The sequence below is a fragment of the Rhinoderma darwinii genome, chromosome 3 (genome assembly GCF_050947455.1).
Source record: "Rhinoderma darwinii isolate aRhiDar2 chromosome 3, aRhiDar2.hap1, whole genome shotgun sequence".
NCBI lineage: Eukaryota > Metazoa > Chordata > Amphibia > Anura > Rhinodermatidae > Rhinoderma > Rhinoderma darwinii.
Window position 1 is genome coordinate 145818954 of NC_134689.1, and position 288358 is coordinate 146107311.

The following is a 288358-nucleotide window of genomic DNA, read 5'->3' on the forward strand; positions in this document are numbered from 1 at the left end:
CACTTCATGACTGCCATACGGCTATATATGGTCCAACTGCTGATGCCCTGTGCAGTTGTCACATATATAAACGTTAACAGCCTGAAATAGGGTTTAATGAGTGCAGTGCTGCTTCAGTGTGGGCAGCGCTGCACTCTCATGTCTGCCGGGGCTTTGAGAGCCCCGGAATACACCTCACTGTAGATAGCGCCACACACTACCCACTGTAGATAGCTCAAAACCCTTTGTAGATAGCGCCACCTAAGCTCCCTCTAGGATCAGTATCCCTGGCCAGCGCTCTGGCCGAGGATTCCCCTCCTAGAGGGAGCCTCCAACGTTTCTCCATCCCCACTGTAGATAGTGCCACTCCCCTGCAGATAGCGTTTCCCCCGCTGTAGATAGCAACCCCCCAATATAGATAGAATCGCACCCCCCCTAAACACACTGTAGATAGCACCACCTAAACTCCCTCTAGGAGCGGAATCACCTTTGTTAGATCGCACCAGCGGGTATTTCGCTTCTAGAGAGAGTCCCCGACGTCAAAGTCCACTTGCTGGTAGGGGGTGCCATTTACGTCGGGGGGCGCTATCTGCAGGGGGATGTTGCTATCTACAGGGAGATGGCGCTATTTTCAGGGGGTGACACTATCTACATGGGCACTGTTGCATATGGGCACTACCAACAGGGGACACTGTGGCGCTATCTACATGGGCACTGTGTGTGGCACTATGTGGGCGCTATACAGTGGGAACTGTGGCACTATATGGGAACTGTGGCACTATCTTGGCACTATTACAGTGGGCACTGTGGCACTATTACAGTGGGCACTGTGGCACTATTACAGTGGGCACTGTGGCACTATTACAGTGGGCACTATCTATGTGGGCACTGGCACCATGTGGGAAATGTGGCACTATCTACAGTGGTATTGCGTCACTATCTACATGGGCATTGTGGTGTTTTCAGGAGGTTGTAACCGGAAAAAAAACCTAACGATTAAAATTCATCCAATTTTTTAATGTCCATGAAAAACAGATGGCAAATGTCGGTTAAAAACGGTCTGACGGACAGAAAATGGATTGAAATTTTGAGACGCATTAATGCATGAAAATCTGTCAGTTGATCCTTTGTTAACTCCCTTCTTTTCCACTGTCGTGTGTATATAGCCTTCTTCACTCTCCCCTCACAGCGATCCAGGGTGACGGAGAGAGAAGAAGACTAATTGTTACAGAGCTGTACAGTATATATATATATATATATATATATATATATACATATATATATATATATATATACATATATATATATATATATATATATATATATATATATATATTAAAATATATATTTAGATATATATATATATATATATATATATATATATATATATATATACATACATATACACACATTTAACATAGATAAATATAAATAAAAAAATTATAAAAAAAGTGTTGTTTTTATCCCATTTTTTGTGATTTGTCTGCTCATAATAAAAATTAAAAACACGGAATTAATTAATCTATTCTAGAAAATGGAAGCCTCAAAAGTCTTGTAAAAAAAATAAAAAAAATTATTGTGATATTTAAAGCGGTTGCAAAGATATTATCATTTAAAGAGGTGCATATCAGAAATGGAAAATTTGACCTGGGCACAGGGGCATCAATGACCCTTGGTCATGAAAGGGTTAATCATATACCTGACTATATTTCTACAAAATCCATTACTTTTAAGTGTACCTAGAAGAATTGATGCTATTTTGTAGGCAAAGGGTAGACACACCAAATATTGATTTGATGTATAAATTTCTCTTCTGTTCATTCACTTTGTATTTTTTAATTGAAAAAACTATTAACACTTCTAGTTTTGCAAGCATTCTTACTCTGCAGCATTTTTCCACAACTGCCTAATACTTTTGCACAGTACTGTATATAGTAGGGAATTGCGGTCTATGCAGTTCTGCTTATACAATAGTAAAGGTAAGGCCTCGTTCACATCTGCGTTGGGGTCCCGTTCTGACGTTCCATCTGAGCTTTCCGTCAGAACGGGACCCTGAACAGACACGAACTGACACAGACGGAGACCAGAGGTTTCCGTTTCCATCACTAGTGATTTTAATGGTGACGGATCTGGTGCCTATGGTTTCCGTTTGTCTCTGTTGTCCACCGGACCCGTAGTTTCGACGGAAGCAATAGCATAGTCTACTACGCTATTACTTCCGGCATTAAAGGGAATGTGTTGCCAGCAAAACATGTTTTTTTTTTTTTAATTAAACATTTAGTGTGTAGGTGATTAAACATTGTTCAATTTTTTTTTATTTCACGAGTCAGGAAATATTATAAATTAGATTCTAATTTATAATATTTCCCATTGCTGGTCACTAGATGGAGCTATTCCCAAAATTGCAGCATTGCATGTGGTAAAGCAACCACATTGATTTTTGCTGCAAAATTGGGAAAAAAGCACTCGCTCTAGTGAGCTCTGAGAATCCCCCCTCCTTTATCCTGGCTAGTGCCGGGATAAACGAGGGGATTGAACTGTCTAACCTCCTACACTGTGTGTCGCCATATTTTGAGCTAACACACAGTGTAGTAGGTTTACATACAGTAGTAAACACACACAAACACGAACATACATAGAAATCTCTTACCTGCTCCTGCCGCCGCGGCTCCCTCCGGCCCGTCCGCTCCGTCTGCTGCCGCTGGTCCAAGTGCACAAGTCCGGAAGCCGCGACCGGAAGTAGTAATCTTACTGTCCGGCCGCGACTTCCGGTCCACAGGAAAATGGCGCCGGACGGCGCGCATTTCAAATTGGACTGTGTGGGAGCGGCGCATGCGCAGTTCCCACACAGACGGCGTACACAGAAGTGAATGGGACGGGACCCGTTCGCAGTCCCTATGGGACTGTGGCTGCCGTATTCCATGTCTGTATGTGTCGTTAATCGACACATACAGAAATGGAAAAAAAAATGGCAGCCCCCATAGGGAAGAAAAAGTGTAAAAATAAGAAAAAGTAACACACAAACACACAAATTAATCCAAACGTTTTTAATAAAGCACTAACATCTTTAACATATTAAAAAAAAAATTGTGATGACACTGTTCCTTTAAGACAGGTCTACAAGGGGGGGGGCTGTATAGCACTATCTACAGGGGGGGCTGTATAGAACTGTCTAAACGAAGGGGGCTGTATAGCACTGTCTACAGGGGGGCTGTATAGCACTGTCAAAAGGGGGGCTGTATAGCACTGTCTACAGGGGGGGCTGTATAGCACTGTCTACAGGGGGGGTTGTTTAGAACTGTCTACAGGGGGGCTGTATAGCACTGTCTACAGGGGGGCTGTATAGCACTGTCTACAGGGGGGCTGTATAGCACTGTCTACAGGGGGGCACAATCTACAGAGGGGCACTATCTACCAAGGGCGGCTGTGTGTAGCACCCAGGGGAGGGAAGGGGGCCCAGTCAAAAGTTTGCTATGGTGCCCAGTGTGTCCTAGTTACGCATCTGATTGTACCCTTTATCTATTTTTATCACTATTACATAAACATACTTATCTGCTGTGGCTGTCAGCATGCTTTTCTCATAGCAAGCATGTTTCATATGGGCCATCAAGCCAGTTATTTGCCTTGTAGCACTAGTTTTTTGTAGATCATATTTGCTTATTTCCAGCCTTCACCCACACGCTTGTCTCAATGTGACCTTGGGTCATGGTGTACTTTTATAGAGCAGGCGTGTACTTTGTTTTTCCATGGAAGCTGATGTATAAAATATCCACTATTTAAAGGAAAACAAGTGCCATTGCACTGTACATCTATATGTGTATAATATGTACAAATATTTCTATCCAGATCACTAATTTTATATATATATATATATATATATATATATATATATATATATATATATATATAAATATTTATATCTAGATATATATATATATATATATATACACATATATATATATATATATATATATATATATATATAAAAATACATATATATATATATACATATATATATATATATATATATATATATATAATACAATAAAATAGTCCACAGTCCAGCAACACCGGTGACCGTAGGTGCATGCGTGACCTAGGGACTTGACCGTCGTCCCTTATAGATAAAAATATCGAAGATTAGGCAGCTGTCCAAAATAAGTGGAAAAAAATCAGCAACTGTATTAGCAGGGCTAATAAAGTAGCTCCTTTTTTTACACTGATTTTGGACAGCTGCCTAATCTTTGTTTTTTTAAATATATATACTGTATATATGTTGTCATGATCTGTGGGTATGTGGACCCACTAGGCCGCACCGCCATAGCGGGGGAGGCAGCTGGCCAAAAAACAGAGTACTCAATTAATACAAAGTCCAGAACAAGGGTACCTGAATAGTCCAGACAGTCGCAGTGGCTAGGCACAGATGGAACGTCAGATGGCAGATGATGCAAAGCGTGGCAGATGACACCAGACGTGGTGTAACACAGCAGACATGGTAAATGGTACAACACGTCTCCAACACTATAGAGGGCACAGGAACAAATACAGCACGGAATACAGGTAGCAGGGCACGGGAACACTGGGAACAGGAAACGACTAAGGGACCATTTGCAAGACTAACAGAGGAATACAAGCAAAGCTCAGGCAAGGAGTGAAAGGGCGGGGCCCTTTTTATAGTCCAGGGATCTAGGACTAATTACTTCATTCTTAACACGCGCTGGCCCTTTAAGGCCAGGAGTGAGCTCGCGCGCGCACCCCAGTGGTCACTGCAGGACAGGACGGCCGCATGTGCTGGCATCTCCGGGGGGTCTGTTGTCTGCGACCGTTACATGTGTATACATATATATATATATATATATATACACACACACTATATAGACAAAACTATTGGGAGCTTCATGGCATGGGTTTCCATGGTTGAGTAGCTGCATGCAATTCTTACATAACCAAGAACAACGCCAAGCGTCGGATGGAGTGGTGTAAAGTACACCTCTACTGGATTCTGGAGCAGTGAAAACGTGTTCTGTGGAGTGATGAATCACCCTTCTCTGTCTGGCAGTCTGATGCTAGGTGTAGCATCACGGATCGTCGGGATTACTCACCCCCGACGGCCGCAGCCATGGATCTGTGAGTGCTGGCCCGCATCTCCTCCCCAGGAGACGCCAGCGCTCACCTAAGCTCCATTCTTGTGTGCCCCCTTAAAGAGCCACTGCGCGCAAATGAAAATAATCATCAATTTACCCATGATCACCCTGGACTATAAAAAGGGCTTTGCCCTTTTCTCATTGCCTGAACATTGTTGTGTTTACCCGTGTTAGTTGGGCAAATTGTCCCTTAGTGTAATCCTGTTCTCAGTGTTCCCGTACCTGCTACCTGTACGCTATGCTACCGTTGCTCCTGTGCCTTAGAAAATTGGAGTCATGTTGTGCCATCGGTCACGCCTGCTGTATTACACCACCCTAGTGTCTGCTGCCAAGGTCCCATCTGAACCTAGCCATTACTACTGTCTGAACTGCTACTGGTACCTTTGTACTTGGAATATATACACATTGACTTGGTAAACTGTTTGGCCAGCTGCTATCCCGCTATGGTGGTACGGCCCAGTGGATCCACATACCAACAGATCGTGACAGTACGCTCAGGCCATGGACTCCGCTGGTCAAACCAAGACCATGACAACATCACAAGTCATGCGGTCGTATATGCTAGACCTCCGGTCACGACAGGACCAACTCCTACAGGCAGTGAACATAATTGCACATCGGATGGATATGCAAGCTGTGGCCATGGCACCTGCTCCTATTGCTCCTGCTGTTCCTCCTATTACACCTCCTGGGAGCACTGATTCCCGATTCTCTCTGCCACTACCTCCCCGCTATGACAGAGACGCGAGATCCTGCAGGGGATTTCTGAACCAATGTCAGATCCACTTCAGTCTCTATGCCAGAGCATTTCCTTCCAATGGCACAGGGATCGCATTCATAGTCTCTCTTCTTACTGGCAAGGCCCTGTCATGGGCGAACTCCATCTGGGAACGTCAGGGAGTGTTTTCTACAGACTTTCCACACTGTATTTGAGGAACTTGGACGAGTCTCTCCAGCAGCTGCATCCCTGCTGACCCTTTGCCGAGGAGACACCTCTGTGGGCGAGTACGCCATTCAATTCCGTACACTGGCGGCAGAGCTGACCTTAAACAATGAAGCCTTGGTGGCTACCTTTTGGCAGGGTTTATCCTCCGATATCAAAGGCGAGCTTGCCACTCGAGATCTGCCTTCTACCCTAGATTACCTAATTTTTCTAGCCACCCATATTGACGAGGATCAGCGCTTCCACCGGAGGAGCCCATACAAGTAGACCGTCTCAAGATGTCTGTCCAAGAGAAACAACGCAGACGCACTTTAGGACTGTGTCTGTATTGCGGCCTCGGAGACCATTTTGTGTGTCTGTGTCCCCAAAAGGCAAAAATACTGCAGCGCCTAGGATTGGTTGGAGAGACAACTCTAACTGGAAATGGACTAAATAATAACTTGTCTATTCCCGTGACCATAGCGTCCGGTGAGAAGACGCACCGGGTCTCTGCCTACCTAGACTCCGGGTCCGCGGCACATTTCATCCAACAGGACCTAGTGGATCAGCTCCAGTTGCCGACTGTTCCCTTGAAGACACCGCTGGCTGTTGCCTCAGTGAATGGATTTCCTCTGCTTGACCCCATCGTGTCTGAGACAAGCCACTGAAGCTCCAGCTCTAGCACCTCCATATTAATGACCGTGGATTTAGAATGGGTTGTCATAAAAGCTCCTGTAGGAGTAATGTGTAGGTGTCCCAATACTTCTGTACGTGCAGTTCATGTAGTCTTAAAAGTAAAAAAATATATAGCAGAAGTAATGCATCACCAAGCTGGCTTTACGTAGTGAATGGTTCCCTGCTCCATGATTATATTCAACGGTATCTGCGTCCTGAGGGTACAGATACAGTTTAAAACATGACATGCCACCAGGGACATTGGGACACCGCCTGGTATCCGAGACTGTGCCACTGCATACAGGATGGTTGGGAGGTATGCATGCACTGTTGGGATAAGGACTATAGAAACTAACTTTGAGTTAAAATTGTCCTTGTTGAAAGCTGGTCTTTTTTCTTGCTACCTACTATTTTGTACGTTACCAAGAAGCAGTGGGTTGATGGAAGGGATCAGACCACACCAGGTCTGTTTGTAGTCTGTAACATTGCAACACATATAGGTTCATCTCAATGAATTAGAATATCATCAAAAGGTTAATTTATTTCAGTAGTTCAATTCAAAAAGTAAAACTCATATATTATATAGATTCATTACACACAGAGTGAGCTATTTCCAGCATTTTTTTTTTCTTTTAATTTTGAAGATTATGGCTAACAGTTAATGAAAACCCAAAATGTAGTCTCAGAAAATTAGAATATTATATAAGACCAATTTCAAAAATGATTTTTGATACCGAAATATAGGCCTACTGAAAAGCATGTGTCACGTTGCGGGTTTGTGGACCCACTAGGCCGTACCGGGGAGGCAGCTGGCCAAACGACAGGGAACCCCAGCAATACAATGTCCTGCACAAGGGTACCTGGATAGACCAGACAGTGGCTGCAGCTCTGGCACTGATGGAGATGGGTGCAGCAGGTAACGCCAAACGTGGCGGATGACACAGGTGCAACAGGTTGCGCCAGACGTGGCTAATACCTCTGGACGTGGCAGATGACACAGGATGTGGCGGATGACACAGAAGCTGCATGTTGCGCCAGACGTGGCGAATTCCTCTGGATGTGACAGATGACACAGGAAGCGGCGGATGACACAGAAGCCGCAGGTTGCGCCAGACATGGCGAATTCCTCTGGACGTGGCAGATGACACAGGACGTGACATGACTCCGACACTAGTAGGCACAGGAACAAGAACAGCACAGGATACAGGAACAGGTAACAAGGCACGGGTAACAACTGGAATGGGAAACACTGAGGGACCATTTGCAAGACAGACTTGGGATAATTAACAATGCTTAGGCAAGGATCAGAAGGGCAGGGGCCTTCTTATAGACCAGGAAATCATGGGCAGTTGATGATGATGATTTCCACTTGACACAGCAGACCAGAGCGGAAGTGAGCTCTGGCGTCTTCTAGGAAGGAGATGGGGACCAGCGCTCATGGATGCATGGCTGCGGGCGTCGGGAGGTGAGTAAACCTGACGACCCGTGGCCATGGACGGTACAGCATATACAGTATATGCACTCAATAATTGGTCAGGCTCTTTTTGCATGAATTACTGCATCAATGCGGCGCGGCATGGAGGCGAGCAGCCTGTGGCACTGCTGAGGTGTTTTGAAAGCCCAGATTGCTTTGATAGTGCTTTCAGCCCGTCTGCATTATTGGGTCTGGTGTCTTTCATCTTCCTCTTGACAATATCCCATAGATTCTCTATGGTTTCAGGTCAGGCGAGTTTGCTGGCCAATCAAGCACAGTGATACTGTGGTTATTAACCAGGTATTGGTACTTTCGGCAGTGTGGGCAGGTGCCAAGTCCTGCTGCAAAATGAAATCAGCATCTCCATAAAGCTTTTCAGCAGAGGGAAGCATGAAGTGCTCTAAAATTTCCTGGTTGACGGCCGCGTTGACTCTGGACTTGATATTACACAGTGTACCAAAAGCAGCAGATAACATGGCTCCAGGGGCGTAGCTAGAGGCTCATGGGCCCCGATGCAAAAATTCTTACTGGGCCCCCCCCCCCGCAAACTTCTAATGGCCGACGGTCCGCTTTCAGCTGCATCGCTGGGTCTCCTAAGTGACCCAACAATGCAGCACTAGCAGCCGGGGCGTCACTAGGGCTGGGTTCACACACACTATTTACGGACGTAATTCGGACGTTTTAGCATTGAATTACGTCCGAAAATGCGGCTCAAAAGCGTCGGAAAACATCTGCCCATTCATTTGAATGGGTCTTACGATGTTCTGTGCCGACGGTCATTTTTTTTTACGCGCCGCTGTCAAAAGGCGGCGCGTAAAAAAGTGGCTGTCACTTCTTCAGACGTAAATGGAGCCGTTTTCCATGGACTCCATGGAAAACCAGCTTCAATTACTTCCGTAATGGACGAAGCAAAAGACGCCTGCACATGCCATTACGGCTGAAATTACGGTGCTGTTTTCTCCTGAAAACAGCACAGTAATTTCAGCCGTAACAGACGCTGCCGTGTGAACATACCCTCAGGGCTTAAAATGTCCGGGAAATAGCCCCAATACATATGTGTCCGCCCCCCAAAAAAGTGTGTATATGAGACAGCATAGCATATCTATAGCACTACGACCCTATAAACTATGGATAGGATTAGATACAGTGGCTGAGCAGACAGTATCACACATGATAGGATTAGATACAGTGGCTCAGAAGGCAGTATCCCACATGATAGGATTAGATACACAGCTCAGCAGACAGTATCACACATGATAGGATTAGATACAGTGGCCCAGCAGACAGTATCACACATGATAGGATTAGATACAGTGGCTCAGCAGACAGTACCACACATGATAGGATTAGATACAGTGGCTCATCAGACAGTACCACACATGATAGGAATAGATACAGTGGCTCAGCAGACAGTATCACACATGATAGGATTAGATACAGTGGCTCAGCAGACAGTACCACACATGATAGGATTAGATACAGTGGCTCAGCAGACAGTATCACACATGATAGGATTAGATACAGTGGCTCAGCAGACAGTATCACACATGATCGGATTAGATATAGGGCCCAGCAGACAGTATCATACATGATTGGATTAGATACACAGCTCAGCAGACTGTATCACACATGATAGGATTAGATACAGGGCCCAGCTCGCTGACATTGCGGCTCCAGCGCTGGACCCAGGATAGGTAAGAATAATAATTTTGCTTCTTTATGTGTTACTGATTATTTTTGTGTGTTTGTGGTTTTTTTACAGGTTCGGTTGTTGGACTTCGGATACGAGGACTTCAATGACGGCATTTTTTTTTATTCTCAATAAAATGGTTAATGAGGGTTGTGTTTTTTTATTTCAATAAAATATGTGCTTGTATCTTTTTAAACTTTATTATCACCGCCTTAGTAATGGCCGCTGGCTGATTGACAATCTCCATTGCTAAGGCGAGGCTTAATGTTAGCCGGTGCAGAGGCTACACTAACCCCCATTATTACCCCGGTACCCACCGCCACCAGGGGTACTGGGAAAAGCCGGGTACAAACCAGTACCCGACCATCTGTAGTGACGGGCAGTCACCGGGGTGGCCGCAGGCTGGTAGTATTAGGCTGGGGAAGGCCAAAAACAGTGGCCCTTCCCACCCTTGTAATGCTGCCTGCTGCTGCTGTGTTGTATCTGGCTGGTTATGAAAATTGGGGGGGACCCGACATCTTTCTTTCCAATTATTTTTATTTTTATTTTTTTTAAATGACGTGGGGTCCCCCCCATTTTCATAACCAGCCAGATACAATAAAGCAGCAGCAGGCAGCATTACCAGGATGGGAAGGGCCACTGTTTTTGGCCTTTCCCCTCCTGATAATACCAGCCTGCGGCCACCCCAGTGGCCGACCATCACTACAGATGGTCAGGTACTGGATCGTACCCGGCTCTTCCCAGCACCCCTGGTGGCGGTGGGTACCGGGGTAATAAAGGGGGTTAGTGTTAGCCTCTGCATCCGCTAACACTAAGCCCCGCCTTAGCAATGGATGCTGTCAATCAGCCGGCGGCCATTACTAAGGCGGTAGTAATATAGTTTAAAGAAAAACCACAAAGACATAGAAAAAATATTTTATTGAAATAAAAAAAAAAAACACACAACCCTCATTAACCATTTTATTAATAAAAAAAAAGCTGTCATCGAAGTAGTCCTGGAATCCGCCGTAGTCCAACGACCGAACCTGTAAGAAAACACACAAAAAATTATTAGTAACACATGTGTTAGGGTATGTGCACACACACTAATTACGTCCGTAATTGACGGACGTATTTCGGCCGCAAGTACCGGACCGAACACAGTGCAGGGAGCCGGGCTCCTAGCGTCGTACTTATGTACGACGCTAGGAGTCCCTGCCTCGCTGCCGGACAACTGTCCCGTACTGAAAACATGTTTACAGTATGGGACAGTTGTCCTGCAGCGAGGCAGGGACTCCTAGCATCGTACATAACTATAATGCTAGGAGCCCGGCTCCCTGCACTGTGTTCGGTCCGGTACTTGCGGCCGAAATACGTCCGTCAATTACGGACGTAATTAGTGTCTGTGCACATACCGTAAGGCTTAGATACAGGGCCCATGTGTGATACTGTCTGTGGGACCCTGTATCTAAGCCTACCACAAGGAAGGCTTAGATACAGGGTCCAGCAGACAGTAATCTTATACAGTATAAGATTACTGTGTGCTGGGGCCCTGTATCTAAACCTACAGTGTGGTAGGCTTAGATACAGGGCCCAGCAGACAGGATCACGCATGGGCCATGTATCTAAGCCTACCATGTGATTGGCTTAGATACAGGGCCCAGCAGACAGGATCACACTATCTGTGATCCTGTCTCATGGGCCCCCTAAGCCTGCTACATCGTAGGCTTCGGGGTTGTGCACTCCCTAAACATTGATGGCCTATCCACAGGATAGGCCATCAATAGCTGATGTGTCGCCCGGGACCCGCAAATCAGCTGTTTTGAAGGGGCCGCAGCACTCGTACGAGAGCTGCTTCCCCTTCATTTCACTACTCGCCCACACTGTGAATCGCCGACACCGATTCACAGTGTGACCGGAATGAAGTGACAGGAATGAAGGGGAGCAGCTCTCGTACGAGTGCTGCGGCCCCTTCAAAACAGCTGATTGGCGGGTCCCGGGAGTCAGACCCCGCCAGTCAGGGCTAACCTTACCTTCCTCTTCGGCCGCGGCGGGAGTTCTGTAGTCTCGATGCTGTGCGCGGCGGCATAGCGCTGTGACGTCATGCGCTGCGCACAGCGCTTGACGTCAGGACCTCCGCTGCGATCCGGAACCAGGAAGGTAAGTAAAGTATGTTACTATAGTAACAGGGGCCCGCGGCCCGAGTTACTATAGTAACTTTTTATTGATGTGGTGCGGGGGGCCGTGGGCCCCCCTGGCTTCGGGGCCCGGTCGCAATTGCGACCGCTGCGACCCCTATAGCTACGCCAGTGCATGGCTCCACAAACCATCACTGACTGTGGAAACTTCACACTGGACCACAAGCAACTTGGATTGATGCCTCTCCACTCTTAAAGACTATGGGACCTTGATTTCCAAATGAAATGCAAAATTTACTTTTATCTGAAAACAAGACTTTGGCCCACTGAGCAACTGACCAGTCCTTTTTCTCCTTAGCCCAAGTAAAACGCTTCTGATGTTTTCTCTGGGTCATGAGTGGCTTGACACAAGAAATGTGACAGTTGTAGCCCATGTCCTGGATATGTCTGTGTGTAGTGGTTCTTGAAGCACTGACTCCAGCTGCAGTCCAGTCCTTGTGAATCTCCCCCAGATTCTTGAATGACCTTTTCTTGACAATCCTTTCAAGGCTGCGGTTATCCCTGTTGCTTGTGCACCTTTTTCTACCACACTTTTTCCTACCTCTCAACTATCCATTAATATGCTTGGATACAGCACTTTGTGAACAGCCAGATTCTTTTGCAATGTCCTTTCGTGGCTTACCCACCTTGTGGAGGGTGTCAATGACTGATTTCTGGACAACTGTCAAGTCAGCAGTCATCCCCATGATTGTGTAGCCTACTAAACCAGACTGTTGGACCATTTAAAGGCTTAGGAAGCCTTTGCAGGTGTTTTTTTGTAGATTAGCTGATTAGAGTGTGACACCATGAGTCTACAATCTCCAACTTTTACCCAATATTCTAATTTTCGGAAAGACTCAATTTTGGGTTTTCATGACCTGCCTAAGTAGAGTCGTGTGTTAACGAACCTCCCTTTACCCCATCCTATCCCCCCACCCCCACCTTTAGGAAAGACACGTGACACCGAGGTTGGATGTGAAATGGCCACAGCAGCCGTTTATTAATTTTACAGTTTTATAAAAACAATTTAAATCCGAAACCTTCGGATAACTAGTTAGGAATCCACCAGAGAATTCCTTCTAATAATTCACATGACCCAACATGGGTCAGAAACTTAATTAACAATTTATCGTTAACATTAACCCGAGCAGAGGAAGTCCTTGAAGCCCTTTCAGATATTCCTTTTTTAAGAACACACCGAGTTAGCCATCTGCAAACCACTAATTACCTCCAGCCGTAAACCAGCTCGGAAGCACCGTTCACCTCTGCAGATGACTCCAACCACTAGAAGTCCACTTCAAGGGGATAACACCCGATGAAGCCCTCAAGTGATATACCGACCACTAGAAGTCCACTTCAAAGGGATAACACCCGATGAAGCCTTCAAGTGATATACCTTCTACCAGAAGACCACTTCAAAGGGATAACACCCGATGAAGTCTTCAACCATGTACCTTTTTTGGGGGACGCATACCCCCGATGCGACCCCCCCACCATTTTTGTACTGACTGGCCTCAAGGACTCCCCCCGCCAGCTGCCATGACACCAGAACCTACTCAGGAAAAAAGGAAAACATGTTAGATAAGCACACAAATAAAACACAACACTCCTATACGGACGTACGCAAGTACCCACCACGTAACAAACCAAGGGCGGGAGGGTGGGAGCTTGTCCTTACTGTGTTACTCCTTCCGCTGCTTCCGGCTCAATGCCGAAAACAGCGGGAAGAGCAGCAACGGCCCCCTGACTCCTCCCTGACCCCCTCCAACTCCCTCCAACTCTCCCTCACCTGTTAACCCTTTCCCTACCAGGGAGGTCATGGAGGCTTCCCCTTCAGCCCTGCAGGCTCCGTCCAGCCCCTTCTTGACCTGCCTAAGTAGAGTCGTGTGTTAACGAACCTCCCTTTACCCCATCCTATCCCCCCACCCCCACCTTTAGGAAAGACACGTGACACCGAGGTTGGATGTGAAATGGCCACAGCAGCCGTTTATTAATTTTACAGTTTTATAAAAACAATTTAAATCCGAAACCTTCAGATAACTAGTTAGGAATCCACCAGAGAATTCCTTCTAATAATTCACATGACCCAACATGGGTCAGAAACGTAAATAACAATTTAACGTTAACATTAACCCGAGCAGAGGAAGTCCTTGAAGCCCTTTCAGATATTCCTTTTTTAAGAACACACCGAGTTAGCCATCTGCAAACCACTAATTACCTCCAGCCGTAAACCAGCTCGGAAGCACCGTTCACCTCTGCAGATGACTCCAACCACTAGAAGTCCACTTCAAGGGGATAACACCCGATGAAGCCCTCAAGTGATATACCGACCACTAGAAGTCCACTTCAAAGGGATAACACCCGATGAAGCCTTCAAGTGATATACCTTCTACCAGAAGACCACTTCAAAGGGATAACACCCGATGAAGTCTTCAACCATGTACCTTTTTTGGGGGATGCATACCCCCGATGCGACCCCCCCACCATTTTTGTACTGACTGGCCTCAAGGACTCCCCCCGCCACAGCGAAACAGGCCTTGACCACCTTAAGCCTGTGAGTTCCTCCACACCACCACCGCCCTTTCTATGCCTTCTGCTATCGCCAAGCTCCAAAGATCAATGCCAACCTCGGTCAGATGAACCCCGTCACTCCTCCAGAAATTCCCCACTCCTGACTCCAAATCCCTATGCCTCACGCAAATGCCCCCGTTTTTTGCCACAAAACGGGACACCGCCCGATTAACTTTAATGCGAGCCTTATTGACTCTCTCCACAGATCTAGCTAACCGCCAATGCTTTCTTGGGACTATGTCCGACCACACTATCACCAACTTGGGATAAGATACCCACAAACACAACATATCATGTTTGATATCCCGCACCAACTCACGAAAGGGGCGGACTCCTAAGTCATTCCCACCCACGTGCAACACTAAGACCTCCGGAACCCTATCAAGCCGAGCATATGTCTGGAATTCCGCCAACACCCTGCTCCACGACATACCTCTAAATCCCAGCCAATGCACAACCGCATCCTGTCGCGGAATGCGCAACTGGCGACCATCCGGGCGGACGTCCGCCCTCAAAGCCCCCCAGTGCACGTAAGAATGACCCATCAACCACACCAAACACGGAGGCGAATCTGAAACGGAAAAAACAATTAGGCACCACCATATAACATTTTTAAAGCGTTAACAACAAAAATCATAACATATGGGGGCGGACATAGGACTTAAACCTGTTGGACTCCCAACGACCAATACGCCGCACCCCCTCATCATCCAACCCCCAGCGCCCCGCTTCTGTTGCTGCGCCAATCCTGAAGGAATGAGATGAATATGAGCCTGCCGCAACACCAACCGCCGTCAAACATTTTTTAAATACAGCTCCAAACTGAAACCTGGACAAAAACGACCCGTCCACATGACGTAACAAAGGCAAATCTGGAGACCCCCTTTTTGGCGTAAAACCCCGCATGCACTCTACTGGGCACATAACCGACCCCGGGAGGGCGAACAAAACTATCAGTTTACCCTTCCCTACTTGGTCAGTTTTTGACCGACGCAACCATACCTCCAGCTGATCTGCGAATAGGCTCACCTCCCCAGATCTCAGCCCCCCTGCCTGTTTGGTACTTGGCGACACCAACTCACCTATTCTAAATGCCCCAAAGAACGCTAACGAAAAAGCTAACCGAAACAAATCCATTTCGTCTGAAGAACGACAGACCGATGCTAATGAACCGCCCAACGAGCTAAGCAAAGCAAACGACACAGGCCTTCTACTATCCGCCTCCACCCTACCTCGGCGCAACCCCTTCAAAGCCTGCGATACCAGAAATTCCTTCGATACATCCTGAAAGCCCCGCAACTTAAACCCAAACGCCACCGCAGATATGAACCGGTTCACCTTCGCCACTGAAAACCCCGCCTCCCAAGCGTCCCCTAACCAGTACAAAAGTGCCACCAACCTGTCTCTACCGTATTGACGTCACCCAACTCTCTTACCCACTCCTCCCACTGCCTCCAACAAGCAGCATAAGCACTCCACGTCGTGCGCGCCAAAGACCTTTGTAACAGTTGTTCTACGGGACCGATACCAGATCCCAAAGATGTTCCGGACAAGCCAAACCGAGACGTTCCGCTCCCGGTGCCAATTGCCGAAACCGGTCCCACTGCGAGCGAGAAAGAGCATCAGCGATACAATTCCGTACACCCGGGACATGCACCGCCACCACCCACGCGTTCAACGACAAACACACCAACACTAAATGTCGCAACAATTGAACTACCGGAGGAGAGGACGCCGTGATGTTATTAATGGCAAGCACCACCCCCATGTTGTCGCAGTAAAAACGGACCTTCTTATCCCTGAGCCTGTCCCCCCAAATGGTAGCCGCCACCACGATGGGAAACAGCTCGAGCAGGGCCAGATTCCGCGTGAGTCCACTGGACACCCAGCTAGCCGGCCATTGACCTGCGCACCACGGACCTCCCCCGTAAGCTCCAAAACCGCCTGCCCCAGCCGCATCCGTAAAAATATTCAAATCACTCGTATCCTGCGCTGGGGCCATCCATAGCGAGCGACCATTGTACTGGCCCAAGAAGTCATCCCAAACCTGAAGATCAGCTCGGTGCTCCTCCTTGAGCCGCACAAAATGATGCGGCGCACGCACTCCCGCCGTTGCCGCCGCCAACCTCCTACCAAACACCCTCCCCATCGGCATAATCCGGCAGGCGAAATTCAACTTCCCCAGCAGCGACTGAAGCTCCCGCAGCGTCATTTTCTTCATTCTACAAGCCCGCCGTACCTCCAGCCTCAAAGCACCCAACTTATCCGCAGGGAGACGACACTCAATTGCCACCGAGTCTATTTCGATTCCCAAAAAACAAATCGTCGCTACCGGGCCCTCCGTTTTTTCTGGCGCCAAAGGAATCCCAAAATCCCTCGCCACCTTCTGTAGTGCATGAAGCAAATTACCGCAAACCGAAGAACCCCCCGGGCCAACGCACAAAAAATCATCTAAGTAATGGATCAACGAGTCGACCCCGGATACTCCCCTCGTTACCCACTCCACGAAGCTACTAAACGCCTCGAAGTATGCACAAGAAAGGGAACACCCCATCGGAAGGCACCGATCCACGTAAAAAGCCCCATTCCAAAAACAACCCAACAGCCGTTGGCTTTCTGGATGAACCGGCAACAACCTGAACGCCGCCTCGATGTCGGTTTTTGCTAGCAGCGCACCTGGACCCGCAGCCCGCACTAACCCCACCGCCTTATCGAATGAGGTATAAACTACGGAGCACAACTCGTGATCAATCCCGTCATTTACCGAAGAACCCTTGGGATACGATAAATGTTGAATCAAACGAAATTTTCCGGGCTAGCGTTTAGGGACAATACCCAACGGGGACACAACTAAATCTTTTACAGGCGACTCAACAAACGGCCCCGACATGCGGCCCAACGAAACTTCTTTTAACAACTTTTCCGACACGATTTTTGCATGCAAGTAAGCCGATTTTAAATTCCTCCGCGTAACCGGAACCTCATAAGGAGGCGGAGGAATAACAAAACCAACACGAAACCCTTCGTAAAGCAACTTAGCCGCCGCCCTATCCGGATACTCATTTAGATAAGGGGCCATCTTTTCCACCCTCACCGGCGACACCCCCTTGACCAGCCGCGGAGGGCTGGTTTCCTGACCTCTTTTTCCGCAGACATTTTGCCGCCCCGTGTGAAGCCCCATTACACTCGGAACACACGTGCTTGAACTTGCACGTGGCCCCGAACTTACACTGGCCTTCATTAAATTGCCAGCAAAAACCCGCCTTTCCCCCGCCGCTTTGTCCAACCTGACTAGACTGGCCTCCCTGGCCGGCGCTCCCGGGAAAGGACTGCCTAACCGGAGCCGTAACCCGTAACCAGAGAGCAATATCCTTCTGGTCCCACCGAATCGCCGGCCGAACCGCTTTTCGCTGACGGAATTGCTCATCGTACCGCAGCCACGCCTGACCCCCATACGCCCTATGAGCCTCCCCAATGGCATCAAAATAACAAAACAACGCCGAACAATTTTCCGGCGCCTTTTCCCCTATCACACTAGCCAATATGGCGAACACCTGCGACCAATTAACGAACGTTTGCGGGATAAGCCTATACCGCCGCCGTTCTTCCTCGTCCTTTTTACTCTCGTCCCGCTTGCTCTTATCCAAGTTAAATTTAGCGAGCGGCAAGAGAGAAAAAATCTCCACATATTCGTCCTTCCAGATCCGCTCGCGCACCTCCTGCTTTAAATGCGCCCCCAACGGACCTTCGAAACAAACGTAAACCTCCCCCCGAGCACGGTCATCAATATGCACCCGATCGCCATCCTTTTGTGCCTCGGTCTGTACCGACACCGCGACCGCCTCCCTAACCGCCAGCACGGGCCGCGCCTGTACCAATCCCACGTCCCTGGGGCCCTCCCACACTACCGCCGGGGACACTTCCGAAACTACCGGCGCCGCCGCCCTATCTAGGCGCCCGACCAGCTCCCTCAAGCAACCCACTAAATCTGCCAGACCCGCACCATCGCGCCCGCCCGCGCCACTACCGGCCACCGATGCGACGCTAGCAGCCCCCCCCGCTGACACCCGACATAAAAATCGCTGGATACGACAATGATGGAGTTACACACTCACCGGGCCGCACAGGCGCTGTGTTCCCGTCAGCCGGACCATCCTGACCTCGACGATACACGTCCAGTTCACCTTCCTCCAGCTCCTCTCTCGCAGACGACTGGCCCTCCCACCGACATCTTCGGATCGGAGATGATGAAGCGCTGACTGATGGGTCGGCAACCTGCCGCCCGACCGATGGAACCCAGACTTCCGACTGGACCTGTTGCCTCAACGTCGCTGCAGATCTAGGCGTCCGTCTCGATGATCCTGAAGAGGCCTGCCCCCTGGCCGGAACATCACCAGGCGGGGCGGCCGTACCTCGTCCTCCAGATCTTCCATCCGATGGTGGAGGGGTGACAGGGAGCACGGCCTGCGACTCCCTGCTCACCGCCGGACCCCGTCGCGGCTTGGGATTCCTGCCAGGACGCAGGGCCTGGGAAGGGGCGGTCCCCCCAGCTGCCTGGCCTGCAGCGTCCGAGATCGGGCTCCCTCTGCGACGCCGTGTCCGCGGGACTGTCTCAGGACTGAGGCGCTCTGGAGGTCGAGACCGCCGGGAGGGACGGGTCGACCCGGCCTGCGTCGCCGTCACCCCCGGCAACGCTCTCTGCCTGCTCCGGACAGGAGCAGTTGTTGCCGACTCCCCCCCCGCCGCCATGCTAGGAAGGGGGCCGGGGAGGGGAGCCTGTCTCCTGCAACAGACCCCGAACGCCGGGCCTGACGTGGCAACACGGCGTCCGGGATCCTCGCTAATGCAGCCACGGTCTCCTCCAGCCATCCGGGACCGTGGTGCACAGCAGCAGCACGCAGCTGCTCTAACAAAAATGCCTCTGACATGCTGTACGAGCGCGGGCAACGGGGAGCTTGTCCTTACTGTGTTACTCCTTCCGCTGCTTCCGGCTCAATGCCGAAAACAGCGGGAAGAGCAGCAACGGCCCCCTGACTCCTCCCTGACCCCCTCCAACTCCCTCCAACTCTCCCTCACCTGTTAACCCTTTCCCTACCAGGGAGGTCATGGAGGCTTCCCCTTCAGCCCTGCAGGCTCCGACCAGCCCCTTCTTTAACTGTTACCAATAATCTTCAACATTAAAAGAAAAAAATGCTGGAATTAGATCAGTCTGTGTGTAATGAATATATATAATATATGAGTTTCACGTATTGAATTACTGAAATAAATTAACTTTTTGATGATATTCTAATTCATTGAGAAGAACCTGTAGGTCTGAGTAGGCGCTGTAGACACAAAACGGTCCACTGCAAAATGTTATTGCAGGCTTTTTGATATACAACCGTGTTTTGGATCCGTATCATTGCATTTTAATCAGGACATGTATAGAAAGATCTATTTTATGCAGAGTCATCAGATGCCGCATATCCAACCATTTTCAGAAACAATGCTTCTAGGAGAAGACAAAGTCTGAGATATGGGACCCCACACAGAACTATATGGCTAGATTATATGGTTACAGTAATGTGCATGAAGTCTAATCTCAACCCCTTAACGCAGAGTGATGAATATATCCATCAGAAGTGGGGATCGGAGATCACTGAGGAAAGGTCACATTGGTGACTGGGTTTATCATGATTTAGTGATGTGTACACCTGCAAATAAATTGGTGTTGTTGAACTAAGAGACACTTGGCACTACAACATAAAAATAGAGAATACAAATTAAGCCTTTACAATTTTAGATTTTTAACCTGCATTTTCATAAAAAAAAAAATAGTTTGAGTCTTAATAACTTGACTATAAATGCCATTTTGCAGGTGTTGAATAAGCGTGCCTTTACAAATCTCAGACACTGGAACATTGGTTCAAAACGTTGCTGTTTTGCTTTTGATGTTTGACGAATAAATACCACTTTTTGGATATCATTGAAGATGTGTGCTGTTGCCCGAACACTGGTGTAAGGATTCAAGCTGTATGACATCACAGCAACCATTCATGATGCAATAAAGGTGACATTGTCAGCCCATACAAAGCTGCTTATATTAGCTATGTCATCATTCTAAACCGAAAAAGAATAAAAACTGCAAATCAGAAAAATTCTCAATAAGCTTTTGTTTATCTGGGTATTTTCTCTGGGTCAACTAAAGTATTTGCTATTGAAACTCTTTCAACTAGTTTGGGTTTCCCCATTACATAGAAATATAATTACTGTAAGTCATTACATCATTACATCTGTTAAACCAAAAAACTAGGGCCTGGCTTGGCATGGCATAGTCAGTATGCCCATTAAAGGGGTTTTCCCATCTTGGACATTTATGGCATATCCACAGGATATGCCATAAATGTCCGATAGATGCGGGTCCAACCTCTGGGACCCGCACCTATCTCTAGAATGGGGCATCCTAAACCCCGTTCTAGCTTAATCGGCCCCATATCCTGTGGATATGCAATAAATGTCCAAGGGAAAACTTCTTTAATATCTGTCATGCTAGCCACAGTGGCCCCCTTTATCTTTTAGTGGTTCTTATAGGGAATTGTGGATGTAATGGAAGCTTTGTGGTTCTTGTGGGGGCTTTATGACGAATAAAGGGCACTGTGGTTGTCATGGGGCATTGTGGCTGGCATATAGGATATTGTAGCTGTCATGTGGGTATTGTGGGGCATTGTGACTTATATAGAAAGTATTGTGACTGGCATGAGGCACTGTGGTTGTCATGGGGCATTGACCGCATTGTGGCTGGCATAAGGGACATTGTAGCTGTGATGGAGCAGTCTGTGACTGTTATGGGTCGAATGTGGTTTAAAAGAGAGAAGCCTGGTCGGCAAACTTAGCCTGTTATAGCTGGAAGACTTTTTCATGCCAGTCTGGGCCAGATGGAAAATATGGAGAAAGTAAACATCTACAATAAGAGAAGATGTTGCCTGTGAGTCATTTTATTTAATTGTTGTCTATTCTAGCACTGCACATGATCAGTTCTGTATTACTGTATGCACCTGTCCAATATATTGTGGTAATAATTGGTCATGTTATGGAGGTGCTATATTTAGAGGTATTCTACTCGTACTGATGATGGGGAATATTATTTGTGGGTGGGGATAAAGAGAGACACATTTTATGGAAAACTTTGCTTTGCACGGCACTATTCAATATATGGTTCTTGCATATGGTTCTTTCCCCTGTATCCCTACAATGTATGCCCTAACCCCCACCCCCAGTTAACCAGTCAGTGCCCCAAGGTGCTCTGGCTATTTTCTGATTCAGAATCCAGCAACACCCCTGAAATGAGATTCTGCTGCAGTATTTTTCTCAGTACCAGCATGCAGAATCATTTTCTACACTAAGATGACAGAACTCTCTACAAATACATCTGGCTCTGCTTGTGTGAAACTGCAAGGTAAACATAGCAAATATGTGGTGAGTCAATTGAAGTCCCACTTCAATCCAGAATATATGGGTACTTTTTACACTGAATGCAGGACTTAGGGTTGTTACCGGAGTTCATTTCTGATTCATTATCAGTATTGCTTATTGATATTATCAAACACACTGGCATAAATGCAAAGAGCCTCATTTAAAAGATGGTAAAAAAAAAAATAAATTAATATGACAAAAATGCAATATATTTAGAGGAAGTAAGACCAGCCGGGCAGGCCTCCCCCAGATCATGTTCTAACAAATGTCTTAAAATATATTGTAGATACTGACATTCTTTGGTGGAATTATAATAAACTCAACACATCACCTAACAAACAAATGTCTTCATTTATGTATGACTGCCCCATCCCAAATGTCTTATAGTAATGCCAGATCACTGTAGGGAATAAGCATAAACAACACTGAGATAGTCGAGGGGTTAATGATTCTCCACTTGTAAGGTTGTCTAATTTATACACATTACAAGCTGTGCATGAGTCAACTTGATTTGTACGTAACAGGACTGTACATACTGTTTTAAGAACAAGCTGGTTGATAAATAACAAAGGCTTTAAACAATTTTTTTCTACGTTAAACCTTCAGCTCAAGTATGGGAATGAGCTGACAAGTGAGACATTATCCAAAAGTATGTGTGCCTGTACATTGCTTACATTTTTCATGCGTAAAAGTCAACAAAGATCAAGAACAATTATCGTGACAAAAAGGGTTGTGGTTGTGCATGTAAACACAAGGAAACTCCAGTAGAGCAGGCCTATCATGCAATGCAGCCGACACAAAGAAACAATTTTACAACACAGTAACCAGTGTAACCAGCTTTCACATTAAAATGGAGTAAATTTTACGTTATTACTCTTCCTTTACCTGTCTGTATTCTGGAAAAAAAACGTACATGGATCTATCAAACAATCGCATTAATTTCTACGAGACTCAAGACACTCAATTTCACACCTATTTGTACATATCATGGCAATGGAGCAGATTTTTTGGGGGGTGAGTGGATGAAAAATGTAGCAATGGATGACCTTAAAGGATTTGGTATTGCAGTAGCAGCAGTGTGGGTGATATTTGAACAAATATCCACAAGCTGCAGAAAAAATCTGCACCAAAAAAACAAAAAACTTAATTTATTTGCAATGCTTCGGACGTCACTTTACGTATATGGACATCAGGAACAGCGCGATAGTCCCTGGGCAGAGCGCTAGAAGGCTCCAGCCCTGTTCATGGACAGTGACTTCAGTAGTTTCCCCTGGGCCATTCCCCAGGCGACGTATCCCACTATATGCCATACAGTCGGATACGTTTTGGCTAAATAGATCAAAATCCAGAGCATTAACCGGTCGCTGCCTGCTCCATGGTTTCCTTCACTGTAATTGACATCAGCACCAAAAGCAGTTAATGCGTATAACGTACGAACGTGAGCGCCACACTTTCCATTGCCCACCCCCCGGTAATGGAGGGGGGGGGGCACTGACATCTTGGCTGTATGGGGTCCAGAAATTCCTGATGGCGGCCCTGGGTTGAAGAGCAGAAAAAAGGACCGCACATCCACAATATTAATCAATGAACATGAACGGGAGGTTCTTAGTTAACATTTTGATCAAATTGTATAAGCCCACTTGCCACTTAACAGCGGCCTCCGATAAGTAGGTTCCTACTCTATTGGTTGCAGCACCGCATGGCTGCGCCCGCCACAATACCGCAGTCGCAGAGGGAGCAAACCAGAGGCCCAGAAACACCCCTGCTGCCAGGCCAATTCTTAATTAAGGAATGACCACATAAGTGTTTCTGCTCTTGTTCATTCCATCTTTTCACTTGTTGTGGTGCCGTGTGGTTATGTCTGTATCTGTAGTGCTTAACTTGTGGGGGGACATGGCCCAGAGCCAAGGTAGCTTGGCCTGGCAGCAGGGGTGCTTCTGGGCCTCTGGGTTGCTCCCTCTGTGGGTGCGGTATTGTGGTGGCGGGCGCCGCCATCTGATGCTGCAACCAATAGAGTAGGGACCACTTATCAGAGGTCGCCGTGAAGTGGCAAGTGGGTTTATGCAATTTGATCAAGATTTTAACTAGGAACTTTGTGGATGTGCGGTCCTTGTTTCTTCTCTTCAACCAGTATACACATAATATCATTATCTTCTGGAATACATCAATCGTACAAGCCAAAGCCTTCATGGCTATGTTACTGACTACTTTTCAAAGTAAGTAAAATGCAGTTTGCTTTTTAGACTAGCGAGAATTCTTTGTCAAATGTCTGACACTCGGACAGTGCACATTGTACTTTATCCAATATAATTAAATTCATACATCCAACAGCCTACTTTTATACTATTGGAAGTGTAATTTCTTTCCAATATTTATGGTCTTTCTAAAGTTGACATATTTATATGAATTCAGCTATATCAGATTCTAGCTGCTTCATAAATTCTCAAATTATATGGGTTATAGAATGTGCATAATTCCTACTCAACCAGTGCTTTCAGCATGTCCATAGTGAAGCAACACACACAGTGGCGGATTAGGTAGACCATAGGCCCTGGGCTGTTACCCAAACTTGGGCCCCTCTTCTCCACCGCCGCCCTGCTGCGCTGTAACTATTGCTAACACTACCTTTCTGTGCGAGCATTAACAAATGGGTGTTACGATTCCCGTTGTCACAGGGCTGTGTCCCTACATACTAACAGTATCACACTGTGCAAGGACACCTCCTCCTGAAGAGGGGAATGGTAACACGCATTTGTCAATCAGTCCTCGACTGCACAAAGATTTTTTGTGAAATACAAGGATTTCCTATAATAAACATGTCAGGAGAGGTGACAGAGTCTCTATAAATCTAGTGGCTCACAGGTGCCGATGTCTCAGATTCTAGGATTTTCCTCTTTTCTTCTCCATCCGGTCCAGAATTCATGACGACTTCTCCCGGCCATGACACATTTCTGCAGAATTTGCCACTCAGATGTCTTCGGCTCCCCACTTTTCCAACATTTCCACACCTATAAATGAAGATAAAATTATCATGGTGCCACACACTGTGCCCCTAAATATAATAGCACCATGCACTGTGCCCCCAAATATAATAGCACCATACACTGCACCCCTGAATAATATAGTACCAAACACTATGCCCCTAAATATAATAGACCATACACTGTGCCCCTAAATATAGCACCATGCACTGCGCCCCTGAATAAAATTGTGTCGAACACTGTAAAGTAAAGCAGCACACAAATAGCCCCCTGTAGATAACGCCACTCAGCCCCCTGTAGATATCACCCATCCCCCCTATAGCTAGCACAACACACATCCCCCTGTAGAGAGCATCACAGACAGCCCCCCGTAGATAGCGCCACACTGCCCCTCTATAGATAGCGCAACACAGCCCACCTGTAGAGAGCGTCACACACATACCGCTGTGGATAGCGCCACACACAGCCCCTGTAGATAGCGCCACACAGCCTTTCCCCCTCTTGTAAATAGTGCCACTCAGCTCCCCCTTGTATATAGGGCCACACAGCGCTCCCCCTTGTATGTTGCCACACAGCGCTCTCCCTGTATATTGCCACACAGTGCCCCCCTGTATATTGCCACACAGCGCTCCCCCCTGTATGTGGCCACACACAGCTCCCCCCCCTATGTATTGCCACACAGTGCTCCCCTGTATATTGCCACAGAGCTCCCCCCTGTATATTGCCACACAGCGCTCCCCTTCTGTATATTGCCACACAGCGCTCCCCCTGTATATTGCCACACAGCGCTCCCCCCTTCATGTTGCCACACAGTGCCCCCCCTGTATATTGCCACACAGCACCCCCCTGCACTTTATGTTGCCACACAGAGCACTGCATGTTGCCACACAGCACTTCCCCCTGTATGCTGCCACACAGCGCTCCCCTCTGTATGTTGCCAGACAGCGCTCCCCTTCTGTATAATGCCACACAGCGCTCCCCCTGTATATTGCCACACAGCGCTCCCCCCTGTATATTGCCACACAACACTCTCCCCCCCTGTATCTTGCCACACAGCGCTCCCAACTGTATATAGGGCCACACAGCCCTCCCCTTTATGTTGCCACACAGCGCTCCCCCTGTATGTTGCCACACAGCGCTCCCCATTGTATACAGGGCCACACAGCACTCCCCTCCTGTATATTGCCCCACAGCGCTCCCCCCTGTATATTGCCACATAACGCTCTCCCCTGTATATAGGGCCACACAGCCATCCCCTGTATGTTGCCACACAGCGCCCCCCCCCCCCCCCGTATGTTGCCACACATCGCTTCCCCCTTGTATACAGGGCCACACAGCACTCCCCCCTGTATATTGCCACACAGTGCTCCCCCCTGTATATTGCCACACAGCCCCCCCCTGTATATTGCCACAAAGCACTCCCTCCCTGCATATTGCCACACAGCGCTCTCCCCTGTATATTCCCACACAGCGCTCCCTCTTGTATATTGCCACAGTGCTCCCTCCTTGTATATTGCCATACTGTGCTCCCCCTATATGTTGCCACACAGCGCTCCCCCTGTATATTGCCAAATAGCGTTACCCCCCCTCAACACTCGGTGGATCACTTCACTTCTAGGAACACCATGGGTAAGCCTTCAGTTTTAGTTTTGTTATCTTATAGGTTCTGTTTAGTTTACCTCGGCTCCTCTCCATACCAGGCTATATTGGGCCGACTCTTTTTCCCTTGTTCTATCTCTGGGACCATGCAAATGAGGCGTTAGACGTAACTCTCTTGTTACTATTGCATAGACGTTATTTTGTCTATTGTTGACATGCATGTGTTCGGTGGTGAGATGGCACAGGCATCGTCGCAGTGAATCAGCACAGTCTGTACAGGACGGCGATGTGCTTTCTCTCCCCCATGTACTTATATGTCAACAGAACCTCTTACGTTTTTGTACTTATGGCATCCCCGTGTTGAGGGTTTTTTTGATACCTGATTCACCTATTTACTTTCAGTTTTAAATACCTCGCTGTGTATCTGTGTTTTTATATTTTGTATTTCGTATGTAACAATAAAATTATATTTCTTTGTGTACTTATAGTTTTTGACTCCTTTTCCTCATGGTTTCCAATGTAATTGTGGAGTTTTCGCTAGTTTATAGTGACATTTTTGGAGGTACTATACATCGCCGTGTGGGTGATACCTAGCCAATTTACCATACCTGTGAGACATTCTGGTTGTTAATTCTGTATATTGCCACACAGCGCTCCCCCTAAAAAAAGAAAAATATATTGTACTTAAAGAGGCTCTGTCACCAGATTATAAGTGCCCTATCTCCTGATTGGCGCTGTAATGTAGATAACAGCATTGATTTTTATTTTGAAAAACTATCATTTTTGAGCAAGTTATGAGCTAGTTTAGATTTATGCTAATGAGTTTCTCAATGGACAACTCGGCGTGTTTTTACTTTTTACCAACTGGGTGTTGTACAGAGAAGTGTATGACGCTGACCAATCAGTGACCAATCAGCGTCATACACTTCTCATTGTTCCAGCCCTGCTTCTTTCACTGCACAATCACACTGTGCTGAGACACACAGGGAATATCCGGCGGACCACCCATACCAGTGATATCGTCTTACAGCGACCGTGACAAAGGCCGAGGTTCGGCCGAAACGTCTTTACCAAGTCGCTTTCCACCTCAACTTTACCATCTTTTGTTGCAATAAATCTTAAATTTGTTTGCATCTGGATCTTTTGCGTACCTCTGTGTGTGCTGGGGTTATATATTTCCTATATGTAGGACAAACCTCACTCGAATTTAAAGTGAGGTTGAACCAACATCGCTATACGATAAGAAAAAAACATTTGGACCTTCCAGTGTCCAAACATTATAGTGAGGCCAAACACATAGAAAAGGATATCTCAGTCTACATCCCTATTCCTAGAAGAGGGGGAAATAGAATTAAAATGTTAAAACGGAGAGTACTTCAATGGATAGCAAGTTTGAATATATTAAGACTTTATGGATTGAACGTTGATTTTTCCATACAGGGTGTCATCTAGAACTGACTTGCCTTCTTGGTGGGATGGTTTTAGTATCTACTTCTGTATAGCGGTATTAATGTACATTATGAATACAAATGACATTTTTTGTTTTTAAATCTTCAGATTAATTATCTACATTTCAAGCTGTATACCATGTCTGTTCTGGACCTCGGTTCCAGTGTGTATAGAATAATTTGAAGCTATGAGATATTTAATTGAAATATGGAATTTAAGATTCGATAAAAATATGCATCTAAAAGCAATGGATTGGAATTTCTTTCATGACATGGAGCAAAAACAACAAAAAAATTTTTTTTTCCAATATCCTTGGGACAAGCTGATTCATATATTTGACCCAAATTAAAAATTCTGATTAACTAGGATATTACAATTTAAATATATCACATTTACATAGGTTGACAATTCCTATATTTATATATAGGAGGGCATTTTTTAAAAAAAAAAAATTTTGGAGGAATATTGACAATATGACCCAGATCACACTGGAGCGTTTTTGTTTTTTGCAATTTTTTTGTCACATCATATTGTTGCCTAAACAGGACATGAGTACAACGTCTTAATTTTTGCTGACATAATATATATATGCTAGTTAAGCTGATTTATGGGCTATCTATGTTCATCATCTTGTTTCAACTTTGGTAGTGCCAAATATATAATTAACATCTAAATGATATTCTTCCCTAAGTCGATATGGCCGGCGGAAGATTTCTGACCAATGGTACGCATGCGTGGACATGCGCAGTGCTGCCATTATAAATGAATATAGAACACATACTTTTTCCCTAACCAAGATGGCCGCCGGATAACCCCAAACAGCTAAAGCGTATGGGCGGACATGCGCAGTTCATGCAGAAATAGTTCCTTTTAGAATTATTGACACTCCTCACCTGTAGGTTTGAGGCATCCGCAGTTAGACTATAAGGACGCCGGAAACAGCTCTAGATACATACTGGAACGAGGTTCCACAACACAATATGGTAATTTTAATCATTTTAACACGGGTGAATAATCTTATAGGTTATTGTATCAATTTGCAATAGATGCACTTTATATGAATATCAGCAGATTTTTTTTTTAATTATCTGTTTGATATAGGAATTAATCACTATTTGACATTGTGTGATTTAAAATGACAACATTTATTATAAAACTGTCTTTTATCAACATTTGAATTAAATTACTTGTAATAGGGACAAAGTCCCTATATATACACCACTGTTTTGTACACAAGAGTTATGCTTGAAAAAGAATCCAGCACTAGAGTCGAAACGAAGGGCAACAGAGAATACTTTTTTTTCTTCATTGGAGTGCTGCCTATTTTTGAATATATATGGACTGAATTGGGAGCTCTGGTCGGATCCATAAGGTGTGCACCCACCATATGTTTCGCTGGTGCGGCTGGATGGTGGATTTATCTACAGAGTAGTATAGATACTAAAAAATAAAAAAATTATGGCTCTCAGAATATGGTGACACAGAAAATTATTATGTTTTATAAATAAGTGATTTTATTGTGCAAACGCTAAAAAAAGGACCAAACCTATATACAAATGGTATCGCCGTAATCGTACCAACCCGCAGAATAAAGTAAAATGGTCATTTATAGCGTACGGTGAACGCCGCAAAAAGAAAACCTAAGAAACGTTGTCAGAATTCCTGTTTTTTGGTCAGGATTGCAAAAAAAATTTATAAAAAGTGATAAAAAAAAAATCGCATGTACCCCAAAATGGTACCAATGAAAACTACAGATTGTCCCGCAACAAATAAGCCCTCACACGGCTCCGGTGGTGAAAAAATAAAAAAGTTCTGGCTCTCAGAATATGACGATGCAAAATGTGCAGAGTGTTCGAAAAGCGGATGAGATCGGGCGCCATTTATCAGTGCGACACCGGCCACACATCTATGAATTATTATTTATTTACCCCATTATTATACCCTCTTATTATGCCCTAATGTACTCCACACAGATTACATATGCCCCCACATTATAAACTGAAATACTAGCAAAACCCCAAACAAAACTACTACCAAGCAAAATCTGCGCTCTAAAAGCAAAATGGCGCTCCCTCCCTTCTGAGCCCTGCAGCGTGCCCAAGCAGCAGTTTGCGCCCACACATATGGCATCGCCATACCCGAGAGAACCCGCTTAACGTTTTATGAGGTATTTGTCTTCTGTGGCACAAACTGGGCACAACATATTATGCACTAAAATGGCATATCAGTGGAAAATTGCAATTTTCACTTTGAACCATCCGCTGTGCACTAACCCCTTTGCGCACTATGACTTAATAGCACGTCATGGTGCGGGGGTTGATGTATGGAGCGGGCTCACGTGCTGTGCCCGCTCAATACACTGCGGGTGTCAGCTGTGTATTTCAGCTGACACCCGGGACTAACGGAGCGATGTTACAGGAGTCTGTAAGAATAACAATATATTGCAATACATTAGTATTGCAGTGTATTGTACCAGTGATCCAATGATCGCTGGATCAAGTCCCCTAAGGGGATTAATAAAATGTGTAGAAGAATTATAGTTATTAGTAGTGAGAATTTATTTTTTTAAAAGTTAAAAAAAAACACCTTTTCCCATTTTTCTTCTAAAGTAATGTAAAAAAATGAACAAAATTGGTATCGCTACGTCCGTAAAAGTCCGAACTATTACAATATACCATCATTTAATTTGCACAGTGAACACCTTAAAAAAATGTAATAATTGAAACCGCCAAAATCGCAGTTTTTTTTTTGTCACCTTAGCTCTAAAAAAAAATGTAATACAACTTTTTATGTACCAAAAAATGATACCAATAAAAACTGCAGCTCCTCCCGCAAGAAATAAGCCCCCACACCACTCTATTGATGGAAAAATAAAAAAGTTATGGCTCTTGGAAAGCGGGGAGTGAAAATCTAAAATAAGAAAGCAAAAAATGGATCAGTCCTGAAAGGGTTAATTCATTTCTAATGAAAAAACGTATGACCACATGTGGGGTATTTCCGTACTCGGGAGAATTTGCTTTATAAAAAATGGTTGTTTCTTTCCTCCTTTATCCCTTGTGAAAATGAGAAAATTCAACATTTTAGTGGAAAAAATTGTGAAATTAATTTTCGCGCCCTAATTCTAATAAACTCTGCAAAAGACCCGTGGGGTCTAAATGCTCACTATACCCCTAGAAAAATTCCTTGAAGGTTTTTCTAAAATAGGGTCACTTTTGGTGGGTTTCCACTGTTTTGGTCCCTCCAGTGCATTGCAAATGCGACATGGCACCAAAAACCACTCCAGCAAAATCAGAAATCCAAATTGCGCTCCTTCCCTTCTGAGCCCTGCTGTGGGTCCAAACAGCAGTTTATTACCACATATGGGGTATTGTCATAATCGGGAGACATTGCTTTACAAATGTTGTGGTGCATTTTCTTCGTTATTCCTTGTAAATATTAAAAATTTCTATGTTGTTACAGACTAATTCCAATATATTTAGCGAAAAACCTGAGTGGTCAAAATGCTAACTATACCCCCAGATAAACACCTTAAGGGGTCTAGTTTACGAAATGGGGTCGTTTATGGGGAGTTTCTATTATTCTGGCAGCTCAAAGCCTCTCCAAATGTACAGTGGGGCCTAAAACATTTTCGAGCAAAATATGAGTCCTGAAAGCCTCCGGGTGCTCCCTTCCTTTTGGGCCCTGCCGTGTGTCCAGGCAGCACATTAGGGCCACAATGTGGGTATATTTGAAAACAGGAGAAACAGGGTGATAGATTTTGTGGTGTGTTTCTTCATTCTCATGTTCGCTTTACAAAGAAATCGGTCTTCAAACTGATACTTTTATGAAAAAAGTTAAATAATTTTTTTTTCACCTGTTATGCATTAAATTTAGCAAAAAACTGTGGGGGTCAAAATACTTACTATACCCCTAAATAAATATCTTATGGGGTCTAGTTTTCTAAATGGGGTAGTTTATGGGGAGTTTCTATCGTTCTGGCAGCTCAAAGCCTCTCCAAATGTACAGTTGGGCCTAAAACATTTTCAAGCAAAGTATGAGTCCTGAAAGCCTCCGGGTTCTCCCTTCCTTTTGGGCCCTGCCGTGTGTCCAGGCAGCGCATTAGGGCCACAATGTGGGTATTTTTGAAAACAGGAGAAACAGGGTGATAGATTTTGTGGTGTGTTTCTTCATTCTCATGGTCGCTTTACAAAGAAATCGATCTTCATACTGATACTTTTATGAAAAAAGGTGCATTTTTTTTTTCACCTGCTATGAATTAAATTTAGCAAAAAACTGTGGGGGTCAAAATACTTACTATACCCCTAGATAAATACCTTAAGGGGTCTAGTTTTCTAAATGGGGTCATTTGTGGGGTTTTCCATCACTCTGACACCTATGAGCCTCTGAAAACCTGGCTTGGTGCAGGAAAACAAAATGTACTTCAAAATTTATAAAATTATTATTCAATTTGTAAGCCCTCTAAATTGCTGAAAATTTACTTTATTTTTTTCAAAAGTGCTGCCAAAATAGAGTAAAGAGATGGAAATATATATTTAATTAAAAAAAAATTGTACAGTATGTGTGTACATATGTGACATATTGCAGTTAAAAATAGGGAAAAATTTTAATTTTTACAAAATTTCTTCAATTTTTCTATTTTTTAATTAATTTCCGCAAATTGTATCAGTTTACTTTTACCACTAAAATAAAGTACAACATGTGAAGAAAAAACAATGTCAGAATTACTTGGATATTCAAAACTTTCACAGAGTTATTCTCTAATAAAGTCAGACATACCAGATTTCACAAATCTGGCTTGGTCATTAAGGTACAAACAGGCCCAGTCATTAAGGGGCTAATAAAATTGTCAGTGTCCGTTGTCAAACATCTCATGTCTATGGCCAGCTTAAAGACATAAGATGATTAAGCTGGATCCATACGTTCACAGCAGGATCTTGTTTTCATGTGTATGGGTAACAAGAAAATGTAGTATCAGACCCCCAGCTGATTTCTCGGGAAACATTTATCTTCCATTGGGGATTGTTCTGTATGATTGTTTTCTCTAAAACTCACATGGAAATAAACTTACACACCTAGAGCAGCCACTCAAGTATGTATTTCTATAAAAACAGTTGGAACCTTCTCCTAATTCTGAATACAGGAGCTTATCACTCTATTGGCTTTTTGCTTCTGTAGTGCCTCCTCAAACATTTTGCGTTTCTTTTTCGCCAAGCGTAGTAACCATAGGGGTGTGTAAGTTCAGTCCCGCTGGATAAAGAGGCCCAAGGGGCCCTCAGCAATGGCTCGGGACAGCAGTACAACACATATTTTGCATAAAGCCAGGAAGCGACATGCTACACCTCTGCAGTCACCCATCAGCAGACTCTGCGTTCTCTTATGAAGGCAGAGCACACATTTTCTCCGTTTACCTGAGCGCAACAATACGTTAAAGAACATTTGCATACAGCAGCTTTTTTTTATATAATCCAACAAATAATAGGTTTTAATAATAATCAAACATAAAACTAAAAAATACATTAGACATTTGTGAGGTGATCCCACTGATTTTGGAGGGATCTGCCAAAAGTCAAAGAGCACTTGCTGAGGTCTGCTGTCTGGGAAAAGACAGATAGGACAGGAAAAATCAAACATTCTCAATGTTTTCTCACAGATAAGTAAAACCAGAGCTGTCTGGAAGCCACTCATAATCCCCTGCTCTATGGCCACTTGAAATGGACATTCCATCTAATGGAAATATATTTTCCTGCTAAAAATCACAATATTCACTATAAATACACAGTTAAAACGTTGACCTCTTAGGCTATGTTCACACGGGGTATTTTGCTGAGTTTTTTGACGCGGAAACCGCGTCGCAAAACTCGGCAAAAACGGCCCGAGAACGCCTCCCATTGATTTCAATGGTAGGCGTCGGCGTCTTTTTCCCGCGAGCAGTAAAACTGCCTCGCGGGAAAAAGAAGCGACATGCCCTATCTTCGGGCGCTTCCGCCTCTGACCTCCCATTGACTTCAATGGGAGGCAGAGAAAGCATATTTCGCGCTGTTTTATGCCCGCGGCGCTCAATGGCCGCCGCGAAAATCGGCGTGCAGGGAGAGGAAAATCTGCCTCAAAGTTCCAAACGGAATTTTGAGGCAGATATTCCTCCCCCAAAATACTCCGTGTGAACATAGCCTTAAAGACGGAATCAATTTTTCCTGTAAAACTTTTGTCCATCCCAACAAAATGCACCTTTTTTTAAATGGCCAACTTAAAACCAATATCAATATTGGTATAATTGGGGACCAAAGTCAATATAGATAATTACAGCTTCTTAGAGGATTGAGCATCCTTCCACCCAATGCTTCTGTTTTACTTTTTAACCTGTCTAATCTAGCGATTTACATCCAGTGCCGGCAATAGATATAATATTAAGGGTATGTTCACACGGCCTATTTACGGACGTAATTCGGGCGTTTTTGCCCCGAATTACGTCCGAAAATAGCGCCTCAATAGCGCTGACAAACATCTGCCCATTGAAAGCAATGGGCAGACGTTTGTCTGTTCACACGAGGCGTAATTTACGCGCCGCTGTCAAAAGACGGCGCGTAAATAGACGCCCGCGTCAAAGAAGTGACCTGTCACTTCTTTGGCCGTAATTGGAGCCGTTATTCATTGACTCCAATGAATAGCAGCGCCAATTACGCCCGTAATTGACGCGGCGTTCAAGCGCCTGCACATGCCGTTACGGCTGATATTACGGGGATGTTTTCAGGCTGAAACATCCCCGTAATTTCAGCCGTTACGGACGCCCTCGTGTGAACATACCCTAATTATGTATCTATCCAAACCCCCTAACAATAATTATGTCATTCAGACATGAAAATAGAAGAATCTACCCAGTGGATATGTACTAAGTTTCCTTCTCTATCATCAAATAAAGAAAATACAAGCCACCAAACAACCAATTCTCTCATCTAAAAAACTTTAGTGCATTTATACCGAACTCATCCAACATAGAAAGTAGGGCTCTAAGTCAATACACTTACCTGGAATGCTACGGCCGTATACTGAAGTGAACTAAAGCCAAAGGTTAGCTTACCCCTACACACGGTTAAAAGTAAAGACAGAGCACACCGAGAACTCTCCTATATAAATCTCTTGAGCATACAGAATTTAATAATACAAAAAAAAACAGAGGCAGAGCAAAACCTTCTGGAAGTTTAGAACGGAGACCAGATGTGTTATTTTTTTAACTATTCCATAGAGTGTTTTCTATTACAGGGTATATAATAGAATTGATTTTAATTAGCTATTAATGGTCACCTGCATCTTATCACTTCTTTTGCTTTGATATGTTAAAAATAATTTTCTATTTATTTTTTTATGGTCCATCTTTAAAAAAAAAAAAAAAGTTATTGCAAAACCAAGAAAACGATATGCAGTCTAAGGCCTCATTCACACGGCAGGGTTTCCCGGCCGGGTGCCGGCCGTTCATAAATCGGCCGGCACCCGGCTGCATTAGGAATAATAGACCCCTAATGGGGCTATTCACACGACCGATTTTTTGACGCCCGGGAAATCCGGCCGTCAAAAAATAGGACATGCTCTATCTTCGCCCGGGTACCCGGCCGCCCGGCTCCCATAGAAGTCTATGGGGCCGGGTAATACACGGCCATCACCGGGATGTGTCCCGAGTGATGGCCGGGTTTTCCGGAGCTTGCGCTCTATCTCCTCCTCCTCACAGCGCAGAGTGCATGTGAGGAGGAGGAGTTGATGCCATTCTGACGAATGGCATCGCTGTACACTGTGTGGCAGGGCCGGGGTGTACAGCAGGTGGAGGGAGCGCTGCGCTGGCTCCCTTCTCCTGCTTGTTTTAAAAGCACCCTGGACCGGCGACACCTTCGATGGCGCCGCTAGCAGCTGCAGCTGCAGCTGCTGCGGCTGTTACTACTGTAGCGACGCCACTATAGCAGAGCGGGGAGGTATCTCCCCGCTCTGCTATGTGCTAGCCGCACTTTAGCTCCTTGAAGGAGCGGAATCCCCGTGTTTTTGGGGATTCCGCTCCTGGACAGAGCGCTTGATGTCTCTGTCCATATCTGGGCAGTGACATCAGGGGAAACTCCTGAAGCGGAATCCCCGAACACATGGGGATTCCCCTTCAGGAGCTGCCGCTGATGTCACTGTCCGGATCTGCCCGGCCCGGCACGGATGCATAACTTTATGCAAACCGGCCGGGCAAAATGGCCGATTTTACCGGCCGACACTCGGGCTCGGGAACGACCCGGTCGTGTGAATCCCGCCTAAAAGGTCCCCTGCACACAGGAGAAAAATGTTGCGGAAAATCCACCTCATATTACAGACCCAACCATGTGGATGAGATTTGACAAAATCTCATCCACATGCTGTGGAACATTTTCTGTACGGTTATCAGAGCATGCTGCGGATATTCAAATACACAGAATACTCATTCTGTTCTGGATGTTCATAGTGGATTACACCCTTTACAATATAGAAGGAATGAAACCTGGAACAAATCCGCCGCATGTGTGGGTACCCTAAGGGTATGTTCACACGGCTTATTTTAGGCAGTTTTTCAGGCCGTAAACAGACGAAAAATCGGAAGCAGAACGCCTCCAAACATCTGCCCATTGATTTCAATGGGAAAAACGGCGTTCTGTTCCGACAGGGCTGTTTTTTTCCGCGGGCGTTTTGAAAAACGGCCGCGTTAAAAAACACCTGTGAAAAAGAAGTGCATGTCACTTCTTGGGCCACTTTTTGAGCCGTTTTTCATTGACTCTATAGAAAAACAGCACCAAAAACGGCCGTAAAAAATGCAGCGAAAAACGCTAGTTAATTAAAAGACGTCTGAGAACCAGGAGCTGTTTTCCCTTGAAAACAGCTCCATATTTTCAGACGTTTTTTGCTAAGCCGTTATATTTGGCGCCCGATATGTAAATAAGCCCCTGAACTGTCAATGGGGCGGTTCTATCTAAATGGGAAGGGGGTGTGATGTCTTCGCTCTGACACTGTCCAATCAGTTACGGACAGTGACAGGGCGGTTTCTGCTGTGTTATCTCCTGCAAGATCACACACACAGACAGAGAGAGCGCTCTCTGCAGAACCACCAGTCTGTGTGTGTTCTCGCGGGAGGGAACACAGCGCAAGCCGACCTGACACTGTCCGTAGCTGATTGAACAGTGTCAGAGTGAAGACATCACACCCCCTTGTCATTTAGTTAGATCGAAACGCCCCATTGACAGTTCAGGGGCTTATTTACATATTGGGCGCCAAATATAATGGCACCGATATGTAAATAACGGAGGAAGATAGGAAAAAAATGTAAATTGAGACAGTGTTCTCTTTAAGTAGCCTCTCCCACAATACTAACCAGTGCTTTCCAAGTAGCCACACCAGACATGATGTAAAATAGTTTATTAGAAATACACTAACTTTACAAGAATAGGGAGGGAATACAGGGTACATTCATGAAGAACTTGTAGAAACCAAATTACCGGTAGGAACGAATTAGCTTTTTACACTGCATTCTCTCATGATAGCACACATGGAGGAGTAACAAATAAGTAGCTTTTATGGAGGGGCTGCTGCTTGAAGGCCTTTGCGGTGGAAGGCCACATCCTGGTTAGCTAGTACGTTCAGTCTGTAGTGTTTTCTGGAAAGTTTGAAGGCTGGACCATGTGGTTGCTCTGCATATCTGCTCAACTGATGCATTAGCCCTTTCAGAAGAGGAGGAAGAGACTGTGGCTATGTCCACACAGAGTTTTTTGCAGGCAGAAAATTCTGCCAGGAAAAATCAGCTCCGGTTTTTTTGGTTTTCCACCACAGGCTTTTTTTTACACGTTTTTCAATGTTTTTTTTAACCTATTTCTTCAACAGGCAATTGAAAAAACTGTGAGCGTTTTTTTACATAAAAAGTGTAAAAAAACGAGTCAAAAAAAGGCATCGGCTGTTCACAGCATTTTTTCTGTCTCTTATTGATTTCAATGGGGTTTTTGAGGTGGAAAACGCCTCAAAATAGGACATGCCCTTCTTTTCTCCCGCAAGCGTTTTTTTTCTGCTCGCGGGAAAAGAACGTCTCCGCCTCCTATTGAAACAATGGTAGGCAATTTCGGTAGTTTTCCGGTTTCAGCAGCAAAAAAAAGTGTAAAAAAAACTCTGTGAACAGGGCCTTAGAAGTAGAGCGGGCCTTGATTTCCCTGAGGGGACAGAATCCTGTGATTTATATACTTCTGAAAAGGCAGAAGTATTGGAGCATCTGTCTGGAGCATCTGTCGAACTTTCTACAGGACTAAAGGAATGAGTGAAAGAGGGGGAAAAGCATATACTAGTTCCATCTTCCAAGCCTGAGCGAGCATCAATCCTAGCTGCAGTGTTCATTGTTTTTAAGGTGAAAAAGTTATTTCTGGACGCATACAAATCCACTTAAAGAGGCTCTGTCACCAGATTTTCAAACCCCTATCTCCTATTGCAGCTGATCGGCACTGCAATGTAGATAACAGTAACGTTTTTCTTTTTCAAAAACGAGCATTTTTGGCCAAGTTATGAGCATTTTTATATTTATGCAAATGAGGCTTTCTTATGTACAACTGGGCGTGTTTAAAGTTATGTCCAACTGGGCCTGTATTGTGTTCGTTACATCTGGGTGTGTTTACTTGTTTTACTAGCTGGGCGTTGTGAATGGAAGTGTATGATGCTGACGAATCAGCATCATCCACTTCTCTTCGTTACCACCCAGCTTCTGGCAGTTCACAGACACACAGCGTGTCCTCGCTCGTCCGACACGATGAAGTTCCTGTGGGAGGAAGTGAGTGACGTCACAGCGTGAGCTCGCGAGGACACGCTGTGTGTCTGTGCACTGCCAGAAGCTGGGTGGTAACGAAGAGAAGTGGATGATGCTGATTCGTCAGCATCATACACTTCCATTCACAACGCCCAGCTGGTAAAACAAGTAAACACACCCAGATGTAACGAACACAATACATGCCCAGTTGGACATAACTTTAAACACGCCCAGTTGTACATAAGAAAGGCTCATTTGCATAAATATAAAAATGCTCATAACTTGGCCAAAAATGCTCGTTTTTGAAAAAGAAAAACGTTACTGTTATCTACATTGCAGCGCCGATCAGCTGCAATAGGAGATAGGGGTTTAAAAATCTAGTGACAGAGCCTCTTTAAATCCATGAAACTCTTTTTAATCAATTTGAGTTCTTTAGGCACCAGTTTACAGTTTTTTAACTTTTTGGAAATCCTTATCTTTTTGTTTAGAGAACTTGAGCTTAAAGGGCCTTTTACACCTGCCGATATTCAGCCGATGCAGCAAGCGCCGATCACACGGAGCTATGGATGTGGACGAGCGGTCGATACTCCGATCACTCGTCCCCATACATTATTTACACAGGGAGATGTGCTGCCGATAACCATAATATTTCACTTTTTTAAAACGATACGACCAGCAGATGAACGAGCGTTTGCTCGTTCATCTGCTGATCGTTCCCCTGTTTACACAGGGCAATTAACGGCAACGAGCGTTCTATGAACGCTCGTCTGATCGATAATCGTCCAGTGTAAAACCCCCTTTAGTTCCAGGATGAAAGGATAAGATTTTGCAGAGGTCTCGAGTGAAAATTAGATGATACAATGGATGTATGGGGAAGTGATAGTATTCATCTTTGGGATTTATTGAAATGCATCTTTGAGATCTATTGCACACATCATCGAGTCTTTTGAAATGCATCTTTGAGATCTATTGTACAAGTCTTTTGGAATCAGAGGAATTATGGAGTTTATAGTTTCCATTTTTAATTTCTGATAAACGACAAATCGATTTAGATTCCTTAAAGGGGTTATCAAGGATTCCTAGATTGATGGCCTATCTTTAGGATAGGCCATCAATATAAGATCAGTGGTGGTCCAATTCTTCACACCCCCGCCGTTCAGCTGTTTCATAAGGGCGCTGCAGCATCTTTATTGTTTACCTCGGGGTTCAGGCTGCTCGTACTTGCACACACTGTTACTTTAGAGAGTCAGACCCCCACCCATCTGATATTGATGGCCTATTCTAATCATCAATTTTGAAATCCTTTAACCCCTTGCCACCGCAACTATTTTCAGTTTCTTCATTTTTGTTTTTCCTCCCTGTCTTCCGTTACTTTTTTATTTTTCGATTTTGTCATCGAAAGCGAACTTGCTTTTTGGGGGGCGAGTAGTAGTTTTTAAACCATTTATTGTACCATAAAATGTACAGAAATATAGACATAGCGATTCCTCCATTGTTTTTTGGCTTTAGTTTTTACGGCATTCACCATGCAAGATAAATAATGTTATATTGTAATTGTTCAGACTTTTCTGGACGCGGCAATGCCAATCATGTTTAATTTTTTTACATTACTTTAGGGGGTTATTTTTGTACATTACAAAAAACTATTTAGGCCTTCTAGGTTACTTAAACATGCGATTGTTCGATTACTAGTACAATACACTGCAATACTTATGTATTACAGTGTATTGTAAATTATATTTATAAGGAACACGATGGAAAACTTGGGGCCTTCATTAGGCTCCTAGAACAACCATCGGCACCCCACAATCATGTTGCGGGGGGGTGGGGCGGTGATGGAGTTTAGATTATGCCACTTATGTGGTTAAATGGCCATCCTGACCATTAGTGCGAAGTTTACACAATAATATTCAGCTGACACCCGCAGCATTTGGAGCGGGTTCAGTATGCCAGTCCGTTCCATTGTCCCCCCTACCGACTATGACGTACAGTTATGTCAAATGTCGGTAAGGGGTTACGTTTATTATAGTCTTGAAAGAGCTGTTTGGTTTCTTTACTAGGAAACACTTTGAATAGTGTCTTTGGCCTTACACCTCATGCACATGACCGTTGTGCCACTCTGGCCATTTTTTACGGCATCCGAGTGCCACCCGATAGTCTTCACGGACCCATTCACTTTAGCGGGTGAATCGGGTTCGTGAAAAATGATCCGAGTCTCCGATCCAAGGAAAGATAGGACATGTTCTATCTTTGCTCGGATCGCTAACGGGACTCGGCCGGCGCACACGGTCGTGTGCATGAGGCATTACTGTTCTGATGGGACTGGTATTAAGGCCCTATGGAGAGGAGTACTAGGAGATGTACAAAAGTTTAACTTGACTCTTAACTAGTTAAATACACTAGACTACACTATACTACAATGACTCTTAACTAGTTCAATACACAGTTGCAGCAAAGTTTAACCCCTTAGTGACTAGCCTATTTTAGGCCTTAATGACCAAGCAATTTGTTTTTTTCGATCATCGCATTCAAAGAGCTATAACTTTTTTATTTTTCCAGGCTAATCTTCCAATGTGTGCTGTCATGAGAATACACAGCACAGTAAAAGTAATTTTTCCAAATATATTTATAGTTTTTAAAATAAAAATCTTTTAAATATAGTACAGAATTGAAAAAAACTGCTTCCACCACTGCAGTTCATTGATTGCCCCTGCCACCTATCCTCTATTTAGAACACCATGTAATGACATGACGCTCATGGTGGCGTCATTCAACCATGGCAGCCGCTCATGCCATGGCACGGCCCTGCAACATTGTGTTTTGCAGTGGGCACAGTAAAGGCTTTTCTAAAATTCCCTTGAATCTTAGAAACCCCCTTGAAATATCAGCTGTTCCTGACTTCTACATGGAAAGATCACCATTTCTCACATGACTCTGGTGAGAACAATGCAATAATTGTATTGCCATCTTTTGTCCATTTCAAATCAGGTTAATAGGGGTTATTTAAAGTTTATTTGCTCTTTTGTATAATTATAATTAATATAACGGTAATAAACGTGCTTTAAAGGACGAGTGTCGCAAATTTTTTTTTTTATATATCAATTTGCTTTTAGTGTTTTATTAAAAAAAAAATTATTTATTTGTGTTTGTGTTTTACTTTTTTTTATTTTTTCACTTTTTCTTGTCTATGGGGGCTGCCATTTTTTTTTCCATCTCTGTATGTGTCGATTAACGACACATACAGACATGGAATACGGCACATACAGCCCCATAGAGAATGCGAACGGGAGCCGTTCGCATTCACTATGGTGTACGCCGTCTGTGTGGGAACGGCGCATGCGCCGCTCCCACACAGTCCAAATTTAAGGTCTTCGGCCGAGTGACGTCCGGCGACATTTTCTTGTGGACCGGAAGCCGCGACCGGACAGTAAGATTATTACTTCCGGTCGCGGCTTCCGGACTTGTGCACTTGGAGCGGAGGGGGCAGACGGAGCGGACGGACCGGAGGGAGCGGCGGCGGCAGGAGCAGGTAAGTTAGGTCTGTGTATGTACGTGTTTTACTGTGTGATTACTACTGTATGTAAACCTACTACACTGTGTGTTAGCTCAAAAAATGGCGGCACACAGTGTAGGAGGTTTGACCGTTCAATCCCCTCCTTTCTCCTGCCACTAACCAGGATAAAGGAGGGGGGATTCTGTGAGCTCACTAGAGCGAGTGAGTTTTCTCAAATTTTGCAGCATAAAGCAATGTGGTTGCTTTACCACATGCCAATGCTGCAATTTTGGGAATTGCTCCATCTAGTGACCAGCACCGGGAAATGTTATAAATTAGAATCTAATTTATAATATTTCCTGACTTGTGAAAAAATTAAAAAAATGAGAACAATGTTTAATCACTTATACACTAACTGTTTAACTAAAAAAAAACACTCTCCGCTCTGCCTGGTGTGACTTACCGGAGGAGCCGAGGAGGTCATTCGGCGCAGGCAGCGGCGGAGTTCCTTCTGACTAGGGTTGGTGACAGCCAGGGCCGGCCTTAGGTTGGATGACGCCCTGTGCGAGAATCTCTATTGCCGCCCCCTACACAAACCAAAAATGAACCACATATATGGACACGCTGGAACATGTATACTGTATACTGTATACTGTACATACATAAAGATAGATATTTAGACATACAGGCAAATATACATACACACATTCTGGAATACATACATACAGATATATATATATACATAAAGACACATATACGCACACACACCGGCATATAAATACACAGACAGGAACATATAGAAATACATAAAAGGCACAAATATAGAAGCACAAAGACACATTCACAAACAGACCCATATATACGCACACATGCACATATGTACACAGCACAGATAATGTAGATGTTACCTGCAGTCCTATGTAACAACACAGATAACACAGTGATAACTCTCTAAATACAGATAGTAGTGTTACCTGCAGTCCTATGTAACACCACAGATAACACAGTGATAACTCTCTAAGTACAGATAATGTAGTAGCTGTTGCCTGCAGTCCTATGTAACACCACAGATAACACATTGTAGCAGAGCTGAGATTGTAATTTAGCACAATGTGTTATCTGTGGTGTTACATAGGACTGCAGGCAACAGCTACTACATTATCTGTAATCAGAGTTATCACTGTGTTACCTGTGGTGTTACATAGGACTGCAGGTAACACTACTACATTATCTGTACTCAGAGAGATATCACTGTGTTATCTGTGGTGTTACATAGGACTGCAGGTAAAATCTACTACATTATCTGTACTGTGTAGCAGAGCTGAGATTGAAATTTAGCACACAGTACAGATAATGTAGTAGATGTTCCCTGCAGTCCTATGTAACACCACAGATAACACAGTCATATCTTTCTGAGTACAGATAATGTAGTAGTGTTATCTGCAGTCCTATGTAACACCACAGATAACACAGAGATAACTCTCTGAGTACAGATAATGTAGTAGATGTAAGAGACAAACATATGCAGAGACACAGACAGACACACACACACACACACACTGTAACATATACAAACACAGAGACACACATTACACACACATATACACAGACACTCACCATGTCTCCTTGCTGACAGGTCAGGACGGGCTGTGTGTGGGCGGAGCTTCCTCTCTGCTTCTCGGCAGAGCACAGATTAAAGGAGAGCTGGGAAGCTGAGGCACGGGAGTGGACCTGTCCCCTGACCTGAGTCATCTGACCTCATGTCACTGACGTGAGGTCAGGTGACTGGACTGGTCCACTCCCTGGCCGTCACAGACCCCAATCAGAACGCCGTAATGTCCTGGCTCTTCCTAAGTTGCTGCAGGTGTCCGACATACGGGGCGCCTGTCAGCAGCGATCAGCTGCTCTTCGGCGCCCCCCCCTTCTCTATCCTCCGGGTTGGTGGGAGTCCCCCTAGCTACGCCCCTGCTTATAGTAATGACATGAATACTCAATCTATCCCTTAGATTGGGGAATTCTGCTACCATTTCTAGAAGTACAGTGTGTCCACATTGTATGTAACAGTATAAGCCCTATTTAAAAAAGAAAAAAACCTTTGAACCCTTTATGCACTGAAAAGTAGATCCTAGTTAACCTTTATAAAGTCATGTAGAAAAATAAACCTAAAGTTTTAGTAAAGCAAAGTGAACAATAAAACATTGTAGCGGATGTCAGAATATAAGACCACATTCATGGACAGGCACGTTTCCTTGTGTTAATGAGGGCTTATTTTGGTCTGTAGTTGTTGGATCCTTCTAGGAAGTCTGCTGAGTCCTAACTTGCTTTTTTGAAGAGCTCTTTACCAACATAAGCCTTGTATATACAGAACCTGGAAACCCAGCATTATCCTTCTACACGTACTGTAGTCACATTTTTCCCTTTTTTATTAAAGGAAATGTAGTGTAGTTGTTTTACATTCTACTGGTGCTTCAAAAACAAATGGCACACAGAAATGTATCATGCAAATCTAAATACAAGCGTACAAACTGGAACAAACAAAAACTGGAACTTATTGCAAAATGTAACTTGTATTGGGATTATATATGGTTATCTGCTAAATCTGGAACCTAACCTATTAGTATAATAATACATTTATAATATAATTGAAAAAGAACAGAATTCAGTTTGGTTTAGAACTAAGGTCAAGAGAGGTTGAAAGCAAACTGAATAGCAACATGCAGAAATACAGCAGCCCTTGTGACGGCAGGGGAATAAAGCATCATTGTGTGTATACAGCAATGTTTGTTATTTTACAGACATTTGGATAATCTGGAAAAGCCCTTTAAGGCCTCACCCACATGAATAAATGGCATAGTGTCTATTACTCCGTGGGAATCATAGGGTTGCAGTGGATTCATCAGGTAGCAGTATGGGATCAGGAGAAAAAGATTTCAGGCAAAAGTCCAGACACACCCGTAAATATCATGCAGGTGTAGAGATGTCAGGAAGGTCAAGTATTTTTAGGTTATCTTGTAACTTGATAGGGAACTGTCTCCATTTCTTCTCCATCAGTCAGTAAAAAAAGATAACCCAATTTGTAGTCAAAAAGTGTTAATGAATCTCTTTGTTGTAGGTCAGGAAAAATGGAAATATGGACCCCTTTAACATTACCAACATTTCAGAGTGCAGTGGGATATTTTGTAATCCAAATACAGTACCCTAAGGTATATTCTGAGCCAGGACCTTCACCCCAACTTGGTGACAGGAGGACCCAAGATCATGGTAGGTCAAAGATTTTTCCAGCACCAAATACTCCCATTCTAGTCCCCAGATGACATCCTGAATGGGTTGTCCCAGAATCAACAATTATCACCTATACACAGGATAGGTAACAATTGCCTAATCGCTCTCCCACAGCTGGGACCCCCTCCGCGAGAATAGTAGTCCGAAATCCCGTTTCACCCCCCCCCCCCCGCAGTGAGGAGCTTGAATGGAGCCGAGATCAAGAAGGCGCCCGCCGCTCCATTCAATGTCTATGGGACTGCAGGAATCAGCTGAGCACTGTACTCGATTGTTTCCAGTATTCCCAGAGACTTTGAATGTAGCGGCCCTGCACATTCTCGACCGATGCTCCATTTAATGTCCTTCTCACTGTGGGAGTTTGGGACCCTCGTTTTCGCAATTGGTGGGAGTCCCAGTGGTGGAGACCCCAGTGATGAGACAATTATAACCTATCCTGTGAATAGATGAAAATTGTCTATTCTGGGATTACCCCTTTAGTTCACCCACTCATGTACTAAAACGGCAGAGTAAATATTCTCTTTAGAATTTTTTTTGAAACTGGAGATATTCACTTATGGTTATGAAAATTGAACTTAAGAATCGCACATGAACCTATGACCACTGGTTTTCTATTTAGATAAAGGAAAAAGTTTGAGATATTGCCTCCCATACATATCTCTGCAAGAAATCCCAATTATGCGATGACAGGTTTTTCCTACGAGGCCTAAAATAATTTAGTTGTGGCTGAAGATACAACTCCCACTTACTGTCATGTAACAGTGGTTAGTCTCCAGTGGCGTAGCTCTAGGGGTCGCAACGGTAGCAATTGCGACCGGGCCACTAAACCTGGGGGGCCCGCAGGGCCCCCATAGCCACACAGTGCTGGTCCTGCTTCCTGAATGCTGGAGCAAGGAGCTGACAGCTCCGTGCTCCAGCATTCACTCTGCCGTGAGCGGCTCGGCGCAGCCAGGCACGATGTAGTGACGTTATCGCCTGTCTGCGCCGAGTCACTCACAGCACAGACCAGAGAAGGATCCTCCACCCGTCGTCGGAACGGGGATAGGTAAGTAATTATGTTATTATTTTTCTATTAAGGACTATGGGGCATTATACTGGGTAGGGAAGGGGGGCTGATATGGTGGCAGCTATAGGAGCATTTTACTATATGGGACGGAATTATACTGTATGGGGGCATTATATTGTGGGGGCAGATATGGGGTATTATACTGTGGGGACAGCATTGGGGGGCATTATACAGTATGGAGGCATTATACTGTGGGGGGCAGCTATGGGGGCATTATACTGTGGGGACAGCTATGGGGCATTATACTATGGGGACATTATACTGTGGGGACAGATATGAGGGCATTATACTGTATGGGGGCATTATACTGTGGGGACAGCTATGGGGGCATTATACTGTGGGGGCAGCTATGGGAGGCATTATACTGTGTGGGGGCAGATATGGAGAGCATTATACTGTGTGCGAGCAGTATGGGGTATTATACTGTGTGGGGGCATTATATGGGGGGCATTATACTGTGGGGGAGGCTACGTGGGTATTATACTGCATTGGGGTAGTTATGGGGCATTATGCTGCATGGGGGAATTTTTTTTGGCATTTAACTGCATGGGGGCATCTGTGTGGGCATTATACTGTATGGGGCATCTGTGTGGGCATTATACTGTATGGGGTATCTGTGTGGGCATTATACTGTATGGGGCATCTGTGTGGGTATTATACTCTGGGTATTATACTGTATGGGGCATCTGTGTGGGCATTATACTGTGTGGGGGCATTATACTGTATGGTGGCAGCTATAGGGGCATTATACTGTGTGGGCTAAACCGGGTGTGTATGAGCGGGGATTGGGCGGGATTAGAGGCGTGGCTTAAAAGAGAAAAAATTGACGCTGCGCGCCACATCGATTGTCCCTCTTTGTGATACTTGAAAGTATAGCATTGTCTACAGGGAGGGCTGTATAGCACTGTATGGGGAGGCTGTATAGCAATGTCTACAGGGGGGCTGTATAGCACTGTCTACAGCACTGTCTACTAGGGGCTGTATAGTACCATCTAAAGGATGGGGCTGTATGGCACTATTTACAGGGTGGCACTATCTACAAGGCCGGCCTGTGTGTGGCACCAAGGGGAGGGGGCCCCAGTCAAATGTTTGCTATGGGGCCCAGTGTTCCCTAGTTATGCCCCTGGTAGTCTCGTTACTTTTCTCCCTGACAAAAGAGTGACTCCACAAGGGTAGATCCAGCTATGAGTGCAGCTATGTTTCCCACCAGAAGTTTAAAAATTACAGCGGTAAATGCAGCTGGAAGAGGACGAGGCCCATTTGCTTCTCTAGCTGTGTTTTTCACCATCATTTGTTAACAGTACTGCCAATTCTCCCGCCAAATCTGACATCGGCCTGTGGAGAGGCGGAGGGTTCTTCTGGATGGTAACGTTTTTGGGGCAACCACATGTCTTGTGCAGGGGTCAGCATGGGCACTCTGACCCCTGCACGCAGCCGCAAGCACAGCAAGCCGCGATGCACTGTGTGTTCGGACACCTTTCTATCATAACCAGCAGTAACTTTTTCAGCAATTTCTTCTACAGTATCTCTTCTGTGGGATTGGACCAGATGGGTCTGCCTTCACTCCCCACGAACATCAATGTGCCTTGGACACCAAAAAATCTGTGGCCGTTTCACTTTTGACAGGTACTATCCACTGCATATCCGGAACACCCCTGAAGACCTGCCATTTTGGAGATGCTCTGACCCAGTTGTCTAGCAATCACAATTTGGCCCTTGTCAAGTTGCTTCGATCCTTACGCCTGCCAATTTTTCCTAATTCCAACAAATTAACTTCAAGAGATGTTTATAAATCCGACACTTTGACAGGCGCCAATGTAGCGAGATAAACCATGTTATTCACTTTACCTGTCAGTGATATTAAACCCTTAAGGACGGTTTGAGTTTTTTCATTTTCAATTTTTCCTCCTCGCATTCCAAAAGCCATAACTTTTTTATTTCTTTGTTGACATAGCCATAGTCTTGTTTTTTGCAGGACACGTTGTAGTCTTTCATGGCATCATTTATTGTACTGCATAATTTACTGGGAAGCTGAAAAAAATTATTTGGGAGGTGAAATGGGCAAAAAACAGCAATTACGCCATATTTTGGGGGGTTTTGTTTTTACTGCATCCATCAGGCGTAAAAAACTACATATTCACCTTATTCTACAGGCTGATATGATTACGGTGATACCAAATTTATATGTTTTGTTTTATGTTTTACCACTTTGAATAAAATAAAACTATTTGCTAAAAAAAAATGTTTTGTGTCGCCATTTTTTTTTTTTTTTAACATTGCTTTAGGGGAAAAATTGGAAAAGGTTTTTTTTCTTTTTTACTTTTATAACTTTTTTTTTGAGCATAAAAAAACAACTTTATTAAACAGTTTTTTTACTTTTTTTATTAGTCCCCCTAGGGGACTTGAAGCAGCGATCATTGGATCGCTTGCAGGATATACTGCAATACTAATGAATTGCAGTATATAGTGATTCTGACAGTCTCCTTTGAAGCCCTGCTTGAGGAAGGACTTCAAAGGAGTACAAAGATGGCAAACCTGGGGGCTATCATTAGTCCCCCAGGCTGCCATAACATCCATTGTCACCAGACTATCGCGTCGCGAGGAGGGCGCGATGGCGTGTTGGACGCCCCCTGATTCTAACAATTTAAATGTCGCGGTCGCGTTTGTCCACGCATTTAAAGAGGCTCTGTCACCAGATTTTGCAACCCCTATCTGCTATTGCAGCAGATAGGCGCTGCAATGTAGATTACAGTAACGTTTTTATTTTTAAAAAACGAGCATTTTTGGCCAAGTTATGACCATTTTTGTAGTTATGCAAATGAGGCTTGCAAAAGTCCAAGTGGGCGTGTATTATGTGCGTACATCGGGGCGTTTTTAATACTTTTACTAGCTGGGCGCTCTGAAGAGAAGTATCATCCACTTCTCTTCAGAACGCCCAACTTCTGACAGTGCAGATCTGTGACGTCACTCACAGGTCCTGCATCGTGACGGCCACATCGGCACCAGAGGCTACAGTTGATTCTGCAGCAGCATCAGCGTTTGCAGGTAAGATCGACTTACCTGCAAACGCTGATGCTGCTGCAGAATCATCTGTAGCCTCTGGTGCCGATGTGTCCGACACGATGCAGGACCTGTGAGTGACGTCACAGATCTGCACTGTCAGAAGCTGGGCGTTCTGAAGAGAAGTGGATGATACTTCTCTTCAGAGCGCCCAGCTAGTAAAAGTATTAAAAACGCCCCGATGTACGCACATAATACACGCCCCGATGTACGCACATAATACACGCCCACTTGGACTTTTACTTTTAAACACACCCACTTGGACTTTTGCAAGCCTCATTTGCATAACTACAAAAATGGTCATAACTTGGCCAAAAATGCTCGTTTTTTAAAAATAAAAACGTTACTGTAATCTACATTGCAGCGCCTATCTGCTGCAATAGCAGATAGGGGTTGCAAAATCTGGTGACAGAGCCTCTTTAAGGTGATAAACGGGCGGAATCAAAGTGATCTTTGATTCCGCCCGTTGCAGTGAGAGGTCGGCTGTCACCCGCTTCATACTTCCCCTTAACGGCTGTCACGTACTAGTACGTGACATGTCATTAAGGGGTTAATGTTATGGCTGATCGGTGTGCACTATAAATATAAATACCAGTGAAACTTAGGATTTATTCACGCGGTGCGGTCAAATCGTGGTTTATTTATTTGACTGCACCGTGAGAATAGACCCTTAAGGCCCTTTTACACTGGCCGAATCTCGGCCGATGCAGCGAGCGCCGATCAATGAGACTTCATTAATCGGCGCCCGCTTGCTCCTGTCACACAAGTTATGGATGGGGACGAGCGGTCGTTACTCCGATTCGCTCGTCCCCATACATTATTATCATGTTGGCAGCGCGTCTCCCGGTTTACACAGGCAGATGTACTGCCGACAACGATAATATTTTACTTTTTTAAAACGATACGACCAGCAGATAATCGAGCGTTTGCGCGTTCATCTGCTGATCGCTGCCCTTTTTACACAGGGCAATAATCGGCAACGAGCGTTATATGAACCATCGTCTGCACGATAATCGCCCAGTGTAAAACCGCCTTTAGACTACACAATATGAGACTATTTAATTATAGTTTATCAACTGTCATTTATTAACTTCTTAAAACGCACAATAACCTGTATTCGCATATAATCAATCACTATGCCATGAATGCAAGATAGATCCTTACTTTTTATGACTGAAATGCAAACATTTACTATCAATGAGAAACACAATCTGTGCATAAACAACCCTGGCTAGGCTGGAAGGATCATTGTGGTAAAACAATGACTGTGTACAGTACCAAATATAGCCGAATCAATGGATAACAAACATTGGAGCGTTGGAAAACATATTGCAATCTTCATATACAGTTTCCATTTTAAGCTGGTGTTAACCTACCAGATGCTGTTCCTCAAAAAAGAAACAGATAAAATGTGAGTTCACATTTGGTCAGCCACAAAAGAACATATACTTGTATATTAGAGAACTGCATATACAGCTTTGCTCTAATAAACTTATATGAGAAAAGTGTTCTTTTTTAGCAAGATAAATCTGATAAGGGAGGGTGGCAGAGGCAAGGAAATGCTTCTCTGAAGATGGCTGATATTCTATTTCTAAACACTGTATATGAAAATAAACTACTACTGCCCATAAGACATACTGTAGTGCCAATGTGGAAGATTTTATTTCAGAAATTTCTGCAACTAAATACAGTCGGGGCTCTTTCTGCTGCAGGTGTATGAATTTTAGATGAATGGAACCTACGTTTCTGCAACAAAATCTTCCACGTGTGACTGCACCCTTAGGGTATTGGCACACGATGAGTGGCTTTTACGTCTGAAAAGACAGACTGTTTTCAGGAGAAAACAGCTGCGTCGTTTCAGACGTAAAAGCTTCTCCTCGCATTATGCGAGGCGTCTTTGACGCTCGTAATCTTGAGCTGCTCTTCATTGACTTCAATGAAGAACGGCTCAAATTACGTTGCAAAGAAGTGTCCTGCACTTCTTTGCCGAGGCAGTAAAGACAGCTGTCAAACGACGACGTGTAAATGACAGGTCGTCGGCACAGTACGTCGGCAAACCCATTCAAATGAATGGGCAGATGTTTGCCAACGTATTGTAGCCCTATTTTCAGACGTAAAACGAGGCATAATACGCCTCGTTTACGCCTGAAAATAGGTCGTGTGAACCTAGCCTTACTTCTTAAATCTCATTACAATATAAGTCAATGTGAATATTGTGACAGATTTGCCTTTTCAAAACTTGACTGTGATCCTGAATCTCTAGGGTTTACACACACGTCATGGTTATATTGCATTTTATTTGTCCCGATTTTCACAACATGTGGATAGAGCCTTGTGCACAGTTTTTCTATTACTTTAGCTGTTTATAATCCAAACTTTCAGTGCCTTCAGATTCTGAGACTGGAAGCTGTCTGATAGCTATTTTTGTCAGCCGTTACTGAAATGCTGTCTTTTGTCACACCGAGGGTTTTCCCCCTCCCTCTTAGCCACTCCTGGTAGTCACATATGGGACTCATACGGACAGCAAGTCAAGCCCATTCTCGCGATCAGTCGGGGTCCCAGCGGTCGGATATCCACCAATCAGATACTTAACACCTATCCTCTGGATAGGTGATAAATATGAATTATGGGAAAACCCCATTAATACTGAACAAGTATATAAGATAGTGGTCACAACTGGCAGCTTTTAACTCCAAGGAAACAATAGATCAGCCTGTTAAAATCCATCAAGCTGATTCTGTTTTTCTCCATTTGCCAGTTTGAGCACCACACGATAGACTATCAGCATATCCTGCCAACATTAATCTAATATGTATTGTCAACTTAATTTAAGGCCTGGACAATTCTAATCCAGAAAAGCACCCCAGAAAAGTTAGGAGCCAGCTATGACTCGTGCTGAAGAGCTCACATGTCTTGACTGTGGTATGGTGTATTTCTTGTCCACGTAATTTATTTTAGTTTTCTTTTGCATTTCTCTGCCAAGAAATCTGTGGAATATTTTTCCCATAGACATACATTGCAGTTTTGTACAGCTTATTTTTACACTGCGGAAATACAATACAAGTAGGCCACGTGTGAGCGCACCCTTATATCGCACCCCTAGAAGAAGCCAGAATTCTGGCGAAACGCGCGTCGGGTGCTTAGCAACAATTTTAAACAATCCTCTGGTGCACTACTTGGCCCCAGCTGTCTAGGCTCCACTACTCGTTCTACGATCCTCTCATTGCAATCACGGCTGCCAGCTACCTGCTGGTTATCCGTGCTCGTGGCTGCAGTGCGCCCTGCTGATTCAGCTGGGTGTTTGCATTCTGCCTGGCTCCTTGCCGGCTCCCGCTGGTGATTCAGTTCGCCTGCGGGTACTGACAGCAGCCCCGCCGCAAACAATCAGTCGCTCTTGGGGTGAGGTTCGGCACCGGACCTTAGCCCTCACCACTCTGCTTTTGCCCAGGTATCACTGAGGCATACCTTGCTATCAGGCAAGCTGCAGGCGGTTAATGTGACATTGCCTCTCGGCTTACAGCTGAGCACGGCCACTATTGCTCACGGCCGTCATATTAGCAGAGTCACTCCTGTGAATGACTCTTTCACATTGCCTCTTAGCTGACAGCTGAGAGTGCTCCTATTATTACACACGGCCGTTCCCCACGCTGCTGCTCTGATCACAGGAGCACCAGCGTGAGGGTGCGGTTAAGTGACTGTTCACACCGTTACTCTCAATATGCAGCAGGGCATACCAATACTGGCCCAGCTGCGCTCATTGCTGCATAGTGTAACAGAAATAACCTCAATCAAAGTCACACAGCCAGTCTCAATTCAAGACAGTTTGGCATAACTTATAGCTCAACAGCTTCATCCATTCGCAATGCAATCTGTGGCAGTTACAGTCTAATCACTAAGTACTGTTAATGGAGCATACTGACAGCAATATTATATATTACCTCATCATATAATTCATGGCCAAGGGTATGTGAACTGAGGGGTCACTCACACATACCAAATTGCACCACTGGACCTTTTAATCAATTGTTCCTTTTAATGTAAAAACAATAAAAGTTATTTATTAATTTTCTCACAGACCACATACTTTTCCCCTTTTCCTTTTCCTGATCTAACTCAGCTTAACTTGGTGGTGTACACCATTGTGGTCTCTTTGACACGATACAATATTGTGTAACAGGTGATCTTCACCAATCTTCACCCTTATATCGCTCTTTCCTGTTGGTTTAGGCAAAAGTTTCAACCTAAAAAAAATGGAGGTACGGACTGCACTTGTGATGCATCGCTACCCCAACCACTCTAAGGTCAGGATCACACACACAGTTTTGATGCAGTTTTTGGCTCAGTTATTTGAGCCAAACCCAGAAATGGATCTAAAAGGTAGGCAAGGTATACAGAAAAGACTGATGCATCTACTTTCGTGTCCATTCCTGTGTTTGGCTTAAAAAAACAGGGCCTGGCCTTACACATCCCACCCTCTACCGGTACACAACAGTACGCCCACGCACAGTATTTAAAGCACAGAAGTAGTCAGCGTTCCCAACCGCAAGGAGCCTCACACACGAGCGTGTCAGGCGCATTTCCCGGACTGAACACATTGCATGGAGTCGGGCTTCTAGCATTATAGTTATGTATGACACTAAGAGTCCCTGCCTCTACATAGAACTACTGTCCCGTTCTGAAAACATGATAACAGTACGGGACAGTCAGGGCCGGCCCTAGGATAGATGGCGCCCTGTGCGAAATGATCTTTCGGCGCCACACCCCATCATTAAAAAAAAAATGCCCCATAAAAAAGTTATAATGCCCCTTTAGTGCCCCCTTACAGTATATTAATAATATTTAGTAATATAATATATTACAACCCCTTCAAAGACACAGTATTTTGTCCTCTAATTGTCCCCACAGTATTATGCCATCTGTAGTACTCCTACACAGTATAATGTCTGCTTAGTGGCCACCACACAGTATAGTGCCCCCCTGTAGATTTTGCCATACAGCCTCCCTGTAGACAGTGCCATAATCCCCCACCTCCTTTTTGTAGATCCTGCCATACAGCCCCCACACCTCCCCCTTGTAGACAGTGCCATACAGTCCCCCACCTCCCCCTTGTAGACAGTGCCATACAGTCCCCCACCTCCCCCTTGTAGATCGTGCCATACAAATTGTTTTGAGAAAGACAGAAAACGGCTAAGAACAAGAACTCCACTCGTAGGGTATGTTCACACACGTTTTTTGTAAGGCAAAAAACATCTGCCTCAAAATTCCTTCAGCAACTGACAGCGTTCTGTGACCTTTTTTTTGTGTTTTTTCGTAAGCTGTAGAAGCGAATGCAAAAGATGCAGGAAACCACTTGAAGACCATCAGCCCCCCACTTACAGTAAAATGACCATCAGCCCCCCCCCCCCACACAGTAAAATGACCATCAGCCCACCACTCACAGCAAAATGACCATCAGCCCGCCGCTCACCGATTCCCCCTGTAGGTAGCGCCACACAGCCCCTTGTAGGTAGCGCCACACAACCCCTTGTAGGTAGCGCCACACAGCCCCTTGTGGGTAGAACCACACAGCCCCTCGTGGGTAGCGCCAGACAGCCCCCTTGTAGGTAGCGCCAGACAGCCCCCTTGTAGGTAGCGCCACACAGCCCCTTGTGGGTAGGGCCACACAGCCCCCTTGTGGGTAGCACCACATAGCCCCTTGTAGGTAGCACCACACAGCCCCCTTGAGGGTAGCGCCAGACAGCCCCCTTGTAGATAGCGCCACACAGCCCCCTTGTAAATAGCGCCACACAGCCCCCTTTTAGACAGCGCCACACAGCCCCCTTGTAGATAGCGTCATACAGCCTCCTGTAGAGTGTGCCACACAGCCCCCTGTAGGGAGTGCCGCACAGCCCCCTGTAGGGAGTGACACACAGCCCCCTGTAGGGAGTGTCGCACAGCTCCCTGTAGGGAGTGCCGCACAGCCCCCTGTAGGGAGTGCCACACAGCCTCCTGTAGGGAGTGCTGCACAGCCCACAGCCCCCTGGTAGGGTGTGCCACACAGCCCCCTGGTTGGTAGTGCCCTAAAGCCCTCTGGTTGGTAGTGCCACACAGCCCACAGCCCCCTGGTTGGTAGAGCCACACAGCCCACAGCCCCCTGGTAGGTAGTGCCACACAGCCCCATGGTTGGTAGTGCTACACAGACAACAGCCCTCTGGTTGGTAGTGCCACACAGCCCACAGCCCCCTGGTTGGTAGTGCCACACAGCCCACAGGTAGGTAGTGCCACACTGCCCACAGCCCCCTTGTAGGTAGTGAAAGCACTACGAAATGACCCTGATAGCTGGCAGGCAATAGACATTCAAAAAAGGACAACTGTGCAGTAGCACACAAAATACCCAGCTTTCCCAGCTATCAAATAAATGTGTGGAAATAAACTAAGATATAACTTTTATTTAGTCTGAATAAAGGATTAATCCTTTCAGCTAGATTAAATAAAAGTTATATCTTAGTTTATTTCCACACTTTTTTTTGATACCCGGGAAAGCTGGGTATTTTGTGTGCTCCTGCACAGTTGTCCTTTTTTGTAGGTAGTGCCACACAGCCCACAGCCCCCATGTAGATAGCAACCCCCCCTCCTTCCAGTATAAATAGCGCCACTGTAGCTCCCTGAAGGAGCGGAATCCCCGTGTGGCCGGGGATTCCGCTCCTGGAGCGCTGCTTGATGTCTCTGTCCATATATGGACAGTGACATCAGGGAAAACTCCTGAAGCGGAATCCCAGGTCACAGCGTTGCAGACGCTATGACCGTCGATTCCACTCCAGGAGAAGCTTCTGTCGTCTGTGTCCATGACGTCATTGGCTTCTCCTGGAGTGGTATCCCGGTCATAGAGTCTGCAACGCTGTGACCGGGGATTCCGCTTCAGGAGTTTCCCATGATGTCACTGTCCATATATGGACAGAAACATCAAGCAGCGCTCCAGGAGCGGAATCCCCGGCCACATGGGGATTCCGCTCCTTCAGGGAGCTACAGTGGTGCTAGTAGATAGCAGAGCAGGGAGATATCTCCCTGCTCTGCTATAGTGCCGTCGCTACCGCTATAGCAGCCGCAGCAGCTGCTAGCAGCGCCACCGCCCTCATGCCCGGTGTCACCGCTAGCAGCCGCTATGGCTGCTACAGCGGTAGCGACGGACACAAAGCGAAGAAGCGCCTGGGTGGAAAGGCGACTGCAGTTAGTTTGTGTATCCCCGCTGGTAGTTGCAACGGCGCGGGGATACACACACTCGCTGGCGCCCCTCTTGCAGTGTGGCGGCTGGTGCCCTGTGCGACCGCACTGGTCGAACATATCTAAGGCCGGCCATGGGGACAGTTGTCCTGCAGCAAAGCAGTGACACCTACGTCATATAAAACTATGATGCTAGGAGCCCGACTCCCTGCACTCTGTTCAGTCCGGGAAATGCGGCCGACGTACGGACCGTATATCACGGACCAAACACTCTCGTGCACGGGATGCCTAAATCACAGTGAAGTGTTCCCCTCCCCCTTGTACTGGTCACAGTAATGCTTCCCCTTCACTGGGCACTCAGTGTCCCCCTTCCCCCACTCACTGGTTTAAAGAGGATCTGTCACCAGTTTAGTAATGCCCTATCTCCTAGCTAATCTAATAGTCGCTGTCACGCTGATAATGCTAGTGAAAATTGTGTCCCAAAACGTTTATTATTTTACTAATATTATTATTTTACTTTTTTCTAAATATGTGTAATGTCCCCCAAGACATTACTTGTGAGATAATGTGTTGTAAATGTATTTTATGGCATTTTTGCACTGTTGGGTACTGTCACTTTAAAATAACAAATGTAACGTTACAATGCACTGTGTTACAGCCTATGCAGGAGTGGCTTAGACTAAGAAGCTTCCAGAAGGTGGGAGGAGCTTAGGACATAGAGGGGTTTCTGGTCCAGTCAGAGTGGCAGTTGGAGTTTGGGAGCAGTTGGAGTCAGTTGACTGAGTAGTGACCAGTGCTGCTGGGAGATCCCCACATTTCAGTGAAGCCGCTGAAAACAGGCAGAGCAGCTTGCAGAGGAAAGATAAAAGAGAAAGAAAGAAACCGACATTACAACACAAGAGACTTTGACTACCAAACTCCATGAAGGAGAGTAACCTCAGAAATTGGATTCAGAGCCAGAAAGCCTGACAGGATTAAAGAGACTCTGTCACCACATTATAAGTGCCCTATATTGTACATGATGTGATCGGCGCTGTAATGTAGATTACAGCAGTGTTTTTTTATTTAGAAAAACGATCATTTTTGACTGAGTTATGACCTATATTAGCTTTATGCTAATGAGTTTCTCAATATACAACTGGGTGTGTTTTACTATATGACAAAGTGGGCGTTGTACAGAGGAGTGTATGACACTGACCAATCAGTGACCAATCAGCGTCATACACTTCTCTCCATTCATTTACACAGCACATAGCGATATAGCTATATCGCTATGTGCAGCCACATAAACACACTAACATTACTGCAGTGTCCTGACAATGAATATACATTACCTCCAGTCAGGACGTGAAGTGTATTCAGAATCCTGAACACTTCTCTGCACGTCTCTGTGATTTACAGCATAGCAGGCGTAGTCTCGCGAGATTACGGTGTAAACTGTCATTTACAGCGAGATCTCGCTGTGCTGTGCTGTAGTCTCACACGGACGCTACAGAAGTGGTCAGGATTCTGAATACACATCACGCCCTGGCTGGAGGTAATGTATATTCATTATCAGGACACTACAGTAATGTTCGTGTTTGTGTATGAGGCCGCACATAGCGATATAGCTACAGTGAAGGAAATAAGTATTTGATCCCTTGCTGATTTTGTAAGTTTGCCCACAGTCAAAGACATGAACAGTCTAGAATTTTTAGGCTAGGTTAATTTTACCAGTGAGCGATAGATTATATTTAAAAAAAACTGAAAATCACATTGTCAAAATTATATATATTTATTTGCATTGTGCACAGAGAAATAAGTATTTTATCCCTTTGGCAAACAAGACTTAATACTTGGTGGCAAAACCCTTGTTGGCAAGCACAGCAGTCAGACGTTTTTGTAGTTGATGATGAGGTTTGCACACATGTTAGATGGAATTTTGGCCCACTCCTCTTTGCAGATCATCTGTAAATCATTAAGATTTCGAGGCTGTCGCTTGGCAACTCGGATCGTCAGCTCCCTCCATAAGTTTTCGATGGGATTAAGGTCTGGAGACTGGCTAGGCCACTCCATGACCTTAATGTGCTTCTTTTTGAGCCACTCTTTTGTTGCCTTGACTGTTATGTTTCAGGTCATTGTCGTGCTGGAAGACCCAGCCACGAGCCATTTTTAATGTCCTGGTGGAGGGAAGGAGGTTGTCACTCAGGATTTGACGGTACATGGCTCCATCCATTCTCCCATTGATGCGGTGAAGTAGTCCTGTGCCCTTAGCAGAGAAACACCCCCAAAACATAATGTTTCCACCTCCATGCTTGACAGTGGGGACGGTGTTCTTTGGGTCATAGGCAGCATTTCTCTTCCTCCAAACACGGCGAGTTGAGTCAATGCAAAAGAGCTCAATTTTAGTCTCATCTGACCACAGCACCTTCTCCCAATCACTCTCAGAATCATCCAGATGTTCATTTGCAAACTTCAGACGGGCCTGTACATGTGCCTTCTTGAGCAGGGGGACCTTGCGGGCACTGCAGGATTTTAATCCATTATGCCATAATGTGTTACCAATGGTTTTCTTGGTGACTGTGGTCCCAGCTGCCTTGAGATCATTAACAAGTTCCCCCCGTGTAGTTTTCGGCTGAGCTCTCATCTTCCTCAGGATCAAGGATACCCCACGAGGTGAGATTTTGCATGGAGCCCCAGATCGATGTCGATTGACAGTCATTTTGTATGTCTTCCATTTTCTTACTATTGCACCAACAGTTGTCTCCTTCTCACCAAGCGTCTTACTTATGGTTTTGTAGCCCATTCCAGCCTTGTGCAGGTCTATGATCTTGTCCCTGACATCCTTAGAAAGCTCTTTGGTCTTGCCCATGTTGTAGAGGTTAGAGTCAGACTGATTAATTGAGTCTGTGGACAGGAGTCTTTTATACAGGTGACCATGTAAGACAGCTGTCTTTAATGCAGGCACCAAGTTGATTTGGAGCGTGTAACTGGTCTGGAGGAGGCTGAACTCTTAATGGTTGGTAGGGGATCAAATACTTATTTCTCTGTGCACAATGCAAATAAATATATATAATTTTGACAATGTGATTTTCTTTTTTTTTTATATATATATATATATATATATATATAATCTATCTCTCACTGGTAAAATTAACCTAGCCTAAAAATTCTAGACTGTTCATGTCTTTGACAGTGGGCAAACTTACAAAATCAGCAAGGGATCAAATACATATTTCCTTCACTGTGTATCACTATCTGCAGTGTAAATGAATGGGGAGAAGTGTATGACGCTGATTGGTCACTGATTGGTCAGCGTCATATACTTCTCTCCACAACTCCCACTTGGCCATATAGTAAAACACACCCAGTTTGTCATTAAGAAACTCATTAGCATAAAGCTAATATAGGTCATAACTCCGTCAAAAATGATCGTTTTTCTAAATAAAAAACACTGCTGTAATCTACATTACAGCGCCGATCACACTATGTACAAGATAGGCCACTTATAATGTGGTGACAGAGTCTCTTTAAGAGGTACTGTTCTGGGTTAGGAAGCCCTACAAAACTTATGTACCAGGTTCAACCACGGGTTGCCTAGGAGTAAACTACTGAAGGGAAGAAAGTGCTATACTTGTACTACTTTGTGTTACAGATTGACATTATCAGAGTACTGTGTACCTCCATTTTGTGTGGACCTGTTACTAATATTGCACAACCAAGTAAAGTCTGCTGCAAGCTGATTCAGTTAAACTGCCACTCCAGCCTCCTGTCTTATTTCGCACCTTCAACATCAAGGACACCCCAAAACACCATTAGGACAGGAGCAGACACAGGGAGTGTCCCGGGGGATATTTAGAGACTACCATCCTTATTTACCTAGTGCAAACCCTCTCATCACTAGCTGTGAGCAGGCCCTGAGAGAAAGGGAAGGCCTGTTGGCCATCGTGATCGACACTGAGAGCCGAGCCGGCTGCCAAATTGTGGGCCTACGCCTTTCCCCTTTCCCATTGCTCCTCGGGTCACCAACTCGAACGCTACATTTTGGCGTCACGAACAGGATTGTTAAGGCCTTATTCACACAACAGGGTCCGGGTGTCGGCCGATAAAAAAGTTTGCATCCATTTCGACTCCGTTCCATGCCGTGTTGCCGTTTTTAACGACCGATTTTAACCCATTTTGCATCCGTTTTGTTCCCTGTCCGTTTTAAAATCGGATGAATTTCATTTGTACATTTTTGCCATACACTTCCCTCTGTAGATAATGCCACACACTGCCCTCTGTAGATACTGCCACAGTCCCAATGTAGGTAGTGTCACACAGCCCCCTGTAGGTAGTGCCACACAGCCCCCTGTAGGTAATGCCACACAGCACCCTGTAGGTAATGCCACACAGCCCCCCGTAAGTTGTGCCACACAGTCCCCTGTAGGTAGTGGCACACAGCCCCCTGTAGGTAGTGGCACACCCCCCCCCCCATAGATGGCACCACCCCCCTACCTGTCTGTAAATAGAGCCACCGTTCCATATATGGACAGTGAAGTCAGGGACTTCTCCTGGAGAGGAGACCCCGGCCACATCGCCAGGGATTCCGCTTCAGAAGTCGCTGATGTCACTGTGTCCATATATGGACAGGGAAGCCAGGGACTTCTCTTGGAGCAGAATCCCCAGCCACATCGCCGGGGATTCCGCTTCAGAAGTCCCTGACTTCACTGTGTCCATATATGGACACAGTGAAGTCAGGGACTTCTACTGGAGCGGAATCCCCAATCCCCAACCACAGCGTTGGCGAAGTTCCTAAAGGGAGCAAAAAACATACCCTCCTCCTCCTCACATGTACTTCGCACTGTGGGGAGGAGAAGAAGAGCGCGCGAGCGACGGAAGACAAGGACGTCACTTGGAGCACATTCAAGTGATGGCCGTGTATTACCCGGCCCCATAGACCTCTATGGGAGCCAGGCGGCCGGGAGAATGGCCAAAAATAGGGCATGTCCCATTTTTTGACGGCTGGGTTTCCCGGGCCGTCAAAAAAATCGGTCGTGTGAATAGCCCCATTAGGTGTCTATTGTTCCTACGGCCGTTTTTTGAACAGCCGTCAAACCCTGTCGTGTGCATAAGGGCTTAGAGACTTTATTGCTGTTAAAAAAATCGCTGCACAGAGAACTGCACCCAGCAAAACAGGGGTTAATCAGCCATCTTGGAAAACCCAGTGTTTAAACAGCAGCAGTGTGATTTCAGAGACTTTAGTGAAAATTCAGCACATAAGTGGTTAATTAGCCATTTTGCAAGATGCTTTGCTTTATTCCAGCACATTAGAGGTTAATCAGCCATTTTGAAAAGATTGTGAAATATACTGAGTCTACCATATATTATTGATACACTGCAGTGTGATCTGTGAGACAAAACGTGCTGTGAGAGACTTTGTGTTTCAAATTGTTTGCTGCGCCACTGCTGCGCTTTACATCAGCCCTGCAGGGATTAACTACTAGAGATGCCAAACGTCAACTAAACGGGAAAAACAAGGCGGGTTAAAACCGCCGTTGCTAGACGTCCATAGGAACTAGAAGTACGTCACAAATCTAAAAGTTGACCAGCCCTGAATAGGTTAACTGCAGTGAGTTTACTGCACCAGAGAGGCGCAATTGAACAGACCAAGCGCAAAGGTGGGAAAGGTAGAACACCACTGCCTAGCAACCAGCTCTGAGTGGACAGTAACATTAGCCGGCATCAACAGAAAGCAGCTGGAGCTAAACCAGCTAGATCAAGTGCAATTTAGCCGGATCTAAAAAGTACAGCCTGGAACCAGAGTTCTGCTCTAAGAGTTTCCTGTACAGCCAGAGGGTGTACACCGGAAGAAGTCTGGGCGCCATCTTGGAGAAAGGCCGGAAGCCATACCTTTACTTTGATAGGTAAACCGGAAGTCACTGGGCGCTGCAATCTTGTGAGTGGTACAAAGTGCCCAACGGAACCAGAAAAAGCAGCGGTGAAGACCAACAAAGCTGTTGAGTGCTCAAATGAGCCAAGACACAAGCAGCACTGAGATTTGAAGTAAAAGGTGGCCGTTGACCGAGTTAAAAAAGCCAGAAGAGAAACCTGGAAGGCCAGATATCCGTGAATCCTAGGGAGATTGTGCATAAACCTGCCAATCAGTATCCTGTTGCTAAGGGCAACTACAGAACAGGGAATAGTCATGTCTGACGATGGAGATAACGGCTCCCCAAGCCGCAGCCAATCAACCTCAACTACGCCGGTGATGCCGCTTGCCATGTCTTATTATTTTGGAGCACCCTGGCTCCCCCGCTATAAAGGTGAAGTACACACTTTAAGAGAATTCAGAGAAAAGATGGTCTCCATGTCTCGCTTGTATCCTGTCTCAGCAGATCAAAAGGTTGAGATATTAATAGGACAATTAGAGGGCGCAGCGCTTACAGAAGTGAAATCCTGGCCCCGCACAGAAAAGAAAACAGCAGAGCAAATCCTAGACCGGCTGCGTTCCACATTTGAAGTAAGGACTGTAGCAGAACTCAAGATGAGATTCTTTGGAAAACAACAGCAGACCGGTGAGTTATTAAGAGACGTTGCCTTATCCTTACAGGAGGCCCATTGCAAGTAGAACGCCTAGACTCTGTAATGGCTGACAAAGCTTTAAGGGAGCAGTTTGTGGAAGGAGCTGGAACCGATGCACTTAGAATCCAACTCAGAATGTTGGTCTCCCAAAATCCTAGCTGTCCCTTCCTGGATTTTAAAGAAACTGCAATTTGAATCCTAGGCACTGAAGTGGCGAATACACAAAGAGAAGTTCTCCCCCATTCCACAAAGCCTTATGGGGATTTCCACTTAGAAGATCCTGCTGTCATTGGAAACCAAGCTGCACTACCGCAGTGTGCACAAAAGCAACCTCAAGATCCCGTCGCTGAATTACGGGACTAAGTCGCCCTCTTAACCAAGAGTCTCGGCAATATGTGCCAGAAATTGGAAGATATGGAGTAGCGCCAACAGGAAGAAACCTGCAGGTACCCAGACAATAGGTTCAGGGATAGGCCTAGTGGAAGAAACTATCAGACTCCGGGTAAACGTTCTCCAAACAAGCCCCATACTGCTAGTAGGCCTTTCTGTCGGAAATGCCAAAAATATGGCCATGTCGAAAGAGACTGCCGTCCGTTAAACAACATACCCCTGAGGCCAAGGACCACCCCTCGGGAGGAAGAAAACTAGGTCCTACTCCCACATCACCAGGATGGATTCCCAGATACATCGGAAAGTGCCCAGTTGTCACAATTCAACTTAATGGAGTGCCACTTTCAGCCTTATTGGACACTGGCTCTCAATTAACTACTCTCCAGAGACATTGGTATGAGAAGCACTGGGATCTCATTCAGCTGGTACAACCTCCAGACACCTGGTTTAATGTCGTGGCCAGTAATGGACAATCAATACCCCATGAAGGTTACTGGGAACCTACAATCAAGGTGGGGGAAACTGAATTGCAACGACAAGGTGTGATTGTAGTGAACATTCGGGATGATGGTTTTCCCCCAGTGGTACTGGGCATGAATGCTATAAGAAATTACTACGCAGAAGTGCTAGATACCCTACACCAAGCTTCTCCAATGGCTCCTGTCAACAATCAACACACGATTCAGCATGATATCCGCCTTCTAACCGTCCAACAGAGATTCGCTAATTTCGAGGGCGAGATTCGCCATGCCCATATCATCGAAAACCAACCAATAACCTTGGAACCTGAGACCGAAACTATGGTGTGGTGCCGGGCTCGTCCAGGACTGCAAGGTAAAGATTACCTGGCACTAGTGGAGGCCCTCCCTCTGGAAGGACATCCAACAGTGTTAGCAGCCAGAAGCCCAGTGACTGTTGCAAATGGAAGAGTACCCATACGTCTTCTGAATCTTAGTTCAGTTCAGTTGCTACCCTTTCACAGGTCTTCTTTCAAGATGTCTGTAGCGCCGAGACTACAGTTTTCCAGCAAGTTACACAGAGTCGGGCAAAACTAGAGACTGTAGGTTCCTGGTGGACTGAGATTCATGTAGGGAATGATAATACTCCAGAAGAACAGATTGAGGGAGTTATAGCTGTTGCCCGAGAACATCAACAAGCTTTTAGTCAACACACCCTGAACCCTTTAGGTTCTATACTGATGCCAGTTAGAAGGGATTAGGAGCTGTGCTGTCGCAAGCCCAAGACAAATGAGTAAGAGTCATCGCTTATGCTAGCAGAACTCTTCGAAGTACAGAACAAAATGACGAAAATTACAGTTTGTTCAAACTAGAATTCCTCGCCCTTGTTTGGGCAGGAGCAGAGAAGTTCAAAGACTACTTGGCTGCGACACCCTTGATTGTATTTACAGACAACAATCCATTGGCCCATTTGGATACAGCATGACTCAGAGCCCTTGAACAAAGGTGGGCCTCCAGATTGGCAAACTATCAGTTTGTAATCAAGTATCGCTCTGGGAAATCGAATGTGAATGCTGATGCCCTATCCAGACTGCCGTTGGGTGAAGATCCAACCAAGTGATGATGAATGGGAGGAACTAGAGATGCCTGCCTTCTATACCAGCTTTGACTGGCAAAATACAGTTGTCAGAGGAAGGAGAGAAGACCACCTACGACGATTATTCTCGAGATCTTAGACAGTGGGTCAGGCTTCAACGTGAGAGCCAAGGTATTCAAGAGTTGCTTACTGCCCTTCTACAGAAGACACCAGAAAGAATATGTCGAGGTCGAGCCGACCTAGAGATGAAGCACCTCGGGCGATAACAGAAATGTCTCTTCATAGAAAGAGGACTATTGCAGAGAAATGCGCTGGATCCTGTGACAAGCGAGCGCCTGCATCAGATTGTCGTACCCAGGCAGGATGCCAGAACCATCTTAGAAGCTTACCACGATAACTCAGGGCATTTTGGAGTACAAAAAACAGAGGCTACAATACGCCGACGGTTCTATTGGGTTGGCGTGAGAAATTACATTGAAAAATGGTGCAGGGAATGCCCTGTCTGTGCTCAGAATAAAGGATATTTAATTAGAATAAAGGATATTTAATCAGAATATTTAAACACAACACTGACAGCTATTGATATTCATCTCCATCTTCTTTATCAATAATACTGGTATATACACTTTTTATGCAAAATGTATCATTATTACCTATCATCAGTGGTATACATACTGTTATCATACACACCATCACACACATTCATCTTCTTTAGGGCCAATTAATCTTTCCATCTCCGTACCTCCATCGCCCTATGCTCGTCTTATTGCGCATGCGTGGGGAGCCACGCTTGGTGTTGGCGCATGCGCACTGAGTACGGTTGCTGCGGTGTTTGGCCCTACCCCCGTCCGTCGCTTTGAGCATGCGTGGGGGGCCGTGGTCTCGCGGCCCTGGCTCATCGCGTACGGGCGATGTGGAGACTTTGATCTGCTCTGGGCATGTGCGGAATCCTGCGTCATACAATATAGCGCCGGTATCCGGCGCATGCGCATGGCGCTCTGACGGTGGCCCGTTCATCCAATTGTGTTCCGTCAATGACAGCGAGAAGGAAGAGGTAAGTGTGCGCGCCCTTTCTTGCACAAAGCTTTTTATTATTAAAATCATAATACCACCCTATATAATACTCCTCACCTCACTATAGCAGTACCCCTGAGGAAGCCACATTGTGGCAATACGCGTGGAGCGCTCTATACCTTCATTACCCCTCTGTATGGACTCCTCATGATGCTTTAGGACTTATTTATTCACATGGTCTGATGCAATATTGTCTTTACCTGTGTCCATACATTTGTCATCATTACGTGAGGGGTATCGAGGTAGGCTCTTTTCTGGGGGAGTTTGTATTGGGCCGCTTATTAGGGCAGGCATCCCCCAGTTGAACCAGTCATAGCAGCCATCTGCTTTTTTTTTAAGTGTTTTTATCATGTTTTTGTGGACTAATCTTTGTCAATACATTTATACGCTTTATTATATTTTCTGTGTCTATAAATTTTTTTGCCATATACATACCCGTGTGTGTGTGTGTGTTCTCTGTCCCCATCGAGAATAAAGGAGAGCATCAAGACCAAAAGGCTCCGCTGCATCATATCAGTCATAGGCCTTTGAAATTAGTGGCCATCGACCATGTCAAGCTAGAACCAAGCCATTCAGGATACAGTTACGCAATGACTATTATTGATCACTACACAAAGTTCGTGGCAGCTGTGCCAGTAAGAGACTTGATGGTCAAAACTACTGCTGCTGTCTTCTGGAAGACCTTTGTACTCCCTTATGGCTGTCCTGACAAGATCCTGACTGATCGCGGATCTGCATTTGAATCTCAACTATTCCATGAGTTGTATTCTCTCTACGGTTGCAAGAAGCTGAGAACCACCGCTTATCATCCACAAGGCAACGGACTCTGTGAAAAGATAAATCAAACTCTCATTGATATGCTGACAACTTTTCCACCCCAGAAGAGAGCAAACTGGCCAACTCTACTGCCAGAAATGGTGTATATGTATAACAACACAACTCACTGCTCTACATGGTATACTCCTTATTACCTTCTGTTTGGTCGTGAAGGCAAGTTACCTTCAGACATGGCCATGGATGTGGAATTTCCAGATACCATCAATCCATTACCACAGAAATTGTGGGTCAGCATCGCCTGGCTGAAGCCAATGGAATTGTGGACAAGTGGATGGAAAGTGCTCGCAGAAAGCAAAAAGCCGATCACAACCGAAATGCTCGTGCAAAACCTTTCAAAACTGGTGATCGTGTCTGGTTAAAAAATAATCACTGTACCAGTAAACTTGACAGCAAATGGGAAAGAGATCCCTACACTATCAAGATTGTTCCTCACAACTATGAGGTCATTTGTGAAGGCCGTGTTACTCAAGTGGTTCACAGAAATCGTTTTAAACACTGTCTAAGGCCTCATGCACACAAACGTATTTTTTTCCTCCCGTAAATACTGGCGTAAATACAGGTCCTTGGTCACACGTATTCGATCTGTATTGCACCAGTATTTACGGTCCCATGCCAGTAAATACGGGTTTGGTGTCACCAGTATTCCACCCATATTTATGGGCACGTTTTCGCTGCAAAATTGCACTGCACTAATCGGCAGCCCCTTCTCTCTATCAGTGCCGGATAGAGAGAAGGGGCAGCCCTTTCCGTAGTAAAAGTAAAATAAATTCATACTTACCCGGCCGTTGTCTTGGTGAAGCGTCCCTCTTTCGACATCCAGCCCGACCTCCCTGGATGACGCGGCAGTCCATGTGACCGCTGCAGCCTGTGATTGGCTGCAGCAGTCACATGGGCTGAAACGTCATCCCGGGAGGCCGGACTGGAGGAAGAAGCAGGGAGTTCTGGGTAAGCATGAACTTCTATTTTTTTTACATGTTGATCTATATTGTGATCGGTAGTCACTGTTCAGGGTGCTGAAAGAGTTACTGCCGATCGTTTAACTCTTTCAGCACCCTGGACAGTGACTATCCCCTGACGTCGCCTAGCAACTCTCCCGTAATTACGGGTGCACACAGGTAGTCACCGATAATTACGGGAGCCCCATAGACTTATATGGGTCTGCCCGTGCCGTTATTACGGACTGAAATAGGACATGTTCTATATTTTTCAACGGCACGGGCACCTTCCCGTAAGCATACGGGGAGGTACCCGTGGCCAATAGAAGTCTATGGGCCCGTAATTACGGGCATTTTTACGTTCGTGTGCATGGGGCCTAAAAGTAGGGTATTCTGAGGAAACAGAGGATTGAAAGAACCCCTAAAGAAGTTGACATGTCAACATCTGCTGAGGAGATGTTCTTTAACCTTTCCCCTTTTGATTTTCTTCTTGGACCCTGGCTGTCAGTCATGGTCCCAACTGCTGCTCCAGCTCAAGATGAAGCTCAAATAACCTTTGTATCAGAGTTTCCAGCCAGCCCAGAGGAACATTGCTCCAGTTCCCGTCATTGGAGACTCCAGATTGAGAAGATCTGAGAGATCCACCAGAGGACAGACACCCGCTGGGTATGCTGATTGACATTTTCAGTGTTAGGCTGTATTAGCCATTTGTGAACTTTAACCCTGTTGGGCTATGAAGAGCCTTGCATCAAAAAGATTTGCCTGAATTCATATGCCAAAGACTTGAACAATAGAGGCATCACCCCTATTCCTTTGTTCCTGTTATCTTGCTAAAGAGGACTGTTGTATATTCTTATGCTGCATTTGGATGCCACATGTTAATCATAACCTAAAAGTGTCTTATTGATTGAATTTAACTTGAATGTTGCACTAATATTTGATGTACCTGTACCTACAGCATTTCTGATGCACCAGATCTCAGGCTGTAGACTACCTAAAACAGTGGTTCTGGTGTCAGTGCTAGATGTGAAACAACTGGAGATATCACTAGTTGATAACACAATCGGGAATGGAAGCTTTTGTACTATAAGATCACGCGGTGTTGCTGGACAGGGAAGGGGGAGAAGCTTTATGACAATAGGATAGCGTCATACAGAAAACATTACACTGCCCAGAGTGAAAATTAATAGTAACCTCCCATTTGGCAAATATAGCCAAATTAGCATATTGAGAAAAATGCAAATAATAGACGTTTTTTAAAAACAAATCACACTGTAGTTATCAGCATCACAGCACCTATTAGATTAGTTAGGAGATAGGGAATTAATAAACTACTGACAGATCCTCTTTAGGCTTCATTCACATCTGCGTCAGGGCTCCCTTCAGGCGTTTCGTCCGAGCTTTTCGTCAGAACGGAACCCTGACCGAAACAAACGGAAACCATATGTTTCCGTTTGCATCACCATTGATTTCAATGGTGACGGATCCGGTGCTAATGGTTTCCGTTTGTCTCCGTTGTGCAAGCGTTCCGTCGTTTTGATGGAAGCAATAGCGCAGTCGACTATACTATTGATTCTGTCAAAACGACGGAAACCTTGCACAATGGAGACAAACGGAAACCATTTGCACCAGATCCGTTACCATTGAAATCACTGGTTGTTTCAGTCAGGGTTCCATTCTGACGGAAAGCTCAGATGGAACGCCTGAACGGAGCCCTAACGCAGATGTGAACAAAGCCTTAAAGGAACAGTGTCATCACAATTTTTTTTTTAATATGTTAAAGATGTTAGTGCTTTATTAAAAACGTTTGGATTAATTTGTGTGTTTGTGTGTTACTTTTTCTTATTTTTACACTTTTTCTTCCCTATGGGGGCTGCCATTTTTTTGTCCATTTCTGTATGTGTCGATTAACGACACATACAGACATGGAATACGGCAGCCACAGTCCCATAGGGACTGCGAACGGGTCCCGTCCCATCCACTTCTGTGTACGCCGTCTGTGTGGGAACTGCGCCGCTCCCACACAGTCCAATTTGAAATGCGCGCCGTCCGGCGCCATTTTCCTGTGGACCGGAAGTCGCGGCCGGACAGTAAGATTACTACTTCCGGTCGCGGCTTCCGGACTTGTGCACTTGGACCAGCGGCAGCAGACGGAGCGGACGGGCCGGAGGGAGCCGCGGCGGCAGGAGCAGGTAAGAGATTTCTATGTATGTTCGTGTTTGTGTGTGTTTACTACTGTATGTAAACCTACTACACTGTGTGTTAGCTCAAAAAATGGCGACACACAGTGTAGGAGGTTAGACCGTTCAAACCCCTCGTTTCTCCCGGCACTAGCCAGGATAAAGGAGGGGGGGATTCTCAGAGCTCACTAGAGCGAGTGCTTTTTTCCCAATTTTGCAGCAAAAAGCAATGTGGTTGCTTTACCACATGCAATGCTGCAATTTTGGGAATAGCTCCATCTAGTGACCAGCAATGGGAAATATTATAAATTAGAATCTAATTTATAATATTTCCTGACTCGTGAAAAAAATAAAAAAAAATTGAACAATGTTTAATCACCTACACACTAAATGTTTAATTAAAAAAAAAAAAACATGTTTTGCTGGCAACACATTCCCTTTAAACAGTGTTCCTCCTCCTGACTAGTCACAGAAGTGCTCTCTCCTACTCTGCCACAGCAGGGAACTTCCCTCGTCCCCCGCTCATTACCCACAGCAGCGATCCCTACCTTTGATTGTAGTGTAGCAAGTGCCGGATTCCCCAACATTGCACAATTTATGATGGATGTAGTACATGCTACTGAACTATGAAAGGTTTCACCTGTCACTAGTTGAAATGTTTCTGAAAAGAAGTAGAAAGTAATCAGCCGCACAGAATGCATCTTGAAAGCCATAACCTGTTTTTCTGCCATCTGAAAATGTCCTAGGGCGGCTTCTATGGAAAACTGCATAATGGTACTGATATCATGGGGGCATTCTCCCTTAAATGCAGTGCCTTACAGTAACACACACTATACGACATAGAGTGTGCCTACGGCTCTGTTATACTTACTCAGACAGTATCTGGCTTATACACTTAATAGCAAAGACAACCCTTTTTTTATTCCTGGAAAACCACATTAAAAATGTGGGTAGGGTATTTTCCAGTGAAAAAAGCAGTGGGGCTTATGAAAAAAATCATAATACACATTTGAGGAGAACCCTCTTTAACCCCTTAAAGAGAACCTTTCACCTGCCCATACATGTGCAGCTGAGTGCAGCATATAATAGGCAGGGCAGTACAAACCCTGTCTCACTATAAAAAAAATTTCCTATCTTTCTCCATTATTTAGATATCGGTGCCGTTATATTTAAATAACCCCCTGAACTGTCAATGTAATTGGCATGGGGGCATGTAACATCGCTGTGACACTGTCCAATCAGCTACGGACAGTGTCAAGAGCTGGGGAGAGGAGAGCGAAAGCGTGTGTGCGCACGCACGCGCAGCTTTGCCGCCACCACGGAACAGAAGAGGAGAAGAATGTGAATTCTTCTTCTTCTGTTCCATGGTGGCTGGAGTCTCTTCGGAGGCGGCATCAGAGCTATGTGGGCATACGTGCTTACGAGCACGCTCTTACTCACTCTTCAGCTCTCGGCAGACAAGGACAAGACTGATCTCTCGATAGAGATCAAACAGTCTTGTTCAGCTTGTTTGCCGAGAGCTGAAGAATAAGAGCGTACACATGCATCCTCGCAAAGCTCTGAGCTGCGCGTGCACTCGCTCTCCTCTCCAGCTCTTGCTGTGACACTGTCAATAGCTGATTGGACAGTGTCACAGCGATGGTACACGCCCCCTTGACAGTTCAGGGGGTTATTTAAATATTGGGTATTAAATATAACGGCACCGATATCTAAATAACGGAGGAGGATAGGAAAAATGTTTAATGTGCCCCAGGGTTTGTGCAGCCATGCCTATTACATGCTGTGCTCAGCAATACACGTATGGGAAGGTAAAAGGTTCTCTTTAAGGACACAGACAACTTTGGCTTCGAGGACAGAACTATTTTTTTATATGTCCCTCTTTGCATCCCGGCACTCATAGCTTTTTTATTTTTTGTACGATGTAGCTGTGAGACTTTGTTTTTTGTGGGGCCAGTTGTTCTTTATGTAGGTAACATTTTTTGGTACATTTACATTATCGTTTCATTTATATACATTTTTATTTATAAGTTCCGCCGCCGGTTTAATTTTTTTTTACACCATACATCGATCGTCATAAATAATGTCATACATTTGTTGTACAGGTTGTTACGGACGTGATGATACCAATATGTGTATATTATTTTATGTTTTAGGACTTATATTTTGTAAGGTTTATTAATTTTTTTTTACTGTTTTTTGTTTTTATTTAACATTACTTTTTTTATCCCATAGGGAAATTTCTCATTTTGATTTTTTAACTTTAATGTACTGGCATATAGCTATATGCCAGTACATTAGCCTGTGTACTAATTGTACACAGGCAGTTGTTGGGGCATACCTCAATATGCCCTAACAACAGGAGATATGGTCAGACCGCCCTGGGGTCCTTCAATCGACCCTGAGTTGTCTGGCCATACAAGGTATGGGCCTCAATCGTGTCATTTCCTGTGACGTGATCAAAGGGGGGGTCCTCCCTTGTCATTTTCACATTAAATGCCGCGTTTAGCTTTGATCGTAAGGTTAACAGCGGAGAGAATAGGTTTCTCTTCTCTCCGTTGTTAGGGTATGTTCACACGATGAGAGGCATTTACGTGTGAAAAGACAGACTGTTAACAGCTGCCTCGTTTCACACGTAAATGCTCCTCCTCGTATTTTGCGAGCCGTCTGAGACGCCCGTAAATCTTGAGCTGTGCTTCATTGAGTTCAAAGAAGAACAGCTCAAATTACGTGGCAAAGAAGTGTCCTGCACTTCTTTGCCGAGGCAGTCCATTTACGCGTCGTCAAACGACGACGCGTAAATTACAGGTCGTCTGCACAATACGTCGGCAAACCCATTCAAATGAATGGGCAGATGTTTGCCGACGTATTGTAGCCCTATTTTCAGGCGTAAAACGAGGCATAATACGCCTGAAAATAGGTTGTGTGAACCCAGCCTTAGAGTCGGGCTAGTGTGTATTACAGCCGTTGCCCCGCTCCTGATCAGACCGGCACACTGTGTTGCACACAGGACGAGAATGCTCGTCCTAATGCGGCAAGCACCCACCACTTAGGATGAGTATTCTTGTCCTGTGTCAGCAACCAGTTAAGGCGGCCATACATGTAACAATAAACGTTAACGATCCGACTGAAAGAGATGATTTTTGTTATGTGTATATCTGTTAGGGCTCCTTAGTAGGGAGCAGTACATGCTCCGCTGGGTGCCATATTGACCGAAGTATTCTTCCGTAGAAGCAATGCTTTTAGGGCAGAATATCTCTGTACATTAAGGTACCTGATGGAAAATGCCACAATTTTTACTATCGTATTTATACAGAATCTAACAGAAAAAACCTTTCCATGAAATCTGAGGCACAGTGGATGCCTCGTGCAGCTCTATAGTAGCACTATTACGACTCCATACTAAACAGAGCCGAACGCTTCACATTGGGGACATTGCTAAAATAACCTGTTCAAACTGGGACTCACTCAAATCTTTCTTAGTTGTTCCTGAGGACAGTATTTTGGCCTCATTCAGAAGCCCATAATACATCCACATTACGGCCATAAGACCGGCAGTAATCTAAGTTCAGTTCTTTTGAACCACATGGGTCGGGTCATGCAGTTGTAATACGGTTGCTAAAATTCAGTCACATTATGGCCGTCCGAATGAAATCTTACTCCGTTACTAGATGTGCAGCAAAGCACATCAATGATATGAGGCCCTGTTCACATCTGCATCCTGGTTTTTGTTTATAGCAGAAACCATGACGCAGTGCTGGACCCGTCGTATCACTGATACCACAGGCATCCAACAAACCCAATTGACTTATAATAGGGTCCAACTGGCTTTACAGTGGTATTTTTCCGGTCAAATATGACAGAATCTGCAACTAAGTCTTTAATGCCGACGTGAACAGAGCTGAATTTGCATCAACTGGGAGTGATATTATTGCAAAGTGGAAGCGTTTAGGGACCACAGCAACTCAGCCACAAAGTGACAGATCAAGTAATGTTACAGATCAGGATCGCCAAGTGCTGAGACATATAGTACATAAAAGTCACATACGCTCTGCTGACGCAATAACTGCTTTCAAAACCTCCTCTGTCAAAAATATCAGCACAAAAACGGTGCGCCGGGAGCTTCATGACATGGGTTTCCATGGCTGAGCAGCCGCATGCAAGTCTTACATCACCAAGCACAATGCCAAGCGTCAGATGGAGTGGTGTAAAGCACGCAGACACTGGACTCTGGAGCAGTGGAAACGTGTTCTGTGGAGTGATGAATCGCCCTTCTCTATCAGGCAGTCTGATGGACGAGTCTGGGTTTGGCGAGTGCCAGCAGAACATTGCCTGCCTGACTGCATTGTGCCAACTGTAAAGTCTGGTGGAGGAGAGATAATGCTATGGGGGTTGTTTTTCAGGAGTTGGCCGAGGCCCCTTAGTTCCAGTGGAGGTAAATCTTAATGCTTCAGCATACCAAGACATTTTGGACAATTGTATTCTTCTAACTTTGTGGGAACAGTTTGGGGGAAGGCCCTATTCTGTTCCAGCATGACTGGGCCCCGGTGTACAAGGTCCATAAAGGCATGGTTGGGTGAGTTTGATGTGTAAGAACCTTGACTGCCTCACACAGAGTCCAGATCTCAACCCCATCGAACACCTTTAGGATGAACTAGAATAGAGATTACGAGCCAGGCCCTCTAACCCAACATCAGCGTCTGACCTCACAAATGCTCTTCTGGGTGAATGGGCAAAAATCCCCACAGACACAATTTCCCAGAAGGGTTAAAGCCATTTCAGCTACAACAGGGGGGGGGGGGGGTTTGAGCACCGAGACCCCCAGCGATCGATAAAATGAAGCTGCAGAAGCTCTTGGGTGAGCGCTGTGCTGCTTTGTTTCTGATTGGTTTTCCTTGGAGCGATGCGCGGGATCATACTTTTTATTGAGCTCGTACACCACTCGCTCGGACCCCCTCCGCTCAAAACTTCTGACCTCAAAAGTTTTTAAAATGTTTAGTTCCCCTTTAATGCCTATGGAATTGGAATGGGGTGTCCTAAAAAGCTCCTGTAGGTGTACTATGTAGGAGCCCCAATACTTTTGTCCATATAGTGTATCATACAATGTGTGAAGTATACCAGCACAATGATCAGCCAGGGGGCATGTACCACACGTATAGCAGGCATATGGTAGGGGGCATGTACCACACGTATAGCAGGCATATGGTAGGGGGCATGTACCACACGTATAGCAGGCATATGGTAGGGGGCATGTACCGCACGTATAGCAGGCATATGGTAGGGGGCATGTACCACACGTATAGCAGGCATATGGTAGGGGGCATGTACCACACGTATAGCAGGCATATGGTAGGGGGCATGTACCACATGTATAGCAGGCATATGGTAGGGGGCATTTACCACACGTATAGCAGGCATATGGTAGGGGACATGTACCAAACGTATAGCAGGCATATGGTAGGGGGCATGTACCACACGTATAGCAGGCATATGGTAGGGGGCATGTACCACACGTATAGCAGGCATATGGTAGGGGGCATTTACCACACGTATAGCAGGCATATGGAAGGGGGCATGTACCGCACGTATAGCAGGCATATGGTAGGGGGCATGTACCACACGTATAGCAGGCATATGGTAGGGGGCATGTACCACACGTATAGCAGGCATATGGTAGGGGGCATGTACCACACGTATAGCAGGCATATGGTAGGGGGCATGTACCACACGTATAGCAGGCATATGGTAGGGGGCATGTACCACACGTATAGCAGGCATATGGTAGGGGGCATGTACCACACGTATAGCAGGCATATGGTAGGGGGCATTTACCACACGTATAGCAGGCATATGGAAGGGGGCATGTACCGCACGTATAGCAGGCATATGGTAGGGGGCATGTACCACACGTATAGCAGGCATATGGTAGGGGGCATGTACCACACGTATAGCATGCATATGGTAGGGGGCATGTACCACACGAATAGCAGGCATATGGTAGGGGGCATGTACCACACGTATAGCAGGCATATGGTAGGGGGCATGTACCACACGTATAGCAGGCATATGGTAGGGGGCATTTACCACACGTATAGCAGGCATATGGAAGGGGGCATGTACCGCACGTATAGCAGGCATATGGTAGGGGGCATGTACCACACGTATAGCAGGCATATGGTAGGGGGCATGTACCACACGTATAGCAGGCATATGGTAGGGGGCATGTACCACACGTATAGCAGGCATATGGTAGGGGGCATGTACCACACGTATAGCAGGCATATGGTAGGGGGCATGTACCACACGTATAGCAGGCATATGGTAGGGGGCATGTACCACACGTATAGCAGGCATATGGTAGGGGGCATGTACCACACGTATAGCAGGCATATGGTAGGGGGCATGTACCACACGTATAGCAGGCATATGGTAGGGGGCATGTACCACACGTATAGCAGGCATATGGTAGGGGGCATGTACCACACGTATAGCAGGCATATGGTAGGGGGCATGTACCACACGTATAGCAGGCATATGGTAGGGGGCATGTACCACACGTATAGCAGGCATATGGTAGGGGGCATGTACCACACGTATAGCAGGCATATGGTAGGGGGCATGTACCACACGTATAGCAGGCATATGGTAGGGGGCATTTACCACACGTATAGCAGGCATATGGAAGGGGGCATGTACCGCACGTATAGCAGGCATATGGTAGGGGGCATGTACCACACGTATAGCAGGCATATGGTAGGGGGCATGTACCACACGTATAGCAGGCATATGGTAGGGGGCATGTACCACACGTATAGCAGGCATATGGTAGGGGGCATGTACCACACGTATAGCAGGCATATGGTAGGGGGCATGTACCACACGTATAGCAGGCATATGGTAGGGGGCATGTACCACACGTATAGCAGGCATATGGTAGGGGGCATGTACCACACGTATAGCAGGCATATGGTAGGGGGCATGTACCACACGTATAGCAGGCATATGGTAGGGGGCATGTACCACACGTATAGCAGGCATATGGTAGGGGGCATGTACCACACGTATAGCAGGCATATGGTAGGGGGCATGTACCACACGTATAGCAGGCATATGGTAGGGGGCATTTACCACACGTATAGCAGGCATATGGAAGGGGGCATGTACCGCACGTATAGCAGGCATATGGTAGGGGGCATGTACCACACGTATAGCAGGCATATGGTAGGGGGCATGTACCACACGTATAGCAGGCATATGGTAGGGGGCATGTACCACACGTATAGCAGGCATATGGTAGGGGGCATGTACCACACGTATAGCAGGCATATGGTAGGGGGCATGTACCACACGTATAGCAGGCATATGGTAGGGGGCATGTACCACACGTATAGCAGGCATATGGTAGGGGGCATGTACCACACGTATAGCAGGCATATGGTAGGGGGCATGTACCACACGTATAGCAGGCATATGGTAGGGGGCATGTACCACACGTATAGCAGGCATATGGTATGGCAGCACGTATTGAAGGCGCTCTTATTAGTGCACACAGGTCTGTGAATCACATAGATACCAGTCCTGCCCATGATATCACTTCCTACACTCTATCGGTAGCTCAGTGCTGACAAACTGCAAACAATGGAGAGTCAGTCCAGGCTTCAAAGAACGTTGAATTAGAAGATGGCCGTAGGAGGAGGAGAGTAGCGCCCTCCCCCAGTCTGCAGACGACCCCCTGCCCTCTAATCCCAGCTGTCTTTGTTGTGTAGCCGTGACTTTGACTTGTTGTGGTCTAGGACCGTTTTCCGGTGGGGGCGTGGCTCACACACCAGCTGTATCGTAATTTATCGCGATATTGGCTTTATAACTGCGTAGCGTTTAACGATAAGAAAGCTCTGCGCCTCTGTATATAGGGGCGCTACATTCCACACAGACATCTGTAAAAGAGCATAAATAGCGCAAGCATATGTGAAGTAATATCCGGGCAGGGCATTTATTCTACGCGTCTCCCTTCCCCCTCTCTGGCTTGTTTACAAGGGGACTTTTCCCCCGAGCTCTCAGTTGTTTGCAGAGGGATGACGTCAGCCCGGCCCAGTCCTCCCCGCAACACAGCGTCGTCTGCATGGTGTGATACTGCCATTGGGCCTTGCTCAGAGCCACGCCTCTCTGACGTCACATCCTTGCGTTCTGCTTATAAAATGGCTCGCTGTAAAGCGTCTCAGTTCACTTTAGCTACGGAAAGTGGCGGAAAAGGGAGTGTATGAATGTGACAGCTAGGGTGGGCTTTCCGCCTCGTTCAGGGATGTATTATAGAGAGCAGCAGCACTTGTAAACGCTCCTGTCTCTCCGGCCATGAAACCCGTTTACTCACGTCTGTGATAACTCCCGTAAATCAAGCACTAAAAGAAAAAAAAAAAAAAAATTAAGAAAAAATCGCAAAACTGAAAAGGAAACTAATTGCTAAATAACGCTGAAAACGCGGATAAAAGTCGCTGTGAAAGTTCTTGAATTGTCCCCGCAGCCTCCATGCATACTCACTACCACCGGATCAACATGAAGCCTGAGATCATCGCGGCGGTGGGATTTATCTCCAAGTTCCTGAGGACCAAGGGGCTGATGAACGATCGGGAGCTGCAGACTTTCAACCAGTCCTTACAGGAGCTGCTGGCAGGTAAGAGGCGACTGATCGGTGGTAGCGTGGGGCTGGGATCAGTATTCGACGGTATGGCTGTATTTACCTAGTAAAACGATATACAGTGCGATTGTTTTGGCCAGTCTTTGTTTGCTCTGTGCTGTAATAGCGCCCCCAGCGGTCGGGAAGTACAGGGTGTAGTGGCAGCTGCTGACGAGTTGCTGTAAACAAGTCGGGACAGATCTCTTCCTTGCCTAGAGCTCTGCTTTGGCTCCTGTATGCAGCTATATGTGGTGACTGAGACTTTAGTGTTCTTGGCTCAGCGCCAGCTCCTTTCTCATTAGACCTAGAACATTCAGTGTTTTTGTGACCTTTTGTAGCACCCACTTCCCACACTGAGAGCCGTGCTTTATGTATTGTGCGCTACAAGAACACAGATGTTATCTCCTTCCCATCTCCTTTGTGTCAGACAACGTCATTTATCGTAACACTGTGGTGGTATAAGCCGCCATGGCGGTGCTCTAAGATACTGGAAGGTGGGGGGATTCTACAAAATGCTCGCTATGTTTTTCCAAATGCGTCTTATCCTTCAGAGTATTATTCGTCGTGATAAATATAGTTGACGTAGTCGGGAACCAGATGGGTTTTTTCATTTTTGTTGTATTGAAGATGACGGAGTTTATTGTTTTAGTGATCGGTATATCGAGTTGTCTAACTCATAATAAAGATGTCTGTCCATGTTGTTTTTTTGTGTATTGATGAATATAAAAGCTTTCCCCTCCCCCTCCCCCCAGACTATGTTGGTGTCAAAGTAACAAAGTAATTGTTTTATTACAGAGCATTACAGACACCACTGGTTTCCAGAGAAGCCCTGCAAAGGCTCTGCCTACCGTTGTATTCGGATTAACCACAAAATGGATCCATTGGTTGGGCAAGCGGCAGATCGTATCGGACTGTGCAGCCAAGAAATGTTCAAACTTCTGCCAAGCGAACTCACCTTGTGGATTGATCCCTATGAAGTATCTTATCGCATCGGGGAGGATGGTTCTATATGTGTGTTGTATGAATCTGTACCATTAGGTGGCAGTAGCCAAAATAGCAGCTCATCCCTTGTGGAGAGCAGAATCAGCTGTAAAGATGAACTCCTCATCGGGCGAACAAGCCCCTCCAAAGCCTACAACATGATGACTGTATCTGGTTAAGATATGGTCTAGGGCTGTATCATCTAGTAACAGATGGAATAATATTGTCTATAATTTGGGAGGGCTCCTATGGGGATGGATTGTGAAGTTTCAAATGTCACAGCTGTGAAGATCGGGCACAAAATAGGAGTAGACCTTACTGAGGTGAAAGTGCCATGGTTTGGACAGTACCTTTTTGGTCAATTAATAGCCTGTATATATTAAGGGTAGTACTATTTCTCACTGGACGTTGGGCCTAGTGATTCCACTTCTAGTCGGGTAGATCCACACTGTGTGCCATGCACCTATTATTTCATAAGCACTTGAAAATAAAGCGTGCTCTGGAGGGTTTATCTCAAAGATCGACGACCTCTCCGATTTACATCACGTCAGTGAACACCGTTTGACCGGGTCAGGTGACAAGTGTAGGGCACACAAGGTGTATACATACCCTTCATCTGTGAACCCAAAGCTCAGCGTATTTGTAAGATTTTTCTTTTTCTCTCTGCAGTTGCAGCCTGCAGAATATAACTTGCACTAATGTTTTTAATGTTACGATCTCTGGCAGCTCGGATGCAAGGCGAGGAGTTTAGAATATGACACTTACTGGAGTTGTACATGGCAGACGTATCTTGCACTGAAAATAGCTATAGTTGTACAGTTTATAGAACTGGGAGGATACTCCTAGTCTGCCTACATGTGTGTGTATGTATATATATATATATACATACACTTGAGGATCCTTTATATCGTGACATGAACTTGAAAGTATTGAACGTATCATTTTCTGCCTTGACCGCAGGCTTTATAGATCCTTCCTAAAGGCACTGTCTGAACTGTGGCGTTCTCACCGGCCAGCTTATCTGTACATTTCTTAGCTTGTAGTTTTCTAAGACGGAGTAAACTTCTTATTTTTTAGAAAGTGGAGTTCTGCTTTGTAATTTCTTGTACTTTAATTGGGTAAAGTCTTTTTCCACAAACCACCATCTATTTTGTGAACTTTGTTAGTCTTTTATTTGATAACTTATGAACTGCTGTAAATTTGTACAGTTCATGTATATTGATTGTGACAAAGATGTACAGATTTCTATTTTAAATGAGAGATTTTTCTTCTCTATAATAAATTGTTTCTTATCTTGGCATTTTAAACAGTCTTTGTTTCCTCTATGAAGGATTGTAAAGTGTTTATTTCAGGATACAAGAATCTGGAGGGGGAGAGAGATAGAGGTCGTCGGCATAAACTCGGATCTATCGCATACGTACTTGGAGATAAATTCGGACGCACCTACCGCTTTTGGAATAATACGTTGGAATAGGCTAGAGTAACATATGTACATGGTTTTATATAAATATTTTCATGATTTGGAAATAAGCACAAAGTGCCAGGAAATGGTACTCTCAAGAGAACCCAACTATTCTAAGGAATTAAATAATGAAGTGAGGATATCAGTACAGTTCGGCCCACCAATCCCCTGGATACTTTCTTTCTAGGCTACTGTGCAAAATACCATATTGCATTCCATGCTGGAAATTCATATAACAAAGGGTTAACTTAGCAACAATTTGGTTGCACGTAAGCAATGCAGGGCAATTTGCACAGTTGGATACATCTCGAAGATAGGCTTTTGGCCTTAAATTAATATATTTGACACATCCTGATGGAAAATGCATGTCTGGATAATAGGCACTGTATACCTACAGCCTCCAATTTAAAGGTACGTGTGTATTTTACCTCAAGTCATTATATTACAGGTCCTAAGCTAATTCTGCCCCCGAATGACAGGTCTACCTAGTTTGCCGGTAGAGGAGTGGACAATTTGCCATTGCCCAACTGGGCAGTTGTAGCATGCAGGTCTCTAGGGAAGCCAGACAGCAGACCATATGGCTGCCGGCTTTATAGGTTGTCAACAAGTCTACGTGGATAGTAGTTGCTAATATAGCGCCAATGTATTCCACAGCGCTGTACAGGGATTGTCACCATTTACATAAGTCTATTCCTAATCTTCGACGCACATGCACACGGCTTCCATGAAATTGACCCGATCAGTATGTTTTGGGAGTGGGGTATGTATTAACCCAGAACTAGACAAATTTGCCATTCTGAAGTCAGAACAAGTACAGTGGCGCCCTCTGTGGCAGCCATATTAGTTGCAATTCAGCTTTTCCAGGAGCAAATATAAGTAAGAACAGCTTGACCGAAGAGAACAACTCAAGGACGTCTTTACAGTTATGTAATGCTTTTTTAATAAATATGCAAAACTGAGATAGTGAATCATTTTTAATAAGTCTGGTCTCAATTTACATATGTAAATCATGTCATCGACCAAGTAATGTCTTATTCATAGCCTTGCTCACAACAACAAGGGACATATTTTTTTTTTACAGCACCTGCCTACATTAGTTACTGAGAGCTCATCATAAAAGAGCTTCTCATGTGGCCACAGTACTGGCACAACCAGATATCATCTCATGATATAGGCAGCGTGTAATTCACACTTGTGGATGCCATTGCTGAGTTTCATTGCATTTGTCGTCTCTCCTGTTTAATAAGTAGTAATTAGATTTATCTTACGTAAAAGAACAGGTACAACCTTCTATAAAACCATAAATAACATTTATACATACATTAACATTTAGTAGGTTCATGACCTGCGAATAGTATGATTGTAGGACATTTAGACGTGGTTTCTGGATTCGTGTCTGGTCTAACTTGGTTATGGGGTCGCACGATGTTCATCCACCCTACATTCGGTAAATTTGTTAACGGTTTGGGTATCGCCACAAGATATGCAATGCTCTAAGCCCCAGTATTGCTTATGTTTGGCAGCTAGTCTTTAGTTAATATTCAGCAATCTAGATGGCTGGTCTGAGGCATAATACACTATTATTCTCTGAAATATCTAAGTGGACCTTTAAACAGATCTACTACTACATTTCACTTGGGTTATAGGCAACCATACCCTATATACAGAGCAACATCTACTTACCCTATTGCCTTCGCAGCAGCTTTTGTGATGGCCATATACACATATAGGCTAATCGTCCAATGCAACAAGCGGGCATGTTTGTGGTGGAGTGAGGCAAAAAAAAAAAGCTGGTAATCTGTCACAGAAGTCCACACCAAACAGTGTGTTTTTGCTGCGCATATATCTGCGGAAACACTGCGGTTTTTCTGCAGTGGTTTTACCTGCGGGTTTAATGGCAAACATTAATTATCGCAAACTTTACATGCACCTGCAAATTTCCTGTCGCAACCAGTGGCTTTCTGTTGCAGGTTTTGCATGCCCATTAAATTCAATGGGGGAAACCCGTAACAGAAAAGCAATGAAAACACAGCATAAATTGACATGCTGCAGACTTCTATTCCGTACCGCAGGTCAATTTATTAATGTTGACGCTGCGGTTTTTTTTCGCGGCCTCGTCATAAGATTTTCTTAATCTCATCCACTTTGCTGCTAATGTAAATACTGCAGAATTTCTGCACAGAATTCAGTGGCAGAAATTCTGTTGCGTTTATGCTACGTGAAAACCCAGGCTAATGGTGTATTCACACAGTGCGGTTTTAGCTGCCAGGCTGTCGCAGCGTCCAAAGAAAAGTGTTTTTCTTTAACTATTTTGCAAATCGCAGTAAAAACACTGAATAAACTCTAAGGGTACGAACACACACATGGCGTATTCAGGGCGGATATACTTTGCCAAGGTGTGCAGCGTATCTGCCATGAACACCGCAGGGAATGCCGTCCGATATCCTGCACCACACACTGCTGCGTTTTTTTGGGTGTAAATTCCACTGCGTAAATGATCGCACATACTTACCCCCTCCCTTCTCTGACATCTGCTCCAGCGTCCCAGGATGATGTGGCAGGCGATGTGACTGCTGCAGCCTGTGATGGGCTGCAGCGGTAACATGGCCTGCAACGTCATCCAGGGAGGCCAGACTGGAGAAGAACCAGGGAACTCTGGGTAAGTATAAGGTTATGTTCACACGCTTAACATAAAAACGTCTGAAAAATACGGAGCTGATTTCAGAGAAAACAGCCTCTGATTTTCAGGCGATTTTGAAGCTGAGAATGAAATTTTAAGGCTTCTTTTCAGATGTTTTTTGAGGCGTTTTTCATAGTGTTCAATGGAAAATCAGCTCCAAAAAACGCCTCAAGAAGTGACATGCTACGTCTTTTTACGCTCCATTTTTTGACAGCGAAGCGTAAAATAAAGGCTTGTGGGAACAGAACATCGTAATTCCCATTGAAAGCAATGGGCAGATGTTTGTAGACGTATTAGGGGCGTAATTCGAGTCGTAAAACGCCCGAATTAAGTCTGAAACCACTGCGTGTGAACATACCCTCACTTTATTTTTTATTTACTTACTTGCTATTTGTGCAGAGGAATCGTTGTGATTCTGCCGCAAGTATCTCAACACTCACCACTTTGTTGCTGTTTTAAGCACCCCATTGAATTCAATGGGAAAAACCGCAATGGAAGAGCTGCGATGCCGCAGCATTAATTGACATGCTGCGGTTGAAGAAACCACACCGCAGGTCAATTTATGTGCGTTTTTTTCGGGGGCATTTTGCCACAGTGTGGGGATGAGATTTGTTGAAATCTCATCCACACTGCTGCTATAGCATATACCATAAAGTTACATACGCTGCGAGTTTTCCGCAGTTAATTAGTTGCGGAAAATCCGCAGTGTTTACGCTGTATCTGTTCATACCCTAAAGGTGGCCATGTATAGCCATATCTCATAATCAGCGACTACTGCCCATCCTGCGATCGGGACATCAGAAGGTGGCTTTCCGACATGTTAAACATATACCCATCAGAAGAGATGTCGGATTGTTGGCCTGCCTGTCACCAGTCTAAAAATCAAGATGTATATAGGCCACTGAAAACCAAGATGTATATAGGCCACTGAATAGCTACTCACTACTATGAAGTGATGCTGGGGAAATACATGAAGCTTTCTATGCAAAGTGAAGAATAAAACAAGGATTGAGGAAGTGAAGATGAATTAGACAGTGTTTCCATCTGCTTGCATGGTTGACGATTTCTATAGCGATCACCTGCTCCGGATACATCTGTATATTGGTACATGCGGGGCTATAAAATATATCTTATTACTGTGTGACTATATGTTTATGTGCTGAAAAGTAGAACATATGGAGATATATAAAGATAGATTGACTGTTTAGACACTTGCAATGTGATAATCTAGCATTAAATAAATGAAAATATTTTTGCCTGCCCAGTCATATTGTTTTGAAGGGGTATTGTGACATGAGCCCCACATGTAATGACTGGACCTGCCTCTAATCTAACTAAAACGTTCCAAATAAATAAGTTGTACGGTAAGGCCCAGTTTGCACAGTTTTGTATTAATAATTTTGATGCGGAAACCACGTCGGAATCGGCAGCAAAAACGTCCGAAACTGCTTCCTATTGTTTTTAATGTGAGGCAGAGGCGCTTTTTTCCGTGGCGGCTTTTAGCAGCTCACCGTAAAAAAAAAAGTGGCTTGCTCTTTCTTGCTGCGGTTCCACCTCTGACCTCCCATTGAAATCAATGGGAGGCAGAGAAAGTGTTTTGCGTGGCGTTTTTTGCCCGCAGCGCTTAAATTGCGGCAAGAAGTTGCATGCAGGTCAGAATCTGCAAAAATCTGGTTTTCTACCTGAAAAAAAACTCAGTGTGAACTGGTCCTGACACTGAAAGTGACACATTTCAGGAATCAAGTAGTCAATGGGGCAGATTTACTAATATTTCTGCGCCTAGAATGTGTCAAAAAATGTGCCGCAATTTGGGTTGAAGCCTAGTGAAAAAAAGAGCATGGCTTAAAAATGCCAAAATGCGCCAAAGATCTGGAACAAAATTCTGTCCCAAATTTAAACAAATCTAAGGTGGTATATTGGAGGAGAAAAGTGTCTAGCAAGTCTAGCTAGATGCATCAAATTTATCATACAACACACGCCCTTGTGATAAATTTGGTGCATCTTCTGACTGCCTGGTCTAAGTTAACACTGTCTAAAACTTACACAGCTTAGTAAATCTGCGCTAATGTGACTAAAAACTAGCCTTTGGTGTCTGAATTTTTAGGTTGTATTCAAGGGATTTCTATGACAGTAAAACATTTTTAGGCCAGTAAAAATCCCTGTCCATCCCTGCTCTAAATGTATATAACAGCATCTTTTAAAGAGGGCCTGTCCTCGCTCCTGAGATGTCTTATTTTAGTACTGTACATACTTGTATTCCACATTTAATAACAATTCTGGAACATATTTTCTTAGAATTCTGCGTCGTGCCGTTCCTTTGTTATTCTTCCTAGAAATTTATGAATAAATTGACAGCTGGTTGTTACCAGTTAGGGGTGTGTTCCTACACAGACTGACACTGTCCAATCAGAGTGAGACTGTGTGAGGACATGCCCCTTTTACATGGAAATGGTAACACCAAGTTGTCAATTTATTCATTCGTTTCTAGGAGAAATAACAGAGGAACCTTACAATGTAGAATTCTAAGAAAAGATGTTTCAAAATTGTTTGAGGAATGCAAGTATTAACTAAAACAGACATGTCAGGAGAGGTGACCTGGTCTCTTTGAGGCAGATTTTCCTCTCCCTGCACACCGATTTTCGCCGCAAAATACGCTTTCTCTGCCTCCCATTGATGTCAATGGGAGGTTAGAGGCGTAAGCACTTGAAGATAGGGCGTGTCCCTTCTTTTTCCGCAAGTCGGTTTTTCCGCTCGCAGGAAAAAAATGCCTCCGCCTCCCATTGAAATCAATGGGACGCATTTTCGGCCGTTTTTTGGCGCCGTTTCCGCGTAAAAAAAAACTGTGTGAACTGGCCCTTAGTAGGAAATGCAGATTGATATTCTGATATGTCTAATGTAAGATTTTCACAAAAGTGAAGTCTCTAATTTCTGCAACAAATACCGTTTCAGAAAAAATGCAGTATTTACGCAACGTGTGAACTGGCCCTTCCAGTAACAAATCTCTGAGCACTGTCAAATGAGTTTGGGCCCCCTATAAGGCCATTTCATTTTGAAAATCAGTGGCCCCAGATCACAGACTTCACCAATGTCATCTTCTCACATGTATCTATTATATATCAGAGGGTTTTACTTAACACTTGCGGACTTTGACCGATCTAGCAGTATGAGTCAGGTTATATACAGATTTACGCAGTTAGGGCCTGTCCACATAAAATTGAATGTAGTTCTCACATGTCAACCGCTCCCCAGTTGCTTCAGTCAAATATTAATATGACAAACACATTGAACATGTCACATTATTCATACATGTATCCAAATTATCGTAACACAAAATTGCAATGGCATTACTTGATATATAAATAATGTATTAGTAATGGCATCTTTTTTGTTGTATTTCCAAGAGCTGAGAAATTGAACCACAAAACGAAATATATATATATACACACACACACACACACACACACACATATATACACTAACATTATCATATTATGTTACCATGGGAATGTCACGGTTGGCTGATTGTACTATACATTGAAGTATAAAAAACAAATCTGTGAATAAGGTTTTTGTAAATATGTCCTTTGGTTGTAATCGGTGAAAATACTTTGACTCCCTTGACTGGAAAAATAAATTCTTATCTGGACTAAGTGAAATCAGTCATGAAGTTACACACACACCAGTATTGCATAAGTCTGGTGGGAATGTCCTATCTACAACAGTTGTTTGTCTTTGTGGAAACTTTTCCAGTACTCTATGTACATTTTTAGACCGGGACTTGTCATTTATCACGTACTCCAGCTTCTTGTCAGTTAAATGATATTGTAATAAAGTAGAAAACATTGTATTATACATATCTGTATATATATTTATATCATATCCGACTGAGAGCAGTCACACGCATTCAGTATGGTTGCAGACTTGACCAAAAATAGCATTTATCTGTAAGATGGTAGGATGGCCAATTGGTGCAAGGTTTTTGTAGTGTGAGGAAAGCTATTGAGCACTTCTAATGATCGGAAGCTATAGAATCCCAAAGGGGTAGGACTCGACTCATGCTGCACCTTTGGCACTGCCAGCACAGCAAGAGATCTGAGAACAGAGAGGTTATACATCTCACCAGGTATTACCAGCTTTACGATATGTCTTAGTTTTATGTTGAATGTTCTTGTTTTCGCCAGCACATAATTTACAAGTTTCTAATAGGGAATATAACCATCAAAGCAAGAAAGGATATACACTATATATGGACCAAAGTATTGGGACAACTACTCATTACACGTACAGGAGCTTTTATAAAGTCCCATTCTAAATCCATAGGGAATTAATATGGAGTTGGTCCCTCCTTTTCAGCTAAAACAGCTTCCACTCTTCTGGGAAGACTTTCTACAATGTTTTGGAGTGTGTCTGTGGGAATTTTGGTCGTTGATCCATAAGATCACTCGTGATCATTTCTGTTCTAGATCCTCTCAAAGGTGTTCGATGGGGTTGAGGTCAGGGCTTTGTGCGGTCCAGTCAAGTTCTTCCACAGAAAACTCACCCAACCATGTCTTTATGGACCTTGCTTTGTGCACTGGGGCCCAGTCATGATGGAACAGAAAAGGGTCTTCCCCACACTGTTCTTACAAAGTTGGAAGCATACAATTGTCCAAAATGTCTTGGTATGCTGGAGCTATCAAGCACTAAAACTAAGGGGCCTAGGACAACCCCAGAAAAACAACCCTTTATCCCGCCTCCACCAAACTTTACAGTTGACACTGTTTTTGTGTGGCTCGTAATGTCAGAGGAGGTTTGGAACTCTGCAGTTATTGAGTTAGCAGAGCTTTGGCAACTTTTATGCACTATGTGCCTCAGCCCTCGGCGATGATTAAGAGGTGTGTCCCAATACTTTTGTCCATATAGTGTGTGTAAGTGCCTCAGCTTCAACCTGAAGTAAAACCAGTTTAACAGGTCTTATCCGTCATATGTTACATACATAGTTACATACTTAGAATGGTTGAAAAAAGACACATGTCCATCAAGTTCAACCAAGGGATGGGAAAAGGTATGGGAAACATTTCTACACATAGGAGCTGATACTTTTTTGTTCTAGGAAATTATCTAAGCCTTTTTTAAAGCCATCTACTGTCCCTGCTGTGACGGCTCCTGCGGTAGACTATTCTATAAATTCACCGTTCTCACAGTAAAGAAGCCTTGTCGCCTCTGCAGGTTGAACCTTTCTTTCTCCAGACGGAGGGAATGCCCCCTTGTTTTTTGAGGGGTTTTACATGGAACAGGATTTCACCATATTTTTTGTATGTGCCATTCATATATTTATATAAGTAAATCATGTCCCCCCCTTAGTTGTCTTTTTTCAAGGCTAAATAGGTTTAATTCTTTTAATCTTTCCTCATAACTTAGATTCTCCAGCCCCCTTATTAGCTTCGTTGCTCTTCTTTGTATTTTTTCCAACTCCAGGGCGTCCCTTCTATGAACTGGAGCCCAGAACTGAACTGCATATTCTAGATGAGGCCTCACTAATGCTTTGTAAAGTGGCAATATTACATCCCTGTCCCGCGAGTCCATGCCTCTTTTAATACACGACAATATCCTGCTGGCCTTTGAAGCAGCTGATTGACATTGCATGCTGTTATTTAGTTTATGATTTACAAGTACACCCAGATCCTTCTCAACAAGTGACTCCCCCAGTGTAGCTCCCCCTAGGACATATGATGCATGCAGGTTGTTGGTACCCAGATGCATAACTTTACATTCATCTACATTAAACTTAATTTGCCAAGTGGACGCCCAAACCCTTAGTTTGTTTAAATCCGCTTGCAATTTACGAACATCTTACATAGACTGAACATAACTTGGTGCCATCTGCAAAAATAGAAATAGTGCTATTAATCCCATCCTCTATATCATTAATAAATAAGTTGAATAATAGTGGTCCCAGCACTGAACCCTGGGGTACACCACTTATTACCGGGGACCATTCAGAGTAGGAATCATTGACCACAACTCTCTGGATACGGTCCTTGAGCCAATTCTCAATCCAATTACAAACGATATTTTCTAAACCTATAGTCCTTAATTTACCCATTAGACGTCTATGGGGGACAGTGTCAAATGCCTTTGCAAAGTCCAAAAACACTAAATCCACAGCGGCCCCTCTCTCTAGGCTTCTGCCCACCTTTTCATAAAAACAAATCAGGTTGGTTTAACAACTTCTGTCCTGAGTAAAACCGTGCTGGCTGTCACTTGTAATAAAAATTTTTGATACATAATCCTGTATATAGTCCCTCAATAGCCCCTCAAACATTTTCCCACGATGGATTTTAACCTTACTGGTCTATAATTACCCGGGGAAGACCTAGAGCCCTTTTTGAAAATAGGCACCACATTTGCCCTGCACCAGTCCCTTGGCACTATACCAGTCACTAGAGAATCTCTAAATATTATGAAGGTAGGGACAGAAATAACTGGACTAAGGTTTCATGCACATCTGCGTTGGGGTCCCTCAGCAGATACAAACTAAGACCGGATTTACACGAGCGTGTGCGTTTTGCGCACGCAAAAAACGCTGCATTTTGCGTGCGCTAAAGGCACCTAACAGCTCCGTGTGTCAGCCCCGTATGATGCGCGGCTGCGTGATTTTCGCGCAGCCGCCATCATTATGACACTCCGTTCGGATGTTTGTAAACCGAAAAGCACGTGGTGCTTTTCTGTTTACATTCATAGTTTGACAGCTGTTGCGCGAATCACGCTCGTCCCACGGAAGTGCTTCCATGTGGTGCGCGTGATTTTCACGCACCCATTGACTTCAATGGGTGCGTGATGCACAAACAACGCAGAAATATAGGACATGTCGTGAGTTTTATGCAACGGACTCACGCTGCGCAAAAATCACGGACTGTCTGCACGGCCCCATAGACTAACATAGGTCCGTACGACACGCGTGAAAATCACGCGCGTTGTACGGACGTATTACACGTTCATCTAAATAAGCCCTAACACCGACGGAAACTAGAGGTTTCCGTTTCCATCATCATTGATTTCAATGGTGACGGATCCGGCGGCCATGGTTTCCGTTTGTGTCTGTTGTGCATTGGACCCGTCGGTTTGCCGGAAGCAATAGCGTAGTCGACTACGCTATTGCTTCCGGCAAAATGACGAGTCCGGTACACAACAGACACAAACGGAAACCATGGGCGCCAGATCCGTCACCATTGAAATCAATGCTGAAATAAACCTCTGGTTTCCGTCGGTGTCAGTTTGTGTCTGCTCAGGGTCCCGTTCTGACGGGAACCTCAGAAGGAATGTCAGAACGGGACCCAAACGCAGATGTGAACGAAGCCTAAGCTCTATAAGAACTCTAGGGTGTAACCCATCTGGTCCCGGGGCCTTGTGCACATTTATTTAATTTAGCTTGGACCATATCTACATTCAGCCAATTCAGTATATAAACTGATATATTAACAGCATTGGCACCGGCTACATCAGCTGCTCTTTCTTCAGTTGTATATACAGAGCTAAAGAACCCATTTAACTCCACCTTCTCTTGTTCCCCTGTGACCAACGCCCCATTACCACTATCTAGGGGTCCTACATGTTCAGACCTTGGCTATCCTTATTTTCTTGGAGCTAACTACTGGCATATTTCTTTTACACATTCAGTATGTGGTGACTATCTAGCCACTTACTCATAAAAAGGGAAATTGTCAGAGCTGGCAATATTTTATTACTAAATGATGATGGTGACTAAATATGTCCACCCATTGTGACTATTCATCAATCCACCTAAATCTGCCCAGGGGCGTGGTTACTGGTGTCTTTTTATGTGGCACATAAGAAGACATTAGTATTATAAATGGCACATGGTAGGTGGGGGGGTCCTGTTACGGATTATGCATTTGGGCCAGGAGCTTCAAGTTACACCTCTGAGGCATCGTTCACATCTGCGTCAGGGCACCGTTCAGGCGTTTCCGTTAGGGGAATCCATGAATGGAACCCTCACATAGGTTTTCGTTTGCATCACCATTGATTTCAAAGGTGAAAGATCCGGTGCAAATGGTTTCCGTGTGTCTCCGTTGTGCAAGAGTTCCGTCGTTTTGACGGAATCAATACCGTAGTCGACTGTGCTATTCATCCTGTCAAAACAACAGAACCCTTACACAACAATGACAATCGGAAACCGCTTGCACCGGATCCGTCACCATTGAAACCAATTAATTGAAACCTATGGTTTCCGTTTGTTTCAGTCAGGGTTCTGTCCATGGGTTCCCCTGATCGAAAGCTCGGACAGGAACGCCTGAACGGAGCCTTAACGTAGATGTGAACGAAGCCTAAAGCTGTCCATAAACATATTATTTTACCAAATTCGGTGCGTTCTTCCAACAATCTATAAAGGCTGCCAGACAGCCCCCAATATCTGCTGTTGGAGTAAACAAGTACCGGACAGGTTCGGTCATGTTGTTTCCCTGGAAATAAGCAACCCCCCAAGGTGTCGCACCACCTATTTAGCACAACATGATTATTAAAGAGGGGAGTAGAGGATTATAACTATTAGCACAATCGTTCAGTTGTTTATGTCTGTCCCAATACAGGGAAACATTACATTTCAGATGTCCTTAAATGCCATATGACAGCAAATGATCGAGTTTAAAATAAAAATCCCATTCAAAGTGAAATACAGGATTGTTCAGAATGCCGTATTTTTGGGCATTTCTCATCTTCATATAAATAATGTTGTCCTTTTATGTGAAAGTACTTAGGCTAGTGAACATAAAACAGTAACAAAAATAAAAAGGTACAAAAAAGAGCACAATTAAATGATCGATTGATTGTAATATGCATAAAGTTCCCATTAGCTGTAGAATGTATCTCCTCTGAGAGACCAAATAGTATTAGCTTGAGGTAATAGAGCATCAATATTTAGGAAAAATGTCCTTATGGGAACATCAGCCCTAGGACGTTAAGGTTGTTTTTGTGTTTCAGCTAATAATAGTATGTACATAATTGAGTTGGTATGTAATTGAGTCATTATGTATAATATAAAGACACTTAGGTGGGATGAAGGACTTTTTGAGGGATTTTTTTTTTTAGAGAAATAGTAAATTGGATTTTCTTTGAATGTTATTATATCCTCCTGTATGAAATGTTTCTCTGCTCAATCTGTATTTGGCTTTTTCCAGAAGTAGTTAGCTTGCTCGAGTATTGTGAAATGTCCAAGCACCACATAGCCGAGAGCTTACTCACTGTTCTGTTTGCAGCGGCTTGCATCAGCACTGTGCTACATATAACACATTACATACAGATATATATATATATATATATATATATGCGCGTGTGTGTGTATACATATATATATATATATGTGTGTGTGTGTATACATATACATATATATATGTGTGGGTGTGTGTGTGTGTGTGTGTGTGTATACATATACATATATATATGTGTGTGTGCGCGTGTGCATACATATATATATATATACATATATATGTATGTGTGTGTATATATATATATATACATATATATATAAGTGGCTCTGCTTTGGGTCTACCACAATTAGAAGCTTTTATAAGCCTGGAAATAGTGTGACAAAATGGAGCGTGCGGTGAAAAGAATGAATCCGTGCTTGGAATGAATATTTTACGCTGTGTCCTTGAGTTGACAAATAAGGTTATCATCACAAATGTATCATGATATTAACCTAGCGTTACAATGTATTGATGAGACAGGAGAATAACAAGGTGATTTCTCAGCAGACAAGCATTTTCGATAAGCAAAATTATGACTGATGAGTTAAAGGTTGAAAATAAGATTTCATCTATGCCAAAGATTTACTGTGCGCTCTGAGCAGCGAATCTCTCACACTAATATATAGGTCTATTTATCAAAGAGAAGCATTTTCTCCTTGGCTGCTTGGTAAATAGTGGACTTCCTCACAGCTATGCCCCTTTATTGTTCTTAAGAAGGAAAAGGACACCTATGTATAATAAAAAGGAACACAACACAGCTGGCGCTCTATAATGTCAAAGCTCAAACAGGTTCTGTAGCGTGGCTGTATAAGTTCATGCGGCACCTTTTACCTATCTGGAAGATAAACCTCCAGTTCCTGCGTTTTTTATTGGGAAACAGTTCAGGAGCAATTTTTTTGAGCTTCTCTATCACATTAAATAAAGCATGAACAGTACATTTGCATTTTTTTTTATAGATTTTTGGCAAGTCCTTAAATTAATCTGATTTGGGCCTCTCATTTCAAGCAGGGCAGTGTCAGGTAAAAAATACTAAAATTATTATTTTAAAGCATGTTTTTATGAACTATGTCCATTTTTATAGTATTATTGCCAAACACAGGAGTGGACACAAAACAAAGGAGAGGCATCAGTCTTTCAATTATACATTTTGTTCTTATTGGATCCACTTCTGGCTTTGGCTAAAGAAACTGAGCCGAAATGTGCCACGAAATTGCATCAAAACTGTGTGTGTGATCCTGGCCTATAGGTAAAAGTGTAGGCATACCTTCCTTACTTTCAAGTATCGCAAAGAGGGACAACCGATGAAGCCACGCCTCTAACCCCGCCCAATTCCCACTCATACACACCTGGTTCAGTCCACACAGTATCATGCTCCCATAGTGCCTCCACAAAGTATAATGCCCCCATAGAACCCCCACATAGTATAATGCCCCTATAGCTGCCTCCCACACAGTATAATGCCCCATTGTGCTTCCCACACAGTATCATGCTTCCATAGTGGCCTTTACAAAGTACAATGCCCCCATAGAACCCCCACATAATATAATGCCCCTATAGCTGCCTCCCACACAGTATAATGCCCCATAGTGCTTCCCACACAGTATCATGCTCCTATAGTGGCCTCCACAAAATACAATGCCCCCATAGAACCCCCACATAGTATAATGCCCCTATAGCTGCCTCCCACACAGTATAATGCCCCAATGATAATGTGTGCTTCCCACACAGTATCATGCTCCCATAGTGGCCTCCACAAAGTACAATGCCCCCATAGAGCCCCCACATAGTATAATGCCCCTATAGCTGCCTCCCACAAAGTATAGTACCCCATAGTGCTTTCCACATAGTACAATGCCAAACAGACAGCGGCCATTACTAAGGCTCTAATAAAGTATTAAAAAACACAGGGATGCATCATTATCTGTTTGATACATAGAACCCTTGCAAAATATGCAATATATTGGATTTAAACATGTCATAACTTCCTATCATTGTTATCTTGAATTATACTCTGTATTAATGTGATACAACTTCTGTACCTTTGCTAATAGATCATTATGTTATGTACCATATATTGCAAATTAAAGGGGTTTTCCCACAAACACATGTATCCCCTATCCACAGGATAGGGGATAGATGTATGATAGCTGGGGGTCCAACCACTGGGGCCCCCAGCGATGAGAACTGGGGACCGAAAGTTCCTCGAAGTGGCCAGCGCTCCATTCATTTGTATGGAACGGCAGCTCCATAAACACGAATGGAGCAATGGTCGAGCAAGTGCACCAGCGCTTCATTCTCATGGAGCATTTCGGGGGAATTTCGGTCCACATGTATCCCCTATCCTGTGGATAGGGGATACATGTGGTTGTGGGAAAACCACTTTAAAGGAGTTTTCTAGTCCCTAAAAATTGATGGCCTATCCTCAGGATGAAGAAAGGAAGATGATCACAGCAGCGGAGAGAATATTTTATGTAATATAATGGGTGCAAGCCTTTACAGGAACCTGATCCAAGGTTCCACAAATGGAAACAACAATTTTCAAGGAACAAGGCAGCACATCCAAAAATAGGAATTTTATTTACCCACAAATGCGACGTTTCAGTCCAGCAGGACCCTTTTTCAAGCATATTCCTTGAAAATTGTTGTATCCTCAGGATGGGACATCAATAGCTGATCGCTCGGGGTCGGACTCCCGGGACCCCCGCCAATCAGCTGTTACGTACGAGCGCTGCTCTCCCTTCATTTCTACTTGCTCACTGTGAATCGTCGACACGGATGTAGCTACGATTTACAGGTATTGCAGCCGTCTTCTCCCATTGAAGTGAATAGGAGAAGGTTGTAATACTGTGCATCGCCGCTACGCGTGTTGATGATTTAAAGTGAGCAAGTCCCGGTAGTCCGACCATGAGCGATCAGCTATTGATGGCCTATCCTGAGGAAGAGCCATCAATTTTAGGGACCGGAAAACCCATTTAACTACATATGGGGCATCTTCTTGGGCCTTTTTACATGGAGACACTAGCGTTTCTAAAATCATAAAATAGTGTAATTTATTTTTCCCACGCACTAATTTGTTTTTACTCTCTACTCATTGTCCTGTGTGTCAGTTTTTTTTTTCTCTGCTCCTCTTGGTTCCGAGTTGCCTCTATGCCCTGCTCCCTCGCTCCAGGCAGAACGATGTTGCTGTGTAGCGCTGAGTGTCACATTGACGTGTTGGGGCGTGACTGGCGACAGCGAGGGTCCGGGAAACCGCAGGGCACGGCGGGACATTTTTCAGACCGCCCGGCGGGACATTGGTGAAAAACCCAGACTGTTGGGAGCTTTGCAGATTTGGTCAGGATTTTGTATCTGTGTCAGGCCAGGATCAGAAACACATCTTTGATGTAGTTTTTGTGGCGGTTTTTAGCTAAAGCCAGAAGCGGATCCAAAAGGAAGGAAATGTATAAAGACAAGACTGATGCATCTCATTTCTTTTGTGTCCACTTTTGGGTTTGGCTAAAATAAAGTGAGCTAAAACTCCTACAAAAACTGAATCAAAACTGTGTGTGTGATCCTGGCCTTAGGGTATGTGCACACGTAGTGACCAAAAACGTCTGAAAATACGGAGCTGTTTTCATTGGAAAACAGCCCCTGATTTTCAGACGTTTTTTGAGCAACTCGTGTTTTTCGTGGCGTTTTCGCAGCGTTTTTTACGTCCGTTTTTGGAGCTGTTTTCATTGGAGTCTATGAGAAAACAGCTCCAAAAACGTCCAAAGAAGTGCCCTGCACTTCTTTTGCCAAGGCTGTATTTTTACGCGTCGTCGTTTGACAGCTGTCAAACGATGACGCGTAAATGACAGGTCGTCGGCACAGTACGTCGGCAAACCCATTCAAATGAATGGGCAGATGTTTGCCGACGTATTGTAGCCCTATTTTCAGACGTAAAACGAGGCATAATACGCCTCGTTTACGTCTGAAAATAGGTCGTGTGAACCCAGCCTTAAAGTCAAGACCAGGAGTAGATCCTGAACACAGAAAAAGTGTAATAGAAACATTTACACCTCTTGCACACGACCGAGTTTGGGCCGTGAAATGCGGTCCGTGTGTCGGATGGATTTCCCAGCCTGACCGCGGTGCAGGTGAATGGGACTCCTGGCATTATATACATTTATGATGCTAGGAGTCTCTGCCTCTTCACGGAACTGCTGTTCCGTACTGAACAAAATGATACAGTACGGAACAGCAGTTCTGTTAGGAGGCAGGGACTCGTTGCGTCATAAATGTCTATGATGCCAAGAGTGCCGTTCACCTGTACCGCGGTCGGGCCGGGAAATTGTTTTTCACAGCCCGAAATCGGTCCTGTGCAGGAGGTGTTATGCTTCACTTTTTTTTCTTTTATACACTTTTTGAAACGAATGAAAAATCCTGATCTGAACAGTGTGTATGAGGCCTAACATGGAGTTTTTGTTTGCTGTGTATACATGTAGGTCAGGTATTGCCTATGACTGACAGAGGCTATCTGCATATCTCGCAACTTTCAAGAATCACAAAGAGGGACAACCGATGAGGCGCGCAACATTTTTTTTTATTTTAAGCCACACCTCTAATCCCACCCATTCCCCGCCCATACACACCCGATTCAACCCACACAGTATCATGCTCCCATAGTGCCTCCCACACAGTATAATACCAAATAGCTGCCACCATACAGTATAATGCCCCCATAGCTACCACCATACAGTATAAAGCCAACACAGATGCTTCCATACAGTATAATGCCCATACAGATACCTAATCCCCGTTGCCTACTCTGACCGGGGATTCCACTCCAAGAGGAGCCACTGACGTCAATGTCCATATAAAGACAGTGACCTCAGGGGTTTCCTCTAGGTGCGGAATCCCCGGCCAGATCGGCAACAGGAATTCCGCTCAAGGAGTAGCCACTAATTCTGAAGCAGGGAACCATCAGCTCCCTGCTTCAGAGTTATTTCAGAGCGGAGGAGCTCCTCCGTTCACCGCAAACTCCCCAGGCACAGCGCTACTGTAAGCGCTGTGCACGACAGTACTGTCCATATATAGACAGTGACGTCAGTGGCTACTCCTTGAGTGGAATCCCCGTTGCCGACTCTAGCCAGGGATTCCGTTCCAGGAGGAGCCACTGACGTCAATGTCCATATATGGACAGTAACCTCGGGAGTGGAATCCCCGGCCAGATCCTCGCCAATGGGGATTCCGCTCAAGAAGTAGCCACTAATTCTGAAGCAGGGAACCATCAGCTCCCTGCTTCAGAATTAGTTCAGAGTGGAGAAGCGCTGCCTCGGGGAAGCCCTTGATAGTACTGTTTATATATGAACAGTGACGTCACTGGCTACTCCTTGAGTGGAATCCCAGTTGCCGACTCTGGCCGGGGATTCCGCTCCAAGAGTAGTCACTGATGTCACTGTCCACATATGGACAGTATCATCAAGGGCTTCCACGAGCATAGCGCTTACAGTAGTGCTGTGCCTGCGGAGTCCTCGGCGAGCGGAGGAGCTCCCTCTGTTCCTCTGCTCTGAACTAATTCTGAAGCAGGGAGCTGATGGTTCCCTGCTTCAGATTTAGTTTGAATCCCGGATGGTTGGGAGGTATGGCTATCTGTACTATAGTATTCTTTGGTTTGCTAGTTTATTTCTTTATTTTCAAGTTTGCCACAAACAGAAAACTGCTGGGCAAAGGTTATCCACTTCAATATCATTTAGGCCCAGTTCATACAGAGTTTTTTTAATGCGGAAATTACGTCGGAATCAGTGCCAAAAAACTTCCAAAACCGCCTCCTATTGAAATTAATGACGCAGGTTCGGACGTTTTTTGGCACTAATGCTGTATGAACTGTGCCTAAATTATATTGGCGTGGATAAACTTTACCCAGCAGTTTTCAGCTGCTCACGTTAAAAAAAGCGGCATGCTCTTCCTTGCAACGGTTCCGTCTCTGACCTCCCATTAAAATCAAAAGGAGGCAGAGAATGCGTTTTTTGACCGCGGTGCTCAATAGCCGCAATTCCTGAAGGAATTTTGTGGCAGATTTTTTTCTGCCTGCAAAAAAACTCATTGTGAACAGGGCCTTAGAGTATCAGACTGCAAGCATAACAGCAGCACTTTTCTACTAGTGTCATCTGTTGATCCGCATTTCTTAATATGAATGCACATTATATGTAATGGATTGTGCAATATAGATGCTACTTGTATTACTATATGTAAGCAGAAGCACTTCACATTCTTCTACTAAACATTACATGAATTTATTATATATGTCATTTTAACATCTTCAGTTAGGCTACCTGACTGAACACATAGTCAAAATTCTGCAGATTTTTCCGCCTGAATATGCGGAAGTAAAATCCGCATTGGAATACAGTAGCACCCTGTAGATTTGAACAAATCTCATTTACATGCTGCAGAATTTTTCCGCACAGAGATTAAACTGCAGGAATTTCTGTTGCGGATTTTAACAGTAAAGCCGGGTTCCCACATAGCGTAAACGCTGCGTCATTTCCGCAACGGAATTCTGTGCATAAATTCCAAAGCATTTGCAGTAGCAGCAAAGTGGATGAGATTTAGAAAAAGTAATGTCCATGCTGCGGAAAAAAACCGCAGCGTAAACGTCAAAAATTTACCTGAGGTGTGTAATTAAATTGACATGCTGCATTTTGGTTGATTTTCTGTTGCAGGTTTTCCCCATTGAATTTAATGGGGATGCAAAACCAGCAACATAAAGCCAAGACCTGCGACTTTTGCGGTGTAATCGCAGCAAATACGCCGCAAAAATCGGAACTCCAAAAAACACAAAAAAAATCATACTTACACAGAACGCCCTCTTTTTTCTGCAGTCCGGCCCCCACAGGCTGCAGGGTCACATGGCCTGCAACGTCATCGTAGGAGGTTGGACAACATGCAGAGAAGACAGAGGGGGTAAGTATGAGCGCTTTCTTCTGCAGTGGAAATTTTGTTTGAAAATCCGCACCACAATGACGGAATGTACTGCGGGTTCCAGGTCGGACACACTGAGTTATTTTTAAGCAGTGTGTCAGACCCGTGGGAACCCGGCCTAAATATCACTACTTTCAGTCAGAGTATTGAAATCCGCAGTCAAATCTGCAACAAATTCAGCGAAAAAAATCTGCAGATTTTTCTTTCATGTGTGCAGGTAGCCTAAAATTTCTAGGAGGGGAGTCTAGCATTTCCCCAGGAGTACTCTATGGGTGCAGTCACATGCAGCAGATTTTTTTTTGCAGAAATTTAGCGACTGAAAATCAATTCCATTTATCTAAATGGGTTTGTTTTTGCAACAGGTGCATGTATTTCTGCAAGTTCCATTCAGATAAATGGAACTGAATTTCAAGCTCAAAAATCTCTGCAATAAAATCTGCAGCGTGTGAATCCACCCTTACCCTTGTTTGGACAGTGCATGACTTAATGAGAACCTTTCACATACCCATACATGTGCAGCTGAGTGCATCATATTATAGGCCAGGGCTGCACAAACCCTGGGGCACTTTAAAAAATGTTCCTATCCTCCTCTGGAGAGAGGAGAACGTGCGTGCGTGCACAGCTCCGATGCCGCTGTCGAAGATACTCCCGCCACCATGGAACCGAAGAAGAATTCACATTCTTCTGCTACTCTTCCGTTCTGTGGTGACGGTAGAGCTGCGCATGCGTGCGCGCGCGTGCACACGCTCTCCTCTCTCCAGCTCTTGCTGTGACACTGTCCGTAGCTGATTGGACAGTGTCACAGCAATGTTACATACCCCCTTGCCAATTACATGCCCCATTGACAGTTCAGGGGGTTATTTAAATATCGGGCGCCAAATATAACGGCACCGATATCTAAATAACGGAGGAGGATAGGATTTTTTTTATAGTGAGACAGGGTTTGTACAGCCCTGCCCATTACATGCTGCACTCAGCTTCACATGTATGGGCAGGTAAAAGGTTCTCTTTAACTCCTTAACGCCGAAGGACGGATATATCCGTCCTCAGCAGCTGCTAGTTCGCGCAGGAGGACGGATATATCCGTCCTGTGATGGCGCGGGTACTGAGACTATACCCACGCGATCAGCGGCAGGAGCACGGCTGTTATACACAGCCTGGCTCCTGCTGCAACTGCCGTAATCGAAGCACGCTCCGATTCCGGCAGTTTAACCCATTAAATGCCGCTGTCAATAGTGACAGCGGCATCTAATGTGTTTGACAGAGGGAGGGAGCTCCCTCTGTCACCCGATCGGCGCCCCCGCAAACAAATCGCGGGTCGCCGTCGGGTTTCCATGACAGCCGGGGGTCTAACAAAGACCCCCAGGTCTGTCTTCCGCAACTGCCCGTTAGGCGATGCCGGAGGCATGACCTAACAGGGTGCCTGTCAGTTTTACACTGACAGGCAATAATGCTTTGGTATACTAAGTATACCAAAGCATTATATATGCGATCTGCACATCGCATAGTGAAGTCCCCTGGTGGGACTTAAAAAAAAAATGTCAATCAGTTAAATAAAGTTTGTTGAAAAAAAAATAATAATAATTACAGTCAAAATCAAATAAAACTACTTTTTTTGCCCAAAAAGTGTTTTTTTCAGTAAAAGTGTCAAAACAAATAACACATACACATATATGGTATCCCCGCGATCAGACGAGCGAGGACACATCGGCACCAGAGGCTACAGTTGATTCTGCAGCAGCATCAGCGTTTGCAGGTAAGTAGCTACATCAACTTACCTGCTAACGCCGATGCTGCTGCAGAATATACTGAAGCCTCTGGTGCCGATGTGTCCTCGCTCGTCTGACACGATGCAGGACCTGTGAGTGACGACACAGCGTGATTTGGCAGAAGCTGGGCGTTCTGAAGAGAAGTGGATGATACTTCTCTTCAGAGCGCCCAGCTAGTAAAAGTATTAAAAACGCCCCGATGTACGCACATAATACACGCCCACTTGGACTTTTACTTTTAAACACACCCAGTTGTACTTTTGCAAGCCTCATTTGCATAACTACAAAAATGGTCATAACTTGGCCAAAAATGCTCGTTTTTAAAAAATAAAAACGTTACTGTAATCTACATTGCAGCGCCTATCTGCTGCAATAGCAGATAGGGGTTGCAAAATCTGGTGACAGAGCCTCTTTAACGTGCAAAATGGGCCGGTCATTAAGGGGTTAAAGAAGACCCGTCACCTCTCCTGACATGTCTGTATTTGTAAATAACTCTATTCCCCATGAAATAACAATTCTGGGGCATCTTTGCTTAGAACTCTACGTTGTACCGTTCCTTTGTTATTCCTCCTAGAAATTTATTAAGAAATTGACAACTAGGTGTTACCACTTGGGTGTGGCCCTACACAGACCGGTGCGTTCTGCAATGCTTTCATGGGAAAAATCCACCGTAAATGGTTTTTGTCACATTAAGGCCTTATTCACACGGAAGTGTCCATTTTGCGCGCGCAAAAATTGCTGCGTTTTGCACGTGCAAAAGGTTCGAATGGCATCAGCATATGGTGCGTGGCTGCGTGATTTTCGCGCAGCCGGCATCATTATGACACTCTGTTTTATGTTTACAAAAAGAAAAGCACGTGGTGCTTTTCTGTTTTCATTCATTGTTTTTACTACTGTTGCGCGAATCATGCTCGGCTCATGGAAGTGCTCCCGTGTGCCGAGCGAGATTTGCACGCACCCATTGACTTCAATGGGTGCGTACTGAGCGAAACACGGGCAAGTATAGGACATGTCGTGAGTTTCACGCAGCGCACATACGCTGCGTGAAATTCCCTGACAGTCTGAACGGCCCCATTCACTAACATAGGTCCGTGCGACGGCCGAAAAATCGGAAGCAGTAAAAAAACGCGAAAAAGAAGTGCAGGACACTTCTTGCCACGTTTTTGGAGCCGTTTTCCATAGACTCTATTGAAAAAAGCTCCAAAAACGGCCGTAAAAAACGACGCGAACATCGCGAGTGGCACAAAAAAACTGTCCCGTACTGAAAACATGATTAAAGTACGGGACAGTTGTCCCGCAGTGAGGCAGGGACTCCTAGCGTTGTACATAACTATGATGCTAGGAGCCCGGCTCCCTGCAGTGTGTTCGGTCCGGGACTTGAAGCCGAAATACGTTTCCGTCCATTACGGACCGAATATGCTCGTGTGAATCCAGCCTAAGGGTATGTTCACACGGCAGCGTCCGTAACGGCTGAAATTACGAGGATGTTTCCGCCTGAAAACATCCCCGTAATTTCAGCCGTAACGGCATGTGCAGGCGCTTGAACGCCGCGTCCATTACGGATGTAATTGGCGCTGCTATTCATTGGAGTCAATGAATAACGGCTCCAATTACGGCCAAAGAAGTGACAGGTCACTTCTTTGACGCGGGCGTCTATTTACGCGCCGTCATTTGACAGCGGCGCGTAAATAAACGCCTCGTGTGAACAGACAAACGTCTGCCCATTGCTTTCAATGGGCAGATGTTTGTCAACGCTATTGAGGCGCTATTTTCGGACGTAATTCGGGGGAAAACGCCCGAATTACGTCCGTAATTAGTGCGTGTGAACATACCCTAAGTGTTTTTACAAAGATACTTGTGCATCATAGGATTATGTTTTAATGCAAAAGTTCACTGTGAATAAAACATTTTGGTATAGGGGCTTGAAGCATTTCATTTTTAGAACTTGACGTGTCTCATACATGGGCTTTTAGCTATACTTTTATGTTTTTATTAGAGATCATGCAAACTATTATCTGAGTAGGCAGAAAACAAAGCCAGTGTCATTAGAGAAACCTATACAATGGACAAAGGGTGTGGTACCAGCTGCTACAAGGGAGAAAGAAGCAAATATCTCTGGAGAGACAGACAGTCTGCAGGAATAAAGTATATACAAATAGATTTATCGAGTGGCAATTAGCCCAAACACAGCTGATTTATCATTGTTGTAAACTCGGTACTACCCATTGAGCATTTCCATATATTTTAATGCATTTTATACAAATCCCAGGGATTATATTTAAAGTCATTTCATTCCTTATAGAGGCCTAACCAAATTTAAATGTAGACTAAATTGATCTTTCTTAAGTCTCCGCGTGCAGGCAGCTGGTCGTGTTCTTATAATAGATATCCGGGGATAAAATCTCCTTACAAGAGAAATACAAGAAGTCTGCCTTTAGTAAAGTAAATATAATCAAGTTGCCTCACGGAATACTCTGCATACTGTAATGTCACTTTATTCCTCCTCTATTCTACCGGTTAGTTCACATGCTTATTTAACATAATAAAATAGGCATCAAAACAGCGCTTGTAGAGCTGCTATATTCTTGTTACCTGAGCGTATGGCCTTACTAATACAATTCACATACAAGGATCGAGCTATATTTTCAGTATTGATTGCATTATTATTATTATTTATTGTTTTGGGTGTATTTTATGATAATAGGCCGGCTGCTGATCCTGAACTACGTGCTAAAGACACACCAACCTTAGCCAATTGATCCTCCCTATGACCAAGACTGTAACCACTGACCATTTAGAAGATGTTCCTTTACAAAATAACTTGTACTCTTTGTGACTGTGTTCCTTAATAAGAGAAGATTGTTAAAATATTTCATACCTCCTAGCAGATGTATATGGTTGTATAAACAGCGGAGTGGTTAACTCTGATGCATTGCAGCATTGGGTTTCGAGTTGACTACCACTTGAAAGGAGTTTGTATAGTTCTTCCATGTTGAGGTAGGCTTCGTGTGTGTATGTATGTATATATATATATATATATGGCTTGAGAAAGGTTTTTGTTGAACCGAAACGTTGCTGTGTTGAGGTGAATAAATCCACCCTGCTTTTCATCTACCTTGAAGTCCTGGTGCCGTTACTGTGTTCTCTGTCTTTTTATATATATATATATATATATATATATATATATATATATATACACGTGTATGCATATGTAAATTATATGGATAGAATTATTGGGACACCTATATATTACAGCTACAGGAACTTTTATGGGAGTCCCATTCTAAATCCGTAGGCATTAATAGGGAGATGCCCCCCCCCCCCTGCGGCTAAAAGAGCTTCCACTCTTCTGGGAAGGCTTCCTACAAGATTTTGGTGTGTGTCTGTGGGGATTTCTTGCCCATTCATCCAAAACAGCATTTGTGAGGTCAGACACTGATGTTGGATGTGAAGGCCTGGCTCGTAATCTCTATTCTAGTTCATGCCAAAGGTTTTCAATGGGGTTGAGGTCAGGGCTCTGTGCGGGCCAGTCAAGTTCTTCCACAGAAAACTTACCCAACCATGCCTTTATGGACCTTGCTTTGTGCACTGGGGCACAGTCATGCTAGAACATAAAAGGGCTGAACCCCAAACTGTTCCTACAAAGTTGGAATGATACAATTGTCCAAAATGTCTTGGTATCCTGAAGCATTAAGATTTCCCTTCACTGGATCTAATGGGCCTAGGCCAACCCCTGAAAAACAACCCCACAGCATTATCCCTATTCCGCTAGACGTTACATTTGGAACAATGCAGGTAACGTTCTCCTTGCATTCAACAAACCCAGACTCATCCATCGTACTGCCAGATAGAGAAGCGTGATTCAACTATTCACAGAACACGTTTCCACTGCTCCAGAGTCCAGCGACGACGTGCTTTACACCACTCCATCCAACACTTGGCATTGTGCTTGGTGATTTAAGACTTGCATGCAGTTACTCGGTCATGGAAACCCATGACATGAAGCTACCAGCGCACAGTTTTTGTGAAGATGTTAATACCAGAGAAGGTTTGGAACTCTGCAGTTATTGAGTCAGCAGATCATTGGCGACTTTTATGCACTATGCGCATCAGTTCTCGGCGACCCCGCTCTGTAACTTTACATAGTCTGTCACTTCATGGCTGAGTTGCGGTGGTCCCTAAACGCTTCCACTTTGCAATAATATCACTCACAGTTGATCATGGAATATCTAGGAGAGAAGAGATCTCGCAAACTGACTTGTTGCATCCTATTACAGTACCACGCTCAAATTCAGTGAAATCTTTAGAACGACCCATTCTTTCACAAATGTTTGTAAAGGTATACTACATGGCTAGATGCTGGAATTAATACATCTGTGGCAATGGGACCGAATGAAACACCTGCATTTAATGATAAAGAGGTGTGTCCCTATACTTTTGTCTATATAGTGTGTGTGTGTGTGTGTGTGTGTGTGTGTGTATGTATGTATATATATATATATATATATATATATATATATATATATATATTTAGTGCCTTAGGTGGCATTAGTGTTCGCAGTGTGCTGTCACCATTTTCTTGTGCGCTGTATAAATTTGCAGTTACAGGTGTTCTTGCACCTGTATACACGTTTTGTTTCATTTTGTTGGAATGTGATGTTCAAACTTTTGTGTTGTTTATCTGATTCATATATCTGGTACTAGTTGCTGCCTCCATTTTTTGATCTTGCACTCCTCCTATTCTGCCCTGGGTGATTTTAATTAGTTTAACGCTGGTTTCTACCATCCCCAAGTATATGTAGGTTTAGTCCCAGTTCTGGGTGTATATGCAGCGTAGGTTCCCACCTCATAGAGGTCGCCTTGTCGTGGCAGGTGGGCTCACACAATTTGATCAAAATGTGCGCTAAGAACCTCCCTATTGTAAGTAGATTTGGCAGTAATGCATATTTATATATATTTAGTGGCTTAGGTGGCATTAGTGTTCGCAGTGTGCTGTTGCCATTTTCTTGTGTGCTGTAAAAATTTGCAGTCACAGGTGTTCTTGCACCTGTATACACGTTTTATTGTTTCATTTTGTTGGAATGTGATGTTCAAACTTTTGTGTTGTTTATGTGATTCATGTTTGTGGGCTTAGTGACTACCTCCATTTTTTGATCCTGCACTCCTCCCATTCTGCCCTGGGTGATTTTAATTTGTTTAACGCTGGTTCCTACCATCCCCAAGTATATGTAGGTTTAGTCTCACTTCTGCGTCTATGTGCATAGTAGGTTCCCACCTCATAGAGGTCGCCTTGTCATGGCAGGTGGGCTCACACAATTTGATCAAAATGTGCGCTAAGAACCTCCCTATTGTAAGTAGATTTAGGTGGCATTAGTGTTCTTGTTTGCTATATATACATATATATCTTTGTATGCATAGAAATCATATTTGCTCTAGTGTATAATAGTATGTTGTCCCCTCATTTAACTATAACCTTATATTAGGTAATGTACTTAAAATAGCTTGCTTCATCTCTCTGCTTGAAATGTGTGCCATGCATTGCCTGCTGTTTCCGTAATCTATCCCTCCCTGCTAGTGCTCATAATATGACTTCCTTGCAGTTTAACAGCATGATTGTGAGTTGAAGCCATTCTCTATATTTATAATACTAGTGCCTTTTGAATGATACACACTCACTAAAATACTGACTCTTCTTCGGGAGAACCAATAATAATGTCAAGAGACCAAGTAATGCTTCTTAAATGTATCACTATTTTATGATTAACAATACATACTGAAATATTATTTTAATCTGTTTTTGTTTTTTTCGAAAAGTATATTTTATTCTCTTTCCTTTACATTATTATGGAGGCAGCCATCTTTTATAGCAGTCACTTGGACATAAGAAAGCAACATTTTCACTTTTATGGGAGAGTGTTGTGGGCATGCTCAGTCATATGTGCAGAAGTCACTATGAATGGAGGTGGCTAAGGTGGAAGAGGAGGTGAGGATTCAACACACCAATGGTGTGATCCTGTGTTACCGTATATGCCTACGGCTTTACAATACAGGTGTTACCTTTCATTGTAATTCTGTTCTCTGATGATAATGAGATGACCCAAACTCCGATTTATATAGGACAAGCTGAAAAGTGAACTCTATAAAATAGGAAGTATTAGCCTACTGTAAACTGGAATATTAGAAAGAAATATAGAAAGTGATATTGAAGAAAAAAAACAAAAAGGTAATTTACTGATGATAGATTTCCTTTGAAAAAATACAATCTTAATACCAGAAGAAAGAAAACTTTCTCTAAACTATCTCTAAGGCCACGATCACTCACTGCAGTATTGATGCAGTTCTTGGCTCCATTTTTTTTTTAGCTAAAGCCAGAAGTGAATTCAAAAGGAAGGAATGGTATAACATGAAGCAGGGGCATTGCTAGGGTCTTAAAAGAGCAGGGGCACAAGCCCCGAGACATAACTTTACCCCCCCCCCCCTGCGGAATTATTCCTTTTTTACATATATATCAGAGATAGCATGTCTACAAGACTAAGGCTCCTATAGCTACACCGCTGGATAGAATTGGATGCATTGTCTCAGCAGACGGTATCACACATTATAGGCTTAGATACATGGCCCCAGCAAACCGTATCACACATGATAGGCTTAGATACATGGCCCCAGCAGACAGTATCACACATGATAGGCTTAGGTACATGGCCCCAGCAGACAGTATCACACATGATAGACTTAGGGCTCATTCAGGCGAGTGTGAATCTCATCCGTGTCCTGTGCACAGCCCACGGACCCGTTGATTTCAATGGGGCTATTCACACATACTTGAGTATTTACGCAGCGAGTGTCCGTTGCGTGAAACTCACTGCATGCCCTATATCGGTGTGTTTTCAAGCACCTAGTCACCCATTGAAGTCAATGGGTACGTAAAAGCCACGGACAGCACACGGACGACATCCGTGTTAATGTTAGCCTCTGCACCGGTTAACATTAAGCCCACCTTAGTAATGAACGCTGTCAATCAGCCAGCAGCCATTACTAAAGCGGTAGTAAAAATCTTAAAAGAAAATACAAAGACATAGATAAAATATTTTATTTAAATAAAACCCGCCACAACACTCATTAACCATTTTATTGAAAATAAAATAAGTAGTCCTCGAATCCGACATAGTCCAACAACCGAACCTGTAAAAAAACACAAAAAAAAACACATTAGTAACACATGTGGTAGGCTTAGATACAGGGTCCATGTGTGATACTGTCTGTTAGGCCATTTATTTAAGCCTACCAGAAGGTAGGCTTAGATACAGGGCCCCAGCAGACAGTAATCTTATACTGTATAAGATTACTGTCTGCTGGGGCCCTGTATCGAAGCCTACTATATGGTAAGCTTAGATACAGGGCCCATCAGACAGGGTCAACATGGGCCATGTATCTTAGAATACCATTTGGAATGCTTGGATACAGTGTCCATGTGTGACACGGTCTGTTAGACCCTGTATCTAAGCTTACAACAAGGTAGACTTAGATACAGGACCACAGCAGACCGTAACATTCCTCATCGGCTCCGGGTGCAGCGGATGTCCCAACACCATCTAGCATCGTCATGACGTGAGAAGACGTCAGGACTTCCGCTGCGCTCGGGAAGGAAGATGGGTAAGTACTGTATGTGTCGTTATTATAGTAACAGTGGCCTGTGTATTTTATTACATAGGCCCCAGTTACTATAGTAACTTTTACAGATGCGGCACGAGCGGCCGCGGCCGGGTGGCAATAACGACCGCTGGGACCCGAATGCGGCAGTCGCCGGGGATCCGGGGCCCTGGGCCAAAGATCCGGGGCTTGGGCCCCAAAGGCCCGATGCTAGTGAAGCCCCTGACATGAAGACTGATGCATCTCTTTTCTTTTGTGCCCACTCCTGTGTTTGGCTTAAAAAACTGAGCCAAAAATTGCATAAAAACTGTGTGTGTGTGTGTGTGTGTGTGTGTGTGTGTGTGTGTCCAGCTTCAACCATAGATTTTTCCATCTCATGGGACTAATCAGAAAAGATCAGGGTTCTGGATAACTATATGAGATTCAATTTTAACAGAATAAATGCATCAGCATAAAGATGGTGTTCACTTTAATGACGAGATGTCCTAATTATAATTTGACTTGGAGCTAGAGCTACATATTAATCTATTGCTTATATTTTCTAAAAACTGTCTACTAAGAGAAAAAGCAAAATTCATCACATAAATTTTTTTTGAATGAGATGTGAATTGCTTCTTTAGAGCTGGAGCAAAATGAAAGTATTTTTGCAAAGTGGAAATAACTGCTGTTTCCTCTACATGGCAGGAAATACCCTTGATTTAATTTTATTAGCAATATTTTACAAACAAACACAACTATGCATACCTAGTGTCTCTAATTTAATCAAACATGCTCTTAGGGCCCATTTACACGGGACAATAATCAGCCAAACTAGCGGTCTTACGAATACTCGTTTCCGATCATTGGCCCGATCAGCCAACAAACGAGCAAATGCTCATTTTTCTGGCTGATGACATTATTTATGGAGCCTATAAAATCATCATTGTCGGCAGCACATCTCCCTGTATAAAGAGATGTGCTGCCGCCAATGATGCAGACTGTCTGGGGACCGAAAGATTGTATTTAGAGTCGTTCATCCCCATACAGTTTGCTTTGGCCCGTATAAAAGGGCCTGTAAACAAGCGCCGATCATTATGTAAATGAGGCTCTGTAGATGAGCGCCAACCCTTATGTAAACGAGGGTCTTTAAGCAAGTAGCGATCGTTATGAGCTAAACTAAGCTTTACACATATTCCTCAATGACAATGCTGTTTTGGTGTAGACATATGTATAAATCAGTGATGGAGTGCACAGTCCAGCAGCAATACACCACTTTATTATTTTGCCCCATCAAGGTGGCAAATGATGAGTGTCATAGTGTAGAACTTACCATGGCACTTAACACGGGGTTCAGCAGTATTTTTTCAATAGGGAGAGGGCGAACAAACGCTGCCAGACACACGTAGCAGTAGTATATCTCCTGACACTATAATGGATCGGGCATGTTGAAATACACAATACACAATACTTGTTTTTATCGATATCCGTTGTCTCTTTTATTTATAATGACATTTGACAAGAACCCTGCGAAATTACAATATCTGTTGCTTTAATTTTCCATTTATATATTTCAGATATTAACCTGTCTAGACTAATGTGACTGACTATTCTATATTATAAGAAACAAAGATCTAAAAGTGCAGAAACATTAGGTATTCTTTTGTGTGACTTTTCTAGTGCGGTCTTCTGTTTTTACCACTTTTATGTTTATGTTTCTTCACAATTTGTTTCCACTATTTTTGTATATTGTATAAATGATATGCTTTTCTATGAAAGGATAATTGGCCATGTTCATTCTAGACATTGTGAGAGAACCATTACTTGTCTGTTTGCAGCTTCTTAAAATCTTGAAAAACTCTGGATCTCATCAATTTTAGCTAAAGCTGATTCCATCTCTTTCTTCTCAGATCAAGACGCAGTTAATTAACAAAAGTGGTTAGCTGAAGTAAGCCATGTACATGAGATAAAAGTTAGTGTATTAAAGGACGATTGTCGCGGAAAATTTTTTTTTTAGATCAATTTGCTTTTAGTGTTTTATGAAAACATTTCTTATTTATTTGTGTGTTTGTGTTTTACTTTTTTTATTTTTTCACTTTTTCTTGTCTATGGGGGCTGCCATTTTTTTTCCATCTCTGTATGTGTCGATTAACGACACATACAGACATGGAATACGGCACATACAGCCCCATAGTGAATGCGAACGGGGCCCGTTCCATCCACTATGCTGTACGCCGTCTGTGTGGGAACGGCGCATGCGCCGCTCCCACACAGTCCAAATTGTAGGTCTTCGGCCGAGCGACGTCCGGCGCGATTTTCTTGTGGACCGGAAGCCGCGGCCGGACAGTAAGATTACTACTTTCGGTCGCGGCTTCCGGACTTGTGCACTTGGAGCGGAGGGAGCAGATGGAGCGGACGGACCGGAGGGAGCAGCGGCGGCAGGAGCAGGTAAGTTAGGTCTGTGTATGTACGTGTTTTAGTGTGTGATTACTACTGTATGTAAACCTACTACACTGTGTGTTAGCTCAAAAAATGGCGACACACAGTGTAGGAGGTTTGACCGTTCAATCCCCTCGTTTCTCCCGGCACTAGCCAGGATAAGGGAGGGGGGATTCTGTGAGCTCACTAGAGCGAGTGTGTATTCTCAAATTTTGCAGCATAAAGCAATGTGGTTGCTTTACCACATGCCAATGCTGCAATTTTGGGAATTGCTCCATCTAGTGACCAGCACTGGGAAATGTTATAAATTAGAATCTAATTTATAATATTTCCTGACTCGTGAAAAAATTAAAGAAATTTGAACAATGTTTAATCATGTATACACTAACTGTTTAACTTAAAAAAAAAAATTACTTGTAGTGCTTGAGATGCACTCCACACCTTACAACATCAAAACCCATATAAGAGTAGAATAAGCATCACACACTATGTAATGGAATATAAAAATGTAAATTTTATTGTTCAATAATTAAAAAATAAAAAAAGAATTCACATACATAAATACATACAAAAATTATCATACAAAAATAATGAGTCGACTCTTTGGCGCCGGTCCACCTAGTCACTATCCCATTGTTTAGACTGCGTTTTTATCCAGCTACTAAAAGTGCCGGTCTTTCTTTTGTGGCAGGACAAGTAGTTCTCACCTTTAAAAGGTTTGGGGGGTTGGGCGTGGTATTACCTCCAGATGGCTCATTGGTGTCGATCTCCAACAATACTGATTTCCCTCCGGTGTTGTCATAATTTTTTGTCTTACTCATCTAAACCTTCACCGTTGACCTTCCACCAGGTTTTGACGCCCCAAGGCCTTAAGCCCTTGGATCTCATTTTGTCGGAGTCGGAAAGATCGATACTGAGTCGTTGGGATTTTCTTAGGTTACAACATTTTTACAATGCTAATAGGATGAAGCTGCGTTTGCATAGGGACTTGACTCCCCTGGAACGATTGTGTATTGCTTCTTCCACACCGGTTAAGCCTATATCTCTCATTTATAACCTATTGCAAGACTTGAGTATTGATACTCTTCCATCCTTTGTGAAGGGGTGGGAGAGGGATCTGGCCTCTGCCCCATCAGTGGCTGATTGGTCGAAGGCTTTTGTCCTAAGTCATAAATTTTCTATTTCTTGTAAAGCCCAGGAGACTAATTATAAGATCTTATCTCAGTGGTATTGGGTCCCGATGTTGTTACACGCCTTTTATCCGGAGGTGCCAGATTATTGTTGGTGTTGCAAAAGCACAGGTGGTACGATGTTGCATATCTGGTGGGGGTGTCCCTTAATACATGCATTTTGATCTAGAGTGGTGGAGCTGATTCATAAGATTACGGGCCAGGTGCTGCCCAACTCCCCGGAGGTTTTGCTCCTATCCATGCTTCCTGGCTCGATTCGAACGTATACAAAAACTCTGATTAGCTTCCTACTAATTGCAGCTCGCACAGTTATCCCTCGCTTGTGGAGGACTGTTCGGGCACCAACGATTACGGAATGGTTCCAGGAAATATTACATCTGCAGAGAATGGAGGAGGCTACGCAGCCTCATGATGTGCCATATAGGGATGTGGGCTTAGTTTGGGAAGAGTGGAAGGTGTTCTGTGGGTCTGGTGAATTCTTATCGTATGCCTAGGGCTCGAGCAGGGGGGGTTGTGGGACGGAGTAGGGAATGGTGGAATTGCTATTCCTGATGTGGATAGGGGGAAGCTTGTGAGGGGAGGTGGGTTTGTTATGGTGGGATATGGGATGTCAGTGGCTGGAGTTCTCTGGGTTTTGGCTTAGCTTTTATTTTCTATCCTCTCTCTGGGAAGGTGTGTTTCCTAGAGAAGTGCGTTATTGAGTGGTTCTGGTCGCCGTGGTGCCTACTCCATCGTTTGCATTTTCTCTTATAGCATATATAGTATTTTTATCTGATGTGTATGTATTTTGTAATACTTTTCTTTTCCTTCTTTAATGTATATCCTTACTCTGCTGGCTCAGAAGCTAGCTGTCTAATGTGAATTGGAATGTGCATGCATAACTATTTTAGTTTATTTTGAAGTTTCTCTAGTCGCTTGGAGCGTCTTTTTGCTACTCTGCTGGGTTTTTGTTTTTTTATATCCAAATGTAAAACTGTCGACAAAAATAAAAGAATGTTAAAAAAATGTAATAAATAATGAGTCACATAGTAATTGACCAGTCCCAGCACAGCCAAACAGATTGCCATAGCAAGGTATAAATATGTATAAAAGGAACAATGTCCACTGTACACAACAAAAAGCAAATAGTGGGAACCAATGTCAAAATGTACTAATAATGTGCAAATCCCTTTCCTACAGATATAAGGTTTAACATTGCATATAAATAATTGCTTACCCATAGGGGCTGTTTTAAGGGCTGACTGATGCCCGCCCCATTAGATAAAACATTTGTGGCAGGAGTGGCCGATAATTGAATGTGCATGGGTCCTTCTGACTGTCCCTTGAAAGCAGATGTTGGAGAAAAGCGGCATCAGGTATGTTGAATTTAAATATGCCTGATCCTTTGTTCCTACGGGAGAACTAAGGATCTGCCAGTGGCTTATTTCCCTCTTCCCATTTAAATAGAAATGCATACTCAGCCGCAATATTTATGGTGAAGATGGGAGTAATAGCTGTCAGACGACAGGGGAAGCCATATTTAGCAAGATGGAGAGAACTCTGTCATTTATGGCTCCATTTTGATACTTACAACAGTCTACACTTGATCAAAGGTTTCTATTTCTGTAAAAATGCGGTTTGCAGAATAATTGTATTCAAGCCATAATCCTAGTCTATAATCAGAGCTTTGAACCTTGACAGCACGGGGTTGCTACTTTTCTAATGGCTTAGTCATTGGATCATCTTCATGGTATTTCGAAAAAAATCCCAGGTGTCTAACCAATTAATTTTTGTTATTCACATTATTTTTGGACATCAGTATGTAGATAAGCAGATAGTAAAAAAAAAAATCTGAAAACAATAAACCAGACAGATCCATTAGATTTACTTGAGTTTTTGGATAATGAGTTGCTTTGGGTCACTATCTAATATACACTAAATATGCGAACACTGATGTACCTATAGTCCCAGTACCACGGAACATTTCATGTTCCCTTTCATTTGATATTTTATAATAGTTGTGTTATATTCTATCAAGCAAACAAAGTAAATAACAAAGTGCATCTGGTTTATAGGAGGAAGCTATTGTTGTGTTTTTGATCTGTTCATGCTCATACTGATGTCATTGAGTTTAGGAGTTAAAACTGTAAGTATGTTACATACCTATTGACTGTAAATGATATGTAAGCATATTTATGTGTATTTATGCATAAACAACATCTGTGTTTATGGTGAGCTCTGTGCTTATGTTGCTTTGGCATCAGCGCCATTGAACTGTGAATAAATGCATGAATTCATCTGCTGCTGATGCCCAGGGAATTAGAAATACAACAATTTGACTTCAGTTTTTCAAAAATATTATGGAAGAAGCACGAATCTCCGAATAACTTAGAAATGCTAAATACTTATGTTTGGGTTAAAAAACAGTCTAAGGCCTCATGCACACGACCGTATTTTTTCCCACCCGTAAATACTGGCGTAAATACGGGTCCGGTGTCACACGTATTCCACCCGTTTTGCACCAGTATTTACGAACCCGTGCTCGTAAATATGGGTCCGGTGTCACACGTATTCCACCCGTATTTACGAGCACGTTTTTGGCGGCAAAATAGCACTGCACTAATCGGCAGCCCCTTCTCTCTATCAGTGCAGGATAGAGAGAAGGGACAGCCTTTTCTGTAATAAAAGTTAAAGAAATTCATACTTACCCGGCCGTTGTCTTGGTGACGCGTCCCTCTCTTCACATCCAGCCCGACATCCCTGGATGACGCGGCAGTCCATGTGACCGCTGCAGCCTGTGATTGACCTGTGATTGGCTGCAGCGGTCACATGGCCTGAAACGTCATCCAGGACGTCGGGCCGGATGTCGAGAGAGACGCGTCACCAAGGCAACGGGCGGGAGACCGGACTGGAGGAAGCAGGAAGTTGTCGGTAAGTATGAACGTCTTTTATTTTTATTTTTTACAGGTTTATACTGATCGGTAGTCACTGTCCAGGGTGCTGAAAGAGTTACTGCCGATCAGTTAACTCTTTCAGCTCCCTGGACAGTGACTATTTACTGACGTCGCTTAGCAACGCTGCCGTAATGACGGGTGCACACATGTAGCCACCCGTCATTACGAGAGCTCCATAGACTTCTATGGACTGTCCGTGCCGTTATTACGGCCTGAAATAGGACATGTTCTATCTTTTTCAACGGCACGGGCACCTTCCCGTGAGAAAACGGGAAGGCACCCGTCGCCAATAGAAGTCTATGAGCCCGTTATTAGGGGTCGTAATTACGACCCGTAATAACGGGAGTTTTTACGGTCGTGTGCATGAGGCCTAACTATTCTAATAAAGTTGTTGGAAGCCACGCGTCAACACGAACACCCAAGGCGCTCCATCTAAATTTGGCGGGGGGAGTGTTGGTCCATGGCCAAGACACCACAGCTCCTGTCACTGTGCTTAGCATGCAGTAACAAGACACAGCCATGGCGCGTGACATCATCATCCTTAGACCTATCAAGGGGAATTGATCCCTAATGTCCTTGCTTTATTATCAAACCATGTGGTGTGTTTTCTGCCATTTTCCTGAATAGTCCTGTGGATTTCCTGTGTTTGCTTGACCCTGCTTTCATTTGATTACCTATATACCGACCTTTGGCCTGACCCGCGAACATGCCTCCTGCTACCTATTTCTGCATCTGACGCTGACTGCTCTTTAAAAACCCAGATCCATTTGACCAAGCATGCTATCTACAGCTCAACCTTCTATTGGGAACTATCCTGAGGACCATGACCTGGGAGTCCAGTCAGCAAAGTTCACACTCCCTTGCTGGAGTTAAGGATGAAGACAGGCAAGATTTATTAGACTACGCACCTCAGGTTAAACAGCACCAACCAAATAATGGTCTCTGGAAATTGTTTTCTCGTCTGTTGTCCGCCAATTCCTACCCTGCAGTAATGGCTGCTGCTTGCCAGGGACCAGCATCCTGGTACTCTCTTGGGCAAAGAATCAAATAGAAAGCGTTAGGCTGGGTTCACACACACACACACACACTATTTACGGACGTAATTCGGGCGTTTTAGCCCCGAATTACGTCCGAAAATGCAGCTCAAAAGCGTCGGCAAACATCTGCCCATTCATTTGAATGGATCTTACGATGTTCTGTGCCGACGGTCATTTTTTTTACGCGCCGCTGTCATAAAAAGGCGGCGCGTAAAAAAGACGCCCGCATCAAAGAAGTGCCTGTCACTTCTTCAGACGTAAATGGAGCCGTTTTCCATGGACTCCATGGAAAAACAGCTTCAATTACGTCCGTAATGGACGCAGCGAAAGACGCCTGCACATGCCATTACGGCTGAAATTACGGTGCTGTTTTCTCCTGAAAACAGCTCCGTGATTTCAGCCGTTACGGATGTGTACGTGTGAACATACCCTAACAGTATAACCAAGTCCCAAAGAGAGGATGACATAGGATGGAGGCAAGTGGAGTACTAAAGGCTCTCACAGGACTCACCCAGCAGGTGGCTGGAATGGCTGCTATGTTCAAAGAACAGAAAAAGGGGGTAGTCAAAAGCCTATCCTGAAGACCGTGACCTGGAAATCCAACTGGCAGACTCCACACCCGCTTGTGGAAGTTAAGGGTGAGGAACAAGAAGAAGACTTTGCACCTCAGGTTAGCCAGCGCCAACCTAATTACTGTCTCAGTGAGTTATTTCCTCACCTTGTGGCAGACATTTCCTGCACTGTGGCGCTGCTCCAGTTTCGACAAGTTTCCACCGATAGCTGCAAGTCTGATTCAGCAACGCTACATCGTTGTGCAACTCTGTATCATCACTTTGAAGCTCTGAGCATCAACTGACGCTTACCATAGAATGGCATCCAGGTGTACTCTTGGACCAAGGGTCAAGTTGCAGAAACATGTGAAATCATATTAAGACAAGTTAGGATAATTTACAATGCAGTAATATACACATAGCTTGCATGAAATGAACTAAAAGAGATGCATGCTTAGGGCTGATCGGGCATGTTCATTTCATTGTGGGGAAGGGGATAAGCCCAGTGGCGTAACTACCGCCGTAACAGCCGTGGCAGCTGCTACGGGGCCCGCGGCATGAGGGGGCCTGTGTCGCCCGCCGGCACGGGCCCCCACCATGGCCGCAGGCTCCGCTAGCAGCCGCTATGGCTGCTACAGCGGGACGCCACTGATCACTACGGCAGAGCAGGGAGGTATCTCCCCGCTCTGCCATTAAACAAAAGACATGTATCCCCTATCCACAGGATAGGGGATACATGTGTGATCACTGGCATTGATAGGAAGAACGGGGGACTGAAAGTCCCCTGAAGTTCTCCATCACAAACCTCGGACTTCCGGGGTCTGTCTCGGCAGCTTCGTAGAAATGAATGGAGCGCAGGTCGCGCTTGTGCGCATGCGTGACCAGCGCTCCTTTCATTTTTATTGAGCTGCCGACACAGACGCCGGAAGTCAGAGGTTAGTCATGGAGAACTTGGGGGGACTTTCAGTCCCCCATTCTCCCTATCAATGCCAGCGATCGCACATGTATTCCCTATCCTGTGGATATGGGATGCATGTTATTTGTAGGACACAACAACACTGTAGGTCGCATTTTTTTGGGGGGTTGGGGACGATGTATGGCGTTCCCTGCAGGGGGGGGGTGCTGTATGGCATTCCCTGCAGGGGGGCGTGCTGTATGGCATTCCCTGCAAGGGGGGGGGGCGCTGTATGGCATTCTTTACAGTGGGGGCTGTATGGCGTTCTCTACAGTGGGGGCTGTATGGCGTTAGCGCCATACAGCCCCCTCTGTAGAGAACGCCACACAGTCCCCCCTGCAGATAACACCACACAGTCCCCCTGTAGATAACGCCACACAGTCCCCCTGTAGATAACGCCACACAGTCCCCCCTGTAGATAACGCCACACCGTCCCCTGTAGATAATGCCACACAGTCCCCCCTGTAGATAACGCCACACAGTCCCCCTGTAGATAACGCCACACAGTCCCCCTGTAGATAACGCCATACAGTCCCCCCTGTAGATAACGCCATACAGCCCCCCTGTAGATAACGCCATACAGTCCCCCCTGTAGATAACGCCATACAGTCCCCCCTGTAGATAACGCCATACAGTCCCCCTCTGTAGATATCTACAAAGGGGGCTGTATGGCGTTATCTACAGGGGGGGGGGCTGTATAGCGTTATCTACAGGGGGGCTGTATGGCGTTATCTACAGGGGGGCTGTAAAAAAGGCACTATCTACAAGGGGGGGGGGTTGTGTGACTCCCAGGGGAGGGGGGGGCCCAGTCAAAAGTTTGCTATGGGGCCCAGTCTTTCCTAGTTACGCCCCTGGATAAGCCGCTGCTAGACACTTATCAACTGAGGGAACAAAGAAATGGGCATGATGGACTTCAGCATGTCCAACTCTTGCTTTCCTCAACAGCAGGGATACAGTTACATTTCTTCGATTGCACATGATGTATAAAACACAAAAAATGTCAAGAAAAATTGACTTTGGAGCTTAAAAAAACGAAGTCAGAGACATCTGCCGACATTTATCTGATGTTTATCTATCTTTATTTCTGTTTGTGCAACAGTCTGAACGTGGCTTGGCATGTGGCTGAAAAGCTGCTGCAGGACCTGAAACAAACCATTCAAATATATCCCAAAAATATTCCTAAAATGTGAAGAAAATACATAAGTTTGACTTAGTTTGATTAAACAAAATCAACTGGAAGTCTCCCTGAGATTTCCTTGATCTGGAAATAATACTTAGTTAACTTGTTGGCATGTTATACCAGTGTTAAATTCTGTAACAACTGGATAATGTACACTTATCTTATGCAGCACCTTGCACAGGTTTTTGTGAAACACTGGCTCATAATGCTTCACTAATAAGGATTAATAAAGCTATGTTCACACAGGTCGGATACGCTGTGGTATCCGACACAGAGCACGCAGGGAAATCTGGCCGAATATTTGCACCAAAGGGTGGTTTAATTTGCTGCTTATATTTGACTACTGCGAAAAATGTTTGTCAGAAAAAAATAAAGGCCTGTACTTACCTCTCCTAGCGTTGCCAAAGCAATGTGTCCAGGCGGCCTACTGTGATGATGTTTCATCACATGAAACTGCTGCAGTCGCTGTGATTGGAATCTGGAAAAGCAGGGACACGTTGCTTAGGCAGCAACACAAGAGGTATGTATAATCTTTATTTTTTTTACCTGCACGATTTGTTCCGTAATTATACTTGCCTATTAAACTCAATGGGCAAATCCTGCGATAAATGCGCGGCAAGTCCACAGCATAAATTGACCTGCTGCGGATTTGTAATACGCAATGCAAATTAATTTATGTATGTCTTCTGTACAGGTTTTTCTACTATTACTGTAATATGCTGTGTATTTTCCACCGACAAATCCGGATGGAAAATCCACGGTATATACGCTATCTGGGAACATACCCTAAGAAAGTTGCTTGGTGCTCAATATATCAAATGGTTTTGAAATCAGTGCACCATTCCACCCACTCCCCTTTTACTAAGGATCTGGGTAAATAAAGTCAAATGGGCAGATTTACTAAGATTGGCATTTCATACATCAGTCTTAGTATGAAACCCGCAGGAGGAAGATGTGGCTTATTTAATAAGCGTATACCTCTTAATAAATTTTGTGAGAAAAAGGACCTATAACGGTGCTGCTGAAATGAAGTTTTTTATAAGTCAAGGACAGGTAATAGAATAAATATATGTTTTATTGGTAGGTAGGCTACGCGTTACGACATCGAACTGATGTCTTCATCTTCATTTCAGCAGCGCCGTTATAGGTCCTTTTTTTGGTCAATCCTTGTTTCCCAGATCAGACTTTGGCAGCAGCTAGTCTTCTATTAACCCATGCACACATCACAGTTGTGCCTGACCTAGCACAACTCCTATATTTTGTTTTTGTTTTTACCATTTTTATCTGCACTATGGGGGTGCCGTGCATTTTCTTTTTCTCCCCTACAGATTCTTAATAAATTTGACACATCTTCTGCTGCCCGTGCACCAGAAAGGGAAATCTAACTGCATAGATTTCCGTAACAATTTACGTCAGCTTCTGGCGTAAATTATAGTAAATGTTTAGAGCTGTGGGTGGCCCTGACCCCTTCTGCTAAGTCTGCACCCTTTTTGTAAAAGTGCGGTGCGCAGCGGAAAATTATAATAAGTCACAAATTATTAAGCAAATATAATGTGCACCATAATTTCTGACTTTTTAAAACCATAAAACTGGCGTGAAGCCCTTCATAAATTCACTCCAATTACTTCATGAGAATGGAAAATCAGAATCCATTTAAAAGCACACTCTCTGTGTTTGGATGTACACCCAGGGCATAAACACACAACAGAGGGGTCCTATGCAGGAAAACTATGTAGGCCCTTTTGAGGGAGTATAACATGGCGTTTTTTGTCTGCCTTCAAAACTCCTTCAGCAATTTATGGCCTAATTTTTCAGCCTATGGAATCTAATGCAAAAGTTGCGAGCAAAAACCGTGGCAAAAAACGCTCCAAATGAATGTTGCAGATTTTTTCTGCCTCATTGATTTCCATGGGAGATCAGTGGCGGAAACTGCTTAACCCCTTCTCGCTCCTGGACGTACTATTAGGTCATGGCAGCTGTATCGTTCGCGCTCCATGACCTAATAGTGCGTCTCGGGAGTAACTGCCGTTTCGGCCGTCCTCCCGACACATACAGGAGCTGTGACAGCTGCTATCTCGTACAGCAGCTATCACAGCTCCTACAGCGGGGACCGATCGCTGTGTCCCCGCTGATTAACCCCTTAAAAGCTGCGTTCTATAGAGATCGTGGCTTTTTAGGGGTTAAGCTGCCAACGCCGGCCTGCTACACAATAGCTGCCGGCGATGGTGACTATGGCAACCGGACACCAAACAATTGCGTCCGGCTATGCCATAGACGGAAGCCTACTGGGTCCTGACAACGTCAGGGCCCACTATGCTTGCTGTCAGTGAGTAGCTGACAGTTCTAATACACTGCACTACGCATGTAGTGCAGTGTATTAGAATTGCGATCAGGGCCTCCTGCCCTCAAGTCCCCTAGTGGGACAAAGTAATAAAGTTAAAAAAAAAGTTAAAAAAAGATGTGTAAAATTAAAAAAATAAAAGTATTAAAAGTAAAAATCCCCCTTTTTCCCTTATCAGTCATTTATTATTAATAAAAATATATAAACAAACAAATAAACTATACATAATTGGTATCGCCGCGTCCGTAACGGCCTGAACTACAAAATTATTTCGTTATTTATCACACACGGTGTGCGCCGTAAAAGAAAATAATAATAAGCCGTACCACAATCACAATTCTTTGGTCACTTCATCTCCCAAAAAATGGAATAAAAAGAGATCAAAAAGTCGCATGTACCGAAAAATGGTACTGATCGAAACTACAGTTCGTTACGCAAAAAATAAATCCTTGCACGGCTTTATTGATTGAAAAATTAAATAGCTCTTAGAATAAGGTAACACAAAAAGTGAATGATTTTTTACAAAACTTATTTTATTGTGCAAACGCCATAAGACATAAAAAAAAAACTATAAACATCTGGTATCGCCGTAATCGTATCGCCCCGCAGAATAAAGTGAATATGTCATTTATGGCGCACGGTGAACGCTGTAAAAAAAATAGAATAAAAAACAATAGTAGAATTGCTGTTTTTTAGTCGCCACGCCACCTAAAAATAGAATAAAAACTGATCAAAAAGCTGCATGCACCCCATGAAAACTACAATGAATTCCTCAAGGGGTCACTTTTGGGGGTTTTCCACTGTCTTGGCACCACAAGACCTCTTCAAACCGGACATGGTGCCTAATAAAAAAGAGGGCTCAAAATCCACTAGGTGCTCCTTTGCTTCGGAGGCCGGTGCTTCGGTCCATTTCCACCGGGGGGCCACATGTGGGATATTTCTCTAAACTGCAGAATCTGGGCAATACGTATTAAGTTGGGTTTCTCTGATAAATCCTTTTGTGTTATAAAACAAAATGGTATAAAGAGGACTTTCTGACAAAAAAAAAATGTCAATTTCACCTCTACTTTGCTCTAAATTTCTGTGAAACACCTAAATGGTTCATAAACTTTCTAAATGCTCTTGTGAATACTTTTAGGGGTCTAGTTTCTAAAATGGGGTGTTTGATAGGGGTTTCTAATATATGGGCCCCTCAAAGCAACTTCAGAACTGAACTGTAACCTAAAAAAATAAATAAATGAGGCAATACTTCGCTTCTTACATTATACTGATAATGAGCCGTGCCCACCCCGAGATGACCCCAGTTTTGACCGTTTGTATAAACGGAGACCCCTATTAGACCGTTTCAGTGCCCAGTTTTCCCAAGCATACACCCCCGAGAAGTGTATTTCTATTGATGAGTCCCTGGTACATTTTAAAGGGAGGGTTCAATTCCGCGAGTACCTGCCGGGTAAGAGGGCAAGGTGTGGCGTGAAGATGTATAAGCTGTGCGAGAGTGCATCAGGGTATACCTACAGGTTTAGGATATATGAAGGAAATGCCACCCCCAAACCAGACTGCATCCTGGACTACAATAGGTACATGGGAGGGATGGACTTGTCAGATCAAATCCTGAAGCCCTACAGCGCCATGCGGTGTGGTATAAGAAGCTGGCCGGGCACATCATACAGATGGCTTTGTACAATGTGTACGTGCTACGTTGATGTGCAGGCCAGACGGGAACTTTCCTGGAATTTCAAGAGGTGATTATCAAGAACCTAATCTTTAGGGACCAAGAAGGGGGGGCACCCAGTACTTCTGGAAGCGGGGCCACACGCATCGTACCAGGGCGGCAACACTTTCCAGGAGAAGTTCCCCAAACTGGCAAGAAGGGAAAAAGTCAAAAGAGGTGCAAAGTCTGCTATAAGAGGGCGATAAGGGATGACACAATATATCAATGTGACACGTGTCCCGAATAACCAGAGCTCTGTATGAAAGAGTGTTTTAAAATTTATCATACATCCCTTGGTTTATAATTTACCCCAATTTTACTTACCCTGATGCACTCCGCACAGCTTATACCCCCTCGTCTTTCCCCTCTGAGCCCTGCTGTGTGCCCAGGCAGCTGATAACAGCCACATGTAGGGTATTGCCATACCCGGGAGAACCCACATTACAGTTTATGAGGTGTAGGTCTCTGGTCAAAATGCTCACTACACCTCTAGATGAATGCCTTAAGGGTGTAGTTTTTAAAACGGGGTCACTTCTTGTGGGTTTCAACTGTACTGGTACCTCAGGTGCTTCTGCATACATGACTTCACACTAGAAAATCCCCAGTAGGCCAAATGGTGGTCCTTTCCTTCTGAGCCCTCCCATGGGCCCAAACGGCAGTTTAACACCACAAATGGGGTATTGCGGCACTCAGAACAAATTGCACAACAGAATGGGGTATTTTGTTTCTTGTGAAAATAAGAAATTTTCAGCCAAAACTACATATTTAAAAAAAATTATTTTGTTTTCATTCCCAGCCCAATTCAAATAAGTTCTGTGAAAAAACTATGGGGTCAAAATGGTCACAACACCCATAAATGAATTCCTTGAGGGGTGTAGTTTCCAAAATGGGGTCATTTGTGGTTGGTTTCTATTGCTTTGATACCTCTGGGGCTCTGCAAATGCAACATGGCACCCGAAAACCAATCCAACAAAATCTGGACTCCAAAGAACAAATAGCGCTCCTTTCCTTCTGAGCCCTCCCATGGGCCCAAACAGCAGTTTATCGCCACAAATGGGGTATTGCCGCACTCAGGACAAATTGTGCAACAAAATGGAGTATTTTATTTCTTGTGAAAATAAGAATTTTTGCGCTAAAATGACATATTATTGGAAAAAAAATATATATTTTTTTAATTCCTAGCCCAATTCAAATAAGTTATGTGAAGAAACTATGGGGTCTAAATGGTCACATTACCCATAAATGAATTCCTTGAGGGGTGTAGTTTCCAAAATGGGGTCACTTCTGGTGGGTTTCCATTGCTTTGATACCTCTGGGGCTCTGCAAATGTGACATAGCACCCGAAAACCAAACAAGCAAAATCTGTACTCCAAAGAACACACAGCGCTCCTTCCCTTCTGAGGCCTCCCATGGGCCCAAACGGCAGTTTATCGCCACAAATGGGGTATTGCTGCACTCAGGAGAAATTGGGCAACAAAATTGAATATTTTGTTCCCTGTGAAAATAAGAAATTTTGATAAAAAATTACATCTTATTGGAAAAAATTTCATTTTTTTAATGTCACAGCCCAATTGAAATAGGTGCTGTGAAAAAACTGTGCGGTCAAAATGCTAACAACAACCATAAATGAATTCCTTGAGGGGTGTAGTTTCCAAAATGGGGTCACTTCTGGTGGGTTTCCATTGCTTTGATACCTCTGAGGCTCTGCAAATGCGTCATGGCACCCGAAAACCAAACCAGCAAAATCTGTACTCCAAAGAACACACAGCGCTCCTTCCCTTCTGAGCCCTCCCATGGGCCCAAACGGCAATTTATCACCACAAATGGGGTATTGCCACACTAAGGACAAATTGGGCAACAAAATGGGGTATTTTGTTCCCTGTGAAAATAAGACATTTTGATCACAAATGACATTTTATTGGAAAAAATGACATTTTTTTCATTTCACAGCCCAATTCAAATACGTGCTGTGAAAAAACTGTACGGTCAAAATGGTAACAACAACCATAAATGAATTCCTTGAGGGGTGTAGTTTCCAAAATGGGGTCACTATTGAGGGATTCCTACTGTTTTGGTACCTCAACACCTCTTCAAACCTGGCATGCTGCCTAAAGTATATTCTAATAAAAAAGAGGACTCAAAATGCACTAGGTACTTCTTTGCTTCTAGGGCTTGTTTTATTCCACGAGCGCACTAGAGCCACATGTGGGACATTTCTAAAAACTGCAGAATCTGGACAATACATATTTAGTAGTGTTTCTCTGGTAAAACCTTCTATGTTACAGAAAAAAAAAATGAATAAAAATTGAAATTCAGCAAGAAGAATGAAATTTGCAAATTTCACCTCCACTTTGCTTTAATTCCTGTGAAATGCCTGAAGGGTTAAAAAACTTTCTAAATGCTGTTTTGAATACTTTGAGGGTTCTAGTTTTTAAAATGGGGTGTTTTATCAGGGTTTCTAATACATAGGCCCACTCAAAGCCACTTCAGAACTCAAGAGGTACCTTAAAAAAAAAAAGGCTTTTGAAATTTTCTTAAAAATATGAGAAATTGCTGTTTATGTTCTAAGCCTAGTAACGTCCAAGAAAAATAAAAGAATGTTCAAAAAACGATGCCAATCTAAAGTAGACATATGGGAAATGTGAACTAGTAACTATTTTGGCTGGTATAGCTGTCTGTTTTACAAGCAGATGCATTTAAATTCTGCAAAATTCTATTTTCTCAAAATTTTCTCTAAATGTTGCCATTTTTCACCAATAAACACTGAATATATCGACCAAATTTTACCACGAACATGAAGCCCAATGTGTCACGAGAAAACAATCTCAGAATCGCTTGGGTAGGTTTAAGCATTTCGACGTTATTACAACATAAAGTGAAATATGTCAGATTTGAAAAATGGGCTCTGAGCCTTAAGGCCAAAACTAGGCTGCGTCCTTAACCCCTTCAAGACACAGCCTGTTTTGGCCTTCAGGACAGAGCCAATTTTTTCAAATCTGACATGTTTCACTTTATGTGGTAATAACTCCGGAATGCTTTTACCTATCCAAGCGATTCTGAGATTGTTTTCTCGTGACACATTGGACTTTATGTTACTGGCAAAATTTGCTCGATACATTAAGTATTTAATTGTGAAAAACACCAAAATTTTGCGAAAAATTGCAAAAATTAGCATTTTTCTAAATTTATATGTATCAGCTTGTAAGACAGATAGTAATACCACACAAAATTGTTGCTAATTAACATCACCCACATGTCTACTTTAGATTGGCATCGTTTTTTGAACATCCTTTTATTTTTCTATGACATCACAAGGCTTAGAACTTTATCAGCAATTTCTCACATTTTCAAGAAAATTTCAAAAGGCTTATATATTAGAAACCCTCGATAAGTCACCCCATTTTAAAAACTTCACCCCTCAAAGTATTCAAAATAGCATTTAGAAAGTTTCTTAACCCTTTAGATGTTTCACAGGAATTAAGGCAAAGTAGATGTGAAATGTTCAAATTTCTTTTTTTTTGTTGCAGAAATTCATTTTTCATCTATTTTTTTTTGTAACACAGAAAGTTTTACCAGAGAAATGCAACTCAATATCTATTGCCCAGATTCTGCAGTTTTTAGAAATACCCCACATGTGGCCCTAGTGCACTTATTGACTGAAGCACAGGCCTCCGAAGCAAAGGAACACCTAAAGGATTTTGGGGCCTCCTTTTTATTAGAAAATATTTTAGGCACCATGTTTGTTTTTAAAGGCTCTTGCCCCACAAAACAGTGGAAATCCCCCAAAAGTGACACCATTTTGGAAACTATACCCCTTGAGGAAATTATCTAGGGGTATAGTGAGCATTTTGACCCCGCAGATTTTTAGCAGAAATTATTGGAAGTAGGCCGTGAAAATGAAAATCTACATTCTTTCAAAGAAAATGTAGGTTTAGCTAATTTTTCTAATTTCCACAAGGACTAAAAGGAGAAAATGCACCACTACTTTTGTAAAGCAATTTCTCCCGAGTAAAACAATACCCCGCATGTGGTCATAAACGGCTGTTTGGACACACGGCGGAGCTTAGAAGGGAAAGAGCGCCATTTGGCTTTTGGAGCTCAAATTTAGCAGGAATGGTTTGCGGAGACCACGTCGCATTTGCAAAGCCCCTAAGGGACCAAAACAATGAAAACACCAAAAAAGTGACTCCATTTAGGAAACTACACCCCTTGAAGAATCCATCTAGGGGTGTAGTGAGCATTTTGAACCCACAGGGGTTTCATAGATTTTATTAGAATTGGGCAGTGAAGATAAAAAAAAAATCCTTTTTTTCCAATAAGACGTAGCTTTAGCTCAACATTTTTCATTTACTCAACAAATAAAGGAATAAAAGAACCCCAACATTTGTAAAGCAACTTCTCTGGAGTACGGCAATACCCCATTTGTGGTCATAAACTGCTGTTTGGGCACACGGCGAGGATCAGAAGAGAAGGAGTGCCGTTTGGCTTTTGGAGCACAGATTTTGCTGGATTGGTTTCTTGACACCATGTCACATTTGCAAAGCTCCTAAGGTACCAGTACAGTGGAAACTCCCCAAAAGTGACTCCATTCACAAAACTACACCCTTTAGGAATTCATCTAGGGGTGTAGTGAGCATTTTGACCCCACAGGTGTTTCATAGATTTTATTAGAATTGGGCAGTGAAAATAAAAAAAATCCTTTTTCTTCAATAAGACGTAGTTTTAGCTGAAAATGTTTCATATTCTCAACAAATAAATGAAAAAAAGCACCCCAACACTTGTAAAGCAACTTCTCCTGTGTACGATAATACCACATATGTGGTCATAAACTGCTGTTTGGGCACAGAGTAGGGCTCAGAAGGGAAGGAGCGCCATTTGGCTTTTGGAGTACAGATTTTGCTGGATTAGTTTCTGGTCGCTATGTCGCATTTGCAAAGTCCCTGTGGGACCAAAACAGTTGATCCCCCCCAGAAGTGTCCCCATTTTGGAAACTACACCCCTCAAGGTATTCACCTAGGGGTGTAGTGAGCATATTAACCCCACAAGTGATTGGCAGAAATTGGTGTGCACTCGATGTTGCAGAGTGAAAACGGTTTTTCAATAGATATGCCAATATGTGGCGCCCAGCTTGTGCCACTGGAGACACACACCCCAAAAATTGTTAAAAGGGTTCTCCCGGGTATGGCGATGCCATATATGTGGAAGTAAACTGCTGTTTGGGCACACTGTATCGTTCAGAAGGGAGGTAGCGCCATTTGGCTTTTGGAGCGTGGATTTTGCTTGTAGTAGTTTTGTTTGGAGTCTTACTGGTGTTTCCGTTTATAATGTGGGGGTACATGTAAGGCGGGCGGAGTATATAAGGGGCATAGTCAGGTGGTATAATAATGGGGTAAAAAAAAACAATAAAATAATCCATAGATGTGTGTTACGCTGTGACACAATCCTTTCTGCACAGGCCGGTGTCGCACTAATAAATGGTCTTTACTTATTCCCCTTTTGGTCCACACACGGCGCCTTTGAAGTTTGGGGAATTTTGCTGGGAAAGTGTTGTCCTGGTATAATACGGGCGCCCTCACTTCCAGCAGATATGTTTGGCCCTCCCCTTCCTGGTTCCCTAATTTTAGGGGCCTTGATAAATCGCCACTTTAAACAGAAGAAACGTTCCCCTCAGGCCGACACAACTGCATATTTTTATTTACTGGCTTATTGGTGCCTTGACTAATTTTATTTTTTCATAGACGTAGTGGTATGAAGGCTGTTTTTTTTTGTGTGACGAGCTGTAGTTTTTATTGGTACCATTTTGGGGTACATGCGACTTTTTGATCACTTATCCTTTTTTTTTTGGGAGGCAAGGTGACCAAAAAACAGCAATTCTGGCATATTTTTTTAGTTCTTTTTATACAGCGTTCACCATGCGTTATAAATGACATGTTACCTTTATTCTGCGGGTCAGTCCGATTCCGGTGATACCTAATTTATAGCACTTTTTATGTTTTACAACTTTTTGCACAATAAAATAAAGAGAATGGATTTTTTCTGTCGCCAAGTTGTGAGAGCCATAACAGTTTTACATTTTTCGTCGACGGAGCTGTATGAGGGCTTGTTTTTAGCGCTACGAGTTATAGTTTTTATAGGTACCATTTTTAGGTACATGCGACTTTTTGATCACTTTTTATTTCAATTTTTGGAAGACAAAGTGACCAAAAAATAGCAATTATGTCAGTGTTTTTTAGTTATTTTTTTTACGGCGTTCATTGCGCGGGATAAATAACATTATATTTTTATAGTTCAGGTTGTTACGGTCGCAGCGATACCAAATATGTATGGCTTTATTATTTTTTTCAATAATAAATGACTTGATAAGGGAAAAAGGGCGATTGTGTTTTGTGTTATTATTTGAAACTTTTATTGTATTTTTTACAACTTTTATTTTTACTTTTTTTTACACTTTTTTTTTACACTTTTCTTTAGTCCCACTAGGGGACTTGAAGGTCCAACTGTTTGTTTGATGTTCTAATACATTGCACTACCTATGTAGTGCAATGTATTAGAACTGTCAATTGTTCACTGACAGCAAGCCGATCAGGCTCCGCCTCCGGGCGGGGCCTAATCGGCTAACGTAATGGCAGATAGGAAGCCATTGTTAGGCATCCTGTTGCCATAGTAGCAGTCGCCAGCCTTGCCATCGCATGGCAAGGCTGCCGATTGCATACAAACCACTTTGATGCAGCGATTGCATTGAATCGCTGCATTGAAGGGGTTAATGGCAGGAATCGGAGCTAGCTCCGGTTCCTGGCAACAGATCGGGGTGTCCGCTGTAACATACAGTGGACACCCACTGCTGATGACGCCGGCTCAGCTTCTGAGCCGGAAGCTGAGCCGGCGCCATCTTGCTGATGGTACCGGAAGCCTCCTGGGCCCCGCCGACGACGGGACATAGGAGGATTCCGTTACAGGCTGATCGGGAGGTAAGTATTAGCCCTCCGATCGCCTTTGCAGCCACCGGCAACCCAGCGATCACGTTGCTGGGGTGCCGATGGCTATAAACTCCTCACATGCTGCGATCTCTATTGAACGCAGCATGTGAGGGGTTAATCGGTCGGATCGGAGGCTAGCTCCGGTCCTGGCCGATACCTCAGGGTGCCAGCTGTAACATACAGCTGTCACCCGGCGGTGATGTCGCTGGCAAAGCTCCTGAGCCAGCTTCATCTCCATCACGTACAGTTACGTGGAGATGCGCGAAAAGGCCATCTCCCATGGCGTAACTGTACGTGAAATTGCGGGAAGGGGTTAAGGGGTTAAAGAATGAGCATGCTGCTTTTTTTCTGCTTGTAACCTGGGAAAAAAAAACACCTCTGTCTCCCATTAAAATCAATAAGGGGCAATTTGGGTGTTCCTTGGTGCTGATTCCGACGCGATCAAAATCAGCGCCAAATAACACTGTATGAACTTAAAATTCCAGTATTTTTATTATATAATCTATCTCTCACTGGTAAAATTAACCTAGCCTAAAAATTCTAGATTGTTCATGTCTTTGACAGTGGGCAAACTTACAAAATCAGCAAGGGATCAAATACTTATTTCCTTCACTGTATATGTAAGCAGTAAGAGCTGTAAGGAGTATATCAGGGTATATGTAAGCTGTGTGGAGTACATCAGGGTATATGTAAGCTGGACGGAATACATCAGGGTATATGTAAGCTGGGCGGAGTACATCAGGGTATATGTAAGCAGTAAGAGCTGTAAGGAGTACATCAGGGTTATGTAAACTGGGCGGAGTGCATCAGGGTATATTTAATCTGTGCGGAGCACATCAGGGTAAATGTAAACTAGGCAGCTGGGCGGAGTGCATCAGGGTATATGTAATCTGTGTGGAGTACATCTGGCTATATGTAAACTGGGCGGAGTGCATCAGGGTATATGTAAACTGTGTGGAGTATATCAGGGTATATGTAAACTGTGTGGAGTATATCAGGCTATATGTAATCTGTGTGGGGTATATCAGGGTATATGTAAACTGGGCGGAGTGCATCAGGTCATAATAGGGTGAATCTAATAATGGGGTAAATGAATAATAAAATTAAGTATCCTTGCATAGGGATGTAGGCTTTGAACCAATACTTTATGCACAGGCCAGTTTTTTGGGGGCAGGAGTCGCACTTCAAAAGGGTGTCTGTGGTATTGTACAAAATATCGGCACTCCAGCATTGCCTAATCTTTGACTTCTTCACTAGCCCCATATGTAGCACAAGACCGCTATATTTACAGGGTCTACCAGTGGGGGCTAGCCAGTGGGGGCTAGCCAATGATCACGTGGGGTTTTAAGTGAAGAACTGCTGCACATATAAATTAGTCTGGACCATCGTTTTGCATTATTGCGTCATAACTTTTAATTTTTCCGTTGACGAGCTGTGTACGTGCTTGATTTTCATGGGATGAGCTGTAGTTTTTATTAGTATCATTTTAGCGTACATGCGATTTTTTTTTTTGATCAGTTATTACATTTTTTGGGATGTGAGGAGACCAAAAAACAGAAATTTATCTCACTGTTTTTTATAAATTTCTAACGGCGTTCTCTGTGCAGTATAAACAAGATGTTTACTTTATTCTGCGGTTCGATACGATTATGGCAATACCAAATTTATATTGTTTTTATGTATTGCTACTTTTACACAATAAAAACACTTTTTTCTAAATAAAATAATGTTTTAGTGTCACCATATCCTGAGAGCCATAACTTTTTTATTTTTTTGTCGACAGAGCAAAGTGACGGCTTGTTTTTTGTGTGACAAACTGTAGTTTTTATTGGTACCATTTTGGGGAACTTGCAAATTTATGATCTCTTTTTATTCAATTTTTTTTGGAAATAACGTGACCAAAAAAGGAAATTCTGGCATTGTTTTTTATTTAATTTTTTTTTACAGTTTTTACGGTTTTCACCGTGCGGGATAAATAATATGATATGTTTATAGTTCAGGCCAATACGAGCGTGTTGATACCTATTATGTATAGTTTTGTGTTTATTTTTTCATTTTTTTCTAATTATAAAAGACGATCAGGGAAATGGTGATTCTTGTTTTTATTACATAAAACGTTATTTTTTTCTAAAACTTTGTTTCTTACTTCTTTTTTTTTTTTTACACTTACTTGGGAACTTGAAGATCTCATCTTCTGTTCCCGGGTACAATACACTGCACTATGTATGTAGTGCAGTGTATTGCAACTATAATTTGACAACAGTCAGTCTATTAGGTCCTGCCTTAGGAACTAATAGGCTTCTGTACCTGGCCAACCAGGAAGCCCTTGCTAGGCTTCCTGGTTGCCATAGCAACCAACAGCACCCACCATTTTTCGCGGGGGCCAATGGGGGACAGAGGGAGCCCCCATCCCATTTTAGCTGTATACCCACAGAGAAAAAAGGACCAAACGGCGCTGCTCGTAGAAATGTCAAGTAGGATATAAATAGTTAAACATATTTATTGTAGAGAGAGGGCAAAGGGCTACGCGTTTCGACGCCGGACTGGCGTCTTCATCAGGCCAATATATACAGTGCGGTACAAGCACGTTTATATACATAACGGAAGTTATGTATATAAACGTGCCTGTACCGCACTGTATATATTGGCCTGATGAATACGCCAGTCCGGCGTCGAAACGCGTAGCCCTTTGCCCTCTCTCTACAATAAATATGTTTAACTATTTATATCCTACTTGACATTTCTACGAGCAGCGCCGTTTGGTCCTTTTTTCTCTGTGGGTATACAGCTATTCCTCTGACAGCAAGACAGACTTGTTTGCGTGTGTACTGATCTGGCAGCAGCTCCTTTGCTCTTGTGACATCTAAACGGTGTCCACAACTCTAGGTGAGCAACTTTCTTTTTATTTAATTGCCCCTCTGGTTTATCATTTACCTGCACTATGTGGCGCCGTGTCTATTTTATTTGTTTCTAGCCCATCCCATTTTGTCAATCACTTAAATGCTGCTGTCACTATTGTCAGTGGCATTTAAGGGGTTAAACTACGGCGATCGTCGATATCTGTGATCGCCATCGTTGCAGTGGGATGTCTGCTTCATCCTGAGGGCGTTACTGTACACCCATTTGTGATAATGCACCGCTAAAAAGGACTTACAGTAACGCCCATTTCCAGGGAGGGGTTAATTAAAGGTTATGTACTTTTTTTTTTTTTTTTTTTAAACCATTGGTTTTTTTAAAAATAAAACTGTATCTGTGTGATTGGTGCAACTTTCTAATTACTTTTTATTAAAAAATATTTTAACTTTTTCAGATACAGCTGCTTTGTATCCTGTATACAGAGCAGCTGTATTAAGCTCTGAAACTCGAATCTGTCAAGTCAGTGGACCTGACGTGTTCATTGTTAGCGGGTCCTGTGTATTTCTGACACGCAGGATCGAGCTGTTACTGATCACATCTAAGTTCATAACTTACATGTTCATACCTCCCAACTTTCAAGTATCACAAAGAGGGACAATCGATGCAGCGCGACAATTTTTTCTCTTTTTCTGCGGCGCCCCTAATTTCACCCAATCCCGCCCATACACACCCGGTTCAGACCACACGGTATCATGCTCCCATAGTTCCTCCCACACAGTATAATACCAAATAGATGCCCCCACACAGTATAATGAACCCATAGCTGCCACCATACAGTATAATGCTCCCATAGCTGCCGCCATACAGTATAATGCCCCTGTAGCTGCCACCATACAGTATACTGCCCCATAGATGCATCCATACAGTATAAAGTCAACAAAAATGCCCCCATACAGTATAATGCCCGAACAGATTCTCCCATGCAGTGTAATGCCCATACAGATGCCCCTATGCAGTATAATGCTCAAACAAATTCCTTCATACAGCATAATGCCCCATAGCTGCCCCATGCAGCATAATGCCCCCATAGCTGCCCCATACAGTATAATGCCCCGTATACAGTATAATGCCCACACAGATGACCCATACAATATAATGCCCCATAGCTGCCCCCATACATCATAATGCCCCCATAGCTGTCCCATACAGTATAATGCCCCCCATACAGTATCATGCCCACACAGATGCCCCATACAATATAATGCCCCATAGCTACCCCCATACATCATAATGTCCCCATAGCGGCCTACATACAGTATAATGCCCCCTAGCTGCCCTTATGCAGTATTATGCCCCCTTAGCTGTCCCTAGTATCACAAAGAGGGACAATCGATGCAGCGCGACAATTTTTTCTCTTTTTCTGCGGCGTCCCTAATTTCACCCAATCCCACCCATACACACCCGGTTCAGCCCACACGGTATCATGCTCCCATAGTTCCTCCCACACAGTTTAATACCAAATAGATGCCCCCACACAGTATAATGAACCCATAGCTGCCACCATACAGTATAATGCTCCCATAGCTGCCACCATACAGTATAATGCCCCCGTAGCTGCTACCATACAGTATACTGCCCCATAGATTCATCCATACAGTATAAAGTCAACACAGATGCCCCCATACATTATAATGCCCAAACAGATTCTCCCATGCAGTGTAATGCCCATACAGATGCCCCTATGCAGTATAATGCTCAAACAAATTCCCTCATACAGCATAATGCCCCATAGCTGCCCCATGCAGTATAATGCCCCCTATACAGTATAATGCCCACACAGATGACCCATACAATATAATGCCCCATAGCTGCCCTATACATCATAATGCCCCATAGCTGCCCCCATACATCATAATGCCCCCATAGCTGCCCCATACAGTATAATGCCCCCCATACAGTGTAATGCCCACACAGATGCCCCATACAATATAATGCCCCATAGCTGCCCTATACATCATAATGTCCCCATAGCTGCCTACATACAGTATAATGCCCCCTAGGTGCCCTTATGCAGTATTATGCCCCCTTAGCTGCCCCTAGTGCCAGTGCCCCTATATAGTGCCACAGTGTCCCTGTAGATAGTTCCATACCCCCTTGGAGATAGCGCCACCCCCTGTAGATATTGTCATTGGGACTCCCTCTAGTAGAGGAATCCCAAGCCAGAGCATAGGCCGGGGAATCCACCCCTAGAGGGAAGCCCTGATGTCGGACAGTGATGTCAGTGGCTATTCCTTGAGCGGAATCCCCGTTGCCGACTCTGGCCAGGGAGTCCGCTTCAGGAGGAGCTCCTGACGTCACTGTCCATATGGACAGTGATTTCAGGGGTTTCCTCTAGGAGCAGAATCCCCGGCCAGATCAACGGCAACGCTACTCCTTGAGCGGAATCCCTGTTGCCGACTCTGGTCGGGGATTCCGCTCCAGGAGAAGTACCTGACTTCACTATCCATATATGGACACAGTGATGTCTGGGACTTCTGCAGTGGAATCCCCGGCGCTGTGGCCAGGGATTCCAATACAGGAGAAGTCCTTGACTTCACTCTCCATATATGGACATTGAAGTCAGACATCACCTGGAACGGTCCCCTACAGTGGCGCTATCTACAGGACGGTAGGGTGGTGCCATCTATGGGGGGGTGCTATGTAAAAGGGGCCTGCGTGGCACTACCTACAGGGGGGCTGTGTGGCATTACCTACAGGGGGCTGTGTGGCATTACCTACAGGGGGCTGTGTGGCACTCCCTGCAGGGGGGGCCGTGACAGTATCTACAGAGGGCAGTGTGTGGCATTATCTACAGAGGGAAGTGTGTGTCAAAAAATGTACAAATCAAATGCATCCGTTTTTAAAACGGACAGGGAAAAAAACAGTTGCAAAACGAGTCAAAATCGGCCATTTAAAAACGGAAACACGTCCCGGAATGGAAACGGAACGGAAGCAAAATGGCTGAGAAAAATGCACCAAAACGGGCATTTTTATCGGTCAACACTCGGACCCTGTCGTGTGAATAGAGCTTAAGGGCCCCTAAAGCGGCACACACATTATATATGCTTATTATGTTATCATTCTCTTGTTTCTAAATAAAATATTTGTAATCTGAGATGCTGTATAGTAACTATTAAAACTATTCTGGAAAAATGGAAATCTGGCATAATATAAAATAGGTAGATTGAACAGCCCGATGTATACAGACCCTTGGATATGGATGACCAGAAATAAATAAATCTATTTGTGAAAATCTCTTTTGTAACAGCAAAGGGAAGAATCAGAGACTGCTGTACCAGCCAAAGATGACCATGGGTGACAGTAAAACACCTCACTATGTGCGACTAGCTTCAAACAGGGACATAAAATGTTTAATTTTATATTAATACAATGACTTGTATGTGTTTTTAGTTTCATGATTTTGACATAGTAGCAACTAAAAGAAAAAAACATATAACAAAGCAGCAAGCAAAGATCAAACTAGAAATACATTTCAACTTTTATTCTGCCAAACATTAACTATTGACTTGATGACCTGATGGAAAGATAAAACCTCATTTCATTAGACAGACTGCTGAGTTTTCCTCTTGCCAGTTTGCTGTGTGTTCAAGGTCGTATATGATCTCACTACTGCTTGGTGGTAAAACTGCCAGTCATTTTGTCATGTTTGGGAAAAAATACTTTGCGTAGAATATAATTAACATACATTTAGATAACTGAAATCTGTTTAAGCAGACTAGAAAATAAAAAGTACACTTCCTATTGTCAATCCGATTTTCATGACTTGTTTTCATTGTAAGTAAATTATGATTGGTGAAAAAAAACACAGCAATAGAACTCCTAGGGGTTTGTTCCTTGGCTACTGCTGGGTGAATAAGTAACTGTGTAAATGCATATAAAATGACTTGTTACCATGACATGTAAACACTGCTCTTTAGAGACATGCAGAAAAACCACCTAATACAGAAATCGTGTTTCTTCTACAATCCTCAGTGGATTCACACATCACAAGTGAACATGCTGAACATTGCTGATCATTTTTATGACGCATATTTCATGTTTTAGCATAAAATAGATATAATTTACACTTTAAAGTGGGGGTACTTGTAAAAACTGTGATGGCTACACTGATCACATGATGAAGAACTATGCCATCTGGTTGCTGGTTCTTCAAAATTTAAAAATGTTCTTGCAATGAAGAGATGTAAAATGAACTGTGAACCCCTCTGTATTTCATCCATATGCTTTAATTAGACATATGGGCAGGGGCTGTCTAGTTGGGACAACCCTTTTAACTATGAATAAAGTATTTGTGTTAAAGAATAGTTATGGTTGTTACAATATCTTCACCATGCAGTGCAGAGTTGATAATCTAGAGAGCTCCTAAACAAATCTGCTAATAATCTCATGTCTATGGTGACTAGCAAGACATCTCATTGGGGGAAATAGGTATTGTAGAGGATTATCTAACACTTACCTTAGAAACTACATGCCCATTTGGCCATCCTGAATGGGCATATTTATAGTGGAGCTGTTGGCCAAATAACTAATAACAGTAATCAGCTGACCAACTGGTGGTGTAAGGATCTTTTGTTTAAAGAGAAACTTTCAACTCCCCATACATGTGTAGCTGAGTGCAGCATGTAATGGGGAAGGCTGCATAAACCCTGGAGCACTTTACATTTTTTTCCTACCTCCCATCGTTATTTAGATATCGGTGGCGTTAAATTTGGCGCCCGATATTTAAATAACCCCCTGAACAGTCATCGGGGCATGTACTGATATGGGGGCGTGTTACTATGGCCGTGAGACTGTCCAATCAGATATGGACAGTGCCCCAGCAAGAGCGAGCAGAGAAAGTGCACGCTCTCTCTCTCTTTAGCTTTGAAGATCAGTCTTTTCACCCGAACTGGCAAGGGGGCGTGTCACTGCTACAGACAGTGTAAGAGATGGAGAGGAGTGCGCTCACATCTCTTCAGCTCTTGTGAGAGATCAATCTTGTATTGTCTGCCAAACTGGCAAGGGGGCGTGTCACTGCTACGGACAGTGTAAGAGCTGTGGAGAGGTGCGCGCTCTCATCTCTTCAGCTCTTGTGAGAGATCAGTCTTGTATTGTCTGCCGAACTGGCAAGTGGGCGTGTCACTGCTACGAACAGTGGAAGAGCTGGGGAGAGGAGCTCTCATCTCTTCAGCTCTTGTGAGAGATCAGTCTTGTATTGTCTGCCAAACTGGCAAGTGGGCGTGTCACTGCTACGAACAATGTAAGAGCTGTGGAGAGGAGCGCGCTCTCATCTCTTCAGCTCTTGTGAGAGATCAGTCTTGTATTGTCTGCCGAACTGGCAAGGGGGCGTGTCACTGCTACGAACAGTGGAAGAGCTGGGGAGAGGAGCTCTCATCTCTTCAGCTCTTGTGAGAGATCAGTCTTGTATTGTCTGCCAAACTGGCAAGTGGGCGTGTCACTGCTACGAACAATGTAAGAGCTGTGGAGAGGAGCACGCTCTCATCTCTTCAGCTCTTGTGAGAGATCAGTCTTGTATTGTCTGCCGAACTGGCAAGTGGGCGTGTCACTGCTACGGACAGTGTAAGAGCTGTGGAGAGGAGCGCGCTCTCATCTTTTCAGCTCTTGTGAGAGATCAGTCTTGTATTGTCTGCCGAACTGGCAAGGGGGCGTGTCACTGCTACGGACAGTGGAAGAGCTGGGGAGAGGAGCTCTCATCTCTTCAGCTCTTGTGAGAGATCAGTCTTGCATTGTCTGCCGAACTGGCAAGGGGGCGTGTCACTGCTACGGACAGTGGAAGAGCTGGGGAGAGGAGTTCTGATCTCTTCAGCTCTTGTGAGAGATCAGTCTTGTATTGTCTGCCGAACTGGCAAGTGGGCGTGTCACTGCTACGGACAGTGTAAGAGCTGTGGAGAGGAGCGCGCTCTCATCTCTTCAGCTCTTGTGAGAGATCAGTCTTGTATTGTCTGCCGAACTGGCAAGGTGGCGTGTCTCTGCTGTGGACAGTCTAAGCGCTCCCCAGCTCTTCCACTGTCCGTAGCAGTGACACGCCCCCTTGCCAGTTCGGCAGACAATACAAGACTGATCTCTCACAAAAGCTGAAGAGATGAAAGCGCACTCCTCTCCACAGCTCTTACACTGTCCGAACCGATTAACCCCTTAAATGCGGCAGTCAATAGCGACTGCCGCATTTAAGTTGTTACAACAATATCGGCACCCAACTACGCGTTTGCGGGGGTCCGATTGTTGCTATGGGAACCGGAAGCCTAACAAAGGCTTCCGGTCTGCCATCTATGAATGGTGATTAGGTCCTGCCAGAGGCAGGATCTAATATGCCCCCTGTCAGTGTGAAACTGACAGGTCTAATACCCTGCAATACATAATTATTGCAGGGTATTATAACAACGATCCAACAGTTGGATCTTCAAGTCCCTAGTGGGACTAAAAAAAAAAAAAAGTTTAAAAAAGATGTTCAAAAGTAGAAAAGTTACAATATAATAAAATTAAAAATTGCCCCTTTTCCCTTTATAAAGTTCTTTATTATTAGAAAAAATAACAAAAAATTAACTATGCATAATTGGTATTGCCACGTCCGTAACGGCCTGAACTATAAAAATCTAATGTAATTTATTCCACACGGTGACCGCCATAAATTTTTTTATAAAAAACTATATCAGAATCGCTATTTTTAGTCATTTCAGCTTCCAAAAATGTAATAAATAGGGATCAAAAAGTCGCATGTACTCAAAAATGGTACCAATAAAAACTACAGTTTGTTCCCGCAAAAAACAAGCCCTCACACAACTTTCTTGATGGAAAAATAAAAAAGTTGTGGCATATGTAACATATGATATCGCCGTAATCGCATAGACCCGTAGAATAAATTATGTAATTTATAGCGCACTCTGAACGCCGTAAAAAAAAAAGAATAAAAAACAATAGAAGTTTTCACGGCCTACTTACACTAAATTCAGCAAAAAAACAAAAAACTATGGGATCAAAATACTCACCATACCCCTAGACAATTTTTTTTTAGGGCTGTAGTTTCCCAAATGGGGTCACTTCAGGGGGATGTCCACTGATTTGGTCCCGCAGGGGCTTTGCAAATGAAACATGACACCCGAAAACCAATCCAGCAAACTTGAGCTCCAAAAGCCAAATGGCGCTCCTTGTCTTCTGAGCCCTGCCGTGTGTCCAAACAGCCGTTTATTACCACATATGGGGTATTACCGAAATCAGGAGAAATTGCTTTTCAAATCTTGTGGTCCTTCTTCTTCTTTATTCCTTATAAAAATGTATAATTTCTAAGTTTTATTGGAAAAAAATTGAAATTTCCATTTTTACGGACGAATTCCACTAAATTCAGCAAAAAACCTGTGGGGTTAAAATGCTCTATACCCCTTGATAAATTCCTTGAGGGGTGTAGTTTGCCAAATGGTGTCTTTTAGGGGGTGTTTCCACTATTTTGGCCCCATAAGACCTCTTCAAACCTGACATGGTGCCTAAAATATATTCTAATAAAAAGGAGGCCCCAAAATCCTCTAGGTGCTCCTTTGATTCTTAGGCTGGTGCTTCAGTCCATTAGCGCACTAGGGCCACATGTGGGATATTTCTAAAAACTGCAGAATCTGGGCAATAAATATTGAGTTGCGTTTCTCTGGTAAAACCTTTTGTGTTACAGAAAAAAAAATGGATTAAAATGGATTTTCTGCCAACAAAAAATATATTTGTAAATTTCCCATCTACACTGCTTTAATTCCTGTGAAACGCCTTCTGAATGCTGTTTTGAATGCTTTGAGGGGTGCAGTTTTCAAAATGGGGTGATTTATGGGGACTTTCTAATATATAAGGCCCTCAAAGCCACTTCAGAACTGAACTGGTCCCTGAAAAAATAGCCTTTTGAAATTTTCTTGAAAATATGAGAAATTGCTGCTAAAGTTCTAATCGTTGTAACGTCCTAGAAAAATAAAAGAATGTTCAAAAAACAATGCCAACATAAAGTAGACATATGGGAAATGTTAACTAGTAACTGTTTTGTGTGGTATTACTATCTGTTTTTCAAGCAGATACATTTAAATTGAGAAAAATGCAGATTTGAAAAATCGGCTGCGACCACAAGGCCAAAACAGGCTCAGTCCTGAAAGGGTTAAATCTCTAATGGCTAAATAAACCTTTGAAAGGCAAAAAAAAAAAATGTAAGAACAGGGTGTATCAGTGTGTTTTATGTAACTTTGTAAATACTTTTTATTAAAAAATCGTTAATTCTTAATTTTTTAGATACAGCTTCTCTGTATTCTCTATACAGAGCAGCGGTTTCTAGCGCTAAGACATAAATCCGTCAGGATCCACCTGTAAACTATCACATCTAAATGATAAACATAGATGTGATAGTTTACAGGTGGATCCTGCGTGTCAGAGACACGCAGGACCCGATGACACTCAACCCATCAGGTCTGCGGGACTTACAGATTCAGTGAATACAGAGCATCTGTATCTAAAAAAGTCAAATACATTTTTAATAGAGCATCGCCTAGACAATCTCTGCTCACCGATCTCTCACCCACTCGGACAAGGGCATGTTGAGACGTTTCGGGGGTACCAACGTTTACATTTCAGCAAGGGGGAGGATTGCTGAAGGGTTGTGGCGTAACCTTGTCCGAGGACGTGAGAGAACGCTGAGCAAACATTGCCTTGGTGATACACAGCTTTATATTATTTTGTAAGCATGGACTTGTAAGATGTAAGCAATTGAGATGTTGAATACATCTATAAAATGAAAATATATCTTGAAAGTGTACTATGCTGCGTGTGTTTCCGTATGCTTTGACTATATAAACCCCTTTAATTTGTTTATATCTATCAAAAATAAAAAATAACAGTTTCATTTGTTAATACATTTATTTCCTGCTTTGACCAAACTGAAATATGTGAACAATCATGTAGGAACATTGGTGAAAGGTTTATTGTTATTTAATGCCTCAATTGCACATAATTATTTTAGATTAGAAGTGGAGATGACCTTTCTACTTTCCACAAGTAGCAAAACAACAAGTGGTTCAGGCTCCAGTTTTACAGGTTTTTTGGGTAGTTATTCCACACATTATAAGTGTAGCTTACTTCAACGAAGATAAATGCATAAAGTCCAGCATATGTGACGTATATTGAACATTTCCTGCGGCCCTGGTTCTATATTTTACAAACAAGTATGTGAAAAGTTAATGACACATATGCTTCACTATTATCTCTATGTCTCATTTGTGTATTTAATAGGAAAAGACTAGTGTGGTGTATGTGTGCTTGGTGTAACAAACACTGAGTAAGGCCCCATGCACACGACCGTAAAAACTCCCGTAATTACGGGCCGTAATTCCGGGCTCATAGACTTCTATTGGCCACGGGTACCTCCCCGTATGCTTACGGGAAGGTGCCCGTGCCGTTGAAAAAGATAGAACATGTCCTATTTCAGGCCGTAATTTCGGCACTGGCAGCCCATAGAAGTCTATGGGGCTCCCGTAATTACGGGTGACTACGTGTGTGCACCCGTAATTACGGGAGCGTTGCTAGGCGACGTCAGTAAATAGTCACTGTCCAGGATACTGAAAGAGTTAAACGATCGGCAGTAACTGTTTCAGCACCCTGGACAGTGGCTAACCAAAAACAATATAGATAAAGCTGTAAAAAAAAAAAAAAAAAAGACGTTCATACTTACCCAGAACTCCTTGCTTCTTCCTCCAGTCCGGCCTCCTGGGATGACGTTTCAGCCCATGTGACCGCTGCAGCCAATCACAGGCCAATCACTGGCTGCAGCGATCACATGGATTGCCGCGTCATCCAGGGAGGTCGGGCTGGATGTTGAAAGAGGGACGCGTCACCAAGACAACGGCCGGGTAAGTATGAATTTCTTTTACTTTTATTACGGAAAGGGCTGCCCCTTCTCTCTATCCTGCACTAATAGAGAGAAGGGGCTGCCGATTAGTGCAGTGCAATTTTGCAGCCAAAAACGTGCCCGTAAATACTGGTGCAATACGGGTCGAATACGTGTGACCAAAGACCCGTATTTACGCCAGTATTTACGGGTGGACAAAAATACGGTCGTGTGCATGAGGCCTTAAACCTGCTTCCTTCTTCCATTAGTTAATTTTGTATTAATCTCTATTAATAACTATTTGTTCAGTATATTGTGGAAAGATTCATTTAGGCTTATCCTTTACAGAAAACATTACCTCCTAATGATAATCCTATTCTATTATGTTTTTTTTTATATGCATCATTTTAGGCTTTTGCCTCACACTGATAATTGAGGAAAAAACAGTGAGTGAGAAAGTTAAAAGTCCAGTACTGAATACAATGCAGCGCTTGTACTGTCTGAATGCAGAGAGGAAAGGAGCTGTAGCAATATGTTGATAAAGATCATCACCACAGATCATCCAGAGAGGAAAAATGGCGCCTGTATTCTGTTGATGGCCCCAAGGTGAGACCAACCTCCTTTCTATTAGGATATATTCACACGACAGTGAAATAAAAACAGACGTTAAAATCAGGTAAACTGTCAGTTTTTCATGGCAGTTTTGCATCAGTGTGTCTCTAAATTTTCATCCATTTCCTGGCCATCTGACCGTTTTTAACGGCCATTTGTGATCAGTTTACCATTCGTTTTTCATGGTTGTTAAAAAAAAAATTAATTTCATTCGTCAGGTTATTTTTGTTCTAACCCCCTGAAAAAACCCACAGTGCCCATGTAGATAGTCCCCACACAGATAGTGCCAGTGCCCACTGTATATAGTTTTCTGTGAGGGAAAAAGTAGGAAACAACATCAATGGGTGTCATTTTAGGGTCAAGTACTTCACCTACGGTTATGGTGGTATTGGCCATTGATCTAATCTGTATGAAGGCAGCCCAATACTCATCTGATGGCAGACGTGCGAAAGAAGGCTCAGGCATGTTGGATTTTAACATGCCAAATTCTTTTTTTATCCCACGAGAGGTGTATGACGGCTGTTTATTACACTCTTTTCATTGATATAAACCCATATGTTTATGAGGGACTCAGGTGAGATAAGTATGACCGGATTTAAATTGCAAATAAATCCTCCTTGATTTAATTTACTATTTCTCCTGGACAGGGTTATCCTCTGCGAGCACCCCCCTGAAGTTGGGATCCATATGTGTTCCATATGGTCTGATTGCTGGTTGTGCTGCTGATATCTACTTTCTCTGATGATTTAAATTGCAACTCCAGGTTAAAGAGGCTCTGTCACCACATTGTGTTCTATCTCCTACATATGGAGATCCGCGCTATAATGTAGGTGACAGCAGTGCTTTTTATTTAAAAAGAAACGATCTATTTTCACCACGTTATTAGCGATTTTAGATTTATGCTAATGAGTTTCTCAATGGACAACTGGGAGTGTTTTACTATTGACCAAGTGGGCGTTGTACAGAGGAGTGTATGACGCTGACCAATCAGTGACCACTCAGCGTCATACACTCCTCTCCATTCATTTAGTCAGCGCATAGGGATCCTTTTAGATCAGTATGTGCTGTCTGAGGCCTCGTTTGCACGAGCGTATGCGTTTTGCGCAAAAGGCACTTAACAGCTCCGTGTGTCATCAGCGTATGATGTGCGGCTGCGTGATTTTCGCGCAGCCACCATCATTATAACACTCCGTTCGGATGTTTGTAAACAGAAAAGCACGTGGTGCTTTTCTGTTTTCATTCATCCTTTCACTGCTGTTGTGCAAATCACGCTTGTCCCACGGAAGTGCTTCCTTGTGGCATGCGTGTTTTTCACGCACCCATTGACTTCAATGGGTGCGTGATGCGCGAACAGCGCACAAATATAGAACAGGTCGTGAGTTTTTCACAGCGGACTCACGCACCTATCATGCACGGCCCCATAGACTATTATAGGTTAGTGCGATGCGCGTGAAGATCACGCGCGTCGCACGGACGTATAACATGCTCGTGTAAACCAGCCCTTATACTAACACATTAACGATACTGAAGTGTTTAGACAGTGAATAGACATTCCATGGGATGTCTATTCACAATCTCTGCACTTCGATAATGTTTCTGTGGTACTTACAGCAGTCAAGTGTAATCCCGCGAGATTATGCGGTAAATGACAGGTTACAACGAGATTACGCTTGCTCTGCTGTAACTACCATAGAAACATTAACAAAGTGCAGAGACAGTGAATAGACATCCCGTGGAATGTCTATTCACTGTCTAAACACTTCAGTATTGTTAATGTGTTAGTATAAAACAGCACATACTGATCTAAAAGGATCCCTATGCGCTGAGTAAATGAATGGAGAGGAGTGCATGAGGCTGATTGGTCACTGATTGGGCAGCGTCATACACTCCTCTGTACAACACCCACTTGGTCAATAGTAAAACACGCCCAGTTGTCCATTGAGAAACTCATTAGCATAAAGCTAAAATCGCTAATAACATGGTAAAAATAGATTGTTTTTTTTTTAAATAAAAAGCATTACTGTCACCTACATTATAGCGCCCATCTCATTATATAGGACACAGGGCACTTATAATGTGGTGACAGAGCCTCTTTAAGTTGCCCTCTAATTTCTGTGTTTCCTCTTTCCATTTTAGCCTTGACACAAAGTACTGTGGTTGCATTTTCTTTATAAAATCCAAGGACAATTCTAAATTGGAATGACATATTGAAGAATCCAATCATTCTCAGAGATTAAATGTAAGAACAGGCAAACACTGATTGTTCTGTAAACTAGACTATGGACATGTTCTCAGGTCAGCCTTGGACAGTGTTCAAGATAAGTAAAGTCCTAAATTGTTTTACCCTTTCCTGGACTGGGTACAGATTTAAAATAAACAGAGAGAGAATAACTTTTTGCTGTTTACTTATATTGTGGTCACTTGGAATCCTAAATATAAATATAACTGAAATTGTTTTCTATCCTTGTTGGTAAGGAACATTAGGTACACAAACACATGATAGTGACAGCTAATTGCTCTTTGACCTTGCTGATTCTACAAGAAAAACTGTCCTAACGGTTAACACAGCAAGAGGAACAAACTTTATCTTTCATTACTGGTCTAAAATTTGACTAAGCCAGATGGCAGAGAACTGTGTGCAGAAATACTGTATGGGTAGCACTGTGCAGGCTCAGTTACAGCTACTCAGTCACACTGTTTGGAGAAGTCTTTGATGTATGAAAAAATCCTATCATGATAATGAAATGCTAAAGCAGCTGGCTAATGGCTGGGAAAGTGCAAACCCTGCTTTGAACTGAATGCAGAACACTCAGCAGTGTCAGCTCTCAGCCAATGTAGGTCTCCAGAGAAGGAAAGAAGTAACACAGTAGCTTGTCCTTTAGCAGACGCCACAGTGAAAGCTGACATATTTAGAACTGCATTACACCGTAATTATGGAGGAAAACAGGGACAAAGTATTGGGACACCTATAGCGCCGGCGGCCGCAGCTTACCTGTCCTCAGCGCTGGTGACTCCCTGCTCAGGTACGCCAGCGCACTATTCTCTCTCCTACTTTCCCGGCCTATGCCCATAGTCCTGGTGCAGGTGCTAGCTTTTTAAGAACGGGGGCGAGCATGCGCACCAGGACCAGGGCCGCCATCAGGGCAGTACAGCTGGTACTGCAGTCAGGGGCCCGGCCACAGTGCTAGAAAAAAGGGGCCCGCCCGCTTCTTTGTAACCGTTAGGGTATGTTTACATGCTAAACAAAAAACGGCTGTAAAATACGCAGCAGTTTTCAAAGGAAAACAGCCTCTGATTTATAGCCGTTTTTTATGCCTCAAGCGCTTTTTGAAGCGATTTTTACGGCCATTTTTGGAGCTGTTTTTCTATAGAGACAATGAAAAAGGGCTCCAAAAACGGCTCAAGAAGTGACATACACTTCTTTTTTACGGGGCGTTAGTTACTTTGAGAAAGGAATGGACCCATCCTCCGAAGTAACTTTAACGCTGGAACCAGAGAGGACAGTAGGGGAAGCTGCTGCATGAGAAGCATTAAAGCAGCTCCGTGTGGAGAGAGCCGCCCACCAGACACATCCGACGGGACCCTGCAAGACTGGTGAGTGCCCCATCCTCCTTTACATCCCCCCTGACCCCATTTGTAGAAAATAAAGTATTTTTTTTGTTTACCCTGCATTTTTTTGCTACGATTTTCGTAATCATGGCAAAAACTGTGCAAAACCGCCTTATTTGTGCCACGATTACAAAAATTACATTAAAAAAAATAATGGCACAAAACATGAAAAAAAAACAGTGCTTTTATGCTTCATTCTCACAGTGCAGTCAAATCACATTTTTGCTGCGATTTTGCAAAAACCGTGGCAAAAAAATGGGATTTGACTGCACTGTGTGAATGGACCCTAAAGGCCCTTTGACATCGGCCGGTGCAGCGAGCGCCATTCAACAAGACATCACACGGAGCTATGGATGGGGACGAGTGGTTGTTACTCCGATCGCTCGTCCCCATACATTATTATGACGTCGGCAGAGCGTCTCCCTGTTTATACACCAAGATCTGCTGACGACAAAGATAATATTTAACTTTTTTAAAACGATACGACCAGCAGATGATTGTGCGTTTGTACGTTCATCTGCTGATCGCTGCCCTATTCACATAGGGCAATTATCGGCAACAAGCGTTTTATGATCGCCCAGTGTAAAACCCCCTTAAGGCCACTTTAGACATGGTGGATTTGTCTCCCATTTTCGGTGCTGATTGCGCTCTAAAAATCCACTACACATTACAAAACATTTTATGTGACTGGGGTTTTCAAAACCCCATTAAAAGGTAACTAAACCTTTGACATACTTCTGACATGTCCTAGTGACATGTAAGAAGTTTTGATTGGTGCAGGTCGGAGCACTGAGACCCCCACCAATCGCTCAAATGAAGCAGCAGAAGCACTCTTGTGAGCGCTGAGCCGCTTCGTGTCTGTTCGGCTTTTTCCGGAAAAACGATGTATCGGAGTACGGGCTCATAGACTTTCTATTGAGTCCGTACTCCGATACATTGATTTCCGGAAAAAGCCGAACAGACATGAAGCACTTCTGCTGCTTCGTTTGAGCGATTGGTGGGGGTCTCAGTTTTCGGACCCCCACCAATCAAAACTTCTGACACGTCACTATGACATGTCAGAAGTTTGTCAAACGTTTAGTTGCCCTTTAACATGCAGTAGAAAAAAAAATCTGCATGGCCTTTAGGGCATTCTGCTGATTGTTAAATCAGCAGCATGCCTATTATATTGCAAAATTGCCACGCATTTCACCCTTTAAAATGCAAAGGGTTAATTTGCTGCAAATCCTTAGCAAAATCTGTAAAGGTAAATTCACACGTAGCATAAACACTACGGATTTTCCACAATGGATTTCATTGCGGAAAATCCGCAGTGTATTACAGTAGCAGCGGAGCAGTAGCAGCAGAGTGGATGAACAAATCTGATCCACACGCTGCGTGAAAAATGCACTAGAAAACTGTTGATAATTGAGCTGCGGTGCGGTTTTTTAATCTGCAGCATGTCCATTTATGAGGCAGAATCGCTGCTTTCTGTTGTGGGTTTTCTCCATTGAATTCAATGGGGAGGTAAAACCCGCAACAAATAGCAGATGTTGCTATTTTTGCTGCGGAAAAGCTGCGATTCTGCCACAAAAAAATTGCAACTCAGAAAAAAAACCAAAAACCTTATACTTACCCAGATATCTGTGCTTCTGCATCCAGCCCGGCCTCCAGGGCTGACGTTTCATCCCATGTGACTGTTGCAGGACCTCAGAGAGACGCGTAGCATGGAAAGTATAGGCCTTTTTTTTTATCGGCCTTAGTGCGCCTGACATCCTCACAAGTGCTTCACCTTCTCTTAAGGCACCCTCCACATCGTGTTATCGCCCCACGTTTATCTTGTATGTCGGAAAAGCTCCCAACGTACATGATAAATGTGTTCATAGGGCTTCATTATGGTCTCCGTCGGGTTGGTATACTTCAGTATACCTTTTTTTTTTTTTTTTTGAAGGATGGAATAGCTAGTAGACTATGCTATTCCATCCTGAGAGATCCCGCAAAGGAACGTATTACTCTCTTGACAGAATTATATGGACAGTAATGTCAGGAGTTTCCCAATGCCGGAGTTCCCAGGCAGAGCATCACAAGCACTCTGCCCGTGGACTTTGGACTTTGGACTTTGTAAAATTATATGGACAGTCACTTCAGGAGTTTCCCCAGGGCCATTCCTCAGGCGACGTATCCCATTGTTTGCCATATGTTTTGGCTGAATTCAATAAAATCCAGGGTATCAACTGGTCACTGACTGCTCCATGGTTTAGTTCACTGTAACTTGACGTCAGTAACAAAATCAGTTACTGCATATAGCGCACAAAAGTGAGCGCCACACTTTACGTTGCCCACCCCCGGTAATGGAGGGGGAGGCAATCTCTTTGGCTGTATGGGGCCCAGAAATTCCTGATGCCGGCCCTGACCAGGACTATTGCTTTCAGCCTATTGCAGCACACCTAGGAATTTGCCCACTTCCTTAGTGCCTTCGCAATGTTAGTATTAAATCAGTTAGTCTACGAAAGTTCTGTTTCCAGTTCCCTGAAACCTGTGTCTGTGACTATCTAGCATCCATATCCGTTCCTGTATCTTGTGTCCTGTGTCCGTGTCAAGTCCAGTATCCATGTCCAGTGTCCATGACAACCTCAGTATCCGTGACCAGTTCAGCTTCAGAATCCGGCACAAAACAGCTTCCAATAATCCGGCACAAATCAGCTTCCGATAATCCGGCACAAACCAACTTCCGATAATCCAGCACAAGCCAGCTTCTGAGAATCCAGCACAAGCCAGCTTCCGATTATCCAACACAAGCCAGCTTCCATTAAGCTAGTACAAGCACGTTCCAATACACCGCATTCCAAATTATTATGCAACTGTTATTTTTCGCTGATTTTCCTAAATAGTCGATGCAAATGACAGTCAGTATAATCTTCAAGCCATCAACCGTTGGAGTATAATGCAAATTTTATTGAACAAATCTCCTAATGATAACAGATTTTTTTTTAGAAGTCAAAAACTCAAAATGCACTGTTTCAAATTATTATGCACAACAGAGATCAAAACATTTTAAAGGTTGTAAAGAGAAGTAAAATGGTAATTTGTTGAATTTGCAGCATCAGGAGGTCAGATTTACAGAAATCAAAAGCTCTTTTAATAAAAAAAAAAACTTAACAGGCCAAGTTACATGTTAACATAGGACCCCTTCTTTGATATCACCTTCACAATTCTTGCATCCATCGAATTTGTGAGTATTTGGACAGTTTCTGCTTGAATATCTTTGCAGGATGTCAGAATAGCCTCCCAGAGCTTCTGTTTTGATGTGAACTGCCTCCCACCCTCATAGATATCTTGCTTGAGGATGCTCCAAAGGTTCTCAATAGGGTTGAGGTCAGGGGAACATGGGGGCCACACCATAAGTTTCTCTCCTTTTATGCCCATAGCAGCCAATGACACAGAGGTATTCTTTGCAGCATGAGATGGTGCATTGTCATGCATGAAGATAATTTTGCTACGGAAGGCACGGTTCTTTTTGTACCACGGAAGAAAGTGGTCAGTCATAAACTCTACATACTTTGCAGAGGTAATTTTCACACCCTCAGGGACCCTAAAGGGGCCTACCAACTCTATCCCCATGATTCCAGCCCAAAACATGACTCCGCCACCTCCTTGCTGACGTCGCAGCCTTGTTGGGACATGGTGGCCATTCACCAACCATCCACTACTCCATCCATCTGGACCATCCAGGGTTGCACGACACTCATCAGTAAACAACACGGTTTTAAAATTAGTCTTCATGTATTTCTGAGCCCACTGCAACCATTTCTGCTTGTGAGCATTGTTTAGGGGTGGCCGAATAATAGCTTTATGCACACTTGCAAACCTCTGGAGGATCCTACACCTTGAGGTTCGCGGGACTCCAGAGGCACCAGCGGCTTCAAATACCTGTTTGCTGCTTTGCAATGGCATTTTAGCAGCTGCTCTCCTAATCCTATTAATTTGTCTGGCAGAAACCTTCCTCATTATGCCTTTATCTGAACAAACCCGTCTGTGCTCTGAATCGGCCACAAATCTTTTCACAGTACGATCACGGTTAAGTTTTCTTGAAATATCCAATGTTTTCATACCTTGTCCAAGGTATTGCACTATTTCACGCTTTTCGGCAGCAGAGAGATCCTTTATCTTTCCCATATTGCTTGAAACCTGTGGCCTGCTTAATAATGTGGAACGTCCTTCTTAAGTAGTTTTCCTTTGATTGGGCACACCTGGTAAAATAATTATCACAGGTGTCTGAGATTGATTACAATGATCTAAAGAGCCCTAAGACACAATACCATCCATGAGTTTAATTGAAAAACTAATAATTAAATGTTTATGACACTTAAATCCAATGTGCATAATAATTTGGAACACCGTGTAATCCGGCACCAGCCTGCCATCAAGGTACCATTGACCAGTGACTATTATTTACTTGTCTGGCCAGCAGCTACTACGTTACATGGAGTAGCCCAGTAAGTCTACATTCCCCGTTGACGTTACAGTTTGCTCAGACCATAGACCCCGCTGGTCAACCCAAGACTGCAGTACAAGTGATGCAAGATGATATGCGACATCTCCGATTATGCCAGGATCAGCTGCTACAGGCGGTTAATACCATCGCCTGTCGCTTGGACATCGCTCCTCTTTCTATTCCGGCAGCTCTAAAAGCTGTAGCTCTGTCTACACCTCAGCCAGTCATAGTTCTAGTCAGCTCTGGAGCCGGAATTCAGTTGCCACTTCCACCTCGTTATGATGTGGACTCCAAAACCTGTCGAGGCTTCCATAATCAATGTAAAATCCACTTTAAATTGCATTCCCATCTGTTTCCGTCAGACCAGATGAAAATAGCATTCATTGTCTCCCTGTTGTCTGGCAAGGCCTTGGCATGGGCGAATCCCCTGTGGGAACGTGAAGGACCACTAGTCTGCAGCTCTTCCTGGACACCTTCCGTACCATCTTTGAGGAACCTGGCAGCATGTTTTCAGCCACTGCTTCGCTTCTGACACTCCACCAAGGGGAATCGACGGTAGGAGAGTATGCAATACAGTTCCATACTCTGGCAGCCAAGCTTGCCTGGAACAACAAGGCCTTGGTGGCAACCTTCTGGCAAGGATTAGCCAGTAAAATCAATGATGAACTGGTGGGTTGTGATCTCCCTTCTACCCTTGATGCCCTGATTCTTCTGGCAACACGCATTGACATGAGGTTCCTGAGAGCACTCCCAGGAGGTTCTACTGACTTGCACCTAATTTTCAGAGACCCCTGCTACCTTCTTCTGCTATCATCCTTGAAGAACCCATGCAGGTGGACAGAGTCAGACTGTCTGACCAAGAACGTCAGCGCAGACGTTCTGCTAACTTATGTATGTACTGTGGCTATTAGGGTCATTTGGAAAATCCATCACCTAGGATTGATAGGAGAGACTACCCTGAGTGGACCAATGCCTTCTGCAAAATTCTTGTAATGGCAGGAAGGAGGTGAAGGGAACAAGTGAGCCCTAATCTACCCACCGCCCTGTCCCTGCCTACTTGCAACGACCCGCCCTAGGCGACGGGGTACAACTTGGCGGCGGTCCCTACGCTGTCTAAGTGCAAGGGAGGACAAACAGGGAACACGCAAGGGAAGGGGCAGTAGCCCACGGAACGCCGCGAGGAAACGGAGCGGTGAATGAGTCAGTTAGGATCAGGATGAAGTGGAGTATACCAACGAGAGCACGGAGCAGCAAGCAAGCCAGGGGCAAAGCGAAGCAGGATAAACGGAACTGAAGCAAGGCAGAAGCACGGCAGAAGCAGGCTGGAGCAAGGCAGCAGTGGGGCCAGGAATCCAAGAAGAATAACAAGCACTGAGGAAGAGAACACGGCAGGTATAAATGGACAGGGGGCGGAGCTAACTCCGACTGACCAGGCCGCGATAGGCTCTCCCACTCCTGAGCCTGCCACCCTGGTTGGTGGGAGCCGGTGTCAGTCTAAGAGGTCTGGCCTCAGGTGTCGACTGATTAATCCCGGGAGTATACCCAGACGTAGTACCTGGCAGATCCTCTACAGTACTCCCCCTTTTATGAGGGGCCACCGGACCCTTACTAAGAGGACCCGGTTTAGTGGGGAAGAGAAGGTGGAACCTTCTGATCAATATCCCAGCGTGAACATCATGAGTCCTCTCCTCCGGCCCGTATCCTCTCCAATGGACCAGGTACTGGAGGGAGCCCTGGATCATCCTACTGTCCATAATCTTGGCCACCTCGAATTCCACCCCCTCACGGGTGAGAACGGGAACAGGAGGTTTCCTCGAGGGGGACCAGGACGGGGAGCAGCGTTTAAGGAGGGAGGCATGGAAGACGTCATGTATGCGAAAGGATGGGGGCAGCTCCAGACGGAAGGATACAGGGTTGAGGACTTCAATGATCTTATAAGGTCCAATAAATCGGGGAGCAAACTTCCTGGATGGGACCTTAAGGCGCAAGTTCCTGGACGACAACCAGACCAGATCCCCGACGACAAACCGGGGGTTAGCAGAACGTCTACTATCAGCCTGAATCTTTTGTACGCTCTGGGACGCCTCTAGGTTCTTCTGAACCTGGGCCCAGACTGTGCACAGTTCCCGATGAACGTCCTCTACCTCGGGATTATTGGAACAACCAGGAGAAACAGAGGAGAACCTTGGGTTAAACCCGAAATTACAGAAAAACGGGGAGACCCCTGACGAGTTACTGACCCGGTTATTCAGGGAAAATTCGGCAAGGGGAAGGAATGAGACCCAATCAAATTGACAGTCAGAGATGAAACACCTTAAATATTGTTCCAGGGATTGGTTAGTCCTTTCCGTTTGGCCATTAGTTTCGGGATGGAAGGCGGAGGAGAAGGACAGATCAATCTCCAACTTTTTACAAAAAGCTCTCCAAAATAAGGAAACAAATTGTACCCCTCTGTCAGAAACGATATTGACTGGGGCCCCATGGAGACGCAGGATGTGTTTAACAAACAACGAAGCTAACGTCTTGGCGTTAGGTAGTTTCTTAAGGGGCACAAAGTGGCACATCTTGCTGAAGCGGTCTACTACCACCCACACCACCGACTTGCCCTGAGATGGAGGCAAATCGGTGATAAAATCCATGGAGATATGGGTCCAAGGTCTCTGGGGAATGGGCAAGGAACGTAGTAAGCCCGCAGGTCGGGACCTAGGGGTCTTGGACCTAGCACAAACCTCACAAGCGGCGACGTAAGCCCTAACGTCTTTAGGCAACCCAGGCCACCAATAGTTTCTGGTAATGAGGTGTTTGGTACCCAAGATGCCAGGATGACCAGATAGTGCGGAGTCATGGTTTTCCCTGAGTACCCTTAGCCGGTATTGCAGGGGGACAAACAGTTTGTCCCCAGGGAGGTTCCCGGGAGCTGAATCTTGATCAGCCGCGATGTCAGAAGCTAAATCAGAATCAGTGGCAGAAACGATTATACCAGGGGGTAAAATACAAGCAGGATCCTTCTCGGAAGGAGGATTGGCCATGAAACTACGTGACAGTGCATCAGCCTTAATATTTTTGGACCCAGCCCTATAGGTAACCAAGAAATTAAATCTGGTAAAGAATAGTGCCCAACGAGCTTGTCTAGGATTAAGCCTCCGGGCAGATTCTAGGAAAACCAGATTCTTGTGGTCAGTAAGGACCATTACCTGGTGTCTGGCCCCCTCCAGGAAGTGACGCCACTCTTCAAAAGCCGATTTAATGGCTAAAAGTTTGCGGTTGCCAATATCATAGTTACTCTCCGTGGGCGAAAACTTCCTAGAGAAGTAAGCACAGGGGCGGAGATGGGTGAGGGAGCTGGTACCCTGGGACAAGACGGCCCCCACTCCCACCTCGGATGCGTCAACCTCCACAATAAATGGCTCCCTTTGGTTGGGCTGAACCAGCACGGGGGCCGAGATAAAGCACTTCTTGAGGGTCTCAAAAGCCTGGACGGCCTCAGGGGGCCAATGGAGGACATCAGCACCCTTGCGAATAAGGTCCGTAAGAGGCTTAGCGACGACCGAGAAGTTGGCAATAAATCTCCTGTAATAGTTAGCGAACCCCAAAAAACACTGTAGCGCCTTCAGGGAGGCAGGTTGGACCCATTCCGCCACAGCCTGAACCTTGGCAGGGTCCATGCGGAATTCATGAGGAGTGAGGATTTGACCTAAAAATGGTATCTCCTGTACCCCAAACACACATTTTTCGGTTTTCGCAAACAGATTATTTTCCCGGAGGACCTGGAGGACCTTCCTGACATGCTCCACGTGGGAGGACCAGTCCTTGGAAAACACCAGTATGTCATCAAGGTACACTACAAGAAAATTACCCAGGTAATCTCTCAGGATTTCATTAATAAAATTCTGGAAGACGGCAGGGGCATTACACAACCCAAAGGGCATGACCAGGTATTCGAAATGACCTTCGGGTGTGTTGAACGCAGTTTTCCACTAATCCCCCTCTTTGATGCGGATAAGGTTATATGCCCCCCGTAGATCGAACTTAGAAAACCATTGGGCCCCCTGAACCTGATTAAAAAGATACGGAATCAAAGGAAGGGGATACTGGTTCCTTACGGTGACCTTATTCAGGTTCCAATAATCAATGCACGGCCTAAGACCACCATCCTTCTTCCCCACGAAGAAGAAGCCAGCACCTACAGGAGAAGTCGAGGGGCGAATGAAACCCTTGGCCAGGCATTCTTGGATATACTCCCTCATAGCTTCACGTTCAGGACATGAAAGATTAAATATCCTACCCTTAGGAAGCTTGGCACCAGGCACCAAATCGATGGCGCAATCGTAATCTCTATGAGGGGGCAACACCTCGGAGGCCTCCTTAGAAAACACATCAGCGAAGTCCTGAACAAACTCAGGAAGCGTGTTTACCTCCTCCCGGGGAGAAATAGAGTTAACCGAAAGACATGACATCAGGCATTCACTACCCCATTTGGTGAGATCCCCAGTATTCCAATCAAACGTGGGATTATGCAGCTGCAACCAGGGAAGACCTAATACCAGATCGGACGATAATCCCTGCATCACCAGTACAGAGCACTGCTCCAAATGCATGGAGCCAACAAGGAGTTCAAAAACAGGAGTATGCTGAGTAAAATAACCATTAGCAAGAGGAGTGGAGTCGATACCCACTACCGGGACAGGATTAGGCAAATCAATAAAAGGCATTTTTAGAGACATAGCAAATTCCACAGACATGATATTAGCAGATGAGCCAGAATCCACGAAGGCACTGCCCGTGGCAGACTGGCCAGCAAACGAGACCTGAAAGGGAAGCAAAATTTTATTGCGTTTCATATTAACGGGAAATACCTGTGCGCCCAAGTGACCTCCCCGATGATCACTTAGGCGCGGAAGTTTTCCGGCTGTTTATTCTTGCACCTGGGACAGGTGTTCAGTAGATGCTTGTCGTCCCCACAATAGAAGCAGAGACCATTCTTCCTGCAAAACTCTCTACGTTGTCGAGGGGACATGGAGGCCCCGAGTTGCATAGGTACCTCCGGGTCCTCCGTGGAAGAGCGAGGAGACGGGACCTCGGGGGGAATCGCAGGGAAGTCAGAGGGGAACACATTGAAACGTTCAAGCTGACGTTCCCTGAGACGTCGGTCAAGTCGTACTGCTAGGGCCATAACCTGGTCTAGGGAGTCAGAAGAGGGGTAGCTAACCAGCAGATCCTTCAGGGCGTCAGATAATCCTAACCTAAACTGGCACCTTAGGGCCCGTGTCGTTCCACCGAGAAGCTACGCACCACTTCCTAAAATCAGAACAGTATTCCTCAACAGGTCTCCTACCCTGACGTAAGGTCACCAGCTGACTCTCGGCTAAGGCAGTCCTGTCAGTCTCGTCGTAAATGAGTCTGAGGGCAGAGAAAAAAAGATCAACGGAGGAAAGTTCAGGGGCATCAGGAGCCAAGGAGAAGGCCCACTCTTGGGGCCCTTCCTGGAGTCGGGATATAATGATACCCACCCGCTGGTTCTCGGAACCTGAGGAGTGAGGTTTTAGGCGGAAATAAAGTCTGCAACTCTCCCGGAAGGAGAGAAGTGTCTTACGGTCCCCTGAGAACCGGTCAGGTAACTTGAGGTCGGGTTCTAGAGGTGAGGTGAGGGGTACTACTAAGGCAGCGTCACCCTGGTTGACCCTCTGAGCCAGGGCCTGAACCTGTAGGGAGAGGCCCTGCATCTGCTGGGTCAGGGTCTCAAGGGGGTCCATGATAGCGTCAGCGTAGGAGAAATGGTAGACTAGGTATGGGCTTGTTATTATGTAATGGCAGGAAGGAGGTGAAGGGAACATGTGAGCCCTAATCTACCCACCGCCCTGTCCCTGCCTACTTGCAACGACCCGCCCTAGGCGACGGGGTACAACTTGGCGGCGGTCCCTACGCTGTCTAAGTGCAAGGGAGGACAAACAGGGAACACGCAAGGGAAGGGGCACTAGCCCACGGAACGCCGCGAGGAAACGGAGCGGTGAATGAGTCAGTTAGGATCAGGATGAAGTGGAGTATACCAACGAGAGCACGGAGCAGGAAGCAAGCCAGGGGCAAAGCGAAGCAGGATAAACGGAACTGAAGCAAGGCAGAAGCACGGCAGAAGCAGGCTGGAGCAAGGCAGCAGTGGGGCCAGGAGTCCAAGAAGAATAACAAGCACTGAGGAAGAGAACACGGCAGGTATAAATGGACAGGGGGCGGAGCTAACTCCGACTGACCAGGCCGCGATAGGCTCTCCCACTCCTGAGCCTGCCACCCTGGTTGGTGGGAGCCGGTGTCAGTCTAAGAGGTCTGGCCTCAGGTGTCGACTGGTTAATCCCGGGAGTATACCCAGACGTAGTACCTGGCAGATCCTTTACAATTCTCTCCTAAACTCTCAATTCCTGTAACAATCACCTCAGGTCAAGATTTTCACTAATCTGGATCTTTGTGGGGTTCATAATTTTATATGCTTCCAAAAGGGTGATGAGTCTAAAACCGCATTCAACACCAGAGACGGTCACTATGAGTATCTTGTGATGCCCTTTGAACTATGTAGTGCTCCAGCTGTGTTCCAGTAATTTGTGAATGATATATTCTGGGATCTGTTGTACGTGTGCATTGTGGTGTACCTGGACGATATCTTTTACGACACACTCATCATACGACACACTTGAAGCATGTTCACCAAGTCCTGTCATGGTTAAGGGGAAACAACCTGTATGCCAAACTTGAAAAATATTTCTTTGAAAATAAATCCTTACCCTTCCTGGGTTATATTGTTTCTAAACAAGGACTCTAGATGGATCCGGAAAAAGTCAAGTCTATCTTAGATTGGCCTCGTTCCCAAGGTCTCTGTTCCGTATAGAGGTTTTTGGCCATCAACTTATCCCTAACTTTTCTTCGTTTACTGCTCCCATCTCAGCTCTCACCAAAAAGGGAGCAAATGCCAAGAATTGGAACCCCGAAGCCAAAACTGCATTTACTGAGCTTAAAAGTTCCTTCACTTCTGCCTCCGTTTTACATCATTCAGATGTCTCACGACAGTTCTCGTTGGAGATTGATGCCTCGTCCATTGGTGCTGGAGCACTTATTTTCCAAAGGAACTCTAAGGGTATGTGCACACGATAACTGCATTTACGTCTGAAATTACGGAGCTGTTTTCAGGAGAAAACAGCTCCGTAATTTCAGACGTAATTGCTCGTACTCGCGTTTTGCGAGGCGTCAATTATGGCCGTAATTTGGAGCTGTTCTTCATTTGAATCAATGAAAAACGGCTCAAATTACGTCTCAAGAAGTGTCCTGCACTTCTTTTGACGAGCCGTCTTTTTTACACGTCGTCGTTTGACAGCGACGCGTAAATTACAGGTCGTCGGCACAGTACGTCGGCAAACTCATTCAAATGAATGGGCAGATGTTTGCCGACGTATTGGAGCCGTATTTTCAGACGTAAATCGATGCTTAAAACGCCTCGTTTACGTCTGAAAATAGGTCGTGTGAACGCAGCCTAAGGGGTAAGCTGTCTCCTGTGGTTTCTTCTCCAAACTCTTCTCTGCTGCGGAAAGAAAGTATTCCATTGGTGACTGGGAGCTCTTGGCTATTAAATTGGCCCTAGAAGAGTGGAGACATCTGTTGGAGGGTGCTGCACACCATACATCTATACTGACCATAAAAACCTCACCTACCTACAGTCTGCACAATGTCTGAAACCACGTCAAGGCAGATTGTCTCTGTTTTTCTCTAGATTTAATTTTCTACTTCATTTCCGCCCAGCTGCAAAAATGTCAAAGCAGATGCCCTATCCCGTTCATTTGAGACTACCGACCTGGAAGAGGATCCTCAGCCCATCATCAAATCCTCACGCATAATATCTGTTGCTCCTCTACAAATCAGAGACATTCCTCCAGGGAAAACCTATTTTCCTCCAGCAGACTGGAGAAAAATTCTCTCTTGTGGTCACAACTCCAAGTTGGCAGGTCATTCCGTCACTCAGAAGACTCGGGACTTTATCTCTCATCAGTATTGGTGGCCCACGTTGCCCAACGATGTTGTGGACTATGTCTCCTCGTGTGCCAACTGTGCCCAAAATAAAGTTTCTCACTCCAGGTCTGCTTCAACCTTTGCCTGTCCCAAACAACCCATAGCAACACATTGCCATGGATTTCATTACAGATCTCCCTTCCTCTGATGGATGTACCACTATTTGGGTAATTGTGGATAGTTTCTCAAAGATGCCGTATTTCGTTCCTCTGTCTGGCCTTCCCTCAGCTCCTCGCCTGGCAATTTGTTCAGCATATTTTTTGTGTGCATGGATTGCCCCTCCATATCGTGTATGATCGGGGCGTGCAATTCACATCCATGTTCAGGAGAGCCATGTGTAAGCTTCCGGATTTGAAATTGGACTTTTCATCAATCCAACCGCCAGGTTGAGAGAATCAATCAAGTACATGAAAATGATCTCCGCCACCTCCTTCCATGGGCCGAATTCTCGTATAATAATCACAACAGTGAATCAACTGCGGCTTCTTTATTCTTCATTGTTTAAAGAGACTCTGTCACCACATTATAAGTGCCCTATCTCCTACATAAGGAGATGGGCGCTGTAATGTAGGTGACAGTAATGCTTTTTATTTAAAAAAAACGATCTATTTTCACAATGTTAGGAGTGATTTTAGTTTATGCTAATGAGCTTTCTTAATGCCCAAGTGGGCGTACTTTTACTTTCGACCAAGTGGGCGTTGTACAGGGAGTGCATGACGCTGACCAATCGGCATCATGCACTCCTCTCCATTCATTTACACTGCACTAGCGATATAGTTATATCACTATGTGCAGCCTCATACACAAACCCTAACATTACTACAGTGTCCTGATAATGAATACACATGACCATCCAGCCTGGACGTCATGTGTACTCAGAATCCTGACACTTCTGAATCTTTTTTTGTGGGATTCCGGCAAGTGAAAACAAATCTCGCGAGATCACGGAGCTAATCGAGATTTGGTTTCACTTGCCGGAATCTCACAAAAAAAGAGTTTTGCGAGGCTTCTCTGACAGACATAAATTTTGAGCTGTGCTTCATTGAGTTCAATGAAGAACCGCTCAAATTACGTCTGAAAGAAGTGTCCTGCACTTCTTTTGCCGAGGCTGTATTTTTACGCGTCGTCGTTTGACAGCTGTCAAACGACGACGCGTATATGACAGGTTCTCTGCACAGTACGTCGGCAAACCCATTCAAATGAATGGGCAGATGTTTGCCGACATATTGTAGCCCTATTTTCAGACGTAAAACGAGGCATAATACGCCTCGTTTACGTCTGAAAATAGGTCGTGTGAACCCAGCCTAAGGGTATGTTCACACGGCCAAATTTCAGACGTATACGAGGCGTATTTTGCCTCGTTTTACGTCTGGAAATACGTCTCAAATACGTCGTCAAACATCTGCCCATTACTTTCTATGGGTATAACGCTGTATTGTCCACACGACGCGTAATTTTACGCGACGTACGGCAATTACGACGCGTAAAATTACGCCTCGTAAAAAGAAGTGCAGGACACTTCTTTGGACGTTTTTGGAGCTGTTTTCTCATAGACTCCAATGAAAACAGCTCCAAAAACGGACGTAAAAAACGCCGCGAAAACGGCGTGAAAACGCCGCGAAAAATGCGAGTTGGTAAAAAAACGTCTGAAAAGCAGGGTCTGTTTTCCCTTGAAAACAGCTCTGGATTTTCAGACGTTTTTGTTGACTACGTGTGAACATACCCTTAGCGTCAGACTGTCTGTTAGTCAGCGTCAGACCATCTGTTAGTCAGCGTCAGACCATCTGTTAGGGTATGTGCACACGAGAACTGGCTTTTACATCTGAAATTACAGACTGTTTTCAGGAGAAAACAGCTCCGTCGTTTCAGACGTAAATGCTCCTCCTCGCATTTTGCGAGGCGTCATTGACGCCCGTAATCTTGAGCTGTTCATTGAATTCAATGAAAAACGGCTCAAATTACGTTTCAAAGAAGTGTCCTGCACTTCTTTGATGAGGCAGTCATTTTACGCGTCGTCTTTTGACAGCTGTCAAACGACGACGCGTAAATTACAGGTCGTCAAAAGAAGTGCAGGACACTTCTTGGGACGTTTTTGGAGCCGTTTTCTCATAGACTCTATTCAAAACAGCTCCAAAAACGGCCGAAAAAACGGCGCGAAAAACGCAGCGAAAAACGTGAGTTGCTCAAAAAACGTCTGAAAATCAGGTGCTGTTTTCCCTTGAAAACAGCTCCGTATTTTCAGACGTTTTTGGCTCAGCGTGTGAACATACCCTTACAGACAGTCTGACGCTGACTAAGGCTGGGTTCACACGACTTATTTTCAGACGTAAACGAGGCGTCACAGTACGTCGGCAAACCCATTCAAATGAATGGGCAGATGTTTGCCGACGTATTGTAGCCTTATTTTCAGACGTAAAACGAGGCATAATAGTCCGTTAGTGTCAGTTAGTGTCAGTCAGCGTCAGTGCGTCAGTCAGTTAGCGTCAGTCAGTATGTGATTGTCAGTTAGTCATCGTCTTTTTGCCAATGTAGTATAGTCAGTGTAAGGCTTCGTTCACATCTTTCCATCGGATTGGAGCCCTGACAGACACAAACGGAAACCATATGTTTCCGTTTCCATCACCATTGATTTCAATGGTGACGGATCCGGTGGCAATGGTTTCCGTTTGTCTCCGTTTGTGCAAGGGTTCTGTCGTTTTGACGGTATCAACAACGGAACCCTTGCACAACTGGGACAAACGGAAACCATTTGCACTGGATCCGTCACCATTGAAATCAATGGTGATGCAAACGGAAACCTATGGTTTCCCTTTGTTTCAGTTTGGATTCCGATGATGGGTTCCCATGATGGAAAGCTCTTACGGAACCCATGAACAGTCCTGAGGCAGATGTGAACGAAACCTAAGTCAGTTTTAGTGTTATAAAATAAAAAATATATTAGTGTATGTTAATGTTAGTATTTAGTGTTTTATGTAAAAAAAAAGACAAAAAATAGTTGTATTATACATTTGTTTGTATACAGCTCTAGACAGTATACAAGTAGAAGTACATATACATTTACTGTACATAAAAAAATAAAAATAGCCCGCAAAACATTTACTGCAGAAGAGGCGTATGAGATGCTCACATCGAAAACAGATACTGTGAGTAATGTAGGGTCCGTTTTTTGTTCTGTCCTCTTTCTTAAAGAGGCTCTGTCACCAGATTTTCAAACCCCTATCTCGTATTGCAGCAGATCGGCGCTGCAATATAGATTACAGTAACGTTTTTTTTTTTTTTCAAAAACGAGCATTTTTTGCCAAGTTATGAGCATTTTTATATTTATGCAAATGAGCCTTTCTTAAGTACAACTGGGCGTGTTTAAAGTTATGTACAAGTGGGCGTGTATTGTGTGTGTACATCTGGGCGTTTTTACTTGTTTTACTAGCTGGGCGTTGTGAATAGAAGTGTATGATGCTGACGAATCAGCGTCATCCACTTCTCTTCGTTAACACCCAGCTTCTGGCAGTGCACAGACACACAGCGTGTTCTCGAGAGATCACGCTGTGACATCACTTCCTGCCCCAGGTCCTGCATCGTGTCGGACGAGCGAGGACACATCGGCACCAGGCGACAGAGGCTACAGTTGATTCTGCAGCAGCATCGGCGTTTGCAGGTAAGTCGATGTAGCCTCTGGTGCCGATGTGTCCTCGCTCGTCCGACACGATGCAGGACCTGGGGCAGGAAGTGACGTCACAGCGTGATCTCTGGAGAACACGCTGTGTGTCTGTGCACTGCCAGAAGCTGGGTGTTGACGAAGAGAAGTGGATGATGCTGATTCGTCAGCATCATACACTTCTATTCACAACGCCCAGCTAGTAAAACAAGTAAAAACGCCCAGATGTAACACACACAATACACGCCCACTTGGACTTAACTTTAAACACGCCCAGTTGTACTTAAGAAAGGCTCATTTGGATAAATATAAAAATGGTCATAACTTGGCCAAAAATGCTCGTTTTTGAAAAAAAACAACACGTTAATGTTATCTACATTGCAGCGCCGATCTGCTGCAATACGAGATAGGGGTTTGAAAATCTGGTGACAGAGCCTCTTTAAGTGACACCCAGGAACCTACGCACAGTTGCAGGAGGGTTAGCGTTCAGGTTACACCCGCACCTGAACTTAATTAGTTGTCCCCAACCTCCTACACCCCCCAAGTACCGGACTTTACTGCTGATGCAGGGGTCCAAGTCCAGACAGCAGGGCTGTCCGAAATTGAGTTTTTCCAGCTCTTTTTTTCGGACAGCATTGTGGAAAAAATTGTTGAGCAGACAAATCTCTGTGCTCAACAATTTATTGCTGTCAACCACAGTAGTTTTTATGCCAGGCCATACAGGTGGCATCCCACCAACAAAGCAGAAATGCTGCAGTGCTGGGGATTGGTTTTGAATATGGGCCTAACAAAGAAGCCATCAGTGAGTGCCTATTGGTCCACAGATATTCTGTACCGCTGCCTCATACCGCACCACAGTGCCCAGGGCTCGCTTTGAGGCAATACAAATGTTCATACATTTTAATGGTAATTCCCAGGATGACCCCACAGGATGACCCCAATTACGATCGACTCTACAAAATTAGACCCCTTATTTCTCATTTGGCCCAAATATTTTCATCTTCATATACCCCTGGAAGAGAAATTGCCATTGACGAGTCCTTGGTGCATTTCAAGGGAAGGGTGAAATTCAGGCAGCATTTGCCCAACAAACGTGCCAGGTATGGCATAAAAATTTACAAGTTGTGTGAGTCGGAGTCAGGCCACACAAATACTTTTCAAATTTATGAGGGAAGGGACAGTCAGATTGAGCCCCCAAGCTTTCCATCCGTCCTGAACACAACTGGGATGATTGTCTGAGACCTCCTGCACTCAGGGGTACCACTTGTATATAGACAACTGGTGTACAAGTGTACCCCTATTTACATGCCTGGCGGAGCAAAGAACGGTGGCGTGTGGGACGGTCCACAAAAACCAGAGACAGCTCCCAAAAAACCCTTCTCAGCCAAACCCTGCAGCATGGGGAGAGCAGGGCGCTCCAAAGCGAAGGGGTCCTGTTTTTAAAATTTAGGGATAAGAAGAATGTATTGATATTAACATCCATTCATGACGCCACCTGCTCTCTTGGCCCTGTGCGTGGTGCAACACCCACCACCAGGTCACGGCCTGTCTGCATCCAGGCCTATAAATTTTTTTAGGGGGAGTGGACCTTTCTGACCAGATGCTCAAACCGTACAATGCCATGCGGAAATCAAAAATTTGGTATAAAAAAACTTGCGGTGTACTTCGTCCAAATGGCATTGTACAACTCGTTTGTAATTTACAAGAGCACTGGTCAGGAAGGTACATGCCTGGAATACCAGGAGAAGGTAATCAAATCCCTTCTCTTTGGGAATGTGGAAGAGGTAGGAGAAATTTCTACCTCTGCAAGTAGTGCTATCCCCAGAATAGAGCCAGGGCACCACTTTCCAGGTGAAGTGCAGCCCACAGAAAAAAAAGGCCCCCCAGAAAAAGTGTCGTATCTGTACCAAAAGAGGCATAAGAAAAGACACAACATAACAGTGTAACGCCTGTCCCTCCCACCCCGGACTGTGTATAAAGGGGTGCTTCCGGATAAACCACACCTCTCTGGAGTCCTAAATTTATGTTCATCCGTCCCTTTCATTTATAATTATCGTCCCTTTCATTTACAATTACTGTCCTTTTCATTTACCATAACCATTTCACCATTTAAAATTTCGAATATCCCCATAACAAAACTAAAAATTATCATTATACCCCTAGATGAATACGTAGGATTTGTAATATCGTCTAATATTGACACCATTTTTTAGGCCTATGCAAACATGACGTGCCCAAAAATCATCCAAATAAAATAAGGCCTCAAAATCCTTGTGGTGTTCCAATATTTGCTGGCCCTGCCATATGCCCAGCAACAGCAGATTAGGGCCAAATCGCGGGTATTTCTAAACTCAGAAGATATATTCTGATAAATGTTGAGGTCCTTTTCTTCACTTGCATGCTCTGTGTCTGAAAAATCTGTCCTATAAATTTCACGCAAGATTTCCACAAGATTTAGCAAAAAAACTATGGGGTTAAAAAAGTGTTCACACCCCTAGAAAAATTCCTTGAGGGTTGCAGATCCTGAAATGGGGGTCACTTTTGGGGGGGTTACCAATGTTTTGGTCCTGCCAGTGCATTGCAAATGCGACTTGGCACTGAAAACTATTCCATCCACGCTCCAAAATCCAAATGACGCTCCTTCTCTTCTGAGCCCTGCTGTGGGTGTAAACAGTAGTTTATTACCACATATGGGGTATTGCCGTAATCGGGAGAACTTGCTTTACAAATATTGAGGTGCTTTTTCTCCTTTTTTCCTTGTAAAAATTAAGTTTTTTATTTTCACCCGCTAATTCAAATAAATATAGCAAAAACACTGTGAGGTCAAAATGGCAACTATACCTCTAGAAAAATTTCTTGGGGTATAGTTTGGGGTCACTTTTGGAGGGGCCACTGTTCAAACCTGACATGGTATCTAAAATATATTCTAAAAAAAAAAAGAGGCCACAAAATCCACTGGGTGCTCCTTTGCTTCTGAGGCCTGTGTTTCAGTCCATTACCACACTAGGGCCACATGTGGTATATTTCTAAAAACTTCAGAATCTGGGCAATAAATATTGAGTTGCATTTCTCAGGTAAAAGCTTCTGTGTTACAGATTTTTTTTTATTATAAATGAATTTTGGCAAAAAAAAAATTTCACCTCTACATAGCTTTAATTCCTGTGAAACGCCTAAAGTGTTAAGACACTTTCTGAATGCTGTTTTCAATACTTTGAGGGGTGCAGTTTTTAAAATAGGATGATTTATGGGACTTTCTAATATATAAGACCCTCAAAACCACGTCAGAACTGAACTGGTACCTGAAAAAATAGCCTTTTGAAATTTTCTTGAAAATTTGAGAATTTGCTGAGAAAGTTCTAAGCCTTGTAACGTCCTAGAAAAATAAAAGGACGTTCAAAAAAACGATGCAAACATAAAGTAGACATATGGGATATGTGAAATAGTAACTATTTTGTGTGGCATTACTATCTGTTTTACAAGCAGATACATTTAAACTTAGAAAAATTCTAATTTTTGCAAATTTTCTCAAAATGTTGGTGTTTTTCACAAATAAATATTGAATTGATCGACCAAATTTTTCACTAACATAAAGTAAAATATGTCACGAGAAAACAATCGCTTGGATAGGTAAAATCATTCCCAAGTTATTACCACATAAAGTAACATGTCAGATTTGAAAACATCGGATTAGTCCCCAAGGCCAAAACTGGCTCAGTCCTGAAGAGGTTAAAGGGGTATTCTAGTTACAACAAGTTACCCACCAGCTGCACAGTTCAAACAAGGGGCTCGGGACACCCGTTCTTGTAAATGGTGGGGGTCTCAGCTGTCGGACACCCACCGATCAGCAAGTTACCCCCTACCCTACAGATAGGGGGTAACTTGTTGTAACCGGAATACCTCTTTAATATGGAGTATGTCTGCCCCTTTGAAGGTAAAACAGCTTCCACTTCTCTGGGAATGCTTTCTACAAGATTTTGGAGTGTGTCTGTCTGAATATTTTTTCCATTCATCCAGAAGAGCACGTGTGAGGAGAGACACTGATGTGGATGAGAAGGCCTGGCTCGTAATCTCCATTCTAGTTTATCGAAAGGTGTTCGATGGGGTTGAGGTCAGGGCTCTGTATTGTCCAGTCAAGTTCTACCACACCAAAATTACCCAACCAAGCCTTTATGGACCTTGCTTTGTGAACTGAGGCATAGTCATGCTGGAACAGAAAAGGGCCTTCCCCCAACTGTTCCAACAAAGTCGGAAGCTTGCAATTGTCCAAAATGTCTTGGTATGCTGAAGTATTAAGATTTCACTTCACTGGAACTAAGGGGCCTAGGCCAACCCCTGAAAAACAATCCCATAGCATTATCCCTTCTCCACCAAACGTTACAGTTGGCACAATGCTGTCAGGCAGGTAACGTTCTCCTGGCATTCGACAAACACAGACTCGTCCATCAGACTGCCAGATAGACAAGGGCGACTCGTCACTTCACAGAACACGTTTCCACTTCTCCAGAGTCCAGTGACAACGTGCTTTACACCACTCCATCCGACGATTGGCATTGTGCTTGGTGATGTAAGGCTTGCATGCGGCTGCTCAGCCATGGAAACCCATGGCATGGAGCTTCCGGGGCACAGTTTTTATGCGGCTGTTAAGAGAAGGTTTGGAACTCTGCAGTTATTGAGTCAGCTGAGCGTTGGCATCCTTTATGCACTATGCGTCTCAGCACTCAGTGACCACGCTCTGTAACATTACAGTTAATCCTGCAATGTCTAGGAGGGAGTAAATTTCACAAACTGTCTGTCTCATCTACTGGTACTAAAAACAGTTCTTAATAGTAAGACATTTTATGGAAAGTTTTACCAGCAGTCTATGTACACAGATGAATGATATTTATACCATGCCATTATTTTCTGCAGCACTGTACACATTAAGTGGAGTGAAGAATCCCTTCACTAAATTCAATTGAAGCTTCTGTATTATAAGTGCATCAATAGTAGATGTGTTGTGTTTGCTATTGATGTACAATAAAGACGCTTAAATTAAATGTGGTGAGTATTCGGATAGCACACTTAGGCCAAGTTGACACAACATATGTTACAGGTTGAAAAATACAATGCTGATTTCAACGAAAATCTGTCCTTGAAGTCCAGGCGTTTACTAGTGTATTTTCAAAGCATTTTTAAATTTTGCAAGCATATTTTGAAGGGTATTTTCATAGCATTTTTTTTTTAAGCGTCAATTGGAAAGACTACAATGGGAAAAATGAGCTTGGAAAAGGCTTTAAGAAGTGACATATCACTTCTTTTTTTTAAGCATCTTTTTTAGGCGTTTTTTAATTCAGCCGTGTAAAAATACGGCGTTAAAATACACTATGAACTACACAGTAATTAAATTGAAATTAATGGGAATCTGCAGGCATATTTAAGTGTATTTAGACACGTGATACACACATTTTACATGCAGGAATACGCCTGAAAACATGCCGTATGAACATAGCCTTTAGGGCTTGTTCACATGAGCATATTTGTGTCCATATTGTATGTAGCTCATAAAACGCAGCCCATAATGTCCTATGGGCCCATTCTGTACTTCCGTGCACCTCCATATAATCATACATTGCATGCTACATCACACAGCTTCTAGGAGAGTATATCTCTCATCCTTGTGTACCACCCTTTGAAGGAACTGTCTGAACTGTACATTGTATACAGATTGTAGTCACTCACACCAACCGTTGTCCCCAGTGGGACACACAATATCATTTCCCTGACACAAACACTCTAGAGGCAGTTTCAATTTTCAATTAAAGGGGTTTTCCCATCAGAGACATTTATGACATATCCACAGGATATGCCATAAATATCAGATAGATGTGGGTCCCACGTCTGGGACCCTCACCTATCTCTAGAACAGGGTCCCCTAAACCTCGTTCTACTGCTCTGTGTTGTGGCTGAAGCCTGTGATTCCCGACCATGAATTACAGAAACAGCGTAGCTCTCGTAACTCCAATATTAGTGATTGGTAGTTACGGAAGCAGTGTAGCATGCGAGCTACGTTGTTTCCGTAACTTCCATTCAGTTATATGGGACTTATGAAAACAGCGTAGCTCAGCGAGCTACGTTATTTCCGTGGTTCATGGTCGAAAATCACACGCTTCAGCCACAACACAGAGATGTAATACAGGGTTTGGGGTTACACGTTCTAGAGATAGGAGCGGATCCCAGAGGTGGGACCCGCATCTATCTGATATTTATGGCATATCCTGTGGATATGTCATAAATGTCTCTGATGGGAAAACCCCTTTAACTTATAAGAATGTTATTGGAAACCGGAGAACCTGTAGCAAACCCACACAATCATGAAGAAATACAAGTGGATGGTGCCCTAGTTTAGTATTGCACTCAGAATGCTAGGTTTGGCATTCTGTCAACAATAATGCCACTGTGCCACCCCACTGATCAGCCATACAAAAAAACTAAAATATATCACATCTTTTTTTGATTACTTTTATAAAGGCAAACACTATTAGCTTGTGATTTATGTCAATAACATAAGTAATATAGAATATTATATTAAACTAGAACCGTCTGTAATGTCTACCGCTCTCCGCTCTTAAGGGATCCTAGAGTCTTCTGGCTCCTGGCCAGAGCCGCTCCTCTCTTCAGATCTCTGCTTCTGGTTGCCTCCCACGCCGCCGACAGTCCCTTTTTGGTCCGGCTCTTGTGTCTCCTAGAGCGCGCGAGCTGACTCTACCTGATTTTAAGGGCCCGCATGCGACAAATTATCCATCCAGCTTTCCCTATGTATAAAGGGTCCTCCATTTCCTGGACACATTGCCTGAGCAATTAGGTTCATCCTAGCTTGCTAGTGATTCCCTGCATTTACCTTGTTGGATTTTCTGTGTCTGATCTTTGCCTGCCGCCTACCCTGACCTCTTGGTTGTGACCTGTGACGAACCTCTGCCACCAGCCCTGACATTTTGCTCAATCCACCGTGAGTGTCCGTTTGCCGCCTGCCCTGACTTTTGCTATAACTTACCTTGCTTACTGCCTACTGATTTTATACTACGCCTGTTTATGTTCAATATATAGACTCCAAACAAGTGTGTAATAAGGGCTGGGCACTGCAAATAACAGAACGTACCCCCCATGTCACAAAAGCAGCTCCATAACAAATTTACATACCATAAAGAAACAACCAGAGCTTTTGACGCCAATGTATATATAAAAGTAGTAAATTTTATTAGACAAATAACATGGACAATTAAAATACAGAAAGATACAACTCTAGTGTGAATTGCGGAGACAATATCAATATTTGTTGCTAGCTCAAATATATGGGTGTACATATAAGTAACTGAAATGATCGAGACACTTTTGACACCAATATACCCTCCCTCATAGGAAGGAAAAGTTCTCTTAGAAGAAATAGCTGTGAAATACAGATCTAATAACTAGTGAATACCAGAAGAGGGTATAATCCAAGTGACATTGCTGTCAAACGAGTCATATGTCAAGTCATGAACTCACCCATAGATAGCAGCAAGAAATGGTAAGTGGTGTCAGCTCCGCTACATGAACCCCGACGCGCGTTTCGCCACGTATGCTTCCTCAGGGGGATGTGTAGTTATGTACGTCCTGTCGCTACCCTTTTATATTCCCTAAATGGTGTAGTTCGTTGGATGTGCCGCGGCGCATCTCCGCCGATGCAGCCGGAAACGAGGCATGCCCCACATCCGGCCCCAAGCGCGGCAGCACGTGCCCGGATTCCCGACGCGTCATGGGAGTTCCGGGCATGCGCAATGCGCTCATGAAGGCGGAGGGGGGATGCATCGGAGACAGCCGCCGCAGCGGACATGCGCACCACATCACAACAAAGGTTTGTGAGAACATCGGCCAGTGTGTTATGCAGTGATTATGTGCCCTATCATATATCATCACACTATACTGGGGCTATGTCGGGAAAGTTTAACCCAGAGACCACAAGGTCCTGCTTTGCTCGCAACTATGGGACCAGCCTATCTATGGGGATTGTAGTTAGATGGTCACCCAATTTATAACCCTCTATGGGAAAATTAGTGTATGGTCTAGAGAGAATATATAATCATGATAATGAGTGCCTAAATTAAAAAATAAGTGAAAAAGTCTATCAAAGTCAGTGACAATTAAAGAAAGTGCCACAAATGATGAAATAAAGTGAAAATACCAATAATATAAAAAGAGTGAAAGCTGAGGATTTATCGAAATAAATAAAACACTTTTTTTGTGTGTGTGCAAAGGAACACAAAGAGATACAATGTGAAAAAACATTACAACAGACATTTTAAGGGGTACATAATGACCCAATATATATATATAAAGAAACCCCCCGTACACCCCCTAATAACGGGGGAAAAACGAGATACCTTTGGAACCATAAACACGCAAAAGAAGGATTACAATAATATAAAATTCTTAAATAAAACCCATGTGTGATTATCACATTAATTATATACTCAAAATTATATTTTTTATATACATTTTTATACACATACTCATAGACCAGAAATTCTCAAGATGATACCCAATGTGTACCAACCCCAAGACATCAAATTCCATAGTCAAATATACCATTTAAACATAGCCCAATTCTGACAAATATACTTTATATTATTGAAGCACACATAGTCCAGTTACTGTGTATAATACAAAAATTCACTGCATTTCAGGCCGATCCCGGGAAAGATCATATAGGGTGCTTGATGTATCGCACATAGAACCTAATAGAGAGGACATTTAAAACACATAATTAGTACACAAAATATTAAAAAGCAAGAGAACGGTAGAGATCAAAATTACAGAAAAGGAACAAAACTGAGGTTCTCATTCAGTCCCTGTGGTTTCATGGATCCCAACATGACTATCCACTTACATTCTTTCTGTGCTAAAACCCTCTTCACATTGCCCCCCCTGATGCCACCGTGAACTCGATCGATACCTCTAACTGAGAAAGTTCTGGGATTGCAGCCGTGATGTACCTTAAAATGTCTAGGTATAGTTTTTAATTGTGTCAAATCATCCACCTCACTGGCCCCCAAAATATCTCGTACGTGTTCTCTCGTACGGATTCTCAACTCACGAGAGGTAAGTCCTATGTATATCTTTGAGCAGCCACATGTGGCATAGTATACCACATGTGTCGTGCTACATGAGATATATTCACGGATATCAAACTGTCGTACTCCGTCCGCTGAGGAGAAGTTCGTGGCCCGACAGATGTTAGCACAGGCTTTACATTTACCGCACGGGTAGCATCCCTTTCTCGGTCCACGGGAACCAAAAGGGGGTATCTGGTGTGGGACATAATTACTTTTTACAAGAAAGTCTTTGAGATTCCTAGCTCTTCTCGCTGTCATTAGAGGTCTATCAGACAGGTTTTGGGCCAATTGAGGTTCAGATATAAGGATGGGCCAGTGCTTCTCCAAAATAGTTCGCATCTTATTCCACTGCCCATTATACGTAGATATAAACCATACCCCAGTTTCCTTGCTTTGTTGTTGTTTAAGTTTGAGTAGGTCAGAACGCGACGTCACTTTAGCTCTCCTATATCCAGATTTTATAACTCTGTTACTGTATCCTCTATCTCTGAATCTGTTCCTCAGATCTGCAGATTGTCGTTCGAATAGAGCATCAGAAGAGCAGATCCGCCTCATCCTGAGAAACTGCCCAACCGGGATGGCTTTAATGGTGGATGGAGTATGGGCTGATGAGGCATGCAGCAAGGAATTAACCGATGTAGATTTGCGATATACATCTGTGTGTAAGAAGCCCTGGGCATCAGAGAAAATCCGTATGTCCAGGAATTCTACTTGGTGGCAATGGTATTTATATGTCAACTTGATATTAAACGGATTCAGGTTAAGTTGCTGCATGAAACTCACCAGGCCAGACTCCGATCCCTGCCAAATAAAGAAAATATCATCGATGTACCTTAGCCACATCTGCACCTGGTCAGCAGCGTGGGCGCCGTCCCCAAGGAAAACCTGTCTCTCCCAAAGACCAAGAAACAGGTTTGCATAGGACGGCGCACACGCCGCCCCCATTGCCGTACCCTGCTTTTGTAAATAAAAGCAGTCCTTGAATACGAAAAGATTATGACTTAAAATAAATTGCAATAGTTCAAGGATAAAGTCACATAATTGGCCATCCCGGTTGCCGGTCCCCAGGAAGAAGCGGACCGCCTCCAGCCCATCTTGATGTCTAATACTCGTATAGAGTGATTCAATGTCTGCAGTCACAAGGAACATATCAGGTTCAATTTGGATCCCATTGACTCTGCCTAGGACATCCGTCGTGTCCTTAACATAAGATGGCAAATCATATACTAGGGATTTCAGATAATGATCGATAAATTTACATGCTGGATCGCATAGTCCATCTATCCCGGACACGATTGGGCGTCCCGGGGGGTCAATGGGATCCTTGTGGATCTTTGGTAAAAGATACAGAGTAGGGATTTTAGGGTCGTCAATAATTAGACCATCGCGTATTTTTTTGGGGATCGTGCCCTCATCAAAAGCTCTGTCCACAATTCTCCTCAATTTCTGAGAGAAAAGGTGGATTGGATTTGTAGGCATCTTCTCATATGTCGACCTATCACGTAGCTGCCTGAAGACCTCCTTCTCATATTTTACTGTTGGCCAAACTACAACATTTCCCCCCTTGTCCGCAGCCTTAAACACTACATCATCCAGGGCTTGAAGTTCTCTCAGTGCCTTTCTTTGGATGTGAGTGAGATTGTCCTTACTGTTCCTTGTTGATAATTTTTTAAAATCCTCCGTAACCATTTTTGTAAAAATATCTACCTGTGGACATAAGGACAAGGGGGGAAATCTGGCAGATTTGGGCACAACAGCAGATGGAAACGTACCTTGTACTTCAGATGTTTGTTCATTTAGGAGATCTTCCAATGCTCGCAAAGCTTCCCTTTCAACTTGACTACTGAATTCATCAGATCCCCTATTATGTAACTTTTTTAGCACAACCTTTCTCGAAAAAAGGTGCAGGTCTTTTAGAGCTGTGAAAAAATTAAAAGAATTGGTGGGTGAAAAAGTCAGGCCCTTCCCTAGCACTTCACACTGGGCATCAGAGAGGGCATGTGAAGAAAGGTTTATTACCTCCAAATTATTCCTGGATTTTTTGTCACGTTGGTAATTGAATGTGTTCTTCCGTTTCGCCTGACGATCGAACTGCCATCTTGGTCCTTGTGGGCCTTGGGTGCTCTCTGTTTCTACCAAATTCCTACTAACTCTCCCTCTAGAGGGTTCCTCTATAGAGGTACGGGAAGAAGTAGATGATGATCTAGAGTGGGAGACAAAGCTCCCATTTCTAGGTCTCCCTCTCTCCCTGTGCCATTTATAGACCCGATGTTGCTGGTAGTCTTGGACATCACGTTGAAATTTGCCGGCCTTGACCGCACATATTTCTTTCTCCCATTTTATGAATTCTTTGTCTAAATCCTCCGATATTTTATCCAGTGCACCACTGGGTAATTCTGATCTAAGTATGGCCTGGAGCCCCTCTATTTCTTTTTCAATTTGTAACAAATTCTGTTGGTTAGAGAGAACTAGTAGTTCCATATATCCCCTCGAACATTTATCAGAGAGCTCCTCCCACTGTTGTTTAAAATTGGCATCGTTCATTTCAAACGAAGGAAAAACTTGGACTCGTAGGCCACGGGGAATAAGGTTCTTGGAAAGGTATTTCTCCAAGAAAGCCTTATTCCACCAGATCTTGGTTCTTTGGTGTAGTAATCCCTTCAGTTTCTTATTGATCTCTCTACAATCTCTCCCGTTCCCATCTAAAATCAAACTAGAGTCGTCTTTAAAAATTTCCTCTAACTGTGCAAGCCATGATTGCTCACGGACCCTAAAGTCCATTTGATGTTGAGAGTCAGTAGCTGTGAACAACACAGAATAAATTAGAATCAATATATAGACTCCAAACAAGTGTGTAATAAGGGCTGGGCACTGCAAATAACAGAACGTACCCCCCATGTCACAAAAGCAGCTCCATAACAAATTTACATACCATAAAGAAACAACCAGAGCTTTTGACGCCAATGTATATATAAAAGTAGTAAATTTTATTAGACAAATAACATGGACAATTAAAATACAGAAAGATACAACTCTAGTGTGAATTGCGGAGACAATATCAATATTTGTTGCTAGCTCAAATATATGGGTGTACATATAAGTAACTGAAATGATCGAGACACTTTTGACACCAATATACCCTCCCTCATAGGAAGGAAAAGTTCTCTTAGAAGAAATAGCTGTGAAATACAGATCTAATAACTAGTGAATACCAGAAGAGGGTATAATCCAAGTGACATTGCTGTCAAACGAGTCATATGTCAAGTCATGAACTCACCCATAGATAGCAGCAAGAAATGGTAAGTGGTGTCAGCTCCGCTACATGAACCCCGACGCGCGTTTCGCCACGTATGCTTCCTCAGGGGGATGTGTAGTTATGTACGTCCTGTCGCTACCCTTTTATATTCCCTAAATGGTGTAGTTCGTTGGATGTGCCGCGGCGCATCTCCGCCGATGCAGCCGGAAACGAGGCATGCCCCACATCCGGCCCCAAGCGCGGCAGCACGTGCCCGGATTCCCGACGCGTCATGGGAGTTCCGGGCATGCGCAATGCGCTCATGAAGGCGGAGGGGGGATGCATCGGAGACAGCCGCCGCAGCGGACATGCGCACCACATCACAACAAAGGTTTGTGAGAACATCGGCCAGTGTGTTATGCAGTGATTATGTGCCCTATCATATATCATCACACTATACTGGGGCTATGTCGGGAAAGTTTAACCCAGAGACCACAAGGTCCTGCTTTGCTCGCAACTATGGGACCAGCCTATCTATGGGGATTGTAGTTAGATGGTCACCCAATTTATAACCCTCTATGGGAAAATTAGTGTATGGTCTAGAGAGAATATATAATCATGATAATGAGTGCCTAAATTAAAAAATAAGTGAAAAAGTCTATCAAAGTCAGTGACAATTAAAGAAAGTGCCACAAATGATGAAATAAAGTGAAAATACCAATAATATAAAAAGAGTGAAAGCTGAGGATTTATCGAAATAAATAAAACACTTTTTTTGTGTGTGTGCAAAGGAACACAAAGAGATACAATGTGAAAAAACATTACAACAGACATTTTAAGGGGTACATAATGACCCAATATATATATATAAAGAAACCCCCCGTACACCCCCTAATAACGGGGGAAAAACGAGATACCTTTGGAACCATAAACACGCAAAAGAAGGATTACAATAATATAAAATTCTTAAATAAAACCCATGTGTGATTATCACATTAATTATATACTCAAAATTATATTTTTTATATACATTTTTATACACATACTCATAGACCAGAAATTCTCAAGATGATACCCAATGTGTACCAACCCCAAGACATCAAATTCCATAGTCAAATATACCATTTAAACATAGCCCAATTCTGACAAATATACTTTATATTATTGAAGCACACATAGTCCAGTTACTGTGTATAATACAAAAATTCACTGCATTTCAGGCCGATCCCGGGAAAGATCATATAGGGTGCTTGATGTATCGCACATAGAACCTAATAGAGAGGACATTTAAAACACATAATTAGTACACAAAATATTAAAAAGCAAGAGAACGGTAGAGATCAAAATTACAGAAAAGGAACAAAACTGAGGTTCTCATTCAGTCCCTGTGGTTTCATGGATCCCAACATGACTATCCACTTACATTCTTTCTGTGCTAAAACCCTCTTCACATTGCCCCCCCTGATGCCACCGTGAACTCGATCGATACCTCTAACTGAGAAAGTTCTGGGATTGCAGCCGTGATGTACCTTAAAATGTCTAGGTATAGTTTTTAATTGTGTCAAATCATCCACCTCACTGGCCCCCAAAATATCTCGTACGTGTTCTCTCGTACGGATTCTCAACTCACGAGAGGTAAGTCCTATGTATATCTTTGAGCAGCCACATGTTGCATAGTATACCACATGTGTCGTGCTACATGAGATATATTCACGGATATCAAACTGTCGTACTCCGTCCGCTGAGGAGAAGTTCGTGGCCCGACAGATGTTAGCACAGGCTTTACATTTACCGCACGGGTAGCATCCCTTTCTCGGTCCACGGGAACCAAAAGGGGGTATCTGGTGTGGGACATAATGACTTTTTACAAGAAAGTCTTTGAGATTCCTAGCTCTTCTCGCTGTCATTAGAGGTCTATCAGACAGGTTTTGGGCCAATTGAGGTTCAGATATAAGGATGGGCCAGTGCTTCTCCAAAATAGTTCGCATCTTATTCCACTGCCCATTATACGTAGATATAAACCGTACCCCAGTTTCCTTGCTTTGTTGTTGTTTAAGTTTGAGTAGGTCAGAACGCGACGTCACTTTAGCTCTCCTATATCCAGATTTTATAACTCTGTTACTGTATCCTCTATCTCTGAATCTGTTCCTCAGATCTGCAGATTGTCGTTCGAATAGAGCATCAGAAGAGCAGATCCGCCTCATCCTGAGAAACTGCCCAACCGGGATGGCTTTAATGGTGGATGGAGTATGGGCTGATGAGGCATGCAGCAAGGAATTAACCGATGTAGATTTGCGATATACATCTGTGTGTAAGAAGCCCTGGGCATCAGAGAAAATCCGTATGTCCAGGAATTCTACTTGGTGGCAATGGTATTTATATGTCAACTTGATATTAAACGGATTCAGGTTAAGTTGCTGCATGAAACTCACCAGGCCAGACTCCGATCCCTGCCAAATAAAGAAAATATCATCGATGTACCTTAGCCACATCTGCACCTGGTCAGCAGCGTGGGCGCCGTCCCCAAGGAAAACCTGTCTCTCCCAAAGACCAAGAAACAGGTTTGCATAGGACGGCGCACACGCCGCCCCCATTGCCGTACCCTGCTTTTGTAAATAAAAGCAGTCCTTGAATACGAAAAGATTATGACTTAAAATAAATTGCAATAGTTCAAGGATAAAGTCACATAATTGGCCATCCCGGTTGCCGGTCCCCAGGAAGAAGCGGACCTCTTGGTTGTGACCTGTGACGAACCTCTGCCACCAGCCCTGACATTTTGCTCAATCCACCGTGAGTGTCCGTTTGCCGCCTGCCCTGACTTTTGCTATAACTTACCTTGCTTACTGCCTACTGATTTTATACTACGCCTGTTTATGTTCGCAGTTACCATGGAAGACTACTTTGGGGGTAGCAATCTGGGGTTCACCTGCAGCGAAGTTCGGATGACTATATAGGGGATGCATAATAACTGGGGAACCCTTAGACTCCGCTCCCCGGTTTAGCCCTACGTCAAATTCCCTGGTGACATAGTGTGTTCACACCATCCTCTGTAGGCCCCCTGAAAGTATCAGTTTCCACAGGCCTCGTGACACAGTCTGTAACCTCTCACATGCAAATTACCTCTATTGCATGAATATTTCCAGTTATATGACTGACACAAATGACTGGGTAAAAGGACATAATATTCTAATGCTTCAATTACATAAGTTATGGGGACATAGCATTAAATGCTGATAACTGGACTCACTGCCCTTCTGCCAGTGATAGAGCACAGTCTGAATGTATCTGCATGTCACCCTATAATTTTAGTTTGATTTTCTGTTAATTAATTTTAATCAGCAGTTGGCAGGCTGCCCAAAGTCAAACATTTTCACCAATCCTTTAATTATACATGGAAGCAGAGGACATGTAGATGCATTTATTAAAATTGAATGAATGTATTTTATCCTTTTTTATATCTTATATAATCTCAGGGAGGTTTACAGAAGTTGTGGATTTTTTTTAATCTGTATTATCTGTCTTAATCGGAGTGGGAAAAATGACAGTAACATTAACATGTTGGCACTGAAATATATAAAATGAAAGCTGTGAAAAATAATTAGCAAATATCTGGGCTTTGGTTTAGAATATTGTTTGCTGAACAGAAGATTTATACTGTTAGTCCCCCAGCACACTTAGGCCCCATGCACACGACCGTAAAAACGACCGTAATTACGGGCTCATAGACTTCTATTGGCCACGGGTACCTCCCCGTATGCTTACGGGAAGGTGCCCGCGCCGTTGAAAAATATAGAACATGTCCTATTTCAGGCCTTAATTACGGCACGGGCAGGCCCATAGAAGTCTATGGGGCTCCCGTAATTACGGGTGACTACGTGTATGCACCCGTAATTACGAGAGCGTTGCTAGGCGACATCAGTGTATAGTCACTGTCCAGGGTGCTGAAAGAGTTAAACGATCGGCAGTAACGCTTTCAGAACCAGGGACAGTGACTTCCGATCACAATATAGATCAACCTGTAATAAAAAAAAGATGTTCATACTTACCCAGAACTCCCTGCTTCTTCCTCCAGTCCGGCCTCCTGGGATGATGTTACAGCCCATGTGACCGCTGCAGCCAATCACAGGCCAATCACTGGCTGCAGCGGTCACATGGACTGCGCGTCATCCAGGGAGGTCGGACTGGATGTCAAGAGAGGGACGCGTCACCAAGACAACGGCCGGGTAAGTATGAATTTCTTTTACTTTTTATTACGGAAAGGGCTGTCCCTTCTCTCTATCCTGCACTGATAGAGAGAAGGGCTGCCGATTACTGCTGTGTAATTTTCCAGAGAAAACGTGCCGTAAATACGGGTGGAATACGGGTGACACTGGACCCGTATTTACGGACACGGTTCCGTAAATACCAAGGCAACGGCCGGGAGACCGGACTGGAGGAAGCAGGAATTTCTCGGTAAGTATGAACGTCTTTTTTTTTTTTTACAGGTTGCTCTATATTCTGATCGGAATTCACTGTCCAGGGTGCTGAAAGAGTTACTGCCGATCAGTTAACTCTTTCAGCACCCTGGACAGTGACTATTTACTAACGTCGCCTAGCAACGCTGCCGTAATGACGGGTGCACACATGTAGCCACCCGTCATTACGGGAGCTCCATAGACTTCTATGGGCTGCCCGTGCCGTTATTACGGCCTGAAATAGGACATGTTCTATCTTTTTCAACGGCACGGGCACCTTCTCGTAAGAAATCGGGAAGGTACCCGTGGCCAATAGAAGTCTATGAGCCCGTTATTACGGGTAGTAATTACGACCCGTAATAACGGGAGTTTTTACGGTCGTGTGCATGAGGCCTAAATCTGTAGGAAAAAATGCAACGTTTCCACAGCAATATGAGCAGGAAAAACGCACTATTCGGTGCAATTTCTGAAACAGATTTACCAGCGTTTTTCTGCAGATTCTGCTGCAGCGTATCCTCTGGCTGGGTTCCCACGTAGCGTAAATGCTGCAGGATTTCTGCAATGGAATTGTGTGCGGAAATTCCTCAGTGTTTACAGTAGTAGCAAAATGCTGCGTTTTTGTTGACTTTCCGTTGCAGGTTTTCCCCATTGAGTTCAATGGGGTTGCAAAACCCGCAACAGGAAGCCAAGCGTTGCGACTTTTCCGGAGTAATCACAGTGTTTACGCTGCAAAAATCGCACCGCCGCAAGAAAAACAAAATCATACTTACCCAGAACGTCCTGCTTCTTCCTTCAGTCCGCCCCACTGGGATGACGTTGAATCCCATGTCACAATATCTACAGCTGAAAGTCCTTTCCATACATATGAGCGGGGTTGTTGTTATAGCTTGTGCACATATTTCTGGAAGCCACATTCAGATGAATGGGAGAGTGATAGACATTTCTGCAAAAAAATCTCCCACATGTAAACATGCCCTTATAAGTTTTTTTTTTATTATTTTACCGGTATTTAGGATAATTTGATCATATGTACAGTATATTGGATTGTATGGATATGTTTTAATATTGTGTTTATGTATGTATATATATTTTCTTTTACATGGCCCAAGGGCTCTTCTGTAAAGTATATGTAGCATTTCACACCATAATCTTCACTATTAACTTGTATCTTCTTGTCGCCATATGCATTGTATTTTATATAAGGCAGGTTAGTAAAAAAGACTGAACAATGTTGCCTCCAGGATGAACTGTAATAGTCGATAAATCAGCAGTACTTTTGCAGATATTTATGGTTCACTCTTTTCCATTCATTATACAGAGTTAATCCTGCACCCCTTTTCACTTTAGTGTGTTCCTCATTTGGAATTCCCTTGCTTTATATATATATATATATATTGCCCGATTCCTGGATGATGCATGATAGATTACCGAATGAGTAGCACATATATTGGTAGTATTAGAATGACTGAGGTCGATATAATCTAGCAATTTTCCCTGTTTGCAGGATACACATGCGCACTGGCCTATTTCTGTCCTAGGACATTTCCCTTTAGGTAATCTTTATTTGTAATACAGTTGAATTTAGATCCCTGCATAATCTTTACTATTATGAAGTTCTTCATGTATAAAGATGTATATCAAACTCCTCTGAAAACAGCAGCACATATATTCATCTGTAGATATGACCTGGTATATTACCATTTGAGGTGCGCTTTCGCGAGTGATGTCAGAATGACTCACACAGGCAAGATACAGACGTTTAGTTTGTCGCCTTGACACGCATGCGCTCTTCAGTCCCATAGTGCCCTCTAGTATCAGCATATGGAAAAAATTTTGATGGACATGCGCATTAGCCAAATGGACACGCCGAAACGGAGGTATTGGAAGTCCACATGCTACAATGTATGTAACAATACATGTTTATTTTAACTCATTTGCACCTGGGTAAACTAGGCACTTAAGCTATATTTGGATATTATCTGATAGCCTTACATCTAGTACTTGCTGTCACGAAGGGTCTGTGGAGCCACTGGGCCGTACCGCCTTGGCCTTGGCAGTAAAGCAGCTGGCCAACAGGGCGCAGGTCAATGTCTATAGTTCATATAGGTACCTGTGGCAGCTTGGACAGCAGCAAGACAGGCTCGGCTAGGACTAGGCAGCAGGTAGACGTCAGGCGAGGTGAAGCAGGTCAGACGTGGGATACAGCACGACACGACTTTGGCACAGAACAGTGCTCGACCAGGATAGTGTGGAATGCAGGGAACAGGAACAGGAACACACTAGGAGGCAATCACATAGACAAACTTAGGAAACATCAACAACGCTCAGGCATAGAAGCAGGGGACTGGAGCCCTCTTATAGTCCAGGGTACTCATGGGTTCAAGTTCATCAGAAGTCCGGTGCGTGCTGTCCCCTTAAAGAGCAGGCGTGAGCGTGCGCGCAACCCTATGGGATCCGGCTGAGGTGAGTGGACGCGAGCGCTGGAGTCTCCTGAGGAGGAGGCTGGGGCCAGTGCTTGCTGACTCGTGGCTGCGGCTGTCAGGAGGTGATTGGAGCTGACGGGCCGCAGCCACGGACATTACAGTATCCCCCCACTTACGTCCCCTCTTCCTGGGACCGGAGCGAGAGAGAACATTTTTCAGAAGAGTAGGGGCATTGAGGTTCTCCTCTGGCTCCCAGGACCTCTCTTCAGGACCAAACCCCCTCCAGTCCGTAGTTGTATCGTTTTGTCTGCATTGATGGATTTGGGTGGCTCTGACACTCGCCTCCCCCGTCGGGTCTTCTCAGGACAGGAGTGTCCGGCTTGGAGACACAGCGCCGCACCTGATACACGGCGTGTGAACCGGTCAACTGAAAAGCCATTCACTTCACTTTCATCATTCTAAGGGTATGTTCACACACAATGTTTTCAGCTGAAAAATCGGAAGCAGAACGCCTACAAGCATCTGCACATTGGTTTCAATAGGAAATACGGCGTTCTGTTCCGACAGGGCGTTTTTTACGTGGTCGTTTTCCAAAACCGGCATGTAAAAAGACGCCCACCAAAATGAAGTGCACATCACTTCTTGGGACGTTTTTGGAGCCGTTTTTCATTGACTTTATAGAAAAACAGCTCCAAAAATGGGCGTTAAAAAACGCGAGTTTGATTAAAAAATGGCTGAAAATCAGGAGCGGTTTTCCCTTTGTTTAGTAAGCGTGTGAACATACCCATAGCCTTTTGGTGTTCTATAACTTCTGCCAGCTACAGAATCACACCATAAATGGCTGCCGGACACTGCTTAGCAATTTGAAGACACCTTTTCCTGGCTTGTAGGAGAGGGGGTGAGATTCCCTCCCACATTTACAGCAGCTGTGAGTCAGGTTGCTTTGCCTTATTTACCTTGCTGTAATTCTGGGAAGTGCTCCCCCTGGTGGCCAACATAGGAAAATATGTCAAATTATTATTTCATTTTTAATACTTTCCACCATTTGGAAGAAAAAAAAAATACAGCAAAAAACGTAAAAAATATAATAGAAATAAGTAACGACACTTAAAAAACAAAAAGTTTAATTCGCGACACATTCCCTTTAACCTCAAAGATGTCTGAAGGGCCGCTGGAGGCAACCACAGGGCTAGGAGTCTTGGTATAGCGTTTCAGAACCACCAGTTTCAGGTGGGAGACATGGAAGGAGTTGGGGAGCCTGAGGGTAGGAGGCAGCCGAAACTTGTAGGCGACAGGGTTGATCTGCTGCAGGATCTCGAATGGTCCGAGGAACCTGGGAGCAAATTTGCACGATGGCACCCTTAGTCAGATATTCCTAGAAGACAGCCAGACCTTTGTGCCAGGAAGAAACTGAGGAGGTTCTCTTCTCCTTGTGTCAGCCTTCCGTTTCATGCGGTCGACTGCCATTAGGATGGAGGTTCGAATCTGCTGCCAGATCTGCAGGAAGTCTCTAAAAGCGGAGTCAGCCGCTGGTACCTCGGAAGTCTCGGGCACCGGGAGAGGAATTCGTGGGTGCTGGCCGTAGACAATGAAGAACGGTGTATTCCTTGTAGACTCGCTGGTGTGATTATTGTAGGAGAATTCAGCCCATGGGAGCAGCTGCACCCAGTCATCATGCCGCTGGGAGATGAAGTGGCGCAGGTAGTTCACCAAGATCTGATTGATCCTCCCAACCTGACTATTGGACTGAGGATGGTAGGCTGAGGAAAAGTCCAACTTCACACCGAGGAGTCCGCAGAGGGCTCTACAGAACTTCGAGGTAAACTGAACCCCCCGATCAGACACAATATGCTGCGGAAAGCTGTGCAGGCGGAAGATGTTTTGGATGAACAGCTTGGCCAGCTGAGGAGCAAAAGGAAGACCGGTCAGAGGAACTAAGTGGGCCATCTTCAAAAATCGGTCCACCACCACCCAGACAGCACTGCATCCAGCAGAGAGAGGCAGGTCCGTAATAAAGTCCATAGCTATATGCTGCCAGGGAGCATTGGGCACAGGCAATGGCTGGAGCAGACCAGCAGGTCTGGAGTGAGCGGCCTTGTTGGCTGCACATACAGAACAGGAAGAAACGAAGTCCATAAAGTCCTTGGGCAGCGTGGGCCACCAGAAATGACGAGCAATCAGATCCCGGGTCTTACGGATCCCAGTGTGACCTGCCAGTCTAGAAGAGTGTCCCCAGCGGAGGATTCTTCCACGATCAGCCAGGCGCACAAAAGTCCTCCCTGGAGGAATGTCCCCAACTTGCAGCGGATTGACAGAGACAATGCAAGACGGATCAATAATGTTCTGTGGAATCTCCATGGTGTCTTCCGTCTCGAAAGACCTGGACAAGGCATCGGCCCTCATATTCTTGTCGGCTGGGCGATAATGGAGCTCAAACTGGAACCTGGTAAAGAACAGTGATCACCTGACCTGACGAGGGTTCAGCCGTTGGCCCGTCTGGAGGTAGGTCAGATTCTTGTGGTCTGTAAAAATTAGGATCGGATGAGCTGCGCCCTCTAGTAGATGTCTCCACTCTTCCAGAGCCAATATGATGGCCAGTAACTCCCAATCCCTAATCGAGTAGCTGCGTTCTGCAGAAGAGAAGAGCTTAGAAAAAAATCCACATACCCTTGACTTGCCCTTTGGACCTCTCTGGAACAGGAGTGCACCAGCACCAACAGAGGATGCGTCCACCTCCAACGAGAACTGCAGAGAGACATCCGGATGATGGAGGATAGAGGCTGACGTGAAGGCACTCTTCAGGCTATTGAATGTGGACTCTGCCTCGGGAGTCCACACCTTGGCGTTCATACCCTTCTTAGGTTAGATATGGGAGAAGTCAGTGAGATGAAGTTTGGAATAAATTGCTTGTAAAAATTGGCGAATCCCAAAAAGCGCTGTATAGCCCTCAAGCCTTGAGGGCGTGGCCTTTCCATGACAGACTTTACCTTCTCAGGATCCATCTTGAGACCCGATTCGAGGCGATGTAGCCCAGGAAGGGTAGAGCATCTCTGTCAAACACGCACTTCTCCAACTTGGCGTACAGACGATTCTCCCTTAACCGTAGTAGAACTTGACGGACATGTCTCTGATGCGTCATAGGATCTGGAGAAAAAATCAAGATGTCATCAAGGTAGACTACTACACAAACATAGAGGAGGTCACGGAAAATGTCATTCACAAACTCCTGGAAGACCGCGGGAGCATTACACAGGCCGAAGGGCATTACTAGATACTTATAGTGTCCATCACGGGTGTTAAATGCAGTCTTCCATTCATCACCCTGGCGAATCCAGACTAGGTTGTAAACCCCACGCAGGTCTAGCTTAGAAAAAATCTTGGCACCATGTATACGATCAAACAGTTCAGAGATCAGTGGCAATGGATATTTATTCTTCACCGAGATCTGGATGAGACCTCGGTAGTCGATACAAGGACAAAGAGAGACATCTTTCTTTTTGACAAAGAAGAACCCGGCTCCTGCCGTGGAGGAAGACTTTCGTATGAAGCCCCTCTCCAAGTTCTCTTTCACATAGGCGGACATGGACAGAGCCTCTGGCGAGGAGAGTGGATATACCCTACCACGGGGAAGGAATGGACCAGGAATCAGTTCAATAGGGCAGTCATACGCCCAATGTGGAGGCAATGTTTCCGCCTCCCTCTTGCTGAAGACGTCCGAAAATGCAGCATAATGACTCGGCAATCCTCTGCAGAATTCCAGTCCAGGACTGGAGCATGCAGTCGGAGCCAAGGCAGGCCCAGCAACACAGGGTTAACAAGTTTGGATAGGACATAGAACGACAGAAGTTCAGAGTGAAGAGCCCCTACTTGGAGCCTCAGCGGCTTGGTCACAGCTATAACTGGGTCTGGCAGAGGTAGTCCATTTACTGAAGCAACTGTCAACGGGCTCTCCAGAGGGGTGGTGGGTAATTGAAGAATGTCCACTAAGTCCCTACAGATGAAATTAGCAGCGGATCCAGAGTCCAGATACGCAGAGACCTGATGCGTTCCCTCACCGGACACTATGGTCACAGGTATGGACAATTTAGACAGAAGTCCATTCTTACCCAAGGTTGTCACTCCTAGCAACCCTAGGCTTTGGGATCTTTGGGGACACAGGCGCACAAGATGGCCACCGAGGCCGCAATAAAGACAGAGTCCAGAAGTGCATCTGCGTTGTCTCTCCTGTGTGGATAACTTAAAGGGAATGTGTTGCCAGAAAAACATGTTTTTTTTTTAAAAATTAAACATTTAGTGTGTGGGTGATTAAACATTGTTCAAATTTTTTTTATTTTTTTGCACGAGTCCATGTAATATTATAAATTATTTCTAATTTATAATACTACCCATTTTTGGTCACTAGATGGAGCTGTTCCCAAAATTGCAGCATTGCAACATTGGGTTAAAAGCCCTCGCTCTAGTGAGCTCTCAGCATCCCCCCCTTCTTTATCCTGGCTAGTGCCGGGATAAACGAGGGGTTTGAACGATGTAACCTCCTACACTGTGTGTCGCCATTTTTTGAGCTAACCCACAGTGTAGTAGGTTTACATACAGTAGTAAACACACACAAACACGAACATACATTGAAATCTCTTACCTGCTCCTGCCGCCGCGGCTCCCTCCGGCCCGTCCGCTCCGTTTGCTGCCGCTGGTGCAAGTGCACAAATCCGGAAGCCGCGACCGGAAGTAGTAATATTACTGTCCAGCCGCGACTTCCGGTCCACAGGAAAATGGCGCCGGACGGCGCCAATTTCGAATAGAACTGTGTGGGAGCGGCGCATGCGCAGTTCCCACACAGACGCCGTACACTGCAGTCAATGGGACGGGAGCCGTTCGCAGTCCCTATGGGACTGTGGCTGCCGTATTCCATGTCTGTATGTGTCGTTAATCGACACACACAGAAATGGAACAAAAAATGGCAGCCCCCATAGGGAAGAAAAAGTGTAAAAATAAGAAAAAGTAAAACACAAACACACAAATGAATATAAACGTTTTTAATAAAGCACTAACATCTTTAACATATAAAAAAATAATTTGTGATGACACTGTTCCTTTAAACTGGTCCATAATCACAGACTCCTTAGGAGGATCGACATCTGAGGACAGCAGGGGTTGCTGCAAAGTAGGAGCCAGACTGGGAAGGACTCCCTCCCGTCGAACCTCTTAGAGGAAATCTTGGATCCGTGTATCAATCCGGGCGGACAGAAGGATGAGGTCATCCAGGGTAAACGGCAGATCCCGAGCGGCAAGTTCGTCCTTAATTTTAGGAGCCAGTCCATGCAAGAATGCAGCCACGAGGGCCTCATTGTTCCATAACAGCTTTCCAGCCAGGGTGTGGAAGTGGATGGCGTACTCGCTCACGGAGGTGTCTCCTTGGCGCAGGTTAATCAAAGAAGCCGCTGCAGATGAGACCCGACCAGGCTCCTCAAACACCTTACAAAAAGTCCGTAGCAAGGCTTGGAAGTCACGGATCTCTGGTCTTTGTCTCTCCCAGATAGGGTTCGCCCAAGCAAGAGCCTTGCCAGTGAGGAGAGAGATGATGAAAATGACCCTTGCGCGATCAGACAAAAATGTCCTATTATACAGGCTGAAGTGGATCTGGCACTGATTCATAAATCCACGACAGGTACTTGCTTCTCCATCATAGCGGTCAGGAAGTTGCAAAGAAACACACAGTTCAACACTGCCAAGAGGTGTAGTCTGAGGATAAACACTACCAAGAGGTGTAGTCTGAGGATAAACACTACCAAGAGGTGTAGTCTGAGGATCAACACTGGCAAGAGGTGTAGTCTGAGGATCAACACTGGCAAGAGGTGTAGTCTAAGGATCAACACTGCCAGAAGGTGTAGTAGGAGGAACGGCAGCTTGTGCTTCCTGCCAACGTGCAATAATGTTCAACGCCTGGAGGAGTTGGTCCTGTCGAGACCGGAGGTCTAGTATATCCGCCCGCATTTCTTGAGACATCGTCATAGTCTTGAATCGACCAGCGGGGTCCATGGTGTGAGCGTACTGTCACAAAGGGTCTGTGGACCCACTGGGCCGTACCGCCTTGGCGGTAAGGCAGCTTGCCAACAGGGCGCATGTCAATGTTTATAGTTCGTATAGGTACCTGTGGCAGCTTGGACAGCAGCAAGGCAGGCTCGGCTGGGACTAGGCAGCAGGTAGACGTCAGGCGAGGTGAAGCAGGTCAGACGTGAGATACAACACGACACGACTTTGGCACAGCACAGTGCTCGACCAGGATAGTGTGGAATGCAGGGAACAGGAACACACTAGGAGGCCATCACATAGACAAACTTAGGAAGCATCAACTACGCTCAGGCATAGAAGCAGGGGACTTGAGCCCTCTTATAATCCAGGATACTCACGGGTTCAAGTTCATCAGAAGTCCGGTGCGCGCACTACCCCTTTAAGAGCGGGCACAAGCCCAATAGAATCCGGCTGAGGTGAGTGGACGCGAGGAGGAGGCTGGGGCCAGCGCTTGCCGACTCATGGCTGCGGCTGTCAGGAGGAGATTGGAGCTGACGGCCCGCAGCCACGGACATTACACTTGCACATATAATATGTTTACCCCGTAAATCTCTTACTGTTCACCATTTGGTATATTTTATGATATATATTGTAATGCTGTTCTTGTCTTTTTCCATTTTTTGTATTGATTGTATTATTGGCAATTATGACTCTTTGAGTCCTTATATACTGTGGTTTTTCTTTATGTTCACATGATTGAGAAAGGTCCTGTTGGACTGAAGCGTCGCACCTGTGGGTAAATAAGTTTCCATTTATTTTGGATGTGCTGACTTGTTGCTCTCCGTTTGTGGAATCCTGCACCCATGACCCTATTCAGTCTGTCAAGGCTGGTATTTATAGCAAGAAAAAAAGTGGATAGAGGAAATGAAGAAAAAAAAAAGTGGAAAATAAACTGTTAGAAACAGTTAGAAATGATTGAGAATTTATAAGCTGCACATGATTTCTTTCCTGTAACAGGCAGAGGTGTAGTTGGCAATTACATATAGGCGGGGAATTTTGGTTTTGTGCCAGTGTTAGTACTTTGTGACCTTCAGCAGTGAACGTCATGTCTTTGCAGTTGGAAAATTTAGTGTGTTTTGACCTGGTAGTTCACAATCTTCTTGCATATGATGTTAAATGTAAACTGCACAAAATAGAATCTTTTAACACAAAATGAATCATTAGGACCCATGTACATGGCAGAGCCGCATGCACAGAGCCTGAACTGTAGTAGCACATGGAGCCCCTACGGTTCTGAAATACAAAGCTGTATGCACTCCACCTGCCACCTCATGGAGCCCAATATAGTACCATATTTTATTGTAATAGAATATCTCTGTATTACTGTATCCAATGGCGCACAGCACTTTTTGTTTTGTCGGCTATAAGGCTTAATTCACGTTTGGTGTTCACCATTTTAAATGGTCCTGACGACCGTATAGCCAGAAGTATGCCTACTTACCATAGTTGATCTATGCCATTGATTGATAAGATTAAAGAGCATATATGGGTGTTGACTGCACTTATTTAATACAGTTGGGGCTGCGTCATCCTGACATGTTCTGGCCAGATATATATGAAAAAGACAACCTTTTAGCATATATTTACCTATTTAAATTTACAAATGATGTGTGAATCTGGCATGAGTGACAGACTGGCTCCATAGACTTCTATGGATACTATATTATGGCTCTGTACAACTTTCAATAGGACTGTGTGCATGATGCCTTACTTTATTTTTAAAATAATGATATAACTAGGGGCCAATGTTCATTTTAGTCTGATCTTTCTTCTCAACCTTCTTCCCAGAACTTTTACATTATGAGTTCAACTTTATTATATGGATTAAGCTTTATTTTGCTAATCCACCATTGCTAATAAAAAAAAATTGTTGTGCCATAAAAACACAAATATTGTTGCATAATGATTTTTTAATAAGCCAGTAACAACGTTTCTTTCAGCACACTTTGAGTGGGCAATAGTGCACCCATCTAAAATGGCAATTATTATAATTATTTTTTTTTGTATCTGTCAAAGACGGATATAGAAAAGTATTAGGGGAAGACATGATTCTACTTTTTATGTAAATTTCTTGCTTTGGCTAAAAAACGATGCACCAAAGACTGCATCAAGTACCCTTAGACCAAAGGTATAATCCCTCACATTCTTCAGAAGTGGTGAGAGGGCCGTTTTAGCACATTGATGCGCCCAGTGCAAAGGATTCATGAGTGGGCCCCCTAGAGCATTTTTTTCCATTATCTTCTGATATCTACACAGTCAACCAAAAACACCATAGAAACACTTTTATTGGGATTATTGCTTATCTGATAGATGGTCACTACAGCTGCTCTCAAACTTAGGCCGCATTCACACAAGAGTGTTCGGTCCGTGATATACGGTCCGCATGTCGGCCGCATTTTCTGAACCGAACACAGTGCAGGGAGCCGGGCTCCTAGCATCATATTTATCTATGACGCTAGGTGTCCCTGCCTCTCCGCGGAACTACTGTCCCGTACTGAAAGCATGATTACAGTACGGGACAGTTTTCCCGCAGCGAGGCAGGGACTCCTAGCGTCATAGATAACGATAATGCTAGGAGCCCGGCTCCCTGCAGTGTGTTTGGTCCAGGAAATACTGCCAACGTACAGTCCGTGTACAATGGTCCGAACACCCTTGTGTGAATCCGGCCTTAGGGTATGTGCACACAACTTCTTTTCAGACGTAATGGAGGCGTTTTACACCTCGAATTATGCCTGAAAAGAAGGCCCCAATATGTCGGCAAACATCTGCCTATTGCTTGCAATGGGTCTTACGATGTTCTGTGCAGATGAGCTGTCATTTTACGCGTCGCTGTCAAAATACGGCGCGTATAATGACGGCTCGTCAAAAGAAGTGCAGGACACTTCTTGGGACGTAATTGGAGCCATTTTCTCATAGATTCTATTGAAAACAGCTCCAAAAACGTCCGTAAAAACCGCAGCGAAAAACGCCGTGAAATATGCAGCGAAATACGCGAGTTGCTCAAAAAATGTCTGAAAATCAGGGGCTATTTTCCCTTGAAAACAGCTCCATATTTTGACACGTTTTTGACTCTGCGTGTGAACATACCCTTAGGCTACATTCAGACAAGCGTGTACGATTTGCGAATGTAAAAAAATGCAAAATTTTTCTTACATTTCATGTCCATGTGTGTTGCGTACTGGCATCAGTGTGCTTAGCGTATGGCATGCATTTTTCATATCCGTGCAAGCACTTCCTTTTTTTTTTACATTTATTTCTCTGCTTTTCTATGTAACTGATGTGTGAAACACAGACAGTACATGGATGTCATCCGTGTGCAGTCCGTGGTTTTCACAAACCCATAGACTTCAATGGCCGACTAGGTGCACAAAAACGCACCAAATAAGACATGCAGTGAGTTTCACTCATGGGACACTCGCTGCGTGAAAACTCACGCATGTCTGAATAGCCCCATTGAAATGAATGAGTCCGTGTGCTTTGAGTTATTTCAACACACAGCACACTGACGAGTATTAGGCAGGGTTCACACGACCTATTTTCAGACGTAAACGAGGCGTATTATGCCTCGTTTTACGTCTGAAAATAGGGCTACAATACGTCGGCAAACATCTGCCCATTCATTTGAATGGGTTTGCCGACGTACTGTGCAGACAACCTGTCAGTTACAGCTGTCAAACGACGACGCGTAAAAATACAGCCTCGTCAAAAGAAGTGCAGGACACTTCTTTCAGACGTAATTTGAGCCGTTCTTCATTGAAGTCAATGAAGCACAGCTCAAAATTTACGGCTGTCAGAGAAGCCTCGCAAAATGCGAGGAGGAGCAATTACAGCTGAAACGAGGCAGCTGTTTTCTCCTGAAAACAGTCTGTCATTTCAGACGTAAAAGCCTGCTACCGTGTGCACATACCCTTACACTCGTCTGAATGAGCTCTTACATGGCCATGTGCCTCTAACTACTGCTGTCACTGAACCTTATCTCTAAGATAGGGAATATGTTTGGCGTCTCAACAACTTCTTACTAGCCCATAAGGACATCAGACCTCTAAAGCAGACCTTTAAAACGACTTCATCTTTAACGACACTCTTGACATAAATAAATTTACCCTGTCCATAAGGCTTACATCAGAGGCTACTTATTAAATATAGCTTTTATAAGAAGCAGAGGTGAAAACAACTGTATGACTTACTTGAAAGATTTAGAATCACGTTTTCGCTGCAAAATTGCACTGCACTAATCGGCAGCCCCTTCTCTCTATCAGTGCAGGATAGAGAGAAGGGACAGCCCTTTCCGAGGTAAAAGTAAAAGAAATTCATACTTACCCGGCCGTTGCCTTGGTGACGCGTCCCTCTCTTGACATCCAGCCCGACCTCCCTGAATGATGCGGCAGTCCATGTGACCGCTGCAGCCTGTGATTGGCCTGTGATTGGCTGCAGTGGTCACATGGGCTGAAACGTCATCCCGGGAGGCCGGGCTGGAGGAAGAAGCAGGGAGTTCTGGGTAAGTATGAACATCTTTTTTTTTACAGGTTGATCTATATTGTGATCGGTAGTTTCTTTCCAGGGTGCTGAAAGAGTTACTGCCGATCATTTAACTCTTTCAGCCCCCTGGACAGTGACTATTTACTGACGTCGCCTAGCAACGCTCCCGTAATTACGGGTGCACACACTTAGACTTCTATGGGCCTGCCTGTGCCGTAATTACAGCCTGAAATAGGACATGTTCTATATTTTTCAATGGCACGGGCACCTTCCCGTAAGCATACTCGTGGCCAATAGAAGTCCATGGGCCCGTAAAAACATACCGTAATTACGGCCCGTAATTACAGGCGTTTTTACGTTCGTGTGCATGGGGCCTTACGCAATCAAAAGACATCCTGATTCGTTTATTAGAACGAAAGAGATCTGGTAGAGAAAGCTTGGATAGAGGTACACAATGATATGGGGACTAATACTGTTGACCAAAAAAGAAAAAACTGTGACCAAGATTTAACTTTGATCCCTTTCTTAATCACATAATCAACTGTGGTGACCCACAGTTATATAAAAAACAGCACAAGGCTGTGTTCACATCGCCGTCTGTGTTCCGCTGAGGGGTTTCCGTCTGAGGTTTCCGTTGGGTTAACCCCTCAGTGGAAAGGCAAACGGAAACCTCAGCTTCCGTTTCCCTCACCATTGAACTCAATGGTGATGGAAACCTAGCTAATTGGCATATTAAATATAAATATTTCATATATCCAAAATGGACCATTTACAGTGTGTAGGAATCAAAGGTAGATACTTGCACCGACTGACTGTTGCATGCAAATATAATTCAATGCAAATACAAAGAGCATGTCTTCCTCTGGAGCACCTGTGCTTCATTACACAGACAACCCATTGATATGAATGTGACCTGTGTAATACTTTATTTCTCCTGTGGTAATGCTGCAAGAAAATGGAACACTTACTGACAGGTTTCGCCAAAGATATAACAGCTGATCGCTGGGGGGGTACCAGCAGGGGCACACTTTGTGATCTGCTTATTGTCAAAGGGGCTTTCTAACAAGTAGGCATTGTTCAAAATGGAGAACCCATTTAACCCCTTAACGAATTCTAATATGCCTTTTTACGCCGGCCATTAAAGGTACTTATGCCAGAGCGCCGCCTTTTCACGGCGCTGTGTCATAAGCCCGGCACGGGTGTCCAGTGCCGACTTAAGCGGGTGTCGGGTGGTCTAAAAACAGCCGGGCACCTGCTCTAACGGGCGGGATCGATTTCAACATCGATCTCACCTGTTTATCCCCTTAGATGGGGCGCTCAATAGCAAGCACTGCATCCAAGTGGTTTTGCAGGGAGGGAGCTCCCTCTCTCCCCCCACCGGCACCCGGCAATGGCAGGTTGCTGATGGCTTCTATGGCAGCCGAAGGACTAACAAAGGCCCCCAGTTCTGCCTGTAGTGGATGGCCGCTAAGCCATGCCTGAGGCATGACCTATCAGGTGCCTGGCAGTTTTACACGGACAGGCAATATTACGCAGTCTATTATAAAAGCGATCAGAAGATCGCATAGTGAAGTCCCCTAGTGGGACTAAAAATAAAGTTATCAAAAAGTTTAATAAAGTTTAAAATAAATAAATAAAAATCATACCAGCAATTATACCAGCAATTTACAAACATGGAAGTAAGGAGATCTGGACGAGAAGGACAAGAATCGATCATAATTGTATGTAACGGGGTAATTACATGTAGAATGTGGCCTAGTGGGGTGAGAAACAACCCAAAGAAGGAGAACATCAATTCAGAGACGACCATAGTCGTGCTGTGATTTCCAGAGTCCGATCAGTGGAGGAGCGGCCCGCATGATACTGGGAAATCGTGGAGAACACATGGGATTGGACAACGTCATAGCGGTCAATGATGTGTATTGTGTATTTAGTTAGTTGCATTTACAGCTCTGATCCCGGGTTATCGGACTGATCGCCTTTTCTCGGGGGTCAACAAGGAATTTTTCCCTAGTGCACAAATTGGCTAAAAAGTGAGCAGGGTTTTTGCCTTCTTCTGGATCAACAGCTTAGATAGGAATTTATTTATTGTTGTGATAAATGATGTTTAATAATAAAGAGCTTTGTCTCCTCAACATTTAAAAAAAATAAAAAAATTAAATTAAATTAAATTAAAAAAAATGAAAAACCCACTTTTTCCCTTATAAAATACTTTAATATGAAAAAACTAAAAAATTATTAAAACATTACACATATTTGGTATCGCCGCGTCCGTAACAACCTCACCTATAAAGCTATTATGTTATTTAACCAGCATGCTGAACGTCATAAAAAATAATATAAAAAACAATGCCAGAAAAGTGATCAAAAAGTTGCCTGTGCGCCAAAATGGTACCAATAAAAACTAGAAGTCGTCCCGCAAAAAACAAGCCCTCATACAGCTGCATCGGCGGAAAAATAAAAAAATTATGGCTCTTTGAACATGGCGACACAAAATCAAATAATTTTGGGAAAAAAGTGTTTTTACTGTGTCAAAGTAGTAAAGCATAAAAAAATCTATATAAATTTGGTATCGCCACAATTGTAATGACCCACTGAATAAAGTTATTATGTTATTTATACCACACAGTAAACGGCGTAAATCTACGATGCAAAATAGTGTGGTAAAATTTATGTTTGTTTTTTTCCATTTCCCCCCCAAAAAAGTTAATAAAAGTTAATCAATAAATTATATGTACCCGAAAATGGTGCTATTAAAAAATACAACTTGTCCCACAAAAAACAAGACCTTATACAGCTATGTCGACGCAAAAATATTTTTTTTTATAGCTCTTGGAATGCGATGATGGAAAAATTTAAAAAATAGCTTGGTCATTAAGCTATAAAATAAGCCGGCCATTACGGGGTTAAGGATTCGCAAAAGACAAAAGGAGCTTGTAATAATTTTCGAATGCTTGAACTGTTTTGTCTCCTTTACTATGCAGGAGTTCAGTAAATTTTTGCATATATGAAATATGGCTTGACATTTAATACCTGGTGTGCTTTTTAGGAAATGGGAGAAAATCTTAGCATTTCATATGAGATTCTTTGCAGTTATGCATTATGTTTCCCATTTATCAGTGTCCACGTGATACTTGCCAACAAAGCTTACTGTCAATGCAGAGGAAAAAAAAAATCTATGAATTAGTCAGGTCATAATAGTCATGCTGTTACATGCCTGTTACAGACTGCCTCTTCTAGCATGCCACAGGTGTGACTCACACGTCTATAGTCACATCCTGATAAAATCTACTGTATATGACTGTCAGAGAGCAGACTCTCACCACTAATGCAATAAACTGGTATTGTTAACTTATATAATAAAATATAAGATAAAGTCTTAAACATCTAAAATCATTTCACGATGTTAAGAGGTATACTTCTCTCAATAGAAATGTCTATTTTAGAACGAGATCACAATATAAGCACTTTCTACATCAGCCTTAAAATAAAGACTTCTAAACGCTGAAAAGGAATGACCATAAGGGCACATTCAGACGTGGCGGAATTGCTGTTGAATTCCGCTGCGGACAGTCCGCAGTGGAATTCTGCAGCAGCCGTTTTTTACATTTCTTTCTATACATTTTTAGGCAAGTTAGTTGAGATATTGCAGAAAATAACTGTGCGGAAATTAGGCTGCAGTGCAGAATTTTCCCTCCAAAGCATGCCCTTTCCATTGCGGAGAAGAAGCGGAATTTCACTGCGGATTTCAGCCTTTGCAATTCAAAAACTGAAATCTGTGGCAAGTCCGCTTTTATATCTGCAATGTCTGAATTACCTGTCAAATATGCAAATATGCAGATTCGTTGCGTAATTGCCCCAAATCTGCACCAACATTTGCAGCAGAAAAATTCTGCCACGTCTGAACATGGCCTATAAATTCTACTCAAGCCCCACACTGTAAGGGTAAGTTGACACGTAGCGTAAAAACGGATTTAGGTGCGGAAAATTAGCAGCATAATACAGTAACAGCAGAGTGGATGAGATTTGAACAAATCTCATCCACAACGCTGCGTAAATGCTGAGCGGAAAAAAGGCTCAGAAATTGACCTGCGGTGTGTATTTTTAATCAGCAGCATGTCAATTGTATTTGCATAATCGCTCCTTAATTATTATGGATTTTTCCCTTTACATTCAATGGGAAGGTATAACCCGCAACAAATAGCAGATGTTGCGTTTTTTTCAGGCTGAAAAGCAGATTCCACTGCAAAAATGAAAATCAGAAAAAAAAATTCTTATACTTACCCAGAATTCTGTGTTTCATTGTCCGGGCCAGCCTCCTGGGATGACGTTTCATCAAATGTGTTCGCTGCAGCCAATCACAGGCTGCCGTGGTCACATGGGATGAAACATTATCCCAGGGCTGTAGAACATCAGGACCTCAGGACGTCAGAGTGATACATTGCCATGGAAAGTATACAATTCTTTTTTTCAGTGCAGGATTTCCACAGCGGACATTCCGGCCAAAAAACTGCCCCAAAAATTGGAGCAGTTTTTCGGCCGGAATCCAATGCAGCGACCAGGACGGATACACTGTGATTTTACACAGCGTATCTGCCCTGTGTGAATACCCTTGGGGTGCAGTCACATGTATTTGCCTTGTATTTCCGCAGCGTAAAACTTTACAGTGTAATCCAATGGAAAAAATATTCCGCAATGTAAGAAAGTGAGAAATGTGTTGCAGAATACTTTTCCTATTGTACACAGTAAAGTTTTCTGCAGCTGTGGAAATACAAGGCAAATACCAAAGTCAGAAGTGGATCCAGGAGGAGGAGAATTTTTTTTATTATATTTCCTGTTTCTTTTAAAGCCACTTCTGGCTTTGTCCAAAAATTCTGCATCAAAATCGACAACAAAATCTGCAACAAATACGCGATGTGTGAATCCATCCTAAGGCCGGGTTCCCACGGGTCAGATATGCTGCGTAAAATCACGTAGTGTGTCCGACCTGGAACCCGCAGTACATTCCGTCCGAAAAATCGGTGCGGTTTTTCTAACAGAATTTCTGCTGCGGGAGAAACCATTCATACTTACCCCCTTCCTCTTCTCTGCGCGTAATCTGGCCTCCCACGATGACATTGCAGGCCATGTGACACTGCAGCCTGTGATTGGCTGCAGCGGTCACATGGGATGAAACGTCATCCCAGGAGGCCAGACTGCAGGAAGAAGGAGGGCGTTCTTGGTAAGTTTAATTTATTTTGTTTTTTGTAGTTGCAATTTTTGCGGCGTAATCGCTTCGTATACGCCGCAAAAGTCGCAACACTTGGCTTTCTATTGTGGGATTTGCGTCCCTATTGAATTCAACGGGGGAAAGCCCACAACGGAAAATCAACTGCTACTGTAAATGCTGTGGAATTTCCGCATTAAATTCCGTTGTGGAAATTTTGCAGCGTTTACGCAAGCGCAAGATACAGCTTCTATGTATACAGGATATCAAGCAGCTGTATCTCAAAAACTAAAAATTATTTTTGATAAAAACAAATTAGAAAGTTGCACCAAAAACACTGGTATACACAGCCTTTAAGACCTTTGTTTTTCTCATGGCCTTTTTCCTTGCAAGTTTTAAAAGTTTATTGTAACGTCAGCTGAGCATAAATTTTTGTTGTTTACAATATTCACTGCTGAATGACAGTTTGTAACAAACCATAAAAGCAGAAGTTCTCTTTTGTGGCAACTTGTTCTAAGAACATGTTGCAATCTGTCCTTTGGTTCCTCTGTTCCAGCGGCACCTGCATGTTTAGACTCTATAAAATATATTGTGAATCCTTCATCCAATAACAACTTTGTGCCTGCAAGTTTCTGCTTGCTCCAAATGGCAGTGATTTTGTGGATCTCATTTATTTGAGATTCTCTTGTGTTAATAAAAGCGAAGAGCAAATGTCCAGTAAAAATGGTGCGGATTGTTCTTCATTACTCTTATGTTGGCTGTTGTTAAATACACTAGATCCTTTCTCTAGCCAAGCTTGTTTTATGATATATTTGTATTTTTTTTTACAAAGCCCTTCATACTTTGTAGCATTTGTGGATCATGTAGGATGTCTGTCATGCGTCTCTGATGTCACATGCTCTCTATCTAATCTTCATCCATCTTCTACCTTACCCAAAACAAATATTTCCACATCTGTGTGTAATGCTGTTATCTTTTCCAAACCTGCTATACTCTTGAAGTTTTATTGGATTGGACTTAACCTAAAGAACATCTCCCGAACCAGCCCTTACTTCACCATTGACACTGCTTAAATAACAGTCTAAGCCCTGATCATTTCTTGCATCAACTACTGTAACTCATTACTAACAGGTAACAAACCCCAATCCCTCATTAATGTAGCCCGGAGTATTCAAGTTGATCTTTCTGTCAAATATTATTGCCTATATAGTTTGTTATTCTTTGCACAGGTTACCTGTTTTTCTAGATTAAAAATCAAAAGTCTCACTAGTCTATACATTTTATGCCATGCTGCATCTTTCTACATCTTATCTCTTGTCACGGCGCGGGGTGTGGACCCACTGGGCCATACCACATATGGGGTTAGCAGCTGGCCAAACCGGTACAATGCAATGTCTATAGTTCAGAAAGGGTACCTGAGGCAATGTCGACAGTAGCAGTATATTCAGGCTAAGATGAGGCTCCGACAGTAGACAGAAACCCAACGGGGTGCGACACAATAGATGCAGTGGAGGGCACAACACAACTCCAACTCTTGACGGCACAGAGGCACGGTAGCACGGGATACAGGGTACAGGCAGCAGGAACGGGTAACACTGGGAACTGGAAAACACTAGGAGACCATTTGCAATGACAAACTTTAGGTAACACAACAACGCTCAGGCAAGGATCGAGAGGGCAGAGCCCCTATTATAGTCCCCAAGCATTCTGGGCTAATTGCAGTATTCTGCAACTGTGCGCGTCCTGGCCCTTTAAGGCCGGTCACGCATGCCCTGCGGGAGACAGTGTCCGGACTAGGAAGTGAGTGCCAGTGTCTCTCAGGAAGGAGATGCCGCCGGGAACTCACTCGTCCATGGCCGTGGCCGTCAGAGGGTAAGTCAGGACGACAGTCCGCGGCCATAGACGTTACATCTCTTATCTTAGCTTGCCAATCTACCCATGTTCTCCATTTGGCCAAGGACCTACCCCCCTCCCTAGCCCAAATCACAGCGCTTGACTCCTGCTTTCAAACACCTGTGCTGCACCCATACTCTGGAATGCTATACATTTGGTCATCAGACTAATACCTTAAGATCTAGAGTTTTGGGTGTACCGTAAAAATTAATTTTTTCAGAGATGATTATATCTCATAACTGTAGTGCCGCTATGACCACAGCACATGATCCATATATGGGCACATTCAGACGTGGCGGATTTGCTGTTGAATTCCACTGCGGACAGTCCGCAGTGGAATTCTGCAGCAACCGTTTCTACATTTTTTTCTATACACTTTTAGGAAACTTAGTTTAGACGTTGCGGGAAATAACTGTGCGGAAATTGGGCTGCGGTGCAGATTTTTCCCTATGCAGCCTGCTTATTACATTGCGGAGAAAAAGCGGAATTTCACTGTGGATTTCAGTCTTTGCAATGCAAAAACTGAAATCTGTGGCAAATCCGCTGTGATATCTGCAACGTCTGAATTACCTGTCAAATATGCAAATGTTGGTGCAGATTCGTTGCGTAATTGGCCCGAATCTGCACCAACATTTGCAGCGGAAAGATGCCGCCACGTCTGAACATGGCCTATAAATTGACTTATTTAATTCTTCATTCAAATTTACTGTCTTTTTAACATTCCTATAGGCCTCACAAAACACTTTATATATGTTGCCTCAGATACTGACTAGTTCATGCAGTATGAGATGTATTTCCATTGTATATATTATATCATATCTTATATTGTATATAGTATTGTATGTATTTTATTTTATTGCATATATTATATAATATCCAAAGTATGATTATTTAGGGTCTCCACTTCCTTTTCCCCTATTCCTTTTTTTCCAAGTGAACGGTGTTAAATTTCTCACTGCCCCTGCACCATTAGTGATAATGAACTGCACCTCGATCCTTATCAGCAGGGCCCCATTGCTGCTACTATGCCAGCAATACTGGTGGTAACATGCATGGGCAGGGTCCTTTCTCATTAATGATCTATGCCAGTCTTTGGTGTAGATTTGCCATTGAAATTATCATTTATCTCAATTACGGTTATATTTACAAACAAGTGTTAAATGGCACCACAAAATCGGGGCGGGTGGGACTATAAAGGCACGTTCAGACGTGGTAGAATTTTTCCGCAACAAATGTTGGTGCAAATTTGGGGGAATTACGCCATGAATCTACACCATTTGTATATTTGATCGATAATTCAGACGTTGCAGAAAACACAGCAGACTTGCCACAGATTTCAGTTTTTGCATTGCAAAGGCTGAAATACGCAGTGAAATTCCGCTTCTTCTCATGCATGCTGCAGACTGAAAATTCCGCACCGCAGCCTATGGTCCGCAGCGGAGCTTTCTGCAACGTCTGAACTAACTTGCCTAAAACTGTATAGAAACAAATGTAAAAAACGGCCACTGGAGAATTCCACTGCGGACTGTACGCAGCGGAATTCCACAGCAATTCCGCCATGTGTGAATATGCCCTTAATATAGGGATTCTGTAACACAAATCAGGATAGCCACACCTATCTAAGCATCTATGTGTAATATTAAAATTGCAAAGAACAAATTTTGATGGTATCAGTCATACTGACAAATTGTCTCATTGTCTCAACGAATAGTCATGACTACGTGGATTCTCCCTTTATTGGCATGGTGCCATCATGACTGCAGCATTTGTACCATTCAGCACAATATGATTCACAATATCATTAAAATATGAGTATAACACTGCTGTATTACAGATCCATGTTGTACAACCCCGTGAGCCAGCTATAAGCCCATACTGTACCTCTGAATTTAAAAGGAGGTACGGGAAGTTTTCATCTTATGGATTTATAAGGATTTCATGAGAAAAAATTGTGGCATGCTCCAATGTATGCCTTATTATGATGGTATTCTCCCCCAGAGACATTGTTTCTAGTGAAGAGTATGGTGCCTCACTAAGGTGATTTTAAAGGGACAGGGCACCAAATTTGCATGTTCACACATGCATGTTCACACATATTTCTAGCTTCGGCTTATTCCCCTCTGACCACTGACCACTGATATAAAGATGGATGCTCAGTGCACATATTCATCGTTCAGTCAGGAAAACCTGTTCGTCGAATGAAAATTCAGCCAGTAGTTAATTAATGTGTGGTCAACCATGGTGTATTGAAAATGCTAATTATAATGAAGAAATTGGATAAAATATAGGAGAATAAAAAAAAAACATGCGCAAAGTGATGTTACAGTAGTGGGATAATGGGCACAGTGATGTCACAGAATTGAGATGATTCACACAGTGATGTCACAGTACAGGGATAAAAGCGTCTTTTGATGTTCAAAATGCCAATATTGACTACTGGGATCTCTGAATTATTGAACTTCTGAACTTGTACTATGTGAGTAGCAAATGTGCAAACCAGAAATTCAAGGCGCCTTATACCATCATGGCCCACAGTTGAGTATTTCATTTATTTGCTGTTTAAAGGGAATGGTTTTTTTTCAGTTAAACAATTATTATTTAAGTGATTACACATTGTTTTAATTTTTTTAATTTTTTCACAAGTCAGGAAATATTATAAATTAGATTCTAATTTATAACATTTCCATGTGCTGGGCACTAGAGGGAGCAGTTCCCAAAATTGCAGCATGGTCAATGTGGTAAAGCAACCTCATTGATTTATGCTGCAAATTTGGGGTGGACACACTCTCTCTAGTATCCTCACACAATCCTCCTTCCCTTCTTCTGGCTAGTGCCAGGAGAAAGAGGGGTTTGAATCTTCAAACCTTCTACACTGTGTGCCGCCATTTTCTGAGCGACTGCACAGTGTAGGAGGATTAGATACAGGGCTCAGCAGACTGTATCAAATGAACATAATACACACATCACATACACGAACATAAATTACCTGCCGTCGCTGCCGCCTCCGCTGGTCTACGCTCCTATTCCTTGCGCCTGAACATATGGCCGGAAGCCGCGGCCGGAAGTCGTCATCTGACTGTCTGGCAGCGGCTTCCGGTCCACATGTAAATAGCGCTGGATTTCGCTCTACGAACGAGCTTCGTTTTGGTCTGTGTGGGAGCGGCGCATGCGCCGTTCCCACACAGACGGCGTACGCTTCTGAGAAGGGAACGGCTCCCGTTCGCATTCTCTATTTGGTTGTATGTGCCGTATTCCATCTCTGTATGTGTCGTTAATCGACACATACAGAGATGAAAGAAAAATGGCAGCCCCCATAGAGAAGTAAAAGTAAGAACAAAGTAAAAAGTAGAACATGAGAACACAAATACATAAAATTTATGTTAATATCATATTAAAAGCAATATGATAAAATAAATAAAAAAATTCTGACACCTTCCCTTTAAGGGCAGGACACCATGGTGTTTTATCCCGCACAACACATCACAGCACAACACATTGTGTGCTATATGTTACTGTGGAACCTTGGCCTAAAGGTCGTATATCTACGGTGTGATACCCCTGAGGAAGTTGACCTTATTGATAATACATGTGGGGCTTGTTGGTGAGAATGGCATCAATTGTGGTATATGTATCTCTATGTCTCATATTTACCCATCGTGCCCTATTTTCTATTTCATTTATCTAGGCATGGTTTTTGTTATGACTATTTAGTTAGCTGTGATTTTATGGGGGGTGTTGTTATCATTTTAACATACTTGACTATGGGATAGCAGATTAGTTCTGTGAGCCTACCACCTTCACCCATGACAATAGCCTTTTGGTGCAAGGCCACAGCAGCCACCTTTTATTAACAAATTACCAAACACAGTTGAATAATAAATAACCTTATAAATAACATTATAAAGAACCCAAAAGCAGCTGAGAGGTCCTTGAAGGCATTGCTCGCTCTATTATCACTCCACTACTAAACAGATCTTATACCTTGCTCACGGCCATTCTGCACCGCACCCAAGGACACCTAATATTTCTAAGAACTGAACCCTTACTGGGGACCATTTGCACAGAATTAAAACCATCCACCTAAGTCCTAAAATTCTAACAAGTGGTTGGGGTTCACGTGCCCCAAATTTTTATACAACTGTATATTATTTCCTCTCTACCTTCAAAGACCTCTCTCCACCACGCAGCTGCAATGAAAAGTGCATATGCAATCAACACATTTATTTTATTATTTTGTATGTATTAAAACTTTTTTCACTAGGGAGGACAGGCAGAAAACTTCCTGCTTGTGGCTTCTCAGGCGAAAGGACCTTTCCCCTCCAAAGCCCTTCCTTATATTATTTCCTAGTAGAACTTCCGTTTTCCACTATGCTTCTATGCTTGCCATCCTGGTAGTCACGCCCATAGGTATTGGCAATTCCTTGTTGATATTATTACTGTGCTGGCACTAAACTTATGGGCTCAGTAACGGGGAATAGGGGCACCACTGTATCGATAATATCTGGCTATAGTGTGGGAACATTCTGCTGTAAGCACTATTACTTTGGAATAATTTATAGCTTATTTATTTGCATCGCTAGCTCTTAGCATTAAGGTCAAAAACACAGGTTGTCCTAAAGTTATAATTAGGACTGGTTTTGGAGCTATAGCCAATAGTGGCGTGAGCTTCTATGATTCTATGACTGAGGCTCCTGAATGGTGGCTAGCTATTATTGCTACTCCTAAGAGACAGTTAACTGGCCACCACTGTATGTAATATCAAACCTATTTTATTGTGACATGTACATCACAATATGGTATTGCCAGTGGCGTAACTACTGCTGTAGCAGCCGCAGCGGCTGCTATGGGGCCCGCAGCATGAGGGGCCCGCGATGCCCGCCGGCACGTTCCCCGCCCACATGGCCGGAGGCTCCACTAGCAGTTCACTAGCACATGGCCGGAGGCTCCACTATGGCTGCTACAGTTCGACGCCACTGAAGGGGTTGTTCCTACAAAATACATGCAACCCCTATCCACAGGATAGGGGACACATGTGTGATCGGTGGCAGCGCTAAGGAGAACGGGGGACCGAAAGTCCCCCCCGAAGTTCTTCATTACAAACCTCGGACTTCCGGGGTCTGTCGGCAGCTCCATAGAAATGAATTGGTCCCATGCGTGACCAGCGCTCCTTTCATTTTTATTGAACTGTGCAGACTCCGGAAGGCCGAGGTTTATCATAGATAACTTCGGGGGGACTTTCGGTCCCCCGTTCCCCTTATCGCTGCCACCGATCACACATGTGTCCCCTATCCTGTGGGATACATAGGGGATACATCTCTCTTGTAGGACAAACTATAGGCCATTTTTTTTTGGGGGGGGGGGTTGGGGGCTGTATGGCGTTACCTACGGGGGGGGGCTGCATGGCATTATCTACAGGGGGGCTGTACGGCATTATCTACAGGGAGGGCTATATGGCGTTATCTACAGGGGGGTTTGGGGCTGTGTGGCATAATCTACAGGGGCGCTGTATGGCGTTATCTACAGGGGCGCTGTATGGTGTTATCTACAGGGGCGCTGTATGGCGTTATCTACAGGGGGCTGTATGGTGCTATCTACAGGGGGTGGTATGGTGCCATCTACGGGGGGCGCTGTGTGGCGGAATCTACAGGGAGTCACTATCTACAAGGGGGGGTTGTGTGATACCCAGGGGAGGGGGGGCCCAGTCAAAAGTTTGCTATGGGGCCCAGTCTTTCCTAGTTACGCCCCTGGCTATTGCAGTGCTATCTGAGCATATTTTACTGAGCTGTACACAAAAATAAGGTCCAATTTTCTAGGAAGCCTATGAGAATAAGTTTGAGGTGTGGGAGGAAACCAGAGTACCCATAGAAAACCCAGACAAGAACAGAAAGAACATACAAACTCCAGTCAGAACTTAACCTAGAACCAGGGAGCCACCATGCTGTTGCTGTGTGTTAAATCTCCCCTTACACATTAAATTAAAGTAGGTGGCATCCCCCTGTAATATAATGTGTATGTGGACTTCCAGACTTATGAAGATCAGGCATATTGGATTTGGAAATTCCAGATCATTTGCACTTTCGGGAGATAAACTGCTGTCAGAAGTGTCTGGCAACAGCTTGTTTTCCTCTTCCCAGTGAATAAATGATTACGCTCAGCCGAGATAAGTTTTCGCTGAAAGAGCATTCTACTATCTTATGTGTATGTTCGACCTAACCTAAATGGTACTGCTAAATAATATTGTTCACCTGTTGCCCTTTAAGAAAACACATTGTTATGCAATTAAAAATCCTTGATAGATAATAAGAAATGTTATTTAATGGGTTACTTATTAAGTACCAGCAGACAATACTATTGATTTTTGTACTACATTTTCTGGGTCACTTTCCTAAATCAAAAAGTAAATTGAAGCCAATGATTAATGTGTAGATACCAAACTTTGCTATGAAAACAGGGAAGGTGTGTTTATACATTACAAAATTAGGGGTTACGAAATTGAGAAAAATTGAAAAGGTAACAACACGTTTCTACATGAAGCAGCTGAATATGTTCAAAAGTAAAGCAAAATAGCAGTTCATAATGAAAACAGTCATTTATCTTAATTATAATAAATTAATATAATGATATTTGCTATTTTGCTTCATGTTTTGTAAACTTGGCACATATGTCTGCTATAAAGGTGTGGCTGCTTCTTGAAGTAGTCGGTGTGTAAGCTCATAAAAAACTTGGAAAATAAGACACAGATGCCTATTTATGAGTCATTATGGGCTTACTGTCAATAGCACAGAGGAGTTCATTGGTCAGCAACTAGATATTTAATAGCTCATTGATTAAGATTAAAAAAAATCCTGCCTGACGGCAAGGTCAATATATATATATATATATATATATATATATATATATATATATATATATATATATATATATATATATATATACACTAATGTATCAGTAATGCATCTCTAACAGTATCTAAGTTATCCCCTTTTGAAAGACTATGCTATCAAGGCCTATCTACGTTGGGGTTGGTTGTTGACATTTTATCAAGGCCTATCTGCATTGGGGTTGGTTGTTGACATTTATCAAGGCCTATCTGCATTGGGGTTGGTTGTTGACATTTATCAAGGCCTATCTGCATTGGGGTTGGTCGTTGACATTTATCAAGGCCTATCTACATTGGGATTGGTTGTTGACATTTATCAAGGCCTATCTGCATTGGGGTTGGTTGTTGACATTTATCAAGGCCTATCTGCATTGGGGTTGGTCGTTGACATTTATCAAGGCCTATCTACATTGGGATTGGTTGTTGACATTTATCAAGGCCTATCTGCATTGGGGTTGGTTGTTGACATTTATCAAGGCCTATCTGCATTGGGGTTGGTTGTTGACATTTATCAAGGCCTATCTACATTGGGGTTGGTTGTTGACATTTTATCAAGGCCTATCTGCATTGGGTTTGGTTGTTGACATTTAGCAATGCCTATCTACATTGGGGTTGGTTGTTGACATTTATCAAGGCCTATCTACATTGGGATTGGTTGTTGACATTTTATCAAGGCCTATCAGCATTGGGGTTGGTTGTTGACATTTATCAATGCCTATCTACATTGGGGTTGGTTGTTGACATTTATCAAGGCCTATCTACATTGGGATTGGTTGTTGACATTTTATCAAGGCCTATCAGCATTGGGGTTGGTTGTTGACATTTATCAATGCCTATCTACATTGGGGTTAGTTGTTGACATTTATTTCATTCCCTATGAAAATCAGTTTTTATATAGCCATCACTAAAGGCTGGATGATCAGTGGCTTAAAAGGTAGTTCCCGAGGATCTAATGAACATTTCCATCAGGAGAATCCTCCCAGCTAGCCGGAAAAGGAGCATTATTGTTGCCTAGCAACAGCTCTTGCAAGAGCTGTGTGCTAGGCAGTTAGGGTATGTTCACACGAGGGCGTCCGTTACGGCTGAAATTACGGTGATGTTTCAGCCTGAAAACATCCCCGTAATTTCAGTCGTAACGGCATGTGCAGGCGCTTGAACGCCGCGTCCATTACGGACGTAATTTTCGCTGCTATTCATTGGAGTCAATGAATAACGGCTCCAATTACGGCCAAAGAAGTGACAGGTCACTTCTTTGACGCGGGCATCTATTTACGCGCCGTCATTTGACAGCGGCGCGTAAATTACGCCTCGTGTGAACAGACAAGCGTCTGCCCATTGCTTTCAATGGGCAGATGTTTGTCAGCTCTATTGAGGCGCTATTTTCGGACGTAATTCGGGGCAAAAACGCCCGAATTACGTCCGTAATTAGTGCGTGTGAACATTCCCTAATACCTATTGTGGTTGTCACTATGAGCGGTATTTACTTTTACTGATCGTTCCAACTATAAAGGATGATTTTTGCAGTGGCATAATCGGCCAAGATTAACGATAAATTACCATTTTTTAGCTGTCACAAATCTTTTTCTTCATTTACACTGACCAGTTATTGTTACAATTGCTCGGAAATCAACTTTCTGAGTTTACGCTATTTGCTTGGCAGATGTTATGGACCAAAAGTTGTTTAGACATCAATTTGTGTACAATACAAATAAAATCTATATAAAATCCTCTCGTTTTGGAAATATGCTACTTTACAACAACAAAACAGCTATCCATGATCCCTGTTGGTAATGTCTCACGCATTCAAATACATTACTCATATCTTCTGGGATAACCCTCACTGGACTCAAATCCAAACATTTATCCTTAGAGTTTTAGAAATGTTTATGCCCCTTGACTGAATGTGCTATTCATCACACCTAGAGGGTGATCCTTCACATTCTATAGGCATCCAAATGTCTTGTTGCTCTCTACTGAAAGAAAAAACCTCTTTCTATTCTCTATGTTAATTATGTTGTATTTAAAAACAAAACAAAACATATAAACAGGGGCATCTTTATTGAGATGTAAAGTGTGGGGATAGCATCCCCAAGTCTTAAAGGGGACTTTATGTTCTTTTATTGTATTTCGGGCCCTTAATGGCATTGTACCCCCTTTTATGTGATGATTTGTGCACTGTGCATTTAACTGTGTGCTGCTGTCTCTGTTACCTGCTGTTTAACAATCTAACCCTAATACCGATAAAATCTAAATTCAGTTTTAGCATTAAATTGTGTGGCAGAGGCACACAGGAGCTGATGTCAGTCGAGCCATCAGTCGAACTCCTTGACGGATTTGGCTCACAGCGGTGTTCTGCAGCTTCTATGTAAAGTGGATACATAGAAGCTGCAGCACTGAAACGAAGCCAAAGTTTTAATAAATGTAAAATATTAAATTGCTTATAATCAGCACATACATACATTACAATAAATAAAATTGTCACCTAAGGTTTCCATAGTCTTTAGGCATCTTATAGATATGTATATGTATAGCCTCTCGTGAGACAATGGCATTATAAGACAAATTAGTGTTTCATCATCACAGGGATGGCTTTATATTTTTGATATGCAGCTATGTGTTAGTAGATATTATGAATTGACCTAACAAAGTGTTTTTGCTCTTGATGATTAAGCTATGATGTTCACATCTGCGTCAGAGGCTCCATTCAGCGCCATCCTCGCAGATTCTATCAAATTTGACGGAAAAAATAGTGCTGATTGCAGCACGATTTTTCCCTTCAAAACAGCAGGCACCTTGGCGGAACCCGACAGACCCCATTATAAGTCTAGAACTGTGAACGATGGCTTTCATTAAAAACTGAAGCCATGACACAGATGTGAACAGAGCCTTACTGAATAACTTATGTATTCACTTGGGATGTATTCACTGAAGATTAAAGTATAACTGAATGTTGTTTTGAGCCAACATGATGAAGCATGTTACTGTATAGGAGGAACAGCTGGTGTTTCTCTATTGAGCAATGTTTACATACTGAATCATGTGGTTTTCTTCTCTTCTGTATACATTTTACTTAAAGGAAACACGACTCCACAAGTCAGAGTATAATTACAAATACACTCTTTGGAGCAAAGCTTCGCCATTGCTGAACAAACGCTTATATATTATGGAATTCCATATAAAACAATTCTTAATAAACTGCTCTTTCCGAAATCACTTCCTTTACAACAAGGAGCTTTCAGATGACAGGGCAACGCAGACATGGGGACATAAAATTTTCATTAGCTGCACACCCAGTGCCATCAGCAGAATTTAGGAACAATTAAGGCCTCCTTCACAGTTTTTTTTAAATAAAATTTCCGAACGCATGTAAATAATGGCCGCAGTTTGAAGCATTTTTTTGTATTTGATTGATTACACATTGTTTTAATTTTTTTTGTAATTTTTTCAGAAGTCAGGAAATATTATAAATTAGATTCTAATTTATAACATTTCCATTTGCTGGGCACTAGAGGGAGCAGTTCCCAAAATTGCAGCATGGTCAATGTGGTAAAGCAACCTCATTGATTTATGCTGCAAATTTGAGGTAGACACACTCTCTCTAGTGTCCTCACACAATCCCCCTCCCTTCTGACTAGTGCCAGGAGAAGGAGGGGTTTGAATCTTCAATCCTCCTACACTGTGTGCTGCCGTTTTCTGAGCGACTGCACAGTGTAGGAGGATTAGATACAGGGCTCAGCAGACAGTATCACACGAACATACATGAACACACAAACATAATACACACATGAACATAATACACACATCACATACATGAACATAAATTACCTGCCGCCGCCTCCGCTCCTATTCCTTGTGCTTTCACTTCCTTGAACATATGGCCGGAAGCCGCGGCCGGAAGTCGTCATCTTCCGGTCCGGCAGTGGCTTCCGGTCCACATGAAAATGGCGCCGGCTTTCGGTCTGCGAACGGGTTACGCTTTGGTTTGTGTGGGGGTGGCGCATGCGCCGTTCCCACACAAATGGCGTATGCTTCTGAGAATGGAATGGCTCTTGTTCGCATTCTCTATGGGGTTGTATGTGCCGTATTCCATCTCTGTATGTGTCGTTAATCGACACATATAGAGATGAAAAAAAATGGCAGCCCCCATAGAGAAGTAAAAGTTTGAACACAGTAAAAATTAGAATGTGACAACACTAATAAATAAAATGTTTGTTTATATTTTATTAAAAGCAATATAATAATAATTAAAAAAAAAAAATCATGACACCTTCCCTTTAAGTTCTATTGAGAAGCCTATGGACAAAACCCCATACCCACAGCATGCTGCTCTTTGATAAAAAAAATAAATCACAGACTCAACTAAAACGCCACAAACCAAAACGCTGTGTATGTAGATATTCCCAAATTTTAGTATATACATTTAACAAACATCTAGCTTTATTGTTTAAACTAAAAATAAAATAATAAAAAAAAGCAGCAAGGACAATGTGTGCGCTGTGTGCGAACCCGACCTAAAAGTGTTTCCATTTTGTCAATAGGGAAGAGAAGCATCATGACACATAATGCTATTGCTGCTGGTATAGTGATATACATTAGGGGCATTGAGAGCCAGTGTCAGATTGGGATTCCTTGGGGACAACCAGAGGAAATTATTCTAATGGCCCATACTCTATCTATACAGAACATGTGCACGTCCACTTTTAATTTTATCGCATTCTTTGTTACCATTGCACACATGGGACATAGCATCAATAAGGTCTCATATGTTATTTGTAAATCATCCCATAAGAAATAGACCCTAGTGGCAAGTGGTATTTTTCGGCACGCATCCAGCGCTGAAGCATTGAGTCCAATAATATGCATGATATTCCTGGTCCCCCTGCCTCCTCCTGCCCTCCAGTCACTGGTTGACACATTTTTCCCTATATGGAGGGCAGGAGGAGGCACGGGGATCAGGAATATATATTATTATTGGATTCAATTGCTTACTAAGGGGCCATTAAACTTGAGGTTGGCATTTTAATCTGCCTAAGAATTAGTTGGGATCTCCCAACAAACAAATGAGTATGGGAACCTCCTAAATGCCCCGTTGGCTGAACAAGCATTTGGCCAACAGCTATCTTAGGTGTATTGGCAGCTTTATAAGAAAAACTGCTAAGGATATTCTCAAATTTGCAAATACATATAAAAGAGCATAGCACTGTCTACCTGGGCATGGTAGTATAGTATAGTACATTCGGTTTCCTTCAGCAGTTATGTAACTTAGCAGAGTGCACCGTCTGACTCACTCCCGAGTTGTATGATGGGAATCCAATTTGCTCATCAACAATACCTCAGTACTGCATCAAGATGCAACTCATACATGTTACAATCCTCTCTATTCACTGATGCAGAATTCATTGATACAGGAGGTTGACCAGGTTGATTACCACAAATGAAGATCTTAGAAAAACAATTGGTATTGAGGGTAATTCTGGAACAATCATTTAAATAATCATTCGTCCTGGCTTTAAAAGAATTGCAAGTAAGCTGGATATAGGTTAAACTATTAATAAATGATGTATTCACCTTTCAATTGCCCCGTCAGTCCCATGCATATAGAAATGTCACCACTGCGGAAAATGGTTGGGCACTGTAGTCATCGCTGCAGTGTTATAAACAAAGACTGCGAGGTGGGCACAAGTAAGGGTTGGCGCAGGAGCAGTGGGGGAATTTGAAACGTAAGTAAATAATAGTTTGGTTTTTTAACACCTTTTTTTTTAAAGTAAAATGAATTGGGGCTCAGGTAAAGGATAGCTGAGTGGTGACAATAGAGGGAAGCAATATTATTTAAAAGTTTTATAAATTGCCTTTCCTAACAAATTTTATTTATATGTAGCCTTGAATTAAAGAACATGTTTTTCTCAAATCTATAAAAAAAATAAACAGTTTTCCTAACCTGATGAGCTCCAATATATACTGTACCATAAGCATCGTATTATACAAGTGTTATAAATATTACAGTACAAGAACAGGGGAGGTATTACTGCATGCCAGGGACATATGCATGGGGGGCTGTTACATGTTTAAAACCACCCCTTGTGACCCCTTTAAACTGTATCTGCCTCCTCAGGACATGGATACAGTTGAATACAATGGCATCGGCTCACATCGCCCCGTTATACACTGTAGTAGGCCACTTCAGGCCTGTAGCCTACAATATGATGGTAATTCGATGCATGTCAGTGATTTCACAGAGCAGGCTACAGGCTGGAGGTTTGAAACCTGAACTTCTCTATTCTTCGCGGGAACGGAGCTAAGTGAGTATTCATTTTATTATTTTTTGGGAACACTTTTACTGTGGGGCGGGCCTTAACGGGGCATTTAAATTGTGTGGGGGCACTCATGGAGAACTATTACTGTGATGGAGCCACTATTACTATATGCGGACACAAAGGGGGCACGTTTGCTGTGTGGAGGCACTAAGGCGGCACTAATACTGTGTTGGGGACATTATTCCTGTTTTAATGCCACTAAGGGAGCACTATTACTGTGTGGAACACAAGGGGGGCAGTTTTACTGTGATAGGAAAAAAGGGGGCACTATTACTATGTAGAGCACAAAGCAAGACACTATTATTGTGTGGGATAAAGGGAGGCAATATTAATGTGTTGGGCACAACGGGTGGCACTATTTGTATGTTGGCCACTATTTCTACCTGTGGCATTTATTTGGCACATTTGGAAAAATTATAGTAAACTGTAAGGCTGGGTTCACACAACCTATTTTCAGGCGTAAAGGAGGCGTTTTACGCCTCGAATTACGCCTGAAAACACGGCTCCAATACGTCGGCAAACATCTGCTCATTAATTTCAATGGGTTTGCCGACGTACTGTGCCGACGACCTGTAATTTTACGCGTCGCTGTCAAAAGACGGCACGTAAAATAACAGCCTCGTCAAAGAAGTGCAGGACACTTCTTGGGACATAATTGGAGACGTTTTTCATTGAATCCAATGAAGAACAGCTCCAGATTACGACCGTAATTGACGCCTCGCAAAAGGTGAGTACGAGCAATTACGTCTGAAATGCAGGAGCTGTTTTCTCCTGAAAACAGCTCAGTAATTTCAGCCGTAATTGTCGATATCGTGTGCACATACCCTAAGGGTGAGACCCTATGGAGTGGCATTCACCCGGCCATGACGCAGACTAAACCAAGCTGTCAAATAGCTGTGCATTGCTGCAGGTAAAACTGCTTAGTACCTGCAAGATTGTGGGGCCATAAGGTCTATATATTAATGGATGCACAATTTTGCTGGTAAACAGCAGTTTCACCCGTAATACCATTAACAAGCAATTTGTCCACCGTATCGAATTGTGTGCTGGCCGGGTCAATGCCACTTCGTAGGGCCTTACCCTAACTCACTACTAATTGGCATTCCACTAAACAAACTGGCTCTTCTTCAATGAAATCCATCATGAATGCAGCAGCCAGGTTGAGCTTTCTGTCCAGAAGTTATAATAACACCTCTGCTCTCCGTCGCTCATTACACTGGTTACCTTCTTCTTGTAGAATTAAATTTAAAACTCTCCTACAAGATAAAATTGGTAGCACGTGCCTATTGTGTAACTTTTCCTATTTCATTCCGATTGTAAGCTCTTATGGGCAGAAATATCTCTTCTTTTCTCTCATTATTTTTTGTTATTTGTTTTAATTACTTTTCATTTTACTTGTTTGTTGCTTCCCCAGATGTAATGTGCTGTGAAATACATTATTTACCACTATAGGAATATTGTTTTTTTTAACGTTATTACCAAAGGTAAAATTTTTCCTTGATTTTGTGATGTCTCCTGAATATTTTTCAAATAGGATGGTCATGTGTTTGACAATTCCTTTTGCTTGTATTGTGTTTGAGTTTCCTGTGATATATAAAACAATGAAATACATTATAAAACAAGGAAACACGTCCTTTTTCAGAACAGATGATTTACATCCGAATATTCATTGCTAAGGTATTGTGTCCATCTAGGTCAGCTGTTGTTGCCATGGGGGAATAAATCACAGCTCAACAGGCCGGGTGACATATGTTTTTGTAGCCGCTTTTATACAGAAACTTGCTGTGTCTTGTTGAGTTTAGAGACTGTTTCCAGAAATACAAGATAATGAGACATTATTTCACTTTGACAATCCACATAACAAACATGTTTATTTTTCTCTGTACACATAATAAAGAGTACGTTTTATATAACACATACCCGTATGTTATGGGACTCATGAAATTGTATTCTTGTTAAAATCTTAATTTAGTTACATGACTTGTTATATAATTATATTGCATATTATATTTAGACTGTAGTGTAAATGCCCAAATCAGAATGTAAAATCAAAAAGATCATGTTTCCCAAAATATATCAAAAACTAGTGTAGTACTGTGTTAGCCAGAGACAATATGAAATGTTAAATACTTTTGTGTCAAAAAAGACAAAAGTATAATAGGTATGATACCTTTATTGGCTAACCATAAAAGTTCTATATGCGGCTTTCAGAGCGCAGAGGCTCCTTCTTCAGGCAGTTTACAAATGAATGACTTAGAAAAAAGCACAACATTTAGATGTTACACAAAGACAATTAGTACATGAAGTGATATATCATTAAAGGGAATGTGTTGTCAGCAAAACATGTATTTTTTTTTTAGTTAAACATTTAGTGTGTAGGTGATTAAACATTGTTCAAATTTTTTTTATTTTTTTCACGAGTCAGGAAATATTATAAATTAGATTCTAATTTATAATATTTCCCAGCACTGGTCACTAGATGGAGCAATTCCCAAAATTGCAGCATTGCATGTGGTTGCTTGTGGTAAAGCAACCACATTGCTTTTTGCTGCAAAATTTGGAAAAAAGCACTCGCTCTAGTGAGCTCTGAGAATCCCCCCCTCCTTTATCCTGGCTAGTGCCGGGATAAACGAGGGGATTGAACGGTCTAACCTCCTACACTGTGTGTCGCCATTTTTTGAGCTAACACACAGTGTAGTAGCTTTACATACAGTAGTAAACACAGTAAAACACGAACATACAAAGAAATCTCTTACCTGCTCCTGCCGCCGCGGCTCCCTCCGGCCCGTCCGCTCCGTCTGCTGCCGCTGGTCCAAGTGCACAAGTCCGGAATCTTACTGTCCGGCCGCGACTTCCGGTCCACAGGAAAATGGCGCCGGACGGCGCGCATTTCAAATTGGACTGTGTGGGAGCGGCGCATGCGCCGTTCCCACACAGACGGCGTACACAGAAGTGGATGGGACGGGACCCGTTCGCAGTCCCTATGGGACTGGAGCTGCCGTATTCCATGTCTGTATGTGTCGTTAATCGACACATACAGAAATGGAAAAAAAAATGGCAGCCCCCATAGGGAAGAAAAAGTGTAAAAATAAGAAAAAGTAACACACAAACACACAAATTAATCCAAACGTTTTTAATAAAGCACTAACATCTTTAACATATTAAAAAAAAAATTGTGATGACGCTGTTCCTTTAAGATAAGCCGGGGCAATAAAACGGAGGTTATAGGGGTGATGACTTAGGAGTTGAGGCATCTGGAGTCAGTCTGATGGGGGACGTGACAGTGTGTCCATGTAGTGGCTCATAAATCCTGGTGTTAGATTGAGGCCTTGTGTCAATGACTGGAATTTTATCATCATCTTGAATTCACAAATTTTTCTTTCTCTGTTGTTTTTAAAATGACCCTTCAGAATGAGTACCTTTAAATCTGCCAAACTGTGGTCTGGTCCAGAGAAGTGTTTTCCCACGGGTGTATCCACCTCCTGTTTTATTGTATGTCTGTGAAGATTCATCCTGGTTTGTAGTTTTTGTATTGTTTCTCCAATGTAGATTCCTTTATTGATGCACCTTGTACACAGGATCATGTACACTACATTGGAGGATATACAGGAGAACGTGCCAGTGATTTTATAGTCCTGCTGCGTGTTTGGTATCTGGATGGTGTTTGATGACCAGATGTTGGTACAGGTCTTGCATTTTCTACTGTTGCAAGGAAAAGTGCCAGCCTCTGATGGTGGTGAGAGGGCACTTCTGACAAGGAGATTCCTTAGGTTTGGTGGCTGTTTGTAGGCAAGGAGTGGTAAATCTGGGAATATTTCCTTCAGTTTATTGTCTTTGTTAAATATAGCTTGGAGATCAGCAGCAATTTTCCTCAAGATGTTCATTTGGGGGTTGTATATGACCACTAGGGGAACCCTGCTTTTGTCTTCCTTCTTTTTGTACTCCAGAAGATTGCTCCTTGGAATTCTTGTTGCTCTGTAGATCTGATCATCTATAATCCTTGGATGGTATCCCTGTTGTAAGAATGTATTCCTCAGTGATAGCAGGTGTTGTTTTGTGTCTTCACAGTCTGAACAGATCCGTATGTATCGCAGAGCCTGGCTGTAGATGATGGATTTCTTTATGTGTCTCGGATGGAAGCTGTTCCATCTCAGATATGCTGGACGGCCTGTAGGTTTATGGTAGATTGTTGTTTGTATGGTATTGTCTCTCATGTATATGGTCATGTCCAGAAAATGTATTTGAGATGTAGAGTAGTTGAGAGTGAGTTTGATGGTAGGATGGAACTTGTTGAAGTTTTTATGGAAAGAAAGCAGTTCATGTTCAGAGCCTGTCCAGATTATCAGCAGGTCATCAATGTACTGGAAATATGCCAAAATATATCGTAAGTCAAAGTCCCACAATGGTTTTCAAAATGCAGAAACTGGAAATATACATTTCAATCTTCATCCAAAAGCTGAGTCATGTTTCAGTATAGCACAAAAAATTAAATATACTAATACTCAAAATACAGAAATAAATACAACTAAGATAAATTACTACATAAAACACTAAAAGGTCTTGTTTTATTTAGGAAACCCATTTTCAAATACCGTATTAGAAAATTCTAAGTTAATAGAAGGGGTTCCCCATTCAGGACACACATCTATTAGCCAGAATGGAAAGTGGCTACAAGAAGTATCTCTCATTCTGAAGGACCTGGTATGGCTGTACACAGACAGCCCATTAATTTGAATTAATTCCTCCTGTGGTAGCACTAGAGCGGATGCAAACACCCATTGGGATCTCAAAAACCTGGTTGTTAGGGGGTCTTCAAACTCTGTTCGTTGGAGGTCTCAAAACCCTGTGATTAAAAGTCATGGAGTGTTATTAAGTACCTAAGTTAATCTTTGACTTTCAGGGACAGACCAATTTTTCAGGACTACATCTGTTTGTTTAACTTTAATATTATCATACTGTTATTGCATGTATTTAGCCACTATATAGTGCTAATGGTAGTGGTCATGATGTGGGGGTATTATTTTGGCCTTGTATAGTGGTATCATAGGTAATATTGATCTTTGTATAGTGCATTTTGTCCATTAACAGTATGAAGGTAATATTTATTCACCTTACGGTGGTGATATATATTACTGGTATAGTGGTATTATTGGATTTCTATATATTTGTGTGCACAGTATATGGTGGGATTATTTGTGTACATTATACACTGATCAGCCATAACATTAAAATCAGCTGCCTAATATTGTGTAGTTCCACCATAGTGTCATCAAAACAGTTCTAACCCATTGAAGCATGGTTTCCACAAGACCTCTGAAGGTGTCCCGTGGTATCTGGCACCAAGAAGTGAGCAGCAGGTAAGTTGTGAGGTGGGACCTCCATGGATTGGAATCGATAGTGGATCGGATTGAGATCTGGGGAATTTGGAGGCCAGGTCAACACCTTGTACTGTTTGTCATGTTCCCCAAACCATTCTTGTACACTTTTTCCAGTGTGGCAGGGTGCATTACCCTACTGATAGAGGCCACTGCCATTAGGGAACACCGTTGAAATGAAGGGGTGTACTTGTCGGCAACAATGGGGCAGATTTACTTTTCAAAATGAGCCAAAATTTGAACTCAAATTCAGCACGAATTCTAGTGCATGTGCCATGCGCCATATTTATTAGCTGTTCCAGACACTTTTTGTGCCATGTTCGACAAGGGGGCATAGCTTAGGAGAAGGGGACATGGTCTACCATAAAGGGGCATGGCTTAAAATGCAGCACACAAAAAACTGGCGTATACTAAGCCTATCAAGAGGTGGTATAAGGAAATGTGTCTAACATATCTAACAAAATACACTAAATTTATCATAAAACGTGTGCCACTTTGATAAATTTGGACGATCTTCTGACCGCCTAGTCTAAATTTATGTTGTCTAGATATTAGACAACATTACTTAATCTACAACCGGCTTGCCTTCTTTCCATAGTTTATCCTTGTGACATCTCTTCCCCAGGAAAGTGAAGCACCCGGCCGTAAACATGATGTAAAAGAACACGTTATTTATCAGACTATGCTCCTTCTTCCATTTCTTCATGGTGCAGTTCTGATGCTTATGTGCCCATTGTATTCAGTTTTTGTGATGGACAGGGGTCATGTAATGACGGGGTAGGGAGACAGACAGGTGAGCCCTAATCTACGAGCCACTCAGTCCCTGCCTACTTGCACGGCCCGTCCTAGGCGACGGCGTACTACTGGGCGATGGTCCCTACGCTCAATATGTGCACGACAGACAAACAGACAAGGGTACACAGAAGCTAAGGGAAATGGGGCAGTTGCCCACGGCAAGAGCGTGAGCAACAAGAGTAGTGAACGAGACGAGTCAAACCAGGAGTGTACGAGGTACCAAACGCAGAGCAGGAGCGTAGTCAGTAAAGCCAGGGTCAAAATGAAGCAAGGTCAATAATGATAGAAGGAGCAGCAGAGCCAAGAAACAGGAAAGAATCACAGGCAGAGACAAGCAGGAAATGAAGGTATAAATAGACAGAGGGCGGGAGCTAGAACCGTCTGGATAGGCTGTGATAGGTTCTCCCACTCCTGAGCCTACCAGCCTGAGTGGTAGCAGATCGAGTCACTCTATCAGACTTAGGAGCAGGTGCAGACTGATTAACCACGGGCGTCGACACAGAAGCTGTGTCTGGCAGATCCTTTACAGGTCACATGGGCACTCTGACTGGTCTGCAGCTATGCAGCCCAAGCACAGCAAGCTGCAATGCAAGGTGTGTTCTGCCACCTTTCTATCACAGCCAGCAATTTTCAGCAATTTGTGCTACAGTTACTCATTTGTGTGATCGGACCAGGCGCATCAATGAGCCTTTGGCACCTATGACCCTGTCGCTGGTTTACTAGTTGTCCTTCCTTGGAACTCTTTGGGTAGGTACTAACCTTTGCATATCGGGAATACCCCACAAGACCTGTCATTTTGGAGCTGCTCTGACCCATTCATCTAGCCATCGCAATTTGGCCCTTGTTAAAGATGCTCATATATTTGCGCTTGCCCATATTTTTTCTTCCAACACATCAACTTTAAGAACTGACTGTTCATTTGCTGCCTAAAATATCCCACACCTCGACAGTTACCATTTTAATAATATAATCGATGTTATTCACTTCACCAGTCAGTGTAGATGTTATGCCCGTGGTCGCTGACCGCTGGTACGTTCTACTTACCTTCGGCAGCCGTGACCGCAGGACTCTCTCTTCTTGCCGGGATCTCCCTCCCCAGAGACGCCAGCACATGCGGCTGCAGTTCCGCATTGCTGCCTGTAGGCTGCTCGCGCACACTCGTCGCGTACCAATGTAAATGTTCCCTAACCAATCCATTTGCACTCTGGACTATATAAAGGACTCTGCCCTCTTCCTCCATGCCTAAGCATTGTTGTGTCTGCCCATGTTTGTTATTGCAAATGGTCACATAGTCGTATACTGTTCCCGTAACCTGTATCCCAAATCCTGTATACAGTACTTGTGTTTGTTCTAGTGCGAATTCTAGTGTCTGTGCCAAGTGTCGTCCGTACCAAGTGTCGTCTGTGCCAAGTGTCGTCTGCGCCAAGTCTCGTCTGTGCCAAGTGTCATCTGCGCCACGTGTCATCTGCGCCACGTGTCTGCCAAATCTTCTATCCAGCTACTCTTGTCCTAAAAGGCTATCATTGACTGTTGTTTGGCGAGCTGCTACTCCGCTATTGCGGAGCGGCCTAGTGGGCCAATATACCCTATAGCCGTGATAGAACAGTATATGGCGGCATTATTTATGTTTGACCCATGTGAATGAGTCCTTAGTCGTGTGATATATACACAGTTGCATACTGTACGAGATTTTTGTTTTGTCATTTGTGAGGGAAAGCTTGTGCACCGAGGCCCATGAGCTTTTAACTATGCCTCTGCTGGCTAGCGTTACTTAGACTACCTCTGTCAAATACCTCTTGTTATTGCAAATTTGTTACATACTGAAGAGCAACGTATTCCTGGAAGAATTTTAAATGCTTGTAGATGTACTTATATTTCCAAAAATAATCATTCAAAATGTTCTCACAATCTTTTACAGTTAAATCACTAAAAAAAACTTTAATAAAAGGCTTTACTGGTGTGTGTATGTAGGTATAATCTGGTGAAGTGATGTCTTAGATTCTTGCTTCAGAGAAATCGTATTATTATCACAGAATAACAAGTGAAAATTATATCCTGACTGCACCAACAACATCCTGTTGTGTCGCTTCTTATACAGAAAAAACTTGTCACACTAAACTAAGATTTCTTTTGTTGTGGCTTATTTAACATATTTTTTACATTGAATTGAATATTTACAGTAAATGGCTCATTTTAGCCTATGATGCTGAGATATGACGATGGGAAAACGTAACTATGCACTCACTATATGAAGATAAGGGAAAGGGTGCATATTAAAACAACTTCAATGGAAACCACTGACAACGAATAGAAGTTGAGACAGCACTCAAGGTTAGAAAACAACAAAAATTGTGTTTATTTTCACCCATTGCTGCATTTTTGTGTTTTTCTAACCTGGAGTGCTGTCTCATCTTTTATTTGTTGTTAGTGGTATGAATGGGATCAGGAGTCAGGATTCCGTAGAGATGTGCACCATAACTGGATCCCCTTATGCTTGGTGCTGTTGGATCTTTGTTTTGTTATGGTCTTCAATGGAAACCAGGTGCCCTAAACTGGTAGAGCTTATATGCACTTTGCATTGGTTTTGATCCTGAATCTACTCCACTGGCTAACAATGTATCACATCATTTATTTAGCAGAATAAAAATAAAATGGAACTGTGTTGCTACTGTATTACAAAAAAGAAAAAAGGTAGTTACTTATATTTTTTACATGACTGATTTGTCCCCAAAGTCTTGTTTTCTATACAGGGGAGAGGGTATGTTATTTCTAAAGCTGCCAATACATTGTTTGACTAGTCATTCCAATGCAACTATCAAAACAAGGAATTGTCCGAGCTGTCAATCTTTTTTATGACCAAATCCTTCTCTTTTTTCATGAAAATGGAAATAATTAGAATTCTAATATAGCATAGATATCAGAGGTATAATGATTTCAGTTTTCATTTTTAAAATGAATATTAGAAAATGATTGATTGGCATTGACAATACCGATGTTTTCTCAAAGCTGTATAAATACATATTATTATTATTATTACATCTAAATGGTTAAGAAGAAACACTGATACTATTGTTATTATTTGACAACACTTCAGTCACACTGTGGGGATTTTAGGGAATGCTGCGGATTTTCAAATTAATATTATGCCCATTTGTTGCCCATATGTTGCAAACATTTTTTTCACATATTTCACCCTGGCAGATCCAGAGAAAAATGCTTATGTGACAAATGCAGATTCGCTGTGGATTTGTTGAAGATTCTGACTACAGGATTGAACTACACAGGGTTTGTTTGTTGTCTGTTACCATGGAGATGCATAAATCTATATAACAGCTATAGCCACAAAAACAATGGGACATTTTTAATGACGACTTTCTGCAAAGCTGTTTCACTTTTGAACGTAGATGCATTGAAGCAATAAATAGAAAAAAAAAATTGGTTGTGAAGTTGGGCAAAGACTTTAAATTCCTGAACTTGAACCCAATAAAAATGCTGTGAAAGGACATGAAACGATGTATGTCTGAATTAAGGCTCGCTCTGCACAGAACTAAGGCCAATACATCTTCAGTATCTCTTCTAAATTCCTTTAACACTTTACAATGGAAGTGGATCTGTATGTTTTTGCATGCAAAGCTCCAAGATGTTATTTAGACTTTTAAAATTACTAGAATTATTTATCAGGATTTTTGATTAGTTGCAGAGCACCTCCATGCTGACTGAGAATAGCGTCATAATGACTTATGTTGTTGCGCCTTAACTAGTTAATGGGAATGGTCTTACATGCCAACATTAATAAGTACATTCAAATGGAGGGATGAATCACTGAGTAGACACATCTTCTTGTATTGTAATAATTAAGTATCTACTATATGCTGTGTACTCTGTGTACAGCGATCAACAAGCTTATCTATTCCAGTACCCAACAGTCCCCAGCGTCCTCTGTAGAACATTTACTGATAGAGTTTACCACCGAGGAATGTAAAAGAGAAACTATACCTTTAAAGGAGTTTTCCAATTTTTGTTTGTGTAATCTATTTATTTGTAGAATAGGAAATAACCAAGTTGTCTAACATACACGTATTCGAAATTCTGCTCACATACCTTTCTTATATCAGTGCTATATCATACAAAAATAAATATTTTGCCCACATATTAGTCCATTGGAATGCATCTATGGGATAACTTCATGGACTAAACATTGTGTCCCAATGGGCGCTCTCTTCTTTTTCCAAGCCGCCAATGCACAGTACACTCTCTGCACTACACAGCCCGAGGGAGAGATAGGGATAATATACCTCATGCCACTGCTCTGAGCAGCTGCTACAGCTGGCAGGTAAGAGCAGAAGCTCTGATTGGTAGAAAGCCTGTCAACTGACAGGCACTCCACCAATCAGCAAAAGGATAGCTCTGACTGCGCACTGTCCAGTGCAGGAGGGGGAGGGCTCTCTAGTTGCACAGGCGTGTGTGAAGGGGGGGGGGGGTTCCTGGTAACATCCACTGCCTCCGGCCAGTGAATGAAAGATGCAGGGTCATGTGTTATGGAAGGGAGAGGAGACATTCGGTCAGATTCTCTGTACTTTAAGGGGCAGTAGGTGGAAATCAGGATGGAGTGTGATGTTGGTGTTAAAGGAATGAGAGGATTCTGTTTGCCGGGGAACTATTCAGGCTTTGTGCACTATTGGGATGTGGGAGTTGTATGTGGGGGTTGTATTGGCTCCTGTAAAAGGATATATTCCTAGTTGGTTAAGCATTTTATCTCTTAGACATTTCGTAACATATAAGAGACTGTGCCACTTCATGTGTTGTAACCATTAAGCTTACTGTGCCCCAAAAAGAGAGTAACCATATGCTTTGTGTGCCACTGTAATATCAGTCGCGTTTAGTAAAATCTATATGTTCAACATTCATTTGTTCTGCAATTCGGTTCTTTGTTAAAGGGCGAACCAGGGAACCACATTACATGGTATGTTCTATGGTGTGTAAAATAATTTATGTACAATTATGGAAACCATAACTGATTTATAGAATAAGCAATTGGTAACAATACTTTGAGAAACTGTACTATGTTTGCATAGTATATTTACAAAGTATAATACAAATAAACACATTTATTGAAAAATAAGTTTTAGGGCCTGTTCACATCTGCGTTGAAGGCTCTGTTAGGGTCCTCCATCACAGATCGAGGTGAAAATAAAACCACAGACACCCTGACGGAAATCCGACTAAACCCATTAAAGTCAATGGGTTCCGTCGAGTGCCGATGGTGTCCGTCATACAACGGAACCGGCACTTCAGCTATCTTCATTGTTTTGCTCCTCTGACGGAGAAGAACAATGGAAACACTAACACAAATGTGAACCCAGCCTTACCCATGAGCTCACTGAGTCAGAAATCTAATTTTCTTTTAAACTACACAAAAAGCTTAATGGTGCATTAACACATCAATATGAACAGTGCTTTTTAATGTATTGATCTACATATTGTGTTTCTATTTGGCTATGCTCTGTGCTGATATACAGAAAATTGGGATGCATTAGTAGGATAACTGTACTGGCATTATCTACTCTATTTGTTCTATAATAAGAAGTTATTCCTTTTAAATTCTATATTTGTTTGGAAAGACATTTTAAAAGTCCAATACATCAAGAGAACACATGTAATTCTGAAGTGATTTACAATAAAGTAACAATCGCTTTAGATGACAGGCGCACTTTTCTCATGATAAGCTTCCAAGTTTCTCTTCATCATTTCATAAGCACAAATTCAATTGATAGCACTTTTGGGAAATAAGCAGTATATATGCAAAGAACAACACTAACATGAACTGTGGCAATATATACACACATTATCTGCTTGACATTAAGCTTTATATCTGAAAAGAAAGAATTAGCAGGGTCTTTGGAGCCTTGCTATGAATATCAATATGATATAAAGGAGTTAGTCATTTTCATTTACATAGAATTTAATTAACAAATTCAGTGAGGGAAAAAAATGGGACACTGTTTCCCATCACTTTTTGATTTCTTTCTGTCTGAGTGAGCCAAATTTTCTGCAAATTTCTAGGAGATAATTTTTGTCTTGTCTGACAGCTTGAAAATGTAACAAATTAACACATTTTAGATTGATTAATATTGTATGTATGTTTGTAGATAATAATATTAGAAACGCTCCGTGAAACTAAACCAATGTATTTTTTAAGACAACTATAAAGCTAAATTACCTTAATCCCTTAATGACCGCCCACCGTCTTTTGATGGCAGGCGGTGCGGGTGCTTCGTCTACAGCGACGTCTTTTGGCGAAGGCGAGGCGAAGAAGAGGCTGATGAGTGCTCCTGTGAGCGCTCATCCTCTAAGCAGGAGCTGTAACGAACAGCTCCTGATCTTAGAGAAGCTGACCGAAGACGGGGAATCCCTCTGCAGTCAGCCCTAGGGACCTAGAAAGGACCACACGGCTGTCTGTTCAGTTTGCCTGCTGTTACTATGTACTACAGGGGCCTAGCACAGACCAGAACAACATAAACTATATGGGACAGGAGCTTTTATGACATTCCATTCTAAATCTATAGGAATTAATATGGAGTTGGTCCCCCCTTTGCAGATAAAACAGCTTCCATTCTTCTGGGAAGGCTTTCTACAAGATTTTGGAGTGTGTTGGTGGGAATTTTTACCCATTCATTCAGAAGAGAATTTGTGAGGTCAGACACTGATGTTGGATGAGAGGGCCTGGCTTGTAATCTCCGTTCTAGTTCATCCCAAAGGTGTTCGATGGGCTCAGTGCAGGCCACTCAAATTCTTCCACATCATACACACCCAACCATGCCTTCATGGAACTTGTGCACTGGGGCACAGTCATGCTGGAACAGAAAAGGACCTTCCCCAAACTGTTCCCACAAGGCGGAGAACATTTTTATGTAAAAATTGGAAACCAAAATGAATAAAGAAAAAGTATTATATGCCTATAGCTCAGAATAATAAGAACTCATTTGCAGTAGTCACTATGAGCTTTACTGAGAATTATAATTGCAATGAAAATATCCTGCATAAAAAAGTCAGCACCTCCTAACAAAGAGAAATACATGGGCAGGTGTTAATCTGCTGTGACTGCAATGCAGAACAAACAAACAAACACAAAGATGAAGCAGCAGCATAAGATATATGCAAACTTTAATATGTTTAATATTTTAAATTGCATTACTTCTATATTTACTATATTTAGAAATGTGAGGTTCTTAGCGTACATTTTGATCAAATTAAGTGGGCCCATCTGCCACAACATACAGAGGGGTTCCTAAACGAAACATTATACCTGTACAACATGAGACTCACCTCTCTCTTTTGGGCCTAGGCCTACAAAATGTACTCAGGTCAGTTTTATTCCATACTAATTAAAAACAGCCTTAGGCAGGTGAGAGAAGTGCACGACCAAGATGGAGGCAGTCACCACCCGCTAAGGACAATACAAAATACAAAGTTAGTCAGCACATGCTAACAAAGTGAAATAAATGGACAGGTGCAAATCTGCTTTGACTGCAATGCAGAACAAACAAGCACAAAGATGCAGAAGCACACTGCACGCACTAAGATATATGCATATATTTAATATTTTTACTATTTTAGCTGTGCATCAATGTGAGGACTTACTTCTTGCACCCCGATGTACAGATACAATATAGCCGCCATCCCGCTGAAACCGCCAGTATCGGAGATATTTCCGATCCCGGATTTTTTGCCCTACTTAGAAGCCACGGTCAATATTGACCTTGGCATCTAAGGAGTTTAAAAGAGAGAGTGGGCTCCCTCTGTTTCCCCATAGGCACAACCACAATGCGATCGCGGGGTCCCAATTGTTGCTATAAGAGCAAGGAGGCCTGATAAAGGCCCCCAGGCCTGCCAAAGGCACGATCTGACAGGTTGCCTGTCAGTTTTACACTGACAGGCAATAATGCTTTGGTATACTAAGTATACCAGAGCATTAAAGAAGAGATCAAAAGATAGCATTTTGACATCACTTAGGGAGACTTAAAAAATAATTATATAGAGTTTAACCACTTAGCATTATTCGCTGTATAGGTACAGAGAAACTGAATCTGCACCATACCCCTCTGATGCCGCGATCAATAGTGACTGTGGCATTTGAGTAGCTAGTCCGAAAGAGGTGGCTACCACTCTCTCCTGATCGCGGGGTGCGATTGGTTGCCATGGCAGCTGGAGGTCTATTGAAGATGTAGGCTCCATGTCTGCTCTATTTTTATGCCTTGCCAGAGGCAGGGCTTAATTATAGAGAACAGAGAAAGGCAATACACTGAAAACATAAGTATTGCAGTATATTGCATGATTGATCTAACAATTACATGGTAAAGTCGCCTAGGGGGGCTAAAAAGAAGATATTTAATAAAAGATGTTTAATTTATTAAAATAACATTTTAATTTAATAAAATAACTAAAATGAAAACAAAAATACTTTTTCTTATCGCACAGTAAACGCCGTAAAAACAAGTGTAATTGCTTTTTTTTTTAACCCATTTCCCTCAAAAAAAGAAATTACAATTAATCATTGATTCTATTAAAATATATGACTTGTACTGCCAAAAAACAAGCCCACATACAGCTACATCTACAAAAAATTAGAAAGTCATGAATGTTAGAAAAAAAATTCCATCAAATTTGCTATTACTGCGCAAAAGTAGTAAAACAAAGAAAAATATAAATTTTTAGTATTGCCATAGTTGTACTGACCCGTAGAATAAAAGTAACTGGTTATTTATGCTGCACGGTGAATGATGTAAATTTCAAAGGCAAAAAAGCAATGACGAAATACACCTTTTTTTTCTATTCTGCCCAATTTTTTTTTTTTATAAAAGTTAATCAATCTAAATGTACCCAAAAATGGCTGTATTACAAAATATGATTCGTCCCACAAAAAAAACAAGCCCTCATACAGTTAACTTGACAGACAAATAAAAAACTTATGGCTCTCAGAATTCAAAGTTTAAAAAATGAAAAAAGATGCTTCGTCCTAAAGCCCCTAAATAAGCTGTTCATAAAGAGGATTCAATGTATTACTGCTAGATTTACTATATTTATAAGGTTTTTAGCGCACATTTTCACTAAACTGTGTTGGCCCACCTGCCATGCACCTCTGTGGTTTTAAAGAAATTAAAAAAGAAAAATTATTTTCCCTTAACCCCTTCCCGCTCCTTGACGTACTATTACGTCATGGTAGCTGTATCGTTCGCGCTCCATGACGTAATAGTACGTCACGGGAGTAACGGCCGTTTCGGCCGTCCTCCCGACACATACAGGAGCTGTGACGCTGCTGTCTTGTTCAGCAGCTGTCACAGCTCCTACAGCGGGGACCGATCGCTGTGTCCCCGCTGATTAACCCCTTAAAAGCCGCGTTCTATAGAGATCGCGGCTTTTTAGGCGTTAAGCTGCCATCGCCGGCCTGCTACGCGATAGCGGCCGGCGATGGTGACTATGGCAACCGGACACCAGACAATGGCGTCCGGCTATGCCATAGACGGAAGCCTAGTGGGTCCTGACAACGTCAGGACCCACTATGCTTGCTGTCAGTGAGTAGCTGACAGTTCTAATACACTGCACTACGCATGTAGTGCAGTGTATTAGAATAGCGATCAGGGCCTCCTGCCCTCAAGTCCCCTAGTGGGACAAAGTAATACAGTAAAAAAAAAGTTAAAAAAAGATGTGTAAAAATAAGAAAATAAAACATTTAAAAGTAATAAAAGTAAAAATCCCCCCTTTTCCCTTATCAGTCCTTTATTATTAATAAAAATATATAAACAAACAAATAAACTATACATAATTGGTATCGCCGCGTCCGTAACGTCCTGAACTACAAAACTATTTCGTTATTTATCCCGCACGATGAACGCCGTAAAATAAAATAATAATAAACCGTACCACAATCACAATTCTTTGGTCACTTCACCTCCCAAAAAATGGAATAAAAAGAGATCAAAAAGTCGCATGTACCGAAAAATGGTAATGATTGAAACTACAGTTCGTTACGCAAAAAATAAGTCCTCGCACGGCTTGATTGATTGAAAAATAAAAACGTTATGGCTCTTAGAATAAGGTAACACACAAAGTGAATGATTGTTTACAAAACTTATTTTATTGTGCAAACGCCATAAGACATAAAAAAAAACTATAAACATATGGTATCGCCGTAATCGTATCGCCCCGCAGAATAAAGTGAATATTTTATTTATAGCGCACGGTGAACGCTGTAAAAAAAAAAGAATAAAAAAACAATAGTAGAATTGCTGTTTTTTAGTCACCACGCCACCTAAAAATAGAATAAAAACTGATCAAAAAGCCGCATGCACCCCAAGAAAACTACAATGGATTCCTCAAGGGGTCTAGTTTCCAAATTGGGGTCACTTTTGGGGGGTTCCCAATTTTTTGGCACCACAAGACCTCTTCAAACCGGACATGGTGCCTAATAAAAAAGAGGCCTCAAAATCCACTAGGTGCTCCTTTGCTTCGGAGGCCGGTGCTTCAGTCCATTACCGCACTAGGGCCACATGTGGGATATTTCTAAAAACTGCAGAATCTGGGCAATAAGTATTAAGTTGCGTTTCACTGATAAATCCTTTTGTGTTATAAAAAAAATGGTATAAAGAGGATTTTCTGACAAAAAAAATAATTTAAATTTCACCTCTACTTTGCTCTAAACTTTTGTGAAACACCTAAAGGGTTCATAAACTTTCTAAATGCTGTTGTGAATACTTTGAGGGTTCTAGTTTCTAAAATGGGGTATTTCATAGGGGTTTCTAATATATGAACCCCTCAAAGCAACTTCAGAACTGAACTGGAACCTAAAAAAATAAATAAATGAGGCAATACTTCGCTTCTTACATTATACTGATAATGAGCCGTGCCCACCCCGAGATGACCCCAGTTTTGACCGTTTGTATAAACGGAGACCCCTATTAGACCGTTCCAGTGCCCGGTTTTCCCCAGCATACACCCCGAGAAGTGTATTTCTATTGATGAGTCCCTGGTACATTTTAAAGGGAGGGGTCAATTCCGCGAGTACCTGCCGGGTAAGAGGGCAAGGTATGGCGTGAAGATGTATAAGCTGCGAGAGTGCATCAGGGTATACCTACAGATTTAGGATATATGAAGGAAAGGCCACCCCCAAACCAGACTGCATCCTGGACTACAATAGGTACATGGGAGGGATGGACTTGTAAGATCAAGCCCTGAAGCCCTACAGCGCCATGCGGTGTGGTATAAGAAGCTGGCCGTGCACATCATACAGATGGCTTTGTACAATGCGTACGTGCTACGTCGATGTGCAGGCCAGACGGGAACTTTCCTGGAATTTCAAGAGGTGATTATCAAGAACCTAATCTTTAGGGACCAAGAAGGGGGGGCACCCAGTACTTCTGGAAGCGGGGCCACACGCATCGTACCAGGGCAACACTTTCCAGGAGAAGTTCCCCAAACTGGCAAGAAGGGAAAAAGTCAAAAGAGGTGCAAAGTCTGCTATAAGAGGGCGATAAGGGATGACACAATATATCAATGTGATACGTGTCCCGAATAACCAGAGCTCTGTATGAAAGAGTGTTTTAAAATTTATCATACATCCCTTGGTTTATAATTTACCCCAATTTTACTTACCCTGATGCACTCCGCACAGCTTATCCCCCCTCGTCTTTCCCCTCTGGGCCCTGCTGTGTGTCCAGGCAGCTGATAACAGCCACATGTAGGGTATTGCCATACCCGGGAGAACCCACATTACAGTTTATGGGGTGTAGGTCTCCGGTCAAAATGCTCACTACACCTCTAGATGAATGCCTTAAGGGTGTAGTTTTTAAAACGGGGTCACTTCTTGCGGGTTTCAACTGTACTGGTACCTCAGGGGCTTCTGCATACATGACTTCGCACTAGAAAATCCCCAGTAGGCCAAATGGTGGTCCTTTCCTTCTGAGCCCTCCCATGGGCCCAAACGGCAGTTTATCACCAAAAATGGGGTATTGCGGCACTCAGAACAAATTGCGCAACAGAATGGGGTATTTTATTTCTTGTGAAAATAAGAAATTTTCAGCCAAAACTACATATTATTTGAAAAAAATAATTTTGTTTTCATTCCCAGCCCAATTCAAATTAGTTCTGTGAAAAAACTATGGGGTCAAAATAGTCACAACACCCATAAATGAATTCCTTGAGGGGTGTAGTTTCCAAAATGGGGTCATTTGTGATTGGTTTCTATTGCTTTGATAGCTCTGGGGCTCTGCAAATGCGACATGCCACCCGAAAACCAATCCAGCAAAATCTGGACTCCAAAGAACACAGCGCTCCTTTCCTTCTGAGCCCTCCCATGGGCCCAAACGGCTGTTTATCACCACAAATGGGGTATTGCCGCACTCAGGACAAATTGGGCAACAAAATGGAGTATTTTATTTCTTGTGAAAATAAGAATTTTTGAGCTAAAATGACATATTATTGGAAAAAATATATATTTTTTTAATTCCCAGCCCAATTCAAATAAGTTCTGTGAAGAAACTATGGGGTCTAAATGGTCACATTACCCATAAATGAATTCCTTGAGGGGTGTAGTTTCCAAAATGGGGTCACTTCTGGTGGGTTTCCATTGCTTTCATATCTCTGGGGCTCTGAAAATGCGACATGGCAGCCGAAAACCAATCCAGCAAAATCTGGACTCCAAAGAACACACAGCGCTCCTTTCCTTCTGAGCCCTCCCATGGGCCCAAACGGCAGTTTATCACCACAAATGGGGTATTGCCACACTAAGGACAAATTGGGCAACCAAATTGAGCATTTTGTTCCCTGTGAAAATAAGAAATTTTGATAAAAAATTACATCTTATTGGAAAAAATGTAATTTTTTTAATGTCACAGCCCAATTGAAATAGGTGCTGTGAAAAAACTGTGTGCTCAAAATGCTAACAACAACCATGAATGAATTCCTTGAGGGGTGTAGTTTCCAAAATGGGGTCACTTTTGGTGGGTTTCCATTGCTTTGATACCCCTGAGGCTCTGCAAATGCGACATGGCACCCGAAAACCAATCCAGCAAAATCTGGACTCCAACAAACATATAGCGCTCCTTTCCTTCTGAGCCCTCCCATGGGCCCAAACGGCAGTTTATCACCACAAATGGGGTATTGCCACACTAAGGACAAATTGGGCAACCAAATGGGGTATTTTGTTCCCTGTGAAAATAAGAAATTTTGATCACAAATGACATTTATTTGGAAAAAATGACATTTTTTTCATTTCACAGCCCAATTCAAATACGTGCTGTGAAAAAACTGTGCGGTCAAAATGGTAACAACAACCATAAATGAATTTCTTGAGGGTTGTAGTTTCCAAAATGGGGTCACTATTGGGGGATTCCTACTGTTTTGGCACCTCAACACCTCTTCAAACCTGGCATGCTGCCTAAAATATATTCTAATAAAAAAGAGGACTCAAAATGCACTAGGTGCTTCTTTGCTTCTAGGGCTTGTGTTTTAGTCCACGAGCGCAGTAGGGCCACATGTGGGACATTTCTAAAAACTGCAGAATCTGGACAATACATATTTAGTAGTGTTTCTCTGGTAAAAGCTTCTCTGTTACAGAAAAAAAAATGAATAAAATTGAAATTCCGCAAGAAAAATGAAATTTGCAAAGTTCACCTCCACTTTGCTTTAATTCCTGTGAAATGACTGAATTGGTTAAAAAACTTTCTAAATGCTGTTTTGAATACTTTGAGGGGTCTAGTTTTTAAAATGGGGTGTTTTATCAGGGTTTCTAATACATAGGCCCCTCAAAGCCACTTCAGAACTGAACAGGTACCTTAAATAAAAGGCATTTGACATTTTCTTAAAAATATGAGAAATTGCTGTTTAGGTTCTAAGCCTTGTAACGTCCAAGAAAAATAAAAGAATGTTCAAAAAACGATGCCAATCTAAAGTAGACATATGGGAAATGTGAACTAGTGACTATTGTGGGTGGTATAACCGTCTGTTTTATAAGCAGATGCATTTAAATTCTGAAAAATGCAATTTTTTCAAAATTTTCTCTAAATTTTGCAATGTTTCACCAATAAACACTGAATATATCGACCAATTTTTACCACGAACATGAAGCCCAATGTGTCACGAGAAAACTGTCTCAGAATCGCTTGGGTAGGTTTAAGCATTCCCACGTTATTACCACATAAAGTGAAATATGTCAGATTTGAAAAATGGGCTCTGAGCCTTAAGGCCAAAACTAGGCTGCGTCCTTAAGGGGTTAAACAGTTTTTATGTTAGAATTTTCTTTTAAATGAATACAAATCTGTACTTTAAGATGAGTATGTTATTCTTCCCTCATAGTAAACCCTATAAAAAAGTACTAAAGCTAAATTCCAGAATAGCTGGTCTTTAAAGCATAACTAACTTTTCATGTGACTTTTCAGTATAAGCCGTCATATATGTGTACATGAGGAAAAACACTATTTCTTGCAATTATATGACTTGTATTCTGCATTGTTTAGCAGTTTTCCCCTCTGCAGGCTCTATCTCTAATTCTCAGTTTTCTTTGCGCTAGTGGATGAAGCCTAACAGCCTTCATGTCTTCTATACACTGCTGGTTGAAGAAGAGAAACAAGAACCGCACATCCACAATATTAATTAATGAACATGAACATGAGGTTCTCAGTTAACATTTTGATCAAATTGTATAAGCCCATTTTCCACTTCACGGCGACCTCCGATAAGGGGGTTCCTACTCTATTGGTTGCAGCACCGCATGGCTATACATTGCACACATAGGAGAGCAGGATTCTCCTATTCTCTATCTCTATCTATGACACTATCTAGCAGTGTCTGTGTCTTCTATCTGCTCCACCTCCCTACTTCTGCTCCCCCTCCCTCTTCATAGACTTCTATGGGAAACAGCATCTGTGTCTCTCTTTCTCTGTTCCCTCTTCCTGCTCCCCTCCCCTCTGCATAGACTTCTATGAGCAGCAGTGTCTGTGTCTCTCTCTGCTCCTCCTGCCCTCTCTATAGACTTCTATGGGCAGCGTGTCTGTGTCTCTATCTCTGCTCCTGCTCTCTCCTCTTGCTCCCCCTCCCTCCCCTTTCCATACACTTTTATGGGCAGCAGTGTCTGTGTCTCTCTCTCTGCTCCTGCTCCCCTGCCCTTTCTATAGACTTGTATGGGCAGCATGTCAGTGTCTCTCTTTGCTTCTGCTATCCCCTCCTGCGCTCCCTCCCCTCTTGATAGATTTCTATAGGCAGCATGTCTGTGTCTCTGACTGTACTCCTGCTCTCCCCTCCCCTCTCCATGGACATCTCCATGGACGTCCATGGCAGGCTGCAGTCCGTCTCCTACTTTTGCTTAACAGGGGCTGGACAGCAGATAACAGGACTGGAGACACCTACTAGCAGTAACTTGACACAGAATTTGCATGGACAATTAGCAGTTATATAATAACAAAGTTTATAGATATCAGGTATACTATTAAATTTGAAAACATTGTTTGAAAAGTTAGCGTCTATTTAAGGCTAAAATGAGTTACGTCAAAGGGTTAAAATGCACTTAAGGCACCTGAGTTATGCACCAAGTATATTTACTTGAGGCATAACTTCCAAATTTACAGTAAAAAAAAAAAGGTACATTTACCCGAGGGTTTTTCCAATTTTAAAGTGACTGTTAGGGGTTTAAAGGAGTTCACTGGTTTCATGAAAGTGGTGCTAAATAATGATGCCTCTAACAAATTGCCTATACACAGGGGTACACAGCTCATGACTAAACTCTGTTTGCAAAGTTTAATGTAGGACAACAAGAAGAAAACCAGCACCATGGAACATATAAAATGTAAAAAAAAAATACTCCATGTGGTTTTAAAAGTTAACTGATGGTTTGTAGTCGGTTGCTAAAGAAACAGTGGGAAGCAAAAGCATCTGAAAACAGATAGTGGGCAGCTCACTAACAAATTCCCAAATGGCACTGGCTGGTCCTCAAACCCCAACAACTCACATACACAACTTGTATAGTTATACCAGCTCCAGCGTCAAAAATATTGAATTAATTGCGTGTGGTTCTAGCAGTAGGTAGTTGCAATTTAGCACTAGATGGCTGGAACGCCATCACTGATATATAGGGCACAACCTGTCCTATTTTATTTTTTGTGAGATTCTGCAGATATTTCTTATATTAATGCACCAATGGCGACTCCATGATTTATTTTCTTGTCTTCTGACCAAAAGGACTGTTTCCAATTATTTTTATGCATGAATTGATTTTGAACCATTTAGTCTTGCTATTATTTTTATTTGTGTTTTATGAATTTGTGATTCATTTTTATTGGCAGGGGTATGGCATGGTGCTATTAATCTGACATCAATCAAATAAATATTTTTGATCAATTGTATTATTGATTAAATATTATTGAAGCCATACTTAGGTTGTCTCGAGAACTGGTTTACCTATAGACTTGTAAATGTGTAGGCAGCAAATCTCCATGAAAGCATTTTTATTTTCAGGTTTTGCAGTTTAGAAAAATAGATGAACAAATAGGTTTCTGTACATTTGCAGTACATGACCTCCCAACCTGTTTTGTCTGATAACATCTGAATAGCAGACACTAAGATTTCCTCTGTAACTACTGAACACAACCTAGCATTAAAACAATGTAGCTGCTTCTCTTTGTAGATGAACATAAATACCCCACATTTCTGAATCCCAAGTTCTCTTCTTCATCTGTATCTCTGTTTACTTCTGACTACCTGAACATACGGCTATTTTTTTTAATGTTATTTTTTATATGAGCTCTGCTTCTGGTAATAAACCGTGAGAATAATGGTAGTAGTTTATAAATAAATGATTAGAATAAACTTGATTCTTTCCTCTCCAGAAAGCATACAGTACATGATGATATTATGGATAAAGCCATCAGCATTTTCCCAGCAGATGCATCCGGGAAAGACTGAAGTGCATTGTTCCACTCTGACATGTTGACATAGTACATGTGGGCGGCACAACCTACGACAATATTAATGATTTATATTCTTTTTATAATAAAACATTTACAGAATTTTCTTTTAGGTTTCTATAGTTGCACTTTGATATTAATGGGGTTTTTCAAGGCTTGAGGGCTTCCACCCTCCAACATACTAAGGCTGAGTTCACACGGTGCGGATACACTGCGTAAAAGCATGCAGCGTATCCACCCTGTGCGCCACAGGGAATTCAGTGCAGCTTTTCGCTTGGAATGTCCACTGCAGGAAACTGCAGCACTTAACTGCTAGCAGGCCGGCCTCCTGGGATGACGTTTCATCCCAGGAGACCGCTGCAGCCTGTGATTGGCTGCAGCGGCGGTCACATGGGATGAAGCATAATCCCAGAAGGCTGGCCCTCTGACGTCATCCAGGCCGGCCTCCTGGGATGATGTTCCATCCCATGTGACTACAGCTTGTGCTTGTCTGCAGCGGTCACATGGGATGAAACGTCATCTCGGGAGGCCGGCCTGGGGGAAGAAACACAGCCTCCTGGGTAAGTATAAGTTTATTTATTTTTATTTTTTTGCACAGTTTTGTTTTTCTTGCGGCGGAATCGCTGCGAACCCGCCGCAAGAATGCAACAACTACTATTTGTAGCGGGTTTTACCTCTCCATTGAATTAAATGGGGAAAACCCGCAACAAATAAGCAGTGTTTACGTAAATACAATTGACATGCTGGGGAATAAAATTCTGCACAGCAGGTCAATTTCTGATAGTTTTTGTCACTCAGTATTTACGAATTCCATTGCGGAAAAACCGCAGTATTTATGCAACGTGTGAACTGACCCTTAGTGTTTGAATTCCTATCATATCCCTCAGTTCCTGCCTCCACTTGGCTATCAATTCACTAGGCCTAAGCAGCGTTGCATCCATAGTAATATGACATCACTTGACTATACGTTACCAAGTACAAAATTACTAAAGCCTAGTGAATACACAAGGCCAATGGGGAATAGTGGCCTGGGACATCAGTAGAATTTGTATGACAAATATATTACTAGTTTCTTTTCTTTTTACTTCTGTCAGGTTTTGATCCCATTCCGCACCAAACATTGGAAAACCTCTTTGATATCATGCAAAAAGACTTGACAGCTAAGCTCTCGACATCTATGGTCTTCACACCTAGTACAAAACGACAGTGTCATGGTTCATAGCACAATCGGGCAGAAATTTCCAACATGTTTTTTCAAATTCAAAACATTCTGGATAAAGGAAACCCATTCTACAATTATAGTTCTTTCTAGAGAAATTGAATATGACTTCAGTGGAATAGACACACACACATTTCAATTTTTATCTCTATTTATACTTTTTCATGTGTTTTTTGTGTATAATTACAAAATCATTGAACTGCATATAACATGGTGTTCTTCTTTCTTTGTGATATATACATACTTCTCTTGACAGACGTTCTTGCAAGAAGATGAAAGACCCCATCACATAAAATCTGTAAACATGGGCAAGTTAAAGTGTTCCTTTTTATACCATTTTACCTTATGTTATGCTTTTAAATTAATGTAATGTTAGTAAATATATTAATTATCTTTGTGTAATATACATGGATATTCATTGTCATATATTACTTTTCCTTCCAATGACTAATACAAATGATCTTTCTTCATATATAGAGCATAAGTCACACACAAAGGTTTGTCATGTCTAGCAACAATGAAAATAAATACTCATCTGTCTGATTTTATAAATGTGTAGCTTTACAAAAATAGAGGGCAGAAACAAAAATAAGTATAATAAAAGCAAAAGATAAGCTCGTAATAATCCATACATTCAAGTCTTGAATGGGAAAAATTTCTTTAATCTGCATGAACTTTTCTACCTTCTATAACTATCATCTCTGGTGTCCAAGGGGGACAATATCCCCCACATGGACATGTATAATCATGGTAGCTGCTGCAACGTTCTTCTTAGGCATCCTGGTGGTGGAAATTGCTAGATAAACAAAGGTACAAATCTAAACACACCGCTTATGTTCTATCTGTGCAGAGGACCCATTCACTTTTCTAATAACAAATGATTATCGGTCAGATTTACTAAGACTAGCGTTTCATACTCCAGCCTTACCTTTCTGCTCAGCTGGAGTAAGTTGCGACAGATTTATTAAGAGACGCACACCTCCTAATAAATCTTTCACATATTTCTGATGGCCATGCGCCACAATTGAGGGCCCTATCCCTTCCCGCCCCCCTGATTGGACATATGATAAAAAAAAGTGTACTCACCTCATTGCTCCATTTCTCAGCCCCGATTGACTCAGGCTCCCACAATAGACCGCGTCAGGAGGTTAAATGCAACGCAGGAACGCAGCACACAATGTCCAGCTTCAGGATGCTATGTACTGCTTCAGTACCTTGAATACTCCTGATGTAGGAGCCTGAGAAGATTCTGGGAAGGAGCAGAGGAGTGAGGTGAGTACATATTTTTTTCATTTGTTTTCCTTTATTTTATTTTAATATCCAAACATGGGAGGGGTGGTACAGGGCCTGGCACGAGACATGTCTGTACTCTGTTATGCCCCTGGCCACAGAGTAAAATTTCCACTATAATTCACACCAGTCTCCCAATTTTTAGAAACGTGGCGAGAATTACATAAAATGGCCCAAAAGTCGATTTTTGTTCTGCAAATTACAACCCTTGAGCCATTTGCAACTGGCATAGAAAAGTCAATAAATTCCCACCAAAGTAAAAGGAGCATCTGGCCAGCACCATTGCTTCAACTTGCATGCTTTAATGTCAGGTCTTGCCTCATCATACAATTTCTGACTTATACTGTAGGGTTCAGACATTGATAAAAGGGACATATTAATCACTGAGATTGTACAGCCTTTGAAGCAGATGTACCCAGCCAGAATCCCAGTGTGTCTTCTTTATCCCTCGTGAGTTTTGGGAAAATGTCTATCTTTTATTGCCTCAAGCACCACAGTACATGTTAAGGAGGAAAGAGATTCTTTGAACCTGCAAAGCATTAATTGTTTAATTAATTATAATGTTCCTAAAATACGGTTACAGTACTTAACTCTTTAGTATCCTCTGTCTCTCCCCATATTGTCTTTACAGTTTCTCATCCATTGTATGTCTGATATTTATTTGGTTTCTGATATATGTATATTGGACTTGCTAATTTTGCCAAATAATGTGTGTTGCACAGAAAAACATTTCCCTGGCATGAATATTCTTCTTTAATAATGTAATCTGATTCATTCTAGTCTCAATATTATGTTTATTTAGGTAAACAACGATGCAAAAAAGGTTTTGCATTGAATTTAATATAAAAAAGAGTGTAACACCCCTTTGGGCCGATGTCTGTAGGCAGGGTGTATTGTAGTTCTCACCTCACTATGGCGCAGTGCCTCCACCCGAATATTGCTAGGAGCTCTATAGGAAAGCAGGAGGGTCTTCCTCTTCTGCCAGGGGTCGACTCAGGAAACCCCCACCTGAGCTCAGTAGACACTCACAAGCGGTTATGGTGAAACTACTCAACAGTTTTATTTAGGGAAAGTTAAACAAGGGCTATCTGAATAAGAATGATGCAAATAAAGAAATAAAGCACAAATGACATAACAGTTAGGCTGGGTTCACACGACCTATTTTCAGACGTAAACGAGGCGTATTATGCCTCGTTTTACGTCTGAAAATAGGGCTACAATACGTCGGCAAACAACTGCCCATTCATTTGAATGGGTTTGCCGACGTACTGTGCAGACGACCTGTAATTTACGCGTCGTCGTTTGACAGCTGTCAAACGACGACGCGTAAATTGACTGCCTCGGCAAAGAAGTGCAGGGCACTTCTTTGCAACGTAATTTGAGCCGTTCTTCATTGAACTCAATGAAGAGCAGCTCAAGATATACGAGCGTCACAGACGCCTCGTATATTACGAGGAGGAGCATTTACGGCTGAAACGACGCAGCTGTTTTCTTCTGAAAACAGGCTGTCATTTCAGCCGTAGATGCCTGCTATCGTGTGAACATACCCTTACAGTTCTGTGTGATTGACCCCCTAGTGGTGGGCATGGACTATATACCAGGCCTGCCTGGTACAACAATATTCCCTGAAATATTATGGGGATAACAAAGGGTTAAGATACTGTCTTCACCAAACATATACAGTATATCAGTGACCCACACAGGATAACGTTCACTCACCCAAACTTATACTGCTGGTAATAGCTGGCACACACTTATACTGCTGGTAATAGCTGGCACACACTTATACTGCTGGTAATAGCTAGCACACAATACACAATTACTAATGGCTGCAGTAATGCAATGAACACAGTCCAAACGTTGGGTCCCTGTTGCCGCGGACGCTGGCGCGCTTTTCAGAAACCGTTGGTGCACTTAAATACTGAAGCTCCTCTCAAGAACAGTTCTCTCACTAAGCAAAAGAAGTATTCGGCACACAAATTCGTGATTTTAGCAAATCTTTAAAGTCGTTGGTGCTGCTTGTTTTAGTAGTGGCTAACCACTGCATTTGGCGCCAAATACAGCGGTTAGCCGCTACTAAAACAAGCAGCGCCAACGACGTTATACTCCAGACACCAGGAGGAATAAGTGCCTGATGAAGGTCTAAATTTCTACTGAAACGTCGCACTAAACCTCTGGCATCGACTAATGATGAAATAAAAATTTTAACATTTGCTAAAATCACGAATTTGTGTGCCGAATACTTCTTTTGCTACGTAATTGGGTTGGGACCCCATTCGTGCACCTACCCAGGTCTTGTGCGCTCTGAACTACCACATACCAGTTCTCTCACTAAGTCCTCAATATCAGCACAATAAGTTCCAGCAATGTGTACTCACTACTTCTTGCAGCAAAGATGATATTCCCCCGGGATCCAGCTCGGGGCCGCAGCGTTCAGACGCGTGGACGACAATGGAGTGGCAGGCAAAATCCTACTGTGATGCAGACCAGGGAAACCCCCTGGATTTAGGCTGTTTTGCAGAGGGGATGCTGCTGCAGCATTTCTTCCTCTCATATAGTGAGCCGGTGGGCTGTCAGGACTGTCTCTGGGTCTCTGTGCTGTGTGCCCCAGTGCAGGACTCTCTTCTCTCTGCAATGCACTCACAGTCTCCCTATCTCCTGACCATGTGTCTCTCCCAAAGATGGCCACTGTCTCTCCTCCCTGCTCAGCCTTGTCCCACCATCCCCTGCTCAGCCAATCAGTGCTCCCCTTTGCTGCTCCTCTCCTAGGCTGCTGGGGTATAGAGAAACAAGCACTGCTGGGACATGTAGTCCACTGCACTTCAGAAGAAGTGCTAATGTCTGTTGATGTGAGTGCCTGCTTGACATTCACTGCAGCATCCTCTATACACAATGCTTTCTCTGCAGGTGTTACACTCTCCCCCTGGTGAGTCGGTGCTAGTGTCTGAGCACAAAGTGAAGACTCACCACCTGAAATACAAATGGGCGTTAAAGCATCCTGACCAACACCACAATCAGTCATGCACATACCATTTCCATGCCACATGGGCACAGAGGGGAAATATGGCCACATGTCAATGAAATTGGGGTGTAATACTCTGGCTACCTCAGTAGCATGCCCCGTTCTATCATAGGTTAGCATCATTGGGGCCTAGTGTCCTGTCTAGGATGAGTGTGTACTGTGGGAGCCCCCTCCTCGACCCCTAGCTCTTGACTTTCAGGCTCAGGTTCCATGATGGTTACTTCTTCACCTGGTGAGTCTATTTCTTCTAAATTCTCCCCCGACTGGGGACACGGCATGCTGGCTTCTAGACTGGATTCTTCCTGGTTGTTCACATCAAGCAACCGATCTGTACCATCTTTAATGATAGGGCCTGGGTTGCTTACCCATCTGTAGTCTGGACCCCATTCATCGCTGGATTCACTATCACTTCCTTCAGGGGGAAGAACTGGGCGGATCCCTCATCGATGGCGGCCACTCCTTCTAGGAGGCCGGGCGGGCGTCTTGGCTCCATTTGCTTGTGGCTGTTGCAAACAAATATTTTGTCCTACAGACAACAGTTGCTGGCGATGATAGGTCTTGATGGTCCTACTTCCATTCTCAGGCTTCACTCTATAGGCTAGAACACCAGGCAGCTTTTCTACCACCACATATGGTTCTGGACGCCACCGATCAGCAAGCTTCTGCTTTCCATGAAGGCCCAGCTATTGAATTAGGACCCTATCGCGAGGCTGCAGAACTTACTCTCGGACTCTGCAGTCATAACGGTTTTTGTTTTGCTTTCCTGATCAACCGGATGCCTGGTCAGCCAATCTGTAAGCCTCCTTCAGTTCTTCCTTTAACTGCAACACATTCTTCAAATAGGTATTTCCCGATGACTGGTCAGGTGATACTCCAAAGCTAATATTCACTGGTAGTCCGGCTTCCCTACCAAACATGAGGAAGTAGGGGGAGTAACTAGTTGACTCATTTTTGGTGCAATTTTAGGCATGAACTAACTGACTTCTGTATCGGCTCCAGCGTCCTTTCTGCTTCGGGTCCAAGGTGCCCAACATGTTGAGAAGGGTATGGTTGAATCTCTCTGGTTGAGGATCCCCATGGGGGTGAAAAGGTGTGTTTCTCGATTTCTTGATCCCACAGATCTCACACAGCTCCTTGATCAGCCGACTCTCAAAGTCCCTTCATTGGTCAGTATGGATGCGGGCTTGCAGCCCATATTGTACAAAGTACTTCTCCCACAATGTTTTGGCCATGGTGACCTCTCCCTGATCTTTGGTGGATTAGGCTTGCACATAACGGGTGAAGTGGTCAGTGACCACTAGGATGTTACTGACATTTCCCTCATCAGGCTCAATGCAGAGGAAATCAATGCACACTAGCTCCAGTGGGCCATCACTTGTGATGTTAACAAAAGGGGCTGATCGAGTGGGCAAAGTCTTTCTCAAAACACACCGTGCACATGACTTTCAGTAGCCGTCAATGTCTGTTTCAATTCTTGGCCAGTAGAATCTGTCTACAACAAGACCAGTTGTCTTTTCAATGCCAAGATGCCAGTGGTCATCATGCAAAGCCTTCATGACCATCTCCCTAAACTGGCCAGGTAGCACCTGGCCTCTTGATTTTGCCGTTTGGCCTCTCGATACAGCAGTCCATTTCTTACTACTAGAAACTCTTACTGGTGAGCAAGCAAGATGGACTCTTCTGTTTTCAGAGCATTCCTCTCAGGTCTCTAGCCCCTTTTCACTGACCACCGGACCACTCCCACAGAAGGATCTTCCTGTTGGGCCTTCTCTACTTGGCTTCTGGTCAATTGAGGCAGGGGCTCAGGGTTCACCTTAGTCAACTGGCAAAACAAGGGTGGAAGGGCCTCCTCTGAAACCCCTAAGAAATGGGCGCAGCCCCGTAAAGGAACAATTTTGGCTTAGTGTCTGTGACACATGGCTTTCACCTCTGTGGCAGTGTCACGTTGGGTGTGTGGACGCACTGGGCCATACCGCCTTGATGGTATGGCAGCTGGCCAACAGGACTCAGGTCACAGTCTATAGTTCGTATAGTGTACCTGTGGCAGCTCAGATAGTAGCAATGACAGGCTCGGCTGGGACTTAGGCAGCAGGCAGACGTCAGGCGTGGTGTAGCAGGACAGGTGTGGAATACAGCACAGAACGACTACAGCTCAGCACGGCACTTGACCAGGTAGCACGGGATACAGGTACAGGAACAGGGAACTGGAAAACACTAGGAGACCATTTGCTAGACAAATTTAGGGTACGACAACAATGCTCAGGCATGGTAGGAAGGGGTTAGGCCCTTCTTATAATCCAGGTTACTCATAGGCTAATTTTGCCATTTAACTCCGGTGCGTGCGCTGGCCCTTTAAGAGCGGGTACGAGCGTCCGCACCCTAGGGACCCGGCCAAGGTAAGCGGAAGTGAGCGCTGGCATCTCCTTAGGATATCCTAAGGACGTAGATACAATTGAATGTGTCAGTCACCCGGGTGACGTCACCAGGAATGGGGGGGACGGTGCCGCACTGCCTAGCACATTAAGGGCCTGGCGGTACGGGCCCCCTCATGCTGCGGGCCCCGTTGCAGCAGCTATGGCTGCTATAGTGGTTTTTCCGCCACTGGCGGCAGCTGTACCAGTGGCACCTGGTCAGTAGCGACGCTGTCGTGCTCCCCACTTACTTCCCTCCTAGTTGCGCCACATGCCCCACCTGCACCCGCTAGAAAGACCCCTGCACAGAGTGCCTTCGGCTTCATAGTCGAAGCCATACCGAGTCTATGTGCCTGTCTTCATGACACCTAACTTGACCTAATTACAAAAAGGTGAAAGGGTTGTCTGCATCAGAGAACTCTTAACTATTTGCACATCTGTTTTTTTTCTCATGTGCACCATACTGAATATTATTATTATTATTATTATTATTATCATTCCTCAATCAAATGGGTGTATATATGGAAATTTAGTCACTGAAAGTCCCTGCAATAGCCACATTAACAACTTTGAGAAAATCATGTAGATATTTTAATTAACAACATTTACAGAAACATGGATAATCTCTTTAACTACTGCTTTTGATGATTTGCAGACAGGAGAGTAACTATTCCATGTGAAGAGACAAGTACTATTAATTAAACATGATAGTTATGGGCCCTGTTACAGTTTTTGTATTTGGGACCAGGAGCTTCAAGTTACCCCTCTGCTCACAGAACTTGGTGTGTCAACTAATGCCAGCTTTATATAACCACATTGATTTGTTAATAACAACGTTTCTGTAGAGCCCGCACACATATTACATTTCTGAAATTAGAACAGAATGTTTTTGTTTTTTTTTTCCATGGTAATTTAGTTTTCCAATATGTTAATGATACGAATTGTTGTACTGGGTGATTTTAATTATCGGTTACATAGAACAGATGATGTCATGATTATTTCTACGGACTATTACATCACCCTTTGTTAACCTCCTAATTCTGAAATATTAACCTTATTTTTATGTCTGCTAATGTTCTCTTATTGAAGCCATGACTAATTGGAAATAATAGCAGCTTTCAAGTTTTTCTTTATCTCTCATTGTTCCCAATCACATCTAATGATTCATATAGAGATGCTGAATCTGTATCCTAGCAATTTGGTAAGTCAGGAAAAGTAGTTCAAAAACAGAATGATTTGTACAATAAAAACCTATTCAGTAAATAACATTTAGAATAAGTGGTTTATAGTTCTGTTTTTGCTTGCTGTGCTTTTATCCTGTTCTTCTATTTGTTCACTTTATTAATACTGACCTAGGCTATAAAATTGCATACTTCATTATTGAAGCTCATGTGTGCTTTTAAATTTTGCTGTGAATTGAAACCAGTTTAAAAGTGCGTAATTTTTTTTTTTTACTATAGCCTATAAAGTGCTAACATATTTCGCAGTGCTGTACAGTGATTATCTACATTCATATAAATCCCTTTCCCCAATGGGGCTCATAATAATATTTTATATGGAGGTAGACAGAGGTTTCAGACTCCATATAAGTGGAGGTATTCTCCCCTTAGAGCAATGCTTCTAAGGTAGAATATCTGCGTACTGTTACGTCTATGGCCGGGGGTCGTCGTTCCGACTTATCCCTTGACGATCCCGGCCATGGACACCTCTCTTCTCGGTGTTCGCTCCCTCCAGGGAGACGCCGGCACTCTCTTCCTGGTCCTCGGCTGTGTCCCGCAGGGCGCGCGCACGGCCTTAAAGGGCCAGCTGCCTAACATCAATTATCAGCCCAAATGGCTGCTGGACTATAATAAGGGGCCCTGCCCAATGGTTCCTTGCCTGAGCGTTGTTGTATAACCTAGTTTGTCTTGCTAAAGGTCTCCCAGTGTTTTCCAGTTCCCAGTGTTACCCGTTCCTGCTGCCTGTACCCTGTATCCCGTGCTATCGTTACCTGCTGTGAAAGTCAAGTCGTGTCTTCCCGATGCACCCGCGGCGTCACCTGCTGTAAAAGTCAAGTTGTGTCTTCCCGCTGCATCCGCGGCGTCACCTGCTGTGAAAGTCAAGTTGTGCCTTCCTGCTGCATGCGCTGCGTCACCTGCTGTGAAAGTCAAGTCGTGCTCCTGCCACTGTCTACATTGCCTCAGGTACCCGTTCAGAACTATAGACATTGTTTTGTACCTTGTTGGCCAGCTGCTACCCCGCTACGCGGTACGGCCCAGTGGGTCCACACCCCGCGCCGTGACAGTACGCTCAGGCCATGGACCCCGCTGGCCAAGTCAAGAGCCTGTCATCCTTCCAAGCCATGCAGGCGGACCTGCAGGATCTGCAAGCACGACAGGATCAACTCATTGCGGCAGTAGACTCCATGGCACAGCATCTTGGTGCGCTAGTTACTTCCGTCACCACTCCAAGTCAAGCTCCTCCGATCGACCCTCCTGCTACACCTCCTGGCAGCCCCAGTTCGGACTCTCGGTTCTCGCTGCCATTGCCACCTCGGTTTCATGGAGACGCAAGTTCGTGCAGGGGGTTCCTGAACCAATGCCAAATCCACTTCACTCTGCACGCCCGAGCATTTCCTTCGGACGGAGCCAGGATCGCCTTTATCATATCCCTACTCGCCAGCAAGGCCCTGGTGTGGGTGAATCCAATCTGGGAACGTCAGGGTCCCGAGACCAGAGACTTCCAGGGGTTTGTGCAGTTGTTCCGTATTTGAGGAGCCTGGACGAGTCTCGTCGGCAGCCACTGCTATCCTTAACCTGCGTCAGGAGGACGCCTCCGTGGGCGAATACACCATCCAGTTCCGGACTCTGGCAGGAGAATTGTCCTGGAACAATGAGGACTTGGTAGCATCCTTCTGGCATGGCCTATCACCTGAGATCAAAGACGAACTGGCTGCTTGAGATCTCCCAGCTGCCCTGGATGATCTGATTCTACTGGCTACCCGTGTGGACATAAGGCTCAGAGAGCGATCCCGAGAGATTCTTCAGGAAAAACGGCTTCCTAGACTGGCGTCCAACTTCCAGCAACCCCTCTTGCCTTGTTCTTCTGCTGCGCCCGAGGTTCTGACGCAGGTGGATCCGATTAAACTGTCCGATCAGCGCAGGCGCACCTCTGGACTCTGTCTGTACTGCGGCCTTGCTGGCCATGTCGTGCGTCTGTGTCCCCAGAGGCTTAAGAAACCCCAATGCCTGGGATTGGTTGGAGAGACAACCCAGGGCGCTACTGCACTTGATAGAGAACTCTCGTCCAAGCTGTTTATTCCTGTGACCATCGTCGTTGGTGAGAGACCTCATCCAGTCTCTGCCTACCTGGACTCTGGCTCCGCAGCCAATTTCATCTGTCAAGACCTCATGGATCTTCTTCAATTGCCTACTGTTTTGCTGGAGAGACCATTAATCGTTGCCTCTGTAGATGGACTGCCTTTGCCAGACCCAGTATTGTCTGTGACCAAGCCATTGAGACTCCAAGTGGGAGCACTTCATTATGAGCTTATCTCCCTGTATGTCCTGCCCAAGGCCGTCAACCCCGTGCTGCTGGGTTTGCCTTGGCTCCATCTTCACGTCCCAGTCCTGGATTGGAACTCCGGAGAGGTTCTTCAGTGGGGTCCCAAGTGTCTAGACCGCTGTCTGGGTCATGTTCATCTATCCCAGCCTTCTTCGCCTCAGTCATTGACAGGCTTGCCTCCTTGTTACTCTCAGTTCGCTGATTTCTTCGACAAAAAGGAGGCCGAGATATTGCCACCACATCGAGAATACGACTGTCCTATCGACTTGGTTCCTGATTCGTCCCCTCCTCGCGGTAGAGTATACCCTCTCTCCTTGCCAGAGACCCAGTCTATGTCGGCCTACATTAAGTAGAATCTGGAGAGGGGCTTCATACGTAAGTCTTCATCCCCGGCCGGAGCCGGGTTTTTCTTTGTCAAAAAGAAGGATGGATCCCTTCGACCCTGCATTGACCACCTGGGTCTCAATGAGATCACGGTGAAGAACAGGTACCCCTTGCCGTTGATTTCTGAGCTTTTTGATCGTATATGGGGGCCAAATTTTTTCCAAGCTTGACCTGCGGGGGGCTTACAATCTAATCCGGATCCGTCAGGGAGACGAGTGGAAGACTGCATTTAACACACGAGATGGACTCTACGAATATTTGGTCATGCCCTTCGGCCTATGTAATGCTCCCGCAGTATTTCAAGAATTTGTGAATTACATTTTCCGTGATCTCCTCTAAGTCTGTGTTGTGGTGTATCTCGATGATAGCTTGATTTTTTTCCCCAGATCTTGTGACTCATCAGGGCCATGTCCGCCAGGTGTTGCTTAGATTAAGAGAGAATCATCTTTATGCCAAGTTGGAGAAGTGCGTGTTCCAAGAGAAGTCTCTACCCTTCCTGGGCTACATTATCTCTGATCAAGGTCTCAACATCGACCCTGAAAAGGTCAAGGCTGTCCTGGAGTGGCCACGTCCCCAAGGCTTAAGGGCCATACAACGCTTCCTGGGATTCGCCAACTTCTACAGACTGTTCATTCCCAACTTCTCTTCCCTGCCAGCTCCCATCTCCACCCTCACTAAGAAGGGTATGAATGCCAAGGTATGGACTCCAGAGGTGGAAATCGCATTTGAAACCTTAAAAAAGGCCTTCACGTCTGCCTCCATTCTGCACCATCCTGATGTATCCCTACAGTTTTCATTAGAGGTGGATGCCTCCTCTGTTGATACCGGTGCACTATTGTTCCAGAGGGGTTCAAAAGGCAAGACTGTGGTATGTGGTTACTACTCCAAGCTGTTTTCTGCAGGAGTGGAAACACCTACTGGAGGGCGCAGCTCATCCTATCCTGGTCTTCACGGAACACAAGAACTTGACCTACCTACAGACGGCTCAATGGCTGAACCCTCGTCAAGCCAGATGGTCATTGTTTTTTGCATGGTTCAGGTTCGAACTCCACTACTGACCTGCCGACAAGAATGTGAGGGCCAATGCCTTGTCTAGGTCATTTGAGACAGAGGACACTGTGGAGTCCCCACAGAATATTATCGATCCTTCCTGCATCTACTCTGTCAACCCTCTGCAGGTCAGATACATTCCTCCAGGAAAAACTTTCATATTGCTGGCAGACAGAGGAAGAATCCTTCGCTGGGGTCACAGTTCCAAGCTGGCAGGACATGCAGGTGCCCGTAAGACCCGAGACCTAATTGCCCATCAGTTCTGGTGGCCCACGCTGCCCAAAGACATCATGGACTTTGTCTCCTCCTGTACGGTGTGTGCAGCCAACAAAGTTGCCCACTCCAGACCAGCCGGTCTGCTCCAACCACTGCCTGTGCCCGATGCCCCCTGGCGGCATATTGCTATGGATTTTGTTACAGATCTGCCTTTCTCTGCGGGATGCAGTGTGATCTGGGTGGTGGTGGATCGTTTTTCTAAAATGGCTCATTTTGTTCCCCTGACTGGCCTGCCTTCTGCCGCTTGACTTGCTGATCTCTTCATGCAACACATCTTCCATCTGCATGGATTACCTCTGCATGTTGTCTCGGATCGAGGGGTCCAGTTCACCTCTAAGTTCTGGAGAGCACTCTGCGGCCTACTCGGTGTAAAGTTGGACTTCTCCTCAGCTTACCACCCTCAGTCCAATGGACAAATTGAGAGGATTAACCAAATTATGGAGAACTACCTGCGGCGCGTTGTCTCCAGAAGACATGATGACTGGGTGCAGCTGCTCCCGTGGGCGGAGTTCTCTTATAATAACCATACCAGTGAGTCCACCACCTCCAGTCCATTCTTCATAGTATACGGTCAACATCCTCGAATACCTCTGCCCGGCTCAACTATGTCTCAGGTGCCTGCAGCCGACTCTACCTTCAGGAACTTTCTGCAGATATGGCAGCAGACACGATCTTCTATTCTGCTGGCGGTGGACTGCATGAAGAGAAAGGCAGACACTAGAAGACGAGAACCTCCCCAGTTTCTTCCAGGTACAAAGGTCTGGCTGTCTTCCAGGAATATCCGGCTGAGGGTGCCATCTTGCAAATTTGCTCACAGGTTCCTTGGAACCTTCGAGATTTTAATACAGATCAATCCTGTGTCGTAGAAGCTTCGACTGCCTCCTACCCTCAAGATCCCTAACTCCTTCCACGTCTCCTTGCTAAAACCCGTGGTTTTGAACCGCTACTCCAGGACTCCTAGTTCCGCAGTGGCTCCTGGCGGTTCATCCGGAACTTTCGAAGTGAGGGAGATCTTGGCCACCAAGAAAGTAGGATGCAGGACGTTTTACCTGATGGATTGGAGGGGATTTGGTCCAGAGCAGAGGTCTTGGGAGCCAGAGGAGAACATCGATGCCCCTGTCCTCGTGAAGAAGTTTCTTTCCCGCTCTGGGCCCAAGAAGAGGGGCGTAAGAGGGGGGATACTGTTACGTCTATGGCCGGGGGTCGTCGTTCCGACTTACCCCTTAACAATCCCGGCCATGGACGCCTCTCTTCTCGGCGTTCGCTCCCTCCAGGGAGATGCCGGCACTCTCTTCCGGGTCCTCGGACTGTGTCTTGCAGGGCGCGCGTGCACGGCCTTAAAGGGCCAGTACGCGTCCAGCTGCCTAACATCAATTATCAGCCCAAATGGCTGCTGGACTATAATAAGGGGTCAAAATAAAGATTTTGCTGATACCCTCACTTATTTATATATACAAAGTGAGTTATGGGGAACCACAAGGTGTACACCACCAATTATTGTTATTTATTTTACTTTGGAAATAGGGAGAGAGGAAAAGAATTGTGGTTCCTATTATAAATTGAAAATAATAAATTTTATTAATTGTATTTATATTAAAATATTTTAATATTTCTATAATTCTCAATGTAGGTCAATTATTCAGTAGTGCAGAAGACCCCTTGTCCTGCATTTAAAGAAAAGAATTTGTCTTTTATATGCTACTATCATATAACATTGATGTTGGACTTGCTAAGGTGAGTATAGATCTAATGACATAGATATATTACATGTACTGTGTGAATCAGTGTTAGCTGTCAATCATTAAAACATTGTATCAGTTTTGTATATACTGATATTTCCAATGTTTTCTGTTTGTAAATAGACAAGTTTTAGTTATACATTGTGTCTATTCATTTTGTACTGAAATCAGACAGACACTTTATCTATTTGTTTGTGCTTTGTACTGATGTTGTTAGATCATATTCTCAGGATAAATTGCAACAATCATTGCTGAGATTTCGTTTTTATTTTTTATATATTATTTATTTATTGTCTCTTATATAATTATTTGCAGTCCAAATTATGTTATGTTACACTGGCTACCTCAAGTAGTGCCAGTGCAGTAACTTGTAAAGGTGAGCACTATAGGGTATAATATCGTTGTAGTGTGCTCTGAACTGGTTCCCTCCTTAATTATGTAGGAGGCTATTCACATTGGTGCTATACGGTTTTTAGGCTGGGTAGTTTGTGTGTTATATGCTGCTTGTCTCTCCGATCCTCAATTGGGATCAGTAGCAAGATGATTTGCTTGTATTAACTTTATATGTAAGTTACTTGCTGTCTGCCTTCTGTCAAAAGCAGCGAGCAGCAGCCGATTGAAATTAGAGATGAGCGAACCGGGACAACCGAACCCGGTTTCGGTCCGAACTTCCGGTAAAGTTCGGTTCGCAGCGAATCCGAACTTCACCGGGTTCGGCCGAACCCGTTTTGACCGAACCCGGTCAAAAACATTATACAAATCGGCAGCCACTTATCTCTATCAATCACTGATAGAGAAAAGAGGCTGCTGATTAAAAATAAAATAAAAAGCATTTCATACGTACCCGGTCGTTGTCTTGTTGACGAGTCCCTCTTCTTCCTCCAGTCCGACCTTTTCTGACGCGGCAGCCTGTGATTGGCTGCAGAGGCCTCTGCAGCCTGTGATTGGCTGCAGAGGCCGCGGCAGCCTGTGATTGGCTGCAGCGCTCACATGGGCTGCATCGTCATCAAGGAATGTCGGGCCGGATGTCGAGAGGGACGCGTCACCAAGGCAACGGCCAGGAGACCGGACTGGAGGAAGCAGAAAGTTCTCGGTAAGTATGAACGTCTTTTTTTTTACAGGTACTGTGATCGGTAGTCACTGTCCAGGGTACTGAAACAGTTACTGCCGATCAGTTAACTCTTTCAACACCCCGGACAGTGACTATTTAGGGTATGTGCACACACACTAATTACGTCCGTAAATGACGGACGTATTTCGGCCGCAAGTACCGGACCGAACACAGTGCAGGGAGCCGGGCTCCTAGCATCATAGTTATGTACGATGCTAGGAGTCCCTGCCTCTCTGCAGGACAACTGTCCCGTACTGTAATCATGTTTTCAGTACGGGACAGTAGTTCCACGGAGAGGCAGGGACTCCTAGCATCGTACATAAATATGATGCTAGGAGCCCGGCTCCCTGCAGGGTGTTCGGTCCGGTACTTGCGGCCGAAATACGTCCGTCAATTACGGACATAATTAGTGTGTGTGCACATACCCTTACTGACGTCGCCTAGCAACGCTGCCGTAATGACGGGTGCACACATGTAGCCACCCGTCATTACGGGGCCTCATGCACACGACCATAAAAACACCCGTTATCACGTGTCGTAATTACGACCCGAAATAGCGGGCCCATAGACTTCTGTTAGCCACGGGTACCTTCCCGTTTTCTCACGGGAAGGTGCCCGTGCCGTTAAAAAGATAGAACATGTTCTATTTTTTTATTTTACGGGCCGTGCTCGTAATTACGACTCGTAACTACGAGCACGGCCGGCCGGCCGCTTTTGCGAACCGTGCTGTCATTATAATTATAGCAGCACGGCCCGTAAAATAGAAAAATAGAACATGTTCTATTTTTTTAACGGCACGGGCACCTTCCCGTGAGAATACGGAAAGGTACCCGTGGGTAACAGAAGTCTATGAGCCCGTTATTGCGGGTCGTAATTACGACCCGCAATAACGGGTGTTTTTACGGTCGTGTGCATGATGGGAGCACGGGTCGGAAAAACGAACGGCTGCCCGTGCTCATCTCCTGAAATAATCTGTGCTGCCTTAAACTCTGTGGACAGGTCAGGATCCTGTTTCTTTTAAATGCTGCTAGGGAACCCGCTCGATCCACTATATAAGGCTACGCTACAGTGCAGCATTTAAAAGAAACAGGATCCTGACCTGTCCACAGAGTTTAAGGCAGCACAGAGTATTTCAGGAGATGAGCGTGCAGATTCAGTGCTGTTGTGAACTCTGCTCTTACCATTACGTAGCTCTCAGTCTGTTACCTCTCCTCCACTCCTGTCCTCAAGAACACCTTCACATGATTGGCAAGTCACCACGTAATGGTAAGAGCAGAGTTCACAGCAGCACAGAGTATTTCAGGAGATGAGCGTGCGGATCTTGTGCGTGGTGGTGACTTGCCAATCATGTGAACGTGTTATAGAGGACAGGAGTGGAGGAGATGTAACAGACTGAGCTACGTAATGGTAAGAACAGAGTTCACAGCAGCACAGAGTATTTCAGGAGAGGAGCGTGCAGATTCAGTGCTGCTGTGAACTCTGCTCTTACCATTACGTAGCTCAGTCTGTTACCTCTCCTCCACTCCTGTCCTCAATAACACCTTCACATGATTGGCAAGTCACCACCCCGCACAAGATCCGCACGCTCATCTCCTGAAATACTCTGTGCTGCTGTGAACTCTGCTCTTACCATTACGTGGTGACTTGCCAATCATGTGAAGGTGTTCTTGAGGACAGGAGTGGAGGAGAGGTAACAGACTGAGAGCTACGTAATGGTAAGAGCAGAGTTCGCAGCAGCACTGAATCTGCACGCTCATCTCCTGAAATACTCTGTGCTGCCTTAAACTCTATGGACAGGTCAGGATCCTGTTTCTTTTAAATGCTGCACTGTAGCGCAGCCTTATATAGTGGATCGAGCGGGTTCCCCAGCAGCATTTAAAAGAAACCGTGTTTGTGTATATATGTGTGTTTGGGTATGTGACTTTGTCTGTTTTTGTTTTTATATGTGTGTGTGTATATATGGGTGTGTTTGTGTATATGTGTTTTGTGTATATGTTTGTGTATATATGGGTGTATTTGTGTATATGTTTGTGTGTAGATGTTTGTGTGTGTTTTTGTATATGTGTGTATATGGGTGTGTGTTTGTGTGTATATATGGGTGTGTTTGTGTATATGTGTGTTTGGGTATGTGTGTTTTTGTTTGTATATGTGTTTGTGTATATGTGTTCGTGTATGTGTGTATAACTGTGTGTGTGTGTGTTTGGATATGTGTGTTTTTGTTTGTATATGTGTGAGTTCGTGTATATGTGTTTGTCTGTTTATGTGTGTGTGTATATCTTGTTGTGTTTGTGTATATATGTGTGTGTCTGTGTATGGTTGTTTGTTTGTGTGTGCGTGTATATATATGTGTGTAGGTGAGTAGAAGTATTGGTATTGTTCACATTGATAACTGTTTTTTTATGTTGTTGCAGATTTTGATGTACCGATTGGACTACGTCTTCGATTCGTTGGACTACTGCGTAGATCTGCGTTTTTTCAAATTTTAATAAAATGGTTAACGAGGGTTTTGTTGGGGATTTCTTATTTCAATAAAAAAGAATTGTCTTTGTGTTTTTTTTTCAAACTTTATTAGTGCCTAGATAATGGTAGTTGGCTGATTGACAGCGTCCATTATTAAGGCGGTACTTAGTGTTAGCCGGTGCAGAGGCTAGCACTAACCACCCATTATTACCCCGGTACCCACCACCACCAGGGGTGCCGGGAAGAGCTTGGTACGATCCAGTACCCGACCATCTGTTGTGATGGTCGGGTACTGGGGCGGCCGTAGGCTGGTATTATGAGGCTGGGAAGGGCCAAAATCAGTGGACCTTCCCACCCTTGTAATGCTAGGCTGCTGCTGCTGTGTTGTATCGGGCTGGTTATAAAAATGGGGGGGACCCCCACGTCGTTTTTTTTGTGGAATTTAACAAATTTAGCAATAGACGGGTCCCCCACATTTTTAATAACCAGCCATATACAAGGCCGCAGCAGTCTGGCATTACATGGGTGGGAAGGGCCACTGGTTTTGTCCATTCCCAGGCTAATAACACTGTGTTGTATGTGGCTGGTTATGATAAATTGGGTGGAACCCCATGTCTTTTTAAAAAAAAAAATGTAAATAAATAATTTAAAAAAATGACGTGGGGTCCCCCCCACTTTTATAACCAGCCAGATACAACACAGCAGCAGCAGCCTAGCATTACAAGGGTGGGAAGGTCCTCTGTTTTTGGCCCTTCCCAGCCTCATAATACCAGCCTGCGGCCGCCCCAGAGCCCGACCATCACAACAGATGGTCGGGTACTGGATCGTACCTGGCTCTTCCCGGCACCCCTGGTGGTTTTGGGTACCGGGGTAATAATGGTGGTTAGTGTTAGCCTCTGCACCGGCTAACACTAAGCCTCGCATTAGTAATGGATGTTGTCACTCAGACAGCGGCCATTACTAAAGTGGTAATAATAAAATTTGAAAAGAAAGACAAAGATATAGATAAAATATTTTATTGAAATAAAGCACCCCCAACACAACCCTCATTAACCATTTTATTGTAGAAAAAAAAAACGTCATCTAAGTAGTCCTCGAAACCGACGTAGTCCAAACACCAAACCTGTAAAAAAATAAAATAATGAAATAAAACATGTCGTAGGCTTAGATTCAGTTTAAGGTGTGATACTGACTGTTATACCATGTATAGAAGCCTGCCGTGAAGTTGACTTAGATACAGGGCGCCAGCAGACAGTATCATACATGGCCATACAGACATATATACAAACAAACATACATGCAAACATACATACATACATATATACAAACATACATACATACATATATACAAGCATGCACATATATACATGCAAATATACATACATGCAAACATACACACATATATACATGCAAACTATCATACATACATGCATACACACACACATGAAAACATACATACATACAAACAAACATGCAAAGATACATACATACATATATACAAGCATGCACAAATATACATGCAAACATAAATACATGCAAACATAATTACATACATGCACATATATATAAACATACATGCAAACATACATGCAAAAATAAAAACATGCAAACATACATACATGCACATATATACATACATACATGACAACATACATACAAACATACATGACAACATACATACATGCAAACATACATACACACATGCAAACATATACACATGCAAATATACATACAAACATGCACATGTATACATACATGCCAACATACATGCAAACATACATGCACATATATACATACATACATGACAACATACATACATACATGCAAATATACATACATACACACATGCACATATATACATACATGCCAACATACATGCACATATATACATACATGACAACATACATACATACATGACAACATACATACATATATATACACACATGCAAATATACATACATACATGCAAACATACATTCATGCAAACACACATACATGCAAACATACATACATGCAAACATACATACAAATATACATACACACATGCACATATATACATACATGACAACATACATACATACATGACAACATACATGCAAAAATACATACATGCAAACATACATACATACATGCAAATATATACATGCAAATATACATACAAACATGCACATATATACATACATGCCAACATACATGCACAGATATACATACATACATACATGACAACATACATACATGCCAACATACATACATACATGCCAAAAAATAATAATAATACGTTCATACTTACTTTCCTCCTGTCCGGCCTCCAGCGATGACGTTTCATCCATGTCGCCGCTGCAGCCTGTGATTGGCTGCAGAGGCGGTCACGTGGGATGAAGCGTCATCCTGACGTGCGTGACCGCCACTACAGCCTGTGATTGGCTGCAGCGGCGAAAGGGATGAAACGTCATCGCTGGAGGCCGGACAGGAGGAAAGTAAGTACGAACGTATAATTTTTATTTTTTTATTACATTTAAATGGTATTTTCCGCGCGCCGAGCATGTACTGTGAAGGTTGCTGAAAGAGTTAGTGCAGCCCATTAACTCTATCAGCACCCTGGACAGTAGCATGCTCGGCGCACGTAAGTGACAGGTTCGGTCAGAACTAGTTCGGTCCGAACCGAACTTTTTTGTGAAATTCGGCGAACTAGCCAAACCGAACTTTTGATAAGTTCGCTCATCTCTAATTGAAATGTTAAAATCAGGCCGCTTGTGTGTATCGACGTGCTAAGTTATGACCAGGCCACTTGTATATATCATCGTGTCAATCTAAGCGCTGTATATTCAGTTAGGATTGCGCTTGGAAGTATGTTTTCTTAAGAAGCTGCTAGCTATAAATTTTCTTATATCTCCGTTTTTGCGGAGACGGCCGTAGCTAACAGCACTGTGTGTGGTCTAATGGACTTGCTCTGCAAGTCAGCTGGCTTTGTATGCGCTGTCAGGGATAATCACCCTGCACTGAGCATATGTCAAGATTCACGTCCCGCTCTCCTGTAAGGAGCAGTGCTTTTGCAAGTAAGTCTTTGTAGACTATTTGTTAATTTTTATATCATTGGTAGTAGCATTGATATTGGGCTAAGACCTGTAGCTAACAGCACTGTGTGTGGTCTAATTGACTTGCTCTGCAAGTCAGCTGGTTTTGTATGCGCTGTCAGGGATAATCGCCCTGCAGCATTTGTCAAAATTCACGTCCCGCTCTCCTGCAGGGAGCAGTGCTTTTACAAGTAAGTCTTTGCAGACTGTTTGTTAATTTTTATATCATTGGTAGTAGCATTCAAATTGGGCTAAGACCTTGTACATTGAGTTCATAATATGACTGGACACCCGACGCGCGTTTCGCCGGCATTCCGGCTTCCTCTTACTGATTCACACAGTACATGTAATATATCTATGTCATTAGATCTATACTCACCTTAGCAAGTCCAACATCAATGTTATATGATAGTAGCATATAAAAGACAAATTCTTTTCTTTAAATGCAGGACAAGGGGTCTTCTGCACTACTGAATAATTGACCTACATTGAGAATTATAGAAATATTAAAATATTTTAATATAAATACAATTAATAAAATTTATTACTATAATAAGGGGCCCTGCCCACTAGTTCCTTGCCTGAGCGTTGTTGTATACCCTAGTTTGTCTTGCTAAAGGTCTCCCAGTGTTTTCCAGTTCACAGTGTTACCCGTTCCTGCTGCCTGTACCCTGTATCCCGTGCTATCTTTACCTGCTGTGAAAGTCAAGTCGTGTCTTCCCGCTGCATCCGTGGCGTCACCTGCTTTGAAAGTCAAGTTGGGCCTTCCCGCTGCATCCGCGGCGTCACCTGCTGTGAAAGTCAAGTTGTGCCTTCCCGCTGCATCCGCGGCGTCACCTGCTGTGAAAGTCAAGTCGTGCTCCTGCCACTGTCTACATTGCCTCAGGTACCCGTTCAGAACTATAGACATTGTTTTGTACCTTATTGGCTAGCTGCTACCCCGCTACGCGGTACGGCCCAGTGGGTCCACACCCCGCTCTGTGACACGTACACTATCACACTGTGCTCTGACATGTGCATGAGCCCTAATTCCTATACTGTATACAGTTCTTTTTACTGTATAACTGTAAAACAGCCCAAAAGAAAAAACTTTCCACTTCAGACAAAATAAAAGTGTAATGTTGCACATTTGTTTTAGTTGGTGATAAAGATCAAGGTACAGTAGATACCGTAATAAGTCAAGATAGAGATACAATAGTAGTAGTAGTTAGAGATACAATAGTAGTTCTACAGTACTTTGCATATGTTTGATATGGTATGTAAAGGAAACAGGTGCATTTGCTTATGGCTGGTTAAAATGGTTTCTACATAAGTTCCTAATTTCCTTTTATATAGAAGAGTTCTGTATGTGTATAGGACCAATTAACCCCTTGAGGACGCAGCCTGTTTTGGTGTAATGGCAGGAAGGAGGTGAAGGGAACAAGTGAGCCCTAATCTACCCACCGCCCTGTCCCTGCCTACTTGCAACGACCCGCCCTAGGCGACGGGGTACAACTTGGCGTCGGTCCCTACGCTGTCTAAGTGCAAGGGAGTACAAACAGGGAACACGCGAGGGAAGGGGCAGTAGTCCACGGAACGCCGCGAGGAAACGGAGCGGTGAATGAGTCAGTCAGGATCAGGATGTAGTGGAGTATACCAACGAGAGCACAGAGCAGGAAGCAAGCCAGGGGCAAAGCGAAGCAGGATAAGCGGAACTGAAGCAAGGCAGAAGCACGGCAGAAGCAGGCTGGAGCAAGGCAGCAGTGGGGCCAGGAATCCAAGAAGAATAACAAGCACTGAGGAAGAGAACACGGCAGGGACAAATGGACAGGGGGCGGAGCTAACTCCGACTGACCAGGCCGCGATAGGCTCTCCCACTCCTGAGCCTGCTACCCTGGTTGGTGGGAGCCGTGTCAGTCTAAGAGGTCTGGCCTCAGGTGTCGACTGATTAATCCCGGGAGTATACACAGACGTAGTACCTGGCAGATCCTTTACAGTACTCCCCCTTTTATGAGGGGCCACCGGACCCTTACTAAGAGGACCCATTTTAGTGGGGAAGAGAAGGTGGAACCTCCTGATCAATACCCCAGCGTGAACATCACGAGCAGGTACCCAAGTCCTCTCCTCCGGCCCGTATCCTCTCCAATGGACCAGGTACTGGAGGGAGCCCTGGATCATCCTACTGTCCATAATCTTGGCCACCTCGAATTCCACCCCCTCACGGGTGAGAACGGGAACAGGAGGTTTCCTCGAGGGGGACCAGGACGGGGAGCAGCGTTTAAGGAGGGAGGCATGGAAGACGTCATGTATGCGAAAGGATGGGGGCAGCTCCAGACGGAAGGATACAGGGTTGAGGACTTCAATGATCTTATAAGGTCCAATAAATCGGGGAGCAAACTTCCTGGACGGGACCTTAAGGCGCAAGCCCCTGGACGACAACCAGACCAGATCCCCGACGACAAACCGGGGGTTAGCAGAACGTCTACTATCAGCCTGAATCTTTTGTACGCTCTGGGACGCCTCTAGGTTCTTCTGAACCTGGGCCCAGACTGTGCACAGTTCCCGATGAACGTCCTCTACCTCGGGATTATTGGAACAACCAGGAGAAACGGAGGAGAACCTTGGGTTAAACCCGAAATTACAGAAAAACGGGGAGACCCCTGACGAGTTACTGACCCGGTTATTCAGGGAAAATTCGGCAAGGGGAAGGAATGAGACCGAATCAAATTGACAGTCAGAGATGAAACACCTTAAATATTGTTCCAGGGATTGGTTAGTCCTTTCCGTTTGGCCATTAGTTTCGGGATGGAAGGCGGAGGAGAAGGACAGATCAATCTCCAACTTTTTACAAAAAGCTCTCCAAAATAAGGAAACAAATTGTACCCCTCTGTCAGAAACGATATTGACTGGGGCCCCATGGAGACGCAGGATGTGTTTAACAAACAAAGAAGCTAACGTCTTGGCGTTAGGTAGTTTCTTAAGGGGCACAAAGTGGCACATCTTGCTGAAGCGGTCTACTACCACCCACACCACCGACTTGCCCTGAGATGGAGGCAAATCGGTGATAAAATCCATGGAGATATGGGTCCAAGGTATCTGGGGAATGGGCAAGGAACGTAGTAAGCCCGCAGGTCGGGACCTAGGGGTCTTGGACCTAGCACAAACCTCACAAGCGGTGACGTAAGCCCTAACGTCTTTAGGCAACCCAGCCCACCAATAGTTTCTGGTAATGAGGTGTTTGGTACCCAAGATGCCAGGATGACCAGATAGTGCGGAGTCATGGTTTTCCCTGAGTACCCTTAGCCGGTATTGCAGGGGGACAAACAGTTTGTCCCCAGGGAGGTTCCCGGGAGCTAAACCTTGATCAGCCGCGATGTCAGAAGCTAAATCAGAATCAGTGGCAGAAACGATTATACCAGGGGGTAAAATACAAGCAGGATCCTTCTCGGAAGGAGGATTGGCCATGAAACTACGTGACAGTGCATCAGCCTTAATATTTTTGGACCCAGCCATATAGGTAACCAAGAAATTAAATCTGGTAAAGAATAGTGCCCAACGAGCTTGTCTAGGATTAAGCCTCCGGGCAGATTCTAGGAAAACCAGATTCTTGTGGTCAGTAAGGACCGTTACCTGGTGTCTGGCCCTCTCCAGGAAGTGACGCCACTCTTCAAAAGCCCATTTAATGGCTAAAAGTTTGCGGTTGCCAATATCATAGTTACTCTCCGTGGGCGAAAACTTCCTAGAGAAGTAAGCACAGGGGTGGAGATGGGTGAGGGAGCTGAAGCAACGCAGAAGCACGGCAGAAGCAGGCTGGAGCAAGGCAGCAGTGGGGCCAGGAATCTAAGAAGAATAACAAGCACTGAGGAAGAGAACACGGCAGGTATAAGGTGAAGGGAACAAGTGAGCCCTAATCTACCCACCGCCCTGTCCCTGCCTACTTGCAACGACCCGCCCTAGGCGACGGGGTACAACTTGGCGGCGGTCCCTACGCTGTCTAAGTGCAAGGGAGTACAAACAGGGAACACGCAAGGGAAGGGGCAGTAGTCCACGGAACGCCGCGAGGAAACGGAGCGGTGAATGAGTCAGTCAGGATCAGGATGTAGTGGAGTATACCAACGAGAGCACGGAGCAGGAAGCAAGCCAGGGGCAAAGTGAAGCAGGATAAGCGGAACTGAAGCAAGGCAGAAGCAGGCTGGAGCAAGTCAGCAGTGGGGCCAGGAATCCAAGAAGAATAACAAGCACTGGGGAAGAGAACACGGCAGGTATAAATGGACAGGGGGCGGAGCTAACTCCGACTGACCAGGCCGCGATAGGCTCTCCCACTCCTGAGCCTGCCACCCTGGTTGGTGGGAGCCGGTGTCAGTCTAAGAGGTCTGGCCTCAGGTGTCGACTGATTAATCCCGGGAGTATACACAGACGTAGTACCTGGCAGATCCTTTACATTTGGCCTTAACGACCGGGCCAATTTCCTCAAATCTGACACGTGTCACTTTATGTGGTAATAACTTTGTAATGCTTTTCTTTATCCAAGCCATTCTGAGAATGTTTTCTCGTAACACATTGTACTTTATGTTAGTGGTAAAATTTGGTTTTTGATAAAATTTGCTAAAATTTGCAGTTTTCTAATTTTTTATATATCTGCTTGTAAGACAGATAGTAATACAACATAAAATAGTTACTAGTTTACTTTCCCAATATGTCTACTTTATGCTGGCATAGTGTTTTGAACATTTATTTTTTTATTTTTCTAGGTTACAAGGCTTAGAACTTTAGCAGCAATTTCTCAAATTTTTAAAAAGACTTTCAGAAGCTTTTTTATTCAGGGACCAGTTCTGAAGTGGCTTTGAGAGGCCTATATATTAGAAACACCCATAAAACACCCCATTTAAAAAAAACTGCACCTCTGAAAGTATTCAAAACAGCATTTAGAAAGTTTCTTAACCCCTTAGGTGTTTCACAGGAATTAAAGCAACGTTGAGCTGAAATTAAATTTTTGGGGAAAAATTCCAATTTAATCAATTTTTTTCTGTAACACAGGAGATTTTACAAGATAAATACAATTTAATATTTATTGCCCAGATTCTGCAGTTTTTAGAAATATCCCACATGTGGCCTAAGTGTGCTAATGGACTGAAGCACAGGCCTCAGAAGCAAAGGAGCACCTAAAGGATTTTGGGGCCTCTTTTTTTTATTAGAATATATTTTAGGCACCATGTCTGGTTTGAAGAGGTCTTGTGGTGCCAATGTAATGACGGGGTAGGGAGACAGACAGGTGAGCCCTAATCTACCTACCACTCAGTCCCTGCCTACTTGCAACGGCCCAACCTAGGCGACGGTGTACAACTGGGCGACGGTCCCTACGCTCAATAAGTGCACGACAGACAAACAGACAAAGGTACACAGAAGCTAAGGGAAATGGGGCAGTTGCCCGCGGCAACACAGTGAGCAACAAGAGTAGTGAACGAGCCGAGTCAAACCAGGAGTGCACGAGGTACAAATCGCAGAGCATGAGCGTAGCAAGGTCAATAATCATAGCAGGAGCAGCAGAGCCAGGAAACAGAAAAGAATCACAGGCAAAGGAGGAGCAGGAAATGAAGGTATAAATAGACAGAGGGCGGGAGCTAGCTCCGTCTGGCCAGGCTGTGATAGGCTCTCCCACTCCTCAGCCTCCCAGCCTGACTGGTAGAAGATCGTGTCACTCTCTCAGACTTAGGAGCAGGTGCAGACTGATTACCCACGGGCGTCGACACAGAAGCTGTGTCTGGCAGATCCTTTACAGCCAAAACATAGGAAACACCCCAAAAAAGACACCATTTGGGAAACGACAACCCACAAGGAATTCATCTAAGAGTGCAGTGAGCATTTACACCCCACAGTTTTTTTGCTGAATTTCTTGGAATTAAGCCATAAAAATGAAAGTCTACAATTTGTCACACAAAAAGTCGTTTTAGCTCAGATTTTTTTATTTTCACAAATAATAAAGGAGAAAAAGCACAACAATATCTGTAAAACAATTTCTCACGATAATGGTAATATCCCATATGTGGCCATGAACTGGTATTTAGACAGACCGCAGGGCTCAGAAGGGAAGGAGTGTTGTTTGGCTTTTGAAACTCACATTTTGCTAGAATGGTTTTTGGGTGCTGTATCGCATTTGCATAGCCCCTGAGAGAACAAAACAGTGGAGACTCCCCAAAAGTGACTCTATTAGAGAAAATACACCCCTCGAGGAATCTAACTAGGAGTATAGTGAACATTTAAAACCCACAGTTTTTTTGCAAAATGTATTAGAATTGGGCCGTGAAAATAAAAATACGCTTTTTCTCCAATAAAATGTAGAATTGTTTAATTTTCGCAAGGGATACAAGAGAAAAAGAACCCCAACATTTGTAAAGCAACTTCTCCCTAGTACGTAAATACCCCATATGGGGTTAGAAACTGCTGTTTGGACACATAGCAGGGCTCAGAATTGCAAGAGCACTGTTTGGCATGCAGATTTTGCTGAATTGTTTTTTGGGTGCCATGTCGCATTTGCAGAGCCCGGGAGGGAAGAGTAATGTAGTAACGCCGTAGAATTGACTACATTTTGGAAACTACGCTACTCAGGGCATTAATTTAGCGGGTAGTGAACATTTTGACCTCTCAGGTGTCTAATGGGTTTTATTAGAATTAGGCAGTGAAAATGAAAAATTTAATTTTTTCCAAAACAATGTTGTATTAGCTCCGAATTTTTCACTTTTACAAGAGCTAATAGGAGAGAAAAAAACTGAATTTGTTACTCAATTTCTCCAGAGTACGGCGATACCCCAGAAACACAGAAAAAATATTTTATTGAAATCAAACCCCCCCACACAACCCTCGTTAACCAGTTTATTGAAAATAAAAACGCTGTCATCTAAGTAGTCCTCGAATCCAACGTAGTCCAACGACCAAACCTGTAAAAAAAACAGAAAAAAACAAACACATTAGTAACGCTAATAACTAAAAACGCAAAACCATTATTATACTTACCTTCTTGGGTCTGTGACAATAAGGGCTCATGCACACGACCGTAGCCGTGTTCACGGCCGTGATTTTCAGGTCGGCTGGCTGCGGAATGTCAGCCGCGAGCCGCCCGCAAATTGCGGGACATGCACATGGCCGCGGCCATTATTTTCAATGAGCCCGGACCGCAGAACACGGCCGTAATAAGACAGGTCCGTTCTTTCTGCGGTGCAGGCTCCCGGGCCGTGCACGGACCGTAAAATCTACGGTCGTGTGCATGGCCCCATAGAAATGAATGGGGCCGCAATTCTCCCGTGGATTTTCGGGGGAATTGCGGCCGCAAAAACACGTTCGTGTGCATGGGGCCTTAGTTATGCACTGACAGCTCTAAACTGTCATTGGTTAGTTTACATTACATGGTCACAGCTTTCCTCAGTTCATTGGCTTAATTTTTAAACGAAGTACGATGTACTGAGGTAACTAGCAGGACGTTTTTTTCTCCAGTCGGGAAGGGAGGCCGCTGCAGAAGTGTTATTTTGTCTAAAAAATAATAAACTGTGACCTGATTAATAATAGGGAAAATGGGCCACAGAGTTCATGTGGGGGGCAGGGGAGGGAATGTCAATGGGGTAGCGCACCATAGGGTATGTCCACAAGTAGCGTAAATATTGGGGATTTTCCACAACGGATTTCATTGCAAAAAATCTGCAGCATACTATAGTAGCAGAGTGGATGAAATTTTAACAAATCTCATTCACACGCTGCATAAAAAAGCGACTGAAAAAACGTTCATAAATTGACCTGCGGTGCGTTTTTTTAATCCGCAAGCATGTCAATTTATGCTGCGGGATCGCTGGTTTTCTGTTGCACGTTTTGCCTTCATTGGGGAGGTAAAATCCATCAAAATTAGGACATGTTTCGTTTTTTACGGCGGAAAAGCTGCGCTATCGGGGGAGTCAGCCCTAAAAGTGTTTAGGTCGGCACAAACTCCAAATAGGAGTGAAAGAGCACCATGTGCATTTAAGGACTGATTAGTGATTTTCGCAGCATTAGCCCACAGTGGCAGGCCTCTGAAGTCAAATAGTAAAACAAACCCCCCAAGAAGTGAACCCCATTTTGGAAACTATACCCCTCAAGACATTTATTAAGGGGTGCAGTGAGCATTTTGACTCAATACTATTTTACTAGAAAATAATGTGCAGTGGATTTTTCATTGATATGCCATTTTAGTGCACAATATGTTGTGGCCACCATGTGCCGCTGAAGACAAATACCTCCTAAACTGTTAAACAGGTTCTTTCGGGTATGGCGATGACATATATATGGAAGTAAACCACTGTTTGGGCACACTGAAGGGAGGGAACGACATTTGGCTTTTGGAGTGTAGATTTTGCTTGGTTGTATTTCAGTTTATAATGTGGGGGCATATGTAAACTGTACGGAGTACATCAGGGCATAATAAGACAGTGTAAGAATAGGGTAAATAAATAATATTTCACGGATGTGTGGTCAGTGTCGCACTGATAAATGGTGCCCAATCTTATCCCTCTTTTGGATCACACACTGCACATTTGGTGTCATATTCTGACAGCCATGACTTTTTTTGCGACGGAGCAGTGTAAGGGCTTATTTTGTAGTTTTTATTGGTACCATTTTGGGGTACATGCAAGTTTTTGATCACTTTTTATTCTGTTTTTTTGAGAGGCATGGTGACCAAAAACACCAAATCTGCTATTGTTTTTTATTGGGTTTTTTCTACTGTGTTCACCATGCACTATAAATGACATATTTAATTTATTTTCCGGGTCGATGCAATTACGGCGATACCATATATATATAATTTTTTTATGTTTTATGGCGTTTGCACAATAAAATCAATTTAAAAAAAAAAAATCACTTGTTTTTGTGTTGCCATATTCTAAGAACTATAACTTTTTATTTTTCCATCAAGAAAGCTGTGTGATGGCATGTTTTTTGCGGAACGAACTGTAGTTTTTATTGGTAACATTTTTGGGTAAATGCGACTTTTTTTTCATAAACTAGATTTTTTATTAGAAATTTTAACATATACACAAGAAAACAAGCCAAAGAAACAGCTCAGAATACATACATATCATTATTATCAGCATTACTCATAGGTAGAGATGAGCAAACTTATGAAAAGTTTGGTTCGGCTAGTTCGCCGAATTTCACGAAAAAGTTCGATTCGGACCGAACTAGTTCTGACCGAACCTGTAATTTCCGTGCGCCGAGCATGGTACTGTCCAGGGTGCTGGAAGAGTTAATGGGCTGCACTAACTCTTTCAGCAACCTTGACAGTACCATGCTCGGCGCGCGGAAAATAAAATTTTAATGTAATAAAAAAAATATATAAATACGTTCATACTTACATTCCTCCTGTCCGGCCTCCAGTGATGACGTTTCATCCATGTCACCGCTGCAGCCAATCACAGGCTGTAGTGGCGGTCACGCACGTCACATGACCGCCTCTGCAGCCAATCACAGGCTGCAGCGGCCTCTGCAGCCAATCACAGGCTGCCGCGGCCTCTGCAGCCAATCACAGGCTGCCGCGGCCTCTGCAGCCAATCACAGGCTGCCGCAGCCTCTGCAACCAATCACAGGCTGCCGCGTCAGGAAAGAAGGTCGGACTGGAGGAAGAAGAGGGACTCGTCACCAAGACAACGACCGGGTACGTATGAAATGCTTTTTATTTTATTTTTAATCAGCAGCCTCTTTTCTCTATCAGTGATTGATAGAGACAAGTGGCTGCCGATTTGTATAATATTGTTGACCGGGTTCAGTCAAAACGTGTTCGGCCGAACCCGGTGAAGTTCGGATTCGCTGCGAACCGAACTTTTCCCGATGTTCGGACCGAAACCGGGTTCGGTTGTCCCGGTTCGCTCATCTCTACTCATAGGTAAGACATTAGTATGCTCCGTCATATTTCCCACATACAGTATCAAAGAAATTCACATAGCATATGATAAGTAAGAACTAGACCCAGTAACGTCACATCTTAAAATTAGAACCAGGGACTCTGTGTAAAGTGTGTGACAGCTCTCCAGGTCTCAAGAAAGGAAGGAAGGAAGAAAGAGAGGAAGGAGAAGGGAGGAAGGGCCAAGTAAAGGGGTAGAAGCCCAGAGATAAAGGACCTGAACCCAGAGGCGTAGCTAGGTTCTCCAGCACCCGGGGCAAAGATTCAGTTTGGCGCCCCCCCCCCCCAACCTCTTTCCCGACATCTCTTTCCCCCTCGCCGTGTTTGTTTTCTCTACCAATCGACGTGTCATTTCTTTTCCACATTTCTTTTTATGTAACGCAAGCATAAAAACATTTGTACATTTTACAAGCAATAGGGTTCTATACACAACACCAGAACCAAGCTCAGTACATAAATACAGCACCAGCACAAATACAGCTCAATTTAGTGCAACCCCTGCTGTATAGGTTTGTACGGCGTAAAACTACAGCTCCCAGCATGGCCTGAACAATGGTAAGAATATGCTGGGAGATGCTGTTTCACAAAAAATAAATCATATCATAATCATATCACCCATCATCTCGCTGCAGATCACACAGTGACTACAGTGCTGATTAGAGGCAGAATAAACATTTACATTAGGTGACTCACCGGTGACGTCTCAGATTCTAGTTCTTTATCTCCATCCGGTCCAGACATCTATGATGACTTCTCCTGTCACAGACCATTTCTGCAGTTTGCCGCTCACATGTCTTCAGCTTTTCCAAAATTTCTGCACCTATAAATAAATATAAAGTTCTCATTATACCACACACTACGCCCCTAAATATAATAGCGCCATACCTCTAATTATAATAGCACCATACACTGTGTCCCACACACACACTGTGCCCCCTGTAGATAGTGCCTGCCATAGAGCCCCCTCTAGATAGTGCCTGCCATAGAGCCCCCTGTAGATAGTGCCCCCATAGAGCCCCGTGTAGATAGTGCCCCCATATAGCCCACCCCTGTATATAGTGTCCCACAAATAACTCCCCCTATAGTGCTCTACAGATACCCCACCCCTGTATATAGCCCCCTGTAGATATAGCCCAGCCCTGTATATAGTGCTCCACGTATAGCCCAACCCTGTATATAGCCCCTGTAGATATAGCCCACCCCTGTATATAGTGCTCTACAGATAGCCCAGCCCTGTATATAGCCCCCCTGTAGATATAGCCCACCCCTGAATGTAACCCCCCTGTAGATATAGCCCACCCCTGTATGTAGCCCCCCTGTAGATATAGCCCACCCCTGTATATAGTGCTCCACATATAGTCCACCCCTGTATATAGTGCTCCACATATAGTCCACCCCTGTATATAGTGTTTCACAGATAGTTCACCCCTGTATATAGCCCCTCTGTACATATAGTCCACCCCTGTATATAGTGCTCCACAGATAGCCCACCCCTGTATACAGGGGTGGGCTATCTGTGGAGCACTATATACAGGGGTGGACTATATGTACAGGGGGCTATATACAGGGGTGGGCTTTCTGTGGAGCACTATAGGGGGAGCTATTTGTGGGATGCTATCTACAGGGGGACTATATACAGGGGTGGGCTATATCTACAGGGGGACTATATCCAGGGGTGGGCTATATCCATGGGTGGGCTATATCTACAGGGGGGCTATATCTACAGGGGTGGGCTTTATCTACAGGGGTGGGCTATATCTACAGGGGTGGGCTATATCTACAGGGGTGGGCTATATCTACAGGGGTGGGTTATATCTACAGGGGTGGGCTATATCTACAGGGGGGCTATATTCAGGGGTGGGCTATATCTACAGGGGGGCTATATTCAGGGGTGGGCTATATCTACAGGGGTGGGCTATATCTACAGGAGTGGGCTACATCTACAGGGGTGGGCTATATCCAGGGGTGGGCTATATCTACAGGGGGACTATATCTACAGGGGTGGGCTATATCTACAGGGGTGGGCTATTACAGGGATGGTCTATATACAGGGGTGGGCTATCTACATAGGTGAGCTATATCTGCAGGGGTGGGCTATATCTACAGGGGTGGGCTATATCTACAGGGGGCTATATACTATATAGCCCCCCTGTAGCTATAGCCCACCCCTGTATATGGTGCTCCATAGATAGCCCACCCCAGTATATAGCCCCCCTGTAGATAGACACCCCCCGTAGATAAAGCCCCCCGCGTGTAGATAAAGCCCCCCGTAGATAAAGCCCTCCATAGATAAAGCCCCCCCGTAGATAAAGTCCCCCCCATAGAAGATAAAGTCCCCCCCCCGTGTAGATAAAGTCCCCCCCCGTGTAGATAAAGTCCCCCCCCGTGTAGATAAAGTCCCCCCGTAGATAAAGTCCCCCTGTAGATAAATGCCCCCCGTGCAGACAAAGTCCCCCCCCCCACCCGTAGATAATGGCACACACTTTTATTACAATTAAAAAAAAAACTATTCAAACTCACCTTAATCCCGCTCCCACGCCGTCCGGCAGCCATGGAGACCTGCTCTCTTCTGCGCAGGTCTCCTGGGGGTTGAACGCAGCATCTATGAAAGGCATTGATTGGCTGGGCAGGATGACTTTCCCTGTCAGTCAGCGCCTTTCATCGACGGAAGCTTCACTGGTACAAAAGGTACCAGTTGCTTCACTCGTGGAAAGGCGCCTGAATGGCCGGGCACGGAACGTGCCCGGTCATTCATTGCTTCTAATTGTACCTGTGTCCTTGCGACACAGGTACAATTATAGTGCAGGAGGAGGTGGCGCTGGCGCCCCCTCTAAGCTGCACCCGGGGCACATGCCCCGCCTGCCCCCCCTAGCTACGCCCCTGCCTGAACCACAGGAAAGACTCCCTGTATCCTACCCCAAGGTGGCGACAGAAGAGAGGATGGACTGGGGAGGAAAAATAGGCTTTCCCTCCCCCAGACGGAATGCACTATAGTACCAGGCATGACGGACCCCAACTATGGGAGGGTTCCGCCCAGCCAGTTAGCAAAGTGTGGACCAGATTTGAAGGACGACCATGCACTCCACAGAGAAAGAACTCTACCAAAGTGATCACTGTCTTCTGCAACCAGAGATTCCATTCGACATAAAGAATCCATCTCCACCACCCATTCGCCAACAGAAGGCGGCACAGTAGACTTCCAATGTCTAGGAATAACTGTTCGTGCCGCAGTCAAGAAATGCCGTAGTAGGCCTTTCTTAATACTCGGCAAAGGGCCAGGATTTAGGGATAGCAAAGCTATCTGAGGAGTGGGCACCAGCGGAGTACCCTCCACTATTGCATAGATTTCAAAAATCGCTTTCCAGAAGGTCTGCAATGCTGGACACGACCACTAAATGTGCAACATTGTTACGGTCTCATTCCCACACCGCCAACACAAATCTGAAACCTCAGGGTACATTTTGTTTAGAATCTGTGGGCATCGGTACCATCTAGTCAGTATCTTAAAATTATTTTCCTGTGCATGGCAAGCCACAGGCATTTTGTGAGACAGAAAGAATACTCGGTCCCAATCTGCCAATGACATGGTTACTCCAAGTTCTCGCTCCCAGGTGCTAACGTATGCAGGAGGCTGGTCACCACAGGCCTCCAGGAGTAAGGTATATAGAGTAGATATCACCCGAGCCGGAGGCTCTGTTTGAAGCAACAGCGACTCAAAGGCAGTTTCAGTGAGGATACGCATCCCGTCCGGCAGAGCCGAACGCAAGAAGGTAGACAATTGGGCATGTTCCATCCAAGAAAGCGTCCTCCCCGGGCAAGTCCCCCGCAACTCCGACAAGGAAGGAAGCCGTCGCCCAACCGTCATTATCTGACATAGTCTCGTGTCATCAGAAGAGGACCAACTCAGTAAATGATTCGTATTGACAGCTGGTGGAAATTCCGGGTTATCAAACAGCGGGCTAAGAAGCCCGGCTCTATGAGAAAGGCCTTTTCTAACCAACAGTCTGTCCCACAGAGTGAGATAGTGCTGGGTAAGTAGCAGAAGGGTCACAAGGGCCGGCCTATAATCAGGAAGAATCCACGGCAACGATCTAAGGGAGAGAGCGACTATAGACTGCTCAATCCCCACCCACTGTTTATTGGATCCATTATGAAACCAGTCCACTACCCTTGCGAGTACCGTGGCTTGATGATATATGGACAAATCCGGGAGTCCAGCTCCCCCCTTCAGTTTCGGATGGGACAGTGACCTCAGGTTGAGGCGCGGCCTCAAAGTGCCCCACACAAAATTCCGAAAGGCCTTCACCAAAGTCTTAAAAAACGCTCCAGGGATCAGTACTGGAATGGCCTGAAACAGATATAATAACCGAAAGAGGATGTCCATTTTGATAGCGTTTATGCGGCCAAACCATGAGAGTTGTGCTCGATCATATGAATGTAAGTTTTTTAGAGTGATTTGAAGTAAAGGCTGATAGTTGAGAGTATAAAGATCCACTAGGTCCCTAGGAATCTGAACCCCCAAATATTTAATAGACCTCAACTGCCATTTAAAGGAGAAGGATGACTTTAAAAGCTCCAGCACCTCAGAAGATAGAGAAATATTGAGTGCTTCAGTTTTTGTATAGTTTACCTTAAAGTTGCTGACCTGGCCAAAAGTTTCGAATTCTCTAATGAGCACCAGTAAGGAAATCACGGGCTTCGTCACAAAGAGCAAAAGGTCATCAGCATATAAAGCCAGTTTATGACAATCCCCGCCTATTCCTATCCCTGAGATATCAGGGGAATTGCGGATAGCCACCGCTAGATGCTCCATCGTGATGACATAAAATAAGGGAGACAGGGGGCATCCCTGTCTAGTGCCGTTGGCAATCGAGAATGGTGTTGAAAGTACCCCATTGGCCCTAACTCGTGCAGTAGGTGTCTGGTATAGGGACAGTATCTTGTCTAGCATGATGGGGCCAAGCCCTATCTGGGTTAATGCCGATTTCAGGAACCCCCAATGTACACGATCAAAAGCTTTTTCCGCATCGACCAATACTAAACAGGTGGGTAAGGACTTTTTCAGGACATAGGATATTAAGAGGGTAATTTTATTGGTATTGTCCCTCGCCTCTCTATGACGGACAAATCCCGTCTGATCTCCGTGGATACTCCGTGGTGGGAGCGGGGCTAGTCTATTTGCAATGGACTTAGAGTAATGTTTAACATCCACATTTATTAGGGAGATTGGACGGTAATTAGGACATACAGAGGGATCCTTCCCCGGTTTGGCAATCACAGTAATGGTGGCAGCTAACGTTTGCGGAGTGAATGGCATGGTGGTTGTAACGGCGTTATACACCTTGGTCATATAGGGAAGAAGCTTAGTTACAAAGGTCTTGTAAAAGGATGCCGGGAATCCATCCAGACCCGGGCTTTTACCCGACGGTGCTGATTTTATGATCGCATGTATTTCTGATTCCGAGAAGGCCTCACCCATCGAGGCAGTCTCAGTCTCATCCAGAGTCGGCAAAGCCGTGTGTGCGACATAGGAATCAATCTTCCGTTGGAGGTCACTTGGAGACATATCTATTAAAGGCCCCTTGAGGTTGTACAGGGACTGATAGTATTCCCGAAATGTGTTGACAATGTCCTCTGGATTATGTTTGAGCTCGCCCTGTGTCATCTTGATCACCGGGATAAAGGAGTGAGGAGCCCGTGGGTGTAGTGACCTAGCTAACGCCCTACATTATTTATTTGAGTGTTCGTAAGCGAAACGCCGGGGTCGATCTCGGAAAGATGCATGTGCCTGGTCTAGTAATTCTCTCAAAGAGTTTTGAGCTTCTAGCAGCTCTGCCAAAGTCTGAGGACGTTGGGACTGTTTAGGAGTGGTCTCTAGAGTCTGTATGTGAGACAAGAGCTTTTCTATCTTGAAAGCCCTTTCCCTTTTCAGTCTCGAACCTTGCTGTATGAATATACCTCTTAATACACTTTTCAACACCTCCCACTGAACCGGTAGAGGGGTGGGATCTACTGCATGATGATCCAAAAACTCTGAGATGGAGCTATTAATGGCCGTTTGGCAAACCGAATCCCTCAAGAGATGAGGGTTCAACCGCCAATGCCATTCCCGCCATCTAGTGTCTGGGAGGGTAAGAGACAGGAAGACAGGCGCATGATCAGCCCAAACATAGCTCTGATCTGAGACTTCGGAGACCAGGAAAGTAAATGATGGCTAATAAGAAACAAATCTATCCTGCTATACATGTCATGTACCGGAGAGTAGAAGGTGTAGTCCTGTGTTTGGGGGTTGAGAATCTGCCAGACATCCACCATTTGCATGGCAAACAGCTTAGACTTGAGGGCAGACAATTGAGAAGCGGAAACGGAGGAACGGCCCAAGGAGGAGTCCATAACCCTATTCATTGTGAAGTTAAAATCTCCTGCAGTTACCAGGAGACCCTCTGCAAATTTAGAGAGTTCCGTAAAATAACTCCTGCATACGCGCACCTGCTCGTGATTAGGGAGATACACATTAGCCAGAGTGAACAGTCGCTCAGAGATTCGAAGTTTCAGAAACACAAAGCGCCCCTGGGTGTCATATTGGGTAGCAACAACAGAGACCGGAAGAGATTTATGTATAGCGATACTCACTCTGGATTTTGCATCAGGGTTGGTACTATGGAACCACTGCGTATAGTATCGGTGTTTCAGAGTAGGCACATGGTCGGTCCTAAAATGAGTCTACATGCGACTTTTTGATCCCTTTTTATTACATTTTTTTGGAAGGTGAAGTGACTAAAAAAAAAATGGCGATTCTGGTATTGTTTTAAAAAAAAAAATTATGCCGTTCACCGTGCGGGATAAATAACATAATATTTTTTATATCTCAGGCCGTAACGAACGCGGCGATACCAATTATGTATAGTTTATTTATTTAAAAAAAAATTCTAACAATAAAGGATTTGATAAGAGAATAGGAGTGGTTTTTAATTTTCTAACTTGAAACTTTTACATTTGTTTTTTTAGTCCCACTAGGGACTTCAAGGTCCAACTGACCGATCATTGGTATAATACACTTCAATACTTATTTATTGCAGTGTATTATACCTGTCAGCTTCACACTGACAGGCAGCGTGTTAGATCCGGCCTCTGGCAGGGCCTAATCACCTTCCATAGGTGGCAGCCCCGGAGGCCTTCGTTAGGCCTCTGGTTGCCACAGCGACCATCTGCACCCTGCGATCGCGTCGTGGGGGTGCCGATGGTGGTGTAATGTCTTGGATGCGGTGGTCGCTATTGACTGCCACATTTGAGGGGTTAATCGGCAGAGACCACCGCTGTGGTCCGACCTGATGTCTTCCCTCAGTATTAATTGTAAACCTACAAGAAATCTCAAACAAGAACAAGGGAGTCCCCACTAAATGGCAGAACAACCTAAAAGCACAAAAAGTGCAGGGAACATAGCACCCAGAATGGAATGAAAGAATATATATCTACGACGTATCAAAAAATAGAATTCTTTATTAATAATAAATAACAATCCAAGGTATCACATAAATATATATAAATGAACAAAGTAGAACAGGTCATATACGCAGAGCAGCATCAGTGGTATAGATGTGAATATACCCAGGGGTAAACAGAACAACCCATCTCAAACAAAAACGTCCCATACTCCACCTCACCATAAAATACAAAGCATTGATTATTAAGCAACAATGGCCAGATGGTCAAATATGAGACTTATAGACAACTGGGCGTGTTTTTTCTTATTTCCAACTGGGCGTGTATTGTGTATGTACATCTGGGCGTGTTTACTTGTTTTACTAGCTGGGCGTTGTGAATAGAAGTGTATGATGCTGACATACACTTCTATTCACAACGCCCAGCTAGTAAAACAAGTAAACACACCCAGATGTTACAAACACAATACACGCCCAGTTGGAAATAAGAGAAAACACGCCCAGTTGTCCATTAGAAAGGCTCATTTGCATAAATATAAAATTGCTCATAACTTGGCCAAAAATGATAGTTTTTAAAAAAACAAAAACGTTACTGTTATCTACATTGCAGCGCCGATCACATGCAATAGGAGATAGGGATTTGATAATCTGGTGACAGAGCCTCTTTAAGTATTTTTTATTATTTAGTAATTTTTATTCTTTGCCATTCCCATGAATTCAGTGATGTGACTGCAGCATTTAATTATCATTAGATTTTTTGGGATTACGTAAAATGACATCATCTTGTAAAATTTGCATATAGGATGAATCGGAGACCCATTGGGATCTGCACCACATATATAATAATTACGAGGAAACAAGTAAAATACTCCTTACTATTCTTTAATGGTTCAAATTCAGGACAGTAATAATCTTCCAGGATGGAAAGTCCTCTGCCGGAGCTTTAGGACCTCTGTTCCCCTTCACTACAGAATGGGGGAGAAAAATGGATTATCTTTCCGGGTATTTTAAAATGGTTCTTCCTGCAGCAATTGAATGAGCGAGAGGAATTGGGTGCTTTAATAACGGCGTGGAGTACCAAAACTTGTTGCAACCTAAATGGAAGATTATTTAATGGAAACAAATGCCCCAACTAACTTCTATTTGGAAGTTCCCTCACGTCATGGGATCTATTGGATGACAGATGTTCTCTAAGCTCTCCTGATCTTAACCTAGGGAAAAAAGAAGCATTCAATGATCGGTCCCACTTCTTTCACCTTGCCAGAGGATGAATGCATTGACCTTAAGCCTTTTAACATTACGTTCCGTAGATTCTTAAGGAATCTTCCCTGTGTCTCAATCCGATCCTCTATTTGATCTAAAATCATGTATGTGAGAGCAGATATCTCGATTATGATGCAGAATGGGCCTTGCAATAATACTAAAAGAAACTAACTACAATGCCTAAGTATACACCAAATAAATACCTAATATGAGAGATTTTTTTTTATATTTGCCTCAAACAGCAATTCAATATTTTCACCTATTTTAATGTTTCATTGATCCTTTTATGATTTTGTTACTTGGTTATGTCTAGTTAGCCATTGAAGCCTTGAATTCACCATTAATGTTTGCTTTTTAAGCTACAGCAAATCCATATTTCACAGAATGCAATCATTTTATGTTATTGTAAATGTTAAGTCCCTTTTTTAAGCAGCAGTTAAAGCTGCTTTAATAACAGTCCTCCTCAACCCTCTAGCCGTCTTATCAAGCTTGGGTTGTGTGCTGTAAAAATGATAAGAAATGAGAAATGTCACCCAGGGGATGTCCAGGGATTAGTTTGAAGCATTGGTTTTCAGAGGCAGCCAATCTAGTGGAGCCGGGAAGTGATTGTATTGTTCATATACTGGGCAGTTGCTATTCTTCCCTCAATACATGAGCAGAAAGGATGTCTCTTTCATTGTGCACAGATTGAAATTTTATTATTCACTGTTGAAAGTTCAAGTCGTATTGATTTCTAAAAGAGTGCAATTTCATGGGGGCCTTTTCATGCAAGCACTATAAGAGGAAAATGTGAAAGAAAGGATTATACAAACTGTAAGCCCGAAGGAAAAGCTGTATCAGTTTTAGGAACTTTGCCATTTAGTGATGACAATTAGAACTAGTAACTTGTTTAAGGACCTTCACCTGCAGGAATCACATGCAGCAGACATTATCCCATCTCTTTATGATTTTATTTCCATTAGCTCTCCTGGTTTGTTGTGATATCACTTTAAAGCTAGAATAACAAAAAAACAGCCATATGAAACCAGATCAGAAACACGTTTCCTCTGCTATGATTGTAGCTGTCACACTATTGCTGCTCTCTGATACCTGTGGTCAGTACTCCCCAAAGACAGCTGCATGGGGCCACGCTCCCCTTTAATTTGAGATGGTTGAATATGTTTAGTGCAAATATAACATCAGCTCGTACAAATACAACAGATGTGCCACATAAGCTCAAATTGAACTGGACGTCTTCCAGAAACTGCGCTTACTCCTGAATAGAGTGCGTAGAGTTGGAATTAAATCTTCAGGATTATGTAGTACTTATGTAGAAGCATTATTTTTTAGGAGAAATCATGCTTTAGACTACTGTATCCTGTATGCACAGTGACAAAATGGAATCTAAATAGTAAGACATTATGTAATACCGGATAGTCAAACACCCCATTCCTTCATGTACATTCCACTTAAAATTATGAAAGCATGAAATCAAGCAAGAAAGTCATTTTGTAATATAAACCTTTTTTCTATATTGTTTTTCATTCTGGTTGTCATGGTCACATCTAGGGACGCGTATATGTATACTTATTTTGTTTATTTATATAATGTATAAGAAAAGGCCCTATGTCTCTGCCCAGCACATTTGTTGTGTCTCTTGGTCTTGAGTATTCTTACCTTATGTTCTACTCATTCTCTCACATGTTGTTTTTTTAATTAAACAGAGGCATGTCAATATAACAAATTCATTTACAGCATCCAAATGTTCCCAATAAACAAATACTCCAGCATAAGGAAGATAAAGCTTGGCATTGGTGTAAGGCAGGTACTGTTTATTCATTTTGTGGAAATAGAAAGAAATAGACTGATATAGATAAAAAATTAACTACGATTCTGGTTATGTTTATAGTTTAATTTATTATTTTATAAATCAACGATGGATGTCCAATGCTACACACAGTGAATACTATCAGTTAGTGTTGGACTCGCTCACTGGAGAATCATCCATAGGTCACAGGTTTAGCCATAGCTGAGCTTCAGACCTGACACAGGGCTGTTATGTGTATTCTGTTTTCTAATAAATTTATTCGGATGATACCTAAGGTCCCAATGTGACCTTTCCGACAGTCTGCTGGTACACCGTTGATCTCGTTGAATATTTATAGCTTTCCGGTCATGAATTTCAGTGACCGACCACCCCATCTGAGTCAGACAGTAAAATGTTGCGCTACTGGGTTTATTACTATTATTTTTATTTTATTTTATAGCAGTTCGCTGAGTCAAACAACCATCAATGACAAGGAAAAAAAAATAGTTTCCATGAAGAAATATGTTTTGCAGCCTTTTATTAAAAGGGAACACCCTGAATCATGCCTTCTGTAGCCCAACAATCCTCTGCTGTAGAGTTAAAGAGGCTCTGTCACCAGATTTTGCAACCCCTATCTGCTATTGCAGCAGATCGGCGCTGCAATGTACATAAGAGTAACGTTTTTTTTTTTGTTTTTTTTAAACGAGCATTTTTGGCCAAGTTATGACCATTTTTATATTTATGTAAATGAGGCTTTCTAAAGTACAACTGGGCGTGTTTAAAGTTAAAGTACAACTGGGTGTGTATTATGTGTGTTACATCGGGGCGTGTTTACTTCTTTTACTAGCTGGGCGTTGTGTATAGAAGTATCATCCACTTCTCTTCACAACGCCCAGCTTCTGGCGGTGCACAGACACAGCGTGTTCTCGAGAGATCACGCTGTGACGTCACTCACTTCCTGCCCCAGGTCCTGCATCGTGTCGGACGAGCGAGGACACATCGGCACCAGAGGCTGCATTTGATTCTGCAGCAGCATCGGCGTTTGCAGGTAAGTCGATGTAGCTACTTACCTGCAAACGCTGATGCTGCTGCAGAATCAACTGTAGCCTCTGGTGCCGATGTGTCCTCGCTCGTCCGACACGATGCAGGACCTGGGGCAGGAAGTGACGTCACAGCGATCTCTGGAGAACACGCTGTGTGTCTGTGCACTGCCAGAAGCTGGGCGTTGTGAAGAGAAGTGGATGATACTTCTATACACAACGTCCAGCTAGTAAAAGAAGTAAAAACTCCCAGATGTAACACACATAATACACGACCAGTTGTACTTTAACTTTAAACACGCCCAGTTGTACTTTAGAAAGCCTCATTTACATAAATATAAAAATGGTCATAACTTGGCCAAAAATGCTCGTTTAAAAAAAACAAAAAACTTTACTGTTATCTAAATTGCAGCGCCGATCTGCTGCAATAGGAGATAGGGGTTGCAAAATCTGGTGACAGAGCCTCTTTAAGGCCCTTTTACACCGGCCAATTAGTCATGTACTTTGGGATGCAAGCAGCAAAATTGTTAAACTTACCTTAAAATATCTTTATGGCCACGGTCAGAAATATGTATATAGTTAGACAATTAAAGTTAAGCAACGCCATACCTGTCTGCATTGTTAAAGGAGCCATAGATTGCATATAAAAAATGAAAATAATGCAGATGGTTTAATCATTAAAAAAAAAAAAAATGGTATTAAACAAAATGAGAAAACTGTCACTTGTGTAGTCAGATTCTAAAAATTCAATTAGCACCTTCCTACAGTCAGATGAGCTATGGATTGAGGTGATGGCCCTGCACCAAACTCTTCCTTTTCCCTTGGGGAACTTCTCTTCATAATAATGTCGCCATGTATAATTTTACCTTAGTAAAACCTTAAAAAGAAGAGAGTTCTAAAACAACAGAAAAAACTAGGGCAATACGAATTAATCAGCAATATAACAAAAGATAGAAAAAAATCTCTGAAGAGATAAAGAAACAATTCATCTTCACATTACTTTCAAGAAGAAGTGCATTTTTGCCATTTATTGTATCCATGATTCACTATGGAGTATACAGCACATCAAATAAAGCCATTACAAAAAATATGCATTTAGCTAAAGGCCAAGGAAACAAAGTAACTAAAAATCCTAGGAGCCTAGTTAGCAATTCTGAACTCCAAGAATAATGACTTCTCCTCCTAAAATAAGTACATTTCATCTATTCCCATTTATCTATCTAAAATGAACTCTTTAGACTTTTCATTTTCATGCTTATAGAAATGCGAAATTACCTTTTCTCTTTGTTAGATGAAAATGGCTCTTACTTACTTGAGAACGTTTTAGAAAGTACCAGAAGCAAAGAAACAATCCCTTCTATTCACAGAGCAATTCGCCATGTTAGAGAGAGCTGAAATAAAGAACCGCATTACAAGTACACAAAGCCTTTTCTTGGGATATAATATCCTTTCTGCAACTATTAATGGATTCTAGTGGCGGTACAGATTTCTTCCCAAAGTACTATTGCTAAAGCCTTACATAACCTGCACATAGTCATTAAGGCTGGGTTCACACGTGGCGGAATTTCACTTGAATTCCGCTGCGGACACTCCGCAGCGTTAATCCGCAGCGGAGCCGTTTCTCCATTGACTTCCACTTAAATTTAGAAGTGTTCGTTTAGACGATGCGTAAAATTCCGCTGCGGAGCATAGGCTGCGGAGCGGAATTTGGTGTCCGCAGCATGCTCTGTCTGTTGCGGAGCAGTGGCGGACTGGTTGCGGACTCATGGCGGAATTTCTCCTTTGACTTCAATGGAGATTCTAAATTCCGCAATGAAGTCCGCAGCTGTCATGCACATGTTATGTGTGCTGCGGATGCGTCTTGCTTTTTTAACATGACATTTCTTCATTCTGGCTGGACCTATGTATTTCTAGGTCTACAGCCAGACTGAGGAAGTCAATGGGGCTCCCGGAATTACGGGAGCGTTGCTAGGAGACGTCAGTAAATAGTCACTGTCCAGGGTGCTGAAAGAGTTAAGCTATCGGCAGTAACTGTTTCTGCACCCTGGATAGTGACTACCGATCCCAATATACAGCAACCTGTAAAAAAATAGAAGTTCATACTTACCGAGAACTCCCTGCTTCTGTCTCCAGTCCAGCTTCCCAGGATGACGTTTCAGTCTAAGTGACGGCTGCAGCCAATCAAAGGCTGCAGCGGTCACATGGACTGCCGCGTCATCCAGGGAGGTAGGGCTGGATGCCGAAAGAGGGACGCGTCACCAAGACAACGGCCGGTAAGTATGAAATTCGTTTACTTTCACTAGGGAAAGTGCTGTCCCTTCTCTCTATCCTGCACTGATAGAGAGAAGGGAAGCACTTTTTCCGCAGTCCGCAGCAGCAAGTCCGCATCAATTTACTGCACATTTTGGGCAGATCCGCAGCCGTAATCCGCAACCCGGATTAGGTGTGGCATTGATGCGGACAGTTGCGGAGGAAATCCGCCACGTGGGGGCATGCCCTTAGTTTTCAGATGTTACTTCTATAAATGTGTTCATGAATATTGGTTATTTGGAGAAACATTATTAAATCTATGGGCAATAACAGCAGTTTATTGTCAAATATAAAAAAAAAGGAATCTCAAAAACAAAATAAATAAAATCAAAATAAATAGATTTTTTGAAAGGACTTGTCTTTGAGGTCTGGACTCTGACTTAGCCACTTCTGGTCAAAGCTTTGGTTTTTATTTGGGATCAGAATAGATATTTCTCAAGTCACCGTTTTTGTGCAAACTGCAGCAGGTTTCTTTACAGGATTTTGCTGCATTTATTTTACCTTCTACCTTTATAAGCCTTCCAGACCGTGCAGCAGAGCAGCATTATTACAACATGATGCTGCCTTTATCATGTTTCACACTGTGGATGGTAACCTTTTGGTGATGTGAGGGAGTTTAGATTACACCAAACATAGCATTTTTTTTAATAACTCAAAAGCTCAAACACCTGTAGACCACATGCCATAGAAACTTTTCCTAATTTTCTCCTTTTCTCTCATATACCTTGACAAAATGAAGCTGGGATTTAAAATTTTAGACGCTTTCTCTATCACCCTTCCAAAAGATAGGAACAACATATTCCATCTCTGTCACAAAGTTTTTGAGGATCCCCTACTCTAGGCATACAAACCATATTCTTTCTACTTTTGAATGACTGATTTCACTGTGTTATAGTGACGTAAAATTTTTCTTGTATCAATGCTCTGACTAGACTTATTCATATCTCCCAGACACAGATATATTTATAGTACAATTATTTAAAAAAGCCTTGACTGCACACGTGCGATCTCCATTTGATTAAATGTCTGAATTCTAAAACCAATTAGCTGCTCCAATAATGATCTGAGTATGTCATCGTAAATGGGGTGAACAGTTATGCATTTTCAGTGTCCAAAAGCCTAAGGAAATCTACGCTGCTCCAGAATTCAGCATGAATTCTTTTTGTAGACCCTGAATATGTATATACATTGCATTCGGAAAGTCACATTTTGTTATGTTGAGGCCTTGTGCTAAAATTAAAAAAAATTCAAGTTTTCCCCCATCATTCTGCCCTCAATACCCCATAATGATGAAGTGAAAACATAATAATACATAATAGTAATCTTTGCTAATTTATTGAAAAGGAAAAACTAAAATATTGAATTGACATAAGTATTCAGATCCTTTACTCAGTACTTAGTTGAAGCATCTTTGGCAGCGATAACAGCCTCCAGTCTTCTTGGGTATGATGCCTCAAGGTTTGCACACCTGGATTTGGGGATTTTCTGTCATTCTCTGCAGATCCTCTCAAGCTCTGTCAGGTTGGATGGAGACTTTCATTGACAGCCATTTTCAGGTCTCTCCAGACATGTTCGAATGGGTTAAAGTCAGGGATCTGGTTGGGCCACTTGAGGACATTCACAGAGTTGTCCTTAAGTCACTCCTGCGTTGTCTTGCCTGTGTGCTCTTAGGGTCATTGTTTTGTTGGGTGAACCTTCGGCCCAAACTGAGATCCAGATCAGTTTTTCATTAAGAAAATCTCTGTACTTTGCTCCAATCATCTTTCCATCATCTCTGACGAGTCCCCCTGTCCCAGCCACTCAAAAACACCCCCACAGCGTGATGCTTCCTCCACCATGTTTCACTGTAGGGATGTTATTGGTCAGGTGATGAGCAGTTCCTGGTTTCCTCCATACATGACGCTGAGAATTGAAGCCAAAAAGTTCAATCTTGATTTCATCAGACCACAGAATCTTGTTTCTCACAGTCTGAGAGTCCTTAAGGTGATTTTATGCAAACTCCAGGTGGGCTTTCATGTGTCTTTTACTGAGGAGAGGCTTCTTTCTGGCCACTCTGCCACTCTTGCACGCCATGGAAAAGGATTCTAATAATCAAATAAAACAATTACAATATACTCTAATCAGAAAAATTCCCTGTCAAGAATGTTTAACTGGATTAAGACACTATATACAGTTAGGTCCGGAATTATTGAGACAGTGACACAAGTTTTGGCATTTTAGCTGTTTACCAAAACATATTGAATATACAGTTATATAATCGATATGAGCTTAAAGTGCAAAGCTTTAATTTGAGGGTATTCACATCCTAATTTGAGGAAGGGTTTAGGAATTACAGCTCTTTAATATGTAGCTGCCTCTTTTTCAAGGGACCAAAGGTAATTGGACAATTATCTCAAAAGCTATTTAATGGGCTGCATGGGTTATTCCCTCATTAACCCATCATCAATTAAGCATGTAAAAGGTCTGGAGTTTATTCCAGGTGGGGCATTTGCATTTGGAAGCTGTTGCTGTGAACCCTCAACATGAGGTCAAAGGAGCTTTCAATGCACGTGAAACAGACCATCGTTAGGCTGAAAAAAATGAAGAAATCTATCAGAGAGATAGCACAAATGTTAGGAGTGGCCAAATGAACAGTTTGGTACATTCTTGAAAAAAAAGAGTGCACTGGTGATCTTGTGAACTCCGAAAGGCCTGGATGTCCACAGAAGAGAACAGTGGTGGATGATCGCATAATCCTTTCCATGATGATGAAAAACCTCTTCACAACATCTACCCAAGTGAAGAACACTCTCCTGGAAGTAGGTGTATCAGTATCTAAGTCTACAATAAAGAGAAAACTTCATGAGAGCAAATACAGAGGGTTCACCACAAGGTGCAAACCATTAATCAGCCTCAAAAATAGAAAGGCCAGATTAGACTTTGCCAAACAACATGTAAAGAAGCAAGCCCAGTTCTGGAACAGCATTCTTTGGACAGATGGAGCTAAGATCAACCTGTACTAGAATGATGGGAGGAAGAAAATATGGAGAAGGCTTGGAACGGCTCATGATCCAAAGCACACCACATCCTCTGTAAAACATGGTGGAGGCAGTGTGATGGCATGGGCATGCATGGCTGCCAAAGGCACTGGGTCACTAGTGTTTATTGATAATGTGACTAAAGACAGAAGCAGCCGGATGAATTCTGAAGTGTTCAGGGGTATACTTTCTGCTCAGATTCAACCAAATGCAGCAAGGCTGACTGGACGTCGCTTCTCAGTACAGATGGACAATGACCCAAAACATACTGCGAAAGCAACCCAGGTGTTTTTTAAGGCAAAGAAGTGGAATATTCTGCAATGGCCAAATCAATCGCCATATCTCAATCCGATCGACCATGCATTTCACTTGCTTAAGACAAAACTTAAGGCAGAAAGACCCACAAACAAACAACAACTGAAGACAGCTGCAGTAATGGCCTGGCAAAGCATCACAACGGAGGAAACCCAGAGTTTGGGGATGTCCATGGGTTCCAGATTTCAAGCAGTCACTGCCTGCAAAGGATTCTCTACAAAGTACTAAAAAAAACTATTTTATTTATGGTAATGTTAATTTGTCCAATTACTTTTGAGCCCCTGAAATGAGGAGGCTGTGTAGAAAAATGGTTGCAATTCCTAAACGTTTCACAGGATATTTTTGTTCAACCCCATGAATTAAAAATGAAAGTCTGCACTTCAATTGCATCTCTGTTGTTTCATTTCAAATCCAATGTGGTGTGGCATGCAGAGCCCAAATTATGAAGATTGTGTCACTGTCCAAATAATTCTGGACCTAACTGTATATAATTAGATAAGCGTACTTACCTACATACCCACACATTATATTAAACTCACCCATTACGTACGGACCTATATGTGCACATTGAATATCCTAAGTGTGCTCAGCCCATTTGGTTAGGCTGTGCACTGTCAGAATGGTGGAGGACAGTGCGGAGTGTGCAGCAAGCCGTGACAAATCTCCCAGCTAATGCGCAGATATAGTGCCAAGCTCAGTACATATATATAGCGCCAGAACCAAGCTCAGTACGTATATACAGCACCAGAATAAAGCTCAATACATATATACAGCACCAGAACAAAGCTCATAACATAAATACAGTACCAGAACCATAACCAAGATCAGTATATACATATATACTGCACCAGAATGAAGCTCACAGCAGGGTCAATGGCCTGAGCTTACTGTCACGGTCTGTGGGTATGTGGACCCACTAGGCCGCATCGCCATAGTGGGGAGGCAGCTGGCCAAGCCACAGAGCAGACGAGATGTGAGCCAGCGCTCACTGATCTATGGCTGCGGGCATCGAGAGGTGAGCAAACCCGACGGCCCGCGGCCAGGGACGCTTCACTCAGTGCATAAATACAGCACCAGAACAAAGCTAAGTATATAAATACAGCACCAAAACCAAGCTCAGTACATAAATACAGCTCCAGAACCAAGCTCATAACATAAATACGGTATCAGATCCAAACTCTGTACTTCAATACAACACCAGAACCAAGATCAGTACATAAATACAGCACCAAAAACAAGCGCAGTACATAAATACAGCACAAAAACCAAGCTCAGCACATATATACAGTACCAGAAGCAAGCTCAATACATAAATACAGCACCAGAACCAAGCTCAGTACATATATACAGTACCAGAACTAAGCTCAGTACATATATACAGTACCAGAACAAAGCTCAGTATACAAATACAACACCAGAACCAAGCTCAGCAGCAGGGCCCACAGCATGAGCGGGCCGTGCCGCCCACCGGCTGCTATTGCTTTTACAGCAGTAGCGATGCCACATTCAATAGTATCTGCGTCCTTAGGACAAAGATACTATTGAACTCTATGACAGAGCAGGGTGGTATCGCCCTGCTCTGTCATTGGCTACAAACTGATCGGCCTGCAGCCTATCAGGCGCAGGCCGGCGTGATGAAGTCACTGGATCCCGTCGGCATTGAGGAGGCTTGTGTAGAAGCTCCGTTCATCACGGGAACAGGACCTAGGGGATTGTAAAATGTTTTGTTTTATTTATTGGGCGCTATCTACAGGTGGAGGACTGTATGGCAGTATCTACAGTGGAGGGTTGTATGGCACTATCTACAGTGGTGGGGGCTGTATGGCGCTATCTACAGTGGTGGGGGGGCTGTATGGCACTATCTACAGGGGAGCTGTATGACACTATCTACAGGGGGGCCTGTATGGCAGTATCTACAGGGGGGGTTGTATTGCGATATCTACAGGGGGATGTATGCCACTATCTACAATGGGGGGGTCTGTATGGCAGTATCTATAGGAGGTCGTATGGCGCTGTCTACAGGGGGGGCTGTATGGCAATATCTACAGGGTGGCTGTATGGCGCAATCTAACGTGGAGATGTATGGCGCTATCTACAGGGTGGGCTGTAAGGCACTATCTACAGTGGGGGGGGGGGGCTGTATGGCGCTGTCTACAGGGCGGTTGTATGACAGTAACTACAGGGG

The 288358-nt window shown here is 43.7% G+C and overlaps 1 protein-coding gene and 1 long non-coding RNA gene across 3 annotated transcripts; both read left to right on the forward strand.

Moving 5' to 3' along the window:
- The first annotated feature begins 78688 nt into the window (after positions 1-78688).
- Positions 78689-81433, forward strand: BTG1 (BTG anti-proliferation factor 1). Its single transcript, XM_075856820.1, has 2 exons — positions 78689-79142; positions 79941-81433. The coding sequence occupies exons 1-2, from the start codon at positions 78998-79000 to the stop codon at positions 80303-80305; spliced, it is 510 nt and encodes a 169-aa protein (XP_075712935.1). The 5' UTR covers positions 78689-78997; the 3' UTR covers positions 80306-81433.
- Positions 81434-109770: 28337 nt separating this feature from the next.
- On the forward strand, positions 109771-239074 carry LOC142751126 (uncharacterized). Of its 2 annotated transcripts, none has more exons than XR_012882716.1 (4): positions 109771-109880; positions 111431-111508; positions 144336-144530; positions 238999-239074. It is a non-coding gene; the product is annotated as an uncharacterized LOC142751126 (long non-coding RNA). The 2 variants fall into 2 exon arrangements; XR_012882717.1 differs by lacking the exon at positions 238999-239074 and adding an exon at positions 146673-146792.
- The last annotated feature ends 49284 nt before the right edge of the window (positions 239075-288358 follow it).

Excerpts from the sequence above, each read along its gene's own strand:
- BTG1 (XM_075856820.1), top strand. The coding sequence starts at position 78,998 with ATGCATACTCACTACCACCGGATCAACATGAAGCCTGAGATCATCGCG. Across the intron at positions 79,143-79,940 it reads CTTACAGGAGCTGCTGGCAG|AGCATTACAGACACCACTGG; the intron begins GTAAGAGGCGAC and ends GTTTTATTACAG.